Below are 239,844 nucleotides of genomic sequence, written 5' to 3' on the forward strand. Positions count from 1 at the left end.
GCATATACAAGGGTCTTGCTTCCTTATCCACTCAGTCACCCTATGTCTCTTGACTGGAGCATTTAATCCATTTACATTTAAAGTGATTATTGATAGGTACATAGTTATTGCCATTTTTAAATTTGTAGTAAATTGTTTTCATCTTTCTTCTATTTACAGAAGTCCTTTTAGTATATCTTGCAATGCTGGCTTGGTTGTAATAAATTCTTTCAGTTTGTTCTTTTCTGGGAAGCTCTTTATCTCTCCATCAACTTTAAATGATCGCCTTGCTGGATAAAGCAATCTAGCTTGTAGGCCTTTGTGTTCCATCACTTTGAGTATCTCCTGCCACTCCCTCCTGGCCTTCAATGTTTCTGTAGAAAAGTCATTTGATAGCCTTATGGGAGTTCCCTTGTATGTAACCTTCTGCCTTTCTCTTGCTGCTTTTAACATTCTCTCTTTGTCTTTAAGCTTTGCCATTTTAACTATAATGTGTCTTGGTGTGGGCCTGTTTGGGTTTATCCTGGTTGGAACTCTCTGCACTTCCTGGGCTTGTATGTTGGTTTCCTTCATCAGGTTAGGGAAGTTTCCGGACACTATTACCTCAAATATGTTCCCAATCCCTTGCTTCCTCTCTTCGCCTTCTGCTATTCCTATGATGCACATGTTGTTGCGTTTGATGTTATCCCAGAGGTCTCTTAACCCATCTTCATTGTTTTTTATTCTTTTTACTTTCTGTTATTCAGTTTGAGTGATCTCTGCTAACTTGTCTTCTAAGTCGCTGATTCGATCCTCTGCTTCATCTAACCTGCTGGTCATTCCTTCAAGTGAGTTCTTAATTTCGGTAATTGTGTTCTTTAGTTCTAGCTGGTTGCTCGTTAAGATTTTTACATCCTTTTTTAGTTCTAACTGGTTGTTCTTTATGATGTCTATATCCTTCTTTATGTCTTCTCTAAGCTCCTTAAACATTCTTATCACCAGTGTTCTGAACTCCGTCTCTGACATGTTGGTTACCTCTGCTTCATTTGGTTCTAGTTGTGGAGGTTTCTTGTGTTCTTTTACTTGGGACATGTTTCTTTGTCTCCCCATTCTGACTCTCTGTGTTTGCTTTGATGTAGTAGGAAGACCCCCTAGAGCTCTTAGTTCTTGCTGGGTTATCTTATGTAGTATGTGTCCTTTATATTTGACTTGGACTACTTCGTTCTTCTCCTCTGCATGTGCTCCACAGGTGGCTCGTGTGTTTAGTATATTGTCCTGTTCAAGAAGAACTTTAATTGCTTTATGCTTGTGAGTAGGTGGGTTTAACTCCTAGGCCGTCTAGTTGTGAAACTTGGCTCTGCCCACCGCAGGGTGTTCTGCTGGGTGAGGGTTGGCCCCTTAAATGAGGTTTGGCCTCTATGGGCTCTTGTGCCTTCAGAGAATTCCCTCTGGGTGTGTGACTTGTAGGTCAAACCTGGTAGTACTCTTGTTTGGTCCAGAGTTGGCTTCTGGATATGTTGAATCTTGTGCCTCTTAAGCTGGGCCCTGTTAGGGCAGTTTCAGCGCAAATCAAGTTACCAAGTACAACAACAACAACAACAACAACAAAGAAAACAAATCAAGTACATTTACATGTAAAATACAACCGACAATCCCCACTCAACATAGGCAAAGATATGAAAGAAAGAAAGAGAGAACAAAGCAAATCACAACAAGCAGAAATAAATAAATAAACAAATACAACACCAAGCAAAGCAAAACAGAAAGCAGCACCAGTCTTGGCTTCAGCCCACCAAGTAATCTCCAGGTTGTCCTCCGCTATGCCAAAGAGTTCCCTGCCTATTGCGCAGGCAGCGCTGGTCACCTGGTGCCCAGAGTGAATTTGGGAGTGTAGATTTTAATGCGAGGGGCTGAGGGGTCTGGATGACAGTTTTCAGAGAGACCGTGCAGTTTCTGTCCTTTCCTGCACAAATGCACGCTGAGAGTAGCTCCACCAGCCCTGTGCCCAGTACTCCTGAGTCTTAGGGCCCTCCTTCCGTGGGTGTGTGGGAGGGGGCGGGCGGGAGATCTCTAAGCTGCTGAAAGCCGGGAGCTGCGTCTGCCGCTTACTGATGAACTCAGGAAGTGCTTCCACAGTTGCCCTTGCTCCGTCCTAGGCCAGCCAGAAAGGTCTTCTCCCTCCCAGGCCAGCCACGTCAAACTCCTTCTGCAGGCCAGAAAAGGTGGTGGCTGGGGGTGTGAGAGTCTCCTCTTTCCTCGTCCAGCGAATATCCCCTCCTCCCAGCCTCTTCCAAAGGTCAGAGCTGGCTGCTAATCTTCCTAGCGCCTGAGCACAGACGCCCCTCTGTAATCTGACACTACTCCTCAGTTCAGGGAACAGTTTAAGTCTCTGGAAGAGTATGGAGGGAGGATTCGAAAAGTAGGGTGAGGGGCCCAGGTGTGGCGTCTGAGTTCTTTGTCTGCCCTAGGGCCCACGAGCTGCCCGCCCCAGAGGGAGCTATCAGCTGTCGGATGCAGGGAAAGAGCCCACCTCCTGGACCCTGCGCTCTCTGCTGCATCCTGGGCTCCCGTGGGACTCTAGAGCCCCGGGTGCTGCCTGACGCTGCTGCTGTGGGCACGCTGCAGGGCCGCAGCTCTATTGTGGGGGGTGGGAGAGCGTGGCGCATTTCCTCTTGCCCTCCTCGCTTCTACCCCGCTCGCCCAACTAGCGCACCCTAAAGCAAACTTCCACAAGTCTCTGCTCCGTCCTGGGAGCCACGTAGCGCAGCGCTTGCTGTCTGGACTGGGCTCCGCCGTGGAGGGGGGGTGCGTTTCTACTTCGTTCCCCTCTCTCCTCCCCCGCTTGCCCAACTAGTGCACCCCAAAGCAAACCTTCCACGAGTCTGCGCTCAGTCCTGGGCGCCGCGCGGCGGTCGCCGTCTGGCCTCGGCTCCACCGTGGTGGGGGAAGCGCGCTTCCACTTCTCTGTCCTGCCTCCTCCACTGCTCGCAATCAGCGCGCACCTTCAGGTAATTCCTCCACTAGTCTCCCCGCTGATCTGCGTGATGAGCAAAGGACTCCTCAGTGTTCTATATGTCCCGATTGCCAGAAAATCTTGGAGAGGATTCAAAAAGACCGCCCCGCTGCCGCCATTCAACTTTACTGTATTTGTTGATTGTTTCTAATAGCTTTTTGGTGGAGTCTTTAGGGTTTTGTATTTATAGCATCATGTCAAATGTAGGGTGACAATTTAACTTCTTCATAACCAATTTGAATGCCTTTTATTTCTTTCTCTTGCCTGATTGCTCTGGCAAGGACTTCCAACACTATGTTGAAAAGCAGAGGTGATAGGGGACAGCCCTGTTGTGTTCCTGAACGTAGAGCAAAGGGTTTCAGTTTTTCACCATTAATTATGATAGTAGCTGAGGTTTTGTCATATATGGCCTTTATTATGTTAAGGTATTTTCCTTCTATACCTATTTTATTAAGTGTTTTAATCGTAAATGGATGTTGTATGTCGTCAAATGCTTTTTCTGCGTCACTTGATATAATCATATGATTTTTGTCCTTTATTTTGTTTATGTGATGTATCACATTGATGGATTTGCGAATGTTGAACCATCCTTGTGCCCTGGGGATGAACCCCACTTGGTCGTGATGAATAATCTTTTTAATGCATTGTTGTATTCGATTTGCTAGAATTTTGTTTAGGATTTTTGCATCAGTATTCATCAGAGATATTGGTCTGTATTTTTCCTTTTTTGTGTTGTCCTTGCCAGATTTTGGGATCAGGGTAACGTTGGCCTCATAAAATGAGTTAGGGAGTATGGTCTCTTCAACTTTTTGGAAGAGTTTGAGCAGGATTGGTATTAGATCCTCTTTGAAGGTTTGGTAGAATTCATTAGTGAAGCCATCTGGTCCCGGAATTTTGCTTTCAGGAAGGTTTTAGATGACTGATTCAATTTTGTTACTGGTGATTGGTCTGTTTAGAGATTCCTGTTCTTCATGTTTCAACCTTGGAAGGCTACATGTTTCTAAGAACTTGTCCATTCCTTCTAGGTTATTGAATTAGGTGGCATATAGTCCTTCATAGTATTCTTGCATGATCCTTTGTATTTCTGTGGCGTCCATGAAAACTTCACCCTTTTCATTTCTGATTTTGTTAATTAGTGTCTTCTCTCTTTTTATCTTAGTGAGTCTAGCCAAGGGTTTGGCGATTTTGTTAATCTTTTCAAAGAACCAGGTCTTTGTCACATTAATTTTTTCTATTGTCTTTTTGTTCTCTATTTTATTTAGTTCTGCTCTGATTTTTGTTATTTCCTTCTTCTACTGATCTTGGGTTTCATTTGTTCTTCTTTTTCTAGTTTTTAAGGTGTAACATGAGGTAATTTTGTGATTTTTTTTGTTTCTTGAGATAGGCCTGTAATGATATAAATTTCCCTCTTAAAACTACTTTTGCTGAGTCCCAAAAATTTTGGCAGGGTGTATTTTCATTGTCATTTGTTTCTATGTATCTTTTGATCTCTCCTCTAATTTCTTTTTAACCTGGTTTTTCCTTAAAAGTATGTTGTTTAATCTCCATGTATTTGTGTTTTCTCCTGCTTTCTTTTTGCAGTTGATATCCAATTTCAAAGCCTTGTGATCAGAGAACATGCTTGGTATGATTTCAATCTTCTTAAATTTGCTGAGGCTGATTTCATGTCCCAATATATGGTCTATCCTTGAGAATGTTCCATGTACACTAGAGAATGTTCATGTACACTTCCATGTACTAAAAAAAGTGTAGTCTGATGTTTTAGGATGAAGTACTCTATATATGTCAATTATGTCCATTTCATCTAATGTGTCATTTAGGGCTGCTATTTCATTATTTATTTTCTGTTTGGATGATCTATCCATAGCTGTCAATGTTGTATTTAAGTCCCCTAGTATAATTGTGTTTTGGTCAATTTTTCCCTTTAGTTCTGTTAGTAGTTGCTCGGTATGTTTCGGTGCTCCCTGATTGGGGGCATATATATTGATGACTGTTATGTCTTCTTGTTGTATAGTCCCCATTACCATTATGAAATGTCCATCTTTGTGTCTTGTTACATTTTTCACCCTGAAGTCTCTTTCACCTGATATCAGTATGGCTACACCTGATTTTCTCTGGGTACCATTTGTTTGGAGTGTCAATTTCCACCCTTTCACTTTGAGTCTATGCTTGTCCATGTAGCTGAGATGTGTCTCTTGGAGACAGTATATGGTTGGGTTTAGTTTTTTTTTATCTAATTGCTACTCTGTGTCTTTTTATTGGTGAGTTCCGTCCATTTACATTTAGGGTGATTATTGATACGTGAGGATTTTTTTTTTCATCTTAACTATTTATGTATTTATTTATTTATTTTTAATTTTTTAAAAAATTTATTAGTTTCAGGTGTACAAGACAAGGTAATACTTAGACGTTCATCATTTATATCCCTCACACTGTGAACCCCCCTCCCCCCATCCACTATACCTCCGACCTCACACTGAGCCATCACATGATACGTGAGGATTTGCTATCATTCTATCTTTAGTTTTCTGGTAAGACTGTGTCTCCATTGTTTCTTTGCCTTTTTGTTGTTGTCTATTATTTCTGTGTGGTGGTATACTATGATGTTTCCCTCTGTTTCTTCTTTTATTACAGTACATATTTCAGTTCTGGATTTTTTTTGAGTGGTTACCCTTAAGTTTATGTAAAAGAAAGTTTGATATTTAGAGTATTCCATTTTCTTCAGCACGCTACTTTCTCCATCTCCATATTCCGGTTCAGGCCTTTACTCTCCCCCTTTTAATGTTTTAGTTGCCACAAATTGTCCCTGTTGATGGTGGTCGAATAGCCTCCTTTAGTATTTCTTGTAATGCAGGTCGTGTGTTAGAAAATTCCCTCAGCTTCTGTATGTCTGGAAAGGTCTTTATTCCTCCTTCATATCTAAAGGATATCTTTGCTTGATATATTATTCTTGGTTCATAATTTCTCTCTTTCAATAGTTTGAATATTTGGTTCCACTCCCTCCTACCTTGCAGAGTTTCTGCTGAAAAATCTGATGATAATTTAATGGGCTTTCCTTTGTAGGTCACCATCTTGTTTTCCCTGGCTGCCTTGAGGATTCTTTGTTTATCATCGATTTTAGACAGTTTCAATGCTATGTGCCTTGGAGAAGGCCTGTTGGAATTGAGGTAATTAGGTGTTCTATTTGCTTCTTGGATTCGAGGATCCAGTTCTGTCCAAAAGTTTGGGAAGTTCTCATCGACAATTTGTTTGAGTATATTCTCTGTCCCCTTCTCTATTTCTTCTCCTTCTGGTATGCCCATTATTCTTATGTTGCTCTTTCTGATGGAGTCAGAAAGTTCTTGTAGAGTTCTTTCATTTCTTTTAAGTTTCAAGTCTCTTTCTTCTTCCATCTGTGTAATTTCCAGGTTTGTATCTTCGATGTCACTGATTCTTTCCCCCATCTGGTTAACTCTACTACCTAAGCTGGTTATTTCATTCTTAATTTCTTCTATTGAATTCTTAATCTCCAGAAATTCCATTTGGTTCCTTTTTAAAATTTCAATCTGTTTCATAAAATGCTTATGTTGCTCTTTGATTGCGTTTCTGATTTCATTAAATTGCCTTTCAGTGTTTTCTTGCATCTCGTTGAGTGTTTTCAGAACTGCAATCTTGAATTCTCTGTCATTTAAGACACATATTTCCATATCTTTAAGTTCCTTTTCTGGAGACTTTTCACTTTCTTTCTGAGCTGTTTTGTTGCGTTGGTTATTCATGGCAATTATTGATTTATTATTTCTCTTCCTAGACATCTACAGGAGTAGCTTCTGCAACAGGTTGATAGTCTTTCTTTAGTTTTCCAGTACGTGTTGGTACAATGTTTTATTTTCTCTAAGACTGCAGCCTTTTTTTCTCTCTCACCTGGTAGTGCTATGTTTTCTCTGCACTATTCCAGCTTCTCACACAATGGGGGGATTCCCTGGGAGACAGGTCCTCTGTTAACAGTTCACCTGGGTCATAGGTCGCCACGTCCCTGTGGGGATGCGGAGAGCTTTTGAAGTTCCAAAGCTCTTCCCGCACCAGATTCAGAGCCCATGATTTTCAACAGTTCTGTTTACTCCTGCAGGGATTTGCCCAGATAGGTGGGTTCAGGGGTGGGGTGAGTTGTGAGAGGTGGCCCAGAGCAATGGCGGTGACCACCACCACATCCGGTCCTGTTTCTATATCTCCTTCCCTTTTGCCAGAACTAGTTGGGTTGAGAATCTGTGTCTGAGGTGCACAGTTCTCAGAACTACATATATTCTGTTCTTTTGATCTGACACTGCTACTGTTCCTCTTCTAGCACCAGGCAGGTGGGGCTGGGGGGGAGCTCTGGGAGGGTACCTAGGGGGCGGCTAGTCTCAGTGCATAAGGTTTCTGTTCTCTGGTCAACAGTGAGGGCTTAAACCACCGTTTTCTGCCTTCTTCCCTCAGTCTTTTCTCCGAGGTCTCTGCCTTGAGTGTTGGGTTCAGCCGTGTTCTATGCTGCCCCCTCAGACCTGTGGGCCATAAGCAGAGCCCTAGCCATCTGAGTTCTTCCCTCTCCCACAGCTGCGGTAGTTCCGGGAGCAGCGAGCTCGGAGCACTGAGCTAGGTCTGCGTCCGGCGCCCGCGCAGCTCCGTCTCCACACTTCTCCCTTCCCTCCTTCCCCACTCGCGCGATTCTTTCACCTTTAGGTAAATTCAGTAGTAGAGCTCTTCGTCTTGCCTGTCTGCTGTGCAGGGAGTCCTTTGTGGAGTTATTGTTGTTTGATTAGTATTAAATTCCAGGGGATATTTACAGAGGCTCATCTCACTGCCATTTTGATGACATCTCAACAAATCGAAAAATATCTTTTTAAAGAATAATTTTTAAAAAGTTTTCAGACATGCAAGCACTTACAACTTTTAGTACACATAAGCTTGAGAAAGAATTATGAAAAGATACGTTCTAGCAGAATGCAAAGTAGATACAGAAGAAGAAAAAGAATACAAGAAGCTATGATGAAAAGAAAACTAATAATGTTAATTAGAAATAAGTGCAGATGATACTTAATATATAATAACAACCTGGAAAAGAATACTAGCTTATAATTTCATGGGAAATGATGGAAGTGGCATAGATACAAGAATGTCCTGTTGATAATTTTGTTTTCTTTGGGAAGAAAATAGAAGCAGAGATTAATAGGTATCAATAGAAAAAAGTTTAGCATTATATTTAAAATTTAAGAATTACACCATGAGATTAAAATTTAAGAGCTACACTATTGTTTTGTGGCTTAAAATATTCATCAGAGAGTAACATAAAGAGAGTAAGCTTAATATAACAAAAGGCAAGGAAAAAGAAATGTAAAAGCAACAAAATAGCATGGAAATTGAAAGCACAAACTGATCAGGCAGGAATCATACCAAGCCCATCCTCAGTCACAATACATGTGCCCCGTGTACAGAGTCCCCTTAAAACAATAAACATCTCAGATTGGGCAAAGTGAACAAGATTCCGTGATATTCTATTGGCATGAGATACATGTAAAAGAAAATAGCATGTGCACACTTGACAAAATTCAACACCCTTTCATGATAAATTCACCCAGAAAACTAGGAATGGAAGGAAACTACTTCAATATAATAAAGGTCATATGTGAAAAACACACAGTTAACATCATACTCAATGGTGAAAGATGGAAAAGTTTTCCTGTAGGATCAGGAACAAGGCACGGATATTCACTCTTACCACTTCTATTTAACATAGTACCAGAAGTTCTAGCCAGAGCAATTAGTCTGAAAAAGATATAACAGGCATACAAATTGGAAAGTAAAAAGTAAAATTACCTCCATTCACAGACCTTATACAGAACACCAGAAGGAAGGCACACAAAAAAATTGTTAGAGTAAATAAATGATTCAGCAAAGATATAGGATATTATATCAGTACACAAAAATCAGTTGTATTTTTATACACTTGCAATGAAAATTCAAGAGAAAGGTTTTAAATTCCATTTATAATAGCTTAAAAAAATACCAGGGAATAAATTTGACCAAGGTAGTAAAAGACCTGTACTCAGAAAATTATAAGACATTGAAGAGAGAAATTAAAGAAGTTACAAATAAATGGAAGCGTATACCATGGTCATGGATAGGAAGAATTAATGTAGTTATAATGTCCATACTACCCAAAGCAATATATAGATTCAGTGCAATCCCTATCAAACTACCAATGGCATTTTTCACAGAACTGGAACAAATAACCCTAAAATTTATATGGAACCATAAAAATCCTGAATAGCCACAGAAATGCTGAGAAATAAAAACAAAGTTGGAAGTATCACGCTACCTTATATCAAATTAGACTACAAGGCTATAGTAATCAAAACAGCATTGTATTGACATAAAAACAGACATACAGATCCATGGAACAGAATAAAGAGCCCGGAAATAAATCCATGCCTTTATGGTCATTTAACCTATGACAAAAGCTGCAAGAATTTACATTGGGGTCAAGACAGTCTATTTCATAAATAGTGCCAGAGAAAGTGAACAGATACATGCAAAAAAGAAAATGAAACTGGCCCTCCTTCTTATGCCATATACAAGAATAAACTCATCAAAATGGCGGCTTGAGGTGAGCCTCTGTAAAGCTCTCCTAGAATTTACACATAATCGGACAATAACTCCACAAAGAACTCCCTGCACAGCAGATAGGCAAGACGAAGAGGTCCACTGCTGAATTCACCTCCAAGAGGAATTACCTGAAGGTGCGCGCTGATTGCGAGCAGGGGAGGAGGCAGGATAGCAAAGTGGAAGCGCGCTCCCCGCCCCCCCTGCAAGGCGGAGCTCAGGCCAGACGGCGACCGCTGTGCGGCAACCAGGACGTAGCGCAGACTCGTGGAAAGTTTGCTTTGGGGTGCGCTAGTTGGGCAAGCGGGGGAGGAGAGAGAGGTGCAAAGTGGAAACGCGCCCCCCCTACACGGCGGAGCCCAGGCCAGACAGCGACCGCTGCGCGACTCCCAGGACAGAGCGGAGACTCGTGGAAGGTTTGCTTTGGGGTGCGCTAGTTGGGCGAGCGGGGGAGAAGCGAGGAGGGCAAGAGGAAATGCGCCACGCTCTCCCCACCCCCCACAATAGAGCTGCGGCCCTGCAGTGTACCCACAGCAGCAGCGGCAGGCAGCACCCGGGGCTCTAGAGTCCCACGGGAGCCCAGGGTGCAGCACAGCGCGCAGGCTCCAAGAGGTGGGCTCTTTCCCTGCATCCCACAGCTGATCGCTCCCTCTGGGGCGGGCAGCTCGTGGGCCCTAGGGCAGACAAAGAACTCAGACGCCACACCTGGGCCCCTCACCCCACTTTTCGAATCCTCACCCCGCCCTTCCAGAGACTTAAACTGACCCTTGAAGTGAGGAGTAGTTTCAGATTACAGAGGGCCGTCTGTGCTCAGGCGCTGGGAAGATTAGCAGCCAGCTCTGACCTTTGGAAGAGGCTGGGAGGAGGGGATTTTCACTGGACGAGGAGAGAGGAGACTCCCATATCCCCAGCCACCACCTTTTCGGGCCTGTGGGAGGAGTGTGATGTGGCTAGCCTGGGAGAGAGAAGACCCCTCCATCCCCAGCCCCCACAATTTCTGGCTGGCCTGGGGCGGAGCAAGGGCAACCGCAGGAGCACTTCCTGAGTTCATCAGTAAGCGGCAGACGCAGCTCCCGGCTTTCAGCAGCTTAGAGATCTCCCGCCCGCCCCCTCCCACACACCCACGGAAGGAGGGCCCTAAGACTCAGGAGTACTGGGCACAGGGCTGGTGGAGCTACTCTCAGCGTGCATTTGTGCAGGAAAGGACAGAAACTGCACGGTCTCTCTGAAAACTGTCATCCAGACCCCTCAGCCCCTCGCATTAAAATCTACACTCCCAAATTCACTCTGGGCACCAGGTGACCAGCGCTGCCTGCGCAATAGGCAGGGAACTCTTTGGCATAGCGGAGGACAACCTGGAGATTACTTGGTGGGCTGAAGCCAAGACTGGTGCTGCTTTCTGTTTGCTTTGCTTGGTGTTGTATTTGTTTATTTATTTATTTCTGCTTGTTGTGATTTGCTTTGTTCTCTCTTTCTTTCTTTCATATCTTTGCCTATGTTGAGTGGGGATTGTCGGTTGTATTTCACATGTAAATGTACTTGATTTGTTTTCTTTGTTGTTGTTGTTGTTGTTGTACTTGGTAACTTGACACACCAATTCATGGAGGCTGAATAACATGTTACTAAATAATGAATGGGTCAAGCAGCAGATCAAAGAAGAAATCAAAAGATATCTCAAGATAAATGAGAATGAGAACACGACGACCCAAAATCTATGGGATGCTGCGAAAGCAGTCCTAAGAGGGAAATTCACAGCACTGCAGGCCTACCTAAAGAAACAAGAAACATCACTAATCGACAGCTTATCTTCACACTTAAGGGATCTGGAAAAAGAATAGCAAAATAAACCCAAAGGGAGCACAAGGAAGGAGATAATAAGGATCAGAGCAGAAATAAATGAAATAGAAACCAGAAAAACAATACAAAAGATCAATGAATCCAAGAGTTGGTTCTTAGAGAAGATAAACAAAATTGACAAACCTTTAGCCAGACTCATTAAAAAAAGGAGAGAGAGGACCCAAATTAATAAAATCAGAAATGAAAGAGGAGAAGTGACAACAGACACCACAGAAATACAAAAAATTTTAAGAAATTACTATGAGCAACTATATGCCAACAAATTTGACAACCTTGAAGAAATGGACAATTTTCTAGAGGCGCACAACCTTCCAAGGCTAACTCAAGAAGAAACAGAAAGCCTGAACAGTCTGATTACCACCAGGGAAATTGAATCAGTAATCAATAATCTCCCAACAAACAAAAGCCCTGGACCAGATGGCTTTACAGGTGAATTTTTCAAAACGTTCAAAAAAGAATTATCACCTATTCTCCTCAAGCTCTTCCAAAAAATCCAGAAGGAAGGAAGACTCCCAAACACTTTTTACGAAGCCACTATCACCCTGATCCCAAAAGCAGACAAAGACACCACAAAAAACGAAAACTACAGGCCGATATCTCTAATGAACATAGATGCAAAAATTCTCAACAAATTATTAGCGAACAGAATTCAGCAATACATTAAAAAGATCATACACCATGATCAAGTGGGATTCATCCCTGGTATGCAGGGGTGGTTCAACATCCGCAAATCAATTAATGTGATACACCACATTAACAAAATGAAAAATAAAAATCACATGATCATATCAATAGATGCAGAAAAAGCATTTGATAAAATACAGCAACCTTTTATGATAAAAACCCTTAAGAAAGTGGGAATAGAGGGATCATATCTTAAGATAATAAAGGCCATATATGACAAACCCACAGTTAACATCATACTCAATGGGGAAAAGCTAAAACCATTCCCCCTAAGATCAGGAACAAGACAAGGTTGCCCACTTTCTCCACTTCTATTCAACATAGTGCTGGAAGTTCTAGCCACAGCAATCAGACAAGAGAAAGAAATAAAAGGCATCCAAATTGGTAAGGAGGAAGTAAAATTATCATTATATGCAGATGATATGATACTATATATAGAGAACCCTAAAGACTCCACCAAGAAACTATTAGAACTGATAGATGAATTTAGTAAAGTAGCAGGATATAAAAGTAATATTCGGAAATCAGTTACATTTGTATATACCAATGATAAAATATCAGAAGGAGAAATTAAAAAAAACCATTCCATTTACAATTGCTCCAAAGACTATAAAATATCTGGGAATAAATCTAACCAAAGATGTAAAAGATCTGTACTCAGAAAATTATACGACACTGAAGAAAGAAATGAAAGAAGACATAAATAGATGGAAACACATTCCATGTTCATGGATAGGAAGAATTAATATAGTTAAAATGTCGGGGATCAAAAAAAAATGGCGGCGTGAGGTGAGCCTCTGTAACGCTCCCCTGGAATTTACAACGAATCGGACAACAATAACTCCACAAAGGACTCCTTGCACAGCAGACAGGCAAGACGAAGAGGCCGACTACTGAATTCACCTCCAGGTGGGTGAATCGCGCGAGCGGGGGAGGAGGGAGAGGAGAAGTGCGGAGACGGAGCCGCGCGGGCGCAGGACACAGACCTAGCTCAGTGCTCGGAGCCCGCTGCGCCCGGATCTTCCGCACCTGCGGGAGAGGGAAGGACTCGGACTGCTAAGGCTCCGCTTACGGCCCACAGGGCTGAGGGGGCAGCATACAAAACCGCTGAACCCAACGCTCGCTCCCGGCAGACCTCGGAGCAAAGACTGAGGGAAGAGGGCTGAAATCGGTGGTTTAAGCCCTCACTGCCGAGCGGAGAACGGAAGCCTTAGGCACGGAGACTAGCCGCCCCCTCCCTCCCCTCCCAGAGCTCGGCCCGCCCCCACCTGCCCGGTGCTAGAAGCGATAAACTAGCAGTGTCGGATCAAAGGACAGAATATTTGCTGCTCTGAGAACTGTGGACCGCAGACACAGATTCGCAGCTCAACTAGTTCCGGCAAAGGGGAGGGAGCTGTGGAAGCAGGACTGGCTGTGGTGGTGGTCGCCGCCATTGCTCTGGGCCACCTCTCACAACTCACCCCGCCCCTGGCCCCACCTATCTGGGCAGATCCCTGCAGGAGTAAACAGAACTGCTGAAACAAACGGGCTCTGAATCTGGTGCAGAAAGAGCTTTGGAACTCCAAAAGCTCTTCGCATACCTATCAACCTGTTGCAGAAGACACTCCTGTAGATGTCTAGGAAGAGAAATAGTAAATCAGTGATTGCCATGAATAACCAAGGCAACAAGATAGCTCAGAAAGAAAGTGAAAAGTCTCCAGAAAAGGAACTTAGAGATATGGACCTTTGTGATTTAAATGACAGAGAATTCAAGATCGCAATTCTGAAAAAACTGAACGAGATGCAAGAAAACACAGAAAGACAGTTTAATGAACTCAGAAACACAATCAAAGAACACCATGAGCATTTTACAAAAGAGATTGAAATCTTGAAAAAGAACCAAATAGAATTTCTGGAGATTAAGAACTCAATAGAAGAAATTAACAATAAAATATCCAGCTTAGGTAGTAGAGTTGACCAGATGGAGGAAAGAATCAGTGACATCGAAGATAGGAACCTGGAATTTACACAGAGGGAAGAAGAAAGAGACTTGAGACTTAAAAGAAATGAAAGAACTCTACAAGAACTTTCTGACTCCATCAGAAAGAGCAATATAAGAATAATGGGCATACCAGAAGGAGAAGAAAGAGGGAAGGGAACAGAGAATATATTCAAACAAATCGTCGATGAGAACTTCCCAAACTTGTGGACAGAACTGGATCCTCGAATCCAAGAAGCAAATAGAACACCTAATTACCTCAATCCCAACAGGCCTTCACCAAGGCACATTGTATTGAAGCTGTCTAAAATCAATGACAAAGAAAGAATCCTCAAGGCAGCCAGGGAAAAGAAGACGGTAACTTACAAAGGAAAGCCCATTAGATTATCATCAGATTTTTCAGCAGAAACTCTACAAGCTAGGAGGGAATGGAACCAAATATTCAAACTATTGAAAGAGAGAATTCATGAGCCAAGAATAATATATCCAGCAAAGATCTCCTTTAGATATGAAGGAGGAATAAAGACCTTTCCAGACATCCAGAAGCTGAAGAAATTTTCTAATACACGACCTGTACTACAAGAAATACTAAAGGAGGCTATTAGACCACCATCAACAGGGACAACTTGTGGCAACCGAAACATAAAAAGGGGGAGCGTAAAGGCCTGAACTGGAATATGGGAATAGAGAAAGTAAGCGTACTGAAGAAACTGGAATACTCTAAATATCAAACTTTCTTTTACATAAACTCAAGGGTAACCACTCAAAAAACATCCAAATCTGAAATATATACTGTAATAAAAGAAGAAACAGAGGGAAACATCATAGAATACTACTACCACACAGAAATAACAGACAACAACAAAAAGGCAAAGAAACAATGGAGACACAGCCTTACCAGAAAACTAAAGACAGAATGACAGGAAATCCTCACATATCAATAATCACCCTGAATGTAAATGGACTGAACTCACCAATAAAGAGACACAGAGTAGCAGATTGGATCAAAAAACTAAACCCAACCATATGCTGCCTACAAGAGACACATCTCAGCTACAAGGACAAGCATAGACTCAAAGTGAAAGGGTGGAAATTGACACTCCAAGCAAATGGTACCCAGAAAAAATCAGGTGTAGCCATAATGATTTCCGATGAAACAGACTTCAGGGTGAAAAAGATAACAAGAGATAAAGATGGACATTTCATAATGGTAAAGGGGACTATACAACAAGAAGACATAACAGTCATCAATATTTATGCCCCCAATCAGGGAGCACCGAAATATACCAAGCAACTACTAACAGAACTAAAGGGAGAAATTGACCAAAACACAATTATACTAGGGGACTTAAATACATCATTGACAGCTATGGATAGATCATCCAAACAGAAGATAAATAACGAAATCGCAGCCCTAAATGACACATTAGATGAATTGGACATAATTGACATATATAGAGCACTTCATCCTAAAACATCAGACTATACATTCTTTTCTAGTGTACATGGAACATTCTCAAGGTTTGACCATATATTGGGACACAAAATCAGCCTCAGTAAATTTAAGAAGATTGAAATCATACCAAGCATATTCTCTGATCACAAAGCTTTGAAATTGGATATCAACTGCAAAAAGAAAGCAGGAAAAAACACAAATACATGGAGATTAAACAACATACTTTTAAAGAATGACTGGGTCAAAGAAGAAATTAGAGGAGAGCTCAAAAGATACATAGAAACAAATGACAATGAAAATACATCCTACCAAAATTTTTGGGATGCCGCGAAAGCAGTTTTAAGAGGGAAATTTATATCATTACAGGCCTATCTCAAGAAACAAGAAAAATCCCAAATAAATAATCTCATGTTACACCTTAAAAAACTAGAAAAAGAAGAACAAGCGAAACCCAAGGTCAGCAGAAGAAAGGAAATAACAAAAATCAGAGCAGAACTAAATGAAATAGAGAACAAAAAGACAATAGAAAAAATTAATGTGACAAAAAGCTGGTTCTTTGAAAAGATTAACAAAATCGACAAACCCTTGGCTAGACTCACTAAGATAAAAAGAGAGAAGACACTAATTAACAAAATCAGAAATGAAAAAGGGGAAGTTATCACGGACACCACAGAAATACAAAGGATTATCCAAGAATACTATGAAGGACTATATGCCACCAAATTTAATAACTTAGAAGAAATGGACAAGTTCTTAGAAACATATAGCCTTCCAAGGCTGAATCATGAAGAACTGGAAAATCTTAACAGGCCGATCACCAGTAAGGAAATTGAATCAGTCATCAAAAACCTTCCTAAAATCAAAAGTCCTGGACCAGATGGCTTCACCAGTGAATTCTACCAAACCTTCAAAGAGGATCTAATACCAATCCTGCTCAAACTCTTCCAAAAAATTGAAGAAGAGTCAGTACTCCCTAACTCATTTTATGAGGCCAACATTACCCTGATACCAAAACCTGGTAAGGACAACACAAAAAAAGAAAACTACAGACCTATATCTCTGATGAATACAGATGCTAAAATCCTAAACAAAATTCTAGCAAATCGAATACAACAATGCATTAAAAAGATTATTCATCACGACCAAGTGGGGTTCATCCCCGAGGCACAAGGATGGTTCAACATTCGCAAATCCATCAATGTGATACACCACATAAACAAAATAAAGGACAAAAATCATATGATTCTATCAATTGATGCAGAAAAAGCATTTGATAAGATACAACATCCATTTATGATTAAAACACTTACTAAAATTGGTATAGAAGGAAAATACCTCAACATAATAAAGGCCATATACGACAAGCCCTCAGCTAACCTCATAATTAATGGTGAAAAGCTGAAGCCCTTTGCTCTACGTTCAGGAACACGACAAAGGTTGTCCCCTATCACCTCTGCTTTTTAACATAGTGTTGGAAGTCCTCGCCAGAGCTATCAGGCAAGAGAAAGAAATAAAAGGCATCCAAATTGGGAATGAAGAAGTTAAATTGTCACTCTTTGCAGATGACATGATGCTATATATAGAAAACGCTAAAGACTCCACCAAAAAGCTATTAGAAACAATCAATGAATATAGTAAAGTTGCTGGCTACAAAATCAACGTACAAAAGTCCATTGCTTTCCTATATACCAACAATGAAATCTCAGAAAAAGAGATAGAAAAAACAATTCCTTTTGCAATTGCAGCAAAAAGAATAAAATACCTAGGAATAAACTTAACCAAGGATGTGAAGGATTTATATGCTGAAAACTATAAGACATTTTTGAAAGAAATTGAAGAAGACACAAAGAAATGGAAAGACATTCCGTGCTCATGGATTGGAAGAATCAACATAGTTAAAATGGCCATATTACCCAAAGCCATATACAGATTTAATGCAATCCCCATTAAAATCCCAACCGCATTTTTTAAAGAAATAGAACAAAAAAATCATCAGATTTGTTTGGAACCACAAAAGACCCCGAATAGCCAAAGCAATATTTAAAAAAAAAGAACAATACTGGAGGTATCACACTCCCTGATTTTTCCTTGTACTACAGGGCTACAATAATCAAAACAGCTTGGTATTGGCGGAAAAACAGACACATAGACCAATGGAATAGAATTGAGAACCCAGAAATAAAACCACATAAATATGGACAGATAATTTTTGACAAAGAAGCTAAAAACATACAATGGAGGAAAGACAGCCTCTTCAATAAATGGTGCTGGCAGAATTGGATAGCTACGTGCAAAAGAATGAAACTGGACTGCTATCTGTCACCATGTACCAAAATTAATTCAAAATGGATCAAAGACTTAAGCATAAGACCTGACACAATAAACTGCATTGAAGAAAACATAGGTACTAAACTTATGGACCTTGGGTTCAAAGAGCATTTTATGAATTTGACTCCAAAGGCAATGGAAGTAAAAACTAAAATAAACAAATGGGATTATATGAAACTGAAAAGCTTCTGCACAGCAAAAGAAACTATTGACAAAATAATGAGACAACCAACTGAATGGGAGAAGATTTTCGCAAACAGTTCCTCCGATAAGGGGCTAATATCCAAAATATACAAGGAACTCATGAAACTCAACAACAAAAAAACAAACAACCCAATTGAAAAATGGACAGAGGACCTGAAGAGACATTTCTCCAAAGAGGATATACAAATGGCAAATAGACATATGAAAAAATGCTCAACATCGCTAATCATCAGAGAAATGCAAATGAAAACCACAATGAGATATCACCTCACCCCAGTCAGAATGGCTTTCATCAACAAGACAAATAGTAACAAGTGTTGGAGAGGCTGTGGAGAAAAAGGAACTCTCATACACTGTTGGTGGGAATGCAGACTGGTGCAGCCACTATGGAAGGCAGTGTGGAGGTTCCTCAAGAAATTACGAATAGAATTACCATATGACCCAGCAATCGCTCTCCTGGGTATCTACCCCAAAAATATAAAAGCATTTCTCTATAGAGACACGTGTACGCCAATGTTCATTGCAGCTTTGTTTACGGTGGCCAAGACATGGAAACAACCAAAATGTCCTTCGATAGATGAATGGATAAAGAAGTTGTGGTACATATACACAATGGAATACTATTCGGCGTTAAGGAAAGATGATATAGGAACATTTGTGAGAACATGGATGGATCTCGAGAGAATAATGCTAAGTGAAACAAGTCAGACAGAAAAAGCAGAGAACCCTATGATTTCACTGATATGTGGTATATAAACCAAAAAGAACAAGACAAACAAATGAGAAACAAAAACTCATAGACACAGACAATAATTTAGTGGTTACCAGAGGGTAAGGGGGTGGGGGGTGGGTGATGAGGGTAAAGGGGATCAAATATATGGTGATGGAAGGAGAACTGACTCTGGGTGGTAAACACACAATGGGATTTATAGACGATGTAATACAGAATTGTACACCTGAAATCTATGTAAATTTACTAACAATTGTCACCCCAATAAAATTAATTAAAAAAAAAATGTCCATACTGCCTAAGGCAATATACATATTCAACGCAATTCCTATCAAACTACCAACGACGTTTTTCACAGAAATAGAACATATAATCCTAAAATTTATATGGGACCATAAAAGACCCCGGATAGCCTCAGCAATCTTGAGAAATAAGAACAAAGTGGGAGGTATAACGATACCTGATTTCAAACTATACTACAAGGCTACAGTAATCAAAACAGCATGGTACTGGCATAAAAATAGACACATAGATCAATGGAACAGAATAGAGAGTCCAGAAGTAAATCCATGCCTATATGCCCATGTAATCTACGACAATGGAAGCAAGAATGTACTATGGAGTAAAGACAGTCTGTTCAATAAGTGCTGTTGGGAAACCTGGACAGACACATGCAAGAAAATGAAGCTGGACCACCTCCTTACACCATATACAAAAATAAATTCAAAATGGCTTAAAGACTTAAATGTAAGATCTGAAACCATAAAATATCTAGAAGAAAATATAGGAAGAAATTTCATGGACATTACCCGGAGTAAGATTTTCAGTGATATATCCCCTCGTGCGAGGGAAGTAAGAGAAAAAATAAACATGTGGGATTACATCAAACTAAAAAGTTTTTTCACAGCAAAGGAAACCATCAATAAAGCAAAAAAGGGATCCTACTGAATGGGAAAAGATATTTGCCAATGATATATCTGATAAGGGATTAATATCACAAATCTATAAAAAACTTACTCAACTCAACTCCAAAGAAACAAACAACCCAATTGAAAAATGGGCAGAGGCCTTGAGGAGACATTTTTCTAAAAAGGACGTACAGAAGGCAAGAAGACATATGAAGAAATGCTCAACCTCACTAACCATCAGAGAAATGCAAATAAAAACCACAATGAGATACCACCTTACTCCAGTGAAAATGGCTATCATCAATAAATCAACAAACAACAAATGGTGGCGCGGATGTGGAGAAAAGGGAACACTAGTGCACTGTTGGTGGGACTGCAGATTAGTGCAGCCACTATGGAAAACAGTATGGAGGTATCTCAGGAATCTGAAAATGGAACTACCCTATGATCCAGTAATTCCACTCTTAGGCATCTACCCGGAGAAATCCAAAACTCCAATTCAAAAATCAGTATGCACTCCTATGTTTATTGCAGCACTTTACACAATAGCCAAGATATGGAAACAACCGAAATGCCCATCGGTAGATGACTGGATTAAGAAGCAGTGGTACATTTATACAATGGAGTATTACGCAGCCATAAAGAAGAAAGAAATCTTATCATTTGCAACAACATGGATGGATCTAGAGAACATTATGTTAAGTGAAATAAGTCAGAAAGAGAAAGACAAGTACCATATGATCTCACTTATATGCGGAATCTAAAGAAAAGAATATGTGAATGAACTAATCAGAAACAGTTTTGGGGACACAAAGAAAAATCCGAGAGTTGTTAGATGAGCGGGGGGTGGGGGGGTGGGGATAAGGAGAAAGGTAACCACAAGATGGCCTCAGGGTTTTTTGAAAATTAATTTGGGGAAGGTATTCAATAATGTTGTAAAGATTTTGATGGGTATGCGATGGACATGCGTCCTATTTGGGAGACCACCTCAGAGATACTGTGGATGTCTGATCATGGCATTGTACACCAGAAGCTAAACATTAATGAATGCCAACTATGATTTTATATATATAATGTGAAGGCTCGGTGTGAGGTTGGAGGGATAGTGGATGGGGGGAGGGGGGTTCACAGTGTGAGGGATATAAATGATGAACGTCTATGTATTACCTTGTCTTGTACACCTGAAACTAATAAATTTAAAAAGATACACTAAAGTTGCCGGCTACAAAACAACGTACAAAGGTCCATTGCATTCCTATATACTAACAATGAAATCTCAGAAAAAGAAATACATAGAGCAATTCCTTTTGCAATTGCAGCAAAAAGAATAAAATACCTAGGAATAAACTTAACCAAGGATGTGAAAGACCTATATGCTGAAAACTATAAGACATTTTTAAAAGAAATTGAAGAAGACACAAAGAAATGAAAAGACATTCCGTGTTCATGGATTGGAAGAATCAACATAGTTAAAATGGCCAGATTGCCCAAAGCAATACACAGATTTAATGCAATCCCCATCAAAATCCCAATGGCATTTTTTAAAGAAATAGAATAAAAAATCATCAGATTTGTTTGGAACCACAAGAGACCCCAAATAGCCAAAGCATTTTTTAAGAAAAAGGAACAATACTGGAAGTATCACACTCCCTTACTTTATTTTGTACTATAGGGCTACAATAATCAAAACAGCATGGTATTGGCGGAGAAACAGACACATAGGCCATTGGAATAGAACTGAGAACCCAGAAATAAAACCACATAAATGTGGACAAATAATTTTTGACAAAGAAGCTAAAAACATACAATGGAGGAAAGACACCCTCTTCAATAAATGGTGCTGGGAGAACTGGATAGCCACGTGGAAAAGAATGAAACTGGACTGCTATCTGTCACCATGTACCAAAGTTAATTCAAAAAGGATCAAAGACTTAAGCAGAAGACCTGGCACAATAAACTGCATAGAAGAAAACATAGGTACTAAACTTATGGATCTTGGGTTCAAAGAGCATTTTATGAATTTGAGTCCAAAGGCAATGGAAGTAAAAGCTAAAATAAATAAATGGGACTATATGAAATTTAAACGCTTCTGCACAGCAAAAGAAACCATCGACAAAGTAAAGAGGCAACCAAGTGAATGGGAGAAGATTTTTGCAAACAGTGCCTCCGATAAGGGGCTAATATCCAAAATATACAAGGAACTCATGAAGCTCAGCAACAAAAAAAAAAACAGCCCAATTGAAAATTGGGCAGAGGACCTGAAGAGACATTTCTCCAAAGAGTACGTACAAATGGCAAATAGACATATGAAAAAATGTTCAACATCACTAATCATCAGAGAAATGCAAATAAAAACCACAAGGAGATACCACCTCACCCCAGTTAGAATGGCTATCATCAACAAGACAAATAGTAACAAGTGTTGGAGAGTTCCAACGTAGTTGTATTTTATCATTTACATTTCATCAGAAAGTATGAGCATTCCAGTTCCCCACATACTACCAGTTGGGATGGTCTGTCTTTTTTATTATAGACATCCTGGTTGTTGAAAAATGATATCTTGAGTTTTTAATTTGCATGCCCCTAAATGGCCAATGATATTGAACATCTTTCATTTGTTTATTAGCCATTCCTATATATTCTTTGGTGAAGTATCTCTTCAAATCTTTTGCTCATTCTAAAATTAGGTGGTTTGGGTTTATTATTTACTGAGTTGTAAAAGATGTTTATACATTCTGGTTACAAGTCTTTTATCAGATATATGATTTACAAATATTTTCTTCCACTCTGTGGCTTTTCTTTTAATTTTCTTAATCATGTCTATTGAAGTACGAAAGTTTTAAATTTTGATAAAGTTTAACTTATATATTTTATCTTTGGCTGCTTGTGCTTTATGTCTCATATCTAAGAAACATTGTTTAATCCAAAGTCATAATCATTTACACCCGTTTTCTTTAAGACGTGCATAGCTTTAGTTCTTGCAACTAAGTTTTAGATTTATTTTTAGTTAACTTTTATATATGGTGTAAGGTAGGAGTACAACTCAATTATCTTGCATTATAATATTCAGTTGTCCCAGCACCATTTGTTGAAGACTATTCTTTCCATCATTGATTTATTTTAGCAACCTTTCCAAATTCAATTGCTAATAAATATGAGAATTTATTTTTGGACTTTCAATTCTATTCCATTGATTTCTATATCTATCCTTGTACTAGTACCAGACAGTCTTAAAAATTTTTTTTTCAATTACAATTGACATACAATATTATGTTAGTTTCAGGTGTACAACATAGCAACTAGACATTTATCTAACTTATGAAGTGAATACCCAGATAAATCTAGTACTCATCTAACACCATACATAATTATTACAATATTATTGACTATATCCCTTATGATATACTTTATAACCCCATGAGTATTTTGTAACTACCAATTTGTACTTCTTAATCCCTTCCCCTTTTAGGGGCAACCTTCTATTGCCCCTCCCATCTGGCAACCATCAAAACATTCTTTGTATCTCTAAGTTTGTCTCTGTTTCCTTTGTTCATTTATTTTGTTCTTTGGATTTCATATAAAAATGAAATCATGGCTTTGTCCTTCTCTGTCTGACTTACTTCACTGAGGACAACACCCTCTAGACCCATCCATGTTGTTGCAGATGGAAAGATTTCATTTTGTTATGGCTGAGTAATATTCCATTGCATATAGTATGTACTTTCTCTTCTTTATCTATTCATCCATTAATGGACACCCAGATTGCCTCTATATCTTGGCTATTGTAAATAATCATGCAATGAAGATGGGTGTCTATATCTCTTTGAAGTAGTGTTTTGGGTTTCTTCAGATAAATATCCACAAGTGGGATCACTGGTTCCGTCTTTGTTTTTATTTTAAAACCTTTATTTTCAAGTCTATTTTGTCTGGTACAAGTATTGCTACCCCAGCTTTCTTTGTTTGTATGTTTGTTTCCGTTTTCATGAAATATTTTTTTCCATTTCTTTACTTTCAGTCTGTGTGTGTCTTTCAATCTGAAGTAAGTCTCTTATAGGCAGCCTATATAAGGGTCTTATTTTCTTATCCATTCAGCCCTCTTATCTTTTGACTGGAGCATGTAATCTATTTACAATCAAAGTAATTATTGGTATATATGTAGTTATTGCCATTTTATTATTCATACTTTTGATCTTTTTTTCTTCTTACAGAAGTCTATTGAACATTCCTTGTAATACTGGTTTGGTGGTGATGAACTCCTTCAGCTTTTTCTTGTCTGGGAAGCTCTTTATCTTGTCCCCCAACAAGTGATAGTTTTGTTGGGTAGACTAATCTTATTTGTAGGTCCTTGCTTATCATCACTTTAAATATTTTGTTCTAATTCATTCTGGCCTACAAAGTTTCTGTTGAGAAATCAGCTGACAACCTGATGAGATATCTCTTGTAGTTAACTGCTTGCCCTCAGGCCTCCTAGGAGGGGCCCAACTGCAGGCCAAGTTTAGCCATCATCTGTGCCTTGCCCAGGACCACCTAGCATGAGCCACAAAGTGATCCACAGATGTCTTCCATCCACACTGGACTTGGAGGTCCCTTGGAGAGGTTAAGCTGCAAACTGAAGCTGGCTGTTGCTAGTGCTGTGCTTGGGGCTGCTTAGCAAGGAATATTGAGGTACACTGAGGCTGATCCTGATCCTGCTTGTTTGGCATTTGTGAACCTTTGAGAGATTTTAGGAAAGTCTGCAGCATAAGCCAAGACAGGCAGTTTGTATGGAAACACACTGGACGCAGCTTGGGTGAGCCCATAAGTTGGGTGGGGCATGGTCTCAGGGAATCACCAGGGCAGGAGGAATGGTATTAGCTAGATTGATGAAGACTCAGATATGGTGACTACCTGTGTCTGCACACGGGGAGAGGGGAGGGCTTAACAAACAAACAATGGTTTCTATCAACACTTCTGTCTGGTAGAAAAATGCCCCTTCAAATCTCTCCTTGAAGCCTGACAATTCAGTTCCTCCCCATATGTCCCTGGCACCTTTTGATTTGCTGCCCCAGTTCTGGAGCTCAGAGAGAGTGGGTCTGACAGCAAGTATGTCCGTGTGCAGGTCCTTTAAGAGGAACACCTGGAACTCCAGCCATCCTTGTCTCACTCAGGCACAATCTCCTCTGGTTTTTACAGCCAGAAGTTGTGGGAACCTCTCTTTTGGCACTGGAACCGTGGTTTGGGGCTCCTGGTGTAGGGCTGGTATCACTCACTCTTAAGGGGAAACCTCTACAGCCAAAATATCCCTCCTTATTTTTAACTGCCACATGTGGGTATGAGGACCATCCTGTTCTGTGTCTCTACCCCTCTTACCAATCTCAATGTGGCTTCTTCCATATATCTTTAGTTATAGGACTTCTGTTCAGCTAGACTTCAGGTGATTCTCAATGACGGTTGTTCTGTAGTTTATTTGTAATTTTGATGTGGTGGTGAGAGGATGCAAGGAGAATATTTTCCTACTCCACCATCTTGACTGGAAATCAATATAGGGTATAACTTTAACAAGTAACTTTAGTCCAGAACCACATTGCTCTCTCTAGGTTGTTTTCTTGAAAACAATTCCTACTGTGAGAACAGTGGGCAGAATGTACATTCCAGGAATGGAGGAGTGGGTGAGGAGCCTCTGATTGTCCAGATCCAGCTTGTGGGTTAACCAGTGATCATGTCCTCTCAATGATTTCAACACTTCATACCTCATGACTGTCCCCCTCTCCTGCAAAGTGCTCTGAAAAGTCAGTCAGGGGTTTCACTGGAATGCATTGGGCTTGTTTGGTGGTTCTCTGGTTGTACTGAGGCTCAGCTGTTCTTCCAACTTTCTAATTTGAGCATGCAGCCTCTAGTTGGGCATCCACGGGAGCTGTTCTGCCCACATAGAGGCCAGCCCACTGCTGTGGCTTCTTTGCTGTAGCTTTGTAGTAAGATTTGAAATCAGGAAGTATGAGTCTTCCAACTTTGGTTTTTGTTTTTCAAGATTGTTTTAGCTATTCTGGCTTCCTTGAATTTTCATATTAATTTTAGAATCAACTTGTTAATTTCTTCAAAGAATTCATCTGGGATTTTGATAAAGATTACTGTAAATCTGTAGATCAATTTGGGGTGTATTGCCATCTTAACAATATTGTCTTCCAAGCATGAACACAGGATGTCTTTCCATTTATTTAAGTTTTCTTTAATTTCTTCTATGTTTTTTTTTAATTTTCAGTGTACAAGTCTTGTAATTCTTTTGTTAACTTTATTCATAAATATTTTATTATTTTTGATGTTATTACAAATGGATTTTCTTTTGGGTTGAATTTTATCCCACCAAAATCCATATGTTAAAGCCAGAATGTGGCCTTATTTACAGAGGTAATGAAATTAAAATGAGAATACTAGAGTGGGCCCTAATTCAATGACTGGTGTCCTTATAAGAAGGGGAAATTTGGATGCAGGTATGCACACAGTGAGAATGCCATGTGAGGACTGACTTATGCTGCCACAAGCCAAGGAACTACCTTGGCTAAGAGAGAGGCCTGGAACAGATCCTGTCCTCCCAGCTCTCAGAAGAAATAAAGCCCGACAACACCTTTATTTTGAACTTCTAGCCTCCAAAACTGTGAGACAATACATTTCCGTTTAAGCCACTCATGTTTTTATAGCACTTCTAGCAAACTATAATAATACAGAATTGTTTTCTTATTTTTATTTTCAGATTGTTCATTACTAGTGTAATAGAAACACAAATGATTTTTGTATATTGATCTTTTACCCTGCAACCTTGATAAACTTGTTTGTTAGCTCTCATGGTTGTGTGTGTGTGTGTGCATGTATGTGTATTTGTGTATTCTTTAGGATTTCTACACAGCTCATGTAATCTGCAGGGAGAGATAGTTTACGTCTATCTTTCTGGATTCCTTCAAAGTTGTAATTAAACATTTTTTCTGGCTTCCTATTCACTCACATCTCTGTGGATATTAATTATACTTATTCTAAAGTCTTACCTGTTTGCTCAGTCAATTCTAAGTACTAAATTGTTGGATTCCATTGGATGTGTTGGCTTCCCCTTCTGTGGTGGTTGTGAAATTACAGGGACACATGACTGTGTGCTCATTCTTGCCTTTGCTATTTTCTGTTTACCCACGTATGAATGTTCTAGTCCTTCCTGCAACCCCTGCCGAAGGAACAGGAGAGCAGGGGAAAGCCTCATGGTAAGTTGTGAGCCCCAGTGGTAAAGGTTTCTGGAGTGGAGCTTCTTGGCCTCCTGGAAGTTATCCGAGGCTGTCTGGCCTCTGATGCCCAAGTGCCCACACCTACTGCCCTTGTCCTGGAGCAAGTGAAGGAGGAGGAGGGAGGACGAACCCCCACTTACGGCCTCCAGAGTCCCAAACTCTCACCACTCAGTAACCCAGTTCCCCTCTGCTCTTGTGTCTCCTTCCTCTCAGAGCCTCCAACACAACCCACTTTCCACAATAGTCTTCTGATACGGTTTTCTAAAAAAGAATGTTTTGTTATTCCATGAATTTATGGCCACAAGCGACTGGAAAACTGACCTCATTGGTTTCACCTTCTTAATATATAAAATGGAACATATATTATTCCTTTCTCAAAAGGTCAACATGGGAATAAACACAGGACACATTTTGGACAGCACTTGTGCATTGAGTTGAGTTCAGATGTCCAAGGCTGTCTGCATGACCTCACTGCAAGCAAGTAGAAAGTGTCTGCACCATCCTGGTCTGTCTGTGGCTCAGACCCTGACCAGTGGGTGGCTAGAGTCTATGGGAATTCATGGGAGCAGAAAAGGCCAAGTACATTTCCACCCTGGCTCCAATCCCTTGAGACTTCTGGGGATTCCTACAAGCTTTGTTGCCTTTTTGGCAGTGCCCACATGATGGGTACACAAGCCGGTGGTGGTGGCCACGTGATTGGTGCTTGAGCTCAGCTCAAGGGTGTGTGTCTGAGTATTCTCTGCTCACACACATACTCCCTCCACCTGGCTCACATTTGTGCAACTACACAAGCATGCACACGTACCACACATGACCAAGCATGTATCCACATACTGTTTTATTCCTCAGCTTTGTTCTTTCTTTCCCCATACTTATCTGTTTCTTCTTTATCTTTTCCTGTCTTTGTCCCACTCTTTCTCAAGAAATCTCTTCTTTCATAGTCTGTCTCCCTCTGTGTGCTCTCAGCCTCAGTTTTGGTTCTCTGTCATTTTATTAGCCATGAGCAGTGCTATAGGCAGAGCAGGAGAGGTCGAGTCAAGGCTAGTCACTCCAGCACACTAGCGCCATGCATGGGCTCAGCCCCAAGCATGGGAGGTAAGGCTGATGCTGCCCCACTGTCCCTGACTGAGGAGGGCTGATCATGGTGAGGGGTACACAGTGTTGTGACAATCATGACCAGAGACCCACTGCAGTGGCTCACAGAGTACAGACTCTGCTGCCCTGGGACAGGCCCAGGGCACCTCCCCAGAACGTGTACTCCCCATGCCTCATCCCTGGGTCAGGTGTTCATGGCCCACCCTTGCCAGGGGCAGCTGTATTTCCAGTCTTGGGGTCACCAGAGGAAGCACACCTAGCCCAATCTAGAGAATGGTTGAGGTCTGGCTATGAACATCTCAAGCCCAGGTAAGAGGCCTCATGATGAATGGGGATAAGCCTGTGGCTGAGTGTTCTGGACTCTGCCCAATCCCTGCCACTGGCTTGTAGCAAGTCTCCCAACAGCTCGGGGCTCAGTCTCCTACTCTGTGAAATTACTGCCTATTTTCCTTGTGGGATGTCAATGATATGGGACCTGAGTGGCCATCTTGCCCAGATAAATGAACATGAGTCCTTTCCTGCATTTCTCATTTCTGCGCCTGTTTTCTCAATTAATTAATTAATTCACTTACTCATTCACTCAGTGAGGATGTGCTGAGGCTATGCCAATGTGCGTTGGGGGTGCAGCAGCACGAGCCACCCTGGGAAAACCCTCATTTCCTCTTTCACACACCCCTCCCCCCTTCTCTAGGATCCTTGAGCTCATGGGTCCTCCCAACGCAGACCTGCTTGTCTGTTTCCTTGAAGCTGACATTTTAAAGCAGATAAATCAGAAGGATGGAGAAAACTATCTAATCAGTTATGATCTCTTTAGATTAAAAACAAATGTTAAAAGCAGCACCCATGTAGGAACTTTTAATCTACATTAGAGCTTTATATCCAGATGAGAAAGGAGTCATTTAATCTGTGAGGAGAGGCAGAGGTTGGATTTCAGCAAACATATTCACTTCCAGGAAGACAAGAGTGCTCAACTTTCTTTCTCCCTCAGTTAGAGGGAATACAGCTCCCACTGTGTGTGGCTCTCCTCTTTCTAGTGGAGAATGGAGACGGAAAGGGAATGTAGGAAGGGAGTACCAGTGTCCTGACTGGTGCCAGGTCAGGTGCCCGGGAGATGAGGGAAGCAGGTAGAGTCACCCAAGGGGCTCCATGGCCTTCCTCTGCAAGGATCAACCCTGCCTTGTCCTAGGGAGGCCCAATGCACCATGTGGGAGACAGGACACTGACTACACTTCCTGAGAAATGCTGTTGGCCCCCAGCCTTTTATCACTTTCAAATGAATGTTTCTGTTTTTCAAAACTCACTCTTTGAGGGGTGTGTGTGTGTGTTATCAACTTCTGTTGGTCACTGCCACGTGCCGGGCACGTTCCTGGTATCCTTCATGCATTACCTCTTACTTTATCTGAAAAGGAAACCTCAGTTCACTCCTCTTCACTGATGTGGAAATAGCTGCTTGCAGAGTACAAGGGACTTGTCAGTAAATGGCAGAGCTGGAACAGGAGTCAGCTACTACCACCTCCAAGCCCTCTGGGACCACAGCCCTCTCCGCTATGAGACCTCTCATGTGGGTCTCACTAGTGTCCTCCCTCACCTTTCAGTCTGGGACACCAGCCTGTCCCTCCAAACTCACACTCCGTGGGTTCTAAGCAGTGCCCTTACTGAGAGGCATCTTTGGCTTTTACAGAGGAGAATCACGTGGCAAGAGAGGCCTCCATACTGACCTGCAGTGGCATAGGAGTGAAGGAAAAGTAAGTGACCAGAGAATGGCCACTGGGAAGTTCCCACCCTCCACCCCCAGGAGAGCAGATCCCCCATGATGCCACTGTGCAGGGGCTGCTCAACCTTCACAGCCCCCGGCTGGGGACCTGCTGATGGAGACTCCATGTTCAGAAGGAACAGGCTCAATTCACAGGTCCCCACCATGCATCTGGAAAGGAAGCCATGTTTATTGATCATGTACTGTGGCTGGACATCTTTTATTGGAGTTCCTCCCTGGGCAGTGCTGTGAGAAACACATGATTGTCATGCCCTCACTGAACAAGTAATGGAGGCTTGAAGGTTAATATTGTGTAATTATTTACACAGTGCATTAACTGTGGCCTTCCTGTTGGACTCTTGGCTTCGGGAGAAGAGATCTTATAAGCTCCACACTGAACAAGGCCCCAAATCTACACGACTCCTGACTGCCCAGAGCAGGGAGGCCATGGGGCTTGGCTGTGGTGTATCCTTTACCCCAAAATCATTGTGTGTGTGTTATCAACTTCTGTTGGTCACTGCCACGTGCCGGGCACGTTCCTGGTATCCTTCATGCATTACCTCTTACTTTATCCGAAAAGGAAGCCTCAGTTCACTCCTCTTCACTGATGTGGAAATAGCTGCTTGCAGAGTACAAGGGACTTGTCAGTAAATGGCAGAGTCCAAAGTCATTGCCCCAGGAATCCTCTGCCCTCAGAGCCAGAAAAGGGACACTGGTGAGAGGCAGATCTGGGTTAGTCCTTGCTCCATCACTCACTGGCTGTGACTTTCCTGTCTGCAAAATGGGAGCAGCAGCTGTACCTACCCCATAGGGTTGCTGTAATGACCAGTAGAAAGGACATAGGTAAGAGATTAGTGTATGTGGGATATAGAAAGTGGTCAGTAGCCCCTTTGAGCAAGGAAGGAACAGTGTTGCCCTACTCAGTGATGCTGGGAACAGAGTTTCTATTCAAGTGGAGCTCTTTCCCAACTGAGAGTCATGTTGGAGCCTGTGGCAGGAGCATGGGTAGCCTCATCCCAGTGGGACCTTCTTCCTCTTGTAGCAGCTTTTACTGCTCTCAGGATTTCTCCATATAAAGTGGGACCCATAAAGGCACTTTCTTTCCCATATCAAGGATGCTTGAAAAGCAAAGCATTCTAGCGTCAGCAGTTTGAGCACTGTAATTAGAGAGCGAAATCATGTTCTGGCTAGAAGGCAGAGCCATGAGGCCAGTCTGTGTTGGTCAGGCACTACTTGCCATTTGGGGGAACACGTCGCATGTTTCTCTCCGGGGAGGTCATCCAGCGTCCAGTCCTCTCCTGGCATCCATTCGCACCGAATGTTTGGCTTCCCAGCCACTAAGTGACGTGGTGACTCATGCTTTAGAAAGTGCAGCTAGATAATTCTGGTTGTGGTGACAAGAGGGGGTGTCAGCCGTCTGTGGCACTTGCAGGACACCTGGGCACACTCCTCTCAGCCTGACTCTTCCAGGCGTCGGTAAGGAGGCCCTTCTATCCCTATAACCCAACAACCAGGATTTTATTAAACCCTGTTCTGGGTGCTATCCTTGGTGCTGACCAGCATTGCACCTCCTTGTGGCTGACTGCCAAGGACCCCTAAGGCAGAAAATGGGCTTCTCAATCGTGTGAAGCTGGATTTGGCTGCAGAGTTGCAAAGTCTTCCTGGTACCTGAAGCCACTTGGCTGTCCTCAGTCTCAGAAGCATATGCTGAGGCCCTGCTTGGCCTCAGGAGCCGCACAGCACATGCAGCCGGCTGCTTGTAAGGCAGTGGCCAGCAGGCCGTGGTAGCTGCAGCAGAAGCAACTGCAGTGGAGGCACTCCCCCATCAGAGGCAGAAGCTCTCCAGGCCAGAGGGACATCAGTTTTGTCCATCGCCCTAAATAAGTGTTTCTTTAATGTTCTACTCTTTCTCTTTCTATGCAGTTTAAAACAAAACAAAACAAAACAAAAAAAAACACATAAAATAAATCCTCATTCTTCTGTGAAATGAGAGAAATTAGATCTCTTTTAAAAAAGATTTTTATTAAAAATATAGCTAACATGCAACATTATATCAGTTTCAGAGGTACACCACAGTTATTCAACATTTATATACCTAAAGAAGCGATCACCATGATAAGTCCAGCAACCATGTGACACTGTACCATGCTATCACAATATTATGGACTGTATTCCCTATGCTGTATATTACATCCCCATGATTTATTTGTTTTATACCTGGAAACTTGGACCTCTTATTCCCCTTCACCTTTCTCCCCCAGTTTTAAATTTTTCAATTATAGTTAACATTCAATATTATTTTATATTAATTTCAGGTGTACAGAATAGTGATTATGCATTTGTATAATTTAAAAAGTGCTCTCCCTGACTACTTTAGTAGCCACCTGGCAATATACATAGTTATTACCATATTATTGACTATATTTCCAATGCTTTACTTTACATGCCCATGACTATATAATAATACCAATTTGTACTTCTTAATCCCTTCACCTTTTTCACTCTATCCCCAAACACCCCTCCCATCTATCACCTGAATAAATCTAGTATCCATCTGACACCATACGTAGTTATTACAGTATTATTGACTATATTCCTTATGCTATGCCCTACATACCCATGACTACTTTATAACAACCAATTTGTACTTCTTAATCCCTTTTCCTTTTTCACCCACCCCCTTGAACCCCTCTGCCATCTGGCAGCCATCAAAATGTTCTCTGTATCTATGAGTTTGTTTCTGTTTTATTTGTTTGTTTATTTTGTTCTTTAGAGTCCACATATGAACGAAATCACATTGCATCTGTCTTTCTCTGTCTGACACTCCACTAAGCACAATTCCCTCCAGGTCCATCCATGCCATGGCAGATGGCAAGAACCTATTCCATTTCCTGGCCAAGCAATATTGTGTATATGTACTACCTCCTCTTTATCCATTCTTCCATCGACAGACACCCACGCTGCCTCCACATCTTGGCCATCGCAAACAATGCTGCAATGAACATATGGATTCAAGTGCCCCCTCGAAGTGGCATTTCTGGGTTTCTTCAGATAATTACCCTGATGTGGAATTACTGGTCCTTGTTTGTGTCTTGTTATAGCTTTTATTTTAAAGTCTATTTTGTCTATAAGTATTGCTTCTCAGCTTTTTTTCCCCCATTTCTATTTTCATGAAATAATTTTTTTTATCCCTTTACTTTCAGTCTGTGTGTCTCTTTCAATCTGAAGTGAGTGTCTTGTAGGCAAAGTATTTAAGGGTTTTGTTTTCTTATCCATTCAGCCATCCTATGTTTTTGATTGGACCATTTAATGCATTTACATTGAAAGCATTTTTTGATAGGTATGTAGTTATTGTCATTGTATTATATAATGTATATACATATATAATATATATGTAATTATATATATGTTATGCATTCATCTTAAAGAAGTCCCTCTAACACTTCTTGTGATACTGGCTTGGTGGTGATGAACTCCTTTAGCTTTTCCTTATCTGGGGAGCTCTTCACCTGTCCTTCACTTTAAATGATAGCCTTGCTGGGTAGAGTAACCTTAGTTGTAGACCCTCGCTTTTTATCACTTTGAATATTTCCTGCCTCTCCCTCCTGGCCTGCAAAGTTCCTGTTGAGAAATCAGCTGACAATCTTATGGGAGCTTCTTGTAAGCTGCTAGTTGCCTTTCTCTTGCTGCTTTTAGGATTCTCTCTTTGTCTTTAACATCTGCCATTTTAATTACAATGTGTCTTGGTGTGGGCCTGTTTGGGTTCATCATGTTTGGGACTCTGTGCTTCCTGGGCTTGTATGTCCATTTTCTTCATCAGGTTAGGGAAGTTTTCAGTCATTATTTCTTCAAATTAGTTCTCAGTCACTTGCTTTCTCCCTTCTCTCCTTCTGTTACCCCTATCATGCTAATGTTGTTATGACTGATGTTTTTCCAGAGGTTTCTAAAACTGTACTCATTTTTTAAAATTCTGTTTTTCCTTTTGCTGTTCTGATTGGGTGTTTTCCTCTCCCTTGTGTTCCAAATCACTAATTCGATCCTCTGCTTCATCTAGTCTGCTGGTGATTCCTTCTAGTGCATCCCTCATTTCAGTTATTGTATTCTTTACTTCTGACTTCTTCTTTTTTTACGATCTATGTCTTTTTTTAATGCTGGCTATCTCTTTATTGAAGTTGTTACTAAATTCCTTGAACATCCTCATAACCAGTGTTTTGAACTCTGTCTCTGGTAGGTTGCTTGCCTTCATTTGGTTTAGTTCTATTTCTGGAGATTTCTCCTGGTCTTTCATTGAGGATGTATTTCTTTGTTTCCTCATTTTGACTGCCTGTCTGTATTTGTTTCTATGTATTAGTTAAATCTGCTATGTTTCCCAGTCTTGCCTGGTGGCCTTATGTAGTTGGTGCCCTGAGGGGCCCTGTGGCAGTCTCCCTGGTCACCTGTGCTGGGTGCTCCAGGAGTGCCCCTTGTGTGGGTTGTGTGTGTTCTCCTGTTATAGCTGAGCCTTGATTGCTATTGGTATGTCAGTGGGTGGGACTGACCCTCAGGCTAGCTGGCTGTGGGGTTTGGCCATGTCCACAATTTATGGGCTGCTGTGTGGGTAGCTTATGACTCAGAACGTGATTCACCCCAGCAGGCTCTCGTACCTGTTGAGACCACCCTTTCTGTGTGCCACTTTTGAAGCTAATTGGGTGGTGCTCTGCTATAGTCTGAAGCCAACCTCTAAGTACATTGGTTCTGGGGCCTCTTGGGAGAGGTTCTGATGCAGACCCAGGTCAGTCACTGCCTGTGACTGGCCAAGGACTACCTGGTAGGAGATACAAAGCAATCCACAGTTGGTCGCTGCCTGTGTTCCAGCTGCAGGCATGTGGGAGAGGCTATGCTGTAAACCGAGGATGACTGCCACCAATACTAGGTCTGGGATAGCTCTGCAAAAAGCCAGGACACATTGAGGCCTGCTGCCAGTTGCCAGCTCTATTAAGCTCTATTAAGGTTCAGCTGCTGATAAAGCTGCTGATAAAGCTGCTGATAAAGCCTTATGTGGTATGGAGTTGGGTGTGGTGGGGTCTCAGTGAGTCACTGGAGCAAACAGAGCTCACCAGACCAATTCAGATTCAGATTTGGCCTGTGGGGTGGGCTCAACACAGAAAAGATGGCGCCCACCTGCTACCTGCATGAAAGGAAGATTTCAAACAGGGAAAATGGTGACTATTTTCCAGCTCTTGCCCCAAAGGCACACACCTCAGTCTGTCCCTCGTATGTCTCCAGCGCCCTCCGAGTCACTGTCCCTCCTCTGGATCCCAGAGTGAGTGCCTGTGGGAGAGTTTGTGCAGGTCCTTTAAGAAGATGTGTGCGTGTCCTGCAACCTTCTATCCCACATAGTCGATCATAATTCCCACTGTTTTTCACAGCTACATGTTGTAGGGGGCCCTTCCTCCCAGCATCAGTTCACTGGTGTGGGGATGGGGTCCCTTGCTCCTCCGTGGGGAACCTCTGTGGCAGAAATATCTCTCCCGATTTTCAACGTGGGTGTGGGAGCAAACCCATTTCATGTCTCCACCCCTTCTACCAGTCTTGACATGGCTTCTTCTTTACATCCTTAGTATAAAACTTCTGTGCAGCCAGACCTCAGATGGTTCTGCAGGTTGGTTGTTCTGTAATTTAGTTGTAATTTTGATGTGTTCACAAGGTGAGGCAAGCACAGTATTTATCTACTCCACTGTCTTGTATCTTTCCGCCAGAAAGTGGATATCTGTAAGGCAACAAATTGAATAGTAAATTTGAGTAAAGACGGACTGGACTCCCCATCACCTTCTTGGGCAAGGTCCTTCTGGCTCTGTCATAAGACTTCCTGGCTCAGGACAAGGACCAAACCTCAGAAGTTCAATCTCATGCCCCTCCAATGAGAATACCTCTGGCTCAATCATACTTATTCCATCTGTAAATGTCTGACCAGGACTCAGGCCATATTTCTATCATAGACACAGCTGCTTGGATGAAGTAGGAATGGGGGGGTCTCTGGGATCTCACATTCAGTCTCCTTCCCACACTTCAGGGACCCACAGAGTTCACACTGAAAGCCATGATCCTAGAAAGGGCCTTGTAAACAGTGGCCCAGGTGGAGTGAACAGAAAAGTGCAGCATGGGGTCATTTTGAAAAACCCACCCCTCCTCTACCTTCCAGTTTCCCTTGGCCCTACTGATTTGTTAAACGTACATACTGTGGAATAGCTTAAAGTATGAGCTGTTAGAAAGAGAAAGAACGTCTCAATTCAGACAACTTGCCATTATCATGTTCTAGAAGCGAGAAACATATTTAACTTTTGTACACAATGCATCAGATTTCCAGATAAAATGACTACATTTGTATGAAACTCTAACTTCTATCAATTTTCCATTGAAATGACTAACAACAGAATATAGAAATAGGAAAAACATGCATCAATGATAGGATTTGGAGAGGGTAGCATTGTCAAATAAGAAATTGATATATTCAAGATATTATTCCAGAAAAGGCTGGGATGAGATCAAATAGAAAGAAGGACTGACCCAAGACCTGGCAAAGTCCCATGACCATCCCTTTCAGAGATGCAGAAACTGGCAAGGGCAGCTGGGACACATCTTGATTTCACCCTCCCTATAAGAAGGGACAAAAGCCTTGGGTCATGGCAAAGGTGGAGCATAAGGTTGCACTTGATTTGTGTCAAAAAAGAAAGGTTACTGCTCTATGCAAAGAAAGGGAATACTGCCCCAATTATGGTTTTCATAACAAATATGGTTAAAACTAGTGGCTCTGGTCAAAGTCAGAAATGTCTCGATTTTCTTCTAACCCTCAATAGGGTTAGACCTCGGGAAAGTCACTTGGTTACCTCTGAATCTCAATTTGATCCATCAAGGAGGATTATTTTAGAAATCACTTCATGGAGCTGTGAAAATTAAATACAATAATCCACGTTATGACCTCAGCACAGGGCTACTAGCTAGTAGGTAATATTACTCCCCAAATATAGCAGTGGTTTTCAGTGTTAGGTCAGCAAGATGATCTATTTATGTTTTTTTATTTAAAATAGAGAAAGCCAGCTTTACTAATGGCTAATATTCAGACTGATCCTGGCATCTGCATTGACCAAATGTTAGGTGGATTTGGTTGTATCTGGCAAAGGCCTTGTGCTGAGGGCAGAGCAGGAGTTCCCTGCAGAAGGGGGACAGTGGTCCCCCCGCCCCACATTTCCCATCTTCCGAAATTTGAACCTATTACAGTTTCCATGGACCCAGCTAAGGATACATATAGATCATATTTTCTTAAATAGTTGAATCTCTGCTTGTATTGTCTTTTTCTGATTTTGGTCTTAGGGTAATGCTGGCCTCACAAAATGAGTTAGAAAGTATTCTTTCTGCTTCTATCTTTCAGATGACATTGTAGAGAATTGGTATAATTTCTTTCCTAAATGGTTGGTAGAATCCATCAGTGAACTCATCTGTGCTTGGGGCTTTCCATTTTGTAATTTTATAAATTACTATTATTATTATTATTTTCCCCCTTTCTTCTGCCTCCCCCCCTCCAGTTCAAGCCGTTGCTCCCTGGCCCATGCTGGTATTATGAGCCTTGCGCTCCCCTGAGGCAGTCGGTCGCCAGTCGGCTGCTCACAGCAGCTCACGGCAGCTCTCGCTGGCTGCCGGCATCTCACGATGGCCGCTGGCCACTCACAAAGGCTGCCAGTCACTCATGCTAGTCGCTGGCCACCAGCCACTCATGGCGGCACATGGTAGCCTACCGCGGCACACAGAAGCCCGCAGCAGCACAGGGCAGCTCACGCCAACCCCCAGCTGCTCAGGGCAGCCCAGCTCTAGGGAGAGCTGTTGTTCACAATCCTAGCTGTAGAGGGCGCAGCTCACTGGCCCATGTGGGAATCGATCCGGCTGCCTTCGGCATTAGGAGCATGGCGCTCCAACCGCCTGAGTCATCCGGCTGGCCCAATTTTATAAATTATTGATTCAATTTCTTTAATAGGTATGGAACTATTCAGATTATTTCTTCTTGTGTGAGTTTTGACAGTATACGTCTTTCAAGGAATTGGTCTGGTTCATCTAGGTTATTATATTTGTGGACATAGAACTGTTCATAATATTTCCCTATTATTCTTTTAATGTCCATAGGATCTGTAGTGATGTCCCTCTTTCATTTCTGATATTCATAATTTGTGTCCTCTCTTTTTTTTTCTTACCCTAGGTAGAGGCTTATTATTTTATTGATATTTTCAAAGAACTAGATTTTGGTTTTATTGATTTTCTCTATTGACTTCCTGTTTTCAGTTTTATTAATTGCTGCTTGAATTTTTATTATTTCCCTTTTTCTGATTATTTTGTATTTAATTTGCTTTTATTTTTCTAAGTCCCAAGGCGATGTTTAGATGATTGATTTTAGGTTTTTTTTCTAACATATGTATTCAATTTTATAAATTCCCATTTTATTTCCCTAGGAGTTTGGAGGGTAGGTCTGGAAGTTCCAGACTTCTAATCAACTTTTGGTCATTCTGGCAACAAGCCCCCATCCTGAAGCCATCTAGGGGCCTGACAAGACTCATTAGAACAAAAGATGCTCCTATCACTCAGGAAATTTCAAGGCATTTAGGAACTCTAGGTCAGGAACTGGGGACGAAAAGCAAATATATATATTTCTTATTATGCTAAAGAGTTTCAGACAGCTTGCAGGGAGGTAATTTGGCTAAGAAACCTGGCTCTGAATGGAAGAGAAGTCAGGATAACATTGAGGAGGCATTGGGGGGGGGGTCCCAGATATTTTTTTTGAAAATGAGAAAGTTTAAATGGAGTACATTAAAGAGAGAAATGAATGAAGGTATATTTGAATGCACAGTATTAAAAGGAGGTGGGGGGGGAGGGCAGAGAGCTGTGAGAAAAAAGGGTTGTGTCCTCTTTTATGACAGGAGGGAAGGAAAGAGGATGCAGGCAAATGTATAAATCGGGGGTTGGGGGTGATAAGAGTTGAGACAGTTCCTGATGATGGTTTCAAATTTCCCTATGAGGTATAAGAGGGAGCGTCATCATCTGGCGGGAAGGGATATAGAGAGAAGGCTAGGGTTTGAGAAAGTCCTGGAAAATTTGAAATTGCTGGGAATGTTTGGAGAATTTAGATAGTAGATCAAAAAACTCAAACCAATCGAAAGAGAGCCATAAATAGGACGCTGTTATACAAATGAAGACATTTTCTCCACCAAAAGACAACACAAGGGAATAACAATATAAGCCACAAATACGGAAACTGTCCAAACAACTGAACATTTCCCAATTTGTAACACATTTAACGCTCATTGTACTAGCAGCTATAATAGAATATGTAGAGAGCTTGTAAATCTCTAAGAAAAAGAATAATGAATAGAAAACTGAACAAAAACCTTGAGTGGGCATTTTACTAAAGAGTAAACCCAAATGACTAATGAACATCTGAAAAAATATTTGATACCATTCATCAGAAAAATAAAAGTAAATCCACAATGAGTCAACACTATACAACCAACATATTGGCAAAAATTGAGGTCAACACTTAATGAAGTATTGGCAAGGATTATGTGTTAGTTTTGTATTGCTGCTGTAACAAATTCCCACACAGTGTAGTTTAAAACAACACAAATTTACTATCTGACAGTTCTGGAGGTCAGAAGTCCAAGTTCATTCTCAATGGGATAAATTCAAGGTGTCAGCCATGCTCCTTTTGGAGGCTGTAGGAGACAATCTGTTTCCTTGAATTTTGCAGCTTCAACTGGCTACCTACATTCCTTGACTTGTAGTCCTTTTCTCTATCTTCAACTCTCTCTCATTCTTTCTGAGCTCTGTTTCTGTTATCACATCTCCTTCTAAGACACTGACTCTACTGTCTCCCTCTATAAGGGTCCTTGTGATTACATTTGCCACCCCAACCCCCAACCAAACTCCCCAGGTCAAGATCCCTAACTAATAACATCTGCAAAATCCCTTTTATGATGTAAGGGAATATATTCACAGATTTCAGAGATTATGGACTTTTTGGGGGGCCATTATTCTACCTACAACAAATTGGAACAATGGGAACTCCATATACTAGTGGTAGGAGTATATATTGGTATAACCACTTTATAAAACAATTGGATATTTCCCAATACAGTTGAACATGTGTATTTCCTATGACCCAGCATTTGCACTTCCAGCCTAGACCTGAGAGAACTCTTTCACGTAGGCACCAGGACACAGGTACTAAAATAATCAAAGGGATCTAGTCCTATTATCTCTCTGATTGCATCTCCTTTTTATTCTTGGTCATGCTTACTCTTCTCCAGACACATATGATGTTGTATAATAAAGAATTTGGCTGGCCTTTGTGCTCTGGTTCCTGGGAAGGAACCTATAAATCATTGGAATTTCCCAAGTGATAGGAGTGTCTTTGTTATTCATGGTGGGCCTTCAGACCACATCTGAGTTTAAGCTAACAAGGTGACTCAGATGGGGGCTAGTTATGCCAGAAAAACCAACCATGTGATTAGAAGGTCGGGGCTGTGAGTCACCTGACATCAGTCCAACTTTGGGGGTGGGGAAAAGAGCTGGAGATTGAACCACATGGACATAGATGATTGAATCATACCTGCATAATAAAACTATGGACACAGCTCAGATGAACTTCCCTGGTTAATAATACACTGTGCTGGGTAGGTGATGCATTCTGACTCCCTGGGGAGAAGACATGGAAGCTTTTCGTTTTGGGCCCTCCCAGATCTTGCCCTATGAGACCTTTTGGCTGGTCCTGATTTGAATCCTTTTTGTTATGGTAAGAGTATAATCATGAGTATAGTGCTCTCCTGAGTTTTGTGAATTCTTCTAGTGAATTATCAAACTTGAGAGGGGTAATGGGAACCTCCAAATTTGTAGCCAGTTGGTCAGAAGCTTGGGAGGCTTGGTGACCCCTGAGCTTGTGGCTGCTGTCTGAAGTAAAGGCAGTCTTGTGGGGACTGTGTCCTTAGCCAGTGAAATTTGGCCTCTCTAGGTATTTAGTGTCAGAACTGCTCACACAGACCCTTCTGTACTAGTCCTGCCTCGAGACCGCTGCACAGACTCCTTCCTCTGCTGGAACACCTCATTCCCAGTGGTGCATGGCACCATCTTCACCCCCTTCAAGTCTAGGCTTAGATGTCAACTTAATGGGAAATACCACGGAAGTGCAACTTTCCACCCTGGTACTTTTCATCTCTTTCCCTGCCTTTTCTCCTAATCAGCACTTCTCATCTTATAACATACGACATAATTTATTTATTTATTTTTCTGTTTATTGTTGTTATCCACTTCTAGAATATCCATGTGGGAAGGAAATTTTACCTGTTTTGATCACTGTTCTATCCCAATGCCTAAAGCAGTGCCTGGTAAGTAGTATGTGTTCAAGAAATATTTGTTCAGTGAATAAATAATAACAGCAAAAGTATGTCAGCTCCTCAAATGTCTACTAATAGTAGACCAAATAAACATATTGTAACAATACCAAACAGCAGTCAACATGAATAAACTACACTCATCCACATGGGTGAATCTCACAAACATAATATTGATGATACAAGCAAGTGACAGTAGGAAATATAAAATATGATTCTGTGGGGGCTACAATAATACTTTTCCTCCCACCTCCTACATTCTTCTAGCTGGGCTAATAATTCAAAGGACATACAGCAGATTAACAGGAGAAAATAAAATTTTAATACATGTGCATGGGGAATTCACAAAACCATAAAAATTCCAGAGACAATGAGGAAAAATTGAACATGTATGTCATTTCGAACTAAGTAGAAAAGGGGAGAATGGAGTCTTAGATTTTAAAAGTGAAAATGGGTATTTTACAGGTTCTTACTAGGCAACTCAGAAACAATGGGACATAGGGGGTGATCTAGTTAACAGGCCCCCCGCTTAGATCCTTCCTGTCTAATTCTAAGGTGATTATGCTAAGTTTCTCTTCCTGAAGCAGATTTTTCCATTTAAATCTCTTAGGCAGGAAAGGGAGAGGGTCAAAAGATCTGAGTCTTTTGTTTCTTAATAACCAGCTTAAAATCATTATCCCAAAAGGCAGTTTTAGAGTGGCAAAACTTGTGTTCCCTTTAATTCCACTCAGAAAAGTTCTAGAATAGGCATACATATTTAGAGGTAAAAGTTTAAACAGAGGCAGGGGAATAAATATCAAGATAATGGTTACCGCTGCAAGGGAGGTGGTAAGGGAGAGTGCAAGGGGCCAGCCACTGGGGAAGGACACGGGGCTTCTCAGGTGCGGGCAGTGCCCTATTTCTTACCCTAACTCTTGGTGTTGCTGGGAAATGGGTTCCTGGTATCATCACAGGAAAGAATTCAAGGACGCACCAAATAAGCCAAGCAAGCAGTAGACTCATTAAAAGAAAAGAAGATAATATACTCCCAAAATAGTGGGAGCAGGCCAGCCAGGAATAGAGCAACTGCCCCAAAGAACAAAGAAGCCCAGGAATTTATTATTTTCAAAATGAGACTGTGAAATATTAAAGTTTAGGGGTGGTGTTATAGCTGTTCCTAGATGGGCCTTCACTGACCTCTCCTCCCATCAGGAAGTGGATTCAGTTGTCCTTATTTGGCTCTTGTTGGAACTGTCATGGTGGCACAGGTGGGGTGTATGCCTGTGGAGATTTTCCCTAACCGCAATGCTAATGATATTAGAATCCATTATAATTAGCTAATGTTCACCTTGAGGGACAGGATGGCATCCTGGATCTGTTCTCAGCCACCAAAATCTAGTTCTGGCTGGTCTGGTAGCTGCACTTTTTCTTAAGGACGATCTCATCTCCCTTTTTTGTCTTTCCTTACTTCCTCCTTCCCTTCTGCCCCTCTCTTTCCCTGAGGCCCTATTCTTTCTGCCTAAGGTAACACTGATTCCATTCTCATTGTGATTATTCTTGAAACCATACACATACATTTCATACACTCTTCTGTATGTGTGACATATTTCATAGTTCAAGAAAAGGAGCAAGAGAACCATTAGGATGACTGATAGTGTTGAGTTCTCAGTCCCACTAATGAGTTAATTGTGAATTGAGAGTGATCAGGGCTGTATGATTGCCTCTTGCAGCACTTAGACACCTGAGGGGACATCTGGAGAAGGCAGAGCTGGAGTTTCACCAGGTGGGGACATGAAGGTAAGAGGAGCAAGGAAATCTAGGGTTTGTCAAGGGAACAACTGAAAACCTGTTCAATGGAAACATGGCTAAAAGGAGAGGCCAGTGAAAACAGGAGGGAGAAAGCTGAAATCCGGGAAGACCTGGTTTTGGCAGGAATCAGATCCAAGGGCCTACTGTATTTCCCTTAAAGTAAGACCGGGTCTTATATTAATTTTTGCTCCAAAAAATGCATTAGGGCTTATTTTCAGGGGATGTCTTATTTTTTTCATGTACAATAATCTACATTTATGTACAACAATCTACATTATTCATCTATTTATGTACAAAAATCTACATTTATTCAAATACAGTCACGTCATCTTCTTCTGGAACATTGTCATAACTCTCCAAACCCCGAATTCAGGCTTGAATTTCTTGCGACCCCATTTCCTATAGAACCACTGGCCCCAATCTCTCATGTCCAGCAATAGAGCTCTCCTTAAATGAGCACTTCTTGTCCATGCAGCCTGCTCACAGTGCATTGGCAACACAGCTGTCAGTGATTTTATCCCATGAATTCTTCACCCAAGTCATGACTTTTTGCAGGCCAGGCTTCACAAAGTTTCCACGCTGATTTCTCTCCATTCTACTTTCAATGTAGTCATTGATTTCCATGTGCAAATGGTCCTTGAATAGTTTGTTTATTGCCATATCAAGAGTCTGGAGATAGGCAATCATTCCTGCAGGAATCATCTCTCTGCAAGGGACTTCTTCATGTCTTTAGCACGGTGAGTGCTGTTGGTATCCCAGACCAGCAGACCTCTTTGGCCACCTCGCAAAACTAGTGGCAGCATTAAATCGACCCACTTCCTTATAACTGCTTGTGTGCACCAGGATTTTTTGGTTTTAAGAACATAAATGCCTAAAACACATTCAACCTTATCTTTCTTGCCATTAGTGATGATTAGAGGTGGGGCTGTCTTTCCTTCCAGACGAATTGCCAAAATATAGGTAACACGTGCACTTTCGTAACCAGCGGAGGGAATGTGGATCGACGAGGCACCCCTCTGATCAACTGTCATTTGAGATCGTTGGCCCATAAACACTGCAGTTTCATCCATAGCAATCGTGTTGGAGAGTTGGTATTTAGCAAAGTCAAAGCCATCAACAAAGGACTTGAATGCAAGTGCATGTTTAATAACTTCAGTATCTTCCAGCCTGAACAGAGTTATCTATCTTAGAGACAGGTCATATCGCTGAAGAAAGCCATCCAGCCAGTGTTGTGATGTGCTGAATTCTTCTGGGGATATTTCTAACTGTGGTGCCATTCCAAGGAAAAATGCTTGAATATCAGTCCTGCGCACAACCAAAGCCTTTGCTCTCCTGTCAGCAATCCATTCACAGATGATGTCTTCCAGCTCAGGAAATAATTGTTGCCGACCTGATCCACACTTGCTCCTCTTAGCATTTCCCTTGTCTACCTGTTGACTGAAGTTATTATAATCTGCTCGCCATTTTTGGACCATTCGGAGATCCAACTTTTTCTCTTTGCAGAAAGCCATAAGATTCTTGCCCTGGGAGTTCTACACGATTCCTTGTTTGTACTCGACGAAATAGCTCTTTCTTTTTGCACTCATCTTATCTGGGGGTCAAAATATTATTCCCTTTAAATCTACCATTAAATCAAGTGTTAATTGAAGACTTATGAGACAGGAGTGGCAACAAAAATGATGACAGTTAAGAATGATGGTCCACACAAAAGCGACGAAAAATTGCAGGCACCAAAATTCAGAAAACGTTTCTTTATTTTACATGAGTGCATTAAGTATGTCCATTACAACACACGACGTATTGAATTATTAAGATTCATATTAGACACAACCACATTTGTTTGTTATCAAGTGCGCACGCTATTCGTGCATTGTGTCTGTACTCCAATTGGTCATTTGGCAATAAGTCTCAAGTTCATCTGTTTACATAGGCATTTAACTCTCATCCAAAGGCGCCCGCTTGGTATTTACAAATACTTAATTATAATTTGTATTATCATTTATTTTAAGCATTATTGTCGAATAATATTATTTATTTATATTTAATTATATATTAATATTATTTTATAATTCAATACATCTGTCGTGTGTTACAACGAACGTACTAAATGCATCCGTCTGGCTGACGATCTTAACTGGAGCTTGTTTTTGGGGTTGGGCTTATATTATGAGCATCCTGAAAAATCATGCTAGGGCTTATTTTCTGGTGAGGTCTTATTTTCAGGGAAATACGGTAGTGCAGTCTATGATCTGGGCTCCAAGGGAGGAAAATGCTGTAAGCCAGTTATTTTATTGTTACATATTTGAAATACAACTTTATTCTGATTCTAAATGAAAAGGAATGAGGACCACAGTAACACAAGATTTCACCATTGAACATTGTGATATGACTGTAACAGTCTTATATTTGAGACTCAAGGAAACAGAGGTCTTGACAGGGGACACATTTGAGGCAAAACAATGTCTGGGTATGACAGGAACAGTGGGTGGCTGAATTGTCATGGTCATATGTATTTTAGTCCCACAACCTGCAGAACTTGCTCTACCCCAAAGCAAACCCAAATAAAGCAACACAAAAAGTGCCACCAGTGTCCCGCTATGCAGGTGAATCTCAGACCACACTCCCCAGCGTGGGAAAGATGGACAGCAGGAGTCCTTGGGGCAAAAGGACTGTGGACTCCTCCCTTTTCTCTGATCCGAGCACTTTTGGCTCTATCTGCAGTACGTGTCCCGTTATAAACACTTCTCATGACCATGAACAAGCCACCACTATGTCCTCTGACAATTGCAATGGCCCGTTAACTGCTCTCTCCACTTCTCCTGTGTACCCTAGAGGCTTCATCTTCTTGGCAACAATGGCAATGCTATATTCATTGGCAGTAATGAATCATCCTGATTCCCCCCTCCCCATAATAGATACAGCAAAAAGGAGGGGAAAAGAGAAACCTGTGGACAACATCTGAACAGAAGGAGAGGACAAGATAGTCACAGAGATTAAAAATTATTTGTAAATTTACATACAATAAAATTCATGCTTTTTAGGGTACAGCTATTTTAAGTTCTGATAAATACATAGGGTTATGTGACCACCACCACAAATCATGATACAGATATACTTTCACAGCACCTAAAAATACCCCCATGCAAGAGTTAATGGCCCGAGCCCACCCCACCAACCCCTGGAGACCACTGTTCTCCATCTCTACAGTTTTGCCTTTTCTAGACATTCATATGAATGTTATATAAATGGAATCATAAAATTTGGATCCTTTTTCCCCCCTTTCTTCTACCCCCCCCACTCTGTTTCAAGCCATTATTTCTCAGTCTAGTTGTATAGGACACAAGGACACAGCCCCCTGGCCCATGCTGGTATTATGGACCTTGCGCTGCCCCCTGCTGAGGCGGTCCGTCATCAGTTGTATGTCAGCTGCTCACAGCAGCTCATGGCAGCTCTTGCTGTCTGCCGGCCAGTGGCTGCTGGCCACTCACGCTGGCCACCAGCTGTTGATGGCAGCACGCAGCAGCCCAAGCAGCATCCCACGGCTGCTCACAGAAACCTAGTCACTGCAGCCCAGTCCAGCTCCAGGGAGAGCTGTTGTTCACAATCTTAGCTATAGTGGGCACAGCTCACTGGCCCATGTGGGAATCGAACCGGCGACCTCGGGCTTAGGAACACGGTGCTCCAACCACTTGAGCCACCCAAACACCTGAGTCACTGGTCTGGCCCAGTTTGGATCCTTTTGAGCCTGGCTTCTTACATAACATTTTTGAGAATCATTCATGTTGTTGCTGAGTGGTATTCAACTGTCTGGATGTACCACAGTTTGTTGATCCGTTCACTCACTGAAGGACTTTTGGATTATTTCTAGTTCGTCTCAGGGACTGACAGAATATGAGATACAATTCAGTAGCAATGTAGATTTGGATTTGATTAAACAATATGGCCTAACTGATATATATAGAATATTCATTCTTTTCAAAAACATATGGGACATTTACCAAAATAGAACATATTCTGGGCTATAAAGAATGTATGAGCAGATTTCAGAGAATTGAAATCATTCGAGGTATATCCCCTGCCTGTTGTATAATTAAATTGGAATTCAATAACAGGACAATAGCTAGAAAAGTCCCTAATATCTGGAAACTAAGCAACACCCTTCTATATAATTCATGGGCCAAATAGAAGTCAAAATGGAAATTTAAGAAAATATCTGGAGCTAAATGAGAAAAATGCACTTAAAATTTGTGAGAGACAGTACAATAGTGCCTAAAAGGAAACTTATAGCTTTAAATGCATATGGAAAAGATGCTTAAAAACAAATGAGAACCATATGATTTCACTGATATGTGGTATATAAACCCAAAACAACAAAAGAACAAGACAAACAAATGAGAAACAAAAACTCATAGACACAGACAATAGTTTAGTGGTTACCAGAAGATGGGGGGTGCGGTGGGGGGAGGGAGATGAGGGTAAGGGGGATCAAATATATGGTGACGGAAGGAGAACTGATTCTGGCTGGTGAACACACAATGGGATTTATAGATGATGTAATACAGAATTGTACACCTGAAATCTGTGTAATTTTACTAACAAATGTCACCCCAATAAATTAAAAAAACAACAACAAATGAGTGTAGCTTCCAACTTAAGAAACTGAGGGGAAAAAAGGATAATGAATATTCTCCAAAAGTAGAAATACAGATATAATAAAACAAAGGGCAGAGATCAATGAAATAGAGAAAACTCATTGAAGTTGAAAGTTGTTTCTTTGAAAAAAATTATAAAACTGACAGAACCCTAGCAAGACTGATGAAGAAAGGAACAAGAAAACACAAAGATCCTCAATATCAGAATGAAAAGTGGGACATCACTACAGATTTTACAGACATCTGAGAGATAATAAAAGTATGTCATGAACAACTTGTCAGTAAATTGGAAAATTTAGACAAAATGGAAAATATTGCAAAATGCAATTTACCAAAAGTGACATAGGAAGAAGTGAATAATCTGTGTGGTCTTATGTGTGTTAAAGAATATGAATCTGTACTCTAAAGCCTTCCCACAGTGGAAATCAAGGTGCAGATGGTTACCAATATTTTCATTGAAAAAAAAATCAATCAAGCACAAAGTTATGTTTTGTGTACTATCATCTATGTGTATTATAATTACAAAAAGTTATAAATCTTCAGTTAAACAAATAATATAGGGAGTTGTGGGTGGGGTATAGATGAAAAAAATTGGCCATGTATTGATAATTGTTGAAGTGGGGTCATTGGATTTATTACATCTTCTTAGCTCCCACTTTTGTAAATGTTTGAAATTATCCATAATAAAGTGTTTTTGTAAAAAAAAGTCAGACCATAGCATTACTCTGCAAAACCCCCCACCAACTTTGCAACTCCCTTTGAGTCAAAGCCACATTTGGGCCAATGACCAACCAGGCTCTTCCTGTTCTGGTCACCCTGCACCTCCTGGAATCTCGCTCTCTGCCACACTCTCATTTCCACAGCACTCTGGCCTCCGCATTATTGTTTGCACATGCCAAGGCATACTCCCACCTCAGGACCTTTGCACTTACTGTTCCCTTTGCCTCAAATGTTTATTCTTCAGATTCAGCATGGCTTGCTTCAGTCAGATTTTTGTGCAAATGTCACGCTTTCAGTAGACTTCTCTGACCACTCAAAATAAAATAACTACCTCCACAAATTGCACTTCCTGTCCCCTCTCCCTGCCATGCTTTTCTCCAGAGCATCTGTATCATTTGATATATGAAATATTTTCTTGTGCTTTTATCCCTCCTTCCTACAAGAATGCAAACTTCAACCAGACAGGGAACTTCACACCAGTATCCCAGCACCCAGAATGGCCTTCAGTGAACCTGTGCTGAATGAATAAGAAAGGTCCTCAGTCTCTCCAAGAGGTGCTATGGGGCACCTCCTCATTCTTCCACCCAGACCTCTCCACCCTGTGGACTTGCAGACCTGTTCCACATTCACCTGAATTCTGATTGCCTCCAAGGGTCACTCCCAATCTCCAAAGTTGTCACCAGAGAACAGGGACTCCCTTCAGAGAGACAGGAGGCTCCACTGGGAGCCAGAACACCTGGATCCTCCTCCTAGTGGTTTTGGAAAAATGGGGACTATGGAATCTCTCACGGTGATTTTGGACCCTAGCTCTGACACCAGCTCTGAGATCCTGCAGGGTCACTTCACTTCCCTGAACGGCTGTTGTGTCGTTTGTCGAGTGGGGACAAAACCAACACCAAACTTACAGGGTGGTTGTGATGATTAAAGGGAATAACCGCAGGGACCAGGATTTGCCCATGGAAGCGCTTGCTGTCAGGTGCCTCTGATAAAAATTCTGGCAGCTCGTGCGAGTCCCCAAAGGGTCTTTTACACGAGGTGGCCCGAACACCTCTTCAGTTGTCTGTTGCCTTGTCCTTTCTGAATAGAAGCTTCGCCGGCTCGCCCCCAGCGCCCTCTCTTCGCGGCCCACGCCGACCCCGCCCCACGTCCTGGCCACGCGCTCCACCTCCCCCGCACGGCGGTCCCACGCTTCCCTCTCCTGGCGCCCGCCCCGCCCCCTCGCCCCGCACCCGCCGGCTCCCCAGGCTCGCCCTGGCCCGCTCGGTGCCCCCCCCGCGCCCGCTGCGGTGAGAGCGGCTCTGCCCGCGGCTGGCGACGCGCGGGGGCGGCCGCGGGTGGGCGGGTGCCTCTGGCCCGGGAGCCGAGCATGAGCCGCCGCGGGCCGCGCGCTGCTCGGGGCCGGACTGCGGCGCGAGGGCTGCGCGGGAGCTGCGCTGGCCCGGACCCAGGTAGGCAGCGGCCGCCCGTCCTTGGTCCCTCGGTCCCTCCGTCCCTGCGGCTGGCCGTCCCCTCCGGGCGCCCGCGCGGGCAGGCGGGGCGTGCGCGGGCCCGGGGTCCCGCTTGGCGCGGCCGTCGTGGGGCCAGGGCGTGGGGTCCCGGCGCGGGTCCGGGCACGCGCGTGGAGGAGGGCGGGCTGGAGCCCCGCGCCGAGTTGCGGAGAACTCCGCCCGGCTTGGACAGCACCGGGACCCCGAGTCCGGCGCCCCTGCGGGGCACCCGGCAGTCTCGGCCCGGGCGTGGCGGGAGCGCACGCGGCAGGCGGGCGTGGGCACTGGCTGGCGGGTCCGCGGCCCAGACCCGGCGTGGGGGAGGGGGCTGGGGAGTACGAGGAAATCGGGGCTGCGCAGTTGGAAGTTTCCATTCGCTTGTCTGCGTGCGTGCTGGGCCCCGCGATGGCATTTCACGCCCTTGCTGTTTGGCGAGTAACTGGGGGTCAGCTCAGCATTTGAGGGGAGATGGCTTGGCCGAGGGGAGATGGCCTTCTCTGCACCATGGGCAGGGGTCATTTGAAGGACCGTGCTCTCTTTGCCCCAGGCCTTGCAGGGAGCAGGATCTGGGGCAGGTGCAGCTCGTTCTGTTAGCTGTGTGTGATGGGGGAGGGGGCTCCTGCTGTCTAGGGAGGGACACTCAGCAGGAACTTGTCCCCTGCTTCTGAGAGCTACAGCTGGTGGATATTTACTTGGAGGCCAACTGCCTCCTGGGAGCCCCTTGGGAGCTGAGATGTGGTAGTGGTTGAGGCTCCCACCTTCCCTGCTTAAAGCTGGGGGTCCCATTTGGTTCACCCTCCTCACTGCTGTCATTCTTCTCCCACTCTCTGGAGCAAGGAAAGGGCCCAGATGGCCACCTGCCCTAGGAGCTCAGGACATACAGTCAGGTTAGCCTGCAGGGAAATCTCACAGAGGCCCCTCACAGAGCAGGGGCCTGCTCTGCCCCTCAAGGGTCTCCCATCTCCCTCTGGACAGGCTTGACCAGCCCAGCCTCGCCTGAGTTCAGGCTCTTCCCTGCCCAGATAGGAGGCCTAGAGAGCAAGCCGCAGCTCCCATCTCCAGCAGAGAACTAGGGAGTTGAGAGGCCACAGGTTTTTGACATCTGCAGGCCCCTCCAAGACTGTTTCCCCATCTGTAGGATGACACCATGGTTTCATTGACTTATTAGGACATTTCCCCCCTGACATCCAGGGACACTTTGCAGTGGAACCTCAGGACCCCAGCCCAGAATAGGAGGAGGGGTCTCTAATGGGAGGGAGTGGAGGACCTTGGCGCCGGGGGAGGGGGTGTGGGGGTGTTCTCTGCCCCTCCAGCTTTTCTTTGTTCTTAGGGACATGGGTCATAGTGACCCAGCAGCCGGGGCAGGAGTGGCAGCGGAATCTGCAGACCCTGCCCGAGAAGGGAGTGAGCAGTGCGGACTCGCGTGCTGACACCCTTCCAGGGCAGCTGTGTACTGTTACACATGGCTGCTGGGTTTGAGAGCACAGCAGGTGTCCCCAGGTATGCCTACAGGACCTGACAGCCAGCCAGCAAGTTTGTTTTTCTCCAACTGCCAGCCTGATGGCTCCCTTCCACCTTGTAAATTGTGGAAATGGAACAGTTCACACAGAGCAGAGAGCTTTTTGGCGTAACTTAGCAACCGAAGGCAGAGGTGGAGGAGGGAGAAATGCCAGCACCACCAGCATTTGTGCGGGACAGGCCTGGGCAAGACCAGGTGCTGGTGGGCCCAGGCTGAGCGGGTCGGGTCCCTAGCACAAGTGGCCCACCACTCTGTCCCCTGGCCCTCCGGAGGAGAGCACGCTGGATGCTCTGGTGTGGCCTGAGCCCAGAGCTTACCTGCCTTCCCTGTAGAATAATGAGCCAAATGAGCAGGATTGGAATAGCTTTGGTTGACTGTTGGGTTTTAGCCACAGAACCCTATTCTCAAGACATACATGTCACAGAAGCCAAATTTTTCAAATAGGTCAAGTGAAGGTGCAGGGCTAGTAGTGGGACCTTTGAGATCCAACTGCCCTGGGGGTGGGGGGTGCGGCTGGTGTTGGGTGTTCACTCTGCATGACCCTCTGCCAGAAGAGGGCCCCCTGGCCTCCCCACAAGGCCTGCTAGGGGTGGGCCAGGGCCATGGTGGAAGGACAGAGATGCAGATCAGGGCCTGTCCAGGTGGTTGTGACTCAATGTGGCTTCCAGTCGTGGCCCACCCCTCCTCTGCCCCTGCTGGGACTCCTCCTCCCTTCCTCTTCCCTCCCCAGGCCATCTGCTGCAGCCCTGGGTTCTTGGGCTGGTTTTCTCTCAGAGCTGACATCTGTCTCCAACCCTCCCACCCACTCCAGGCTGTCACTCAGGTTCCTTTGCCTTCCAGTGCCCACCACCATCCCATGAATGTTTTCTTAGCAACATTTTGTCCAAGCAGAGTCTGAGGAAGCAGGGGTGGGGAGGGAGGTGAAATGCAGGGACTCTGGTCCCGCTCCCCCACCAGAACGCAGGATATGGCTAAGCCAAAAAGGAACAGCGATGGAGCCGTAGATAGGGGAGTCATACTACTATAGTCTCGCTGGCAGCTGGGTTGGAGACACAGGAAGCAGGAGCCACACGATCTGCAATCCGCCGTCGGCTTTTCTGCCAACCAACCCACCAACCCCTTGCTAACTGCAATCCACGCTTGCTCGCTCAGCCACGGCAGTTATATGAGTGGCCAATGGCTCACTGGTTATAGCTGACGGCCAACTAGCCACAGCTGATGGCCATCCAATCCCAGTTGGTGGCCATTTACTACCTGAGCCAGCACCTTTCCACGTGAGGCCGAGAGCCTGAAAACTGCTCTGTGGGACTCTGTCCCCACAGAAGCCATCATTATCGGTGCTCAGGTGGCATGGCAGGGCAGCTGCCATGGGGGAGGGTCTCTGACACCCACTGGTCACATGTCGGGAGCTGAGGAGGACACTGCCCTCTTTGCAGAATTCATGCCTTTCTCACCTCTTCCTGGACACAGAGGGCTGTGGGTAGGTATGTATGTGTCAGAGAGTGAATGCAAAGGGTGCCCTGGCCTAGCCTCTTTGGATCCATTCAGAATGTCTGCACTGGGGACACCAGGAAGTGCTGGCTGTATTGGGAAGGTCAGCAGAGGTCAGCCTGGCAGTGGCGCGGCAGGAACAGTGGAAGGGAAAGCCCCACCACGTCCTGGCCCACTCAGAATGCAGGAAGGATGGGGCCAGGGTGGAGGAGGCTCCCTGGGGTAGGGAGGGCTTTGGGACCCTGCTTGGGGGATGGTCCTAGTCCCTGAGAAGAGAGCTCGGAGAGGTGCCCGCACAGACCCTACCAGGGCCAAGGTACGTAGAGGTGAGAGTGCTTCCTGCTGCTGTCCCAGCCTGCAGATGGACAGTGTGGTGGTGTCAGGGCTCAGGATGCTCTTGTCTGCAAAGCATTTCCTGAGGACCACATGGGTGCCTTTTAGAATGATTTGGGGCAGCGCCAGCGGTGCTGCCCAGGAAGCTTCTCTGCACCTCACCTGCGTAACAGGGAAGCTCGTCAGAGTCAGTGCGCTGGGGCCGGGATGTGGACACAGCACAGGAGAAAAGACACTCTTGTCCTCCTCCCCACTGTAAGCCTCACAGCGGGCCGGGGACAGGCTGGGCCTGTGCTACCCAGGGAGGTGGCAGGAGCCGTGTCCCTTCTGGCTGAGAGGTGATTTCAGGGAGCAGTGGGTGGGCGCAAGCTCAAGGAGGGGCCCTAGGATGGGCCTCAGTGGGTCTCCCTCACTCTTCAGAGGAGAACTCCCCATTTCTCCTGTGAGACACACATGGTGAGCCCCTGAGGCAGGGAGCCAACCCTGGGGCTCAGCATTGGGCACGCAGGGCGCGTTGTTCCATTTGTCCAGCTCCTGCATCACCTCCTCTCAGGCGGTGTTGCTGCCCTAGTTGACAGGTGATGGACTCAGAGGTGAAGTTACTGCATACAGCTTCTCCCAGCTTTAACACAACAACAAACTTTTCCAGCTGTCTCCCTTTCCACTATTTCCTGCCCTTCTCTCTTCCCCTGCACAAGTGGACTCTGAAGCATGTTCTCGGCTTGCTCACTCCATATCCTCACCTCCCACTCCCTCCCTCCCACTCCAATCTGCTGCACCTCACCCCTTTCACTCCCGGGAAATGGTCTTCAGAGGCCTGTGGGTGTTTTTGGCCCCACAGGCGTTCACTGGCCCTGCTCCCAGGCATTTGTGGCCTGGGCTCCAGAGGCCCACTGGAGGCCCATCTCCTCTGGCCTCCTGCAGACCCTCCTGCAGGCTCGCCCTCCTCTCTTGGGGCCCTTAGTGTCGCCATTTCTCAGGACCTGTACGTACACCCTTTCCCCCCCAGCCACAGCTTCTGTGCCCTCCTTGGTGCAGATCCCATCCCACTCATATCAGCCCAGCCTGTCTTCTGGGCTCTGTTAGCATTTGAGCCAGCACCTGCTGGACACCTCCCAGGTGACCACATACAGCCTGTCCACTGTTATCGCTCCCAGAACTGCTTCTGCCTTCGGCTCCCCATCTGAGCAGGTGGACAGATGGGGTCTCCCTTGTGCCTCTGCCAGGACTAAGTTGTTAGCCCGTCTGGCCCACCACCCCAGCCCTCTCTTCTACCCCCTCCACCTGACCCTCCTCTGGCCTGCAATCCCTTCCCCTGCAATCCCTTCCCGCACCTTTTTAACCTTCTCTTTGTGAAGATGCTCCCCTTTCCCCACCTAGTCAGCTCCCAGCCTTCCTGGGGTGCCTTCCTGCATGGCACGTTGTACTGGGCGCCCTGGGCCCCTGCTGTGCATGCCCCTGTGTAACTCAGGCCCCTTGGAGTCTCGTGTACACCTGGCCCGTGGGCACCAGTTGGATCCTCAGCTCAGAGATGGTGGCTACACTGGTTGACTCAGCAAACATTCATGAGATGTGTGTGAAAGTCTGTGAGCAACTGTGTGTGGTGGGGCAGAGAGGTACAAATTTGTGTGTGGGAACGAATGCGGCCGCGGGGCGGGGGGGGGGGGGGGACAGGAGGTGGAGGCCAGGGGAGGGTATGGGGGCGGGTGTGTCTCGCCTGGGCCGCATTGCTGTCCCCCTTCAGGGAGAGGTGAGGGGAGTGGACCCACAAGCTCTGCGACAGGCAGTGGGGGTCTCTGGGGTAGACCTGTTCCGGAAAGGGTAGTGGGGGTGGGGCTGGGAGGCCAGGCTCCTGCCTGTTGTCACCACCACTTCAGTCTATCCAAGTGTCACCCTCAGACTCTACCTTGAAAAGAGTTCTCCCTGGATCTGGTTGCCATGGCAACACTGTTAACAAAGAGTAGCATCTGTGGAGGAGGCTGGCTCACCCAGAAGCCGAGGGGGCTGGGAGAGGGTGTTCTTTCTGACAGGTTTATTAGCAGAGCCTGTTTCCTCTCCCCCGCCAAAGCGGCTCATCGCATGGGCCCCTCTCCCAACCCTGTTTGCCGGTGAGGCTCTCTGGAACTCTGGTTCCCAGACCTTCCTGATGTGAATGTCAGAAAGCCTCAATTCTGTCTGGGTGTGGCCTGCATCCCAGCCCCAGCCAGGTTACCGGGGCAGGCTCAGGGAGGCCTCCAACTTGGGGTGTGCGTGCATGTGACCAGCCCTGGCACCCGGCACTTCCCAGGGTGAGGAGCCCCATTTTGTCACTGTAGAAACCCAGCTGAGAGGCCCAGACTTCTCCTGCCTAAACTTCCCTGAAGACTGGTTCTGTGCCTAAGCCCCTCCGCTGTGAACTCTGAACAAGCCCTCTCTGGGTTCTGTGCACCCTCTGAGCCTGTGGTCTTGATTAAATGAGCTGATGACATGCAGCCCTGGGTGAAAGCCTGAAGCTCAGCAGCTCTGGCCATGCTGACTATGTAGGGTTGGCCCTGGTTGCTGGGACCCAGGTTTCTACCCTCAGAGATGAGGGACAGAAGGAAGGTAGGAGACTGGGCTTGTGGACAGGTGAGATTAGGGGGTTAAAGTTTGATGGATTCAGATTGGATGGGGTTGGAAGCTCACATAGGAGCTTGTGGGGGGTTCCTAGGGGAGCCTCAGTGGCTTTCGTGAGTTAATCACTCAGAGCAGGCAGGCAACTGAGTCAGTCATTCATTCTATCATTGTTGTTAGTAGTGAGTGGCCCCTGCTGGGCTGATGAGCCAGATGCAGAACAGCATCTCCTAAAGGCCACCCTCAGGAGAGCCCATGTCCTGTCCACACTGCCCGTGGCGAGCCAGAGCCCGTCCTGCTCCTTCCCACCACATGCCCCGTGCCCCTCCCTTCTCTGGCCTGGGAGCCCAGCTCACCCCCAGCAGGGCGAGTGTGTCTGATGGCCTCTGTGTGAGAGCTCGCTGCTGTGGGTGACCTTTGGGCACTGGGGCCCTGGGTTGCTCACTGCTGGGTCAGTAAAGTGAGGGTTTTCAAGGACTTAGTGGGGAGGGTTGACAATGAGCAGGGTTGTCAAGGGTTTGAGCTATTCCTCTGTGAAAGGCCAGAGCAGCTAGAATCACTTCCACAAGTGGGCATCCTGCATAGGGCAGGGCCTGGAGGGGAGCCACCCACAACACGTGGGCACCACTGGGACCACGCCCCCAGCAGCTACTGAGCTGGAGCTCTGCTGGCAAGCCGGAGACTGCAGTCAGGAGGGCGGCTTTCATGAAAATTGCCTGTAGACAAGTTGTAGAAACACCTGAGGGTGTATCAAAGAAACACTGATTCAGACCATGTTTTCTGTCCACAGTGCAGTTATGATAGAAATTAATAGCAAAACAGTTCTAAGAAGTCTGATATTTGGAAAAGTTGAAACACATATATATTCACTGGATCAAAGAAGAAATCATAATGGATATAAGATGAGAATGGAATTAAAGGATAAAAATATAATGAGGGATACTTGTAGGACACAGCTGTAGTGGCACTGCAAATGTGCCACCGGCTGGTCCTGTCTGGAGAACCCAGTTCCTTGAGAAGGCCATGTCCAGGTGTGTCCTCCTTGACCCTACGATGGGAAAACAGGCATCTTGGAAAGGGGTGAGAGGCAGCGGCTAGACTTCAGAGGACTGCAGGGGTTCCTGAGGGAGGGGTGGAATTCCCTGTCTTCCCCTGGCAGGCAGGCCAGGTCAGGTCTGGGGGAGACTGGAGGAGTTAAAGCATGCTCTCTGGCCCAGGTGGCCACTGGGTGCAGCCCCAGGGTACAGCTATTCCCAGTCCTGAGGGAAGGAAGCCAGGATGTTGGGAGGTTGGGCTGTCTATGTGAGGAGACTGGGGGCACTGTTAGAGGGAGAAAAGGGGAGAGATTTCCATCAAAGGATTAATGCCAGGAAAGGCTCAAGGTGGCAGTGGGGAGAGAAAGGAAAGGCAGGCAGTGTGGTGGTGGCCAGAGCCCTGGGACAAGGTTGCCCATGCTGGGGATATTGGTATGCTGGGCGTGTGCACGTGTATGCACATGTGTGTGTGTGCGTATGTGTGTGCATGTACTTTCACCTGCAAGCACTGGGGAGGGATACCTGAGCAGCCCTCTGTCCCAAAGGCTCTGCTGTGTGTTTCACTAAGACCTGACTTAGTGCTCCAAACTTTTTTGTTAATGCTGGTCTCCTTATACCAATTTTGCTGACGAGCTTTCTGGGTTTAGAGGGAAAGGCAGGGGTAGAATTTGAACCCGGGTCTTTCCTTTCTGCCAAGGAGCACTTTGGAGAGTGAGTCCTGTGCTTCTTCGGTGCCTCCCTTGATCTTCCTGTGTCCTTCCTATTGCCCCTTTGCCATGTCTAGGCCCTGAGCTGGCTCTTTTCTTGGCCTTTCCTGCCTTTGGCCGTGACCCTCCCCTGTCCCCTGGGCTTCACTGTACTCACATTTGCACCTCAGGCCTCAACTTGGACAAGGCTTCCAGCAGGAAGCTTCTCCTCTGCAAGCACCAGGGACTTATAATGGCAGCGCTGGCGAGGCGGCTGTGTTACGTGCTCCTCTAAGTGCTATACCTGCGTCTACTCATGTCATCCACATCTTTGAAAGACTTGGCTTAGGCCACAGAGCCTGAGACGAGGATTGTGATGCGAGAGGTGTGGAGGGTGCTCTCGATACACCCGGCACGGGGGTGAGCAAGCAGGCAGGAAAGGGGAGGAGGCCGGACAAAAGTGCAGTTTTAGGCACTCTCCGCTCAGTCTAAGCCCAGGGGGACGCCAGGGTGTAGGCCACGGCACAAGCTTGTGCCACTGTGAGGCAGGGAGTGCGCTCTGGTCAGCTGTTGGTCAGCCATCCCTCCAGTCGTCCGGAGAAGGTTGCAAGTGTCAGTGGTGCATTGCAGCCTGCTGGCAGCCCTGGGGGACAGGTGCCCCAGGCAGGTTGGAGGGCCTAGGAGTCTGGGGAGCCCCAGCAGCACTGTTACCACCCTTAGGCAAGGGGCTGTCTGCTTCTCCCATGGTCCCCTGGCGAGCCTGCTTCTGGGCACCGCATCTGTGGCAAGGTGCTGATAGCACTGGCTGCCTGTTGTGGTCCCCTCCCGGGCCATGTCTGTGCGCGTCTACACCTTCTGCTCAGTGCTGCTCACTGCTGGGCCCACGACTGGGTGCTGGGCTGGCACACGGAGGTGCTCATGGTTGTCAGCCTTGGGCTCAGTGGCAGGAGGCTGGGCAGACCAGGGACAGGAGAACCCTAGACTGAGGGCTGTCTAGAGCCCACTGGACTTGTGCAGGCCTGTGAGGACAGTGTGGGGTGAGGAGCCTCACTTGGGGCCCGCCCGCCAGCCCCAGCTGCTGTGTCCTCCCCACTCCCGGCTGTCCTGCCCAGTGCTGGTTGACTCCCTGGGACCCCCTTTTGGGCATGGCCTACAGTGTGCAGCCCATGAGTTCTTCCTGGCTTCTTGCAGCCCAGCTCAGGGGTGGTGGCACATGAATTGATCTGAAGAGAGGCGTGGAGAGGCTGAGCCAAGTGGACCCACAGGGAGGGTCGCTGTGCTTGTGTTTGGCACATAGGGACTAGGGGCCTGGCCCGTGAGAGTGGCAGGTCCAGAAACCCTGCAGGCTTGGCAGCCCACCCCACACCTGCTGGGCCCCTCCGTGGCTCACTATCGTCTGCACCACTGGCCTGCCCTAAGCAAGCTGCTCTCCTCCTCAGCCCCACACCCTCTCCTGTCCTGCTCTCCTTGCCTTCCCTCCACACACTTTGGACTGCTCTTCCTTATGCCCCCTGGAGGAAGCTCCCTGCTTTAGGGGGTAGGGCAGAAGCCAGGAGCTACTGGTGTCCTGGAGTCCCTGAGGTACAGGGGCTCCCCTGGGGCTGGACGTCACTGAGCTCTGGCATGAAGAGTTTATATAAACTTCAGTGGGGACCAGTTCTGTTCTCTAACTGGATTTATTTCTTTAGATATGAAATTAAAAACCCTCCCATCTGTGCAGTCCTGACTGGGCACATAAAAGTTTGCAGGGCTGTGGTGAAACATGTATCTAACAGTCCTCGGCCACCAGGCCCCTGAACAGCCTTGGGCCCTCTGGGAGGCACCGGGCCACCTGGCCTGAGAGGGCAAGGCGCCTGTCCCTTTGGCCCAAGGGGCCCACATGAGCGCAGCCTGATGGTGAGTGGACATCAGTGGGCTGGCCAAGCGCCAGAGCACTTTCCTGTGATGCTGGGAAAGGTCACCCCAGTTTGCACAGATCAGCAGCCTCAGCAGTGTTTTCCATGGGGGTCCTGAGGCCTGTGACGCCACCCTGGACTCGGGGACCTGGGGCCCTCTCCTGAAGGCAGGAGTGAGGGTGGGAGGACAGACTCTGACCACTGGAGATGACAGAAAGAGTTACTTCCTTTTCACTCCAGGTCACAAGGCCAAGAGGTTGCAGAGTAAGGTTTGGAGCCCAGCTGCAGCCCTCTGCCTCCCCAACACAGCACATAATGAGATCAAGACTGGGGTCTGAGCCCCTCCTGCTGAAGCACCTGTGGTCCCATTAGGTAGAGGGAGGTGGTGACTTGTTTGCCTAAACCCACCTGTGCTCATTTCTTCTGGCCATCTTCCCTAGCCTGGGCTCAGTCCAGGCCTCTCTGTGTGACCTGTCCTGCACCTAGTGTGGCCACAGCCTCGCCCCCAGGAAACACTGTGCGCTATGGCCTCAGACACTGTGTACAATCATCTCTGTGACTGTCCCCCTGAGGGCTTATCCCTGTGGAACTGAGGACGCTGAGCGCAGGGTTGGCCATGAGGTGAAGCGGGCAGGGCAGGGGTGGAGAGAGCCCTGACCTCACCCCTCCTGCTGCCCCTTCAGCAAAGCTCCTGGTGGGGGCCTCCTTCGCCTTGGGCCTCCTGACAGGGCAGGCTGATTTGGCAGGGTCAGCAGTGGCGCCCCAACCCGTGAATCCTCCGAGTGAAACAGCCTCGACCTACCTATTCACATGGTGCTGACTTTAATTAAACTGAACCATGCCTCCGTTCCCGCTCTTTCAAGGACAGGTTGACTAGAGCAGGGTTTCCAGAGCCGCAGGTCCCTGTGTGGCTGAGGCAGGCAGACCTCTATGAGAGTGTTCCCATACGTGTGCGTGTCCATCCCCTGCACAGTCCAGCACCTCTGAATTTGCCGGTGGTAGGAACGCCTTTCGCACAGAGGACCACTGGAAAGCTCTGCACCTCCAGGTCTGATGTCAGAGGCCCGTAAGTCCCAGTTGCAGCCGACCACCTGCACCAGAGTGCTGACTGCTGGCCTGCCAGGCCCTGGGCAGTGGGAGGAGGGCGGGCTGGGCCCCCTGAGTGTGTCAGTCCTGAGGAGGGCACACCGTTCCCCAGGCCAACAGGACGTCAAGTGTGAAGTCCACACTTCCCCCGAGGAAGCCAGTGAAGAGGAACCCAGGTTGCAAACAGACACTTTAGTGCAGAATTAACAATGACAAACACAGCCATAGGGCTGGGTTGGAGAACGATCATGTGGATGCCCCTGGCCTGCTTCTGAATGGGTAGCTATCATTGCCGGTGCTCTGTCACTCACTGCTGGCTGAGGGAGGTGGGGGAGCTCTGGGCAGAAGAATGTTGATTCATAGGACACTGCTGCTGGAGGGGCCTCCAGACCAAATAGAACAGAAGGGGGTGACCCATATGCCCACGACAGATATGGAGGGACAGTTAGACACAAGTGGGCCCAAGGTGGGTGTGGAATTGTCCTCCGTGTAGTGACAAGGCTCCTAGGGCCCTGCCTGCCTAGGTCAGATAGTCAAAGCCTGCCTCTCCTCTCTACATCGTTGGGACCTCTGAAGCCCTGTGAGACCTAAGCTGAGGTTCCGCTCACCCCTCACCTGAGATGGACTCAGGCAAAGCCACTGAAGAACCAAAAGAACCTGGGAGATGTCCTGTCATCATCCCATCCTCTGAGGAACAGTAGAGGTGGAGAACCTGTGTGCCAGGCCCGGGCCAGGCTCTGGGACCCCAGGCAAAACCCGAAAATAAGATAGAGAATGAACATAACAAACATGACAGGTAATTAGAGAGTGACTGGAGGCAGGAGGAAGTGCGGGAAGTGCGGTCCATTTAGAATAGAGTGAATTTAGTACATCTGTAATTTTGATAGATTTTGCCAAACAGCCCTCCACAGCCATTAATTTGTACTCCTCTGGGCAACGTTCTTGAGCACCTGGTCTCCACCCGTTGTCTGTGCCCATTTGATAGGTGAGAAATGGTATCTTGTTGCAATTTATTAGCATTTCTCTTACTATGAATGAGATGGAGCATATTTTCATATGTGTAAGATCAACCTGTATTTTCTGTGAACTGCTGTTTGTATTAACACTACTTCTGTTGGGTTGAGGGTATTTTTCTTTATTATTATTTTTTATTGTTAGTTCAGGTGTACAAAACAACATAATGATTAGACTTTTACACCCCTCACAAAGTGATACCCTCCCTCAAGTGTACTACTCCTCTGACAGGTATATAGCTGTTACAATACCATTGACTGTATTCCCTATCCTGCAGTTTACATCTGTTACCACATATATGAAAATTAAGTTCATGAACTTACTGCAACGATGGTGCTAACCTTTTTTGATATCAGAGGGATTACTCATTATGAATGTGTACCAATCAGACAAACAGTTAACCATGTTTACTATTTGGAAGTGCTGAAAAGGCTGCATGAAAAAGGTAGACGACCTGAACTTTTCATCAACAATTCATGGCTCTTGCATCACGACAATGCACCAGTTCACACGGCACTGTCTGCGAGGGAGTTTTTAGCCAGTAAACAAATAACTGTATTGGAACACCCTCCCTACTCACCTGATCTGGCCCCCAATGACTTCTTTCTTTATCCGAAGATAAAGGAAATATTGAAAGGAAGACATTTTGATGATGTTCAAGACATCAAGGGTATTATGATGACAGCTCTGATGGCCATTCTAGAAAAAGAGTTCCAAACGTGCTTTGAAGGGTAGACTAGGCACTGGCGTCAGTGCATAGCTTCCCAAGAGGAGTACTTCGAAGGTGATTGTAGTGATATTCAGCAAAGAGGTATGGAGCACTTTTTCTAGGATGAGTTCGAGAACTTCATTGTCTGACTCAGATATATATCTATAGATATATATATATATATATATATATATATATATACATACATGTATATATAAATAATTATAGTTGACATTTGATACTATTTTTTATTACATTTTTACATGTATTGGAGCGACATTGGTTAGTAAAATCATATAGGTTTCAAGTGTGCAATTCTTTAATACATCTATATATCACATTGTGTGCTCACCACTGAGTCGGTTCTCCTTCCATCACCATATATTTGACCCCGTTTAACCCTCTTCTACCACCCTCCTCCCCCCTAACTCTCTCTAAATTGTTGTCTGTGTCTATGAATTTTTGTTTCTTTGTCTTGTTCCTTTGTTTTCAGTTTTACATCCCACATATGAGTGAAGTCATATGTTTTCTTGACTTTTTTCATCGACTTATTTCTTTTTTTTTTTTTTTTTTTTTAATTAATTTTATTGGGGTGAAAATTGTTAGTAAATTTACATAGATTTCAGGTGTACAATTCTGTATTACATCGTCTATAAATCCCATTGTGTGTTCACCACCCAGAGTCAGTTCTCCTTCCACCACCATATATTTGATCCCCTTTACCCTCATCACCCACCCCCCACCCCCTTACCCTCTGGTAACCACTAAATTATTGTCTGTGTCTATGAGTTTTTGTTTCTCATTTGTTTGTCTTGTTCTTTTTGGTCTATATACCACATATCAGTGAAATCATAGGGTTCTCTGCTTTTTCTGTCTGACTTATTTCACTTAGCATTATTCTCTCGAGATCCATCCATGTTGTCACAAATGTTCCTATATCATCATTCCTTAACGCCGAATAGTATTCCATTGTGTATATGTACCACAACTTCTTTATCCATTCATCTATCGAAGGACATTTTGGTTGTTTCCATGTCTTGGCCACCGTAAACAAAGCTGCAATGAACATTGGAGTACACGTGTCTCTATAGAGAAATGCTTTTATATTTTTGGGGTAGATACCCAGGAGAGCGATTGCTGGGTCCTATGGTAATTCTATTCGTAATTTCTTGAGGAACCTCCACACTGCCTTCCATAGCGGCTGCACCAGTCTGCATTCCCACCAACAGTGTATGAGAGTTCCTTTTTCTCCACAGCCTCTCCAACACTTGTTACTATTTGTTTTGTTGATGAAAGCCATTCTGACTGGGGTGAGGTGATATCTCATTGTGGTTTTCATTTGCATTTCTCTGATGATTAGCGATGTTGAGCATTTTTTCATATGTCTATTTGCCATTTGTATATCCTCTTTGGAGAAATGTCTCTTCAGGTCCTCTGTCCATTTTTCAATTGGGTTGTTTGTTTTTTTGTTGTTGAGTTTCATGAGTTCCTTGTATATTTTGGATATTAGCCCCTTATCAGAGGAACTGTTTGCGAAAATCTTCTCCCATTCAGTTGGTTGCCTCATTATTTTGTCAATAGTTTCTTTTGCTGTGCAGAAGCTTTTCAGTTTCATATAATCCCATTTGTTTATTTTAGTTTTTACTTCCATTGCCTTTGGAGTCAAATTCATAAAATGCTCTTTGAACCCAAGGTCCATAAGTTTAGTACCTATGTTTTCTTCAATGCAGTTTATTGTGTCAGGTCTTATGCTTAAGTCTTTGATCCATTTTGAATTAATTTTGGTACATGGTGACAGGTAGCAGTCCAGTTTCATTCTTTTGCACGTAGCTATCCAATTCTGCCAGCACCATTTATTGAAGAGGCTGTCTTTCGTCCATTGTATGTTTTTAGCTTCTTTGTCAAAAATTATCTGTCCATATTTATGTGGTTTTATTTCTGGGTTCTCAATTCTATTCCATTGGTCTATGTGTCTGTTTTTCCGCCAATACCAAGCTGTTTTGATTATTGTAGCCCTGTAGTACAAGGAAAAATCAGGGAGTGTGATACCTCCAGTATTGTTCTTTTTTTTTAATATTGCTTTGGCTATTCGGGGTCTTTTGTGGTTCCAAACAAATCTGATGATTTTTTGTTCTATTTCTTTAAAAAATGCCATTGGGATTTTAATGGGGATTGCATTAAATCTGTATATGGCTTTGGGTAATATGGCCATTTTAACTATGTTGATTCTTCCAATCCATGAGCACGGAATGTCTTTCCATTTCTTTGTGTCTTCTTCAATTTCTTTCAAAAATGTCTTATAGTTTTCAGCATATAAATCCTTCACATCCTTGGTTAAGTTTATTCCTAGGTATTTTATTCTTTTTGCTGCAATTGCAAAAGGAATTGTTTTTTCTATCTCTTTTTCTGAGATTTCATTGTTGGTATATAGGAAAGCAATGGACTTTTGTACGTTGATTTTGTAGCCAGCAACTTTACTATATTCATTGATTGTTTCTAATAGCTTTTTGGTGGAGTCTTTAGGGTTTTCTATGTATAGCATCATGTCATCTGCAAAGAGTGACAATTTAACTTCTTCATTCCCAATTTGGATGCCTTTTATTTCTTTCTCTTGCCTGATAGCTTTGGCGAGGACTTCCAACACTATGTTGAAAAGCAGAGGTGATAGGGGACAACCTTGTCGTGTTCCTGAACGTAGAGCAAAGGGCTTCAGCTTTTCACCATTAATTATGAGGTTAGCTGAGGGCTTGTCGTATATGGCCTTTATTATGTTGAGGTATTTTCCTTCTATACCAATTTTAGTAAGTGTTTTAATCATAAATGGATGTTGTATCTTATCAAATGCTTTTTCTGCATCAATTGATAGAATCATATGATTTTTGTCCTTTATTTTGTTTATGTGATGTATCACATTGATGGATTTGCGAATGTTGAACCATCCTTGTGCCCCGGGGATGAACCCCACTTGGTCGTGATGAATAATCTTTTTAATGCATTGTTGTATTCGATTTGCTAGAATTTTGTTTAGGATTTTAGCATCTGTATTCATCAGAGATATAGGTCTGTAGTTTTCTTTTTTTGTGTTGTCCTTACCAGGTTTTGGTATCAGGGTAATGTTGGCCTCATAAAATGAGTTAGGGAGTACTGACTCTTCTTCAATTTTTTGGAAGAGTTTGAGCAGGATTGGTATTAGATCCTCTTTGAAGGTTTGGTAGAATTCACTGGTGAAGCCATCTGGTCCAGGACTTTTGATTTTGGGAAGGTTTTTGATGACTGATTCAATTTCCTTACTGGTGATCGGCCTGTTAAGATTTTCCAGTTCTTCCTGATTCAGCCTTGGAAGGCTATATGTTTCTAAGAACTTGTCCATTTCTTCTAAGTTATTAAATTTGGTGGCATATAGTCCTTCATAGTATTCTTGGATAATCCTTTGTATTTCTGTGGTGTCCGTGATAACTTCCCCTTTTTCATTTCTGATTTTGTTAATTAGTGTCTTCTCTCTTTTTATCTTAGTGAGTCTAGCCAAGGGTTTGTCGATTTTGTTAATCTTTTCAAAGAACCAGCTTTTTGTCACATTAATTTTTTCTATTGTCTTTTTGTTCTCTATTTCATTTAGTTCTGCTCTGATTTTTGTTATTTCCTTTCTTCTGCTGACCTTGGGTTTCGCTTGTTCTTCTTTTTCTAGTTTTTTAAGGTGTAACATGAGGTTATTTATTTGGGATTTTTCTTGTTTCTTGAGATAGGCCTGTAATGATATAAATTTCCCTCTTAAAACTGCTTTCGCGGCATCCCAAAAATTTTGGTAAGATGTATTTTCATTGTCATTTGTTTCTATGTATCTTTTGAGCTCTCCTCTAATTTCTTCTTTGACCCAGTCGTTCTTTAAAAGTATGTTGTTTAATCTCCATGTATTTGTGTTTTTTCCTGCTTTCTTTTTGCAGTTGATATCCAATTTCAAAGCTTTGTGATCAGAGAATATGCTTGGTATGATTTCAATCTTCTTAAATTTGCTGAGGCTGATTTTGTGTCCCAATATATGGTCTATCCTTGAGAATGTTCCATGTACACTAGAAAAGAATGTATAGTCTGATGTTTTAGGATGAAGTGCTCTATATATGTCAATTATGTCCAATTCATCTAATGTGTCATTTAGGGCTGCGATTTCGTTATTTATCTTCTGTTTGGATGATCTATCCATAGCTGTCAATGATGTATTTAAGTCCCCTAGTATAATTGTGTTTTGGTCAATTTCTCCCTTTAGTTCTGTTAGTAGTTGCTTGGTATATTTCGGTGCTCCCTGATTGGGGGCATAAATATTGATGACTGTTATGTCTTCTTGTTGTATAGTCCCTTTTACCATTATGAAATGTCCATCTTTGTCTCTTGTTATCTTTTTCACCCTGAAGTCTGTTTCATCGGAAATCATTATGGCTACACCCGATTTTTTCTGGGTACCATTTGCTTGAAGTGTCAATTTCCACCCTTTCACTTTGAGTCTATGCTTGTCCTTGTAGCTGAGATGTGTCTCTTGTAGGCAGCATATGGTTGGGTTTAGTTTTTTGATCCAATCTGCTACTCTGTGTCTCTTTATTGGTGAGTTCAGTCCATTTACATTTAAGGTGATTATTGATATGTGAGGATTTCCTGTCATTCTGTCTTTAGTTTTCTGGTAAGGCTGTGTCTCCATTGTTTCTTTGCCTTTTTGTTGTTGTCTGTTATTTCTGTGTGGTAGTATTCTATGATGTTTCCCTCTGTTTCTTCTTTTATTACAGTATATATTTCAGATTTGGATGTTTTTTGAGTGGTTACCCTTGAGTTTATGTAAAAGAAAGTTTGATATTTAGAGTATTCCAGTTTCTTCAGTACGCTTACTTTCTCTATTCCCATATTCCAGTTCAGGCCTTTACGCTCCCCCTTTTTATGTTTCAGTTGCCACAAGTTGTCCCTGTTGATGGTGGTCTAATAGCCTCCTTTAGTATTTCTTGTAGTGCAGGTCGTGTATTCGAAAATTCCCTCAGCTTCTGGATGTCTGGAAAGGTCTTTATTCCTCCTTCATATCTAAAGGAGATCTTTGCTGGATATATTATTCTTGGCTCATGATTTCTCTCTTTCAATAGTTTGAATATTTGGTTCCATTCCCTCCTAGCTTGTAGAGTTTCTGCTGAAAAATCTGATGATAATCTAATGGGCTTTCCTTTGTAAGTTACCGTCTTCTTTTCCCTGGCTGCCTTGAGGATTCTTTCTTTATCATTGATTTTAGACAGCTTCAATACAATGTGCCTTGGTGAAGGCCTGTTGGGATTGAGGTAATTAGGTGTTCTATTTGCTTCTTGGATTCGAGGATCCAGTTCTGTCCACAAGTTTGGGAAGTTCTCATCGACGATTTGTTTGAATATATTCTCTGTTCCCTTCCCTCTTTCTTCTCCTTCTGGTATACCCATTATTCTTATATTGCTCTTTCTGATGGAGTCAGAAAGTTCTTGTAGAGTTCTTTCATTTCTTTTAAGTCTCAAGTCTCTTTCTTCTTCCCTCTGTGTAAATTCCAGGTTCCTATCTTCGATGTCACTGATTCTTTCCTCCATCTGGTCAACTCTACTACCTAAGCTGGATATTTTATTGTATATTTCTTCTATTGAGTTCTTAATCTCCAGAAATTCTATTTGGTTCTTTTTCAAGATTTCAATCTCTTTTGTAAAATGCTCATGGTGTTCTTTGATTGTGTTTCTGAGTTCATTAAACTGTCTTTCTGTGTTTTCTTGCATCTCGTTCAGTTTTTTCAGAATTGCGATCTTGAATTCTCTGTCATTTAAATCACAAAGGTCCATATCTCTAAGTTCCTTTTCTGGAGACTTTTCACTTTCTTTCTGAGCTATCTTGTTGCCTTGGTTATTCATGGCAATCACTGATTTACTATTTCTCTTCCTAGACATCTACAGGAGTGGCTTCTGCAACAGGTTGATAGGTATGCGAAGAACTTTTGGAGTTCCAAAGCTCTTTCTGCACCAGATTCAGAGCCCGTTTGTTTCAGCAGTTCTGTTTACTCCTGCAGGGATCCGCCCAGATAGGTGGGGCCAGGGGCGGGGTGAGTTGTGAGAGGTGGCCCAGAGCAATGGCGGCGACCACCACCACAGCCAGTCCTGCTTCCACAGCTCCCTCCCCTTTGCCGGAACTAGTTGAGCTGCGAATCTGTGTCTGCGGTCCACAGTTCTCAGAGCAGCAAATATTCTGTCCTTTGATCCGACACTGCTACTTTATTGCTTCTAGCACCGGGCAGGTGGGGGCGGGGCGAGCTCTGGGAGGGTAGGGAGGGGGTGGCTAGTTTCCGTGCCTAAGGCTTCCGTTCTCCGCTTGGCAGTGAGGGCTTAAACCACCGATTTCAGCCCTCTTCCCTCAGTCTTTGCTCCGAGGTCAGCCGTGAGCGAGCGTTGGGTTCAGCGGTTTTGTATGCTGCCCCCTCAGCCCTGTGGGCCGTAAGCGGAGCCCTAGCAGTCCGAGTCCTTCCCTCTCCCGCAACGGCGGTAGTTCCGGGAGCAGCGGGCTCCGAGCACTGAGCCAGGTCTGTGTCCTGCGCCCGCGTGGCTCCGTCTCCGCACTTCTCCTCTCCCTCCTCCCCCGCTCGCGCGATTCACCCACCTGGAGGTGAATTCAGTAGTCGGCCTCTTCGTCTTGCCTGTCTGCTGTGCAAGGAGTCCTTTTGGAGTTATTGTTGTCCGATTCGTTGTAAATTCCAGGGGAGCTTTACAGAGGCTCACCTCACGCCGCCATTTTTTTTAGGAATCTCGACTTATTTCGCTTAGCATGATAATCTCAGGATCCATCCATGTTGTCACAAATGGCAGTATTTCATATTTTCTTATGGCCGAGTAGTATTCCAGTGTGTATATATTACCGCATCTTTATCCAATAATTTATCAAAGGACACTGGTTGTTTCCATGTCTTGGCCACCATAAATAAAGCTGCAATGAACATTGGAACACATGTCCTTATGGATAAATGTTTTCAGATTTTTTGGGTAGCTACCCAGAAGAGAGATTCCTGGGTCATATGGTAATTCTATTCTGAATTTTTTTTTAAAGATTTTATTGGGGAAGGGGAACAGGAGTTTATTGTGGAACAGTGTGTACTTCCAGGACTTTATATCCAAGTCGTTGTCCTTTCAGTCTTAGTTGTGGAGGGCGCAGCTCAGCTTCAGGTCCAGTGGTTGTTCCTAGTTGCAGGGGGCACAGCCCACCATCCCTTGCGGGAGTCAAACTGGCAACCTTGTGGTTGAGAGGATGCACTCCAACCAACTGAGCCATCCGGGAGCTCAGCAGCAGCTCAGCTCAAGGTGCCCTGTTCAATCTTAGTTGCAGGGGGAGGAGCCCACCATTCCTTGCGGGACTTGAGGAGTTGAACCAGCAACCTTTTGGTTGAGAGCCCACTGGCCCATGTGGGAATCGAACCGGCAGCCTTCGGAGTTAGGAGCATGGAGCTCCAACCTCCTGAGCCACTGGGCCGGCCCTATTCTAAATTTTTTGAGGAACTACTATGAAACCACTATGTTTTTCATAGTGGCTGTACCAATTTACATTCCAACCAGCAGTGTATGAGGGTTCCGTTTTCTCTGTAGCGTCTATTTTATATTAGTTTCAGGAGCACAGCACAGTGGCTAGGCATCCAAACAACTTAGGAAGTGATCCCCCCCATCAAGTTCAACACCCATCTGACCCCATACACAGTTTCACAACATTATTCACTGTATTCCCTATACTGTATTTCACATCCCTGTGACTATTTTGTAAATACCAATTTGTGCTTCCCAATCCCTGCACCTTTTTTTACCCATCCTCCAACACCCCTCCCATCTAGTAATCATCTGTTTTTTACTCTGTGTCTATGAGTCTATGGTTTGTTTGATCGTTTATTTTGTTCTTTAGATTCCACATATAAGTGACATCATATGGTATTTGTCTTTCTCAGTCTGACTTATTGCACTTAGCATAGTGTTCTCTTGGTCCATCCATGTTGTCGCAAATGGTAAGATTTCATTCTTTTTTATGACAGAGTAATACTCCATTACGTAAATGTACCACACTTTATCCAATCATCTATTGAAGGGTATTTCAGTTGTTTCTGTATCTTGGCTATTGTGAATAACATTGCAGTAAACACAGGAGTGCATATATTTTTTCAAATTAGTGTTTGGATTTCTTTGGATAAATACCCAGGAGTGGAATTGCTGAGTCATAAGGTAGTTCTAGTTTTAATTTTTTAGGAACCACGATACTGTTTTCTATAGAGGCTGCACCAGTCTGCAATCCCACCAACAGTGCACGAGGGTTGCCTTTTTTCCACATCCTCACCAACACTTCTTTTTTATTGATTTATTGATGATGGCCATTCCGACAAGAGTGAGCTGATATCTCATTGTGGTTTTTATTTGCATTTATCTGATCATTAGTGATGCTGAGCATGTTTTCATATGTCTATTGGCCATTTGTATGTCCTCTTTGGAGAAATGTCTATTCAGCGTTTCTGCCCATTTTTTAATTGGATTTTTTTTTTTGGTGTTGAGTTGTATGAGTTGGTGTTTTTTTTAAAGTAAATTTTGAATATTAATCCTTTACCAGATGTATCATTGGCAAATACCTTCACCCATTCAGTAGGGTGTCTTTTCATTCTGTTGATGAAGTGTTTGCTATGCAAACACTTTTTAGTTTGATGTAGTCCCATTTGTTTATTTATTCTTTTGTTTCCCTGGACCAATGAGATAGATCAGTAAAAATATTACTGAGGATAATGTCTGAGTTTACTTCCTATATTCTAGGAGTCTTATGGTTTTGGGTCATACATTTAAGTCTTTAATTCATTTTGAGTTTATTTTGAGTTTATTCTGGTATATGGAGTAAGAAAGTGGTCCAGTTTCATTTAAAAAAATTTTTTTGCACGTATCTATCCAGTTTTCCCAGCACCTTTTATTGAATAGACTGTCTTTAGCCCTTTGTATATCTTGCTTCCTTTGTCATAGATTAAATGGTCATATAGACATGGATTTATTTCTGGGCTCTCTATTCTGTTCCATTGATCTGTGTATCTGTTTTTATGCCAATACCATGATGTTCTGATTACTATGGCCTTGTAGTATAATTTGATATCAGGTAGCCTGATACTTCTAGCTTTGTTTTTCTTTCTCAACATTTCTGTGGCTATTTGGAGTCTTTGATGGTTCCACATAAACTTAAAGATTATTTGTTATACTTCTGTGAAAAATGCCATTGGTATTTGATAGGGATTCCACTGAATTTATACATTGCTTTGGGTAGTATGGACATTTTAACTATATTAATTCTTCCTATCCACAAGCATGATATATGCTTCCATTTATTTGTATCTTCTTCAATTTGTATCTTCAATGTCTTATAATTTTCTGAGTACAGGTCTTTTACTTCTTTGGTTAAATTTATTCCTAAATATTTTTTCTGATGCAATTGTAAATGGGATTGTTTTTTTAATTTTTCTTTCTGATAGTTTGTTAATGGTGTATAAAAATGCAACCAATTTCTAAATATTAATTTTTGTATAATTTTTAATATTTAATTGTATTTTAAATATAAATTAATCCTGTTTTTTAAATTTATTTATCCATTCTAATAGTTTTTTGTTGGAATCTCTGGGGTTCTCTCTCTGTATAGTGCCATGTCACCTGCAAATAATGACAATTTTACTATTTTTCTCCCCATTTGGATGCCTTTCATTTCTTTTTCTTGTCTGATTGCTGTGGCTAGAACTTCCAGCACTATGTTGAATAGAAGTGGAGAAAGTGTGCAACCTTACCCTGTTCCTGATCTTAAGGGGAATGGTTTTATTTTTTAATTAATTTTATTGGGGTGACAATTGTTAGTAAATTTACATAGATTTCAGGTGTACAATTCTGTATTACATCGTCTATAAATCCCATTGTGTGTTCACCACCCAGAGTCAGTTCTCCTTCCACCACCATATATTTGATCCCCTTTACCCTCATCACCCACCCCCCACCCCCTTACCCTCTGGTAACCACTAAATTATTGTCTGTGTCTATGAGTTTTTGTTTCTCATTTGTTTGTCTTGTTCTTTTTGGTTTATATACCACATATCAGTGAAATCATAGGGTTCTCTGTTTTTCTGTCTGACTTGTTTCACTTAGCATTATTCTCTCGAGATCCATCCATGTTCTCACAAATGTTCCTATATCATCTTTCCTTAACGCCGAATAGTATTCCATTGTGTATATGTACCACAACTTCTTTATCCATTCATCTATCGAAGGACATTTTGGTTGTTTCCATGTCTTGGCCACCGTAAACAAAGCTGAAATGAACATTGGCGTACACGTGTCTCTATAGAGAAATGCTTTTATATTTTTGGGGTAGATACCCAGGAGAGCGATTGCTGGGTCCTATGGTAATTCTATTCGTAATTTCTTGAGGAACCTCCACACTGCCTTCCATAGCGGCTGCACCAGTCTGCATTCCCACCAACAGTGTATGAGAGTTCCTTTTTCTCCACAGCCTCTCCAACACTTGTTACTATTTGTTTTGTTGATGAAAGCCATTCTGACTGGGGTGAGGTGATATCTCATTGTGGTTTTCATTTGCATTTCTCTGATGATTAGCGATGTTGAGCATTTTTTCATATGTCTATTTGCCATTTGTATATCCTCTTTGGAGAAATGTCTCTTCAGGTCCTCTGCCCATTTTTCAATTGGGTTGTTTGTTTTTTTGTTGTTGAGTTTCATGAGTTCCTTGTATATTTTGGATATTAGCCCCTTATCAGAGGAACTGTTTGCGAAAATCTTCTCCCATTCAGTTGGTTGCCTCATTATTTTGTCAATAGTTTCTTTTGCTGTGCAGAAGCTTTTCAGTTTCATATAATCCCATTCGTTTATTTTAGTTTTTACTTCCATTGCCTTTGGAGCCAAATTCATAAAATGCTCTTTGAACCCAAGGTCCATAAGTTTAGTACCTATGTTTTCTTCAATGCAGTTTATTGTGTCAGGTCTTATGCTTAAGTCTTTGATCCATTTTGAATTAATTTTGGTACATGGTGACAGATAGCAGTCCAGTTTCATTCTTTTGCACGTAGCTATCCAATTCTGCCAGCACCATTTATTGAAGAGGCTGTCTTTCGTCCATTGTATGTTTTTAGCTTCTTTGTCAAAAATTATCTGTCCATATTTATGTGGTTTTATTTCTGGGTTCTCAATTCTATTCCATTGGTCTATGTGTCTGTTTTTCCGCCAATACCAAGCTGTTTTGATTATTGTAGCCCTGTAGTACAAGGAAAAATCAGGGAGTGTGATACCTCCAGTATTGTTCTTTTTTTTTAATATTGCTTTGGCTATTCGGGGTCTTTTGTGGTTCCAAACAAATCTGATGATTTTGTGTTCTATTTCTTTAAAAAATGCCATTGGGATTTTGATGGGGATTGCATTAAATCTGTATATGGCTTTGGGTAATATGGCCATTTTAACTATGTTGATTCTTCCAATCCATGAGCACGGAATGTCTTTCCATTTCTTTGTGTCTTCTTCAATTTCTTTCAAAAATGTCTTAATTGTTTTCAGCATATAAATCCTTCACATCCTTGGTTAAGTTTATTCCTAGGTATTTTATTCTTTTTGCTGCAATTGCAAAAGGAATTGTTTTTTCTATCTCTTTTTCTGAGATTTCATTGTTGGTATATAGGAAAGCAATGGACTTTTGTACGTTGATTTTGTAACCAGCAACTTTACTGTATTCATTGATTGTTTCTAACAGCTTTTTGGTGGATTCTTTAGGGTTTTCTATATATAGCATCATTTCATCTGCAAAGAGTGATATTTTACTTCATCATTCCCAATTTGGATGCCTTTTATTTCTTTCTCTTGCCTGATTGCTCTGGCAAGGACTTCCAACACTATGTTGAAAAGCAGAGGTGATAGGGGACAACCTTGTCGTGTTCCTGAACGTAGAGCAAAGGGCTTCAGCTTTTCACCATTAATTATGAGGTTAGCTGAGGGCTTGTCGTATATGGTCTTTATTATGTTGAGGTATTTTCCTTCTATACCAATTTTAGTAAGTGTTTTAATCATAAATGGATGTTTTATCTTATCAAATGCTTTTTCTGCATCAATTGATAGAATCATATGATTTTTGTCCTTTATTTTGTTTATGTGATGTATCACATTGATGGATTTGCGAATGTTGAACCATCCTTGTGCCCCGGGGATGAACCCCACTTGGTCGTGATGAATAATCTTTTTAATGCATTGTTGTATTCGATTTGCTAGAATTTTGTTTAGGATTTTAGCATCTGTATTCATCAGAGATATAGGTCTGTAGTTTTCTTTTTTTGTGTTGTCCTTACCAGGTTTTGGTATCAGGGTAATGTTGGCCTCATAAAATGAGTTAGGGAGTACTGACTCTTCTTCAATTTTTTGGAAGAGTTTGAGCAGGATTGGTATTAGATCCTCTTTGAAGGTTTGGTAGAATTCACTGGTGAAGCCATCTGGTCCAGGACTTTTGATTTTGGGAAGGTTTTTGATGACTGATTCAATTTCCTTACTGGTGATCGGCCTGTTAAGATTTTCCAGTTCTTCCTGATTCAGCCTTGGAAGGCTATATGTTTCTAAGAACTTGTCCATTTCTTCTAAGTTATTAAATTTGGTGGCATATAGTCCTTCATAGTATTCTTGGATAATCCTTTGTATTTCTGTGGTGTCCGTGATAACTTCCCTTAAAGGGAATGGTTTTAGCTTTTTCTTACTGACTATGATGTTAGCTGTGGGTTTGTCATATGTGGCCTTTATTATGTTGAGATATGTTCCCTTTAGTCTCCGTTTGCTGAGTTTTTACCATAAATGGATTTTTGTCATATGTTTTTCCTGTATCTATTGATATGACCGAATGCTTTTTATTTTGTTTATGTGGTGTATCACATGAATTGATTTGAGGATACTGAACCAAACTTGCATACCAGGAATGAATCCCACTTGATCATGGTGTATGATCTTTTTAATGTATTGCCAAATTCATTTGCTAATATTGTTTTGAGGATTTTTGCATCTATGTTCATTAGGGATATTGGCATGTAGTTTTCTTTTTTTGTAATATTTTTATCTGGCTGTGGAATCAGTGTAATGGTGGCCTCATAAAATGAACTTGGGATTTTTTGGAATAGTTTGAGGAGAAACGGTGTTAATTCTGTTTTGAATGTTTGGTAAAATTTACCTATAAAGTCATCTGGACCAGGACTTTTGTTTGTTGGGAATGTGTTGATTACTGATTCAATTTCGTTAGTAGAAATTGGTCTGTTCAGATGTTCTGTTTCTTCTTGATTCAGCTGGAAGATTGGATGCTTCTAGTAATTTATCCATCTATTCCAGATTGTCCAATTTGTTGGCATATAGTTGCTCGTAATACTTAATTTTTTTATTTTTATTTTTTTTGTGTTTCTGTGTCTGTTGTCATTACTCCTCTTTCATTCCTGATTTTATTTATTTGGGTCCTCTCTCTCTTTTTCTTGACGAGTCTAGTCAAAGGTTTGTCAATTTTGTTTATCTTTTTTAAAAAACCCTGTCTTGGTTTCGTTGATCTTTTGTATTGTTTTTTTTAGCCTCTATTTTGTTTATTTCCACTCTGATCTTTATTATTTCCTTTCCTATATTAATTTTGGGCTTTGTTTGCCCAAATGTGTATAGTTAGTTTATTTGAGGTTTTTCATATTTCTTTAGGTAGGCTTGCACTACTATGAATTTCCCTCTTAGGACTGCTTTTGTTATATCCCATAGATTTTGGGTCATTGTGTTTTCATTTTTGTTTGTCTCAAGGTATCTTTTTATGTCTTTCTTGATCTTATTGTGGACCCATTCATTATTTAGTAGCATGTTATTTAGCTTCCATATGTTTGTGTGTCTTTCCATTATTTTTCTTGTAATTGATTTCTAGTTTCATAGCATTGTGGTCAGAGAAGACACTTGATATAATTTCAGTCTTCTTAAATTTATTGAGACTTGTTTTGTGGCCTAACACGTGATCTGTCTTTGAAAATGTTCCATGTGCACTTGAGAAGAATGTATATTCTGATGCTTTGGGGTGAAATGTTCTAAAAATATCAATTGAATCCATCTGGTCTAGTGTATCATTTAAGGCTGTGGTTTCCATGCTGATATTCTGTCTGGAAGATCTGTCCATTGTTGTTACTGGGGTGTTAAAATCCCCTACTATGATTGTGTTACTGTTGATTTCTGCCTTTATGTCAGTCAATATTTGCTTTATATTTTAGATGCTCCTATGTTGGGTGCACAAATGTTTACTAGGATGATTTCCTCTTATTGGATTGATGCCTTTATTATTATGTAATGTCCTTCTTTGGCTTTTATTATACTCTTCGTTTTAAGGTCTATTTTGTCTGATATAAGTATTGCTACCATTGATTTTTTTTCTCATTTCCATTTGCATGTAATATCTTTTCCATGCCTTTGCTTTCAGTCTGTGTGTTTTTCGATCTGAGGTGGGTTGCTTGTAGACATCATATGCATGGGTCTTGTTTTCTTTGCATTCAGCTACCCTATGTCTTTTGATTGGAGCATTTAATCCATTTACATTTAAAGTGATTATTGATAGGTATATAGTTATTGTCATTTTATTATTCATATTTTTTATCTTGTTTCTTTGTTTTCTCCTTTCTTCTGCTTAAAGAAGCCCCTTTAACATTTCCTGTAATAGTGGGTTGGTGGTGATGAACTCCTTTAGCTTTTTCTTGTCTGGGAAGCTTTTTATCTCCTTCAGTTTTAAGTGATAGCTTTGCTGGGTTGAGTAGTCTTGGTTGTAGGCCCTTGTTTTTCATTACTTTGAATATTTTCTGCCACTCCCTTCTGGCCTGCAAAGTTTCTGTTGAGAAATCAGCTGATAGTCTTATGCGAACTCCCTTGTAAGTAAGTAGTTGTCTTTCTCTTGCTGCTTTTAGGATTGTCTCTTTGTCTTTAACCTTTGGCATTTTAATTATGATGTGTCTTGGTGTGGGCCTTTCTGGGTTCATCTTGTTTGGGACTCTCTGTGCTTTCTGGGCTTGTTTGTGTATTTCCTTCACCATCTTAGGGAAGTTTTCAATCATTGTTTCTTCAGATAGGGTCTTGATCCCTTGCTCCATCTCTTCTTCTTGTGGTACTACTATGTTGAGAATGTTGTTAGGCTTGATGTTGTCCCAAAAGTCCAAAAAAGACTTCTTTTAAACAATTATTTTTTAAAATTATTTTTTCTTTTTGTTATTCCAATTGTATGTTTTATGTTATCTTGTCTTCTAATTCACAATTCAATCCTCTGCTTAATTTGGTCTGCTATTGATTTTTTCTAGTGTATTCTTCATTTCAGTTATTGTATTCTTTATTTCTGACTGTTTCTTTTTTATAGTTTCTATGTCCTTCTTTATGCTTGCTGTTTCTTTGTTGAAGTTCTCACTAAGTTCCTTGAGCATTCTTATAACCAGTTTTTTAAACTGTCTCTTGTTGGTTGATTGCCCCCATTTCATTCAGTTCTATTTCTGGAAGTTTCTCCTTTTTTTTATTCGGGACATGTTTCTTTGTTTCCTCATTCTGGCTGCCTCTTTGTGTTCTCTTCTATGTTTTAAAAGAGATGTCCTATGTCTCTCAGACTTTGCTGAGTGGACTTATGGAGTATGTCTCTTGTGTAGTTCAATTGCACAGTCTCCCTGATCTCCCGTGTGTGTGTGTTCCAGGAGTGTGCCTTGTGTGTTGTGTGTGTTCTCCTGTTGTAGTTGAGCCATGATTACTTTTGGCACATCACTGGATTGGATTGTCTCTGAGGCTGACTGACTGTGAGGATTGGCTATGCCCACAGTGTATGAGCGTCTGTGTGTGGGCTGACTCCTCAGAGGAGGCTTTCTTCCCTTGGGCTTTGTGCCTGTTGAGACCACCCTTTGAGTGTGCTACTTGTGGTGTGCTGCAGGTAGTGCTCTGGTGTGGTCTGAAGCTGGCCTCTGGGTATGTTTTTTCTGATGTCTCTTAGGAGGGTCTCCTGTGTAGGACAGTTTCAGCCTTGCCTATTACTGGCCCTCTACTACCTGGTAGTAGCCACAAAGCTATATGTGGTTGGTGCTCCTTGTGCTGGACCTGGAGGTGTGTGGGTCTGGCCTCGCTGTGAACCAAGGCTGTCTGCCACCAGTATTGGGCCTGAGGCAGCTTAGTAAAAGGCCTGGGCCACCTCGGCCTATTGCCATCTGCCGGCTGCCCATAAGGCTCAGTTGAAAGAGCTTAGGTGTGCGGGCCAGTCTGGTTGACTCAGAGTTGAGAGTGCCTTGGCAATGCAGCCCTAGCTGGGTGGGGCAGGGACCCAGGGAGTCACGAGATGTGGCTGGTGGTTTTTACAAAGTTAATGCAGATTTAGGTCTTGTGCCAGTGCCCAGCCTGTGACCATTTTGCAAAGTGCCCTGAAAATACCACAGCCAGCCACCACTCACCTCATGGCAGTGCCCAGCTTTTGACCACTCTGTGAATCTTCCTGAGGACTCCGCAGCCAGCTACTACTCACCTCAGGCTCGCAAATCCCTGAGAGCTACCCATGAGAGGCTGTGGCAGGTTTTGGGTCACTGCCCACCACCAAATCCTCCTGGGCAGCCTCAGGCTGAGTGCTGCTGTAAAAGGCCCATGAGTACTCTGGCAAGATAGCTCTAGGTGTACAGGGCAGGGTTCCAGGAAGCTATTGGGTGTGAGTGATGTTTTTAACAAAGTTAATGCAGTTTTGGGTTTTACACTGGTGCTGGGCCTGTGACCACTTGGCAAAAACAACCTGAGAGCATCGTGGCAAACCATTGCTCACCTCAGACCCATAGGTTTCCGAGAGCAGCCCACCACCAACAGTTCCTGGGCCACTATGGGTTGTCTCTTGCTGTAAGAGGCATCCACAGTTTGTGGGGGCAGGGCCGGCCATTCAGCAGCCAGGAGTGCCCCATGCAGGGCAGGGACCCGAGCAACACTAAGATGGTGTGCATGGATAGATTTCACCAGACCAATGCAGACTCAGATTTGGCCCTTTGGAGGAGTGTTCAACATAGAAAAGATGGTGCCATCCTGTAGGCTACACGTGAGGCAGGCTCCACACGAGGATAATGGCTTCTTCTATCCCTCTAACCCTCACTTGGAAGCCACACAACTCAGTCTTTCCCCGTAGGCCTCTGCTGCCCCTTGAGCTGCCGCCTCTCCACCAGAGACTAGGTGAGTGTTTCCAAGTAAGTAAGTCTGTGTGTGGGTTTTTTAAGAGGGCACGTAGGTTTCTAGCCACCTTCCATCTCACTGGTATGGACAGACAGAGACCTCGGTGATTTTCACACGGTGAGATGTTGTAGGAACTCTTCTTCCCAGCACAGGATCCCTGGGCTCTGGAGCCTGGTGTGGGGCTAGAACCCCTCCCTCTTCTGGAGGGACCTGCACCACTGAGGAGTCTCTCCTGTGTTCAACCACTATCTGTGGGTTTGAGGTCAGCCTGTTTCACATCTCTGCCCCTCCTACCAGTCTCCATGTGGCCTCTTCTTTATATCCTTAGTTATAGGAGTTTTGTTCAGCTAGTGTTCAGATGATTCTTGGGGTGGATTGTTCTATAATTTATTTGTAATTTTGGTTTGATCCTGGGGGGAAGCAGGCATAATGTTTAATCTGCCATCTTGGACCTATTTGGTATTTTTCTTATTGATTCATAGATGCTCTCTACATATTAAGGAAACTGACACTTTGTAGTATGAGTTGCAAATCTTCTTTTCTAATTTATTGTATGTTCATTTTGTTACGATTTTTGCCATGGAAAATTTTAAACATTTATGTAGCTAGAACCATCACTTTTTTGGGGGGGTTTTGTAACATATGTATTAGGTTTGAACACTGTGAAATTACTGTTTCTATAGTTCAAAAATGATTGCCTGTCAGTAATTTCATGGGGTTCAAACTAACAGAAAGGCTTTTCTACTCTGAAACTATAAAGAAATTTTCTTGTTTTTCTCATGGGCTTATGATTTCATTTTTCAAATACAAATATTTGATCCATCTGGTAGGACTCCAACGTAAGTGTTTTCCTGATGGCCGCCCATTTGTCCGAGACCACGTGCTAAATAATCACCTTTTCCTCACTGATTTGAAATGTCACCTTGATCATGTGTTTGAAGGTATTTCTAGACTTTCCTGTTTGCTTCAGTGCTCTGACTATATTCAGGTGTTAATACTATGTTTTAAATTTAATTATGGAAAATTTCAAACACACTGAAATGTAAAGAGAATAGAATAATGAACCCCCATATTCTCATTATACAAATTTAGCAGTTAAGGTTTTGCCAGCTTGTTTCACTTACTCATTTTTCTCCTTCCTTCCCTCCCTTCCACTTTCTTTTCTTTTACTTTGTTCTTATTTTCCCTTTTGGCTAAAGTATTTAAACCAAACCCATGACCACAGTAACTTGCCCCAGTATCTTCCAGTGTGGATGACTAAAACAAACAAGGCCATTTTCAAACAAAACCATGCTATCATTATCACATTTCACAAAATTAACAGCATTTTCCTGCTATCATCTAACACCTTGATTGTCTTGGAAAATGGCTTTTTACAGCTAGTTTGTAAAACAGGTAAGCAAATTGAGTCCACGGGTGGCACCTGGCATTTATTTTCCTTCAGTTTCTTTAAGCCGTTAGCGTCTTGTAGAACTGGGTTAGTTGTCTGTAGAGTGTCCTATTTTCGAGACTTGTCTGTTTGCTTCCTTATGATGTAATTTAACTAGTTTCTCCAGTTTCAGTATTTCCTCTAAACTGAAATTTAACTCAAACAACTTTATTTTCTGGGATTCATGTTGTTTTGGCAAGTTGATATTGGCAACTTCATAGTGCTGCCCTGTTCCCGGCGTTTCATTGGAGCAGGAGTCTACCATGTGAGGTCTGGTTATAGTGCGTGTGAATGTGGGGGGACAGACCCTTGTTCCCTGGCACCTATTCATCCATCCTTCTGACGGTTTCAACTATTGATGACCGCTGTCTGAGTCAAGTATGGCATCAAGAGTTTTCTAATTTTGTGATTTCTTTTCAATGTATCTGTAGAATTCTTCTGTAAACAATGTTCCCTCATCAACCAGTGCTGTTTGGTTTCCCTGAAATCATGTCATGAAACAAAGCAGGATAAATGCTTAATTCTTTCCTTTGCTAACACATGGCTCCCTCTGAGCTTTGCAGTTTGCTCGTGTCTCCATAAGTCAGCAACCTCCCCCAAGCACATCTTTTCATCAAGTTGCCTGTACCATCTTTTCCAGGCACAACCCTGTATTTACTGTGGTATTCCTGTATCGGCTAGGACTTGGCAGGCCTTGTTAACTGTGCTGGTATTTGCTGTCATTGTTACTACCGCTGACTAGTTCCTGGTTATGATATCACCCCCGTGGGGGTGGCGGCCCAAACTAGTTTTCCCATCAGTCCTGATATGTTGAGGGGTGGCCTTACAGCAGTTGAGGCTTTTTCCCCAGAATGTCTGACCTTGTTGTAGCAGAAATGCCTGCACATTTGGGAGGCTGGTGAAGAGTGTGCATGGGAAGTGGAGAGAAGTGCACCCCTATCTTGTCCTCTTTCCGTCCATGGATGTGAGACATCTGTGCATTAGGAAAGAGGGGGGGAGAGGAAGCTGAAGTCTCGAGAGGTGCCTAGGTGGTTGAGAACATTCGGGAGCATCAGACAAGTGGCAACACCATGAGATGGCAGAGTTCACAGCTGGAAGAGACACTGGACCCAGAGCACTGGGGAGGCAGGGCACACATGGGGTACAGACAGGAGCTGGGTATTCACAGTTGGGGGTCTGATGCAGCCCCTCCAGGCACAGGCCTGCGGGGATAGAGCAAGGAAGGAAGGTGAGTTGGGTCGGTCCCTGGGCTCTGGCTCCCAGCTCAGCACCCCGCCCCGTCCGTGCTGACCTTTGGGGATCTGAGTTTTGCCCCTGTGCTGCTTTGCCTCCTTTAGGGTCTGGTGAAGTCCCCTGTGGGTAGGTTGATGCCGGGGTGGGTCATGACAGTAAGCAGGGGTGTCTGACTTCGTTGGCCAGAAGAACCCACTAGAGGCAGAATGCACACCCAGCAGCTTTCCTGTGCCTCTCTTGAGGGGAGGCCCTTTGTAGCCCAGCCTTCACCTGCACACTCTGCTCCAGCACAGTGCCTGGCTCACGGGAGGGTGCAGGGGACACCAACAGCAGGGTTTAGTGGTGTGTGAAAGAAGGGTTCCATGTGTTGAGGCCGCCTCCTCTCTCCTCCCCTCCCCACAGGCGGTGCTTCTGGGTGGTGCCCACTCCCCACAGCCATGCCTGTCAAATGAGTGAACTGCACATATTGCCTCCCCCACTACATGTGCTGAGGCCACAAGTGTCCAAACCAGCAGCCGCCTGGCATGTGGCACATTCAGTTCTGCACTGTGGCTAGGAGCCTGAGGTGTGGGACCAGTAACTGGGACCTGCTTCGTTGGCGGCCCAGGAATGGCCCCTTCGGTGAAGTGCTGAGGAGACCAGCAGCGCAATAGACAAGGGCCCAGGGGCAGGAGGAAGTGGGTTTCTTGAAGCTTCTAGGACCTGCTGTTCTGGTGTGTGCAGCAGTGCTGCACAAGGGCACAGTTAGCCAAGGCTTCCTTCCTGGCAGGATGGGGTGTTCCTCCCTGCAGGATGGCCTTTGCCTGGAACCCTGCACAGAGCAGCCTGGGCTCCAGCTGACCCCGGTGCTGCCTTGGGCCAGGATGGGTGGGGCGATGGTCCCTGCGCTTAGTGCCTCCTTTCTCCTGTTCCCCAGGCCCTCAGTACTATGATTTTAGATCAGTGGTTCTCCAAGTGGGATCCCAGGGATCAGCGCCCCTGGGACTGATAGAAGCGCTGATTCTCAGGTCCTGCTCCAGACCTCTTGCGTGCGGGATGGGGCCCTAGTGTGTTTTCGTAAGCCCTCCAGGGGATTCTAATGCCTGCTGATGGTCTGGGAAGTTCCTCTTGCTTCTGGAACCTTCCCAGACTACAGCCTGCATTTCTGAGCCCATTGGGACCTACTGAGTGCCAAGCCTGCCCCCAGATGTCCATCCACCAGGGTCAGCCTAGAACGTTGAGTGGAATTGGCACCTGGACAGTCACCACACTGGGGCCAGGGTATGTATCTGACCATCAACAGCGCTGCAGTGCAGTGGCCTTTGAGTTCAACATGCAACGGGAGCTTTTCTTTCTGTTGCATTTACTTTAATCACCAGAAAGCTGACAAGTGGCATTCAGCGACTTTATGAGAGTCACAGAATTATGGGGCAGAAATCTTTCCCAGACTGGGTGGGTGACTGCACCCTTGGGATGGCCCTCAGGGGCTGTGGTCCTCGCCTTTACCTAAAACCCTCTATGGGAGATTGGTGGCTGGCCCAGGGCCTGGATGTGGGGGTGCTCACTTCCTGGACCACACCTACCTGTCACCCCCACCCACTCTCTCAGTCACTCAAGTGTCATGTAACCCAGTTACTCGCAGCACAGATGATTCAGACTTCCCATAATTGGCATTCAGGAACTCAGGAGCTCAGGAGGGTTTCCAGGACACTGGCGGGCTGACGTCTCTTGCTGGCCTCTCTCCCTGCCTGGGGCCAAACAACATCCAGTTCAGGAACTGCTGCATTAGAGGGAGACTGTATCTGGGGAGACCTTCTTTGAATGGATCATTTGACAAAGGATTCCTGACTTCGGCTGGGATGATAGGGGAGGGCATCATACTTCGGGGGTGCTTTCATGAGATCTTTTCATTCTCACAGAGCCCCTAAGCCAGGGCTTTTCTCCAGTTCTACAGAAGCACCAAATAGGCTCAGAGAGGCTGGGAAACCTGACACAAACCATGCAGCAGTGAGGGTCAGAAGCAGGGTTTGGGCCCTGTGTCCCCAGAGCCCTGGCCTTCTCACCAGGCTGGACATAGGCTGTGGTGCAGGACCAAGTATATGACCTGGGATTCCCGCCCCTCGCACCTCCCATGAAATACAGGGAGAAATGTTATAATTAAACAACAAGTTAAACTGATGTCTTAACCATGGGATTTGCTGGACGTAGTGTGTGCGGTTTTTGAGGCTTTGGGAGGGGAATAGAGTGAACAGAATCTCCACAGCCTCCTGGGGAGGAGGGGCTGGGGCCCCCGAAGCCCTACTGAGGGGGGACCTGGGTGGGGCAGCGGTGGCCTGGACTCTGGGCGCGTGTTGGAGAGGCTGAGACCCCACCCCGGGCTTGGTCCCTCCGGTCAGGCAGCCTGGGCAGGCGTGCCGGAGAAGCCTCAGCAGCAAAGGCAGGCTCCACGGCGTGGACATGGAGACATAGCCCTGTCTGCCCACTTCCACCTGACTGAGGGAAAAGGCTGCATCAGACTTGGCAGGTGGGGGGTCTTTGTGAGGAGTAGGCAGCCCCCCATGAGGCCCGGAAGGTCACTGGGGACACTGAGTCGAAGGCTCTGTGCACACACAGCCCAGGCTGCTCCTGCCCTTCCTCACCCGGCCCAGGGCACAGCAGGGGTCCTTCATGAAGTTCAAGGCGCAAGTGGGTGAGTCCACCCTAGGTAGATGTGGGCTGAGACGTAGCCCAGGGCAGGGTGGGGGCGGGCGCAGCAGCCCCTGACCCTTCATAGCCCAGGGAAGTCTCAGGTTGGGGAGGGTACATCTGATGCTGCGAAACCACACTTCATTCGTTCCCCCTTGGCGCCGCACTCACTGTCCAGGGCTTCCCCAGCCTGCTGCCCTTTGAACCCCTCTTGTCATTTAGAACGCCCCCTCCAGTGGCTCCTATTCTACCACAGATGCCCTCCCCCTCCCTGCCCCTGCCCACCCTCAGCCCACCCCTCTGGGCCTTTGCTTACCCTCCCTGCTCCCAGCTTGCTGTGTGCCTGGACCCCAAGCCTCGCCCTCAGGTCCTGATCCTTGGGAGCCTGTGCCCTGGAGCTGAAGCCCTGGTGAGGCTCTGTGTCTCTGGGCGGAGGCCTGCCTGGTCCTGAATGACCCCTGTCTGTGACTGGGCCTTCCTGACCTGGGCTAGCACAGCCTCTGTCTCTGCTCTGCCTGCCCCACACCCAGCGGCTGCCCCACCGACCCCTACTTCCCACCAGTCACCACACCCTGGCCTGCTCCTCCTGACCTCTACCTTTCTCCCTTGCAGCTGAGCCACTGACCACCACCCCACCCTAACTGTGGGGGAACAGAATGACACAGTCTAATGGAGGAAGCTCACGCCCAGACCTGCGGTGACCTTTCGGGCTTTTTCTGTGAGCCAGAGGAAGGACAGGAAGCGTCCTCAGGGCCCCTGCAGCCCCTCCCCATCCCTCAGCCCTGCCATGGCCAGGGGACCCCAGAGCCAAGCAGGCTTACCCTCCTGCTCCAGAGATGCTGACCTAGGCTGTGGGCACAGGGGCTCAGTGAGGGCAGCCCAGCTAAGCTCCATAGGGTCAGGTGGCTGGGGGTATGGGCTCGGCAGCCAGCTTCCCTGTGGATCCCGTTTGTGTGAGGCAGGGTGGTGTCCAGCACACCTTTTGAGACCTGAGTCCCTTGGCCTGCTTGGCTCTGTTTCCTCTTGCTGACAAGGCCCTGAGGGCCCCTGATGGTTTGTTGGGGCCTCCTCAGGGCAGGGCTGGTGGGAGGTGCCAGGGATGCCGGTGCAGGTCTTGGTCAGCAATGCCCCCATTTCCACCTGGAGGCTGCCAGGCTGTGGCTCTGGCCCCTGCCACCTGTCTTCCTGGCTCCCTGCCCTTTGAGACCCTGACACCCTAGCACTGAGCGCCTGTGCAGGCCTGGGCCACTTTCCCACACGATCTGCTCCAGTGGAGGGCTTAGGAAGCATAAGGGCGGTGAGGATGCAGCTTTGTGACCTCCCGCCTTGGCCCCTCTGGGTCTCAGGCACCTTCTCTGTAAAAGGAGGGGACCTGTAAACTGTGTTTCAGGTGTCAGGTACAATTTTAAAAAATGGTCATGTGGATGTAGGGGACAACAGGGAATATGGTCAATAGCACTGGAATAACGATGTATGGTGTCAGATGGGTACTAGGCTTCTTCGGATGGTCATGCTGTGAGGGACACAAACATCTAATCACTATATTGTTTTCTACACACGAAACTAATAAAACAAAAACTTGTCCCAGGGCAAGGTGGGGACTGGGACACTCAGCCCTGCCTCCTCCCTGGCACCCCCTCTCCCCGCATGGGCTCCAGGGCTCCTAGCCCAGGCCCACATGGGCTCATCCAGTTGGGTCTGTCAGGGTCCAGGTCCAGGAATGGTGGAGCCCCAGCGCACCTGGCCAAGTGTGGGGAGCGCTGCACCTGGCCAGGACAGTTAGCAGCTGTGGGCTCTTTGTTGTCAGGTCCATCCTGTGTCACCTCAGGGGAAGGCTCCTGCACAGTTCTGCCCTAGCTAGGGCATTCAGTGTAGAGTCTCTAAGGTAAACAATACTGACAGAGGAGGCAGGGGCTGGGGAAGGGGGAGAAGGAGGGAAGGCCAGAAGGGCCTCCCTAATTCACATGCATGAGACAGCTTTAGTGTTGCTTGGCAACCAGAGGAGGAAGGAGGGTATCAGAGAGGAGCCCAAACAGCTTGAGGCCCCTGACCCACCCTGAGCCACCCTTCCTGAGAGGAGGGAAAGGCCAGCAGGCAGACAGGGCTGAGCACCTGCCCAGGTGGCCACAGGCTTTCCTTCCAGCGCTGTCTTCCCAGAGGAGCCAAGGGTGACAGGACTCCTAGGAATACATACCTACCACCTGGTGGTTCCAGCCCCACCCAGCCTGGGGTGGGGGTCTGGGCTTTGCTTTCGACTTTGACCCTGACCAGTGTCCTGAGTCCTTGGTCAGATTTCTTCACATCTCGGACCTCAGCTTGTACTCCTGTGAAATGGGCCAGTAGCACTCCTCACAGGAGTTACTTTGCGAGTAAATGACAACATTGTGATATTTCATCCCCAAGGCATTCAGTCCCCAAGGGCACACTGAGCACCCACGAGTGGTGCTGCAGCACTCAGGAGGGTCCATGAGCAGACCCTGCCCCAAGAAGCTTACAGCCTAAGAGAAGATGAGGGCGACAGGACCCCCCAGACTCTCCGAGCTTTTGGACAAACTGGGCAAAGGTGCAGCTCGGGACTGCATTAGCACTGGAGTCAGTTGTCCCCCCCTTAGCCTGCGCGACTGTTCCAGACACCCCTGGAAGGCTCTAGGCCCAGGGTGATGTGTGAGGCAAGGATGGTGGCAGTGGGCCAGCGCAGGAAGGAGTGAAACTGAGCAGGTGGCCAGCCAGAAGTGAGTGGGGGTGGTGCAGGCCGGTGTGGGCTCCTGGGAGGGGCCTGTGGCAGGACAGCGATATGGGGAGGGTTTTCCTGCATCTCCATGCACTTCGTCTGTGGCATTTCCACTTCAGCCAAGCCAGAGGGCCTGGCCTGGGCTGGGCTCTCCTGCTGGGCAGTGACTGGTAGCTGAGGGGACTTCCCAGGAGGGTGCTGGAAACCCCAGTGCCTCTTGGTTTCCTCTCCAAATGCCTGGGAATGTGGTGGCCTGTGCCCAGGAGGAGAGTCCCCAACTTTCCCTGCTGCGCTCTGTGGCCAAAGCTGCTGGGACTTAGAAGCCTCTCCGCAGGCACTGTGGGTGGCTGTGGGGCTCAGAGCTCGGTTTCTCATCTGTACAGGGCAGTGCTACCAGCTACACCAGAGGGCCTCATGTGGTCAGACCCCAAAGGGAACATGACAAGTGTCACTCATGTCATTGCATGTGTGGCATGGAGAGGCTGCCTCCTTTGGCCCCTCCCTTTACCCGTGATTTCACGATCTCTAGGGAGAACCTCTGCTTGCAGCTCACCCCACAGTGACCTTGAACTACAGCAATGGTTCCGGACTTGCTTTAGCAAAAAGCACTCTGCTCTGTCCACACAGCCTTGTGGAGGGCCACCAGTGGGTCACAGTGAGTGCCTGCTGGGTGGCGCCACCTGCCGGACCGCCCAGCCCTGCCACCTGCCACCTGCTCCTGCCTCTCGGGCTCCCGAGACCTGGCATCGCAGTGGTGTGACCTGGACTTGAAGGTGTCGGTTCCAGGCCCCCTGAGAAGCAGATGCCCGTGGGACTGGACTAGATGTACAGAGAGGAGGGTAGCGGGAGGGGGCCAGTGATGCTGCTGGGAGCCGTGTGATGGAGAGCACGGCGTAGGAAGGAGCAGGCAGGAAAAGTGCAGCTCAAACACCACAGCCCAGGGAGCGCGTAGGACAGGTCCCTGTCAGGGAGGTCTGCCCTGGGCAGGAGGGGTATGGGGTGGCGATGGCCTACGCGCTGCTCTGCAGTGGGTGCAGCCCAGGGAAGTGTGGCTTCAGCGGGCACCACAGCACACCCACAGAGGGTGCAGCTGAGGGCCATCAGCATGCAGCCTATCGTGGCCCCTCACAGCTGTCGGGTGCTGTCACAGTGGGTACTGGAAAAGCCCTGAGGGCAACCTCCCTCTATCCCCTGCCCTCTCTGCATCCCCTCCCACTCCTGGGCTGCCTAGTTGGGTATTTCTATCCCATTCTATTCTTACTTGGACAACTGGGATCATGTGGGGGCATTTCTGGAGGGAGCACATTTGCTGGGCACCAATGCTGCTGCCACATGCCAGGCCCTCGCTGCATGTCTCCTCTGTCCTCACAGCAGCCTTGCAGGGTGGGAGGAGGGTGCCATACCCAACCCAGATCCTGGGCATGGCAGGGACAGACAGGTGGAGCCGTCGGCGGTGTGCGTGTGGCCGAAGGGTGACTGCTGGGCGTGGGCAGCTCCAGAGCCACATCTAGATGGGCAGGCGTTGTGCAAGACCGCTTTCGAGGTGCCACTGTGACCCCCCCCCCCCGCCGGGGCTCTGCAGCAGAGGGGGTTGCCATGGCCCTAGGGACCTGCTGCGCAGGCCACTGCCCTAACAAATTGTCACAAGTGTAGTGGCTTCAGTAACACACACTTACCACCATACAGTTCTGTGGATCACAGGCCAGTGTGGGCCTGGTGGCCAGAGTCATGGTGCTGGTTGGCCTTCCTCCGGAGGCTCCAGGGGAGGGACGTTTCCTGCTCCTCTACGAGCTGTGGGACTGAGGCTCTGTTCCCTGCTTGCTGTTGACCGGGGGCCCTCAGCTCCCAGATGGGCTCCCCATGTCAGCAGCAGGGTCTCTGATCCATCTCTCTGCCCTGCCCTGTAGGCATATCTTTCTCTGACAACAGCCTGGAAGATTCCTGATTTTATGAACACCTGTGATTATAGGCGGAGCTGGGTGAGAGCAGAGCTGTCCGGCAGCACCCTGCCCACCCTTACAGTCCAGTCCTGGAGGAGCAGGTGTCCTGCGGGCGGAGTGAGGTAGCTGAGGTGGAGTGCTGAGTCAGCAGGCCAGATTTCTGACAATCCTGATGGGACAGGCTCTGCAGCCACCACACCCGGCACAGTTCACAGTCCACTCTGGGTTTGCATGTGCGGTTTGGAGGTAGGATGGCCTGGCTGTGTTGACATCTCAATTTTCCCAGCTGCCTGGGTCCATCACACACCCCCGTGCCTCCTGCTCTGTTGCACATGAGGGACAGTAGATCAAGCTGTGTGGCTTTTCTTTTCAGTGCATGTGTGGGTGTGTTCCTGCTCCAGCGTTTGTGCCTCCTGGGGAACTCCTGGTAAAGCCCCAAATCACAGAATGGTAAGGGGGCGGCCTGGTAGGTGCAGGTGGGCAGCATGGGCTGCACCCCACCTCAGGGAAAGGAGGGCCTGGGGGTGGGTTTCTTGGGGTGCTCCAGGTGGCTGCTGGCTGATCCTCACTGCAGCCTTGGCCAAAGGTGGGGAGGGAAAGCAAGTCTTAGAACTGTGGTCACAGAGGTGTGAAGCCAGTCCTCAACCCCAGTTCAGCCTCTACTCACAGCCCTTCTTTTTGGGTTCCCGGTGCCTCCTCTCCAGTCTTTCCATCATGGCCACGCATCCATTAGAGGGGTGACCATTGCCTTCCATGCCCCACCACCGTGGAGGTGTGTCATTCAGGGTGTGTCGTGCGGGGTGTCCAGCGGGGCGGCCTGCGGGGTCTCTGCTCCCGCTCCCCACATAAGAACGCAGGACATGGTGAGGCCAAAAAGGAACACCCACGGAGCCATAGGTAGGGAAGTCATACCACTATGGTCTCATTGGAGGCTGGGTTTACACAACGTGCGACCTGCTGTCCGCTTTGCTGCCAACCGACCAACTGTCCTCGACTCTCCTTACTCTCCTTCAGTCTCCTCCTTTACTCTCCTCGGCTCCCCTCCGTAGCCATGGCAGTTATATCAGTGACCAATGGCTTACGGGCTACAGCTGATGGCCAACCAGCCACAGCTGACGGCCATCCACTATCTGAGCCAGCACCTCTCCACATGAGGCCGAGAGCCTGGAAACTGCTTTCTGGGGCTCTGTCCCCACAGGGTAGCATGCGGGGTCTCAGCTCCCGCTCCCCACATAAGAATGCAGGACATGGTGAGGCCAAAAAGGAACACCCACGGAGCCATACATAGGGGAGTCATACCACTATATTCTCACTGGCGGCTGGGTTGGAGACACAGGAAGCAGGAGCCACACGATCTGCAACCTGCCGTCTACTTCTCTCTGCCAACCAACCTCACTTGCTAGCTGCAATCTGCTCTTGCTAGCGCAGCCACCATCTTCTTGCTAGCCCCCATTTTCTGCTAGCTTAGCCACGGCAGTTATATTAGTGGCCAATGGCTCACTGGTTACAGCTGACGGCCAACTAGCCACAGCTGATGGCCATCCAATCACAGTTGATGGCCATTTACTACCTGAGCCAGCACCTTTCCATGTGAGGGCGAGAGTCTGGAAACTGCCCTCCTGGCTCTGTCCTCACATGGTGCCCCCAGAATTCTGGGCTTGCAATCCAGTTTGCACTGCTCTGTGTGATGCCCAGGCACTGCTGATTCACTCTGCTCCTTGCGCAGGGAACCCCCCCACACATACCACCTCACCAATGCGCTGCTTGCCTAGGCACCCCCTACCCTTTGCGCTGGGTGGAGCCTTGTCCCTGGAGGACAACCCGCCCCAGCCGCTGGTCCTCTCTTGCCCCTGCCTTAAGGGGACTGTCCTGGCCTGATGGCAGGTGGGCAAACAGCTGAGCCATATGGGCCCCCGGGTGCCTTTTGGGCTGACTACAGCTGGCTGGGTGAGGAGCAGATGTGAATAAGGAGCTGACAGTGAGGGGCCCTGGGGCCTGCTTCCCAAGCACATGACACCTCACAGGGTTTCTCCACCCTGGCTGCACAGTGGTGTAAATTCCTGGGCCACAGCCCCAGGGACTCTGGTTTAGTTAATCTGAGGGTGGAGCCTAGGAATCTATTTTTAGCAGTCTTATTGGGTGGGGATGGGGGCACTTTGGAGGAGTGAATTATACCAGACAACAGGTGGACACTGACTGGGCTGTTCTTGGTCTGCTGGGACGATGGCCTCCCTGTGGTTGGTGACAGATGCTCGCTGAACTGGGAGTCGTCTCTGCATCACCCTGGGCAGACTGTCACAGCTGCTCTGAGTGTCCTGTGGTGGGGCCCGCCCTCTGTCCCTGGCAGTTGTCCCAGTAGGCCTGAGACCTCTACCTCTTCTGTGTGTGCGCAGTACCAGGAAGAGGTGCTGGGTTAGGGGCTGCACCCACACTCCTGAGTGTACACTACAGACTGCATTTCTAGCAGAGGAAACTGAGGTTCAGAGAGGGGAAAGGCTTATGCCAGTAGGGGACGCAGAGCTGGGGACCTCGCCAGGCCTGCCAGGCCCTGCTGCATGCTCTGTGCTGCCGCCTCAGGGGGCTTTACCTGAAGGAGGCACTGAATAATCCTGCTTTAAAAGTAACATTTAAAAACATCAATTGAAACATCTGCAGTATCATGTTCGATGATTAAACCACTGTGTTTCCCTGAAAATAAGACCGGGTCTTATATTGTTTTGCTCCAAAAGACACATTAGGGCTTATGTTCAGGGGATGTCCTGAAAAATCATGCTAGGGCTTATTTTCTGGTTAGGTCTTATTTTCGGGGAAACACAGTATCAGATCCTGGAGCCAAATGCCTCAGTTAGTACCAGCTGACCATCTGACCTCATCTCCCTAATGGCTCAGGACCTGCTCTCCTGCCCAGTCCCACCCTCCCTGGAGGAACTCTGGCCCAAATCCTTTGGCCTCATTACTTGGGGACAGTGATACCCACTGAGCCCAGATCCCTGGGGATTGAGAGTAAAGTGTTAATGTGCCTGTGTCATTCTAAAATCTGTGACATTCTGGGGTGGGCCCCGTGGCTCAGGCAGTTGGAGCTCCATGCTCCTAACTCCGAAGGCTGCTGGTTCGATTCCCACATGGGCCAGTGGGCTGTCAACCACAGGTTGCTGGTTCAACTCCTCAAGTCCCGCAAGGGATGGAGGGCTGCGCCCCCTGCAACAAAGATTGAACACGGTAGCTTGAGCTGAGCTCCCAGATGGCTCAGTTGGTTGGAGTGCGTCCTCTCAACCACAAGTTGCCCGTTTGACTCCTGCAAGGGGTGGTGGGCTGTGCCCCCTGCAACTAACAATGGCAACTGGACCTGGAGCTGAGCTGCGCCCTCCACAACTAAGACTGAAAGGACAACAACTTGACTTGGAAAAAAGTCCTGGAAGTACACACTGTCCCCCAATAAAGTCCTGTTCCCCTTCCCCAGTAAAATCTTAAAAAATAAAACCTTTGAAAAAATAAATAAAATCTGAGGGAAGGCTGAATCCATGCAGGGAGCCTGATAGCAGAGGAGGCAGTACTCCATCAGTGCTGGGTCCTTCCCCCCCCATTTGAAGAGGTGCCTATAGCCCCCTTCCCTACACAGCAGCCTCCCCTGCTCAGTAGCACACAGACCAGACTGCGAGGAGCACAGCACACAGCTGCCGGGGGCACCCTGTGGGCTCAGCCCTTGCTCTGAGTGTCTCCACTAAATTGGAGGCAAAGTGATGTGTGGTAGGTATTTTCAAACTTTCTTTAGCAGTGAAGTCCTCCAAGTAACAGCAACACAAGATAATGCAAAATTGATCAAAGGGAGCAGCTTTCTTTGAAAGGAGGTGGGGAAGGTGACTGAGAGTCTGACAGGGAGACACAGTCATCAGATGGCCCCAGGAATAGCATAGCTGCAACTTGGGAAGTGCCGTGGAGAGAAGGCTCCAGATGTCTGTGCCCTGGCAGGAAGTGAGGCTGGCAGGGACAGCATTCTGAGCCGAGGGAACAGCCTGTGTGGGCCTCTGGGGGAGGGAGCAGGACCATCTGACCAGTGGGGATCACATCAAGGTTAGTCTGGGCCTTGCTAGCCAAGTCACTGGTTTTCTCTTCTTTGAAGCAGTGGGAAGCCACTGAAGTGTTTTAAGCAGTGGGGGCACACACATGACCCCATTTATAGAGTGGTTAACAGAAGGGAGGAGCTGGGGGACCCACTGGGCTGTCAGTGCTGTTCCCAGGGGGAGGGGATGGCCACTTGGACAAATGAGTTCCAGTGCAGTTGGACAGACAGACATGGCCACACATGGGAAACCCAGAGCAGGACACGCTGCGGTGGGCTGTGAGGACTGGATCTGAGGGAGGCCCTGCAGCACCTCCAGCCCCTGAGCTGGGGCGTCCTGCTCATCATGGACCAGCTTCTCCAGTCTCTCTCTCTCTCTCTCTCTCTCTCTCTCTCTCTCTCTCTCTCTCTCTCTCTCTCTCTCTCTCTCTCTCTCTCTCTCTCTCTCAGAATTGCTGCTTCTTTTAAGATTTCTTTTGTTGCTTCAAGTATGTTTCCTCTGGGGTGGATTCTTCCCTTGGCCATTTGGCCTTTCTCTTTCCTACTGTCCATTCTTCTCTCGTGACTGTTTATGTCTCTTGAACTTGAGGCTCTACGCACATTTTAAGGAGGGTGTCTGGGGGCCCAGTGAGCAGTCCCTCTGTACCCTACAGACTGCACCCCACAGTGTCTCCCCAGGCAGACGCGTTCCCAGGAAGGGTGTGCCTGCACTCTGCTGTAAGGCACCTTTAGGTGGAGGGGCTGGCCGTCAGCCACACCACCCTCTCTGCAGTTCCAGGACTCGCATCTGGCTCCTGCTTCCAGGACAACTCCCCACGGGGTGTCTGCCCCTGGCTCCTGCCCGTCCTCTCCCCCCAGCCCAGTAAGGACCTTTGTCCTATGGTGGGAGGGCAGGTGAACCCTCCACTTGGTCTTGTCTGTACACCCACTTCTTCCCTGAAAGGTGGGGTTTCCTGCACGGGCTCCCTGGTGGCTTCGTCCAGCCACCCACCACCATCTGCCTTCCGTTTTCCAGCAGTGTGAGTCACTTTGTCCACTGGTGACCCAGCCTCTTGCACAGCTTTTCTTCTGTGTTCTTTGATTTCCAGGAGGTTGGAAAGCAAGTGCATTTGCCATCCTCAACTAGAAGTCATGGTTTCGTCCTGTGTACAGGGAGGGCCCTTTCAGCTCCACCGGTTCCGCTTGCTTTTGCAGGACTGAAGCTGCACCAGCCCCCTTGACTTCTGTCTCTCAAACTCACATCTGCTCAGGGAGCAAATCCTGTGTCTCTGCTTGAGTCAAGTCTAGCTTCTGCCATGCCTCGCCCCTGCACCGCTGCCTCCGAGGCCCAACCCACCGTCCTGGGTATGTGGGTTTTTGCAGGAGTTTCTAACTGGTCTCCTGCTTTGACCTTGCCCCCTGTCTTGTCTCCGTAAGTCAGCCAGTATGGTTTAAGTTAGATTGTGTAATTCTCTACCCATACCCTCTGGTGGGAAGTAGAGTGTGTGGGTTGATGAAACACTGCAGACACACAGACTTTAGGGCCTGAAGAGGAGCCTGTAGTGGGATGAATAGTGTCCCCCAAATTCATGTCCACCTGGAACCCATGAGATGACTTTATTTGGAAATAGGGTCTTTGCAGAAATAATCAAGTTAAAACAAGGCCATACTGGATTAGGATGGGCCTCAAAGCCAGTGACTGGTGTCCTTACAAGGAGAGGGAGATGGAGAGACATGGCAGGAAGGAGACCATGTCACCTGAGGACAGAGACTGACGCTGCATCTACAAGCCAAGGAAAGCTGAGCACTGCTGGCGACCACCAGACTCTAGGAAGAGGCAAGGAAGGATTCATCCCGAGGACGTCTGAGGGAACACGGACCTGCTGACACCTTGATTTCAGATTTCTAGCTTCCCAAACTGTGAGAGAGTACATTTCCATTGTTTTAATCCACCAGCTTGTGGTAAATTGTATGACAACCAAGGAAATAAACGCAAGCCCTATTCCACCTACGAGGCCCAGCAGGGTCTGCTCTCGCTGCACTACCTTCACTGCACCCCAGCAGCCCTGGCCTGGAGCAGGCTGCATATGCTCCTGCCCCAGGGCCTTTGCTCTTGACCTTCCCTGGGATCTACGGGGATTACTTCCTTCAGGTTTTAGCTCAGAAGTCACCTTACAGAGGGGCCTTCCCTGGCTGCTTGATTTACCCAGAAAGCCCTGCCTCCCCCATCCACTCTTGGGCCTCACTGCCCGCCCTCGTTCTCCCCATGGCTGTCACTGCCAGCTGGTATATATATAGTCACTTGCTTGGTGTTTGTGTCTTTCCTCTGCCATGGAAGCCTCACAAGGGCCGGGACGCTATTGATTGTATTTATGACTGTGTCTCCAGTGCCTAGAATGGTGCGAGGCACTTGCCCAGTATGTAATCAGTGAATAAGAAAAACAAATCCACAAGCCAGTTGAATAAAGGGGCAGACTCCAAACAGACAATTCAAGGAAGAAAATGTTATGGTTTTTTTTTAACCTCAATCTGGCTCATAATTAAAGAAATGCAAAGTAAGTCTACAATGAGATCATTCTCACCTGTTAGACTGTAGTGAATGTGAGGGGAATTGGGTGCTGTCCTGGGAATGTAACTTGGACCATATCTTTATTCTTTTTAAAAATTTGAAATATGTAATTCATATAACATAAAATTCACCCTTTTATAGTGAGTAATTCAGTGTTTTTTCATATCCACAAAGTTGTAGAACCATCACCACTAATCCCAGTACATTTTAGTCACCCCTCAAAGAAACCCCCATACCCATTAGCACCTCTTCTCCTTCCTGCTTGCCCTTGGCGACCACTATCTATTCTATGACTGTGAATTTGCTTATTCTGTATATTATAGTATGTGGCCTTTTGTGTCTGGTATCTTTCTCTTAGTACGATGTTCTCAAGGTTCATCCATGCTGTAGCATGAACTTCATTCCTTTTCATTGGCGTGTAATATTCCATTGTATGTGTGTACCACATTTTGTTTATCCATTTATCAGATAATGGACATTGGATTGTTTCCACTTTGTGGCTAATACGAATAATACTGCCATGAACATTTGTATACAAGTTTTGATGTGGGTGTAAGCTTTCAAATATCTTGGTTATGTACCTAGGACTGTTATTGCTGGTAACTCTTTGGTAACTCTGTGTTTCAAATCGTAAGGAACTGCCAGGCTGTTTTCCAAAGCAACTGCACAACTTCACATTGTCACCAGGATTGTACTGGAGTTCCAGCTCCTCAGCAGCTTCATTAACACTTGTTATCACCCACTGTTTTTACCATAGCCATCTCATTGTTGTGGAGTGGCATCTCATGTGGGCTTGGTTTGCATTTCCATCATGACTCATGATGCTGAGCAAGTTTTTATCTGCTTGTTTTCATTTGTATATTTCTTTAGAGAAATGTCTATTCAGATTCTTTGCCCATTTTTAATCAGGTTACTTTTCTTTTATTGAATTATAAGAGTTCTTTATGTATTCTGGATACTAGGCCCTTATCATATACATGGTATGCACAACTTTTCTCCCATTTTAATATCTTTATAGTGTCCTTTGAAGCACTAAAGTTTTTAATTGTGATGAGGTCAAATTCATCTTTTGTATTTGGTTGTTTGTGGTTTTGGTGTCATATCTAAGAAACCATTACCTAATCCAAGGTCACAAAGATATACACCTATGTGTTCTTTTAAGAGTTTTATGGTTGTAATTCTTATATTTAGGTCTTGGATCATTTGGAGTTTACTTTTGTTCATGGTGTGGGGTAGGGGTCCAACTTCATTATTTTGCATATGGCTGTTCACCGGGAACGTTTGTTGAAAAGATTGTTCTTTCCTCCCAGTGAATTCCTTGCTACCTTTGTTGAAAACGAGATGATCACAGATATCTGGGTTTATTTCTGGACTCTCAGTCCTATTCCCTTGGTCTATATGTCCATTCTTGTGCCGGTATCATACAGACTTGATTACTGTAGCTTTGTAGTAAGGTTTGAAATGGAGAAAGTGTGAGTCTTCCAACTTTGTTCTTTCTAAAGATTGCTTTAGCTGTTCTAAGCCCCTTATATTTCCATGTGAATTTTAGGAACAACTTGTCAATTTCTGTCCAAAAAAAGCACCTAGAATTTTGATAGGTATCACATTGAATCTGAAGATCAGTTTGGGGGTTATTGCCATTTTAACGATATTGTTTGCCAATTCGCTAATGTGGGGTGTCCCTCCTATTCATTTAAGACTAAATTGATTTCTTCCAACTATGTTTTGCAGTTTTTCAGTGTATAAGTCTTGCACTTCTTGTGTTAAATTTATCCCTAGAGTTTTATTTTTTGATGCGATTGTGAATGGAATTGTTTTATTAATTTTATTTTGAGACTGTTCATTATCAGTTTAATGATTTACAACTGATTTTTGTATGTTGACCTTGCCGAGCTTATTTACTGGCTCTATTAGCTGGTGTGTGTGTGTGTGTGTGTGTGTGTGTGTGTGTGTGTGTGTTCATTAGGGTCTTCTATATACAAGATCATGTCATCTGCAAATAGGGATTGTTTTACTTCTTCCTTACAATACGGATGTCTTTTATATCTTATATGTTATATTGCCTAATTGCCGTGGTCAGTACAATAGTGAATAGAAATTGAGATCTTTCTTCTTTTTAAACACAGATGTTTACACCTATAAATTTCCATCTAAGCACTATTTTAGCTGCATTCTGTAAGTTTTGGTATGTTGTATCTTCATTTTCATTTATATCAAAACATTTAAAAAATTTCCTTGTGATTTTCTTCTTTTCCCTGTGGTTATTTAGGAGTGTGTTGTGTAATTTCTACATAGTTGTGAATTTCCCAGATTTCTTTGTTATTGACTTCTGCTCTTTCATAGTGGCCACAGAACATATTTTGAATGATTTCAGTTCTTTTAAATTTATTAAGACTTGTTTTATGACTTAACATATGGCCTATCTCGGAGAATGTTTCACGTGCATTTGAGGAGAAAATGTATTCTGCTCTTGTTAAGTGTTCCATACGTGTCTATTATGTCTAGTTGGTTCATAGTATTGTTCAAATATCCTATATCCTTACCGACCTACTGTCTAGTTGTTCTATCCATTATTTAAATTGGGGTATTATAGTCTCCAATTATTTTTGTTGAATCATCTGTTATCTCCCCCTCAACTCTATCAGATTTTGCTTCTTAAATTTTTGGGTTCTGCTGTTAGGTGCATACTTTTATAATTGTTATAAGCTCTTGATAGACTGACCTTTTATCATTAAAAAACGTCCTTTGTCTCTAGTAATAATTTTTTTCTTAAAGTCTATTTTGTCTGATAAGGTCTATGTTGTCTGATATTAAAGTTTATTTTGTTTATAGCAATTCCAGCTCTATTTTGGTTAGTGTTTACATGGAATATCTTTTCCCGTTTTTTACTTTTCAACCTATTTGACTTTAAATCTAATGTCTCTTATAGAAAGCATATAGTTAGATCATGTTTTTAAATCCATTTGCCAATCTCTGACTTTTAATTGTAGTGTTTAATCCATCTACATTTAATGCAATTACTGATAAGATAGAGTTTGCTATTTGTTTTTCATATATTATGTCATTTTTGTTCTATTCATTATTGCCTTCTTTTGTGTTGTAATTTTGTAGTAAGATTTTAATTCCCTTGCGATTTCTTTTACTATGTATTTTGAGTTATTTTCTTAGTTGTTGTTTGGCAGATTACCATTAACATATTAATTTATAACAGTATAGTTCAGATTAATAGCGACTTAATTTCAGTAGCATACGGAAACTTTGCTCCTCTGTAGCTCTGTTACCTCCTCTCCTTTGTGCTCTCATTGTCATAAAATTTACATCTTTATACATTGTGTACTCATCAGCACATATTTATAATTATTGCTTTCTGCAGGTGTCTTTTAATTTAGATAGGAGTAAAACGAGTTACAAACACAAAATCATTTATATTGTCTTTTATATTTATATTTTATATTTATATATATCACATTACTACATTTTCTCTATGCATTCATCCATTGATGGACATTTAAATTATCTCCATGTCTTGGCTATTGTAAATAATGCTGTCATGAACATGGGGGTGCAGATATCTCTTTGGGGTATTGATTTCATTTCCTTTGGATGTACACCTAGTAGTGGGATTGTGGGGTCATAAGGTAGTTCTAGTTTTAATTTCTTGAACCTCCATACTGTTTCCCATAGTATCTGCACCGATTCACAGTCCCACCAACAGTGCACAAGGTTCCCTTTTCTCCACATCATTAGTCCTCAACAACATTTGTTATCTCTTGTCTTTCTTAGGATAGCCGTTTTAACAAGTGTGAGGTAATATCTCGTTGTGGTTTGATTTGCATTTTCCTAATGATTAGAGATGTTTAGTACCTTTTCATATATCTGTTAGCCATTTGAATTCTTTGGAAAAAAATGTCTGTTCAGCTCCTTTGCCCATTTTTTAAATTGGATTATTTGGTTTTTTGCTGTTGAGTTGTATGAATTCCTTATATAGTTTGGATATTTACCCCTTATCAGATCTGTGCTTTGCAAATATTTTCACTCATTCCATAAGTTGCCCTACTTAATTTCTTTGAATATATTTAAAATAGATGATTTAAATTTGTTGTTTAACGAATCAAGTGTCTGTACTTTCTCAGAGGCAGTTAGTGATTGCTTCTATGCTTGTGGGCCATATTTTCTTGTTGTTCTTTATGTCTTTTAATTTTTTCGTTGAAAACTGTTTCATTGTTGTTTGTATGTTTAGTGATTTTTCTGAATTCATTTTGTGAAGTCTATATTCTTTTGTAGCCACAGTAGTTTCCACTTCCTTATCTTTAATGATTGGGCAGAGGTTTCCTTAAATGCCTGAATCCAGTAAGTCTCCAGTCTCTGCCCAGAGGCTCTATGTGCATAGTGGGGCACACTGTCAATTCTCAGTCCGGCAGGTGAGAATTCTGCCTTAGCCTTTTCCCCAGTTGGCACAGAGCCTCACAGTGAGCCCAAGTGAGGGCTGAGGTTCTTCTCAGGGCTTACCTAAGCATGTGCACTGCCTGAGCAGTTAGTGCATGTGGCCTTCTGGATTTCAAGGAATAAATACACTGCAATGTTTTAAAGCCCCTATGGACATCTCATTACCGAGCTTTGTCTTTGAAGCTTTTCGTCTATTCTTTGCTCCAATTGTTATCTATTGCCACAGGCAGCTGTGAAGTTAAATGTCTGCGATTGTTTCTGACAGCCAATCCTGGGGAAGAGGCTTTTTGTATTGGGAGCTGTGAGTCAGGTCAAATATAGACATTCTTGCAAATGGGATCTTCCAGGGAACTAGTGACAGGTCAACTGACAGTTTTCTGGGAGTGAGGGCTTGGAGGCTTTTAAGTCTGGTTCTGCTCCCTCCACTGGCTCCGGGCTTTTTGGGACAAGGGTGGGCTTTTGTTTTTCAAGGCACTGGGAGCTAATGAGCGGAGCTGGGACTAGAGGAAGTTAAAACTCCACAAAGCTTATGGTTTTTACTGAGACTCAGCTGTTTTTGTGAGTAAATACTCCCTTATTTGCTCCAAGTCCCTGATTAATTTCCGAAGTTCTAAAAAAAAGTTGATTCTGATCAATTTTGCTAGTTTTCTTGTTGCTTTTATGGGAAACGGTTTTGGAGGTGCTTACTCTACCATTTTGCTGACATCTGGCCATTTCATTTCATTGGGGTGACATTGGTTAGTAAAATCACATGGGTTTCAGGTGTACAATTCTGTAATACATCATCTATATCTCACATTGTGTGCTCAGCACCCAGTCAGTTCTCCTTCCATCACCGTATAACCCCCTTTAACCCTCTTCTACCAGCCCCTCCCTTTTTACCGTCTGGTAACCACTAAACTATCTTTGAGTTTTTGTTTTATTGTTTGTCTTGTTCCTTTGTTGCTTTCAGTTTTATGTCCCACATATGAGTGAAGTCATATGGTTCTTGCCTTTTTCTGTCTGACTTACTTCACTTAGCATGATAATCTCAAGATCCACCCATGTGGCAAATGGCAGTATTTCATCTTTTCTTATGGCCGAGTAATACTCCATTGTGTGTGTATTATCACATCTTCTGTATCCAATCATCCATCAAAGGACACTGTGGTTGTTTCTGCTGTGTCACTGAAATTAACCCCTGGTCGTTTGCAAAAGGTGAAAAGAATTCACAGACAGCCTGAAATGAGGAGAACAAGGAAGTAAGTTTATTCAAGAAGAAAGAAGCCGACCTCTGCCAGGGCAGAGAACTGTACCCAACTTTAGGTTAGCTTTTTCTTATATAGGAAAGTGTAGGTAAATTTCCTTATGGCAGGAGATGTGACATATAGACTGATGTCATTTGATTGACATATGTTGGTTATATAACCAGTTTCTTTCTTACCCAGAATGCATACAGAAAAATCCATGGGAGGGGGGGAACAAGCCTTAATGTTCATTCCATTCTAATTGCATTATAATTAGGCTAGAGTTCAACTAACAGGAAGGTTTTGGTAGTTTGCGCATGTGTGAAGAACCAGTTAAAACCAGTTGAGTCTTATCTCCTCTTTATGAGGGTTTAGACATACAGGAAAAGAAGCAATAGTCTTTCTTCTGGGGGAGTCCTGTGGAGACTTAAATAAAACATGTTTGATTCAAGGAAAGGGTATCTAGCTGTTGACTTTTTGCAGCCTGATAGTAGTTGAGGTGATTGGGAGAACTATAAAGGGTCCCTTCTGTTTAGGAGTTAACTGGGCTGTTAGAAACCTTTCCCCCTCTAGGCTTTCAACAGTACTTAGTCCGACTTTACAACTTTAGACTTTAAGGGACTGTAATGTGTAGAGGAGCCAGCCTGGGGGAAGTGCCAGTCCTTGTATTTTGAGTGCCTGCTGGACTTTTTCCTAAGTTGATGATACAGGAAATAATAGAATTGAGGTCAGACTCCAAAGCAATGGGCAGCAATTAGAGCTGGGGCATAGAGGTCTCCTGACAAAACTTTTCAGAGTCCTTTTTAAGTCTGATTTGTCTGCTTTACATTTCCTCTAAGGTATAGACCAATGGTAAGGAACAGACTGTGTAAAATGAGCCTAAATCTAGGGGCTTTTTATCTTTACAGTCAAGTAGGTATTAGAAGAAATAAATAGGTCCAGAGTGAGTGGTCAAGAAAGAATAAATGGCTTCTATGTTAATCAGGAAATTAACAGGCTTACCTGCCACGTCAGGGTCACCCACAGTTCCACCCTTGTGATGAGAAGAGCTTGGGAACCTCTGGGAACTTCAGGTCCATTAGTCAATTACAGCCATTTGTGAGAGAGAGTTGGTCCCTGCTCCCTTCGGAACAGGCGTAATCCCTCCTCCAGTGCCCTTTTAGTTTGCACAGGGGGCACGGCTGCTTTGGAGCGGTAGGACACTCCTTACTCCAGTGGTCTGGGCCTCCATAGCCAAAGCAGGCTCCTTTTATCTGTCGTTTCCTCTTCTGGGCTGTATGGGGGGCCTTGAGATGGCCTCAGCCCTGGGTTGTCTATAACTACAGTCAGAAGTCTGGCCTGTCTCTGGCCTCGTCTCTAGTCTCACTGTTCCTTTATTGCTCGTGGTCCCCTGCCTCTGTTGTTAAAAATATTTAAACAAATTTTCTGGCCTTCGCTAGGTTCTGTGTCTTTTCATTAAGATTCAACAATGAGTCAGAATTCCTTGGCAGGTTAGAAAAAAACTTAGGCTAAGCTTCTTTATATTGGTTTATTTATACTGTGACACTGAGGAAGGCACATGAACCCCAGTAGTCCTAAAATACAGAAGTTTACATAACTATTAGCAAAGCTTAGTGTTTAGATTTAGTTTTTTTGGAGTAACCAGGTCCTGACTGAGATAATATAAAACATAGAAAATTATTTTGCACAGTGTGAGGGATATAAATGATGAACTTCTAAGTATTACCTTGTCTTGTACACCTGAAACTAATAAAAAATTTAAAAAATAAATAAATAAAATAAAGTCAAACCTCAAAAAAAAAAAAGAAAATTATTTTGATGACACATATAATCTTTGTTCTTCAGGTAGAAAACTTTTTCATAATATTACTAGTAGACCAATAGTCTACTACTAGACCAACTTTGTCTTGCTTAACAGAGAGAGAAAACTCAACTCGAATTTTATACTTGCTTATCTTTGATATTTAAAATTACTTAGTTAATCATATGTAACTTAACCATATTTAAAATTCTCTCAAGATTTTTCTTTACAAGCCTTCTACAGCTTTCCCTGTCCATCTTAATTTGTCTCTTTTCACTCACTCAGAAATAACTGTATTTAAGACAAACTACTTTCTTTTAGTTCCCTTTAAGGGAACTAATGTATTTTCATACCTTGTATCTTCTTTGAAACCACACATCATTATTTCCTTTTATATATTAATTAGAATCCATAACCTTCACAACCTTAATTTTTACTCATGACCAAAAGCAAGTAATTAGCACTTCTACCGGTAAATTGAGGAATATATTTTGTACCTTTCAAAAGCATAGGCTTTTGTAGTACAATACAAGATATATTTATTAACAGATCTTAAGTTATCTTTTAATGTTCCTGTGGCAAGAAGATAAACTCTGACCAATCCAATAATTGACATTTCAGTATTTCATTATTTTGAAACACATAGATAGTTAATAACTTTTACTATTCCACACAACTTAGCAAAACCAACATCTTAAGTTACCAGTAGATGCTGAGAAATCACATCCAAACATCCCTATGTACAATTATTACTGAAAATTTGTGTCTAAACCTTATTTCAGTTATTTCTTATTAGTTCTTAACTCTGAGGTTTCAAAGTTAATTATTACCCAAGCTATTTTCTTGACAAATTCTGTAATAGAGATAACATGAATTTATTTTTGTAAACTCAGGTAAAACAAAAGATATCATATTTAATGTGAATAACCTTAAAAGACACGACTATTTAACTAAAAGTTAAACCAGCCTTTGTATCAAATATTTCTTAGATCACGTGACCCTGAGAAGTACTTGAGTTAGTTTTTATTATCTTAATATAAGTTCTTAATCTCTTATTTTTAAGCGAATCAAACATTACAAATTGGTAATACCATCTAGAGGCAACAACTTTGTAATATATAAAACACAGTCAAGTACAAATATTAGAGACCATATATATAAACAGAACTACCAACAATTACAGAGAGAACCTAAGTCTTATAGTTGCCCTTACAATTTCAAAGAGGCTATAAGAGGGAGGGCTTGCCACCTGTGTTTAAAAGTGTCTTTTTTCCTCTTCAGTTACCTCAGCCTCAAGCAGCTGCTGCAGCAACCCTTTGTTTACATTTGAGGTTATCTGCAAGATGCCGAAAGTTACAGAGAGTTAGAAAAACCTTTTAAGACTTATTTTGCCAAGTTTCTGAATATAGAGTTGGTGTACAAAACAATTTTAACTTCAAAAATAGAACAATAATTTAAAGACCCATTAAAAGGCAACTTTTTCTTGGAGTTTAGAATGTATATGGGCCAAGCAGTGTTACAATAAAATATCACTGGCTTCTAATTACAAGTTAACCAGTTTGCTAATACACAACCTAGAGGGCTCTGAGAAGGTATAGATACAGAGCTCCCCATCAGCTTGGTGTCTAAGACACAAATAGAAAAGGAAAAGGAAAAGAGAAAAGACAGACCAGGGGCAAATAAAACAAGTAAGTCACATAAACCAGCTGTACTTACAGAACCAAATCCTCCTGAGATGAGGAGCTGGGGTTCAAAACCCGGTCTCTGACCAGCCTGGCACTGCAGATTGGCCTCAGACAAGAGGCCCAGATTGGCACGAAACCCAGGTGGCATACAAGCCCAGACAGAACAGGTGCCGAAGAGAGGCTCTGACGGCAGAGATGAGGGAGTACAAATTCCCAGCTTGCAGAATAGAGGGGCCATCTCCTGTGGCTGTGGGGGTAGTGGTTTGTGATAGCTGGGCCAGAAAATCGAGGGACATCCCCCTGATTTTCCGCCAGTTTCTGAGTGGTCTCTATCTCGAGACTTATGGAATTAGTGCACGTTACCACGTACCTCAGAAAGAGAGAGAATATGAGACTGACCAGTAGCTTTGAGATCGTCCTCCCAGCTGCTAAGGCCAGGAGTCGTGGAGCCAGTCATGGGCAGGGTCCGTGGCCTTCCCGGCGCCCCATAGACGTCCCCAGACATAGTCACACACAGACTGATGCCCCAGCTAGACCATTGGCCGTGCCTTGGGGAGGATCAGATTTAAAGCAAGAGTAAAGGACACAAGGAGCAAGAGGAGTGGGAGGGTTTAACACCCTCTGTGAGAGACTGCTGAGGGAGAGAGAAGGCAGAGTTGAACTCTTAGAGATGAGGAGGCAGAGTCGAATTCCCGGGTTTCAGCACCAAATGTTGAGTCTGAATTCTTTTCTCTTTGCTAACGACCAGGGATTAATTTCAATGACACAACTGTTTCTGTGTCTTGGCCACTGTAAATAAAGCTGCAATGAATATAGGGGTACATATATCTTTACAGATATATGTACAGATAAATGTTTTCAGATTATTTTTGGGTAGATACCCAGGAGAGGGATTGCTGGGTCATATGGTAATTCTATTCTTAATTTTTGAGAAATTGCCTTCCATAGCGGCTGCACCAGTCTGCATTCCCACCAACAGTGTATGAAAGTTCCTTTTTCTCCACAGTCTCTCCAACACTTGTGACTATTTGTCTTGTTGATGATAGCCATTCTAACTGGGATGAGGTGATATCTCATTGTGGTTTGGATTTGCATTTCCCTAATAGTGAAGTTGAACATTTTTCTTATATATCTGCTGGCCATTTGTATGTCTTCTTGGGAGAAGTATCTGTTCAGGTCCTCTGCCCATTTTTTAATTGGATTGTTTTTTGTTGTTGTTGAGTTGTATGAGTTCTTTATCTATTTTGGATACTAGTGCCATATGGGAAACATTGTCTGCAAATATCTTCTCCCACTCGGTTGGTTGCCTCTTTGTTTTGTTGATGGTTCCTTTTGCTGTGCAGAAGCTTTTCAGTTTGATACAGTGTCCTGCAGGAGACCCTGCTCACTGCGCCATTTGTCCTGCAGGGCGGCCTGCGGGGTGTCAGCTCCCGCTCTCCATATAAGAAAGCAGGATATGGCTAGGCCAAAAAGGAACACCCACGGAGCCATAGGTAGGGGAGTCATACCACTATAGTCTCACTGGAGGCTGGATCCACACGACCTACAACATGCTGTCCGCTTCTCTGCCTGCCAACCAACCAATTCACCAACCAGTGCAGCCGCGGCAGTTATATCAGTGGCTAAATGGCTAACCAGCCACAGCTGATGGCCAACCAGCCACAGCTGACGGCCATCTACTACCTGAGTCAGCACCTTTCCACGTGAGGCCAAGAGCCTGGAAAACTGCTCTCCTGGTTCTGTCCCCACACTCAACCCCTCACAATCTCGCCTCACAATCTACGTGACAAGCGTCTTCTGCGAGGGTCCCTGTGCCATATTAGCTTACTGGCACCTACGGACGAAAAGAAACAGTAGTCTTAGGAACCAACAATGGCAAATCCCTTCCATCTGGGAGGATACATGCTAGCTTTTTGTCCTGGGAAAGGAGGGTCGCTGCCACTGGCACCTTTCCCGGTTTGTGGTACCAGACCTTTGTGGCAGTGCTTGTGGTCCTTTGCATAGTTGCAACATGTAACAGAACAGGGGACCCCATGATAGGCCATAGTGAGAGCACATAGTTTTCCCACAAAATCATCCCGGTATCGGGACCTCCATATACTACAGTCACTTATAGTGGCCACTCAGCCACCACCCCTGGCGTCACTTGCAAGTCATGAGTCAACCGGCCCCCCATGGGTCTATCAGGCCCAACCATAGACAGTGGGGGCTTTTGACCTGCCAGGGCCAAGTTCATTGCTGCTGTTCCCCTGCTGTCAAGCATGTGGGTGCTGGCAGCAAAATGTTTCCATTTCTGCCATAGCCTGGCTTTAACAGAGTCTCACTGGTGGTGACTTGTAATTGAATGGCAGCGGCTGTTCGATGTAGCAGAGCTTCTACTGGTGCGGGCCCTCCCTTTAGTGGTCTCTCATTCAGGACTCTCAGGACATCCCATAGACGTGAGGCCCAGTCACACATCGTGGGAGGGTGTTTTGACACCCGGAGACCTTGCTTCAAAAGGCCATTGTAGTGTTCAATCATGCCAGTGCTTGTGGGTTGTACGGAGCATGAAACAACCATTGCACGTCCATCCTGGCAGCCCAGCGCTGCACCTCTTGCCCCGTAAAATGAGTACCCCTGTTCACTTTCAATAACTTGGGGGCATCCATAGAGGGCGCACAGCCGTGTAAGAGCAACCACTGTATGCCGCTGATCCGCAGCCGGACACGGCCAAGCAAACATCAACCCCGTACCAGTGTCCACTGCTGTAAACGCGTATATCGCATTGCGGGCCTTAGGCAGGGGTCCAATGTAATCCACTTGCCAGCGAGTGAGGGGCACCCTCCCTCACGTTATCTGCTGTGTCTCCCAGGGGAGCCTGCGCCTTTGGGGGCTGTCCTGGGCACAGACGGCACAGTCATAGCAGGCATCTGCTATCTCCTGCCATTTCAAAGGCAGACCCCAGCGTCTGCTCACCTGCCACATGGTTCGGCTTTTAGCGTGCTGCAATTTCCTGTGCAGCCAATGGGCCACATCAGTGGCAGGAGCCCGTTCTAACCATCAGACCCGTGCTAGGGCATCTGCTTCATCATTACCTGGGGACACTAAAGAGTGACCTGTGACATGTATTAGGGTCACCTCCTTTCTCTGCCCTAGGTCCCAGAGGTCCTGCCACATGCTTGACCCCACAGTGGATGGTGTCCTACCAACCAGTTTTGGTGTTTCCACGTAGGGAGCCACACCGTTAGGCCCTGGAACACTGCCCAGCTGTCAGTACAAATAACTAGGGGCCCAGGTTCCTGGCTGATTACCATTCACACAGCCCGTAATTCAGCCCATTGGCTACTCTGGCCCATCCCAGTATCAAACCAAATGGTGTCTGTTTGGGGCTGCACACAAATAGCCGTCTAAACAGCTGCAGCCCCTCGGCTAGAACCATCGGTAAACCAGGCATCCTCAGGTACTGGGGACTGTCCTTCTCTGTAGGGCGAGGGCTCCAAGTCCTCCCCCCTAGGCAGAGCGCTTGGCTCAGCCTGGGCTACAAGCTCTACAGGCCCCAGGACCTGTTGTAGCTCTGTGCTCAAAGGGCTTCAACTAAGGGTGCTACGTTGCTTCAAGTAAGCACTCCACTTGGTGAGGGTGGTGGTCTGTGTCACCCCCATTTTGGGTCCCTGGGTCCATGTGTGGACCCACCCCTGGACGGGATAGGTTGTTCGAACCAACACCCATGCCGTTCCTGTGATGGCTTCTGTGGCCACTAGGGCTGTGTACACAGTGGCCAGCTGTTTCTCTATTAGAGAGTAGCCGACCTCCGCTCCTTTCCATAATTGGGACCAAAATCCCACTGGCAACCGGAGACGCTCCTGCCATTGCCAGAAGCCCCTACCATACCCCTCTTGGGTTACGTGAACATCAAGTTCAAATGGGCGGCCGGGGTCCACTACTTGCAGAGCCTGTGCCTACTGCACTGCCCATTTTGTGGCAACAAAGCCTTGCTCTGTAGCCTCTGTCCAATCCCATGAGGCCCCCTTTTTTATCATGTTGTACAAGGGCCTTGTCATTTGTGCCAACTGGGGTACAAACGCTCGCCAATATCCTAGCAGACCCAAATACGTCTGCAGTTGGGAGACCTTGGTCGGCCGGGGAAAGGCTTGTATCTTATCAATAATCGCCTCAGGTATAACGTTTGTCTTACCTGACCGCACAACACCCAAAAACTTGATGGATAAGCCAGGGCCTTGGACCTTTTTCCTCATTCACCGCCCAGCCGCGTGACTTCAGGTGGCGGAGAAGAGAGGGAGCTGCTTTCCCTAAATCAGGAAGAGAATCTGATGTTAATAGAATATCATCGACATAATGAAACAAGGCCACAGAGGACGGGTGATCCCACTGTGCCACATCCTGGGCCATGAGCCCGTGGCAGATAGTGGGGCTGTGCAAGTATCCTTGCAGAAGGACTTGGAAAGTCCACTGCCGCCCGTCCCAAGTAAAAGCAAACTGCTCTTGACACTCGGGTGCAATGCCAATGGAGAAAAAAGCATTGGCCAAGTCCACTACATAGTGATATGTCCCCAGGCTGACAGTCAGACGATCCATTAAATCAGGTACTGAAGGCACTGCAGCATGCAAAGGTGGTGTCACCTTATTTAACTCCCTATAGTCCACAGTCATTCGCCAGGTCCCATCTGGCTTCTTGACAGGCCATACTGGGGAGTTAAAGGGACTGTGCATTGGCCTCAAGTATGTGCCTTCTCCAATTCCAATATTGTACGACCAATCTCCTCCTGCCCTCCTGGCAGCCGGTACTGTCGCACTGTAACCACACGCCAAGGCTGTGGCAACACTTGAGGAGGGTGGTGAGCATGCCCGTGTGTCACTGCTTTCATCACTCGAATCCGGAGACGGAACTCTCCTACTGACGTCTATAAGCTGAGGCCATGTAGCACGTCCACCCCTAGAATATACTCCGGAACGGGGGATACATAAACCTTGTAGGTACGAGGGGGAAGCCTTCCTGTACCCAGTGGTAAGGAAATGGCTTGCACAGTCACAGTCTTTCCCCTGTAGCCTGCAATGCAGATTGCTGGTCCAGGGAACAGTTCTGGGTTCCCATAAACGAGACTGCAGTCTGCGCCAGTGTCAACGAGGGCCAAACCCTCTGCACATTAGAATGGGACCAATGTATGGACAGTTCCACATGGGGCCTCCAGTCCCTGCTCCTCCCCTCTGACCGGGTACCTTGGCCCCGCCCCTAATCAAGCTGAAAGGAGTCGGCCTCAAGCGGCCACATGAAGTCCCGGAGGGACATGGGACGTGCTTTCCCAGACTTCTCCTTTAGGCTTCTCCGGAATTGCTGTGCTTCGGGTTGTCAGTCTATTTTTTCCCGATTGACCCCTGCTGCCACGAGATCACGCCACATCTGTGCACGTGTTACTCTCTGAGGCCCGCGACCTCGCCCCTTTACTTTTGATTTGGGCTTCCAGGTCTCAACTGCGCGGACCTCCTGTCTTAACTTCTTTTGCCTCTGGCTTTCAACATCCCCTTGGGTGGCCATGGCAGTTGTAACTTCATGGATCTGTCCCCCCACATAGGGCGTGAGAATGGCAACTAAGGATCCAAAAGCACTCGCAGGTGCAATATCCAAAACCAGATCTCTCATGCTGGCTGTAAAAAGCTCGTCATCTGGCCCCTGCATGTTAAGGTTAAAAATAGCATTTCTCATACCCATTTCATGGATAATTTGCATGAGTATATGCAAGTCATTGTATATGACTTGTATATGAGTATATGGCAGTCATATTGGCAGTCATTGTATATGACTGCCATTGACTCACAGTGTCTGGCAGTTCGCCAGCCTGTCCCCATACTGTGCGTACCGCAGCAGTGAGCCACTCCATTAGAGTGTGGTTGCCCTGGTTTTGGGCCAACCTATGGCAGTTCTGTAACCTTTGTCGCAGGGATGGATGCACTGTCACGAAGGCTAGCTTTTCCATCTCGCCTGGGGAGCAGAGAATGTTGTCTGCTCCCTCATCCCATAAACATAGTAGCCAAGCCGAGACTGGCTCTCCAGGGCGCTGTAGGGACCGCCTCCCCAGCTCCTGCAACTCAGTGGGAGTGTAAGGGGTGTAGGTCATGAACTCAGTCACAGCTGGGTTGCCGGCAGCAGCGCCCCTGGGGCCCAAAGGTTGCTCATGTTTTACCCTTTGCTTCAAGATTGGCCGGGCTTGGGGGTTGGGAGCTACATTGTCTCCACTCGCTTCCTCTGCCTCTGCCTCAGAGTCTCTACTGTGGGGCCCCTGTTCTAACAGGAGGACCAGAGCTTCCAGCGCTTCCAACCAGGACACCTGGTCCGGCACCTGGGCTGTTTCATGAAGTGCATTTTCCGTGTTGAGACTCAAGGCCCTGAGGAACATCCAGTCCACACCGCCGGCTGTAGCCTTCTCCTCCTCCGGCAACCGGTCAGCCAGAGCCTGCAGGGCCCTCTCCATGCTGGCCGGAGAGCCATCCATGTCCTGCCACCCCTCTTTGGGGGTCCAACTCCTGAGAACAGTGGCCACCGAGAACCACACACTGTGTGGGGGCCACACATCCTCCTGCCCAGAGTCAGACGCCATTCCTACCTGGCCGGAATCTTGCTCGCCGCGCCAGGCGTCTGAGTGGGTGGAGGCCTCCATGTAAGATGTCCGCAACCCTCGGAGCCTACAGCAGCAGCGTACCAAAAAGCCAGTGAAACAGGTTTGTTAGATGGGCGGGGGGGGTGGGGATAAGGGGGAAGGTGAAGGGATTAGAAAACAGTCGGTAACCACAAGATGGCCACGGGGTTTCAACTATAATTTTATATATATATATATATATATATATATATATATATATATATATATATATATATATATATGTAGTTGTGGGGATGTTGGGTATAGCATAAAGAATATAATCAATAATATTGTAATAAATATGTATGGTGTCAGAGGGATACTAGATTTGTTGGGGTAAAAGATGGGAGAGGGGCTAAGGGCAGGGTGAAAAAGGTGAAGGGATTAAGAAGTGCAAATTGGTAGTTACAAAATAGTCATGGGGATGAAGGGTATAGCATAAGGAATACAGTCAGTAATATTGTAATAACTATGGTATCAGATGGGTACTACATTTATTGGGGTGATGACTTCGTAAGTTATACAAATGTCTAATCACTGTTATACACCTGAAACTAATATACTATTGTATATCAACTGTAATTAAAAAATAAAACAATTATTATTTTTTTTTAAAAAGCAGCTGGTTATGGTTGCTATGGCCAACAGGGTGGCATGCCATCCAGAGGCTCGAGAGGACCACCAATTCAAAGAGGGGTCACACCTCTCCCAGGCAGACTGCTCTCCCCATCTCTGGCGCTGCTCCTCATGGGATTCCCGAGACTGAGTTTTCACACACACAAACTGTTCTTCCATCCCTCAGAGAGCTTTGGCTGGCGCCATACTCTGTTCGCTGAGCCATTTGTCGTGTGAGGAGGCCTGCGGGGTCTCTGCTCCCGCTCCCCACATAAGAACGGAGGACATGGTGAGGTCAAAAAGGAACACCCACGGAGCCATAGATAGGGGAGTCATACCACTATAATCTCACTGGATCCACACGACCTACAACATGCTGTCCGCTTCTCTGCCTGCCAACCAACCAACTCACCAACCAGTGCAGCCACGGCAGTTATATCAGTGGCTAATTGGCTAACTGGTTACAGCTGATGGCCAACTAGCCACAGCTGATGGCCTTCTACTACCCGAGCCAGCACCTTTCCACGTGAGGCCGAGAGCCTGGAAACTGCTCTCTGGGACTCTGTCCCCACATACAGTCCCATTCATTTATTTTTGCTTTCACTACCCTTGCCGTTGAGGTAAAATTCATGAAATCATTTCGGAACCCACGGTCCATAAGTTTTGTACCTATGCTTTATTCTATGCAGTTTATTGTTTCAGATCTTATGTTTAGGTCTTTGATCCATTTTGAGTTAATTTTGGTATACGAGTGGTGACAGCAATCTAGTTTCATTCTTTTGCACGTGGCTTTCCAATTCTCCCCATCACGATTAATTGAAGAGGCTTTCTTTTCTCCATTGTATGTTTTTGGCTCCTTTGTTGAAAGTTATCTGCCCATAAATATATGTGCGTTTATTTCTGTGTTTTCAATTCTATTCCATTGGACTGTGTGTCTGTTTTTCTGCCAAAACCATGCTATTTTGATTATTGTTGCTTAGTAGTACCAGCTGAAGTCAGGGAGTGTGATACCTCTAACATTGTTCTTTTTTCTTAGGATTGCTTTGGCTATTTGGCGTCTTTTGTGGTTCCATACAAATCTGATGATTTTTTTGTTTTGTTTTAGTTCTTGAAAACATACCATTGGGATTTTGATGGGGATTGCATTAAATCTGTATATTGCTTTGGGTAATATGGCCATGCTCTTTTTGAGAGCACTTCTGTTATCTCTTTAAACTTAGAAGGCACATAATTTTTGACTCAATACATTTAATTTTTGGAGTCTATCTTTCAAATATGGTCACATGTTTGGGTAAAGACCCTTGGTCAAGAATGCCCACTGAGGAGTGTTTGTGGTCACCATACTATACCTGAGGACCTTTTGCTATGGGCCTTACCATGCATGTGACAATCCAGACACCTGCAGCTATTATAGACATGAGAAGTTGCCCAGAGTAAAGAACAAGTTGAAAACAGTGTGTGAAGTGTAAGTCCTTTAGTTCAGGAAAAGAATCCTGTATGTACATGTAAATAATTTCATGAACACAGAGAAACTTTGAAAGGTTGCACGGAAGAAACTGTCAATAGTGATGTCTCTGGAGCCTGGGGTGGGAGGGGACCTACATTTTCTTGTATAATCTTTTGTACTGTTGGTGCCATGCTAAGGTCTAGCTGCCTGCCACTTGAAAAAGCTAGAAATCGAGAGAAAAGGTTGGTGGAAAGAAAAGCAGGGTTATTCAGAATGCCGGCATTCTGAGAGGATGGCAGACTCCTGTCCAAAGGCCATCTCCTCGTTCCTAGACTGGGCAGACAACTTTATACCATGTTTCCCCGAAAATCAGACCTAGCCGGACCGTATTAATTTTTGCTCCAAAAGACACATTAGAGCTGATGGTCCAGCTAGGTCTTGTTTTCGGGGAAACACAGTAGGTACACAAGAAGAAACACAAAGAAAAGGGGGAGTCGGTCAGGCAGGTCTGAGGACTGATATCCTTTCTGGGGTCTGGTCTGTCTTAAGATAATGTTATCTCCAGACTCGCTACCGTGGCCTGGGACTTTATGCGCCATGAGTAAAAACTGCACTTCAGGGATGGTGTAGATGCTTGATCACTGCGCTGTACAACTGAAGCTGAATAATAATGAATGTCAAATATAATTATATATATATATATACACACACACACACACACACACACACACACAAGAAAAGGAGTACAGCATAAGGAATAGAGGCAGTGGAAATGTAACGGCTGTTTGTGAGGTCAGAGGGATAGTGGATGGGGGGAGTGGGGTTATCATTTTGTGAGGGGTGTAAATGATAAATGTCTCAGTATTACATTGTTTTGTACACCTGAAACTAATAAAAAAAAACAAAAACAAAAAAACTGCAAGGGAGTTGCAAATTGGACTCTGGTGTCCAGGTGCCTGAGGATTAAGAAATTGCCCTTTCCAGGTTAGGATTCTGCTGATTAAGTAGATTAACGAGGTATGTGTAGATTTAAGAAAGGGAACAGAGTTTTTAAGTCAATCAATGAGGGGAGAAACAAAGAGAAAACAGCTGAATATTAGGGTAGCTCTAACTGCAAATGAGCTAAGTGTAAATACAAGTAGCCAGATAGTCAGCTATACAGTGAGTCAAACTGCAAACGAGTTAAGTCTAATTGCTTTATTGATTCCCGAATTTCTCCCTTACATTGTTGAGTATTTTCTCATGATCATATATTGTGTTTTCAATTCTAAAATGGGTAAAATAAGCAAGCAAACTAGGCAAATAAATGTGTGAATGCATGGACAGACCCTGAACAGGTAGGTCTGGTGTCTTCCCCTTCCTGGGGGCCCTGGTTCTGGTTAGGAGAATGAAGAATCCTTCTCTACAGGCCATGCCCAACACTCTCCCCTATACAGGGCTCCCCAGGAGAGAAGTGAGACCAGAGGGGAACGGGCATACTGTCTGGTCTCAGCTCTGTGACTGTACTTGGTATTCTCAGGATAGGCCTGTCTAGCCTGGGCCCTGGGTTGCCACTTGCATAGTGATGGCCAGGAATTGGAGGCGCTTGTCAGGGGGCCATAGCTGTCTGGGTGAGAGGAAAGGGTATGGCAGAATCATTCAGAGCCTGTGATTCTGGGAACGACTGTGAAAGAACCCCCCTGGGAACATTTGTGTCTGCTCTAGGAACAGGCGTGTGCACAGAAGCACACGTGGGCTCGTGCACACACAGGTCACCTCAGGGCCAGGTAGCATCGAGTCTCTGTACACCAGCCTGTAGCGTCGTTCTCTCTCTCTCTGGCTCCAGACAGGCTCTGGCTTTGCATAGATGCTCAGGGGCAGGCAACCTCAGCCCTCCCTAGGAAGGAGGGCACAACTCCCAAAGGCCCATGGCCTGTTCACACGTCTGTCAGCTGACCGGCCTACTCTCTGACACTCTCTCCCCTTTGGGGACAGAGCCAGGAGTGCAGTTTCCAGGCTCTCGGCCTCATGTGGAAAGGTGCTCACTTGGGTAGTAAATGGCCATTAAATATGATTGGATGGCCATTAACTGTAACCAATGAGCCATTGGTTACTAATATAACTGCCGTGGCTATGCTAGCAACAAATGGGGGCTAGCAAGAAGATGGGGCTGAGCTAGCAAGAGCAGATTGCAGCTAGCAAGTGAGGTTGGTTGCCAGAGAGAAGTGGACGGCAGGTTGTGGATAATGTGGCTCCTGCTTCCTGTGTCTCCAACCCAGCCGCCAGCGAGAATACAGTGGTATGACTCCCTATCTATGGCTCCGTTGGTGTTCCTTTTTGGCTTCACCATGTCCTGTGTTCTTATGTAAGGAGCGGAACCAGAGACACTGCATAAGTCTGTGCATGACATTCCCTGTGGGGACAGAGCCAGGAGAGCAGTTTCTAGGTTCTCGACCTCACGTGGAAAGGTGATGGCTAGGTTATTAGATGGCCATGAGCTGTAATCAGATGGCCATCCGCTGTGGCTGGGTAGCCATTAGCTGTTACCAGTTAGCCATTAGCCACTAATATAACTGCCATGGTTATCCTGGGGGTTGGTTGGTTGGTTGGCAGAGAAGTGGATGGCAGGTTGCGGCTAGCAAGTGCGGTTAGCAAGCAGATTACATTGTGGATCGTGTTGATCCTACTTCCTGTGTCTCGCCTGGCCACCAGCGAGATGGGGGTGTAGGAAGACCCTTTGTTGGGGTACTGGTGGATGTTAGCTTTTGTGTCTCAACCAGCCACCAGCAGGAATATAGTGGTATGAACCCCCTATCCCTGGCTCTATTGTTATTCCTTTTGGCCTCACCATATCCTGCGTTCTTGTGTGGGGTGTGGGAGCTGAGACCCTGCATGACAGTCTCCTATGCCCCTCCCCTGCGCAGATGCTCAGCTGGCTGTCAGGGTGTCCCTGTCTGTCACAGATAGCCTCCCCCTTCCGAGACAGAGGGCTAGAGGAGCATCCGTGGGACCCTCACAGTTGCCCTGGAGCCTTTTCAGGGCTGCAGGACTGTGTGTAGGTAGGTATGGGAATGGAACAGTGAACAAGGAGGTCAGGGGAGACACCCAGATTCTCTCTCCAAACCTGGAACAAAATATAACTGAACTGTCTAAAAGCGTAATGTAACTCTCCAAAATAGCTGAAGTCAGTAAAGTAAGCAGAGAAGCTCCAGCTTAGGAGACCATGTGTCCTTTCTTGATGAAAACCTTTTCCTGAAGGTGGAACTCATACTCACCTGTGTCAGGCCCTGGCATACCTCTGCCTCTCAGCCCCTGCTTCCTGTCGGGCCAGGGGCTGAGGTGGGCTTAGGTCACTCCCAAGGTGTACAAGGGGTGGGTCTCTGTGAGCTTTCTCCTGAGCAACTGAGGACATGCCTCCGTTTTCCCTTGCAAAGAGGGAGGCTATGGCGGTCCTGGGACATGTGTGCATAGAGAAATGTCTTGGTGGCTGGGGCTTGTGTGTGTGTGTGTGTGTGTTTGTGTATGTGTGTGTCCCTGGGGAGGAGCAGCCCAGGAGGAGGAGAAGAGTCCCGGCCAAGCTAGCCCTGACCACTTCTTCCCAATGCAGGCTGGTCTTGACCACCCTCCACCTGCCCCCCAACCTCACCCAGGCCAGCTAGTCCTGAGCAATCAATCTCTCTCTCTCTCTCTCTCTCTCTCTCTCTCTCTCTCTCTCTCTCTCTCTTTCTCTCTTTCTCTCTCTCTCTTTCTCTCTGTGTCACACTCTCTCTGTCACACACACACACACACACACACACACACACAGGGGATCTCAAATGTGCGTTCTCTGGCAGACTCTCCTCTGAGAACTGTGGGCAGCAGCCAGGTGATCTTCTGCAGAGGAGAGGAGAGGGCAGTCACTGACCTGGCCCCACCACACCTTCTCTAGGCATCCCTAGGTGGTGTTAGGTCCCCCAGGGTCTTCCCTGTTCCCGGAACAACCAAATGAGAAGCCTGACCTAGATGTCTTTGTGATGGAGCACTTTACAGTTGTCCAGCTGTTTCCAGGCTTCCTGGGCCCTCCCTCCCCACAGAGCAGAAAGCACAAGGGACCCAGGGTCTCACAGTGACTCTGGCCTCTCCAGGACTGATACGCAGGACGGCCCCTGCCCTCCTCCTGGCTGATCTGCAGGTGCCCAGAGAGCAGGTGACCTCAGCCTCCACCTGGCCCAGCCCCCGCCTAGGTAGAGAAACTGAGGCCAGAGAGGACACAGGGTGGAGGCAGCACCATCTCCTCCCTTTGCAGGGGCCAGGCCAAACGTCCTAACAGTGGGGGCAGCAGTGGACACTAGGACAGGGCACTGTGCACGCCCAGCAGGCAGGACAGAAGATCTTCATGGGACCCTGTGGAACCAGAGGCAGGGGCTGCAGAGACACACGAGGCCAGACGCTGCCACCCACATGGGCCCTGGGGACCATCTGCCTGCACTGGGGTCACATGGCCCTAATGACCAAGGTGCTGGAGGTGGATGGCTCAGCAGCAACAGCACAGCACAGCCTTTCCTACATGGAGACCACAAGAACTTGAGGGGCATGCTGTTCTTGGGGACACCCAACTCGGGAGCGGTGGCAGGGGCTGGCCCCGAGCCTCAGCCACCCCTGCCAGGCTCCTGGACCTGCCCACTCTGCCGGCTCCATCTGTGGGCCCCGCAGTCTCAGGAGCTCACTCTGCAGAATCAGAGGTGGCTGGCTAACGGCTCTTATCGATTACCAGTCCAGATGAGGAGACTGAGGCACACAGAGGGGCAGCTGCAGGGCTCTACCACAAGCCTGTGTCCGCAGCCCACCAGGGGCCAGTCCACCACCTGTACACACATCCCAATGCCATGCAGTGGCCTGTTCCGTGGTCACTGGGCTGGCCGCACCCTTCATCCTGTGCGAGGAGGAACTAGTTGTGCATTCTGGCACCTGTTTACTCTTCATGCAAAGGCATTTTTGGTGTCTGGAGGGTGCTGCTCCTGTGCAGCCGCGCTTCCTGATGCAAACTTTCCCGACATCCACCCAGAAGGGCCCCCAGGCTTCTCTGACCCTCACTCCCCACACCCCACCTGCCCTGGGACCCTCGCTCCCTTGGTCACAACCTGACTGGCCAGAGCAAATCCCCTTTCTCCAGGAGCCTGTGGAGGACTTTGGAAGGCTACTCCCGATGCAACCCTGCCTCCCACCCGGTGTCCTCAGGAGAAGCACCGGAGCCTCAAGTCCCAGTTTTAGGACAAGAAAATGCAGTGTGTTATGCCGATGACAGAACCATTCACGCTCATTGGAGAAAATCTGGGGAACACTTAAGGATAAATGAAGAGGAGTAAAAGAGGGTCTGAGGAGAAGGGGCCAGTGGGGGACAGACACCCCGATTAACCCTGCAGTGTGTGTGTGCTTGTCTGTTTTATAGGCATGAACACAACGTGTACATGGAGGCACTTGCATGTGCATACACACATGCACGTGTACACAGGACATGCACATGTGCACAAAGCACAGGTGCAAATGCATGCACATGGAGACGTGTACACAGGTCACACGTGCGTGCATGTGCACACGATGTGTTGTGCTGTAACCCATGCCTACTGCCAAGGAGTGGTGGTTCTGTGAGGTGCTTTGTGGAAACCAGTCTCTGGCATCCGTGTGTCTCCTTTTCCTCCCAGCAATCCTGCCTTCCCCCAACATTCACACTAGCACTCTGTATTACCTGTAACATAATTTTTACAGATTTTGTAGATGAAAATCAATGATTCGGGGCTTTCATTGCCATGAAGCAATTTACTAGTTGTTGTTGGGCCTTTCCCGCTTCTGTTAGTGAACTCAAGGACTCTGTCACTTGGGGTGTTCTATTCAAGACCAAGACATAGTTCTGCCCGGCCACTGTCGATAGACAGTTCTGTTTACTTGCAGCGGGGTCCCCCCTCCTGAGGATCTCTGTGTCCTCCCAGCCCTGCCCCCTCAGGCCCTTCCCCCGGCCCTAGAACACAGACCCGGGACAGCTGTAGAGTGGACAGAGAGGGTGAGTGGGGGCCTGCCTGAGTGGAGGGAGGGTGTACTGGGACATCTCATCCATTGGGGCTTTTCGGTTTCCAAGGGCTTTCCAGGCTCTTCCAGTAAACATCCTGTTTTCCCAAGGTGGATGTTGAGGCAGAGGGGAGGTGGCCCCTGGCACCCCGTCATCATGCCCATCTGTGAGTAGGGAATCCAGGTTTCGTCTGTATTCAAAGGGAGGGCTTTCACACACATGCTATTGCAGGAGGGCTGAATTCCCAGTGGAGCTCACCGCGACGTGGGGCTGTACCCGGGCTCCTGCAAGCTGGTGGGGGCAGCTGTACCTCTCTCCCATTAGGCTTGTCGCCTGCCCCTGGCTTCAGGTTTCCTTCCAGCTCATCTTGCCCCTCAGTACTCCTGCCACCCTGTGCGTGGCCCCTGTGCACAGAGTGGCCGGGCAGGCACGAGGAGGGATTGGCTAAGCGAGGGGGGGCCGGGGCAGGTACATGACAGCCCTGTGCTTGGCTGAGGTCCAGTCTTCACCAGGTGGGCTCCCAACCTGTTGATGGGAGAGTGATAATGGCCTGCGTGCAGTGAGCAGCTGCTGTCCCAAGCAGTCTGTGCAGTTAGCTACGGTTAATTACATGCCTGGGACACACATGCAGTTACTTATATGGCTGGGGTGGGCGGGCAGCTTGTCCCCTAATCTGTTATCGCATGAGAACACAGGGGAGGCCACAACCAAAGGGCAAGTGAAGCTGTGAGGAGAGGCCCGTGAAGTTCCTCCCCTGTTGGGGTCATTTATTTGGGCAGAACAGTGACCAGTGTGATATGAGGGGGCGTCAGTGGGGTCAGCTGTCCCCCCGCAACTCTGCTCCTAACACATACTTTTGCTGTGGTGCTACTAAAACCATTGGTGATTTCTTTGTTTAGAATATTATTCTCTAAAAGGGACTATTGATGGAATAGTGTTAGGGAAATGTGGAGGCCTGTATGGGTTCCCCAGTAGACATCAAATCGTGCCCAGCTGGTCCAGGTCCCTTGGGGCACTCCCCACCCTTCCCCCTCGTGGTGGACATGCCTGCCATGGAACTCACAGGTGAGCTGGGGTGTGAAGGCCACAGCCTGACCCGTGACCACTCCAAGAGTGCTGTAGGCCCCTGGGCTACACCATATCCCAGAGGGTTCCTGCTCTTAGCAGGTTCTCTCAGTAGACCATCCCTGAGGACAGGCAGCCTCTGGACAGTTGTGGCAGCCCTGGGAACTAGAAACTGAGAACTTGCCAGAGGTCACCAAATGTTTGGTTCATTTTGATTTGTGTTTGCCAGCCACCCTGTGAGTTGGGTGTCCTGAACCCTGCATGATACCGAGGAATCAATAACTCAGAGGCATGGCCCATCATACTCAAGGGTGGAGCCCAAACTCTGCCTGCACTGTTACCCTGGGGGATGAAGTGATTGGTGAAGTGGGCATGGCCCCAGTCAGGCAATAGGGTGGGGGTAGGGGCGCAGGGCGGGGGCGGGGAGAGCCAGTACAGGAGGCAGAGCCCCACTGCCCTGTCCTCTCGCCCTCAATACTCGCTCCTGCGTGGTTCCATGGGTGCCATATAGACTCTCACCCCTGCTACCTGCTGGCAGCCCTGCCCCCCGGCCTCGCTACCCTGGAACCCAAGACTCAGAGGCCTTGGTCTGCACGGTCTTTGTCTGATCCTTATCAACACCACTGTGGGGCCCTGGGGTCCCCAATTCCTGTTCTGCAAGATCAGGCCCCTTGTCTCAGGCCAACTTCCATCTTCCAAAACCCAAATCTTGCAGGCTGTGCCTTTGTAAAGGAGGGAGTAGGCGCTTTGGTCTGGGGGCAGAGGAGAGAGAGGCCAAGGCTCGTGTCCTCAAAATGCTCCTTCCCGGACTCCGGATCAAAATGGCGGCGTGAGGTGAGCCTCTGTAACGCTCTCCTGGAATTTACAACTAATCGGACAACAATAACTCCACAAAGGACTCCCTGTAGAGCACACAGGCAAGACGAAGAGGTCCACTACTGAATTCACCGCCAGGTGGGCGAATCACGCAAGCTGGGGAGGAGGGAGGGGAGAAGTGTGGGGACGGAGCTGTGCCGGCGCAGGACGCAGACCGAGCTCAGTGCTCGGAGCCCGCTGCTCCCGGAACTACCGCCGTTGCGGGAGAGGGAAGGACTCGGACTGCTAGGGCTCCGCTTACAGCCCACAGGGCTGAGGGGGAAGCATATAACACGGCTGAACCCAATGCTCACGGCAGACACCTCGGAGCTAAGACTGAGGGAAGAGGGCTGAAAACTGAGTTTAAGCCCTCACTGCCGAGCAGAGAACGGAAGCCTTAGGCACTGAGACTAGCCGCCCCCTCCCTACCCTCCCAGAGCTCGCCCCGCCACCACCTGCCTGGTGCTAGAAGCGATGAAGTAGCAGTGTCAGATCAAAAGGACAGGATTTTTGCTGTTCTGAGAATGGTGGACCGCAGAAACAGATTAGCAGCCCAACTAGTTCCGGCAAAGGGGAGGGAGCTGTGGAAGCAGGACTGACTGTGGTGGTGGTCACCATTGCTCTGGGCAACCTCTCACAACTCACCCCGCCCCTGGCCCCACCTATCTGGGCGGATCCCTGCAGGAGTAAAGAGAACGGCTGAAACATACAGGTGCAGAAAGAGCTTTGGAACTTCAAAAGCTCTCCGCACCCCCACAGGGACGTGGTGCCCTATGACCCAGGTGTACTGTTAACAGAGGAGAGATCCGTCTCCCAGGAAATCCCCCCATTGTGTGAGAAGCTGGAAAAGTGCAGAGAAAATATAGCACTACTGTGTCAGAAAAAAAAAGCTGCAGTCAGAGAGAAAATAAAACATTCTTCCAACAAGTATTGGAAAACAAAAGAAAGACCTCTTCCTATCAACCTGTTGCAGAAGCCACTCCTGTAGATGTCTAGGAAGAGAATAAATCAGTAATTGCCATGAATAACCAAGGCAACAAGACAGCTCAGAAAGAAAGTGAAAAGTCTCCAGAAAAGGAACTTAAAGATATGGAAATATGTGACTTAAATGATAGAGAATTCAAGATTGCAGTTCTGAAAAACCTCAAAGAGATGCAAAAAAACATAGAAAGGCAATTTAAAGAACTCAGAAACACAATCAAAGAACAACATGAGCATTTTACGAAAGAGATTGAAATTTTAAAAAAGAAGCAAATGGAATTTCTGTAGATTAAGAACTCAATAGAAGAAATTAAGAATGAAATAACCAGCTTAGGTAGTAGAGTTGACCAGATGGAGGAAAGAATCAGTGACATTGAAGATAGAAACCTGGAAATTACACAGATGGAAGAAGAAAGAGACTTGAGACTTAAAAGAAATGAAAGAACTCTACAAGAACTTTCTCACTCCATCAGAAAGAGCAATATAAGAATAATGGGCATACCAGAAGGAGAAGAAAGAGAGAAGGGAACAGAATATACTCAAAGAAATTGTTAATGAGAACTTCCCAAATTTGTGGACAGAACTGGATCCTCGAATTCAAGAAGCAAATAGAACACCTAATTACCTCAGTCCCAACAGGCCTTCTCCAAGGCACATTGTATTGAAGCTGTCTAAAATTAACACCAAAGAAAGAATCCTCAAGGCAGCCAGGGAAAAGAAGACAGTAACCTACAAAGTGAAGCCCATTAGATTATCTTCAAATTTTTCAGCAGAAACTCTACATGCCAGGAGGGAGTGGAACCAAATATTCAAACTATTGAAAGAGAGAAATCATGAGCCAAGAATAATATATCCAGCAAAGATATCATTTAGATATCAAGGAGGAATAAAGACCTTTCCAGACATCCAGAAGCTGAGGGAATTTTCTAATACACGACCTGCAATACAAGAAATACTAAAGGAGGCTATTCGACCACCATCAACAGGGACAACTTGTGGCAACCAAAACATAAAAAGGGGGAGCGTAAAGGCCTGAACCGGAATATGGTAATGGAGAAAGTAAGCGTGCTGAATACTCTAAATATCAAACTTTCTTTTACATAATCGTAAGGGGAACCACTCAAAAAAATCAAAAACTGATATATACTGTAATAAAAGAAGAAACAGAGGGAAACATCATAGAATACCACCACACAGAAATAATAGACAACAACAAAAAAGCAAACCAACAATGGAGTCACAGCCTTACCAGGAAACTAAAGATAGAATGACAGGAAATCCTTACGTATCAATAATCACCCTAAATGTAAATGGACTGAACTCACCAATAAAAAGTCACAGAGAAGCAGAACTAAATGAAATAGAGAACAAAAAGACTATAGAAAAAATTAATGTGACAAAGAGCGGGTTCTTTGAAAAGATTAACAAAATTGACAAACCCTTGGCTAGACTCACTAAGATAAAAAGTGAGAAGACACTAATTAACAAAATCAGAAATGACAAAGGGGATGTTATCACGGACACCCCAGAAATACAAAGGATCATCCAAGAATACAATGAAGGACTATATGCCACCAAATTCAATAACCTAGAAGAAATGGACAAGTTCTTAGAAATATACAGCCTTCCAAGCCTGAGCCATGAAGAACTGGAAATCTAAACAGACCAGTCACCAGTAATGAATTTGAATCAGTGATCCAAAACCTTCCCAAAAGTAAAAGTCCGGGACCAGATGGCTTCACTAGTGAATTCTACCAAACCTTCAAACAGGATCTAATACCAATCCTGCTCAAACTCTTCCAAAAAATTGAAGAAGAGTCAGTACTCCCTAACTCATTTCATGAGGCCAACATTACCCTGATACCAAAACCTGGTAAGGACAACACAAAAAAAGAAAACTACAGACCAATATCTCTGATGAATACAGATGCTAAAATCCTAAACAAAATTGTAGCAAATCGAATACAACAATGCATTAAAAAGATTATTCATCATGACCAAATGGGGTTCCTCCCTGGGGCACAAGGATGGTTCAACATCTGCAAATCCATCAATGTGATACATCACATAAAGAAAATAAAGGACAAAAATTATATGATTCTATCAATTGATGCAGAAAAGGCATTTGACAAGATACAACATCCATTTATGATTAAAACACTCAATAAAATAGGTATAGAATGAAAATACCTTAACATAATAAAGGCCATCTATGACAAGCCCTCAGCTAATCTCATAATTAATGGTGAAAAACTGAAGCGCTTTGCTCTACGTTCAGGAACACAACAGGGCTGTCCCCTATCACCTCTGCTTTTCAACATAGTGTTGGAAGTCCTTGCCAGAGCCATCAGGCAAGAGAAAGAAATAAAAGGCATCCAAATTGGGAATGATGAAGTAAAATATCACTCTTTGCAGATGACATGATGCTATATATAGAAAACCCTAAAGAATCCACCAAAAAGCTGTTAGAAACAATCAATGAATACAGTAAAGTTGCTGGTTACAAAATCAACGTACAAAAGTCCATTGCATTCCTATATACTAACAATGAAATCTCAGAAAAAGAAATATAAAAAACAATTCCCTTTGCAATTGCAGCAAAAAGAATAAAATACCTAGGAATAAACTTAACCAAGGATGTGGAGGACCTATATGCTGAAAACTATAAGACATTTTTGAAAGAAATTGAAGAAGACACAAAGAAATGGAAAGACATTCCGTGCTCATGGATTGGAAGAATCAACATAGTTAAAATGGCCATATTACCCAAATCAATATAAAGATTTAATGCAATCCCCATCAAAATCCCAATGGCATTTTTTAAAGAAATAGAACAAAAAATCATCAGATTTGTTTGGAACCACAAAAGACCCCGAATAGCCAAAGCAATCTTACGAAAAAAGAACAATACTGGAGGTATCACACTGCCTGACTTTAGCTTGTAGTACAGGGCTACAATAATCAAAACTGCTTGGTATTGGCGGAAAAACAGACACATAGACCAATGGAATAGAATTGAGAACCCAGAAATAAAACCACATAAATATGGACAGATAATTTTTGACAAAGAAGCTAAAAACATACAATGGAGGAAACACAGCCTCTTCAATAAATGGTGCTGGCAGAATTGGATAGCCACGTAAAAAGAATGAAACTGGACTGCTATCTGTCACCATGTACCAAAATTAATTCAAAATGGATCAAAGACTTAAGCATAAGACCTGACACAATAAACTGCATAGAAGAAAACATAGGTACTAAACTTATGGACCTTGGGTTCAAAGAGCATTTTATGAATTTGACTCCAAAGGCAATGGACGTAAAAGCTAAAATAAACAAATGGGACTATATGAAACTTAAAAGTTTCTGCACAGCAAAAGAAACCATCAACAAAATAAAGAGGCAACCGACTGAATGGGAGAAGATTTTTGCAAACCGTTCCTTTGATAAGGGTCTAATATCCAAATATACAAGCAACACATGAAACTCAACAACCAAAAAAACAAACAACCCAATTGAAAAATGGGCAGAGGACCTGAAGAGACATTTCTCCAAAGACGACATACAAATGGCAAATAGACATATGAAAAAATGGTCAACATCACTAATCATCAGAGAAATGCAAATAAAAACCACAATGAGATATCACCTCACCCCAGTCAGAATGGCTATCATCAACAAGACAAATAGCAACAAGTGTTCGAGAGGCTGTGAGAAAAAGGAACCCTCATACACTGTTGGTGGGAATGCAGACTGGTGCAGCCGCTATGGAAGGCAGTGTGGAGGTTCCTCAAAAAATTACAAATAGAATTACCATATGACCCAGCAATCCCTCTCCTGGGTATCTACCCAAAGAATTTGAAATCATTTATACATAAAGACATGTGTGCTCCAATGTTCATTGCAGCTTTGTTTATGGTGGCCAAGACATGGAAACAACCAAAATGTCCTTCAATAGATGAATGGATAAAGAAGTTGTGGTATATATACACAATGGAATAGTATTCAACGTTAAGGAAAGATGATATAGGAACATTTGTGACAACATGGATGGATCTTGAGAGTATAATGCTAAGTGAAATAAGTCAGACAGAAAAAGCAGAGAACCCTATGATTTCACTGATATGTGGTATATAAACCAAAAACAAGACAAACAAATGAGAGACAAAAACTCATAGACACAGACAATGGTTTAGTGGTGATCAGAGGGTAAGGGGGGTGGGGGGAGGGATATGAGTGTAAGGGGGATCAAATATATGGTGATGGAAGGAGAACTGACTCTGGGTGGTGAACACACAATGGGATTTATAGATGATGTAATACAGAATTGTACACCTGAAATTATGTAATTTCATTAACAATTGTTACCCCAATAAAAAAAAATGCTCCTTTCCCTAAGTCAGCTTCTCTGTGGTGTAGCCCACAGCAGACCTGGAGAGGCCTTTATTTATCAACTTTTGTTTTTAAACAAATTGTTTTGAAGCATAGTGTATATATAGAAAAATGCGTGAGTCGTAAGTTTGCAGCTTAGTGATTTTTCACGTGGTGAGTAGTAGGTAGCTGGCTCCGAGTCCTGCACCTTCTCCCCCACCCCAGCTGGACTTGTTTGGGATCCTGATGGGAGGTTCTTTAGTGCCTGTTTCCTGTGCCCCACGTGATGGGAGTGGGATGGTCCTTTCGGTGGTTGTCTCCATCTGTTGTCATTGCTGTGGGTGCTCCACTGAGCAAATACACTGCAGCTCTCTGTTGAGAGCAGCCGGATGGTTCCCAGATTTTAGCCATCACGAACAGTGCTGCTCTGGACGCTCCAGGATGTGTCTTGTGCTGTGAGTGCGTAAGCATTTCTGGCTGGTCTACAACCTAGGAGTTCAGGGCAGACCATCTGCTGGACCACCTCCCACGTGGCTTTACCAGTTCATGTTCCCACCAGTGGTTGGGGGTTTCCATAGGGTCACATTTTCGTCAGCACCTGGCGTTTTCTGCCTTTTCATTTTAGCCACTCTAGTGGGTGTATGGCAGTGTCACACCGTGGTTTTAATTTCCCGTCCCCTGATGACTAGTGAAGTTGAATTTATTTTCTTATGTTTATCACCCTTTTGGATATCCTTTTTTTGTTACCTACCTCTTTAAGTCTTTTGCCCATTTAAAATAAATTGGATCTTCTGACTTTTGGTTTATCTGAATTCTTTTTTTTTAATTAAAATTTATTGGGGTGACAATTGTTAGTAAAATTACGTAGATTTCAGGTGTACAATTCTGTATTACATCATCTATAAATCCCATTGTGTGTTCACCACCCAGAGTCAGTTCTCCTTCCATCACCATATATTTGATCCCCCTTACCCTCATCACCCACTCCCCACCCCCTTACCCTCTGGTAACCACTAAATTATTGTCTGTGTCTATGAGTTTTTGTTTCTCATTTGTTTGTCTTCTTCTTTTGTTGTTTTTGGTTTATATACCACATATCAGTGAAATCATAGGGTTCTCTTCTTTTTCTGTGTGACTTATTTCACTTAGCATTATACTCTCAAGATCCACCCATGTTGTCACAAATGTTCCTATATCATCTTTCCTTAACGCCGAATAGTATTCCATCGTGTATATATACCACAACTTCTTTATCCATTCATCTATTGAAGGACATTTTGGTTGTTTTTATGTCTTGGCCACCATAAACAAAGCTGCAATGAACATTGGAGTACACGTGTCTCTATAGAGAAATGCTTTCAGATTTTTTGGGTAGATACCCAGGAGAGCGATTGCTGGGTCATATGGTAATTCTATTCATAATTTCTTGAGGAACCTCCACACTGCCTTCCATAGCGGCTACACCAGTCTGCATTCCCACCAACAGTGCATAAGGGTTCCTTTTTCTCCACAGCCTCTCCAACACTTGTTGCTATTTGTCTTGTTGATGATAGCCATTCTGACTGGGGTGAGGTGATATCTCATTGTGGTTTTCATTTGCATTTCTCTGATGATTAGTGATGTTGACCATTTTTTCATATGTCTATTTGCCATTTGTACGTCCTCTTTGGAGAAATGTCTCTTCAGGTCCTCTGTCCATTTTTCAATTGGGTTGTTTGTTTTTTTGTTGTTGAGTTTCATGAGTTCCTTGTATATTTGGATATTAGACCCTTATCAGAGGAACGGTTTGCAAAAATCTTCTCCCATTCAGTTGGTTGTCTCATTATTTTGTCAATAGTTTCTTTTGCTGTGCAGAAGCTTTTCAGTTTCATATAATCCCATTTGTTTATTTTAGTTTTTACTTCCATTGCCTTTGGAGTCAAATTCATAAAATGCTCTTTGAACCCAAGGTCCATAAGTTTAATACCTATGTTTTCTTCTATGCAGTTTATTGTGTCAGGTCTTATGCTTAAGTCTTTGATCCATTTTGAATTAATTTTGGTACATGGAGACAGATAGCAGTCCAGTTTCACTCTTTTGCACGTATCTATCCAATTCTGCCAGCACCATTTATTGAAGAGGCTGTGTTTCCTCCATTGTATGTTTTTAGCTTCTTTGTCAAAAATTATCTGTCCATATTTATGTGGTTTTATTTCTGGGTTCTCAATTCTATTCCATTGGTCTATGTGTCTGTTTTTCCGCCAATACCAAGCGGTTTTGATTATTGTAGCCCTGTAGTACAAGCAAAAATCAGGGAGTGTGATACCTCCAGTATTGTTCTTTTTTTTTAATATTGCTTTGGCTATTCGGGGTCTTTTGTGGTTCCAAACAAATCTGATTATTTTTTGTTGTATTTCTTTAAAAAATGCCATTGGGATTTTGATGGTGATTGCATTAAATCTGTATATGGCTTTGGGTAATATGGCCATTTTAACTATGTTGATTCTTCCAATCCATGAGCACGGAATGTCTTTCCATTTCTTTGTGTCTTCTTCAATTTCTTTCAAAAATGTCTTATAGTTTTCAGCATATAAATCCTTCACATCCTTGGTTAAGTTTATTCGTAGGTATTTCATTCTTTTTGCTGCAATTGCAAAGGAATTTTTTTGTGTGTTTCTTTTTCTGAGATTTCATTGTTGGTATATAGGAAAGCAATGGACTTTTGTACGTTGATTTTGTAACCAGCAACTTTACTGTATTCATTGATTGTTTCTAACAGCTTTTTGGTGGATTCTTTAGGGTTTTCTATATATAGCATCATTTCATCTGCAAAGAGTGATATTTTACTTCATCATTCCCAATTTGGATGCCTTTTATTTCTTTCTCTTGCCTGATTGCTCTGGCAAGGACTTCCAACACTATGTTGAAAAGCAGAGGTGATAGGGGACAACCTTGTCGAGTTTCTGAACGTAGAGCAAAGGGCTTCAGCTTTTCACCATTAATTATGAGATTAACTGAGGCTTTGTTGTATATGCCCTTTATTATGTTGAGGTATTTTCCTTCTATACCAATTTTATAAAGTGTTTTAATCATAAACGGATGTTGTATCTTATCAAATGCTGTTTCTGCATCAATTGATAGAATCATATGATTTTTGTCCTTTATTTTCTTTATGTGATGTATCACACTGATGGATTTGCGAATGTTGAACCATCCTTGTGCCCCGGGGATGAACCCCACTTGGTTATGATGAATAATCTTTTTAACGCATTGTTGTATTCGATTTGCTACAATTTTGTTTAGGATTTTAGCATCTGTATTCATCAGAGATATTGGTCTGTAGTATTCTTTTTTTGTGTTGTCCTTACTAGGTTTTGGTATCAAGGTAATGTTGGCCTCATAAAATGAGTTAGGGAGTACTGACTCTTCTTCAATTTTTTGGAAGAGTTTGAGCAGGATTGGTATTAGATCCTGTTTGAAGGTTTGGTAGATTTCACTATTGAAGCCATCTGGTCTAGGACTTTTGATTTTGGGAACGTTTTTGATGACTGATTCAGTTTCATTAATGGTGATCGGCCTGTTTAGATTTTCCAGTTCTTCATGATTCAGCCTTGGAAGGCTATATGTTTCTAAGAACTTGTCCATTTCTTCTAAGTTATTGAATTTGGTGGCATATAGTCCTTCATAGTAACCTTGGATAATCCTTTGTATTTCTGTGGTGTCCGTGATAACTTCCCCTTGTTCATTTCTGATTTTGTTAATTAGTGTCTTCTCACTTTTTATCTTAGTGAGTCTAGCCAAGGGTTTGTCAATTTTGTTAATCTTTTCAAAGAACCAGCTCTTTGTCACATTAACTTTTTCTATTGTCTTTTTGTTCTCTATTTCATTTAGTTCTGCTCTGATTTTTGTTATTTCCTTTCTTCTGCTGACCTTGGGTTTCACTTGTTCTTCTTTTTCTAGTTCTTGAAGGTGTAACATGAGGTTATTTATTTGGGATTTTTCTTGTTTCTTGAGATAGGCCTGTAATGATATAAATTTCCCTCTTAAAACTGGTTTTGCGGCATCCCAAAAATTTTGTTAGGATGTATTTTCATTGTCATTTGTTTCTATGTATCTTTTGATGTCTCCTCTAATTTCTTCTTTGACCCAGTCGTTCTTTAAAACTATGTTGTTTAATCTCCATGCATTTGTGTTTTTTCCTGCTTTCTTTTTGCAGTTGATATTTAATTTCAAAGCCTTGTGATCAGAGAATATGCTTGGTATGATTTCAATCTTCTTAAATTTGCTGAGACTGATTTTATTCCCCAATATATGGTCTATCCTTGAGAATATTCCAGGTACACTCGAAAAGAATGTATAGTCTGATGTTTTAGGATGAAGTGCTCTATATATATCAATGATGTCCATTTCATCTAATGTGTAATTAAGGGCTGGTATTTCGTTATTTATCTTCTGTGTGGATGATCTATCCATAGCTGTCAATGATGTATTTAAGTCCCCTAGTATAATTGCATTTTGGTCAATTTCTCCCTTTAGTTCTGTTAGTAGTTGCTTGGTATATTTTGGTGCTCCCTGATTGGGGGCATAAATATTGATGACTGTTATGTCTTCTTGTTGTATAGTCCCCTTTACCATTATGAAATGTCCATCTTTGTCTCTTGTTATCTTTTTCACCCTGAAGTCTGTTTCATCGGAAATCATTATGGCTACACCTGATTTCTCTGGGTACCATTTGCTTGGAGTGTCAATTTCCACCCTTTTACTTTGAGTCTATGCTTGTCCTTGTAGTTGAGATGTATCTCTGTAGACAGCATATGGTTGGGTTTAGTTTTTTCATCCAATCTGCTACTCTGTCTCTTTATTGGTGAGTTCAGTCCATTTACATTTAGGGTGATTATTGATATGTGAGGATTTCCTGTCATTCTATCTTTAGTTTTCTGGTAAGACTATGACTCCATTGTTTCTTTGCCTTTTTATTGTTGTCTATTATTTCTGTGTGGTGGTATTCTATGATGTTTCCCTCTGTTTCTTCTTTTATTAGAGTATATATTTCACTTCCGGATGATTTTTGAGTGGTTACCCTTAAGTTTATATAAAAGAAAGTTTGATATTAGAGTATTCCAGTTTCATTAGCCCTCTTACTTTCTCTATTCCCGTATTCCAATTCAGGCCTTTACTCTCCCCCTTTTTATGTTTTGGTTGCCACAAGTTGTCCCTGTTGATGGTGGTCGAATAGCCTCCTTTAGTATTTCTTGTAGTGCAGGTCGTGTATTAGAAAATTCCCTCAGCTTCTGGATGTCTGGAAAGGTCTTTATTCCTCCTTCAGATTTAAAGGAGTTCTTTGCTGGATATATTATACTTGGCTCATAATTTCTCTCTTTCAATAGTTTGAATATTTGGTTCCATTCACTCCTAGCTTGTAGAGTTTCTGCTGAAAAATCTGACGATAATCTAATGGGCTTTGCTTTGTAAGTTACCGTCTTCTTTTCCCTGGCTGCCTTGAGCATTCTTTCTTTGTCATTGATTTTAGACAGCTTCAAGACAATGTGCCTTGGTGAAGGCCTGTTGGGATTGAGGTAATTAGGTGTTCTATTTGCTTCTTGGATTCGAGGATCCAGTTCTTTCCACAAGTTTGGGAAGTTCTCATCGACGATTTGTTTGAATATATTCCTTGTTCCCTTCTCTCTCTTCTCCTTCTGGTATGCCCATTATTCTTATATTGCTCTTTCTGATGGAGTGAAAAGTTCTTGTAGAGTTCTTTCATTCCTTTTAAGTCTCAAGTCTCTTTCTTCTTCCATCTGTGTAAATTCCAGGTTCCTATCTTCGATGTCACTGATTCTTTCCTCCATCTGGTCAACTCTACTACCTAAGCTGGATATTTTATTGTTAATTTCTTCTATTGAGTTCTTAATCTCCAGAAATTCTATTTGGTTCTTTTTCAAGATTTCAATCTCTTTTGTAAAATGCTCATGGTGTTCTTTGATTGTGTTTCTGAGTTCATTAAACTGCCTTTCTGTGTTTTCTTGCATCTCGTTCAGTTTTTTCATTATTGCAATCTTGAATTTCTGTCATTCAAATCACATTTTTCCATATCTCTAAGTTCCTTTTCTGGAGACTTTTCACTTTCTTTCTGTGCTATCTTGTTGCCTTGGTTATTCATGGCAATCACTGATTTACTATTTCTCTTCCTAGACATCTACAGGAGTGGCTTCTGCAACAGGGTGATAGGTTTGCGAAGAGCTTTTGAAGTTTCAAAGCTCTTTCTGCACCAGATTCAGAGCCAGTTTGTTTCAGCAGTTCTGTTTACTCCTGCAGGGATCCGCCTAGATAGGTGGGGCCAGGGGCGGTGTGAGTTGTGAGAGGTGGCCCAGAGCAATGGCGGCGACTACCACCACAGCTCCCTCCCCTTTGCCGGAACTAGTTGAGCTGCAAATCTGTGTCTGAGGTCCACAGTTTCAGAGGAGCAAATATTCTATCCATTGATCTGACATTGCTACTTTATTGCTTCTAGCACCGGGCAGGTGGGGGCGGGGCGAGCTCTGGGAGGGTAAGGAGGGGGCGGCTAGTCTCTGTGCCTAAGGCTTCTGTTCTCAGCTCGGCAGTGAGGGCTTAAACCACCGATTTCAGCCGTCTTCCCTCAGTCTTTTCTCCGTGAGGTCTCTGCCATGAGCGTTAGGTTTAGCCGTGTTATATGCTGCCCCCTCAGCCCTGTGGGCCGTAAGCGGAGCCCTAGCAGTCCGAGTCCTTCCCTCTCCCGCAGCTGCGGAAGATCCGGGAGCAGCGGGCTCCGAGCACTGAGCTAGGTCTGTGTCCTGCGCCCGCGCGGCTCCGTCTCAGCACTTCTCCTCTCCCTCCTCCCCCGCTCGTGCGATTCACCCACCTGGAGGTGAATTCAGTAGTCGGCCTCTTCGTCTTGCCTGTCTGCTGTGCAGGAAGTCCTTTGTGGAGTTATTGTTTTCCTATTCGTTGTACATTGCAGGGGAGCGCTACAGAGGCTCACCTCACGCCGCCATTGTTTTTCCCCCTGTACCCGGTTTATCTGAATTCTTTATACATTCTGAATATGAGGCCTGTGCCAGATGTAACAACCTTACGTCTATCGGCACATACGAGGTCAGACATTAGGTTCCCGAACTCATCCTAGAACAAGTGCTACATCTCTCACTGCAGAATATCACTACAGTCACCTTTGAAGTACTCCCCTTGGGAAACCATGCACCACACCAGCGCCTCGTTCACACTTCAAAGCAAGTTCGGAACTTTTTTTCTGGAATAGCCATCAGAGCTATCGTCGTATTACCCTTGATGTCCTGAATGTCATCAGAATGTCTTCCTTTCAATATTTCCTTTATCTTTGGGTAAAGAAAGAAGTCATTGGGGGCCAGATCAGGTGAGTAAGGAGGGTGTTCCAATACAGTTATTTGTTTGCATATTAAAATCTCCCTCACAGACAGTGCTGTGTTAGCTGGTGCCTTGTCGTGATGCAAGAGCCATGAATTGTTGGCAAAAAGTTCAGGTCATTTTGGTCTAACTTTTTCACGCAGCCTTTTCAGCACTTCCAAATAGTAAATTTGGTTTACTGTTTGTCCAGTTGGTACAAATTCATGGATAATCCTCTGACATCAAAAAAGGTTAGCAACATGGTTGCAACAAGTTCGTGAACTTAATTGTCAGACCTTGTATATACACAGTGTGCAAACATGTCACAGTTGCTAGGGTATAGCAGTGAACGAAACAAAGACCCCGCCGTCATGGAGCTTGGATTCTCCTTAGAGGAGAGTAGTAAACAAGGAAACAGAAGGTATATGTCAGAATTCAGTATCCATTAGGAGAAATGTTCAGTGGGAGAGGAAGTGCAGGAGTGGAGGTAACGTTGTAAACATGTCAGAAGGAGCTAAGGAGCAGAGTCCACATACATCTGGAAAGACCACTGCATGCAGAGTGAGGATGGGCAGGCCTGGGGGCTAGCACAGAGAGAGTGGGTTGGAGGAATGGATGGGTGGTCTTATATGGGTCAGGTCAGTAGGGCCTGGGTGGCCATTAGGACTCTGGTTGTTCTTCCATTGGGGGTTCTGGGCAGATGAAGGACAGGACCTGACTTGGGTTTTAAGAGTGCCCCTCTGGCTGCCATGTTGAGGCAGCAAGGGTGGAAATAGGGACACTAATTAGGAGCCTGGTGGCATAGGTCCAGCCTCCTATCCCAGTTTCCATCTGTCGCAGGTGTTTGCACTTGTGAGGATGTCAGGGTCACGGACATCCTGGAATGAGGCTTTCCTGGTCTTTGCTCTGCCATCCTGAGTGTCCTCTCATGGTCACAAGATTGATACACTGTTCCTGGCCTCATATTCAGCCCCCATCATCTGGAATGTCTCTCCTTATGTGCCTCCTCTTTCCAGAAGCTCCCAAAAGGTGTTCATGGGACACACCACACTTGGCTCTTTCTCTACTTTCTAAAGCCGACTCTGGCAAGGTGCTGGGTTCTTGTGTGGGTTGCCACAGCACTCCCTGCAGGACCTTGCTGCCTGTGCCCAGCCCCACCCATATCTTCATGCAGGGGAACATCCCAGCAGGGGTCAGTCCTGGCACACTTGTCTCCCTACTTCCTTGGGTACCAGGAAAGAGGTAGATGTAGACCAGGTTACACACATGAATGCCGAGCTCACACCTGTGAGCAGAGAGCGCCATCCGTGTCTGCAAGGACGCTCCTGTGGCAGAGACAACAGGCAGGTGGCCTCTCCATCCTGCTGGGAAGCCCTTGGGGATGCTGGTGAATTCTGTGGGTATGCACACATAGGAAATGGCTCTGTGACCATAGGGGATGGTACCCTGGGGGTGCATGTCAATTCAGCCACCTCCTCTGGCTGTGACATCTAGAGAAGCAGAAGGGAAGGCCTCCTCTGGGTGCCGGCAGCAGCAGGGGTGTTAGCTGCCCACATGGACTCCCGAGACAATACTGTCGCCACCTTAGGGTCCAGATGTACTGCAGGGCTGCAGGACAGGGCTGAGGACAGCAAGGGTAGGTGCCTGGCAGGCTTCTCCAGGGCAAGACCCTAGGGCTCACCCTTCTTGGTGCTCTGGAGCTGTCTGAAGGGGTGGGATGGCCATGCAGGCCCAGCAACCAAGTGCCCAGACTGGCTCTGGTGGCACAAGTCACCTGCAGAGGCCACTGAGTTTTGCATCCTCCAGCATGCCTGAAATGAGGTGCAGAAGCCGCAGGGGAGAAGGGCAGTGTGAAAGCTTAAGGGGCCACTGGGCTGTTTCTGTCTGGTGCCCCTCCCTGCCCCCATGGCCCACCCACAGGAGCTGTACAAGGCTATGGTTAATAGTGCAGGTGCTGGAGCAGTGAGGGCTGAGTTCCAGTCCTAGTAGAGAGAGTGGGGGTGGGGACAGAGCTGTCTCTGAGCTCATGAATCTTCCTGGGGCAGGCTAGTGAATGGATACAGCATAGCCCCTAATTCCTCAAGAAAGAAATAACTATCAAGACTCAGCCTGCTGGTAAGTCTTGCTGCTGGTAAGACAGCAGGCAAATGGGAGGAGAGATGCGTGTCTCAGAAAGCTGCTGGACAAAGGGCGGTCATCCCAGGACCTAGCTGGACACTGAAAGGGTCTTCTGTGCCCCTGGCCCCTAGGGCTTGCTCATGGGTTCATCAGCTTCTCTCTGGGCGTCCCATGCTCCTGTGTGTTAGAAGGAAGCAAGAATGTCCCTGCTCCTCTCTAGTGGTGGCACCCCCAGAATCTCACCACAGCTCCCTCTGGCAGTTTGGCCTCTGGGCTCTCCAGTTCCAGGTCTCCCAGAGAGGGCGCTCTTCGGTCAGTCAATTTTTTCCATGCAAATTGTTAGAGCTGGGTTGGGGGCCCCCCCGCAGGAACATGGTGGAGGGGGAGACCTGTCATCTGACAGGATGCCTGTGGATTGCTGGGGCTCCTGGGGTGGGGGTGGGGAATGAGGCCTCACTGCGTCAGGTGCCAGGCCCGCCCCATGTCGTGTCTCAGATTAGTCCTCCCACAAAAACAGCTGCTGCTGTCTCCGAGTTCAGTCAAGGAAATGGAAGGACAGAGTTCCACGTGACGCTCGAGCCAGAGCTGTGTGGAGTGAGAGCCCCTTCAGGGGAAGCATTCAAGTCAAAGCAACTGCCGTAGCTCTGTAGTGGACATCTAAGATGAAGCGCTGTTGAGGTGAAGTCCGGGAGGAGGAAGTGAGGCTCGAAGGAGAAGGTGGGGTCTTAGGGGCTCTCTGAGAGCGCGATCTCCCCCACACGACCTTTCCCGTCCGGCGCTGAGCTCCGCCCACAGCGCCCCTTCGTCCGGTGGCACAGCCGGACTGGCGCACCCAGCACCGACTCCCCGCCACGGCCCGCGCGGGGGCCATTCCTCGTCCTGCGCCCCGGTTGTGCAGGTCGTCGCCCGCAACTCTTGCGCCTTCCCTGCGGTCTTCCTGCCCCGCCCCGTCCCAACCCCCGGACTCCGCCCCGACCCAGGCTCCGCCCCTTTCCGGGCCGGGCCTCACCTGCCCCCCCCCCCGCCCAGCGTTTCCCCGGCCCCCGGCCCCGCCCCCGGCCCCCGCAGTAACCCCCCCCCGGCCCCGCCCCTCGGGAGGCGCGAATGGGGAAGTCCGCGGGCGGCGTGGGGGGTGGGGGGCGGGAGCTTCTGCGCGCGAGGAGAAGAGCTGCTGCACGCGGGACGCCTGCTGCGCCGGGGACAGCGAGGGGAACAGGCGGCCAGGATGTTTCTGGAGCCTCAGGTAGGGCTGCAGTGAGTGACACGCAGCGGGTCCGGGAGGCGGCGACGTAGGCGAGCTCCAGGGCAACCCCTGGATCGCCGCGGAAGCGCAGTGTGTGGGGCGGGGGAACGGAGGGGTTGTTCTGCGCTGCCCCGCTGGAGGAGTGCGACCATCCCGAAAATCTCTGGTCTGTCCTGGAGAGAGCCTGTGCTTGAAAACCGCTTCCTCTGCTTTCTCCACGGGGGCACCTGCTGCCAGGTGGGCGGCGCCCAGGGCTCAGAACGAGTGGGATGGCCGAGGCTGTCACTGCCCTTCCTGACAGGTCCTGCTGACGCCAGTGATCAGCTGTGGCTGAGGGCATCAGCAAACCTGGTGGGAACCCCGTGGGATGAACAGGGCCAGGGGAGGCAGGAGGCAGTAGTCCCCACAGCAGGGCCCTCAAGAGGGTGGCTGCCCTGGAAATGACACAGTAAGGCTTGTAAGAGACAAGATGACCGTGGGTCCTTCCCCAGAACCACCTGTTTGCCCTGGAGGAGGTGCAGGGAGATGGGGAGGTCTGTCATGAAAAGGGCACGTGAGTGGTGTTTGGGTGATGTGTGGGTGAGAGTGAGAGTATGTGAAAATGGGGGCATGTATATATATGGGGTGCATGTGAAAGAGAGAGGAGGAGGCGTTTGTGGGGGCAGGATCGGGCCTATGTGGGCCCACAAATGTCTGTGTCTTTCAGGAGGGTGGAATCCAGGGTGGGGCTCAAGGTGAGTGGGCTCCAGGGTGAGGGGCAACTTTCTCCACTGGAAGCGAGGCGGACAACCTGTGCTAGGATGAGTCCTGAGCATGAGGCAGTGTTGCATCTTCATGGCTGTGTATTGAAACCCTCCTTTTGAGATTTGCTCAGCAGTGTGATCCAGACATCGTGCCCTCCTGCTGGTCCAAGCCCCCTGGGCATGGAATTGACAGCCCAGTGCAGATGGGGGCACCAGAGGAGGGTGTCACTGGGACCAGTAATGACAGTCCTGCTCAGCCTGGCACGCAGGGGTCTGACATTTTGCTGCCCAGAGTACTGACTACCAGTGTGGGGGTGCTGTTTGTACCTTGGGTGGGGCCGTCCAGGGAGGCCTCAGCATGTGTGACCTGTGCACGAGGACCTGATGGAGGGGAGGGAGGGAGATGTGTAGCAGTGGGAGTAGAGGGGCACCCCGGGAAAAGTCAGGCAGGACTTTGAAGGGGAAACCTCCTGCATGTCCAGGGACCAGTGTGAGAGGACTCTCAGTGGTGAGAGGACATTGGAGCCAGCATGTGGCCCGGGACTCAGACCAGGGGGTAGCAATGGAGGAGGAGAGAAGGGCCCACTCGGATACGCTCTGAAGGTGAAGCATGAGGCCTTGCTCATGGCACAGGTGTGGAGCAGCAGATGGAGAGGAGGCAGGCCACTCTGGGAAGGAGAGCGTTCCCCTGAGCAGAGGGGGGAAAGGATGCAGGTGGAGCTGGTGGGGGTGGGTGGGAGGCAGAGACAGTTTGACAGCCCTGGAGAGATGTCACCTGGCAGTGGGGTGGGCAGTCTGAAGTTTGGGGGTAAGTCTGGCCTGGAGCTCTCATTTGGAGCCTCACTTTGCTCCCTTGTGGACCCCTTGTGGCTTCCTGACCACATGGCCTACACCTGTACCTGCTGTCTCAGGACAGCCTGGCCCTGGGCCCAGTCTGCCCAAGCACTACGCCTCTGCCTTGCTGGGCCTCCTGCAGGGGATGGGGGTGGGGTGGGAAGGAGAGCCTTCGTGTGAGCTCCACCAGGAGACAGATGTGAGTTGAGGGAGCACCTCCATCTGGTGTCCACATGGCTGCTTTGTGCCTTGGGGGCTGGTTGAGGTGCAGGAGTGCTGGGGACAGCATCACCTGCAGGCTGCATGCCCACCAAGCATAGGGACCACAGGTGTGCAGTCTTCCAGGGCTGAGCAGTCTGTGAGGCCGCGTTGGGGAGAGAGTCACACATTGGCTTTGGGGTGGGTAGGGTTTGCCTTGGGCCCAACACAGAGCTGGGGTAACTGTGGAAGCTGCCTGCACCCTCCATACCTCTGATCTTCTTGGACCTCATTCTCCAGGGGAGCTGCTGTTGAGTGGTCAGAGGAGGGCTGGGTCTGTCGGGATTGAGGTGTCAGCCAGGAGACTTGTTATATTGCCCTGTTCTTCCTTCTCCTAAGCCACTGGAAAAAAACTTGATCATCTTTGGAAGCCCATCTCAAAAATCACCTCTTCTAGGAAGCCCTCCCTGATTTCTCCATTTGGAGTTAGTTACTCTACCCTTGTGCCTCCTTGGCACCCAGGAAAGAGCCCTAATTCCAAGTTGCTCACACTGTGCTAGCAGACACTGAAGTCCATGGGTTCTTCCATTTCCAAGCATGAGGCACAGGTCAGCAGGGCCTCATGGATGTTCGTTGACTGAATAAATGAGGGAGGGAGGGAGGGAGGAAGGAAGGAAGGAAGGAAGGAAGGAAGGAAGGAAGGAAGGAAGGCAGGCAGGCAGGAAGGAAGGAAAGAAGGAAGGAAGGAAGGAAGATGTGGGCTGGAAACAGCCTGTGGAGATTGCCTAGTTCTGCCTCCTTGTTTCACACATGGGGAAACTGAGGCCCACAAGGGTCACAGCTTGCCTCAGTTCACCCAGAGGTCAGGGATCAGAGCTGGCTTCCAAACTAGGACGCCTCCACTGTGCCAGGTTCTGCTGGCTGGGTCCCTGTGGGTTCCAGGACAAGGGGGAGCCCAGAGGCAGGCAGAATGAGGGACTATGGGGTGAGTGGTAAGGTGGGAGCTTATGGATGACAGCTAGGGGCCTCCACTGTGGTCCTTTGCTTCTCTGCCCTTGCAGCCCTACAGCTGCCAAGGGCTCTGGCCTCACAGTCACCAGCAAGTTTACTCTGGACGACCCACTGCCCTGCGTCTCAATTTCCAGCGGAATCACTCCACCTTTGATGACCCGCTCACACCCACCTGCTAGGGCCAAGCCCATGGTATTTTCCAAATGTTAGTGTGGCTGCTCTAGCCACTTGCCTCCTGCTGGTCCGGGGGCCTTCCAATGTGAGTCAGAGGATCTGAGAAATAGCTTGCAGGTCTCCTTTAACCCTCACGAGGTCGCTGCTCCAGTGACACAAGTGGAAGCTGAGTGTCCCAGACCGAAACCTGCAGCAGCTCTAGGAGCAGGAGGAGCCCACGTTCATTCTGGGACAGCAAGTTCCTAGAGGAGGTTGGAAATCGGCAATGCCCAGCCCAGAGGGTGTAATGGTGCAGTGTCATGAGCCAGGAAAGGGGGCGTAGGGCCCATGGCTCACATGGGTGTCAGAACAGACCCACTGGGGAGAACATGTCCGTGGCCAGTGGCTGGGAGACCTGCAGAGCCAGGAGGCCCCAGGGCCAGCACCCAATGCGGGCTGCTCTCACACACACCCTTCCACCATGGCGACGGAGCATTATAGCACTTGCTCCCCATGGATTAAGTGGGGATGTCTTTGGGTTGGGGACACCTGTACCCAGGGGAGGTAGATAGGTAAGCTATTGATGTTTCAAAAATGTATTTTAGGTAATTGATAATTGGATTTTCTTGTTAGAACAGATTTTCAGTTTGGCTTCCTGGAAAACCCAAGAAATTAATCATGGGACTGCACATAAGTACTACAATCTCCCTCTTCACTTCGAATGTGTCTTTTACTTATTTTCTTTTCTTATTGTGCTTTCTAAAAGGTGCAGAGCGGCGTAAAGTAACTGCAGTGATCTTGGCTTGCTTTTCGTTTTAATGAGAAGGCCTCTAATGTTTTACTGTTGAGTCTAAATTTGGCCTTAAATTTCAAATAGATATTCTTATCCAGGAACAGTGCACTCCATTCCTACATTAACTGCCAAGAGTATACACCAAGAATGGATATTCAGTTTCATCGAAGACTTTCCTGTATTCAGCAAAACCATCAAATTCCTTTCCTCCTTGGACCTGTTAATATGTCGACTTACTAGCTTTTCTGAAAAACTAGTAAGTTCCTGGACTAAGTCCCACAGGGTCAGTCTCGATTGTGCTTTGAAATGCTGCCGGGTTCATTGTACTAATAGGTATTTTTCATCTATATTCATAGGTAAAAATTTATACATACTTTTCTATTAGGGGATATTTGTCACATTTATAAATCATGGTTATGTTAACTTCATAAAATGAATAGGAAAGATTTTCAATATGAATTGTGCAGTTGAACTAGTTTAAATATATAAAATTGTCGTATTCTCCAAGGCTTGAAATAATTCATTTTAGAAACTGTCTCAGCCAAGGCTTGCTTTTAATTTTTCCCTGATGTTTAATTGGCTGTCAACGTACTTTTTACTATCGGTATTCGTCTTTTTGGGTTCTAAACATTTTTAGTCTATTTTGGTTATTTATATTTTCTAGATAATATCCCAGTTCAAAATGCTTTCAGATCTTTTAGCGCAGACCTACATACTGTGTTTCCCCGAAAATAAAACCTAGCCAGGCAATCAGCTCTAATGTGTTTTTTGGAGCAAAAATTAATATAAGACCAGATCTTATTTTACTGTAAGACTGGGTCTATAATATAATATAATATAATATAATATAATATAATATAATATAATATAATATATATAATAAATATAATAAATGTATAATATAATATATTATTATATAATATATAATATATATAATATAATATAACATAATATAATATAAAATACCAGGTCTTGTATGATATAATGTAAGACCAGGTCTTATATTAATTTTTGCTCCAAACGACACATTAGAACTAATTGTCCGGCTAGGTCTTATTTTCGAAGAAACACAGTAGTCTGTCCTTTTAAGTTTCTTCTCCATATCTGTGGTACATTCTCTTTTCATTCCTAATAGCTGTATTTTTGCATTTCTTGTCTCCCTCCCAGCCTGCTCCCTCCCTCCTTCCTTCTCTCTCCCTGCTAGCCTCCTTGCTTTCTTCCATCCTTTTGTTGATTAGAATTGCCAGAGGTTTATCTTTTTAATTTGTACTTTCAAAAAAAACAACAATCAGCTCTTGAATTTAATCGGCAAGTTCTAGTCTCTTTCATTAAATCCACTAATTTATCTTTTAGTAATTCTTTCCTCCTGTTTGCTGTATGTTTGTTTTGTTTAGAAGCTCTTTTTAGCTTTTGAATCAAGAGCTTAGTTCATTTGTTTTGTTGTCTATTTAAAATATATTGAATTCTATGAATTTTTCTCTGAGAACAGCTTTGGCCATATCAAATTTCAGAAAGTGTCTTCTTATAAGGGTTAATTTTCTGATGTGTCTGTAATTGGAGCTTTGATTGCTTTTAACACAGACACGATTTAGGGAGGTTTTTAGCACATGAGTGAATTGCTTTGGTTCACCATTTGTTTACTGGTGTTCAGCTGTGTAGCCACGTTGTTCTGTCACCTGTACGTTTCTGTCTGGGGACTCTGTCAGGGTTTCACTGGCACTGTGATGTATGAACAATGTGGTTGAGTCCTCTGATAGAAGATCATGACATGCTGTGTTTAGAGTGTGGTGTTTCATGCATTTGTCTCTGTGTTTCGCGGTATTCCCATTCCTTCCCACCACTCGTCTCCTTGGGTATCCACCACTTGTCAGTAGTTATCCTTCTGCCTGTCTCTCTGGCCCATGCAGAGGAGCTCTCTGCATTGTGCTAGGGCACTGCAGCCAGGAGACCTGGGCTGCTTCCCTTCCTCTGCTGTGCCTGACCAACCGTGTGGCCTCAGGCTGTCTTTAGCCTCCTTCTCTGGAAAATGCACAAGAGTGCTTTGGAGGTCGCTGTGGGGTTGTGTAGGATGGCCAGTAGGTGGGAAATCCTCTGTGAATGCCAGTCATTGGCAGTGAGGCTGCTGGGCTGATTCAGGGAGGTCCAAATCTGGCTGCCCTCAGGGGCACATGCATGGCTGGCCCCTGACCCTGGCCTGACCACCAGCAGTGCTGAAACCACTGGCCCACTCTGCACACTCCAAGAACGTGGCTCCTTCTCTGCCAGGCCTGTCCATCTCGCAGGGGCCCTGGCCAGCTCCCATGGGCTTTATCCCTTCCCTGCCCACCCCCCACACTCTTGAGCCTGTACACATGGTCCTGGGTTCATGTCAGATCATGGTGGTCACACTGACCAGGGTTCAGACCCAGCTTCCCCGCTTTGGAGCTGTAAGACGAAGGCTGATGACTTAAGCCCTTTGGGCCTTTGTTCTTTCATCTGGAAAATGGGACTGTGGCTGCTGTGGCAGCCACGTGTGCTGTGATGTGTGGGGAAGTACAGTGCCCTGGGAGGGACAGGGGCTGTGCAACTGGTACTCCTGGGAGGTAGCAGAACCTGACCCCCAGGGACAGGGTCGCAGGGCATGTGGCAGGACAGCTGCTTGTGTACAGGGAGAGGCACAGGGTGAGAGATGTTATTGTTGGATGTTAAGACGTGTCCTGGTCCTGTTTGTAAGAGGCTGTGGCCTCTGGACAAGACCATGGCCCTCTGGGCCCAGTAGGCAGCTGGGTGCTTCATCTCTTTACCCCTTGGTTAGCACAGTGGGGTCCCAGGCGCACCTCTCTGGGTGTCTGCCAGGAGGATAACAACTCAAGCAAAGGAAATGGATTTTTATTTGTTTTTAAACACAAAGGAAAATCATTGCTTAGCCTAATTAGATGCCATTTAAAAATAAAAGAACTGCATGTTCTTTTTTTCCATACTCCAGCACCCCCCAGGCAGCCTAGGCAGGGTGGAGGCTGCCACACACTCCTGGAAAGACCTGAGCCGTGGCCTGTCCGCCACCCCACCTGTCCACCTGTAGGGGCCCAGCCTCCCGGCCTGTCAAGGACCCTCAGCCTGACGGTCCCCCCATTGTCCCAGTCGCTCACAGCCATGCCCTGCCACTCGTCACCACTCTGCTGGAACCTGGGGTCCTCCTCCCTTACAGGCTGGCGAACATGCCAGACTCTGCTTAGCTGTAGTCTTAGGTAGATGCCCCATACACAAGGGGATCCCAAAAGCATGATTTCACTTGAGATGGGCATCTGCACCCAGCCTGCCACCCCCGCCTCCTAGGCACCTGGAGGGGACTCGTAGAAGTGACAGGACTGGCTTCCAGGTTTATCTCTGAGCACAGTCTCTTGTCCGAGCTTGCACCCAGCTCAGCCTCCAGGAAGGAGTCCAAGTGGCTGCCATGTGTGGCAACTCATGGATTTGGCCCAAAAGAGAGGTATGGGAGAGGGAAGCCATCCTGCCCTGTGAAAAGGGCAGCGATCCTCTGAAATCCGACCTGCTCGTCTTTGGGCCTCTCTGCTCTCAGTAAGGGGATGGTTATTGGTGGACAATTACATTTTGTCCCATGAGTAGCCACAGAAGAAGCTGACTGGACAGAAAGGGAGAAAAGAAGGAGGAAAAAGAAGAGGAGAAACCCTGGACTGGGCAGAATCTGTATTTAGGAGTATGAAGAGGAGGTGGCAAAATTCCTTCAGTCAATGCAAGTAGTATTTGGAAATAGGAAGGAATTCAGAAGGAAAACGTGAATTACGCATCTGTAACAAAGCTGTAATTATGAGATCGCTCCCTGGGCTGGCCCTTAGTCGGGAGGTGCCCTAACTGCGTAGATCTGTTTCCATGGCAGCGGCCTCTGGCTGGAGTCCAGCCTGCAGCCCAGAGGGCGCACAGCGGTCTTCCCTCATGGCGTCTGTGAATGCGATTTCTTGAACCTGGTTTACGTGGTAACGTCACCCCTTGCTCTCTGGCCCCTCGCGCCCACTGGGCTGGGAGGATTCAGAGAGGGACCTGCAGGGATGGGGCCAGCCTTGTTCTCCCAAGGACTTTACTGCTGGAAAGTCCACAGGGGTACAGAGGGAGGAGGGTGAGGGCTAAAGAGGCCTAGCCACTTTAGGGGCTGGCTACACAGAGGTGTATCACCCCTGCCACTCTGCACCCTGGGTAGGGGCCAAGGCAGCTCTGGGCCCCATATGCCAGGAGTGGCGGTGCAGCCTGGAAGCAGGAGGCAGCTTGTCTCCTTTTCTCCCTGTCTGTGGAGGGGCACATTGGACATGCTGGGTGTGGGGAGGTGAGAGGGGCCCCAGAGGTGGGATCAGGGAGAGAGGCAGCAGCAGCCCCCATAATGTGTCTAGGAAGGCAGAGGGTGACCTTGAGGACAGGGCCCACAAGTGCCCTGTGGTTCTGTGCTACCCGAACCAGCAGATCCTGAGCATGGTGGTCTCCGTCATGCCTTGCTCACTGCCACTTGTGACCTGCCCAGCTTATGATGTGGCCAGGCCTTCACCCAGCCCATGCTTGCAGCCAGACCCCGAGGATCTGTGGCGTGTGGCCCCAGCAGGTAGGACCAGGGCTCTCTGGAGCTTTAGAAAGACACATTTCAGCTCAGAATTAGGAAGATCTGAGAGCTGGGGTTTGGGGAGGGGAAGGACAGCCCCCAACAGGGAGCTTCCTGCTTATTCCCTTCCTTTGTTGGGGTGTTGGGGTGTTGGTGTTGGGCCCTTCCCTCCCTGTGGTAGAAGAGCTGGGCATGTATGGGCAGCAGAGCTGGGGGAAGTGGGTCCCCAGCCACCTGACCAGAGAGCAGGCAGTCCTGGGGCCACCTGGGGCAGATACAAGGTCTGGTTGGCAGGGTCCTGTTTTCTGGAGCTTCTTGTACTCACTGGAATCTCTGGAAATGACAGTGAGCTGAGTTTGAAGACACAAGCAGGTGTTGCTCATCTGCCCCTTCTGCAGATGATGCCCAGAAGGCCCGACCACTGACAGGTCACTGGATGAACAACAGCTGCCCCAGGTGGGGATTGGAGGGCCATGTATAGGGCCGGGGACCACAGTCCTAGTGGCAAAAATCTGCAGGTCCTGGAGTGGGAAGGGGAGGGGTGTGGAGTGAGCAAGGGAGGGACACTGAGCTGTGACAACAGGGACATTAGCGAAGTGGGGAGAGGAAGGGGGACTCCAAACTGGAAGTGGGCATCCCTGTGCCCCTCCAGCCAGAGGGTCTGGCGTCTTTGGCCTTTAGTGACCCTGGGCTGTCGTGCAGGTGGGGGTGCACCCCTGCCTCTCTTCCTCTCCCGGCACCCTGCAGTGCAGGTGGGACCCCAGAGGCCGTGGGTAAGTGATCTGTCCACTGCAGGCTCGCGGGTATTCACCGCATTTCTGGTCTGAACCCAGTTGGGGAACAGCAGGATCGGAGGAGGGAAGATTAAGTGGGGTGATGGGAGAATTAAGGAGATACTGCTGCCTCTGCTACCTGCCCTGCCCTGTAGGGGTGAGACCTGATTTTTGCCACATGCAGCAGGAAGGAGGAGGCTGGTGCCTCATGGCACAGAAATACAGGCACAATGCACTGCCATCTGTCCCCCATGGGTCCCTGAGCCTCTATCCAAACCAGCAGGCTTCCGGAACCCTCACTATTCCCACCGGCGATGGGTGGCAGAGCCAGTAGGTGAGGTGGCTCACCTGCTGAACACTCCGCTATCTATTCCTCCCCTCCCCCAGAGGGCAGATTCTTAATTATAATCTAGAGTCACGGGTTCTAGAGAGTGGAGGACACCTTCAGCATTCTGATGGCCTTCTCCTGGCAGGGGTAGCCCCCATGTCCAGGTGGTGTCCCTAAGACAGCCCACAGGCTAGGCCGAAATCCTCACTGATGCAGCAGGTCCCCTAAAGTTGACCAAAAGGCTTTGCACTTGTTCAAGGACTCATGAAGATGTGGTGGGGGAGGGGCCATGCATTAAACAAGCATTCATTTACACATGGATTTGACTTGCAGCTTCCTGCTTAGAGTTTCCTACTACATAAAATGAGGCCCCTTGCACTAATTCCTCTCCCTAGGTTGCCCTCCAAGGGGGTCACCTGTCAACTCCTGAGAACCTCCTGTGAGGGGTGCTTCATCCCACAAGCACTGGCCAAGGAGCCCACCTGGAGACTCCTGCAGGCCTGGGCTGGGCTAGGCCAGGAAAGGTGCCTGCTGGAGCCATGGGTGTGTAGGGGAGGGTCTCCATGCAACCTGACTCCAGGGGCTAGGGTAGCTTAGAGGCAGCCTGGCACCGGTCCTTGTTTAGCAGATAATTAGGAACTTCTTGCTTTGGAGTGAGTGCACAAGTAGGAAGTGCCCAAGGGAGGCTGTTTCTAGAGAGCAGATGGGAGGGAAGGCCTCAGGTCTTGGGGCCTGAGGGCCTTGGCACCAGCCTTCCCGCTGCTCACAGGGCCCTTCCTCTTGCAGAAGTCTCCTTCAAGCTCAGATCTCAGCTCCTGAGCGTCCAATCTTCCCAGTCCTCTTCTTCCCCTTCCAGAGCATTGATGCCCTTCTAACCCATAATATTAGGGCCTTATCTTTGTGGTCATCATGCATGCCAGCCACAGCCTGCTTGTATAGGGGCTCAGCAGGACAGAGCCCCTCATTGTTGGATCTCCAGTGTCTAGGCGGTTTCTTGTTAATGCTGGTGAATGAATGAATGAATGAATGAATGAATGAATGAATGAATGAGCAAGGCATGGGGCTCTGTGGAGCATCCCACGTCCGGCCCTCCCCAGTGCCCCCAACTTAAGAGAACCAGACAGTCAGCCTTTAGATGGCTGATGAGGTCCATTTTGCAGATGGGCATGTAGCCCGGCCTCGGCTGCCCCAGGGCCCCTGGATTGCTGGTTCACATGTCACTGGCCTCGTCTAACTGGCCAGCATGGTTCTCTCCCCAGTTGTAGCCTGAGTTATGATGGGGCTCCTGCCCTGCTCCCCATTAAGGCTGGATTTTTCTGGAACTGGGATGAAACCTGCACCCATTCTGAAATCTCTGCCAAAGACAGCCCTCTTGGTTAAGTGGCCCACCAGGGTGGGGGCACAGGATTGGCACCCCGCTCCCTCCAGGAACACTCTCTCTCTCCCAGCCAACAGAAGGGAGACGGGCAAGATGTGGAATTTCAGTTTCTAATTGTGATGCCCTGCAGCTTGCTGAGCTAAAAATAGTCTCCGTTTTTGTTGAGTAGGTTGGAAAATAGAAGCCTGCTTGTGTGCTGTCTCAGAAAGAAGCACCTTGTGCAAAGCCTGGCAGGGGCAGGTGCCCCTCAGGGCAGATTCCTGGGGACTCAGTCAGGATAGGTCTTGAGGGCCAGTTTGGTCCCAGTTTTCCAGGAAGCTGGGATTCTTAACTTCCTGTCCATGGATGAGCTCTGGGAGTCCCTCCATCCCTGGAATCATGCGGATGCCCGGGAACATGGGTTTTTCCATGTGTGCAGGGCGACGGCCTCTGACTTCATTTGATGTGGATCATGGCTGGCCAGGGACAATTACAAAAAGAAATGACAGTCCTGAGAAGGCACAGGGCTGTCTGTGCAGCAGGCAGGCCTGGGCAGACCTGTCACCACTGCTGCCTGAGCAACCTATGCCAGTCCTCACCTGAGAAATGGGCATCTCTGTGCTGCCCCTTGGGTTGGGGATTGCATCAAGTGAGATGAGATGTGTAATGCCCAGGACATACTGAGCTCCAACTCCTGATGATAAACATTTAACATATAACAAGGTTAGTCAAAAGAAAGCTTGTCCCTGCTTTCACGGTTCTCAGAAATTTTCAGACTCCAGGATCTGGAAGCAGCCCTAAAATTTTACTGTGCTGTGGGAACCTGCCCCCAACATCTCCCCCTCACAGTTAAATGGAGGCCTGACATTGTTCCTGTTCAGCTGAGCAGGAGACTGTCTCCTTCCGGGGCTGGCTGGTGTCCGCACTGTCAGCTGGGGAAGAGTTGGCTGTATCTGAGGATGGCCAGTTAGCACTGGTGTCACCTTCCAGGTCTCCTCCTTTAGTCCCTCTGTGCTGAGAAATGTGCAGATACCCCGAAGAGCTGATCACTGAGCCCTGCCTCCACTCCCTCAGAATTGCCCTGGAGGGCAGAGCTGGTGTTGGGAGCAGGTAGCTGGGCATCAGAGACCTCAGAGAGCCCACAAGTGGGGCAGGCAGTGGCCCCTCCCACGTGGCTTCTGAAGGATGAGGCCCTGGTCCTACGTGCACTGAATCCCTTCCTGCCCCACCCCCTCTCCTGCCCATGGGATGAGGCAGCAAGCTGGATGCCCACAGATCCTGCTCCCAGGCGGGGACCCTCGCCCTTAAGCACTGGCAGGCAGGAGATGAGAGCTGTGAGAGCAGAGCCTAGGCCTGGGGACCCCCAGGGAGGGTACCAGGCTGCCCTGACAGCTGTGAACATGCCGACTCTGCACACTGATTCTGCAGTATTTGGGTGTTTCCTAGAGCTGTCATCATTTGTATTTCTTACCCAAGTACTGTCTGTGACAACTTCAGTCTTTTATGAGACCACGGGGCAGTGTCAGGCCTCCCCCAGGTCTTGTGGGGCCCCTCGGTGAAGGATGTAGGAGAAGCACTCAGGAAAGGATGTAACCCTTACTCAGGCTGGTCAAGTGCAGGTGTGCGTGCAGCGACTTGAGGATATAGTGATGGGTCCTTCGGGTGCTCGCAGCGGCCTTTAACTGTTGTAGTCAGGCTGATGGCCCGGGACCAGAGGGATCTGGGGCTCTGTCACAGCTGCAGCTCCCTGGGACCAGGGGCCTCCTGGGATGATGCAGTGGGGTGCAGGGTCTCTGAAGGCCCTCTCAGGTACAACCTGAGTTTGTGAGTGGAAGGAGGATGGTGCCCCAGGTCACAAAAGGTGTCCATCTGAGTGTGTGCAGGGCTGCCCTCCCAGGGAATGTGTCCGGCTTTGATTCTCTCCTCTCTGTTTTGCTGCCTAGTGGAGGGTCATGGGCCCCTCACAGCCCTGGTTTGCAGAGGCTACATTCGAAAGCACTAGCAGGGAGTGGCCCTCAAATCACTAGCTGAAGTCTCTTGAAGAGCCTGTAAAAGGGAATTGCGTTCATAATCTGCAAAAAGTTCCTGAAACACTTTTCCCGTCTCTCCCAGGATCTCTCATGGCCCTGGGGCTGCCTAAGATCTCTCCCCTACTCTCCGGAAAGGTCTAGAAGTCTCTCAGACCCTGGCTGCCCCCACTGTGCTTCCCTCTTCTCTGGGGCCCTCAGTCCAGTCCGCTTCCATGCTCTCAATGCTTTGGTGCAGTGTGTTCCTTAAAAGGTGTGTTGTGTGCACTGCACACATGCTGCAGGTGTGTGCACATGCTGTGTGCATGCTGTGTGTGCTGTGTACGCTCTGTGTGTGCACGGGCTGTGTGTGCATGCTGTGTGTATATGCTGTGTGTGCACACCATGTATGTGTATATAGTGTGCACACTATGTATGTGTATATGCTGTGCATGTGTGTACACTCTGTGTGTGTGCTGTGGGTGGCCCCTGTGGGCTCTGCCCATCCCCACGGGGGTCCGGCGTTGGCCTGGAAGTCCACCCTTACAGGGGTCCTGTTGGATGGTGGCCATTCTGCCCGCAGGCCCAGCCCTGGGGCTCTAACCTCTTTAACATGCCTTTATAAAAGTGCTGATTTCAGGGCTGCAGGTTAGCTTCAGTTGGTTGTTGTTACTAACAACAAGGTTGCCACTTTAATTCCCACCTGGGCCACTTTGAACTGTGCCCTCAAAAAAAAAAAAAAAAAAAAAGATGGAAAAGTGCTGATTTCAAAACTCAGTCTCTTTATACTAAAAAACAAGTTATTTAAAAAGTGACAAAACAGATGTGCTGGTTAGAAAAGTTACCAAATAGTTTATAAATGTTTAGTTCTGAAAGTGAACGTCGCTTCCCACCTCCCTCCCTTGCAGTAAACTCTGTAGTTAGTGTAGCCATGGGTGGCCAGATGTTTTCTGTGCATTATGTACACGTCATGTACACTTATATGGATAGCATTTACAAATGACAAATATGGAATTTTGTGCAGTTGGAGAGTCTGATTGTGGGGTCCTCGGCCCAGCTGCTGCGGGAGGGTTGCTGCCTCACGCTGAAGGGATGGGCCTCCGGCTGTTCTGGGCAGGGCGTGTATACAGCTGTGGGCCGCTGCCTGGCTTGGAACTCAGCACCTTGGCCTCCGCGTAGTCTCGACCATCCCTCGGGGCCAGCAGACAGAGGGGCTGAGTCCCCAGGCTGGCTCCCCACTGGCTCCTGGCCTCCCTAGGACTGGGACAGGTCTCCCTGAAGACTGGATCCAGGGTGGCCTTGCCCTGTGGGAGATCTGGCAGGGGCATGTGAGTGAGTGGGGTGTTAAACTGCCCCTGCCCAGCACTTGCTGATGAGAGCTGCCTCCGCAGTGGGAGAGGCATATGGCTGAGAAAAATGCCATTCTGATGAAGGAACTTGGGGTCAAGAGGTCCGCTGAGTAAGGATACCACCCAGGGTCACCTTTTGAACACAGAACTATGTGATCTTGAGGAAGATCTGCCCACGGGCCTCAGGTGACGCACTGGAGCTCAGGTCCCCTCGGGAGCCAGTGGTGGCACAGCATAGCAGCTGTGGGTGCCGAGGTGCCTGGGGAGTCCACCTTCCTTATTTTATCCCACAAATGGTTACTGCACCATGGACGAGGCTCTGGTTGGTCAGGAGGCTTGAAGCTGAATGATCAGCCTTTTCTGGCCTCATGGGTCAGCAACCTAGGGATTAACCCAGGGAGGCTTCCTGGAGGTGGTGACACCTGGGTTAGACTTGGAAACCCTAGGATTTTCTTAGTTGAGTTCCTTTCCACTGAGCTTCTGTTTCATCTGAAAAATGCAAGGTTTGCTCAAGTCAGTGGTTCTCTGCCTAAGTGGAGGCTTGTTAGAGCTCTGACCGAGGGCTAACTGAGTTCCTGACATGGCGGGGCCCGAGAATGTGCATTGTAACATGTTCTGAGGGGTGTGTTCTGTGAGTTGGGGCCCCCATGCTGAGGGAGGCAGCACTGAGCATGGACCATGGACATTCCAGTCCTGCCTTGTCTTGGGGACTCACCTTGAGCTCTTGCCCTCCTTGCAAAGGATTTCCAGAGGATTCTAAGGCGGCCTGTAGGTGTTTGGCCAGGAGACTCAGTTGATGTGCTGTGGGTGGGAGTTGGCTTTGCTCGTCTCCCATTAGAAGACCCCTTGGAGGTCGCAGCCCAGGGTCTTTTAATGGCAGTAAAATAATCATGCTACAGTTTGCTCTGCACACTGGGGAAACTGAGGCTAGAATGGCTCAGAGGCTTACACTGGGTGGGTCAGAGAGCAGGCTGCATCTGGGGGCAGCGGCATCAATGGCAAGGCCACCGGCTTGAGGAGGGTTTGTGTGGTTTCCATACCCCTAGGCCTGAAGAGGTAGCCCTGCCCTGTGAGGGAGGTCATGTCGCTACCTGGGGAGGCTGGTAGTGGGCAGTGGCACAGGCTTGCCAGTGACCAGAGAGGGCACAGCCTGGCCACAGCCCCGCCATGATAGGGAGGCCCAGCTCTTCCACTCCAACCTTAGCCACCTGCCCTCCATGGGCGGGACTAGCTAAGCAGTGGGGGCAGCCAAGCCCAGCCAGCAGGAGGGAGCACTAGCCTCCAAGGCCTCAGGCTGGCAAATCCCTGCACAGCCCCTCCCAGGTATACCTGGTAGCCTCAGGCAATGAGGAAACTGAGGCCCAGAGGGCTGCCGACTCTTCCAAGCTGCATGAGCATTTCCAGCAGGTTCTGCTGCAGCGGAGGTGGGGATTCTTTGCTCCCATTACACCGGCCAGCCCATGGTAGGCAGCCCAGCGTGGGAACATCGAGCCCCCAGACTGCTGCCAACATTCATGACTAACAAGCATCTCAAACTCAGCATGTCTCAAAGCAAGTTCCACATCTTTCCTCAGACTCCATCTCATGCTTTCCCCATGCCAGCCAGTCACTCAGGCCAGAGACCATTTTTCACAGAGTCCACAGTCGACCTTCCCCCCTCTTCTGCTCCCACCTGACACCAGCAATCTGTCCCTGGGTTATGGCAAAGCCACTGACCCACCAGCAGGGATTTCAGATCCCTCCCTTGTTGGATCTCCACCCAGCAGCCAAAGTGCGCCTTTGCCCCGAATCAGGTTACTCCTGTGCTGCTCGGAGCCCCCACACCTGTTGTCTCACTCAGAGGCACAGCACGCTGCACCCGGCCCCTGCGGTGTGCTCAGTCCGGCCTGTTACTCCTCATTCCAGTCAGCCTGCTCATCCCCTCCACATGCACTGGCCTCAGGACCTTGGCACCTGCTATTCCATATGCCCAGAACATTCCCTTCTGAGCTCAGGGAGCTGCACAGTTGATGCCATCAGTTTGTCCCAATGTCACCTACCCAAGGCTGCTTTGACACTGCTGCCCTGCCCCGTATATGCTCAATTTCTCCTTCCAGTGTTGTTTTTCTCCATACTTTCTTTTCTCCTAGTGGGATATAACCCCAGGAAGCAGGGCTCCGTGTGTGCTGGCACCTGTGATGAAGCATGGTACACACAGAGCAGGTGCTGAGGAAACATTGGTCAGACACCGGTGGCTGCAGGCCCTCCCAGGAGCTTGCTCACTCACCTGAGCTGATGTCCGGTGACACAGCACCTGGCCCTGCGCGGGACTCGCCTGAGGGCCTGGCGCCTCTGGCGTCTCCGAAGCCTCACAGCCTCATTCTTCTCTCACAGGAAACTATGCCCCAGACGTCTGTCGTCTTCTCGAGCATACTCAGGCCCGGCTGTAGTGCAGAGGTGCAGCCCGGCATGGGGGAACGAGGAGGCGGGGCCGACGGCTCTGGGGACCTCATCTTCCAAGACGGACGCCTCATCTCTGGGTCCCTGGAGGCCTTGATGGAGCACCTGGTCCCCACAGTGGACTATTACCCTGATGTGAGTTCCTGGGCCTGGACAATGGTGTGACTGGAGGGGGTGGCCTGGGCTTCAAGGTGGCTGCTGCTGGGACGGGGAGGGAGGCCCAGACAGAGCCGGCGGGGCAGCCGGGGGAGGGGCGGGGGCAGCAGGAGAAGTGGCTCCCCAGCGAGCTCCAGGCAGGTGAAAGATGCTCTGAGAGCACAAGAAGGCGACACATGAGGGGCTGGAGCAGGGGCCTGAGTTCTGGGCGGGGCCCTGGGGAAGAAAGACGAGTCTGGAGAGTCCAGATGCGGGACCACCCTGCACATGTCCTGTCCCTGAGCGGGGGCATTGGCTCTGTCATGAACCACCATAGTCCAGGATAAGGAGGGACCCTGCCCACGGGCGCATGGATCCTGGGCACATGCCCGCATGGGCAGGGCCAGCGTGACCTATAATCCACATCCTCCCTCTTCACCTTAAGATGAGGTGGGTACACTCTTGGAACAAACAATGCTCCCTTGTCGTGTGTGGCTCTCCTTCTGCCTCAACAGTAGCAGTGGCTCTGGGCCTGCCTGCTCCCTTCTGAGAGCCAAGCTGTACTGGCCCTCCCAGTGCCCCCTCACTCCCAGCGCAGAGCCCGGCTCCCTGGCACCGAGTCACACACGGCCAGGGACAGTGGAGGAGGAATTGCTCCCCTCTACCCTGCAGCTTTTATCTGATGATGCTGGAGTCAACTCAGCTTCTGGGGGTGCCTGGCCCCCCACTAGTCACGATCCTCCCTCCCTCCTGGGGCTCTGGCGGCTCTTCCTCTGTGCTTCCTTCATCCCATAAATCCTCTCAGGACCTGGCTGGGGCTGCTCCCTGCCACCTCTCAGCCCAGATCATGAGGAGCCCTCTGAGCCTGCACTGCACGGTCAGTGATGAGGGCACATGGATGGGGGGATAGGCGCAATGTGTGGCAGATGGGGACGGAGCTGGATAGTGACTGCACAGGGGCAGGCAACAGTCCCTGATGTTGGTGGTGGGGCCAAGGAGGCTCGGCCTTGCGCTCTGGACCAGGCCCTGCCCTGTGGACCAGGCCCTGCCCTGTGGACCATGCCCTGCCCTCTGGACCAGGCCCTGCCCTGTGGACCAGGCCCTGCCCTGTGGACCATGCCCTGCCCTCTGGACCAGGGCCAGCCCTCTGGACCAGGCCCTGCCCTGTGGACCAGGCCCTGCCCTGTGGGCCAGGCCCTGCCCTGTGGGCCAGGCCCTGCCCTCTGGACCAGGCCCTGCGCTCTGGAGGAGGCCCTGCCCTGTGGACCAGGCCCTGCCCTGTGGACCAGGCCCTGCGCTCTGGACCAGGCCCTGCCCTCTGGACCAGGCCCTGCCCTCTGGACCAGGCCCTGTCTCCCTGTTCAGTGTCCTCGGTCCAGGCCAGTGAGGCTCTGGAGAAGAAGCAGGCTTGGAGCCTGGCCCAGAGGGCCTCATGGGCTGGGCACCAGGCTCACACACAGGCCCGGTGAATCCTGCCAACATCCAAGGCTTGCGTAGTGCCCATCACAGGGGAGGGTAGGAGTGGGGAGAACCCCTCAGAGCAAGACTGCTGGGAGCTGAGATCATTGGCGAGGCCTCTGCAAGCCACTGTGAAATGGAGTTGATCTGTGTCTTACAAGGTGGGCAGGATCCAGGTGGCTGTGAGAGAGAGAGGGAGGGCATTCAAGGTGATGTGAACCACCCGGAAAGCATGGCCGATGCTCGGTGAAGCTGGGTTTGGGAGGCGGCCCGGCCAAATGTAGCAGCAGGCCATGGGCACACCTGGGGGTACACCAGGCCTGACCCACTCTTCACCTTCTCTCCCTTTTCTTTCCCCTTCTTGTCTTCAGAGGACATACATCTTTACATTTCTGTTGAGCTCCCGGGTCTTCATGCCCCCACATGACCTGCTGGCCCGTGTGGGGCATATCTGCTTGGAGCAGAGGCAGCAGCTGGAGGCCGGGTCCGAGAAGGTAAAAGCAAGCTGACAACTTGGCACCTGTCTCCATGCCCCTGACCATCCCTCCCATTCTTGCTCAGAGAGAAGCATGCTCAGAGTAAGCTGGCAGCACAGGGTCTGGCTGAGCCCGGCCTGGGCCCTTCCTGATGGAAGCAGGTCAACTCGTCTCTGCTCTCGTGGCACACCTGGGGGCTGGCTCCCCTCCCGGATGCCAGAAGTAACTGCTGTTAGTGGGCACTTGCACCCCCTCCTAAGGAAGGGCCCTAGTGGACAGCTGTGCCAGCCTTCCTGGTCAGTGCCAGGACCCCTGAAATGGAGGCCTGGTGGCAGCTGGTAAAAAAGAAACGAGTGGGACCTGAGTCACTGCCTACTCTAAGGGGTCAGATGGCAGCCCCTCAGGCTGGCGCTTGCTCAGTTTTCACTGATCAAATAGGGCTGTTTGCACTGCTCTCTTTTGGTTGTGTCAGGTTTTGGACAGTCAGGATGGTCAAGAAACCATAGCTCGACTCTGAGGCCCTGAGGCACGGTCTTGGGGGTGAGCTTGTAGAAGCCTGGGGTTTGGGACAGAAGGGGTTGTGGGCATGCTGTCAGAGAGTTTACGGCCTAGCACGGCCTGTAGCATGGACAGTTTCTGATGACTGTCCTCCCCTGAGGCCATGCTCTGAAGTTTGCAGCATCGGCCTGTGAATGTCCACGCCTCCTCAGGGTCTTCTCTCCAGAGGGGCCATCTTGGGGTGCCACGGGGCAAGGACAGGGATAGGCAATGACCACAGCCGGGAGGTCAGGAAAAACTCTGAGGGATAGGTGGAAAGAAGCATGAGTGGGATGAGTGGGGAGGCTGAGGGTCAGCATAGGAACAGTAGTGGCCTGAGAGGAGCCTGGGGTGAGCCTGCCAGCCTGTGTCCATTGTTACGTGCACAGCAGGGCCTCTGAGGAGGGGACACAGAGCTCTGGCTCTTGCTGACTGTGGGTGCAGTGGGCATCTGAGGGCACTGTCACTAGACCCTCCTGGGATGCCAGGAGCAGGGCTGCGTGAGGCAAGGCCAGTTGGGAGAGATTCTGCCAGGCACAGGAGACCATCACTAAGGAACTGACTGGGGCGTGGGCAGCCAGTCAGGTGGGTTGGAGGCAGGGGAGGGGGTGCAGGAAGATGCAGGGCTGGGAGTGAGGTCCTCCGGCAGCCTGGCAGTCATGGCCACCCAGTGGGCTGATGGTCCAGGTTGTGCAGACATGGGCAGGTGAGCAGGCAGGGTGAAGAGGGGTGGGAGGAGGGTGAGGGAGGGGCTTGGGTCCGGGTGGGCATTTGGGGGGGCTTTGGCTGGGCTTCCAGCACTCCATCCTCTCACTCCTGGGCCCGCAGCCACAGCAGGGGACGCAGGCCCAGCTTTAATGAAACAAAGTGGGGAGGAGGCCACCGGCTCCAGGGTTGACGGCCCTCCCCAGCACTTGCTAGCCTGCTTTAACAGAGAGGGGGCTGGCAAGAGCCTCTCATTTCTCATTAAGGAGTTTGCTTGGTTTTCACTGTGTTCTTTTTTATGGGTAACTTCTAACTATAGAAAATGAAACCAATTTTCTGTGCCATCATAATCGTGGGGCAAGTTTTTTGAAAATGAATTTGCTTAAGTGAAAAAGAGAGCTGACTTAAGGGTGTCAACCGATAGTTGTTGGCACCTAATTCAATACCAACAGGAATCCCCAATTTGGGGTGTGGTGAAGAAGGAGACTTTACTGAGTGCCAACAGCTCAGTTGTGATAGAGCTTGGCTGTGAGAACAGCTCAATAGTGTTACAGCTCAATTATGAAACAGCAGGCTGTGAGGCAGACCTGGGGCCAGGCCCCTGTCCTGCTAGACAGCTCTGCTGCGCTCCACCTTCTCTGCCTGCTCCTGAGAGACATCTTAGGTGTTTCAACTCTAGTGGGGGAAACCCACTCTCTAGTCTTCAGTGAAAAGGGACAGTGTGCTCCTTGCAAGCAAGAGCACTTATATAGGGAGAGGTCCTGCCCCTGGTCCCTGACTGGTCTGTCCTCTTGAAAATGAGGACTCCAAAATCTCAAAGTTTGATTGGTCCAAAAAGCACTGTCCTGATTGGTCAGGATGGAGCTGCTCTGGTTGGTGAAGATGTTAATGGAGGTCAGGGAGGGGGAAAAAATATATATATAGCTGCACAGCTCTGATTGGAGGAGCAACATGTCAGTCCTATTGGTTGAAATACTATTCCAGAAGCTCCTTTATAAGGGCTGGCTCCGCCGGCAGGAACACAGTGCAGGCAGGCGATTCAGTATGGGCTTCTCCCTGAAGCGTGACTTTCATGAGAGGTCCCTATTTAGAAAACTCTGCTAGACTTTTTTTTTTTTTTTAAATATGAGCCCAATTAGTCACCAGAGTCCTTCTTGCTAGGTACCTTCTTTCTCAGGGCTACATGGGAACATGAAACAAAGCAGGTATGACAGAAACGAAGTGGACCGCCTGGGGGTTGCTCTGCCCCGCAGCCCTGCTCTAGCACAGGGGCAGGGCGTAGGAGCTGGTGTGTCTGGTGGGTCAGGACTCACTCTGTGCCCCGCTGCCCCAGGCCAAGCTGAAGTCCTTCTCAGCTAAGATTGTGCAGCTGCTGAAGGAGTGGACAGAGGCCTTCCCCTACGACTTCCAGGACGAGAAGGCCATGGCTGAACTCAAGGTCATCACCCACCGGGTCACACAGTGTGACGAGGTGAGGTCCTCCCTCAACTCTTGTGGAGCTCCTTGGGACAGCTCTGTATGTGGTCCCTTTCCCTGTCACTCCCCCATGGACACTGCTGGGTGGCTCCATTTGGCTCTGTCCCCTGCCTTGGCCAGCAAAAGGCCAGACACACCCTTGGCAGCCTCTGCATGTGGGTGACCTTGAGCAGTGGGCCAGACCTTACCCTGAGAGTGGAATGAGCCAGGCTCCACCCTCTCCTGGGCGTTGAGTGGGTGGAGTGGGGCCTACTGAGAGAGGTCAGAGCCCGTTTGCCTTTCCTGGCTCCCAGCCTGCTCTTGGCCTTCAGTTGCTGGGAGCCTGGCTGTGCCTTGGTGGTGGAAGTGCGCCATGTGCTCAGCAGCTCCTGTCTGCCCAGAGGGCTCAGAAAGCCAGGGAGAACTATGGGAGGGGCCAGTGCTGCCCACAGCAGGGAATGAAGGAAGCCCTGGATGGCTACTCCCTGTTATGAGCCCCTCTTGCTGTGGGACGGCCCTGAGAAGCAGCTCAGCTGTCCGCCTCTGCCTGCAATCAAGTTGCACTTTTCGGAGCCCACACATATCCCACTCTACCAGGCCCAAGTACTTACAGCTGGTTTGGGTAGGATGTGTGGCCTCAAAACCACACATGTCCCTGGAGACGAGAGGTGGTGGTCTTGCGGCCAGCCTGTGCCGGTACTTTCATCACTCCCTGACCCCCACAGGAGAGTGGCACAGTGAAGAAGGCCATCGGCCAAATGATGCAGGGCCTGCTGCTATCCCTGGCTGCCCGGGGCCAGCTTCAGGAACTTCGGGAGAAGTTCCGCACACCAGCTGTGGACAAAGGGCCCATCCTTAAGGCCAAGCCGCCAGCCACTCAGAAGGATATCCTGGGCATGTGCTGTGACCCCCTGGTGCTGGCCCAGCAGCTGACTCACATCGAATTGGTCAGTGCTGCAGGGAACCTGCCCAGGGTAGGGCTGGGGTTCACTCGTGTTGGACCCCTGACATCTCTCTAAACATAGCACTGTGGGGCCTCCCTCTCTGGTACACTGGTGTGTCAGGTAAAGCCTGCCAGCCGACCACGGCCTCCAGCGGGCGTGTGTCCACCTGAGCAGCAGGTTTCTCTGCGCGGTGCCTGGGTCTCCAGGATCACAGCAGTCCTGTGTTAATGGGAGGGGCTGGGGCGGGGAGGATTGAGGTGGCCCAGGATGGGACACCAGCCTGAGAGGAGGTGAAGGCCTTCAGTGGTGACAGCCAGTTCCCCTACCATGTCGCCTCACCCTGCCTGGGCCTGGGCTGGAAGTTCCCCTGCACATGGCAGCCACTATCCTGAGGCTTTCACCTCACTCCCTTGTAGCCCTGTCCTCTCGCCTCCAGGGGAGGGCCTTCCAGACCGTTTGGGTACTTTTGGGGGGCCCTGGGCAGGGCCTGCCCCCTGGCTGGGTGCGCGGGTCAAGTAGGCCGTGGCAGACAGGTCCTGACCGCTGCTCTGAACACGCCCTATACCCGGGTGGCGCCTGCCCGAGGACTGCAGGCTTACCACCCCTCACCGCTGCTGTGCTGTGTCCCCACCCGGCCCAGGAGAGGCTCAGCGGCATTCACCCCGAGGACCTGATGCAGATTGTCAGTCACACAGACTCTCGAGACAAGCACAGGGTGAGGGGCTGCGGCCGGGGACGGGCGTGGCACTCACACCCGGGCAGGCTGGATGGGCCACCCAGCATCCCTGAGCTCGTCCGCTGTGTCTGACCTCATGACCCCGCGGAGCACCTGCTGCAGGTGCTCAGCTGCTGGCCCCATAGGGGGACACATGCTGGGAGGAGTGAGCCCAGCATTCCCAGGGGCCCGGGCAGCCAACCTGGCTCCAGGCCTAGCCCTGGGCCTTCTGGAGACCCAGGCTAGCAAAGGGGACCTGTCCAGCTGCCCCTACCCCAACATTGCTTCCAGATTCCTCTGGCCAAGGCTCCTGCTCCTCTGTCCTGGGGGCAGGGCTGGGTAGCACCCACTGGCAGTGTCCTTGGGCGTCCTGTGACCTGCTGTGCACCCCCCGCCCCCACCCGCAGTGCCGAGGGGATCTGACCAAGACCTACAGCCTGCAGGCCTACGACGATTGGTTCAACTGCCTCAGCATGCTGGTGGCCACTGAGGTGTGCCGGGTAAGCACTGCGTGATGGACGCGCGGGGAGACCGTCTGCTCCCCGTCCCACAGAGCCGCCTGAGGCACCTTAGGTGCTTCGCCGCCTCAGATGCTGAAACTTTGAACGTGGAGGTAGGAAGCCTCCCTTGCTGGCACCTTGGAGGTGCACCACCCCCTCCACGTCCAACAGTGATGCCTTAAATTACAAGACCTATCTGCGGTGTGCACCCTCTGCCCAGCACAGTCCGTGAGCTCCTTTGGGTTCCCTCAGTCCTTTCTGCCTGCTCCTTGCTTTCTGCCCAGAATCAGAGAGGCCACAGTTGCGTTTCCTGCCTCTGCAGCCCACCAGTGCCCCCCACCCTGGGTCTGACAGCTCTGTGGGCCCTGGGGCAACCCCGAGCAGGTGCCCTTCAAGGATTGGTGGTGGAAGGGATGCCGCCCTGGTGGTGCTCACGCTGGGGCCGCTGGGCCTCCAGGTGGCGAAGAAGAAGCAGCGGACCCGGACGCTGGAGTTCTTCATCGACGTGGCCCGCGAGTGCTTCAACATCGGGAACTTCAACTCCATGATGGCCATCATCTGTGAGTGGCCGGGCTGGGGCCTCCTGCCCAGCCTCTGCCTGACCCGCGTCCCCCACCCTGACCCCACCTGCCATCCCTTGCAGCTGGCATGAACCTCAGTCCTGTGGCACGGCTGAAGAAAACATGGTCCAAAGTCAAGACAGCTAAGTTTGATGTCTTGGAGGTAGGCACCCAGCCTTGTCTCGTGTTGGCCCGAGGAGGGTGGGCCTCCCACCGTGCTCTGCCCCCGGCCCACACCTGCTTCCCACAGTGCCAGCTCATGCTGGCACGTGGAGCCGTGGGACCTGGCTGCCCTGGGTAGGCGGTGCCTGAGCTCTCCTGGGCCCAACTTCACTCAGAGCTGGCATCACCTAAAGCTCTGGGGAGCAGTTAGTGAAGAGTTAGACAAAAGCACTGTGTAATGCTAAGCAGACAGTTCTCTTCCTAGCCCAACTTTCCGCAGTCCTGGCTCATCTGAGTGGCTCAGGCTGACGGGTGAGTCACTGGCAGTCTTGCCCAGATGGATTTGATCACAGAATCCATTTTTTTTGTAAACCTGTGTCTTGTGGGAGCTGGACAGGTTGGGGAGGTGAAGGTCTATGCAGAGGGGCAAAGGAAGGTTTTGAGGAGAGGAGACCTAGCCTCGGCAGGGCAGGGAAGAGGTGTGTGTGGGCTGCAGGGCTTCTCTGCAGTTTTCCCAATGACATTCGGGCCCAAACTCTTAAAACCTTGCTCTGTGCTGAGCTTCCCTGCTCACTTCCAGGAAGGAGGCCTCTTCTGGAGACAGTCCAAGGCACTGAGAGGGGAAGTGCCTTCCCATCAGCTTTTTCCCAGCTTCTCTCTGCAGAGGGGCACAGGGGCCGTGTAGCCCATGGGCCTCGTCCTCACTTCCGTCTGCCCACAGCACCACATGGACCCATCCAGCAACTTCTTCAACTACCGCACCGCCCTGCAGGGGGCCACACAGAGGTCCCAGATGGCCAACAGCAGCCGGGAGAAGATTGTCATTCCCGTTTTCAACCTTTTCATTAAGGACATCTACTTTCTGCACAAAATCCACACCAACCACCTGCCCAATGGGCACGTCAACTTCAAGGTGAGCTCAGCCCCACTGTGGTCCGAGGGGCGGGGCCAGCTGTCCCCGCACAGGGCAGACTCCCAGCCTTGTTCCAGGGCGGGCAGAACCCATCCGCTGTGGTACTGTGGCAGAAGGGCCTCTAGGACTGAGAGCTCCAAGGTGGGTCACACTTGATCTCCAGTGTGACTTTGCCCTGCCCTTCTGGTGGATGGCTGGTCCACTTATAGGGCTTGGAGCCACAGGGAAGCTGCGTTTACCTAGGACCCTGGTCCCACGCTGACCCTACCAGGGGACAGAGAAGGGGCCACCCTGGGGCCTTTGGAGTTGGGAAGGCTTCAGGCAAGAAGGACTCAGACTCAGGAGGTGGAGGCAACCAAATTCCAGAGGGAAGTGAAGGCCTGTCTGGCCAAGGGAAGGAGGGCAGGACAAAGGTGACTGGGGACGTGTAGCAGGGCTAGGCTGTCCGTGTTCACCTCACACAGGTAAGGGATGGGAAGAAGTTATGGATTCCCACATAAGCCCCAAAGAGTGAGATCGTGACTTGTTCTGGTTGGTGGTGCGTGCTGGTTGAGGCGGGGATGGCTGCCTCAGCCCAGGGTCACAGGTGGGGCCCTGCTGGGGTCCCTGTGCAGGAGAGGCACAGAACCTGCTTTCAGCCTGATGGCTCAGGCAGAGGGCAGGACAGGGTGTCCTCTGGGACACCTGCTGGCTCTGACGCTGCACAGAACACTTCCATGGCCACAAAGCCAGCCATGCAGGGCCACTGTCCCATCTTGCTGGGAGCAGGGAAGGGAGCAGCAGACTGAGACCAGAACCCATATACCCTGCTCCTGAGCAAAGATGTCCAGCTTAAGATGACAATTGAACATCCAGTTTGTATTTTGCCCCTTCAGAAATTTTGGGAGATCTCCCGACAGATCCATGAATTCATGACATGGACACAGGTTGAGTGTCCCTTTGAAAAGGACAAGAAGATTCAGAGTTACCTGCTCACCGCGCCCATCTATAGTGAGGAAGGTGAGGCTGCCTCTGCAGAGCCCTCCCCCTGGCCCAGGTCGCCCTGGGGCCGGCCTCATCCTCATCCCCAGGCTACACAAGGAGCTCAACCCACAGGGCTGAGTGCATGACGGTGGGTCATGGGCAGGTGACAGACGAAGGGGAAGGGCAAGTGGAGACCAGCCTCCAGAGGCCACTTGAGAGTCAGAATGGGAGCGGGCCAGTGCTGCAGAACTAGGCAACTTCTCAGAGTCCCCGAGCAGGTAGCTGGGAGCTCTAGGCCTATGTGGCCTGGAACCTTACACAGCATAGACCTGTGGACGAGCCCAGGCCAGAGGCCACTGTCCCCTTGGTCTGGGAGTTCCTTCTCAGCCTACCTACACCCCTACAGTGGAGACTTAGAGAAGGGCTAAGTGGTATGGCAGGCAGGCTGACTACATGTGCATGTGGGTTCTGAGGGGTTTCCCTGTCTCTCAGCACTCTTCATCGCCTCCTTTGAAAGTGAAGGTCCTGAGAACCACATGGAAAAGGACAGCTGGAAGAACCTCAGGTAGGAGAACTACAGGGACAGTGCTGGGCGCCTCCAAGACCAGACCCTAGGGCTGGGGGGAGGGGGGCAGAGAGGCACCTCCACAGCCTGGGGCAGGAGGGTGACCCTGCTGCAGCTGCCAGGCAGAAGGAGGCCGAGGACTCAGGGCTTGAATGTGCCCGGCTCCTCCCCTGGAGGGCTGGTTGCTGGCAGCCAGGCCTCCCCATAGCCCAGGTCTGCCCTGTGCTGCCCGCACCTGACCATGTCCTGGGCCTGTCCATCTGTAGGACCACTGTCCTTAACAGAGCCTGAAGGTGTGGATACAGCCTGCAGACCCCCGAGGAAGCACACATGTGACCTGAACTTGAATCTCGTTGTGGCTGAGATGCGGTGGCCTCACTGGTTGGGGTCTGTTTGTATATAACTTTTATCGAAAAAAAAGTGGTAGTTATTTCATGCATCAACCTTTGGAACAAAATGGTTTTGTTTATTTTAAATACCAGGGCAGGGCCCTGGTTCGGGGAGGGGTGGGGAGAGTATCATGGGAGATGGCATCCATGATAACATCTTGGTCTAATGAAATGTAGATTTTTATTTTCTACTTTTGATTATATCCACATCTTATGAAAAAATATTTTAAAAAACCCAACCAAAACCAACATGAGCCCTGCCTGCTTGGATGCCCTTCCTGTTAGTGTCTCTGATGTGGGGCTCGTGCCTTAGAGGGTCCTGGGGGGCTGTCTCCTGCTCTGCTCTACCCTGCAGCTGGCAGCAAGTGCCGGTGGAAGTGCTGTGAAAGCTGGGCCCTGGGCTGCAGGCGCCTGTCCTGGAAACTTGGGCTAGGAGGTCCCAGTCTCCCAAGCCTCAGGGGGCCAGGAGGTCTCATTTGCATACTTTTGGAGGCAAACCTTTGAGTATGGGCTTTCCAAAGTTTACATTTTCCTTTTCCTTTATCAGGGATTTATGGGGTCGGGAGGGGCAGGGGACACCTAACAGCATATTTTCTGTGGGAATGTATCTGGTGAATCTTTCTTCAACTACATTTTAGGAAAAAGAGAAAATCTAAAATAATGTAAGGTGGGGGGCAGTCATGGAATTGTCAGTTTTCCAGGCTGTCCCTGGAAGATACCCTTAGCTGTAATGAAGAACGTATAAAGCAGACGTGAGGATGAGGACTGCAGAGCTGTTGTTGAAACCCAGCTACAAAGTGAAAAGCAGCAGCTCCTGCTCCCCTCTGGGTGGGGCTCCCCTAACAGCATCTGAAGCACAGAAATGGCGCCAGGCCCCTATGCTGGAGCCCACTCACTAGCAACTGCCCCACAGTGGAGGTGTTTTCCACTCCCAACTCAAGAAGCACACTCCATTTCCTGACTTCCTGGCTGGGGACAGTGACTGCCCCGCTCCGCCAAGAGAGGGAGGTGGGCCCTCCATGCTGACTTCAGCTCCCTGGCATCGGGCTTGCCTTGTACAAGCAGGTTTGGAACTACTCACCCATGTCTGTGTCCGCTCCCTGGTTCCGGCAGGAGCCTCCAGTCGAGGCCTGATTAGGACGGGTAAGTCAGTCGCTAATTCGCACAGCTCCCGGGAGAGGGTGGAGATGTGAAGGCGAGGCCTCGGGAAGAGGTCTGTGATCTGCCTCTGAGGTCACTTTCAGCCCTGGAGGAGCAAGAATATTTACACTGTATTGTCACAGTGTGTTTGCACTTTTCAGATGTCCTAGATAGTACGTATTGTATACTGATAGCACATATTACTTTGTTTATGTATTTGAGATAAAGGCTTAAAACATAAGAGTATATATTTGGAATACGATACTAGAACGTTTTCTGTACTTGCATTAAGGAGCTTTCCCATTGTGCACACTTCACTGGGTCCTTACTTCTAATACCTACCTGACAATGTCTGCGTTTGCCACTTTGTTTTCCTGAGGACACTCCTAACTGTGATGTTTTGGTATTTGACATGAACTGTGAATATAAAGCTGTACTGTAAGCAGGGTGTCCGTTGTTGGTGTGACTGCACATATTCGCATCAATAAAAGAACATGTCGCTCCTGAGTATCTGCTCTCTGTGCCGCTATGGGCTCGCCACCTTCCAGAGAAGCAGCAGCTGTCACCACACAGCATCCAGACACAGGGCCTTTCAAATCAGTGGTGTAGGCTGTGTGTCCCAGCCCTGCCCTGCTCATAGGAAGAGCCACAGGGACTACAGTTGCTTACATAGTCATGTAAGTTTGGGCAACCTAACTTAAACAGGATTGTAAAGGCACCTTGACTGCAGGACTAATCAGAACCTTTGGGGCCCATGGGCACTGGGGTCTCTCCCAGAGTGGGGAGTTAGACAGCATCTGCCGGCATCACTCTGCAGGGTAGCTGGTGGAATGCGGTGCTCAGTGGGGCACTTTCCAGTATAATGAACTCCATTCAAGGCATTAGAGAAAAGGGGTCTGTTGAGGGTCACACGAGAGCTTGTGGAACTGAAGGAAAAGAATGAGACTAGAACGGAAAAAACCAGACTCCCGCCTGTTTCTCTCTGGCCTGTCCACTACCCTGTTAACAATGCCTGGCTCCATGAGGTTCCCTGGTCACAGCTCACCAACCCTTGCCTGCTCCTTCAGAGCTAACACAGCCCGTTTTGAGTGGGTTCAGTATCTGTCATGCCCACTAGACCAGCACTGCCCAATGGAACGCTTTCCGGGTGATAGAACGTGCTGTAGCTGCACTGTGCAGTATAATAGCTGCTAGTTACAGGTAGGTACTGAGCACTGAACACTGAGTAGTGAGCCAGTCCAACTGAGGGTGTACATTTAAATAGCTAGTGGTCACTACTGGATAAAAGGCTGCCCTCTCCCCAGTGCCTTGTGGAGTGGACAGCACACAGTAGGTGCTCAGGTGTTTGTGGACCAAATGAGGATACCTGAGGATGTGAGTTTGGGGTAACTGACACCACTTTTTAGGTCTTTACATTCAATGGCATTCTTAATTTCCTGATAAAGTTAATTTTGGAAGTTTGTGTCACCTGCGAAGGAACAGTTCACTTTTGGCTTGTCTCCAACCTTGAGTTTGAGCTGGGAGTGGACAGTGTGCTCCCTGGCTAGCTGGCACTGTTCCCCTGCCCCACAGGGTAGTCCCTCCAGGGCAGCGGTGCTCAAGGGGCAGGACCCAGGCCAGCAGCAGTGGCCCTGGGGGCTTGTTTGGAATTTATGCTCAGGGCCCCACTGCTCTCCTGCTGAGTGAGGGATGGGGAGTCCAGGTAAGCCTGAGCTCTCCCGGCAGCTGAGGTTCTGTAGGACATGGCTCCCGCTTACTCTTAGAGCCCATCTCTCCCAGGTACCCTGTACCTGTCAGGCATAGTACACTCAACACACCACACTGGGCCCCTCCTCTAATATACATGCCATCCCACTGTCACACACATTCTTGGGGACCTCTTCACGTCTTCCTTTGAGGGTACTCTGCTCTCCCCGGCCCCACCCCTCCCACATCACACTGCTGGCCTCTGTCTCGTGCAGTAGAGTCTCGGCTGTGTAGGAGCCACTTGCACGGATGTGTGGCCAGCACGGTGTGCAACTCCTAACAACACGGCATGGTGACGGAAGGTTATCGTTCATATCACACGCATGTTTCAGGAGCAAATCTGTTACAGATCAGATGTGACAGAAAGATAAACTAAGGATCTCTACTAAGGCTGGACAGATTTCTGGGATTAAAACTAAGATTACCAGTGAAAATATACACCTACTACACCTAGATGTCAAATGTACATCATGTTCCTCAGGGAGGCAAGGCAGGAGAACCTAAGATTTGAGTTCTAGTTTCCAGGTCCAAGCTTGCTGCCCTGGGACAAGCTCTTTACATTTGTAAGCTTCCATCTTTTCACGATTAAAATGGAATTACGATACCCTGCTTCATGGCGTCGTCGTAATGTGATGGGGCTCCTCAGAAGCAGACAGTGTCTGCTGGGTCCTCACTGGGGCACCTCTGAATGCCAGCCCTCCCGCAGAGAGCAAGGTCTTCTGGGAAAAGTGAAACAGGGTTATAAGTGTCCTTCTCAAAAGAACAATTGAAGTCCTCATCAATACAAATATATTCCAACATTACCAAAGAGCCACTGAAGTGATTAATCAGTATATAACCTTTCCCACAAATTTGGGATTCAGACTTACTTTCTAAATAAAAAAGCTACAGGTTGGTAACCTTAGATCATGCCAACACAATTTCTATCTTTATCCCCAAAAAGAAGTCATGATGCTGCAGGGAAGGTGAGCGGTTGCCCCGAGCCCCGCAGTTATCTATCCCAGTGTACCAGGACTCAGGGATGGATCTGCAGGAACGATGCAGAGAAAATGGCGTTATCAATCACACAAGAAAGTGAGTTGTGCTGCTGTCCATTTCTGGAAGTGCTGGCCTGCTGAAGTCAACTGATAAAGTTATGCAAATTTAAAAATCCAAGTGAAGGCAGGAACCCAGAGGGGCCAGGGAAGCTCTGAAGTCAGCTTTGACCCTGAGGCCAGGGACCCTGAGCTCCCATTTTCAAGTCCACAAGGGGTATAGAAGGTCCAGGGCCTGCTCAAGAAGAGGGGTCAAATAGGGAACCCCAGCCCATAAAGCTGGCATCCCAAAGAACCACCCCTCTGCATAACAGTGAATTTGAAATCAAATGCTCCACCTCCAACCCCACCAAGGGGGTTAAGAAAAAACTGCCTGTTTTGAACCTCAGCATGAATAGGGGTGGGGAAATTTTTACCCCTGATTACAACAAGTCAGTGAATTTCATTATGTTTTGCAGCACAAATAACACTGGTCAAAAAACTTAACCTGAGACTTAATCATGGCCCTGAAATGGTACAGCCCCTGATTTACTTAGTAGAAACAAACATTCTGATATATTTTCTTGTTTAAAAAGTCTTTCCTTAGCTGTGTCTAATCTTCTGTGAAACCCACCTGTTGGAATTTAAAAATTTATTTTCATTTCTAGAAGAACCAAATATAGGTTCTTTCCCAAGTCGTTTTGGTCATAATTCTGAACAAATTACCAGACTGTATGTAACACAGAGACAAAGATTGGGAAATATGAAACAGGTTAAGACACCTGGAGGATACAATAGATTTAACATGTTATCAGGGTTCTAAGAGAGAGAGAATGAGGCAGAGATAATGAAAATGTAAATTTTGAGAATTATTATTTATAAAAGACAACGATCTAAGGAGCCCAATCAGGATCAGAAAAAATAAATCTGCACACAGATATCACAGTGACACAGAACAGAGACAAAGAGGGACAAGAAAGCTGATTACCTTCAGAGAAGTATCAGCTATTAAGCTGCAGTTGCTGCTATGTTTTAAGTGGCCACAGAATTTGGGTGTTGAATACGCATTCACCATGCACACTGAGACGGAGTTGAGGTAGCAAAACACTATTTATTAAGTGAGGCAATAAGTAAGATAGACAGAATAAAGCAAAGTAAGATAAAGAGCAACAGTGAGTTCTCACCACCGAACAGTGTTTCCAAGCTGCTGGGGAAGCGAGACAGCGTCTTGGCTTCAGGTGTGTCTGGCCAGCGTCCCTGTCAGAGTTCCGACTAGGGTTCCCCCAGGACACTAATTATATAGGGTTTTCCCCAATAGATTACCAGTTGAGAAAGAATGCTAGGCCCTAGTGATTACACTCAGCAAGCTTGAGGACAATGAATCACAAGTTTCAGGGTAATTATCTAGGGTAGAAGGCAGGAAACATGATTCTGGCAGTTTCACAATGTAGGGGAGGTTACTATGGCCACAGGGCAACCTACGTGATCCTATTCATGCGTTCCACTGGCGGGTCAGCTATTGTTCAACCAGGGGGCTGGCGAGGCCTTCCAGAGTTTACTCCTGCTGACTGGGACGTCAGTGTCCGGGTGCCACGCAGACAGAGCATTCCCCTGACAGAAAACACAAAGGGGCACCTTACTCACATTGTATTTATTTTACATAAGCTGAGACCTCACTTCACAACAGAAACAGTTGAAGCCAGAAGACAGTGGGATAACAATATCAATGTGCTAAGAGAAAATTCCCCAATCTAGAATTCTATATCTTTCAAGAAATATTTTTACATGCAATAAAGATATGAGGTCTGACAATGAAGTTCGCAAACTTGTTGCAACAATGTTGCTAATTTTTTTGATATCAGAAGGATGATTCATTATGAGTTTGTACCAACTGGACAGTTAACCAAGTTTACTCTTTGGAAGTGCTGAAAAGGCTGCATGAAAAAGTTAGACGACCTGAACTTGTCACCAACAATTCATGGCTCTTGCATCACGACAATGCACCAGGTCACACAGCACTGTCTGTGAGGGAGTTTTTAGCCAGTAAACAAATCACTGTATTGGAACACCCTCCCTACTCACCTGATCTGGCCCCCAATGACTTCTTTCTTTACCTGAAGATAAAGGACATATTGAAAAGAAGCCACTTTGATGACATTCAGGACATCAAGGGTAATACGACGACAGCTCTGATGGCCATTTCAGAAAACTAGTTCCAAAGTTGCTTTGAAGGATGGACTAGGCACTGGCCACAGTGCATAGCTTCCCAAGGGGAGGACTTTGAAGGTGACCGTAGTGATATTCAGCAATGAGGGATGTAGCACTTTTTCTAGGATGAGTTCGGGAACTTAACTGTGAGACCTCCTACAGTCACAGGCCACTTAATGGGATACCTTCTGAGAAATGGGTTAGGTGATTTCATTGTTGTGCAACCATCAGCGTGCACTTGCACATACCTAGATGGTACAGCCCAGTGCATACCTGGGCTGTGTGGAATAACCTGGGCTACAAGCCCGTATAGCATGTTACTGTACTGAATGCAGTAGGGCACTGTAACAGTGATGCTTTTTTAAGTTTTTTTTTATCGGGGAAGGGGAACTGTATATTTCCAGGACTTTATTGGGGGACAGTGTGTTTTTCCCAGGGTCCATCAACCAAGTCGTTGTCCTTCAATCTAGTTGTGGAGGGCGCAGCTCAGGTCCAAGTCCATTCACCGTTTTCAATCTTAGTTGCAGGGAAGCGCAGCCCACCATACTGTGTTGGGAGTTGAACCGGCAACCTTGTTCAGAGCACGCTCAGCTAACCAACTGAGCCATCTGGCTGCCCCTCGGCATCTTGTGGCAGCGCAGCTCAAGTTGTTGTCTTCAGTCTAGTTGTGGAGGGCACAGCTCACTGGCCCATGTAGGAATCGAACCAGCAACCCTGTTGCTGCGCTCTAACCAACTGAGCCATCTGGCCGCCCCACAGTGGTGTTTTTGTGTAAACATATCTAAACAGAAAAAGTACACTAAAAATATGTATAGAAGATGAAAAATGGCACACCTGTACAGGGCCCTCACATGAATGGAGCCTGCAGGACTGGCAGTTGCTCTGGATGTGAGTGAGGGTGAGTGAATGTGGGGGCGCAGGACATGACTGTACCCGACTCTGAACTTCATAAACCCTGTATACACAGGCTACACTACATTTATAAAGCAACACAAGATTAAATCAAGCACAGGAGAAAAAGATGCGATCAAGAGAAGCAGCGAACTGCAGTTGCATGAGGCCCCTGCCAGCAGAATACCACATACTGTTTCACAGCAAACTTTTTTTCCTAAGTAGGAGTACACTTTAAAGTAACAGTATGTCATATATAAACACATAAGCCAGTAACAAGTCGTTTGTGGTCATTATCACGTATGACGTACATGTGCTGTGCTTTTGCATGTGGGGCAGTGCTGGCCTGTTCACAGCAGCACCACACATGGGTAATGCCCCGTGCATGAGTCTATCCCCCAGACTACAGGACAACTCCACTCTTCTTGTTCACTCGTGCACTCCCAGTATCTAGGACAGCATGAGGCATTACAGTAAGCTTTCAGGAAACATTCTGGTTCAGCAGGCAGTGCTGTGCTCCCTGGTACCCACGCAGTGGTTCTGGCCTCCGCATCACTGGTGACGGGAATGTCTCAGCTCCATGATGATCCTACGAGGCCACAGTGGTGTGTGTGGTCTGTCAGTGACGTAATGACGTAGTGCAGCACATGACCATATTCACATAGTAGAATACTAGTCAGTAATAAAAATGAGTTTTGAGATTAACATGGGTGAACTTCAAAAATACTGAAAGTTAAAAATATATAATGAAATAATATGTATATAAATTCAAAAACAGGCAAAACTGAACAGTCCATTGGGTAGAGATCCATACACAATTGGGAAAACTAAGAAAAACAAATAAAAAGTTACCACAGAATCAGGACAGTGATTATTCTTGAGAGAGTGAGGGTATGATTGAGAAGGGGCACACAGAGGCCTTTCACTAGTAACCGTCTGTATCTTAACTGGGTATCTGATGTCCTTTCATATTCTTTAAAGTACACAATTACATGTTATACACGTGCTGTACACAGGATACTTTACAATAGAAAAGAAATTAATTTACCACATTTTCATTTAACTTTTGGTAATAAAATACTTTATTGGTACTGTTTAATGTCAAATACATAGTAATGTTTCCATTGCTTAGCTTCCATCTTTAAACTAAAAGCTAGTTTATATTAAAAAAAAAAAACAGGAGAAAAGGTACAATCATTTAATTCTGTCAAAAAATAAGTTGCATCTTTCCTTTAAAAATAATTAGGTTCCCTCATTTTAAATACTGTAATTCACTGGTCTTCTTAATAAATACTTGTATATAAAAGGAGACAATGATCTGAATAATTTTGCAGAGAACATTTTACACATCTTAAAAAAAAAGCCTAAGTGCTACCCCAACTTAAAAAATCTTGAAAGAATAATTAGTAAGTTATTGTAAAATTGAATTCATGTAGCACCGAGAAATTTGGCATTTATATTTCAGACCGTATGATTTACTGAGCCAAAAAGAGTAATGCTTTTTCTTTTGTGAATTTTCAGGGGTTTATATACAAATAGAAAGAATATGACAGAGTTCCCTTTCAAAATCCAAGGGTTCAAAAATCTATGTATGCCTTTTACCATATCACCAATTTCTGGATCCAGCAATTGACCCTATGGTAAAAGATCTATGATAAATAACATAGTATAGTCCTATCTGAATATAACTTCTTATTCATATTATCTCATTAATATAATTTATACCTCAATTAAAACCATTCTATCTGCAACTAATATATATCTCTAAAACATTCTGTAATTCAGATTTCCATTCATACTACCTTCCCTACTCCCCTTTTCTTAAATCAGTGTGATTTTACGGTATACCTCATTAAATTTTGTTTTTCCCTTCCTTCAGTGAAACTCTCAAAGTATTATAACAACACAAATACAGATGTGGCATATATTAACATACTAAGAGAAAAGGTAATAAATACATATGGATGCATGCTAAGTGAGACATACAAAGCAAAAGCACACAGCCCCATGCTATGCTCTCTGTTCGGAAGCACCCCCCACAGGAGGCCCTGCCAGAGCCTAGGCTCACGGAGACACCACCAGTGTCCTGCGCGCCAACACACTTCAATGTTCTGCTAAAGACATTTCCATGTTATGTTCGGTTTGTCCAAAGCAGTCTACAGCAACTTTGACTTCTAATCCTGACCATGCTGCAAGGTAGTAATACTTTATATTTTTAATCAAGACATAGATTCTAACCTAAGTATTTCCTACTATTACCCATTTGTTTAAAACATTCAGGGGGCTAAGCAACATTACGTTAAGGGTCCTTTGTTTCTGTTTTCTCTTGGTTGGTTGGGGATTCCAGAGTTGTCATTTAATTATCCTCTGCTTCAGTGAAAAAAGGATTCTTCAAGCAACTGACCAGAGATGTCCACTTAGAAACCAAACAGGCTGACTCAGTGCCCGGCAGATGGGGAAGCTGGGCCACACACTGCAGCATGACACCGGACACTCTGCAGGGTGGGCGCGCCTGACCCGCCAGCAGCAGGACACGCCTCTTGGCCCAGATGCCAGCAGGACACAGCAGAACACAGGCACAGGGTAGGAACGAACTCAACACTACCTGTGGGACAAACCCCAGGTTTCCATTTGTCAGTGATTCCATAGTGCAGTATTCTTACAAAACACAGGCTCTGCATTGAAACACTTGGTGTTTCTTCTCTCATGTAGTTAAACTGCTGAAATAAAGTAATGTCAGAAAGAACACAAAAGGTCAGCGTGACTTCTCTGAAGGAGGTGGGCGCTGAGTCTGGAACTGGGATTAAGGCTAAATATGTAGGGCTGGTTGTGTCAGGCCAGGTGTCACGGCGACGTCAGCCCCCCGCCTCGCCGTCTGTCCTGTACGCCTGCTTGCGGAGATGGGCCTCTATCTCCTCCCGGAAGACCAGCATCCCCAGGTGTGAGTGAGAGGCCTCGCTCATGGCCTTGGACTGTATGCACATGCGGTACTGCTCCGGCGTCAGCTCGTCGGCACAGCGCTTCTCGTGCCAGAGGTGGAAAAGGCCAGGCACCGGGCTCCGGATCACAATCAGGTCGCCGTGCAGGTATTTTCGATAAAGGTGGACGTCTTCTCCACCCCAGCCTTTCACTTCCATGTCAAATCCACCTGCAGGATCAAAACTGATACTGTAAGTAAGTGCCTGGCAGCCAGAGCATGGCCAAACCCAGTAAGATTTAAACATGCTGCTTGCGGTGGGAGGCATGGAGTACGGCCCCGATACCTCAGGCTGCGGACGGGTGTCCTGCTTTGGGCATCCAGTTAGCAGGTCGAGGTCTATCACTGAGAGGGCTGCTTTGACATTAATATTTGTGACTGCTTTGTAACCTTCAAAAGTTCCATAGAAAATCTACAGTCAGAAGAGAAGGAAATCTAAATCATCCACAATCTCACCACCCTTGATGTTTTATAATGTTTCCTTTCTATTCTTTGAGACTCAAATTCTTCTAGGTCACTTTCCAGAGGGGAAAACAGAAGAAGCTGGAGACATAAATTTGAGAATGGCCACACAATGATTTAAAGCCACAGGAATGAATGAAATTTCTAGAGTTCAGGAGGAAAACAGAACCTAGGTTTAAATGCTAAGAAACGCCAATATCTAGAGGTTAAATAAGAAGAGAAAGTTAAGCTGGCAGAGGAGACTGAGAGACGGCCCAAGGGAGCGAGAGAACCCTAGAGAACGTGTGGTCACAGGAGTCGAGTGAGTGAAGAGAGTGTCTTCAGGAAGAAATGGTCAAGTGTGCACTGCTCACTTAAGAACGTAACAAGAAGCAAGTGGGCCTGGTAGCACAGGAGTCCTTACGACCTGACTAGAACGACTGGTGGAGCAGAGGGCTAGCTAGAGCACGCACATGAAATGGAAGGTGAAGCTGACACTAGTTCAAGCTGATAAACATGGAGAAGCATGGAGAACATAAACCACTTGGAGTTTCTGCAGAGCTACGAAAGATTCTTAAAAGCTGAGAAAAGTTAATTCTTTGATAAAGAGCTAGGTTTCCAAATTATGTCTTCTGTCAAATAATTCTATGCCACTTAATTTCACACTCACAAGATAACAGTAATGCTAAGATCTCTAAAAAGTATTACTTTAAATAGTCACAGCTATACTAAATGCTGTGTCTGATACAACTCGCCTTTTCTTCCTTGTAGATACGAAAATGCTCTTCAAATGCGAGGGATGGAAGAGATACTTAAAATAAATGGGGCACTTCCAGTTTCTGATTTAGCATGTACAGAGCTCAGAAGTCAACACTCTATCCTAACAATGAATTTAAAAAGCTGAACAAATGAAAAAGTCAACAACTCTTCTTAGACCCTTTAGAGAAATAAGGTCACAGGGCAAATTGCTGCCCCCCAAATTGAAGAGATGTGATAGGTGGGTAGGACAGAAGTACAACTATTAGGGCAGAAACTCACTAGAGCTCTCCAGGGGAACTAGTGCTGGGTAGGAAAATCTCAACGGTAACTGAGGAATTGCTAGAGGCTCAGGGGACAAATCCGAGGGAACCAGTCATAGAAGAAATGATTTTACCAGAGTCTAACCTGCCCGGGGAAAGGGATACACCCAACACCACCCCACTTTAGCAATGCTGTCCCACCCAAGGTGAGGGCAGTGTATGGAAAACACATGTGAAGGTCATGGCCCAGACACACAGGCTCCCTGAAGGATTGAGGGCTAATCATAGGACCAGAGAATACATCCTGTTCTCCCACATTACTAAAGACCTATTCACTGTGCTTCCCTTAACCTAGTACATCATGTTTGGCTATGAAGAAAAACTAGGCATATTGAAAGGCAAAAAACAGTTTGAAGAGACAGAGCAAGCATCAGAACCAGCTCACATATGGCAGGGATATTGGGATTATCAGGCTTGGAATTTAAAACTATTTTTACTGTGCTAAGGGCTCTAATGGGGAAGCAGACAACATGCAAGAACAGATGAGTAGTGTAAGGGGAGAGAATGAGAGAGAGGGAGAAAGATTCTAAGAAAGAATCAGAAAGAAATGCTAAAGATAAGGAACAACGTAACAGAAATGAAGAACGCCTCTGAGGGGCTCATTAGGGTACTAGACTGGAACTAGCCCAGGAAAGAATCTCTGAGGACATGTGAACAGAAACTTCTAAAACTGAAAATCAAAGACAAAGAATACTGACAAAATAAACCAACAAAAATAGAACAGAATATATCCAAGGATTCCAAAAATATATCCAAAAACATCCAAGAATTATGGGGCAACTACAAAAGGTGTAACATATGTGTAATGGGACAACCAGAAGGAAAGAGAAAGGAACAGAAGCTCCCAGATGGAACGCTAAGGTCCAAACCAGTGTAGCTGAGAGGGCAGGGGCTGCCTTTCTTACCCAGCACAGTCCTAGGGTAGAGGCTCCACTCCAGGGGGGAGTGGGGACCTTCTGCCCCCCCACCCCCCCAGTGTGCTGCTCCTAAGGCAGGGGTGTCACTCTGAGAGATGTGCCACCCTAGCTCTCAGCAGAGGCTGAGAGATTTTTCCCAGGGGCAGAGGCAGTCCGTAAGAAAAACCTGTTCCAAAGCTCTTCACAAAGGAACTGACTTTATTTGAAACAGAGTGTGCAGAAGTTCAAGCCTAAGGGGGCTCTTAGGAGTAATGGCTACTTTGGTGGTAACAATGAAGAGAAGGCTGGTGGCTCCATCAGAGCAATAAGCTAAAATGTAGGCCAGCTAGTTTATCGGAGAGAAACAGGGAAAGAGACAGGTACCGTCCTGGGGTCTGAACAAATCTCGAAGACTTGCCTCAAAAACTAACCTGCAAAAGGGCTCAATTTAGTTGGCTCAGACTGTGGACCAATTTATACTCCAGAGCACCGTCAACAACAAGAGAGCAAGCAAAAAGTGGAGCCTCACAGGTGGGTGTGACACCAACACAGGCCTGGAGAGATGGAGCCCTGCTCAGTCCAGTCTCCTGGACGACAGTACATGCCCTGAGGAGTGACACTGGCGGCTTCCTATTGCTGAGGGGTGGAGGGGGAGGAGACAGCATGCACTAAAACAGTAAAACCAAGTCAATAAATAAATATACAAGCAGAAACAAAACAAAAAACAAGCCCTGGAGGCAGGCGGGAATCAATATCCAGAACCAACACAATATATTTCCTAAAATGTCCAGTTTTTGAAAAAGAAATTATGAGGCATGTAATGAAACAGAAAAGTGTGTCCCATATACCAGAAAAAAAAGCAGGCAACAGAAACTGCCTGTAGATTGTCGGTTTTAACAAAGATTGCAAAACAACCATTATAATATGTTCAAAGAAACAATGTTTACAGGAGTAACAGAAGGTAAGATGACAGTATCTCATCAGATATTAATAAAGAGATAGACATTTTATATAAAAAAGGACCAAATGGAAATTCTAGAGGTAAAAAATATTAATTCAAATGAAAAAATTCATTAGAGCAGCTAGACAGCAGATCTGAACTAACAAAAGAATCAGTAAACTGTAGATAAATCAATTCAAACTATGCAATCCAAAGAACAGAGAGAAAAGAGTGAAGAAAAATGAACCGTCTCAGAAAAATGTGAGACATCCTTAACTGCACCCACATACGTCTAACAGGAGTTTGAGGAGAAGACAATGAGACAGGAGCAGTGAGAAAGAGATCAGAAAGCAGTGATGGATCCTTACTGTTTCATTAATAAGCAAGAAACCAGTGCAAAGGGCATTAGTTTCATTTAATAGTCTTTATCGCTATTTGCTGATTTTCCATTATTCAAGTGTTGTAATGATAAAAAGACAAGTGGAGGAATTTCCAAAACAAATGGCTGATTATAAAAATTAATGTAATATGGATCAAAAACACATAAAATATATTCTATTATAAAATATTAAGAAATATGTATGTATACATACGTATTACAAAATATATTACATATATTCTTAATGCTCTGGAAAGGCAGACACTGAATGATGAGGTTTCAGCCTGCTTTCCTTTGGTGGGGGGTGGGGTGGCTGTTATTTAAAAAGCATTGTTTTTGAAAGTTTTCAATTACAATTGACAATATTATATTAGTCTCAGGTATAGTGGTTAGACATTTATATAACTTATACAGTGATTCCCCCCAATAAGTCTAGTACCCACCTGACACCAAACAGTTTTACTACAATATTATTGACTATATTTCCTATACTATACTTTACATTCCTGTGACTCTTTGTAACTGCAAATTTGTACTTCTTAATCCCTTTACTCTTACCCAGCCTCCCAATCCCCCTCCCATCTGGTAACTGTCAGTTTGTTCTCTGTATCTGCGAGTTTATTTGTTTTGTTTGTTCATTTATTTTCTTTTCTAGATTCCCCATATAACCATTCATATGGTTGTCTTTCTCTGACTTATTTCACTTAACATAATACCCTCTAAGTCTATATATGTTGTTACAAATGGTAAGATTTCATTCTTTTTATGGCTGAGTAATATTCCATTCTATGTATCTACCACATCTTTTTTATCTAATTGTCTATCAATGGACACTTAGGTGGCTTCCATATCTTGGCTACTGTATATCAAATGTCCTTTGTCTCTTGTTATATAGCCTTTGTTTTAAGGTCTGTTTTGTCTGATATTGAGTACTGCTATACCAGCTTTCTTTGTTTTCATTTGTACGAAATATCTTTTTCAGTCCCCTTACTTTAGTCTCTGGGTTACTTTAGATCGGAAGTGAGTCTTTTGTAGGCAGCATATGTAAGAATCTTATTTTCTTATCCATTCAGCCCTCCTATGTCTTTTGAGTGGAGCATTTAATCCATTTACATTTAAAGTAATTACTGCTAAGTATGTAGTTACTGCAATTTTATTATTCATATTTTTGATTTTCTTTTCCTCCTCCTTCAACAAGTCCCTCTAACATTCCCTGTAATACTGGTTTGGTGGTGATGAACTCCTTTAGCTCTTTCTTGTCTGGGAAGTTCTTTATCTGTCCTTCAATTTTAAATGATAGCCTTGCTGGGTGAACTACTCTTGGTTGTAGGTCCTTGCTTTTCATCATCTTTGAATATTTCATGCCAATCCCTCTGGCCTGCAAAGTTTCTGTTGAGAAACCAGCTGATAGTCTTAGGTGATCTCACACTTGCAGGTAACTGCTTTTCTCTGGCTGCTTTTAACATCCTTTTCTTTAATTTTTGGCATTTTAATTGTGATGTGTCTTGCTGTGGGACTTTTTGGGTTCATCTTGTTTGGGACTGTCTGCGCTTCCTGGACTTGTGTATCTATTTCCTTCAGCAGGTTAGGAAAATTTTCATTCATTATTTCTTCAAATAGGTTTTCAATCTCTAGTTCTCTCTCTTCTCCTGACACCTCTATGATGCTGTTATGTGTGGTGATGTCCAAGAGTCCCCTTGTCACACACCACATCCCTCATTTTAAAAAACTATTTTTCTTTTTTGTTGTTCTAATTGGGTGTTTTCTGCTACCCTGTCTTCCAAACTGCTGATTTAATCTTCTGCTTCATGTTGATTCCATCTAATGTATTCCTCATTCCAGTTAATGTATTCTTCATGTCTGACTGGTGTTTTTTTATGGTTCCTCTCTAAGTTCTCACTGAATTCGTCTATTCTTCTTTCCCTAAAGTCACTGAGCATCCTTATAACTAGTGTTTTGAACTCTGCACCTGGTATGTTGCTTGCTTCCATTTCGTTTAGTTATTTTTCTGGACTTTTGTCCTGTTCTTTCATTTGAGACCTGTTTCTTTGTCTCCTAACTTTGGCTGCCTTCCTATGTTTATTTCTACATATTAGGTAGATCTGCTATGTCTCCAGTCATGGCAGGGTGGCCTTATGTGGTAAGTGTCTTGTGGGGCCCAATGATGCAGTCTCTCTGATCACATGAGCTGCATGCTCCAGGTGTGTCCCTTTTGTGGGGTATGTGTGTACTCCTGTTGTAGTTGAGCCTTGATTGCTGTTGGCAGCAATCAGTGGGTGGGATTGACCCTCAGGCTAACTGGCTGTGAGGACTGGCCATAACCATAGTGGATAAGCTGTTGTGTGGAGGATGACCCCATGAAGTGGGATTCGCTGTTGCTGGGCTCTAATGCCTGCTGAGTCTATCCTTTGGGTATGTATGTTATTTATGGAGCTAAATGGGTGGTGCTCTGGTTGGTCTGAAGCTGGCCACCAGGTGTGTTGGTTCTGGGGCCTCTTGCCTGGGGCTCTAGTGAGGCCCAGGTCAGTTGCTGCCTGTTTCTGGCCTGGGGCCACCAGGTAGGAATTACAAAGTGATCTGTGGTTGGCAGTTGCCTGTGCTTGGTTTGTAGGCCCCTGGGAGAGGCTATGCTGTGAACTGAGGCTGGCTGCCACTAGTGCTGGGCCGGAGGCAGCTTAGCAAAAGGTACAGGGCACACTGAGGCCAGGAGCTGCTTGTCAGGGGTTTGTGGACTTCCCAAAGATTTTAGGGTATCTGCAGTGCGGGCTCAGGTCAGCAGCTTGTGAGGAACAGGCGCTGAAAGTAGTTCAGGCTTGTGTACAAGTTGGATGGGGCAGAGTCGCAGGGAATCACCAGGGTGAGGTGAGTAGTATTAGCCAGGTTAATGGAGACTCAGATTTGGAGCCTGCCTTCACCTGGGTAGGGGAGGGCTCAAGAAAGGAACAATGGTGCCTGCCAGCACTTCTGTCAAGGACAGAGCTGCCCCTCCAGTCCTCACCCTGCGGCCAAACAAATCAGTTCCTCCCCGTATGTCCCTGGTGTTGTTTAAGCTGCTGTCTTAACACTGGAGCTAAGCACAAGTGAGTCCGTCAGTGAGCAAGTCTGTGCGTTGGCCCTTTAAAAAAAACTCTTGGGACTCCAGCAGCCCTCCATCTCATCTGGACAGAATCCCCAGATTTTCACAGCCAAATGTTGTCAGGACTCCTCTTCCCAGAACTGGTGCTCTAGGCTGGGGAGCCTGGTGTGGGGCCGGGACCCCTCGCTCCTCAGAGGGGTCCTCTGCAGCCAAGATATCCCTCCTGATTCTTAACCACCACACATGGGGGTGGGAACAGTCCACTTCTTATCTCTGCCCCCTCCCACCAGTCTCCATGTTCCTTCTTCTTTATATTCTTACTTACAAGACTTCTGTTCAGCTTGTCTTCAGGTGTTTTTCAAAGATGGTTGTTCTATAATTTAGTTGCGATTCTGGGGTGGTTACAGGAGGAGGCAATTATAGCATTTACCTATTCCGCCATCTTGACCAGAAGTCTCAGGCTGCTTTCTGAAACTATGCTCTGATCTTTATTTTCTGCTGAGTAAAACTGGATCTGGGTTGGACAGGAAGCTTAGATCACAGTCTTCTCTGGTTTAGGGGAGTGGATGACTAAGCCAGTGCCCCCCAAGTACCCCACTTCAACTTCAACCAGAACTAGAGAGCAGCTGTTTTTTTTCATTTGTTTTAAATCCTGGGATTTTGTATACAAGTTCAATAGACAACTAAAGGGGCTTTCATCTCTAAATAAAAAATATGAAGGTCCTTGGACTAGATAAGCCAACATTACTCCTGCTGTAACAGTCCATGAGTACACCACCAAATTTATCTTTTGTAAGAAAAATCAACTGAAAATATGAGTAACAAGTCCCACGGATGTTTGTAAAAACTAGTGTTTTGATTTTAAAGAAACAAAATGACACTACACTTTCATTTTGTCTTTATGGCTTCATTTCTGCTAATCAAAGACAATACGGAAAAATTCACTTTGCCTTTCATATCTCCAGATTCCTCTTTTCAGCTAATCTCAGGCATTCATAATTTAATAAGAAAATACTCAAATCTGAGACCTTTTAGAAAAATGCCAAAAAGTAATACAGTAAATTGATAAAATTCTATCTTTAAATGTAAGGTATACTTACCAATGGTCAGAAAATCTGATCGATACTGACAAGTCATTCCAAAGCCAAAATCTCGCCAAAAGCCAGAGTCCTTTTTGTGAACCTTAAGTTAGGGGGTAAAAAAAGATCAATTTAATGCCTCCAGAACTACAAAAAGTTTTAATTAACAATGAGAAATGTTAAATACTTCCCAAATAATTTTTCTTGTCACTAACGTGACTGATAATAACATGCATTTATATTATTAAATCCTTATAAAACCAAAAAAATATATAGTAATTCCCATAAGAAAGGATTCTGGCCATTTTTAATTTAACTGAATTCAAACCATGTACACGGTGCAAGACGAGGTTACCAATAATCAGTGTGGTGCCTGACCTCAAGGGGCTTACGTTCTATTCTAGGAGGACAACAGCTGCACACACCGTTCTGAACAGTGTGCCTTACTGGGTGCCCACCCAGCTCCCACTCCCCTGCCCCCTTTCTGACTGTGGAAAGTTCTGGCCCCACACAGTCCCTGAGCTTCACGGAGGTCCCTTCCACCTGGAGCTTCAGACTGGGTCATAAGGACTCTGTATACCAGTGTGACAGTCTCACCCCACTAACTGTAGGAATTGGTTCATTAATAGGCATTAGACAAAATTCAGGTCAGCATGCTACAAGGGGAGGATTGTAGGAAATTTTGGAAAACAAAGCTCTGTTGTTTTTCTGAGAGAGCTACTAGAAAAGACATTTGTTCTTTCTGGATGGTGTAGGGCAGGAGTCTGCAACCTACAGCCTCCGGACTAAACATGACGTGCTGCTGGGTTTTGTAACTGATTTTATTGGAATACAGCACACTCATTTGTTTACTAATGGTCTCTGGCTGCTTTCGTGATACAATGGCAGAACTGAATAATTGCCAAGGGACTGTATGGCCCGCAAAGCCCAAAATATCTTCTATGCGGCTCTTTACAGAATAAGTTTGCCATCCTCCCGTATAGGGTGTAGATGTGATGTTTGGAACAGTTACAGTCCTTTTCCACTACGAGGGAAACCAGCTTTAAAATGAAGCTGTCACCATTGAAGTCTAAGCAGAGAAAGAAAATTGGAACTGATGGTACTGAGTCCTCAGAATCAAGTAAAAGTTGAAGCCTGATAAGCCTCCTTTACGTTACTCACACATTCAACAAGTGTTTCAACTGTGGACATGGTTCTAGGAGCTGAGACACAGCAATGAACAGAGGTGACAAAGTCTCCACCACCACAGAGACTTCATTTTGATGGGAAAATAGCAAACAAACACACAAACAAACATCTCAGGTGGGCATACACGCTGGAAAGAAAAACAGTGGGACAACGGGGGAGCATGATACAAAGCAAGCCTATTTTGGATAGAATGGCTACAAAAGGCCTCTGAGGAGGTGATGTGTGAGCAGGGACCCTGGTGACATAAGGGGGTGGGCTATGCAAGTACCTGGCCGTCACTCAAGGAGAGGGAGCAGCAGGTGCCACATTCTGAGGCAGGAGCCTGCCTGGAGTGTCTGACAAACAGCAAAGAATGAGACCCTGAGGCTGAGAAGGACTACTGATGTTTTTAAGAGGTTAGTGGTAGTTTAGTATTTTTGTATGCTTATGGTAATGCTCTAGAAGGGACAAAATGTCAGGATAGGAGTGAAGAATGGCTAGGGGGAGTCCTGTTTAGGTGATGAGCTCTAGTTGAACGGAGAAGGTAAGGCTGGCCTTATAAAGGGACATGGGTGGCACCTTCACTGGGAATGGAGAGAGGCTGAGGATGTGACAGGCAGTTAGGCAGCTGGGTCTCGTTAAGGAAGTGAACATCCATTGCTTCTGTTTTCTAAGTGAAATATGATGCAAGCTATGTGGGGAGTGAAGAGGTGAGGGGTACTGGGAGGCGCAAGGGGGAGGGGTGGCTGGCTTGGAGGACGGACATCGGGCTAGGATGAGACGCAGGCTGTGGGGCGGCCTGGGAGCCTTGAGGCCTGTGCTATGTACAGCAAGGCCGTGCAGTGGGCTGTTTCTTACCCTGCACATCCCACTGCTCCGGGCCTGGCTGACAGTTGCCCTTCACCAGGCTGGGGTTCTCAGAGAGAACCCTGTCGGAGTGAGGGGTAGGGAGGTGATTATAGCCCAGAAGCGGTGGTAAGGACTCACCACGGAGTCTGAGTGGGCTGCAGAGGGAAGTGAGGACGTGGACATTAGGAGGACGACGGAAGGAGACAGAGGCACGCCGTCCCAATTGCAGCATTCTGAGAGCTTCTTCAAAGAAACGAAACTGCAACTGGGATCTGAGAAAGAATAGGAGTTAGCCAAGTGTGAGATGTGTGGAGGGAAAGATCCAGGAAAGAGAACAGTTTGTGCAAAGGCCTGGAGATGGCAGAGAGCACTGTGGGTAAGGATGGAGGATGAGACACTAGAGTCAGGAGGAGAGGTGCCCACAGTGTAGACCAGCAAACACTTCCTGTAAAGACTTGGTAGGAATATTTTAGACTCTGCAGAACAGTCTGCTGCGACCACTCAAGCCTGCCTCCTTAGTGTGAAAGCAGTCCCCGACAGAAAGTAATCAAATGAGCATGTGTGTTCCCATTAACTTCACTTATCAGCACTGACTTCTGTGTTTCATGCAATTTTCACATGCCATGAAATATCATTTTAAACAATACTTTTTCAGCCATTCATAACTTATGGGTCATACAGACATAGGCAGCAGGACAAATGTAGGCCACACACTGCTGACCCCTGGCCTCAAGGGTCCCTAGGGCCACATCCCAGAGAACTGTGTGTGCCTGGTCACATGGTTTGGGCTTCATCCTAAGGGGAATTCTCTGAAGAGTCATGACAGAAGTAATAATGTGATCAGAGGATGTTTTCGGAAGATCACTCTGGCTGGAGTATAGAGAAGAGTTGGCAAGAACGGAGGCAGGGAGGCTGGTTAAGAGGGAACAGTTATAATGTGGGAATGGGAAGCTGGTGGTGTACAACATAGTGGTATGCAGAGAAAGAAAAATCTGGGTGGATGTAATCAGGATTTAGGACACAGAATTGACAGAAGTCAGCAAGTAACTGAACAGGCAGGAGAGGGGGGCGAGAGGGAAGGATCAACCGAGGATGAGGGCAGGCTGCCGTCCTAAGCAGTGGGCATGTGACAGTGCCACCCCCAAGGGTAGGGGCACAGGAACAGGGCCGGCCCAGACGGAACGATGTGGAGCAGGGTTCTGGACATAATGAATCTGCGTGATCTGCGGAGCAGCCACATGGCAACTCCTGCATACAGCAGGGATACAAGGAATATGGAGGTCTGTAGAGGACACAGTTTTGAGAAGAGTGGGGACAGTCTGAAAAGCTGCAGTGAGGAATGGGAGACCCGAATGGAAAACAGAATGCACCAGGCAGCATGGAGGATTTGGCTCAAGCTGGAGCTAACACATGAGGTACACATTTTATTTTTCTATTTGTTTTTCCAAGAAGGGCTACTTCCCCTTCTAGAATGTAAAGCTCCTAGAAGGCAGGACTTTTTGTTATTTCGATCACTGCTATATCCGCAGCACCTAGAACAATGCCAGGCACATGGGAGATTGTCAACAAATATTTGTTCAATGAATAAATAAATGTATAGAGGCATAATTTTTATGGCAAAACAAAGACTAAACTCTAATATTCTTGTCTCCTTAGTCAAAATATAACCCTGGTGCAAAGTATTAAAACAAAACACCGACTTTGACATTTCTACCCCATGTCAATTCTGATCTCACAAATAATATGACTGTTTATAATTCAGTTTCTCTAAAAACTCTTCAAGCATTATCAGACTTGGGGAAAGGAGTCCTTGGTTTTGTTTGACTTTTACAGCAATACATTTCCACTGAAGAAAGTAGACAGAAACTCAAATCATGCACAATCCCTAACTGCTAATATTTTACTGCCTTTTTGCATGCCTTTCTCCCAAGTACGTGGGGTGCAGCGATCGCCAACACTGGCCCTCATGCACTGCTAGGATCCTACTGGCACCCTGGCATCTTCCCTTGACATTTGATAAACAACACCCATACCTACTCATGTTCAACCCCTCACCTCTCCTCCTGCCACTCCTGTCTTTCCCTCAGTCCCCACATCTCTGTCAACTCCATCTTCAGATCATACCCAAACCTTCCTCCACAACTGCCACCCTCACTTGAGCCAGTAACCTCTTCTGGTCTGCAAAAGCCTGAATAGCTACTTGCAGTTGGAGCCACACAAATCTGTTTCCCCACAGAACCAAAACCCTCTCAAGGCTGTCTGTCACTCTTAGCTCAAAATTCAAAACTCCTTGTCTGGGAGTAACATGCTTTCCAGGACCTGGCCCAGCTCTGTGCCCCTCGCCCACTGGGCTCCAGCCCCCTTAGGAAACCCTGCTCCTACTGCCCGGAACCACCTTCCCTTGATCACTACGTAGCAATTTCCTTCCTGTTGTCCGGATGGTCCCTCCAACAGCCACACCTCAGAAAGGCCTTTCTGACCAAACTCACCACGGAAACCACCTAATCACTCTCCACCACTCGGCCTGACTGAATGATCTGCGTGGCGTTTGTTAATTAGTTTTATTTTCTGTCTCTTCCTACCAGAATAAAGATTCTTGTGCACAATTACCATGCCTACATGGTTCTAGGTCTTGGAGCTCCAGGGGAACAGTGGCTGGCATAGAAGGGACCCTCACTATTTGGAGAATTACTGTTGTCAGTATCATGTGTATTGCTATTCTCCTGCTCTGATGATCTCCTCAGGAGAGAGCTGGACCTGTTTGATCACTCCTGACACAGGACCTGTCTGCACCCCAACCACTGGCAGGGATGGATGAGCCCTCAGCCTGCCAGCCTCATGTGCATGTCTGTTTTTAAATACAGCAATTTCACAGCAAGAAAAGAAAACACATTGCACTGCTCTTTTATCCTTAATAAGGTTGTCTATTTAAATTTTTATTGTGAATTATTACCAACTAGGCTTTACCTATTTGTTTCTATTGGTATATTTCCTATTTACTTTCAATGTATCTTTAAATATTACACAAGGAGACTGAAGCTTAGAAAAGTTAAGTAACTTGCAAAGGTTACAAAGTGTTGAGACTAGAACTTGAAGTGGAAGCACTTATTTTTTTATACAACATATAGGATGAATCCACATTTAAATCGTCCTTACCCCATATCCCCTCAAACCAAACAATATTAGCATGCTTTTATATTCCTTTTCACCTTTGTATCTTGACAATTTTTTATCAAATAATTTTCTTCTAAATAACTTTTATATTTTAGAATAATTTTAAATTTACAGAAAAGTTGAAAAATAGTGAAGAGAGTTCCCATGTAATTCTCACTTAGTTTTAACTTCCCCTAAATGTTATGATCTTACCTTGCTGAGGTACATTTGTCAAAACGAAAAAACGAACACTGACTGGCACGTAACTATGAACTAAAGGCCAGGCTTGATTTGATCCCACCAGCTTGTCCTTTCCTGTCCTCCTCTGTCCCAGGTTCCAGTACAAGGCACCTGGCTGCATTTAGCCAGGACATCTCCTCAGCCTCCTGAAAGATCGGCAGTTCCTCAATCTTCTTTGGTTTTGAGCTCTAGAAAGCTTTGAGGAGTACTGGTCAGGTGTTTTATAGAATGCCCCTCATTTTAGGTTTGTCTGAAGTTTTTTTCTTGATTAGGTTGGAGTTATAGGTTTCCAGAAGGAAGACCGCAGAGTTTAAGTGCCCCTACCACATCGTATCGGGGTGCACGACAACCCTGGTGACCGTCACTGACAACCCTCACTCACTTGGCCAAGGGGGTATCTGCCAGTTTTATCCGCTGAAAAGTTCGTTTTTCTCTTTCCATACTCAATTCTTTGGAAGTTAGTCATCTAGCTCCACCTTCTGGAAAAGGGAGCATCTATTAAGTTATTTGGAATTCTGTAAGGAAGATTTGTCTCTTCTTCCCTATCTAATCTCTTCTCAATCTATCTATCCACTCACTATTTATTATTATTTATCCACTCATTCCTTTGTATCACTATGGACCCATGCGTATTTATTTTATGCTCGGGGTTATGATCCAGTGAAGTTAATTATTTTGTTGCTCAAATTGTTCCAGCTTTACCACTGGGAGTCCTTTCAGGCTCCTGTGTTTCTCTGACATACGCCCATCCTTTTGTCACTTGAGTGCTTCTTTACTTTCTTGGAGCTACAGGACGCTCCAGGCTCTTCCACTTCCAGCCCCAACACTAAGATCTGGCAGCTGGGTGTGCTTGTTTCTCTTGTGGTGCCGGCTTCTAGGCCCTCTGGGGGGACAGAGTGAGGTAATACAGGTATGCATGTACCCTTTGACTTTTTAAATTCCCAATTCCTATTTCTATTTTATTACATTTCATCAAGAATTATTTAAACAGAAGTTTTACAGCGTTGATTGTTGTTGACCAGTGTTTTATAGTCTCAGGCTTTCCTCTTTCAATATGTTCATTTCTCATTCTGCTGAACCAGAAAAGTGCTGTGAAAAGTAAACTTTGAGTCCTTCAATGTTTAAAAATGTCTATTTTGCCCTCAAAGAATAGGTCAAATATGTATTCTGGAATCAAAGTTATTTTTCTTTAGAATGTTCAAGGTATTGCTCTATTGTTTTCTACCACCAATTTTACCAAAAAGAAGGCGAGTGGCAATCTGACTCCTACTCCTTTATAGACAACCTAGGTTTTGTTATTTTTGATAGCTCTGGAAGCCATCAGGACTGTCCCTCAAATGCCAGAACACCTGTCTTGTCAAATGCCAGAACACCTAAGCTCTTTGGAATTTTCTTCCATTTCCTCCTTTCTGTGTTTTCTCCCTTCTGGAACTCCTATTAAACAATTTGGGAACTTCTAGATTATTTCCCCATGTCTCAATTTTTCTGTCATGTCATCTCTTGGTCTTTATGTGCCCAAGTGCCTGTCTTCTAGTTTACAAATTTGTTTCACCAGTGACCATTCTGATACTCAGCCCATTTACTGAATTTTGTATTTTCATAATTTTTAAGTTCTGATCCTTTCTGAGCAATAAGTCTGGTATTCTCTAACGTCCCTAAAGATATATTTAAAGTTGTTTTCTATCTGTATTCATAATCTCATGTGTTAACTTTTTTATTAAAATTTGGTGCCTTTCTTTCAGCATTGGTTTTCCCCAAGTGTTTGGTTAATCTTCATTAACTGCTACTCACTTTTAGTTCAGAAATCATGGTTCAAAAGCCCATGGCGTTAACTATGACTGCAGGGGCCTATCTCCAATAACAGTGGACGAGGGGCTGAACCTGGTCTCCGCAGAATGTGCCTGGCAGCTATCTCGTAGTCTGGGGCTCCCTCTGCACCTTACAGCTCATTATTCCCGGACCCAGCCCTGCCCTTCTGGTTCCAGGGCTACACATGCTGCCTCAGCATGCAGGCCAATCTCTGCAATGCCTGCTGTTCAGCACACACTCCCAGAGAAGCACACACACTCCACTGCTCTGTCTTCTGTGAGCTCGGAGGATGCACACAGCCCAACTGTCAGTATCCCCTGAACATGTTCCAGGTGGTTCTCTCCTCCATCAATCCCATACCAACTACTGCCATTTTACAGAAATTTCTCAAAATTTTGATCTATTAATGGCACCTCTCATTTTCTAATATTATATATGCCTTTCACTTCTCTCACTTTCCACTACTAATATGCCTTTTTCGTCATAATTCATTTTTACAAAGGATTTAGGGTGTCTGATAAGGCAGATATGGGTGCTTTGCCATGTGACCCCATTTGTATCTATATTCCTAAATAATACTAGCCTACAGATAAGGCAGAGGTGTGATGTATGTGTGCGCGTGTGCATGTATGTGTATGTGCCTATGTGTGTGTGCATGTGTTCATGTGTGTGCACGTGTTTGTGCATGTGCGTGTGTATGCTTTACCAGGGGTTGGTATGAAGATAATACTGGCCTCATAAAATGTATTAGGTAGATCATATGTTACTAATATTACCTGTTCTTAGAAAATTTGGAAAAACTCACCAGTAACACATTAGATCTATGTACTTGCAGGGTAATTTTTTGATAACTGTTCCAACTTTTTAAGCAGAAATTAGTCTCTTCAGAGCTTCCATCTCTTTTATTTATAAATACTAAGATGAGCTTTTATAAAATACTAACATGAACTTAGCTCGTGTTAATGGTTTATAAATCCTCAAATCTTTTATTTAGAACTTTTAAAACTTACCATATAAAACTGATTTCTCTTAGTGTTTTCTTATTTTAATTTCTAATGTTTTCCTTTTTACCCCAAATCTACCTACTTTGTGATTAAAAAATTTTTTTTCCACAAAAGAATAACCTCCTATATTTGTCAAACTATTACTTTTGGTTCATTGATTTCTGTCTTTATCTTTATTTTTTTCCCCTCTGAGTCATTTTTTAAAAAATATCTTACATTGACTTCTTAGTTCATTTGTTTCCACTTTTCTCTTATGTTAACAATAAAAAATTAGGCTAAATGCAATACAGTATCCTGTACTGGATCCTGGAATAGAAAAGGGACATTAGTAGAAAAACTGGTGAAATCCTAAAACATTCCATAGTGTAGTTAGCAGTAACTTACCAATATTAATTTCTGAATTTTGACAAATGTACCATGGTTACATAAGATACTAACATTAGGGGACACTGTTAACATTAGGGGAAAGTCTAAGAACACTCTATACTCTCTAACTTTTCTGTAAATCTAAATGATTCTAACAAAGTAAATTATTTAAAATTTCTGACATGTGACATTCCCGTGCCATGACTTTCTAAGTAACTTTCTATAGTATGTTACTCCTTCTTATTGAGTAGTTTTAATTTCTAGTTAATAAGGATTTTAAAATTAAATTTATTTTTAGTATTACTATAAATACGTTGGCAGAAAAAACTGTACAATTTTCACATTCTGGAACATGAAGTTTTTCTCTGTGGCCTAAACTTGTCTTTTTCCCTCCACAATGACACTTAATTCTAAAACAATAAATGTGAAAGCATTTTACAGGGGTTAGAGACTATGAAAATGTGTTTGTAATAAATACAGTTTTTAATCTAAATGTTGTTTTCTACTTGTGAAATGAGCATAATGGAAACTGCAGGGATCCTTGTGGCCTTTCCCCAACACGGTGCGTCTTACCAGCTGCTGCTCCACAGGAGGGGGCACATCCTGACTGGCATAAACAATGGCAGGGTTGTAAAGACTGAACACCACAGGGTAAAACACCTTTTTACCTATAAATAAAAATATGCATTTAGATCACACAAAGAAGTCATAAAATGATGGACTGATTTGTATTACAATATCCATTAATATTTTGTTAAAGTCTTCCTTTGATCCCGTATGATTTTACTTTATCATTATTGTTTTATCAATATTCAGGCTACTAAACACCCTACTGATTTGATGAACATGATTTTATAATGTATCAGTAGGTGAGGCTAAAAAACTACAACCTTGCAAAAGAAGAGAAAAAAAAGACTAAGGAGTGCTCCACACGTTTATTCTCTACACTTTGGGAAGATGCACAAAGGTATTTTCTCAGCTATTTATTAGGTGAGCCATTTATTTACTCAATATTTCATCTAATTACAGTAGTAGATATAGGTTAACCTCTGGTAATCACCAAGAAACTTAGAAACTTATGCTAAATCCACCCTTCAAAATGAACCAAAGAAATACTAAATCCAAATACTGTACAATGAATAGATACATAGAAAATAATGAAGTATAGAACTGCAGATAGATTTGAACAAGATAGACTTGAACAAGATTTGGACAAGTTGGAATTAAAAATACCTGATGCAGAGCCCTTGCCGAAGGCCTTGTCATTATCATTCAAACTGATAGCTCTGGAGGGACCTTAGAGGCTGGCTAACCACCCATCTCCCTTCAACAGGGAGCCCTTGCTAGGACTGGCCTCTATCACACGTGATAATATGAAGTGCTCAGTGACAGCCAAGGACCCTGTGAATCAGCTGGTGGCCTGTTTATTACAAGACTCCTAGCACATGCTCTGCTCAACTTCCTCAAAACCCACTCAGGGGTGGGGAGCTCTGTTCCCAAGAGACAAATCTATTTCTGGATATAAAAATATTTCTTTTGACATTGAGCAAATACGTCTCCTCCAACTTTCACATTTTGAACTTCATGCTGTTTGACGTAACAAAGGTAAACCTAACCATTATTTACTCACTAGGCTCTCAGAGAGTTCCTGACAATTATCACACCAAAGAGATTAATAAGAAGGTAATATCCGTATGATATAAATAGTTCTATATAAAAAACACTACCAGATTCTTTAATACAGAAAACTTTTTCACATTTAAAGATTTGATTTATAAAAATATCATTTGCTCATACATTTTCAAAAAATATCTATAACATAAAGCAAAATACAGTAAATCATTCCAAAATGCACAATACGGAAACAGGCACTGTGGTTACCTACCCTGTTTCCCCGAAAATAAGACCTAGCTGGACAATCATCTCTAATGTATATTTTGGAGCAAAAATTAATATAAGACCCAGTCTTACATTATATTACATTATATAAGACAGGGTCTTATATTTTAGTAAAACCAGACTGGGTCTTATATTAATTTTTGCTCCAAAAGACGCATTAGAGTTGATTGTCCAGCTAGGTCTTGTTTTCGGGGAAACACGGTAGACCTCTGCACTCATGGGCTTGCACTGGCGCCAATTGCCTGGGGCAGAGTGCTCCTGACCCACACATCTCCACATATCGGCTTAGACTTTTTCTGAAAAGTGCTGCTTCCTCCTTGTTAATTTCAAGACTTTTTTTATTTCTCTGCATTTGTTTATTTGGATTCAAATGTCGACATTGGAATTTGGCCATAAGAGAACAAGGGTTATGAACTTCAGAGCGACAAAGTTTCATTTTTCTATTTAACATTCCAGTTAATTATGCCACAAATATAACTTTATTTTATTTTTTTATTAAAAAACTTTTTATTAGTTTCAGGTGTACAAAACAATGTAATAGTTAGACATTCATCATTTATATCCCTCACACAGTGATAAACCCTCTCCCCCATCTACTACCCCACCAAATGTAACTTTAAAAAAACACAGTTAACTAGATTCAAAATATAGGATGTGCTGACATTATTCTAAATTCTACACTCAGCTCACCTAACATTTTACACACCTGGCTCAGCATTTAACCGGCAGCTGTTAAGGAAGTCGGCTGAGAAATATATATCAACATCACAGAAAAACATCAAGACCTCTCCGCTGTCCCAAGCTCGTGCACCCACATTTAGTCCTCGTCCACGATTAAATTCTTCATTCAGTGAGATTAAGGTATAATTGTGAAAATTAGATGCACTATGAGAAAAACACATACAACAAATTTTAAGTCCCACTTAAAATCTAACAACTCCCTCCCTTCCACACAACTTACAAATACACTTTACACTTCTGATACTTTATTATGTTGCCTCTACATTCATACAGGGGAAGGAACTCATCGCTTCATGTACATGATTGTCATCAAAGGCAGAGAGTCACTACATGTCCACAGCTGCGGCAACATGGTGGCGGTGAGAGGGTTAGTAAGTGTTAAGGAGGGGCCACTGCGCCTAAGGGCCTACTGTGGAAGGAAGAAATCCACACATGGAAAATCATGTGTGTCTGTAATATCCGGTAAGAGTTAATGAATTCCACATGAACATTACATACTCAATGTTCTCCTATTGAGCTGTTCAGCTTTTTGCTCAAATGTCCTCTTATCAGAGGGATCCCCTCATACCACAACCCCTCTCTCTTTAATCTCCATCTGCTTTCCTCACCAGACATGTTTGAGTGTCTCCCCGCACTGGAATGTAAGTACCACGAGAGCAGGGATTCTGTTTTGTGCGTTACTACGGACACAGTACCACTCATAGAACAGAAGTTCAATAAATATTTGCTGAATGAATGAATAAACAGCAGTTCTGGGGAAAAAGATGGCTTTTGTTTGGAGTAGTTAGAGAAGATGTTAGAATTGGAATTGAAATTTTGCCTTGGTTAAAATCCTGAATTCAGTGGTGACTGTAAAGGCCATGACAATTAATTATTCTCAAAAGCCAAGAGGTGAGAAACCACAAAGCATTTCAGAGATCAAGCACCACACAAATCAGCTTGGCACAGAAGGATCCCAGAAGACCAAAAGAGGGTCAGATGAGGAGGACCCTCCCTGAGGAGTTAGAGAACTTTGTCAGTGTCCTAAAGACAAGGAGTCGGGTTTCCTGCCAGGAGCCAGGGCAGTGGTTCTCACAGTGAAGTCGCCCCATCCAGAGCATCAGCTTCCCTGGAATGTGTGAGACATGCAAATTCTCAGGCCCTACCCCAGACTCCTATCAGATGCTGGGGAGAGCTGAGCATGTGTGTCTGAAGAAGCCCCTAGGTGACCCTGATATTAAAGGTGGAGAACTCCTATACAAGGGTATAGCTGGGTCAAAAGGGAACATTCTAGAAAGATTACTTTTACAGTGATACAGGACGGGAAATGGAGACATGGAAGCAAAGGCTCAAATAGTGGATAAACTGCACTCCAAGTTCCGAATGCCCCTGCGCCCCTTCCTGTGGGATACAAAGCTCTTCCTTCTTTGGGAGAAACTGCTAATCTCTACCTCATGCTCCAGCACAAAATGGAGGAACTAATCATCGAATACGCTAACCACAGTAATTTCCTAGGGGTGGGGACCACTCAAGGTGGGCCAATCACAATACCCCCACCTGGACACTGACTGGCTCAAGAGGGGGCAAAAGTTGTTCCTTGGGGTTTTCTCAGCTGGATCTGGGAGAGAGCTCTTTCCTCTCTGATGTCAAGGCTGAGAAGATGTGAGCCCAGAGCTGCCAATGGCCATATACCTCACATATGGAAGAAGCCTATCTGCGACAGGAGAATGAAGTCCAGATGCAGAGAAAAAACGGACAAGAAGGCAAAAAGAGAATTTTGATGCTACTCTGGTCTTTGCTTCCAGTCCCTAAGAGATCAAAGCTGTTTTGGTTTTCTTCCCCAGATTTGACTGTAATAATACCTTTAGTTTTGCGAGTTATTCAAGATTCTTCAATAATGCTCTCATTTTCCTTGAGCAAGCTCAAGAGGTTCCCACCATTTGCTACAGAGGAGTCCTGATTAATGCAGGGATGAGTTCAGGAATAACAATATAAGCTTGGCACTTAGCAGGTGACCTGCAAATGGTAAGGAGGGAAGAAAAGAAGGCAAGTAAAGGAGGGAGGGGGAAGTGGGGTGGTGGCAGCAGCGAGCAAAGGACAGAGTGGAGGTCCTGTGCAGTAAGCAGGAACTGACTACTCAGAGGTGGAGAATGAGTGAAAGGTACTGGCTGTCAGCCTGGATCATGAGGATGGTCCTTCTGAATTGGGAGAGGACCATCAGGAGGAGCAGCCAGCGTAGGGGATAAGGCGACGTTTGTGTTTACACATCAGTGCTGGGAGAGAGCCCCCTTGGGGTGGGGACTACAAGTCCTCCTGTGCCCCATTCTGTCCAACCACCCAGTCAGAACCCCTCCCCCCGCCCAAGCAGTACACTGGGAACATGGCTGGTGGGACTCGATGAATGTTAGTTGAATGACTCAAGAAGAATGGAGAATCCAGCCAAATCTGGACTCCCGGGGAACGGCCACAACTGTCAGACAGGCAAACCAGCAAGTAAAAGATATAGAACTGGTGTGGTCAGAAAAGACAATCTACCTAATGCACATACTTACATTTATAAATACTTACATTTTACAAACATCAGAGGGACGTGTCACAAAGGAAGCACTTGTCAGGTGCCCAATGTAAAAAGGCAATAAAAAAGGATGCAGAGAAAAGGCTGAATTTGGTATTTAGGTCATAACTTAGTGATGAAATTGCTGAGAAGCTGTAGAATTAATGACGGAGTATTAAGGAATTACTAATTCACTCATTCAAACCTCTGAGCACCTACTATGTGCCAAGTACTACATGAGTTGCATGGTCAGAGAACTACTGTCCTGTTAGGTTTAGCTGTGAAAGGACAGAAACCTAATAGCAGCTACGCAGTTCTATGGAGTCAGGCGGGTGTTTCTTAAGGATAAGGGAAGACCTAAGTATTATTTACAGGGTGAGAAGATGGAACCTGGAGAAATGGAAGGAAAGAATGATGACAAGTAAGAAAAAAGCGCAGGAGATGATATCAAAATGAAGGGATTAGATTTATAAAAAGGGGGGAATGAAGAAGTAATAAATAGAGGCAAATACACAGAGGGGAGTGGACTGCGCACTGCCAGCACCCTGATCATGGCAGTCGTCCACTAGAAGGCTGAGGGAAGGTGGTCATTTAGTTGGCTGTACGAGTGAACCTCGGGGGAAATGGGCAACTTCTTGCCACCACTCACATGCTTAGCCAACTTCAGCGGCTATTTCAAATTAACTCATGAACTCCAAATATCTGACATTCTCACTCTGCTAATGTTATATACTATATACCAAGGAGTTCAAGGTGGACAAAGCTCACCAACCTTGTGACAGATTCTAGGATGGACTTGACTTTAGACAGTCCTTCTTGACCAAAATACACCACTGTGAGATGAATCCTCTTGTCCTGATGAATACATACATCCCTAAGAGAATGGAAAAATCAAGTTCATTCAAGAAAATATGAGGCTCTCCTCATTCAGAAAGCAATCACATGAAGCTTTAACAAGAGAATGAATGAGGCACTAATTTTAAAAAAAATCATGTGAAGTTTTAAGAAAATATTAAAGTGGCAATGTTGCTGAATTCTTAAAGGCATCACCGAAAATAAATAACAACATACATGTCTAAATGAGTGCAATCCTTAAAGGGACAGTGGAAGAGTTCAACAATGTTGCCAAATTTCAAAACTTTTTGGGAACTTTTTCTCTGGTAGGTATTACCTTCAGAAGCAAATTACAAACTACTCAGGGAAATTAGCCCATCATTTCAGAACTAAACAAATAAATATTCATGTTTTGATTCAAGAGTTATTTTGTTTTCAGACTGGCTAGTACCAGAAACTACACCTATCATCAAAGAATAAATATTTGCCACCAATGAGATTACTTACTGAAGGAAATTCCATGCACTAAAAATACGCTTTAGGAAATCAAACCTGAAGTAAGCTATTTTAAACAGGCAGAAGTCATTTGGAAGTATGATTTCTAGATATTCTGCTACAGAAAATTTAATTAAGTTCTAAATCCAACAATTTCAGTATGAGAATAAAAGACTGGGATTACAAACATTACAACTACCACATTAAAGTATTTAAAACATGGCAATTGTTATAACAAAACAGCACAACTTTCCTCAAATATTTATTCTAATATGTAATTGTTAATTCTTTAACACTTCAGCATTTTAAAATACCCAAATTTAATGGGAGAAAAAGAAATCTTTTACAAATTGTTAGTCTCTGCTTCCCAAGATGGAATAACTTTGTATTAGTTGAATGTTTGTATTTCTAAAATTTATTTCAATTTTAAAGCTCAAATTGTTCTCAAGGGCATTTTTTGGGTAGAGAGCAATGTCTGCTATCTTGATTAGGGAAGTGGCTACATGAGGGTACACACTGGTCCAAAGTCATTAAGTCTGTATCCCTACAATACGTGGATTTTATTGTATGTAAATTATGCCTCAATAACATTATTTTGAAAGAGTCACCTTGTCCTAACATGAATTTGCATGTAATTATAAAGGTCATCAAATTCAATTTCTTATAGTTGTCATCCTCAATTTACATCACAGTTCGAACTGTCAATAACACAATATACTACACATACTTTAAGAAAAAAAAGAATGTCAAATGTAAAGTTCCCCAAAGCCTATAAAATTATCCTGTAATTGTACGCAATCATACTCAGTGAAGCCAAATTAAGTAGATGTGCTTGAAGTGTGATGTTTTCAAGTGCACTGAGCCAAATCGTTAACCCCGAGTTACCTGAAGTTCTGCATAAACTGCACAAATGCTTCAGTTCTTTCAGCAAGCGGCACAATGATGTCAATAACAGATCTACTAATGTCAGTCACGTCGCTCTTCACTTTCATGAGAGGTCCAAAAGGGCGGAAAAGGGTCACATGTCTGTATTCCATAAGGTCAGATTTCTTAAAGAAGAGTTCATACTGTGTGCCCTTATCTCTCTCGGTGCGGTAATAACCTAGAAAGAGTCAGGGACAAAGATGTTTCTATATCAAAATCCACAAATTCAGTGTGAACACTGATTTTACTCAAAGATCAAAAGTATGAAACAAGATTTGTAGCGTTTTCATCTGTTTGTGAAAATATTTATCCCCACTGTACAGTCAGTAACAACTATTTCTATAAAAGGAAAAGAGATTTAAAAAACTTCACTGCTCGATCCATAACATATGTTCCAAATGACAATTATTCCTTTTTACATATGATTTTTTAAATAGTAGAGCCTATTAACACAGTAACCATATGATGAAAATAAAGAACTTACTTCTAGCAGCATTAAATTCCAGACCTGAGAGTCAAAACTTCTATTGCTGGGTTCAGCTCAACAAAAATGAATTGAATGCCTTTGTGTCAGCCACTGGTGGCATAAAGAGGGCTACATGTCCCAGTTTTGAGGAATGGTCAGTTTAGTGAGAGTGACAAAACAATAAAGAGGAACAACACAGTGATCCACACACGTGCGCACACACTTATACAAACGTACACTGAATACAAGGAAGTCAGACAAAGAAAAATTAGTATAGATTTAAACATGGTGATCTGAGATGCCTTTGGAAGAAAAGCATGGACATCTACTGGGCAATCTGAGTTTTACGTGTGACACTCAGGAGAAAGGTTACACTACAGATGTATGAGTCACCATCAATATGTGGGAATAAAACGGAGAAGATGATAGACCTGTTCCCACTCCTCCTGAGGCTTACAGCTGAGCAGGAACTCCCAATCAGGGAACGGGCAATGCCATACAACAAGCTCTATGGGAGGGGACACAGGGCAGAGGCTGCAAGAGCACACAGGAAGCATTGCTGTCTTAGACTTGCAGGTTGGAGATGACTTTCTGGAAGAAGTGTCATCTAAGCTGAAGTCTGGAAAGAGAAATAGGAGTTGCTCAGTTGTCAGTAATTACTGTTTTGATGAGGAGAGTGGCACAGTGAAGGAAAAGTGAGGGACAGAGAAAAATCCTGTAAGTGACAGAATCCAAGGAGAGTTATAAGCAGAAGCTGTAGAATATAATAAAACTGGCATTGGTTCCTTTCCTTTCAGGCAAATGTGAAGACTTTTTACACGTTACTCAGTTATCTCACTTCTACAGCTTTCAATTCTGCCATAAGCTACAAACATATAGAGTGAAAAGACAAAAAGCTGAGCTTGTAGAAAAATTAGAAAAGCTTTGAGAGAAACAACCCATTAAAAATGGCAGGAAGTGACAGCAGAAAAAGGAGGTGGCTACAGAGAGAAGAGAGTTGAAATGCCCAGAAAAGTGCAATGCTCTCCCTGACAGCCTCCCAAAGCCTCGAGATATTCTATTACAACACAGCCAATGACACCCAGGATGAGTCAGGGTCAGCAAAACTCCACAGGGTTTATAGAATCAAGCAAGGAGAACTTTAAAGAAAGATTTATATCTAAAATGATTTTAAGTCTGCAATTAAATATCTAGCAGAGAATATTAAGATAAAGATGGGTAGGGATCTATAATTATTCCTGTTTATATCAATCAACAAATATCTCAATTTATAGCACTGTGCGTCAACCTTTGAGTCACATCCCATATTGATATACAAAAGTCCCATGCCCTTTCTGAAGTCTGTATTAGGAAGAGGTTATTTCTTCACTTTTCCAAATGCTGTGTTTCCCCAAAAATAAGATCTAGTCGGACAATCAGCTCTAATGCATTTTTTGGAGCAAAAATTAATATAAGACCCGGGCTTATTTTACTATAAGATCGGGTCTTACATAATATAATATAGTATAATATAACACTGGGTCTTACATTAATTTTGCTCCAAAAGACGCATTAGAGCTGATTGTCCGGTTAGGTCTTATTTTCGGGGAAACAGGGTGTCAGATGTGCTTTGTAAAACTATGTATTCCTCTTTGATGTTCTGACACATGCTTCTCTCCTCTCTCCAAAATGCAGAATAACCACTAATACACTAAATCTGGGTTTTTTTCCCCCTTTATCAAATGTCTTTCAAATCTTCACACATTTTAAAAAGTATAAAAAAGGAACATGAAGACCAGGTAACAGAGGAATGTGAATATACTTGTATACACATGTAAATACACAAACAGCTCTAAAAACCCTTCAATTTGGGTGGTATTCTTCTGTATAAGCTTAGACTTATTCTATTTCCCTGGTTTTTGTTCTCTACTTCATGATCACATTGTAACTTTTTTCAAAAGGCCACTTCAAATTCTTGGTGGAATGAAGTAGATAAAAACTTAAATGTTTTAATATTGTGGAAAATGACTGACTTATATTACTAGCATACAATAGCATTTGTTATACTAACATATCTGTGGAACAACACATTGTTCTCATTACCTTCTATGAAGTCATTTTCATTAAATATCAGCTTCTCTCCAAGGGGACCATCCTCATCTTCCTGCTCATCATCTTCCTCAGGATTATTAATGACCTCCAAGCCAGCTTCAATAACTTCTACCAATTCATCTCGCTTGTCCTTTCTAACTGGCTTTTCCTCAGGATGGCGAGTGAGACCCATTTCCAACTGGAATACTTTCATTAAAGTAAAACTTTCAAAAGGAATGACCCCATACTCACTAGGTAGTTTGGCTCCTGTGCTAACTTCAGCTTTGTCAATTTGGGAATGAAGAAACTCTAACAGATCACTAGGTGCTTGTTCCTTGTTGCCTCGATAGCCTACGCCATTAGCCCCTACATTCTTTCTCTCTTGCAATGATCGCATCTTCTCACTCATTTCTTGTAATTCTTGTTTTAGTTGGGCAATTTGGCGTTTCAGACTGGTTGCCCTGGTTTGATAATGTTCTTCTTGCTCCTGCAGTAGTGCTTGATAATACTCTTTACCATAAGCTTCCCCAATAACCCCAGGAAGAGATGCATTTCCATCGGTCTGGGGGGCACATTCCAGAAGGTAGAAAAATAATACCAAACTGCAGAATAAAGCAAGACCCAACAGCAGCCAGTGGGTCCGGGTTTGAAGGATCAGTCCTCTTCTAGGCATTCTTATTACTGTGGACTTGCCTAATGAGATAAGTTCTTTGCTTGTTCATACCTTTAGCAAAAGGTTATCAAAAAATTAAAAACAAAATCAGGATTTCCATAAAAGGTACCAAAATGAATTCTGCTGTAGCTTAAAAAATTTCTTCCTTCAGCAGTCAAGACTACTTGTAGAAATGAGAAATTATGCATACTTCCTGTATTGTCACCATGATATCCAGAATAAAGGAATCTGATCTACAGAATCAGATAAAATTCCATTACATGGGTGGTGACCTTTCTGAAAGAAACAGATCAGAATCAATCAGAATTTTGTTTCCTTAAGTACATCAAATGGTTGGCAGCTTCAGTGAACGTAGCTATGTGACCACCACACGCAGAGCACCATGAGAGGTGCTAATACAATTTAGAATATTCAGTAAATTCTGGGAGAGCTATTAAGAAAAACATCTTACAAAGCACTACAATATCACTCATAATACCTTTAACCAGAATGTCTACACATCCATAATCTCCTGAATGAATCAAAGAAACATGTTTATGTTTAGCATATTTTATGTTAAATAGATTCTGTTCTCTTATTCGAAAATTACATTGCTTATAGCTCTTCAGTAACACAATAAATATTTCGATTAACACATCATTTCCCACTTACTGTGTATCACCATTTAGGAACTGAATTTCTATAAATTGTTCATGTTATATTAATAATGGCTTACTAGAGAGAGGTATGTTCTTCCAGTTTATTTAGTTCAAGCATTCTACTTCATTAATTTCGATGGCTCAAGTTAGTCATTCTAAGAGCCTTAAAATTAAGTGGAGGGAAAAACAATTTCAAAAGGTCACAGACATCTGGAAAACACATTAAAAAACATTTTTACATCCAAAATCCTCCAGCAGATTATTTGAGTATTGGAACACATAATTTTTTCCACTGTATTACACAGCAACAGATTTCCTCCAAGTCTGGAGAGGTTTAGAATCTATATAAAGGAAAAAACATGAACAACTTAATGTTCATTTACAGGGATAAATTAAAAACCCTATGTAAATTTACAAAATTACATGGTATCATTCATAACACAACCAGTTGTGTGAGCTCTTCTGTGTTTCTTTCTAAACTAAGGGTTCTGAACTATAGAATAGAAATGGTTAAGAACTTAGCAGACAGGAGGCAGGGAAGGCCTCTGCCGCAGAGAACTTCCATTCTAACCAAGTGTTTGTCTAGAAGGATTTGATAGTACAATAGGCTTTTACCAGATGGTTTCTACCAGAGTAGCAGAACCTATGGAAGAAAATCACCAAGGAGCATCAGTCCTTGTCATTTTCTTACTGATTAGGGAAGCCTAAAACTAAAAATGTGGAGACATAATCTTGTACAATTAATAAATTACACGTATTTAACTATACTATACTCAAATGTCTTGAAGTGAAACTTGATAATAGAACTAACATATGTAATCTAAGTATACCTCTACCTTTTATTAATGTGGTACCTCATATTTTTCTAGACAATGTATTTTAAACTGTGAGATATGACCCATTAATGGGTCACTACCAAAGGTTTATTTTTCAATGAAATAGAACAGGAAATAACAGTGTATTTCACATGTAGTAGTAAGTTTTATGTCACAATTTTATATATATGTATATTTATTTATTTATTTATTAGTGGGTTGTGGTCCTAAAATCCTGAAAAACATTGGTTTAATTTTTATATGTTTTTCTGCTGTTATACCTTGATTGTAATTGCTCTGTGTAATGTGTCTGCATCATAAAGAAGGTTTATGCGTAGCACAGATTTAATCCCAAGTAACCTCTAAGCATAAACAGCAGGCAGTTAAGTGTTCTGAGGAGAGAATGGAATATACTGTGGAGATGGAAAAAATGAGCTGTTAAAGATATGAAATACAAAAATCAAAGATCTCAGAGTTAAAATCAAACAAATAGCCTTAGAAACCATCAATTCTTACTCTCAAAAACATACTAAAGAGACTTCCTCTTACAGCCAAGATGGAGTAACAGGAATCAGATTTACTCTCACACTTGAAACAAACAAAATCCAATATATATGAAACAATTTTTGAGATACTGAACATTATTAGTTAATAAAGGACAATGACCCTGGAGAAACAAGAAACAAACAATTGCCCAGCTGACTGGCTTAGTTTCCAGGCCACAGCACAGGGAGCGAAACCCAACAGAGCCCAGCAGACTTTTAAGTTGATGGGATGGAACTGGAGCTGACAGTCTGAAGAGACCAAATGAAGAATACAATAACTAAAATGAGGACTACATTAGAAGGAATTGCCAGCAGATTAGATGAAGCAGATAATTGAATCGGCGATTTGGAAGACAAAGTAGCACAAAACACCCAATCAGAACAGCAAAAAGGAAAAAGAATCCAAAATAATGAGTATAGTTTTTAAGAGACCTCTGGGACAACATCCAGTGTTATAATATTTGCAGCATAGGGGTACCAGAATGAGAAGAGAGGTTGACCCGTTGGCTCAGTGGTTAAGAGCACAGTGCTCCTAACACCAAGGTTGCCGGTAAGATTCCCACATGGGCCAGTGAGCTGCGCCCTCCAGAACTAGATTGAAGACAACGACTTGACTTGGAACCAAGCTGGGCACCCCACAACTAGATTGAAAATGATTTGACATGAAGCTGATAGGTCCTGAGGGAACACAGTGTTCCCCCATATTCACCAATAAGAATTGAAAAAAAAAAAGATATAACATAAGGGGAGAAGAGAAATGCAAGGCATTCAAAACTTATTTGAGGAAATAATGACAGAAAAATTTCCTAATCTGGTGAAGGAAACAGATATACAAGCCCAGGAAGCACAGAAAGTCCCAAACAAGATGAACCCAAACAGACCCACACCAAGACACATTATAATTAAAATGGCAAAGGTTAAATACAAAGAGAGAATGCCAGAAACAGCAAGAAAAAGGCAACTAGTACCATATTTCCCCAAAAATAAGACCTAGCCGGACCATCAGCTCTAATGCATCTTTTGGAGCAAAAATTAAATTAAGACCTGGTCTTACATAAGACAAGATATTATATTTAAGATATTATATTATATAAGACTGGGTCTTATGTTATATTATGTAAGACCCGGTATTATATTACACCCAGTCTTATATTATATTAAAATAAGACCAGGTCTTGTATTAATTTTTGCTCCAAAAGATGCATTAGAGCTGATGTTCTGGCTAGGTCTTATTTTTGGGGAAACACGGTAACTTATAAGGGAGCGCCCATAAAACTATCAGCTGATTTATCAACAGAAACTTTGCAGTCAAGAAGGGATTAGCATGTAATATTCAAAGTGATGAAAAGCAAGGACCTACAACCAAGATTACCCTACCCAGCGAGGTTATCATTTAAAATTGAAGGACATTTTCCAGATAAGAAAAAAGCTAAAGGAGTTCATCACCACCAAACCAGCATTACAAGGAATATTAGAGGGACTTCTTTAAGACAGGGAAAAAAAAATCAAAATAGTAATAAAATGGCAATAGCTACATATTTATCAACAATTACTTTAGAGGATAAAGGGGGTCAAATATATGGTGACGGAAGGAAAACTGACTTTGGATGGTGAGCACATAATGTGATATATATATATATATATATATATATGGTGTATTGTAGAATTGTACACTTGAAACCTACGTAATTTTACTAACCACTGTCACCCAAATAAATTTAATTTTTTAAAAACCATTACTTTAAATGTAAATGGATTAAATGTGCCAATCAAAAGACATAGGAAGGGGGCCGGCCCAGTGGCTCAGGTGGTTGGAGCTCCGTGCTCCTAACGCCAAAGGCTGCCGATTCAATTCCCACATGGGCCAGTGGGCTCTCAACCACAAGGTTGCTGGTTCGATTCCTGGACTCCCGCAAGGGATTGGTGGGCTGCGCCCCCTACAACTAACAACGGCAACTGGACCTGAAGCTGAATTGCACCCTCCACAACAACGATTAAAAGCACAACAACTTGACTTGGAAAAAATCCTGGAAGTACACTGTTCCCCTTCCCCCAAAAAACACACACACAAAAACCCAAAAATAAAATAAAAGACATAGGAGGGCTGAATGGATAGGAAAACAAAACCCTTACATATGCTGCCTGCAAGAGACTCACTTCAGATCTGTAGTCACACAGCAACCTAGCAGTCTGTCCCCTCCAATCTTTCCTTAGGGAAAGGTGACCCTGCGGGATTGTCCCTCATTGGGGTTGAGTTTATGCTACTCTAAGTCTCCATGTTTGGTCCTTGTAAGCAGGGTCTGCAGTCAAAGACGGGTACGATTTCTCACGGGAGAAACAACCTAAGCCAGACGGGACCCCCCTAGGACCCCCATGAGCTAACGTAAAGTTAGGAGGAAGCTGTGCCCTTCCTCTTCTGAGAAGCTGCTGACGCATGCCTCAACTACTGTCCTTTACCCTCAGGTGTAATGGACCCATTAGAACAATAGCATCTCGCCCCTCCTGTTTGGCTCATGGGATAATCTTATCTTGTGAGACTTGTTCCCTCAGGGATTGTATGCACCGCACCTTGGTCATTTGGGGGATGGTGTGCATCGGTTGCTTTGGGACGATTATGGGATTTGGAATGAAGGATTATTGTGTGGTGTAAGAGTATTGCAGACCCTGCCCCTAATCATGTGATCTCTATTGTGAAAAATCAATAAATACCCATGGTGACCCGATTCGGGGCTCCCGTCCCTTGAGGCTGTGAGTCCCTTGGTCCTCTGTGATTTAACTATATTTGAGTGTCTCTTTATGAGAGTTTAACCCTCGCTGCCTCCCTCGCCTTCCCATGGCTTGTGTTGTGCAGGACGCAACAAGATCGAAAGACACACACAGACTGAAAGGGATGGAAAAAGTTATGTCGTCAAAATGGAAACAATAACAAAAACCTGGAGAGCAATACTAATATCAGACAAAATAGATTTTAAAACAAAGGCTATAACAAGAGAGAAAAAAGGACCCAGTAATCCCACATCAGGGTATTTATCTGAAGAAACGCAAATGCTACTTCAAAGGAACATGTGCATCCGAATGTTCACTGCAGCCTTGTGTACAAGGGCCACGATGTGGAGGCAGCTGGGTGGCCATAAATGGAAGAACGGATACAGAGGAGTGTACATATACACAATGGAATACTGGTTGGCGAGGGAAGGGAATGGCTTCTTGCCATCTGTGGCGGCCTGGGTAGACCTGGAGGGTATTATGCTGAGTGGAGTATGTCAGTGAAAGACAGATGCAATGTGATTTTACTTATAAGTGGAAAAGAAACAACAAAACAAACGAACAAACAAAACAGACACAAACTCACAGATACAGAGAATATTTTGATGGTTGCCAGATGGGAGAGGTGTTAAAAAAGAGGGGAAGTGATTACGAAGTACAAATTGGTTGTTACCCAGTAGTCATGGGGATTTAGGATACAGCATAAGGAATATGGTCAATGATACTGCAAGAACTATGCATGCATAGTGTTGGGTACTGGATTTGCTGGGGTGATAGATGGGAGGGGAGTTGGGAGACAGGGTGAAAGAGGTGAAGGGATTAAGAAGTACAAATTGGTAGTTACAAAATAGTCATGGCGATGTAAAGCAAAGCATAGGGAATATAATCAATGATATGGTAATAACGATATACGGTGCTAGGTGGGTACTAGCCTAGTCAGGGGATCATGTCTTAAATTACACAAATGTCTAACCACTATGCTAGACACCTGAAATATAAAATGATACTGAATGTCAACTGTAATTGAAAAATTAAAAAAGGGGGGGAAAGGTGAAGGACAGTAACTGGTCCAAATTTCCAGGTATAAAACAAATAAGTCACAGGATGTAATATACAGCATAAGGAATATAATCAATAATATTCTGATAGCATGATTAGGTGTCAGATGATTGATGGACTTATGGTGATCACTTCTTTAAGATGCAAATGTACAACTGAAACTGAAATAATGTTGTATGTTAGCTATATATTTTAATAAAAATCTTAAAAGAATTCTTACCACTCAATATTAAAAAGAAAAGTAACCCGATAAGGATCAAAATGTTGGCGTGACGTGAGTCTCTGTAAAGCTCCCCTGGAATTTACAACTAATCGAACAACTGTAACTCCACAAAGGACTCCCAAAACAGCATACAGGCAAGACGAAGAGGCCCACTACTGAATTCACCTAAAGGTGGGAGAATTGCGCGAGTGGGGGAGAAGGGAAGGGAGAAGTGCGGAGACGGAGCCCTGTGGGCACAGGACGCAAACCTAGCTCAGTGCTCCAAGCTCGCTGCACCCCAGAACTACCCCAGCTGCGGGAGAGGGAAGAACTCGGGCTGATAGGGCTCCGCTTACGGCCCACAGGGCTGAGGGGGCAGCATATAACATGGCTGAATCCAACGTTCACGGCAGAGACCTCAGAGAAAAGACTGAGGGAAGAAGGCTGAAAACGGTGGTTTAAGCCCTCACTGCCGAGCAGAGAATGGAAGCCTTAGGCACTGAGACTAGCAGCCCCCTCCCAACCCTCCCAGAGCTCGTCCCACCCCCACCTGCCCAGTGCTAGAAATGGAATAGGGGATGCAAAGATCTGACACAGTAGCAGTGTCAGATCAAAGAATAGAATATTTGCTGTTCTGAGAACTGTGGACCGCAGACACAGATTCACAGCCCAACTAGTTTCAGCAAAGCGGTGGGAGCTGTGGAGGCAAGACTGTCTGTGGTGGTGGTCGCCGCCATTGCTCTGGGCCACCTCTCACAACTTACCCCGCCCCTGCCCCCACCTATCTGGGCGGATCCCTACAAGAGTAAACAGAACTGCTGAAACAAAGGGGCTCTGAATCTGGTGCAGAAAGAGCTTTGGAACTTCAAAAGCTCTCTGCATCCCCGCAGGAACGTGGCGCCCTGTGACCCAGGCGAACTGTTAACAGAGGAGAAGCCTGTCTCCCAGGGAATCCCCCCATTGTGTGAGAAGCTGGAATAGTGCAGAGAAAACATAGCACTACTGTGTGAGAGGGGGAAAAAAAAAGCTTCACTCGAAGAGAAAAATAAAACATTCCACCAACAGTATTGTATTGGATACAGATAGTATTGGAAAACAATACTATCAACGTGCTGCAGAAGCTACTCCTGTAGATGTCTAGGAAGAGAAATAATAAATCAGTAATTGCCATGAATAACCAAGGCAACAAGACAGCTCAGAAAGAAAGTGAAATGTCTCTTTTCCTCCAGAAAAGGAACTTAAAGATATGGAAATATGTGACTTAAATGACAGAGAAGTCAAGATTGCAGTTCTGAAAAAACTCAACAAGATGCAAAAAAACACAGAAAGGCAATTTAATGAACTCAGAAACGCAATCAAAGAACAACATGAGCATTTTACAAAAGAGATTGAAATTTTTAAAAAGAACCAAATGGAATTTCTGGAGATTAAGAATTCAATAGAAGATTTTAAGAATGAAATAACCATCTTAGGTAGTAGAGTTGACAAGATGGAGGAAAGAATCAGTGACATCGAAGATACAAACCTGGAAATTACACAGATGGAAGAAGAAAGAGACTTGAGACTTAAAAGAAATGAAAGAACTCTACAAGAACTTTCTGACTCTATCAGAAAGAGCAATATAAGAATAATGGGCAAACCGGAAGGAGAAGAAAGAGACAAAGGAACAGAGAATATATTCAACAAATTGTTGATGAGAACTTCCCAAACTTGTGGAAAGAACTCGATCCTCGAATCCAAGAAGCAAATAGAACACCTAATTACCTCAGTCCCAACAGGCCTTCTCCAAGGCACATTGTATTGAAGCTGTCTAAAATCAACCACAAAGAAAGTATCCTCAAGGAAGCCAAGGAAGAGAAGACGGTAACCTACAAAGGAAAGCCCATTAGATTATCATCAGATTTTTCAGCAGAAACTCTAAAAGCCAGGTGGAGTGGAACCAAATATTCAAACTATTGAAAGAGAGAAATCATGAGCCAAGAATAATATATCCAGCAAAGATACCCTTTAGATATGAAGGAGGAATAAAGATCTTTGGAGACAGACAGAAGCTGAGGGAATTTTCTAATACACGACCTGCACTACAAGAAATACTAAAAGAGACTATTTGACCACCATCAACAGGGACAATCTGTGGCAACATAAAAAGGGGGAGAGTAAAGGCATGAACCAGAGAATGGGAATGGAGAAAGTAAGTGTGCTGAAGAAAATGGAATACTCTAAATATCAAACTTTTTCTTACATGAACTTACGGGTAACCCCCAAAAAAACACCAGAACTGAAATACATACTGTAATAAGAAACAGAGGGAAACATCATAGAATCCCAGCACACAGAAATAACTGACAACAACAAAAAGGCAAAGAAATTATGGAGACACAAACTTACCAGAAAACTAAAGACAGAATGACAGGAAATTCTCACGTATCAATAATCACCCTAAATGTAAATGGACTGAACTCACTAATCAAAAGGCAAAGAGAAGCAGAGTGAATCAGAAAACTAAACCCAACCATATGCTGTCTCCAAGAGACACATCTCAGCTACAAGGACAAGCATAGACTCCAAGTGAAAGGGCGGAAATTGACACTCCAAGCAAATGGTACCCAGAGAAAATCAGGTGTAGCCATAATGATATCAGATGAAACAGACTTCAGGGTGAAAAAGGTAGTAAGAGACAAAGATGGACATTTCATCATGGTAAAGAGGACCATACAACAAGAAGACATAACAGTCATCAATATTTATGCCCCCAATCAGGGAGCACCAAAATATACTAAGCAACTACTAATAGAACTAAAGGGAGAAATTGACCAAAACACAATTATACTACAGGACTTAAATACATCATTGATAGCTATGGATAGATCACCCAAACAGAAAATAAACAACGAAATAGAACCCTAAATGACACATTAGATGAAAAGGACATAACTGACATATATAGAGCACTACATCCTATAACATCAGACTATAAATTCTTTTCGAGTGTACATGGATCATTCTCAAGAATAGACCATATATATTGGAAAATAAAATCAGCCTCAGCAAATTTAAGAAGATTGAAATCATACCACGCATATTCTCTGATCACAAGGCTTTGAAATTGGATATCAACTGCGAAAAAAAAGCAGGAAAAAACACAAATACATGGAAATTAAACAATATACTTTTAAAGAACGACTGGGTCAAAGAAGAAATTAGAGGAGAGACCAAAACATACATAGAAACAAAAGACAATGAAAATATATCCTACCAAAATTTTTGGGAGGCAGCAAAAGCAGTTTTAAGAGGGAAATTTATATCATTACAGGCCTCTCTCAAGAAACAAGAAAAATCCCAAATAAATAACCTCATGTTACACCTTCAAGAACTAGAAAAAGAAGAAAAAGTAACACCCAAGGTCAGCAGAAGAAAAGAAATAACAAAAACCAGAGCAGAACTAAATGAAATAGAGAACAAAAAGACAATAGAAAAAAATTAATGTGACGCAGAGCTGGTTTTTTGAAAAGATTAACAAAATCGACAAACCCTTTGCTAGACTCACTAAGATAAGAAGAGAAAAGACACTAGTTAACAAAATCAGAAATGAAAAAGGGGAAGTTATCACGGACACCACAGAAATACAAAGGATCATGCAAGAATACTATGAAGGACTATATGCCACCAAATTCAATAACCTAGAAGAAATGGACAAGTTCTTAGAAACATATAGCCTTCCAAGGCTGAACCATGAAGAACTGGAAAATCTAAACAGACCAGTCACCAGTAACAAAATTCAATCAGTCATCCAAAACCTTCCCAAAAGCAAAAGTCCGGGACCAGATGGCTTCACTAGTGAATTCTACCAAACCTTCAAACAGGATCTAATACCAATCCTGCTCAAAGTCTTCCAAAATATTGAAGAAGAGACAGTACTCCCTAACTCATTTTATGAGGCAAACATTACCCTGATACCAAAACCTGGTAAGGACAACACAAAAAAGAAAACTACAGACCAGTATCTCTGATGAATACAGATGCTAAAATCCTAAACAAAATTCTAGCAAATCGTATACAACACTGCATTAAAAAGATTATTCATCACGACCAAGTGGGGTTCATCTGCGGGGCACAAAGATGGTTCAACATCCGCAAATCCATCAATGTGAGATATCACATAAACAAAATAAAGGACAAAAATCATATGATTATATCAACTGATGCAGAAAAATCATCTGACAAGATACAACATCCATTTATGATTAAAACACTTAATAAAATAGGTATAGAAGGAAGATACCTTAACATAATAAAGGCCATATATGACAAGCCCTCAGCTAATCTACGTTCAGGAACACGATAGGGCTGTCCCCTATCACTTCTGCTTTTCAACATAGTGTTGGAAGTCCTTGCCAGAGCAATCAGGCAAGAGAAAGAAATAAAAGGCATGTATTTGGGAATGAAGAAATTAAATTATCACTCTTTGCAGATGACATGATGCTATATACAGAAAACCCTAAAGACTCCACCAAAAAGCTGTTAGAAACAATCAACAAATACAGTAAAGTTGCTGGCTACAAAATCATCGTACAGAATTCCATTGCATTCCTATATACTGACAATGAAATCTCAGAAAAAGAAATACAAAAAACAACTCCCTTTGCAATTGCAGAAAAAAGAATAAAATACCTAGGAATAAACTTAACCAAGGATGTGAAGGATTTATATGCTAAAAACTATAAGACATTTTTGAAAGAAATTGAAGAAGACACAAAGAAATGGAAAGACATTCCGTGCTCATGGAATGGAAGAATCAACACAGTTAAAATGGCCATATTACCCAAAGCCATATACAGATTTAATGCAATCCCCATCAAAATCCCAATGGCATTTTTTAAAGAAATAGAACAAAAAATCATCAGATTTGTTTGGAACCACAAAAGACCCTGAAAGCCAAAGCAATCTTAAGAAAAAAGAACAATACTGGAGGTATTGCACTCCCTGACTTTAGCTTGTACTACAAGGCTAATCAAAACAGCATGATATTGGCAGAAAAACAGACACATAGACCAGTGGAATAGAATTGAGAACCCAGAAATAAAACCACGTAAATATGGACAGATAATTTTTGACAAAGAAGCTAAAAACATACAATGGAGGAAAGATATCCTCTTCAATAAATGGTGCTGGGAGAATTGGATAGCCACGTGCAAAAGAATGAAACTGGACTGCTATCTGTCATCATGTACCAAAATTAATTCAAAATGGATCAAAGACTTAAGCATAAGACCTGACACAATAAACTGCATTGAAGAAACATAGGTACTAAACTTATGGACCTTAGGTTTAAAGAGCATTTTATGAATTTGACTCCAAAGGCAATGGAAGTAAAAGCTAAAATAAACGAATGGGACTATATGAAACTTAAAAGCTTCTGCACAGCAAAAGAAACCATCGACAAAATAAAGAGGCAACCGAATAAATGGGAGAAGATTTTTGCAAACAGTGCCTCTGATAAGGGACTAATATCCAAAATATACAAAGAACTCATGAAGCTCAACAACAAAAAAACAAACAACCCAATTGAAAAATGGGCAGAGGACCTGAAGAGACATTTCTCCAAAGAGGACATACAAATGGCAAATAGACATAGGAAACAATGCTCAACATCACTAATCATCAGAGAAATGCAAATAAAAATCACAATGAGGTATCACCTCACCCCAGTCAGAATGGCTATCATCAACAAGACAAATAGGAACAAGTGTTGGAGAGGCTGTGGAGAAAAAGGAACCCTCATACACTGTTGGTGGGAGTGCAGACTGGTGCAGCCGTTATGGAAGGCAGTGTGGAGGTTCCTGAAAAAATTACGAATAGAATTATCATATGACCTAGCAATCCCTCTTCTGGGCATCTACCCCCAAAATTTGAAAACATTTATACATAAAGACACGTGCACTCCAATGTTCATTGCAGCTTTATTTACGGTGGCCAAGTATTGGAAACAACCAAAATGTCCTTCGATAGATGAATGGATAAAGAAGTTGTGGTATATATACACAATGGAATACTATGCGGCGGTAAGATGATATAGGAACATTTGTGACAACATGGATGGATCTTGAGAGTATAATGCTAAGTGAAATAAGTCAGACAGAAAAAGCAGAAAACCATATCATTTCACTGATATGTGGTATATAAACCAAAAACAACAGAAGAACAAGACAAACAAATGAGAAACAAAAAGTCATAGACACAGACAATAGTTTAGTGGTTACCAGAGGGTAAGTGGGTGGGGGGAGGGAGATGAAGGTAAGGGGGATCAAATATATGGTGATGAAAGGTGAACTGACTCTTGGTGGTGAACACACAATGGGATTTATAGATTATGTAATACAGAATTGTATACCTGAAATCTATGTAAATTCACTAACAATTTTCACCCCAATAAAAAAAAAAAAAAAAGATAAGTAACTCACTGGGCAAAAGATCCGAATAGATATTTCTCTAAGAAAATATAAGAATGGCTTATAAGCACATGAAAAGTTGTTCAATATCACCAGCCAACAGGGAAATGCAAATCAAAACCCAATGAAATACCATTCCAAATCCACTAGGATGTAATTCAAAAGGAATCACAGATCAAAATGTAAAACCTAATACCATAAAACTAGAAGAAAGCAGAGAAGAAAATCTCTGTGACCTTGAGTTAGGCAAAAATTTCTTTGATAGAACACTAACAGTATAGCTGATAAACTGGACTTCATCCGAATTAGTAAGCTGAGCTCTTTGAAAGACACTGTTAAGAGTAGGGAAAAAAAAGTCACCTACCTGCAGAAAATACATACAAAGCATATATCTGATAAATGACTTGTATTCAGAATGTTTTTAAAAACTATCAAAATACAATAAAACAAACCCAACTTAATTAAAAACTGGCAAAAGATTTAAACAAACACTTCAAATAAGGACATGAAAAAATGCTCAATATTGTTAGTCAATTAGGGAAATGCAAACTCAAACCACAGCTATAAATGAGATACCACTATACAGAATGGCTAATTTTAGAATGGCTAAAATTAAACACTGATGTGTTGCTGACAATGCCAAGGAACTAGCACTTTCATAAATTGCTGGTAGGAATGTAAAATATTTTCGCAGTTTCTTAACAAGTTAAACAGAAACTTAGCACATGATCAAGCCCTTCCATTCCCAGATAATTATCCAAGAGAAACAAAAGCATATGTCCATACAAGAACTTGTACACAAATGTTCAGAGCAGCTTTATATGTAAAACCCAAAACTAGAAACAACTCAAATATCCCTCAATAGATGAATGGATCAACAAACCACACAATGGAATACTGCTCAGCAATAAAAAGGAATAAACTACTACTACATGGGTGAATCTCAATAATTACTCTGAGTGACAGAAGCTCAGAGAAATACTTAATGATTCCAATTTTATAAAATTCTAGAAAATGTAAGGTAGCAACAGAAAGCAGATTGAGTCAGTGGTTACCTGGAGTGGGGAGTGTGGGGAGGTGGGAGGGCGTAAGAGGTGGTATCAAGAAAGAATTATAAAAGGGCACAAAGAAACTTTTGGGAGTGATGGATATGTCCATCATTTTTTATTGTGGTGGTGATTTCACAGATGTATACATATGTGCAAATAATCAAATGGTATGCTTTAAATAAATACGTAGTTTATTGCATGACAATTACACCTCAATGAAACTGTTTTTTAAAAAAATCAGATCTAGTTCTAGTAGTAGTGCTAAAGAGGCATTTATAAGAAAATTCCAGTTTGTTCATTAAGAAAACAAGTGTAAAGATTTGTTGACTACAAGTTTGGATTTAAAAACAAAACTAAACCTCGCCCTCCCTCCCCCTCAAAAGTAGAATCATATTATTCTGAAAGTCTTCTTACATCTTTTCTATTTGCCTTGTGATTTTGAGACAACATAAGACTGTTAAACATAGTTCATTCTACAGCACTGATCCCCACATCATGTGACCTTCAGGCACTTTCGACCCTATCTTTTGATTCTATAATCTATGGTCATATAAATAATTCATACGTCATTTGCAGGATACTTACACTGCAGTGTACCAAACAAACTTATGCAATGAGTAACCTACTGCTTTGTACAAAATGCAAACAATCCATTTGAATCTACGTATTTTTAAAGTTCTATTCTGCATAATCTTCCTAAATTTTCTGTATGGAATAACTATTAAAGTTTTCAAAAATTAAATTTACAGTTTTGAGTTCACTTTTTACACAACAAAATTAGTCACAATTATTTGGAAAACATGATCGCTGTCAGAAAACTAAAACTAAAACATTGTGAAGTATAAATATTTGTGAGCGAGGAAATTAGGACTTTTTACTTCTTGAACAATTGGTAAGTATTAAAAATGATACAAGGATTCTTCAACATGTCATTGAATCAATGGTTTGCAAGTATTTAGAAATAAAAGTACTGATCACCAGAAGACAGTACCTCATATTGTGTCAGGCAGTAATTTGAAATGCCTGATATATCATAAGCTAAATTCCTGTATATACAGAGGTCTGTTGTTTTTTAACCAGGGATTAGCAAACTTTTAGGTTAACAGTCAGACAGTAAATATCACAAGGTAGGCCTTGTAACACAATAGCAGCCACAGACTATGTGTAAATAAATGAGCATAGCTATGTTCCAACAGGCAGTGAAATTTGGACTTCATATAATTTTCATGTCACAAAGTATTCTTTTTTTTCCAAGCACTTAAAAATGTAAAAACTACTCTTAGGTCACAGGTCATACTAATACAGGGGGCCAGCCAAATTTGGCAATGTGCTCTAAATCCTTACATTTTTTTACACTTCCCCAATTTTTTATATTTCTAAAATTCCACAAAATAAATATGTATGATTGAAAGGTTAAACATGACCTGAGGACATACAGTGAAACCTCTCCCTTCTATCCCAGAGGCCCATTTCCCCTCTCTAGTTTTTGTGTATCCTTCCAAATCTATTGCCACTATAAAATATTTCAGCATAAATAGCCTTATATATACATGACTTTACACATGTTATTTCATCTGTAGGATAAATCCTTGGAAATGGAACTGCTGGGTTATATTTCCTTAAAGAATTTATTCCAACATGTAATTGGTCGGTATCTATAGCTTCTCCCTTTCTCAGAATAAACCTTCCAACATGCCTTTATCCATTTCCCATCTTCCCAAACTACTTTAAAATCATGTTAAGTATTTGTTACAAATTTTAGACTTTAAAACTATACCTACTCTGTTTTATGAGTCCTTCCTTAGCACTACATTAAATTTCTCAGCTAGTTATCAATACTTTGGAGTTGAAGGTTTACTGTTTTCTTTGATACTCCACATCTATTTTTCTTGGATTAATTTTTCATTTGATACAGTACATCTGGGGGTATTCCTAGTGGGCGTGGATGAAAATGACTTTCTTTTGCTTCCACTTTGAATGACAGCTTGGTTAGGGATAAGATTCTGAGTTCAAAATATGTTCCATGAATACTTTTTAGTTAATTGACTGCTCCACTGTCATCTAACATTCTATGTCCAGGTTAGAAGTCTAATTGCAAGTATGATTTTTCACCCCTTTATAGGTAACCGAATGCTCCTCTTCAGAAGCTTATGAGATTTTATATTTATATATGAAGTTCACAAATTTCATCAGAAAGTATCCAGGTTTGTCTACCAGTATTGTTTTAATACTCTCAGGATGTCTTTTCTATTCATCAACTCAAATACCTTTATGAACAAATACAAATTGGTAGTTACAAAACAGTCACGGGGATGTAAAGTATAGGGAATATAATCAATCAGGGAAAACTTATGTATACTGCCAGGTGGTACTAATTAGGAGGATCACTTCCTAAATTATACAAATATTTAACTACTATGCTATACACCTGAAACTAATATAAAATAATATTGCATGTCAACTCTAATTGAAAATTTTAAAAAGGGGGGAAGATCAATAATATTGTGACAGCGTGGTACAATGTCAGATGGTTGCTGGACTTACCATGGTGATCACTTCTTTAGCATAACGGAATATAATCAATAATGTGATAATAACACTGTATAGAGCTAGGTGGGTACTGTTGAATAACTATGATGTACACCTGAAGCTAACATAATATTATATGATAGCTGTACTTTAACAAAAAATCTTTTTAAAAAAAACCCTCGAATACCTCTACTCAGAGAAATTTCCTGTTTTCTTCCTTTGTTCCTTTTACAGAGTATTTTGTTTCCACTGTGCTGTAAGGTAGGAATGGGAAATCTGGCAGCTACTGTGACTTGCAAGGGGAGGAGAAGGGGGAAACAGAACTGTTATCACAGCCAGAACCCCTCAACTGTGCCACATCTTTCCACAAGCTCTCTGAAGAGGTATACTTCGGATCATCCTTACTACACAGATGAAGAAACAGACACCAGGGGCAGAAGGGTAAATTTATATTTGCCAATACTTGTGTCCTAACTGACACATCTTTGTGTTTGGCTGGCTGCCCAAGACTCTGCCTGGACACTCCTACCCTCATGCTCTCTATTGTCTCTGTGGTTATTTCTCCTCTTCCAATTTCTACTCCCTCCCAGAACTCCTATTAGTTGTAAATAGCTCTTCAGGGTCTATTTTCCACGTGATGGATATTTTTTTCTTATTTTCTGTGTTTTAATATTCAAGAACTGACTGCTTATTTTCAGGGTAGCTCATATATGTTCAAAAGGCATTATACCTTCCTAAATCTGTTTTCTTTTGTTTCTTACATTAACTCCATTGTGTCAGGTCTATTTCTTGTATTTGATCAGTCTGGGCAATCAGTTACAGGTTACCTATTTCCCACAAATGCTTAGTGATTTTTGTTGTCCCCATTACAAATGTATCAATATCTCAGTACACACGGAAATCACCCTACTCCTGTAGTAAAGGCACATTTGTAACTAACCCTACCTATAATTGAATTTTACATTTAAACCCAGTACTTGTGTAGTATGACAATAACAATGTAAGTTTTTTGATTTGCAATCCCATGATTCTTCAATCCATTTTTAGTCATGTCCTTTTGGTGTTTCATTTCCCCTAACAACCACTAACTTGAGTAACACAGTTCTTACCTAAGTGTTATACAACAAGCTTCGGGAACAGATCAGCAGCAGCTCTAACAGACTTGTCTAACAGACAGTTAAAGAAGTAATAAAGTCTGTCAGAAGATTATCACAGATGTGCAATCCAAGGAGTAAATAATAATATGGTAATAAGTCACTTAAGTCTTGAAATCATAATAGTTATGCCTTTTACCAATCTATAATGTTATAGTTAAAATAACAAATTCTGTTTCTTTAAAAAGGTTATTTTGGTTAAAATGTAATTTTCACCCTATCTTATGATTCAGCCATTCCACGACTGACAGAAATGCATACAGATGTTCACCCAGACATCTACAAGAATGTTCATAGTATTCTTCAAAATAATAATATACAAAAGTTTGCCAGTACTTTGGAAACACAGAAATCTGTCAACAGAAGAATAGTCATATAATTGTACCAAGGAATGTTGCCCATCAATATAAAAGAATGAACATCACGGTTGAACCTCACAAGCTCTGTGCTGAGCATACTGCCCAATTCCATTAATGTAAAGCGCAAAATAGACAAAACTAATAGATGAGGTCGGAAATCTGAATACTGACTAGGGAGCAGTGGTATAACAGACTTGGAAGAAGCGCAAGGAAAGTCCTGGGATAATAGAGATGTTCCATAGGTACAACTTCACCTAGATGGTGGTTACACAAGATAACACATACATACAAACTCATTGAGCTGTACAATTAAGAGTTATGCACTTGGCCACTTCATGTGTTTTTAACCTAATATCCAAACTGGTTGGAACTAAAACTGTGATTATTTATATCATTATTATCTGGAAATCCAACATCCCTTTTTACATTCTTTTAGTCGCATGACAATTTTAAACAAACGGGACGAGAACAATGAACAAAATGAGTGTTAACATTCTCAGTCCCAAAATACTGGGTTTCCACTTCCGAGTTCAAAGGCTGCCTTGTAATACACGTAACAAGACGGCATCTCTCCACCAGCAATGACAGCCCAGCCCCTGAGCACCTCCCGCGACCGTTACCTGCCCGCGCGGAGGCCCGCAGTCCGCTCTCACCCCGCCGGCGACGCCGCCGCACGGAAGCGTCCCGCCGCGCGGACGAGGCACTCCTCCTCAGCGAGGTGCGCGGAGCACCCCCGTCTCCCGGGGCCGTCTGCAGGGGCGACAGGCCGCCGCCGCCGGTGCCTCCGCGGCCCGCGAACGCCGCAGACGCGCGTGTCCCCGGCGCCTGCCGCCGGCAGAGAAGACGACCCGAACGCGACAAAAAGGGCCAGCTGACCACCGAGTCTGTGCACCGACAGGAGGGGGCAGAGACGGTGCTGACTAGTTACAGAGAAGTGATAAAAATAAAACACCAGCAAACTAACGGTCTCTGGCAGCACCGCTCTCAAAACCCCCTGAAACCACTGTGAAAAACCACGGCTTTTCCTGACACCGGCGACTTCGGCGGGCTCGTCCGTGAGGCGCCCTCACAGGGACAGGCTCCCCGCGGGCTCGTCGGTGCAGCGACCCGACCCAGACAGGGATTCCCAGCCCCGGGCCGCGCGCGGCCCCAGCCGTCGGCACCGCAGGCGGGCGAGGCCGGGGGGACCGGTACTCACCGCGCTCCCCAGTCCGCGCACGGCGGCCGCCGCCGCCGCCGCCTCCGCCCAAGCCCGCGCACAGCCGGGCGGCGCCCTGCCCGGGAGGGCCGCGCCGCCTCAGCGCCCGCACGGCCCGCGCCCCACCGCGCACACACCCGCCATTTCCGGCGTACGCGAGGAAATGAGGCCGGCGGCCCCTGCGCGCGCGCCCACGGCCCCGCCCACGGCCCCGCCCACGGCCCCGCCCACAGGCCCGCCCACGGCCCCGCCCACAGGCCCGCCCACAGGCCCGCCCCCGCCAGCCAGTGCTGCCCCTGCTCTGCGTGCTGCCCGCCCGCGCCAGTGCCTGGCGTAGAAAGTTCAATAACTGGCATACAGTATCGATTAATCCATTATCTGTTAAAAAGTGTGTGTGTGTGTGTGTGTGTGTGTGTGTGTGTCTCTCTCTCTCCCTCTCTCTCCAAAAACGGTTTGTGTGGGTCAAGAGAGTGCCGTTGGCGGGAAACCGCTCCCGCCCAAACAAGTGTCTGCAGGGATAGGAGCATCAGTTCAGGCCGGACTACTGGCTTTGCAGGAGGGAAGAAGGATTCACCAAGGATGTGAGCGCTGTCCTACCCCGCAGCCCTGGGAGCTCCAAGGGGCGATGAGGGCCTGCAGGGCACCGAGTAAGGACTGACAAGTCTCCAGAAGTGTTGGAGCATCCTAGGGAGCTGGGCTGCTCCGGAGAGGCCCAGCAAGGGAGCCCTGGGCTGCCAGTGACATTTTGGCCAGTCACTCCACTTCTTTGGACCCGAGTTTCCTTATACGGGAGATGAAGGATTTGAGGTAGACATTCTGGGAAATGGCTTCTTGACCTCACACTGTATTTAGTGAGGGGGAAAAAGAAAGACCCTTGTCATCCCTTTCATTCAACTGCTTATTGCAGGGCCATGACACTTTGTCCTGCCCTGAGCAGGTGAGAGGATGCTGGACAGCACCACCCTGCCTGTGTCTGGGTGGACATGGCTGTGCTACAAGTGGCTTTGGGTCTGCCGGCCACTGCTTTGCTTTCCTTACCGAGTTACCTTGGCAGGCTATCTGGGCTCAGCCTCTCAAGCCTCAGTTTCCTCAGCTATGTTGTGGGGACAATAACAATGGCCTGTGATTCCTACGATTGCTGTGAGGATTAAACACAATTTTGTATTTGAAGTGTTTGGCACTGTGCCTAGCAGGCACTGGCAAGCGATGGGAGCTCACTGCCATCCTTTGGTGCCTTAGAGCAGAAGGCTGAGGTGACTGTGGGGTGCTTCCCGTAGAAGTGGCATTCCAGGAGGGAGGATATGTTCCTTATCACAGCTGTCTTCATTGGATGATGCTTGTTGGGATATCTTTAACCCAAATGGTCTCCTTGGATATGTCCAGTGGGAAATCCCATGGGTGAGAAGATCTAGACAGTCTGCCTCTTAGCCAGGCTTGATGAATGTCCAGTCTTTTCCCAACTTCAAGGTTTCATGTCATTTCTGAGCAACTGTAAACATTTACAGTTTTAACGCCCCTTCCCCGCAACCTAGCCCAAGAGTAAAGAATTCAGCTAGTCATAGGTTTCATGGCTCTGTGACCTCCTAAAGATAAGGACTATCTTAATCTTTTTCTATCTCCCAGTCCTTTGCACATAGTGAGTGTTCAATATACATGAATTGAGTTGATTAAAATAAGAACATGCAAGGATCCCTCCTTTGTCTAGAAACTCTGCCACTTGACCAGCTCCTCAAGCAGACAGCATACCCAATTAAATTTACTGCCTGTCATAATTAAGTTTTCTGTCTGGTTGCTGGTTCTGCTCTAGTACAGATCAGCCTTGTATGTCCCTTGCCATCCCTATGGAGTAGGTTATGATCCTCAGTTTACAGCAGAGAAAACGGAAACTCGGGGAATTGCAGAGGCTCTTCCTGGCATGCAATTGAAGTAGCAGGCTTTGGGTTAGTTGCCATTTCTTTTAAATGTTCTTAGAATTGTTTTCAAAATAATTGAGGTTCTATCACCAATGGATTTAAATTATTGGTTTATTATTTTTAATTGCCAAGTCAAATACTATTAGGTTGGTACAAAAGTAATTGCGGTTTAAAAGGTTAAAAATAATTGCAAAAACCGTAATTACTTTTGCACCAACCTATAAATCTATGTAATTTGAATTTGGAGAGAAGATAATACATAATTCAAATTCTATGGCAGATAATGGAAGATATACTGGAACTTATAAAACAAGTAGTTCCCTTGGGGAAAACACTAAAGTAAACTTATGGTATGATTGCTAGGTATCTGAAGAATGTAGTTTTTAAAAAAAGGGGAGGGACCAGCCCATTGGCTCAGGCGGTTGGAGCTCCGTGCTCCTAATGCCCAAGGCTGCTGGTTCAATTCCCACATGGGCCAGTGGGTTCTCAACCAAAAGGTTGCCGGTTCAACTCCTCGTCTGCTGCCCCCTACAACTAAGATGGAACACAGCATCTTGAGTTGTGGCACCTTGAGCTGCAGCACCTTGAGCTGAGCTGCCGCTGAGCTCCCAGATGGCTCAGTTGATTGGAGCGTGGGCTCTCAACCACAAGGTTGCCAGTTCAACTCCCACAAGGGATGTTGGGCTGTGCCCTCTGCAACTAACAACAGCAACTGGACCTAGAGCTGAACTGCACCCTCCACAACTACCATTGAAAGGACAATTTGACTTGGAAAAAATCCTGGAAGTACACACTGTTCCCCAATAAAGTCCTGTTCCCCTTCCCCAATAAAATCTTTAAAAACAAACAAACAAAAAATAACTAATAGTTTTCCCCCAAATCTCCAATCTGAAGCTTTTTGTTGTTGTTGTTGTTGTTTTTGACTATAAAGCTTTCCCACTCCCCTAGGCTGCCTTTGTGTCTCTGCCAAAAGCAAGTGAAGGGAGCTGACTCCCTTGCTATAGCAAACCTGTTTTCATTTGGATGATCTTCTTTTCTTTCCATGGTTTTCCTGGTGGTCCCACAAAGACACAGTATGTACAACTCGTTGCCTCAAACTGTAGCCTTTGATCATTGAGGTATCTAGAGGCCTCCTTGTGCCTTGCTGTTCTTGGCTTATCAAGTCTGCAAGGACATGTAAGTTAGCATTGAGTCTGACCTCCATTCTCTTTGTGTTGAGTTCCTTGGCTATTTATTCTTAGTTTGGTACTCAGGTTTTGTTACTGATTCCCATCTGTTTGGCATCTTCGATAGAACCAGGACATTCCTTTCATCCCTTTTTGTTACTGTTTTGTGTGCTGTCTAAAAGTGTTGTTAGTAATAAGAAGGAGAATCATAAGGTAGAACGCAGGCATAGGCCCCAGAACCTTGTTGCTTGAGCTGGGCTCAGTGAATTTGGGATTCTCATCAGACCGGCATCCACTAGGACAAACTTTGCTGTGGAGTTACCAGTAAAACTGGATGATGTTCTTCCATCTGGATTTTGTGTCGTGAGAGGTGTATGATAATTACATTCCTATCCACTGTTGCCAGCTCTCATGGTGTTGTCTAAGTCTAAAGCCTCTCCTCTTCCAGGAAAAATGCCTGCCTCTTATATGCACTCCCCTTACAATCCCAGTTCTTGTCCCTGTTTCTCTAAATGGCATACTTCACCAGGAATGATAGGGCCTTCAGCAGCCACTCTGGGGAACATTCAACTTGAATGTTCCTCAATTTGAATGTTGAGGTTATTCAGTAGAAAAGAAAGGGAATAAGATTTCTAAGGCCCAATGACATTTTTTTGATTGGTGTTTGGAGGACTCCAAACAAAATTATTATTCAAAAATTGTTTACTAAAAGATTCTTTGGCCAAAGCTAACAAGTAATTTGACAAACTTAAACAACAACACTCATGTTCTTAGGAAAACCTCCCTCTGCTTGTTCTCCAGTTGTCTTCCTATAATCCAGTTCTCCCTTTCCCCCCTCATTCTTCTGATCTCTCTTCTACTACACGTGTATCTACTCCTCCTTCCTCTTTTCCTTGCCTAGACCCCTTACCTTTCCCCATCAACTCTACTAAGACCCCCAAATTTCATTTGCCTCTGAAGTTCCATTCTTCTCATAAATCAGGTATGTAGGCAACTATAGAACTTAAACCTTGGAGCCAAGCTGAATTAAGAGCTACAATTAAGGATTTTCTCAAACCCAGACAAGACCAGCAACTATTCATACAATTATTGAGACTATAGTAGCATGTACGTGACCCAGGGTTACCGGACATACGTTAACTTGTACGTATATTGATCAGAACCACAGGTGCTAAAAATACTAAATGAAAAAGTTGACTGGACGCACCTGGAGAGGGACCTATAGAATCATTCTTTCCACAACAAAGTGGAGAGTCCACAAAAAGGTTCAAAATGTAGAGTGAAGTCTCCTAAAAGTCAAACCTAAAACATTTCCAATAAAAACAGATGAACCATAATTCAATCATGCAAAAGGTGAATCTATGTGAAACTTTTAGGATGGGCTAGAAAATATATTGCATGACATTTTGGAGTTTAAAAAGTTGCCCTCTTACCTCATTTTGTTAATGGAGTTAAATATGAAATTGGAGACAATATTAAAAAACAGAAATTCGAATTGGAAATAGTCCCCAAACTGAACAACACCTGGCAGACATTTAAAAAGGGCTTTGAATGAAAAACAATACAGGACACAAAATAAACTCGTGGCACCTTCTAGGACTTCCCATCTAGGTAAATGCTTCTGTGCTCACCTCCTCCCATGACCAAATCAGAATTACAACTAAATGATAGAACAATCACCCTGGAGAACCACCTCAAGACTAGATGAACAGAACTCCTATAACTAAAGATATAAAGAAGAAGCCACATGGAGATGGGTAGGAGGGACAGAGACATGTAACAGGGTCATTTCACACCTACATGTGGTGGTTGAGAATTGAGAGGGATATCTTGGCTGTGGAGGTCTCCTCCAAAAAGTGAGGGGTCCCAGCTCCACACGGGGCTCCCCAGCCTAGAGTACCAGTGCTGGGAACGGGAGTCCCCACAATACCTGGCTGTGAAAATCATCCAGGTGAGACAGAGGGTTGCTGGAAAACCAGGCATCTTCTTAGAGGCCCTGCATACAGACACACTCACTCACACGCACCCTAAGTTTCATTGAAAGTACAGGAGCTTGAAAGGTGCCAGGGACATGTGAGAAGGAACTGAATTGTAGGGCTTCAAGGCGAGGGTTGGAGGGGAATAAAATGCTGGCAGCCACCATTGTTCCTGTGTTGAGTCCTCCCTCCATACAACGTGGGGACACAAGCAGGCACCAAATCTGATTGTGCATTAACCTGGAAAACACCACTTGCCTCACCCTGGAGACTTGTGAAATCCCACCCCACTAATTCCAGCACTGCCTGAACCTCTTTCAGCAGCTGTTCCTCAAATGAAGCCAGCCTTGGCCTGTGCTTCAGACTTTCCTAAAACCTCTCAAAGGTCTGCAAACACCAGGGAGGTGGCAGCAGCCTTCAACGTGCCCCATACCTCTTGCTGAGTGGCCCCAGGTTTGGCACTGGTAGCACCTGACCCTGGTTCACAGTGTGGCCTTTCTGAGGCACTTCTGGGCTCAGCACAGGAGCTACAAAATGCAGATCTCTTTGTAGCTTCTACCAGGTGTCCCTGGCCAAGCACAAGCAAGGGCTGACCTTATTTTGCACTGGAGAGCCTCCCAAGAGTCCCCAGAATAAACACACCTGGTGCTCAGTTTCAGATCACACCAGAACAACCCCAATTAGTTCCACAAGTGGCACACCAAAAGGGTGGTTTTGCCAGGCAACAGAGCCCAGCTCAGGTGAATCATGCTCCATGGGGTCAGCCCCCACAAAGTAGATTGTCCACTATGGTTGTGGCCAGTCCTCACACCTAGTTAGCCTGAAGGTCAACCTCATTCAATGACATGCCAACAGTAGTCAAGGCTCAACTACAATAGGAGGGCACACACAATCCAAACAAGGAGACCAGGGAGACTGTGCAACTGGGCCCCATAGGATACCTATTACATAAGGCCATCCTGCCAACACTGTAAGATCTATGTAATAAGTAGAACCACACACAGAGAGGCAGCCAAAATGAGGAGACAAGGAAACATATCCCAAATGAAAGAACAGCAGAAAACTCCAGAAATATAACTAACAAATGTAGGCAAGCAATCTACTAGATGCAGAGTTCAAAACACTAGTTATAAGGATGCCCAAAGAACTTAGGGGAAGAATAGATGAACTCAACGAGGACTTTAACAAAGATAGCAAACATAAAAAAGGACATAGAAACCATAAAAAAGAACCAGTCAGAAATAAAGAACACAATAACCGAAATGAAGAATACGAGCTGTGATCAAACAATACAGTGAATGTTTAAATAAAAAATATTTTATATTAAAAGTCACATTAATTCCCCTCAAAATACTCCCTCTAGCTTCAAACACACGTACCCCATCATTCTTGCCACTTTCCGAAGCAGTTCTGGAAGTCCTCTTTCATGAGTGTCTTTAGTTTCGTGATCATGGCTGCCTTGATGTCCTGAATCATTTTGACTTTGGGGAAGAGCCAGAAGTTGCACAGTGCCAGATCCAGTGAATAAGGTGGATGAGGACACACCGTAATGTTTTTATTTGACAGAAATTGTCATGTACCAGAAGCCATGTGTGACACAGAGCATTGTCATGATGGAGGATGATTTATGGCACACTTTAAAACACACCTCTTAACTGTAGCTCACACCCAACTGATGGCACCAAACAAGTTGAAACTTGTCACACACAATTACTAAGGTTCGATGCACCACTTCCCATATTGAAGATCCCTGCCTTTCCATTGGATGACAGCAGCAGCATTCACCATATCTTTTAATCACAATGGGAAAGGCTCCATGTCACACATCGCTTCTGACATGGCAATTTCTGTCAAATAAAAACATTACGTGTCCTTACCCACTTTATTCACTGGGTCTGGCACTGTGCAACTTCTGGCTCTTCCCCAAAGTCAAAATGACCATGAAAGGGAAACATTTTGAATCGATTCAGGATGTCAAGGCAGCCACGACAGCACAACTAAAGACACTCATGAAAGAGGACTTCCAGAACTGCTTGAGAAAGTGGCAAGAACAATGGGATAAGTGTGTTTGAAGCAAGGGAGAGTATTTTGAGGGTGACTAATGGCAATGCATCTTTTACTACAATAATTTTTTTTATTTAAACATTCACCATATTTCTTGATCATACCATGTACATTAGAAGGAATCGACAGCAGATTAGATGAAGCAGAGGATCGAATCAGTGATTTGGACAACAAGGTAATGGAAAACACATGACTGGAACAGCAAAAAGAAAAAAGAATTTTAAAAACTGAGGATTGTTTAAGGCACCTCTGAGGCAAAATCAAGCATAACAACACTTGCATCATATGGGTATCAGAAAGAGAAGAGAGAGAGCAAGGGATTTAAAACCTATTTGAAGAAATAATGACTGAAAACTGCCCTAACCTGGCAAAGGAAACAGACACACAAGTCCAGGGAGTGTAGAGGGTCCCAAACAAGATGAACCCAAAGAGACCCACAATAAGACACACCCTAATTAAAGGGTAAACACAAAGAGAGAATTTTAAAAGTAGCAAGAGCAAAGCAGTTAGTTATTTACAAGGGAGGTCCCTTAAGACTGTCAGCGAACTTCTCAACAGAAATTTTTTAGGCCAGAAGGGATTGGCACAAAATATTCAAAGTGATTAAAATCAAGGACCTACAACCAATACTACACATCAAGGCTATCATTTAGAATTGAAGGAGAGATAAAGAGTGTTTCAGACAAGAAAAACCTAAAGGATTTCATCACCACCAAAGCAGTATTAAAAGAAATGTTAAAGGACTTCTTTTTCATATCACAACATGATATATAAATGATGTATTACAGAATTGTACATTTGTAACCTATGTAACTTTACTAACAATTGTCACCCCAATAAACTTTAATAAAAAATTGTCACCCCAATAAACTTTTAGAAGCAAAAAAACCATAAATATGAATAATAAAATGGCAATAACTACATAACTATCATACTCAATTTAAAAGTAAATGGATTAGGGGCAGACGGGTGGCTCAGTTGGTTAGAGCGCGAGCTCTGGGCAACGGGGCTGCTGGTTCGATTCCCAGATGGGTTAGCGAGCTGCGCCCTCCACAACTAGAATGAAGTCAATGAGCTGCCATTCAGCTCCCAGGTGGCCAAATGGCTCAGTTGGTTGGAGCACAGGCTCTCAACCACAAGGTTGCTGGTTCAATTTCTTGACTCCCACCATGGATGATGGGCTGCACCCTCTGCAACTAACAATGGCAACTGGACCTGGAGCTGAGCTGCGCCCTTCACAACTAAGATTGAAAGGACAACAACTTAACTTGGAAAAGTCCTGGACATACACACTGTTCCCCAATAAAGTCCTGTTCCTCTTCCCCAATAAAAAAAATCTTAAAATAAATAAATAAATAAATAAAAGTAAATGGATTAAATACTCCAATCAAAAGACATAGGGTGGCTGAATGGATAAGAAAACAAGACTTATGCATATGACGTCTGACAACAAAGTTCGTGAACTCATCCTAGAAAAAGCGCTACATACCTTATTGCTGAATGTCACTATGGTCACCTTTGAAGTACTCCAGTACTCCCATTGGGAAGCTATGCACCGATGCCAGTTCCTAGTTCACCCTTCAAAGCAATTTTGGAACTCATTTTCTGGAATGGCCATAAGAGCTGTCGTCGTATTACCCTTGATGTCCTGAATGTCATCAAAACGTCTTCCTTTCAATATGTCCTTTATCTTTGGGTAAAGAAAGAAGTCACTGGGGGTCAGATCAGGTGAGTAGGGAGGGTGTCCCAATACAGTTATTTGTTTACTGGCTAAAAATTCCCTCACAGACAGTGATGTGTGAGCTGGTGCATTGTCGTGATGCAAGAGCCATGAATTGTTGGCGAAAAGTTCAGGTCATCTACCTTTTTCATGCAGCCTTTTCAGCACTTCCAAATAGTAAATTTGGTTAACTGTTTGTCCAGTTGGTACAAATGCATAATGAATAATCCCTCTGATATCAAAAAAGGTTAGCAACATTGTTCATGAACTTAATTGTCAGACCTCATATAGTCTACAAGAGACCCACTTAACATTGAAAGACACACACAGACTGAAAGTAAAGGGATAGAAAAAGATATTTCATGCAAATGGAAGTGAAAAAAAAAGGTTTGGGGTAGCAGTAGTTATATAACACAAAATAGACTTTAAAACAAGAGACAAAGAATGACATTTCATAATGATAAAAGGACCAATCCAACAAGAGGATATAACCTTTGTAAACATTTATGTACCTAACAGAAGCATCTAAACATATAAAGCAAATATTGATGCAAATAAAGGGAAAGATTGACAGTAATACAGGCATAGTAGATTCAACACCCCATTGACATCAATGGATAAATCATCCAGACAGAAAATCAACAAGAAAACATTGGCCTTAACTATTATTTTATGAACCAGCAATTCCACTTCTCGGTTATTTATCTGAAGAAATCCAAAACATTAATTTGAAAAGATAGACACCCCTATGTTCATTGCAGTGTTATTCACAATAGCCAAGATGTGGAAGCAAACTAAGAGCCCATCAATAAACGATTGGATAAAGAAGATGTGGTACCTACATCCAATGGAATATTACCCAGCCATAAAAAAGAATGAAATCTTACCATTTGTGACAACATGGATGAACCTACAGGGTATTGTGGTAAGTGAAATAAGTCATACAGAAAGACACATGCCATATGATTTCACTTATATGTGGAACCTATAAAGCAAAATAAGAAAACAAAACAGAAACAGACTTGTAGATACAGGGAACAAACTGATGATTGCTTTATGGTAGTGGGATTGGGAGGTGAGTGACAAAGGGGAAGGGATTAGAAGTACAAGTTGGCAGTTACCAAACAGTCATGGGGATGTAAAGTACAGCACAGGGAATCTAGTCAATAATAGTCATAACTATGTAGACTAATTGGGGGACCACTTTATAAGTTATATAAATGTCTAACAAGTATGCTGTACACCTGAAACTAATGTAATATTGAATGTTGTGGGGACAAAGCCCCAAAAAGCAGTTTCCAGGCTCTTGGCCTCACATAGAAAGGTGCTGGCTCGGGTAGTAAATGGCCATCAACTGTGATCAGATGGCCATCAGCTGTGGCTAGTTGGCTGTCAGCTGTAACCCGTAAGCCATTGGCCACTAATATAACTGCTGTGGGTACGCGAGCAGAAAGAATGGGGGCTAGCAAGAAGATGGTGGCTGGCAAGCGTGGACTGCTGTTAGGCAGATTATGTAGATCCTGCTTCCTGTGTCTCCAGCCCAGCCGCCAGCGAGAATATATTGGTTTGATTCCCCTATCTATGGCTCTGTGGGTGTTCCTGTTTGGCCTCACCGTGTCCTGCGTTCTTACGTGGGGAGCAGGAGCTGAGACCCTGCCTGCCACCCTGCACGACAAATGTGAACTGTAATTTGATAAAAAGCCCAGGAAAAAAACCACAAACAAATTTGTGGCTCTGCAGATTAAGTTAGGTGGTTTATTCCCCAACCACCCATCTACTGAGGACTGTCCGGCGGGGCGGCCTGGGGGGTCTCTGCCCCAACTCCCCACATAAGAAAGAAGGACATGGTGAGGCCAAACAGGAACACCCACGGAGCCATAGGTAGGGGAGTCATGCCACTATATTCTCCCTGGCGGCTGGGCTGAAGACACAGGAAGCAGGAGCCACACTGTTCGCAACCCGCTGTCCTAACTGCAATCCGCGCTTGCCAGTCACCATCTTCTTACTAGCCCCCGTTTTCTGCTAGCCTAGCCACAGCAGTTATATTAGTGGCCAATGGCTCACTGGTTACAGCTGATGGTCAACCAGCCACAGCTGATGGGCATCCAATCACAGCTGATGGCCATTTACTACCTGAGCCAGCACCTTTCCATGTGAGGCCGAGAGCCTGGAAACTGCACTGGCTCTTTCCCCACAAGGACCCTTGTAGGTAAACAGACAAGACACTGGAAAAAGATGGTCTTATTTTATGAAACAAAGAAAAATCCCTTAATTCAGATTAATGAGGGTGCTCCGAGGAAGAAAAAGCACCCAACAGCCTGCCATACTCTTAAATACTCAAGGTTGATTATCTATAAATACAGATGGTGTGGTAGTTTCCTAGGGCTGCTGTAACAAATTACCACAAACTGGGTGGCATAAAAATACAGAAGTTTATTCTCTCACAGTTCTTCAGGCTAGAAATCTAACATCAAGGAGGCAGCAGAGCCTCACTCCCTCCCAAGGCTCTATGGCCCTGACCCGCCTCTTCCTGCTCTGCTGTCGCCAGCACGCCTTGGCGTCAGACGCATCACTCCAGTCTCTGCCTCCATTTTCACCCTCTGTTCTCCCCTGCGTCTCCCTTGTGTCCAAACGTCCTTCTGCTATGGACGTTAATTCAATCTTTGGATTAAGGCTCACCCTTGTCGTGTATGACCTCATCTTATCTTGATTGCATCTAGAAAGATCTTATTTTCAAGTGAGGTCAAATTCATAGGTTCTTGAATATATCTTCAGGGGACGCAGTTCTACCCACTATATATGGCAATCGCATGAATTTCTGGGGGATGCAGGCACTACTCTTTCTGCATTAAACTCTGTCTCCTATGCTCAACCTCTTCCTTGGAGTAAAATAAAGACACAGGTGATAAGCATTTCAACTAACCCACAGATTTTTTCTACTTCCCAGCTCTTAACTGCAAGCCTGCAGCCCTTAATTGCAAAACATTCCTTCCTGCTCTGTCACACCCTCCAGCAAATTTAATAGCGAGAGACTTACTTTGAAATTTTAAATGTACAGTAGAGTATTTGGGACTTTTTAAAAAGACTCCAGAGGACTCCTCTATAAGCAATTGATTCTGCTCTGAATATACCTTTGCTTTCTCCATTATATTTGACACTATTCTGGGTATTTGACACAGTGCCTGACACTAATATGGGAAAAATAATTGGAGCAGAACCTGTTAAAATTCAGACAGAGACTGCGAACCATTACCCAAATTTCCCCAACATCCCTTGAAGTCAGAAGTGAAGGAAGGGATCACACCCACAGCTGAAGCCTCAGATCCAAAGGTCTTCTCATGCCCCGCACTAGCCCTTGTAATAAGCCCATCCTGGCAGTAAAAACAAGTAGATAGGGACATCCATTTAAGACTACAGGGCCACCAATAAAACTGTCATTCCTCATTTCCTAACTCAGATACCGTCCTGCAGGCCACCTGCTGAAGCCATTTGCTGGAGTAAATCTGCGCTCAACTTTTTTCAGTGTGCTTATAGAACAGGACAGTCAATAACTTTTCTGTGTGTGTGTGGTAAAACACACATAACCTAAAATTTATCATTTTAACCATTTTAAGTGTACAGTTCAGTGACATTAAGTACTTTCACATTGTCGTGCAACCATCTCCACCATCTGTCTTCAGAACTTTTTCATCACCCCAAACTGAAACTCTGTCCCCATTAAACACATAAAACATCCCATTTTCCCCTCTTCCAGCCCCGGGCACCACCATTTGACTTTTGTCTCTATGAATTCACCATTCTATGTACTTAATGTAAGTGAAATCATATAGTATTTGTTTCTGTGTCTGGCTTCTTTTATTTAGCATGTTTTCAAGGTTCATCTATGTTGTAGCATGTGTTAGAATTTCATTCCTTTTTAAGGCTTAATAATAACAGTCACTAGCTTTTTGCCTTCATGTGGGGAGGACAACAGTCCTGGACAGTCAGGACTCAGGGGTCCATCGGAGCTCCCTGCTATGTTTTCCAGGCATTTAATTAAGACTTAAATGATCTAAATTTTTTAGTTCTGACACAATATGTAGATGATCTCCTACTGTGCTGATAGAAAAAAGATTCCATTTATTCTCAGCCTTAGCAGAAAAGGGACATAAAGTTTCAAAAGATAAATTATGTTTTTGCCAGAATGCAGTCCATTATTTAATTTAGGGCATGCATGGTTCATTTAAAGGGGAAAAAAATACCCTCTTCTGATAGACTAAAAAATTACCAAAGTCTATTGTAGACCTTTCACAAAATCATTTTTTTTCTTTTTTTTAAAGTTTTCAAAATTAGTTTCAGGTGTACAAAACAATGTAATAGTTAAACATTTCTACCCCTCACAAAGTGATAACTCCCTCCCCCAATCTACTACCCCTGACATCATATATAACTGTTACAATTCCATTGATTATATTCCCTATGCTGTACTCCACATCCTGTGACCATATATATAAATTATAGTTGACATTCATTGTTATTCAGCTTCAGCCTCAGGTGTACAGCGCAGTGGTCAGGCATCTATACTGTCCCTGAAGTGGTCTCTCTAATAAGACAAGTGCCCATCTGACACCCTACCAAATCTTTACAACATTATTGATTATATTCCCCAAACAGTCTTTCATATCCCTGTGGTCACAAAATCATAGTATGAGGAGTTCAAGGTTTTACTAGATATTGCAGACAATAGGTGCCAAATTTTTCTGTGATTGTGACACCTCTTCATGCATTGACTAAGTTCTCAGTAAGAGGTTCTCTCTTCGGAGAGCCCAAACATGAACAGGCCTGGAACTGAAAGGCAGCTCCTCAACAACCTCCTTTCCTAGACATCCATAACAACATAAAGCCCTTTCATCTATTTGTGTGTGAGCGATCCGGACCAGCCTTTGGCATTTCATGGAAATGATCCAAAATCCATTGCTTCCTATAGTCCTGACAAAGATGAAGTAGGACTTCAAGGAAATCGATCAGGCCGGTAGGTCTATGGGAGGAGCTGGCTCATGCAAGTTCATGAGAACACTTAGTCGAACTCTATGGTCCTCACTTCCCTTTCACAAAACTCCAGGGTTCCTGTCTCCCTGATATACCTACCTATATAGATATGTAGACATATAGACATACATAGACGTGTAGAGATGTATCTCCACCATCTGGCTCCACAAGCCGGAATGTGCGGGTCTCTTGCTGGATCTGCACATGCTGCTGCTGAGTTGACACCATTTTACCTTTTCCCAAATAAGTCCTTTTGGTGACGGAATACCTAGTTGATATTATTGTTCAGTTGACAGCCTTCCCTTGGCCTGGCACAAAGGCTTATCCCCCTTGTCTTATGGCAAGTGATGCTTCTGCTGAGCTGGTTCTCAGTCCCCCACTGGGCCACATGGTTCTTCCTACAGGACAGACATCACTGCTGACCAAGAACACAATGCTTTTCAGCCAGCTGCTTAACCTCCTATGAAACTGTCTTACTCTCTCCCTCTTACGTTACTATTCATTGCTGTGACACCCCTGAATCCTGACACTTTTCTTTCCCTATCAGAAGAAAGAGAGCCTTGTGATTATTTTACCTCAGATAATTAGGGAACTCGGTATCTCACTCAGATTTATTAGTCTCCTATTGAGAACCCTGATCTAATACTGTTTGTGGGTAGATCATACCTCAAAACTAAAGCTAGAAGTTAACAAATAGCATATACTATCACTAATTTAAGGTCTCTTTTAGAATATAGTCCTCTACCTGAGGTACAATCAGCCCAGATGTCAGAGCCTATTGCATACACTAGGGCTTGCCAACCAGCCAAAGACTAGACAGTAAACCTATACAGATAGCAAGTATGCTTTTGGTGTAGCACATACCTTTGGAATGGCAGAACCTCCACCAAAATGCACAGCAAGTTAAGCAACTTTTAGATGCACTCTACTTCCTAAACAGGTGGTTAGTATAATGGCTGGAAGCCATGCAAAAAGAGATAATGTTGAGCTAAAGGAAATCTCCTAGCAGATTATCCTGCCAAACAAGCAACCTTAACCAAGGTATGATCCTATCTAAATCGTCAAAGGATAAATCTCCGTAGGGGCTGAAAGAGGTCATTATAAAATATCAGTGTTTAGCTCCTGATTCTGAAAAGAGTGGAAAGAATCTGATTGTGCTCTTCATTTGGGTAATCTCTGGTGCCCTCAAGATAGCTGCTGGGTAGCACCAGATGAGGTCAAGTGGGTATTAGCTAAATTTCTCCCTGAAACCACTCATAGGGTACAAGTTAATCACTAGCTAAAATCAACACTGGCAGAGAAGTGTTAAAGATTCTAGAGGTTATTTTTTGAGTCATGTGTCACCAGTCAACAACATAATCCTAGAAAAACTTTAAAGGTGGGATATGGCCAGGAACCAAAGTTTCAAGGGCCTTTTGAACACCATGGGATTCGAATATGTCATAGAAATGAAACTGTAGGGCATCAATCCTTGGGATTCACATTTCACAACTAAGGAAGAAATCTGGAATTCCAAACAACTGGAGTGCTACTCCAAAAGACGACCCCAAACTGAGGAATCTCAGAGAGCCTCTAAAAAACCGCTGATCTTCAGAAACAGGCAGGTGATTCAAGATCTGTAGGATGAAAGCATGACCTAGGATAGTGGACAAATTCTGCCCAAGATATCGGACCAAGACCCCTGTCTGATCCTTATTTTGTTTTTAATCTGCTTGCATTGTAACCATTCTTATTTTTTATAAGCCCCTGGTTGTCACCCGCCAGTAATGGCCCTTTTCTTTTCTTGTCGCACCTCTTTATATAATTGTTAGGTCAGAACATATGAATTCTAATGTGATTGTTAGATTATCCCAAACAGTAGGCACTGCCCTAGGTCTTACCAACTGCTGAATCTGCCATCCATCACTAACCACCCACAATGAAAACCTCTGGGAAATTCCAGTCTCGTCAAAGGAAACAATAAGGAATTATATTCCTAGCTGATGGTAGATCCATTTGCAGCAACATGGAGAAATGACTTTAAACAAGTTAACCTGTGACTTTGCAAGTATCCTGCTCTTCCCAAAAAAGAACCAGTTATTGTAATCTATTGATCACAATCTAAGCCATTCTAAATTTGAATTCAACAACTGTCATAGTGTGATGAGCCAAATACTTGCAGCCTGTAAGAGACCAATAGACGTGCAAATATGTAACCAGCTAATGTAAGGCCTGTTTCTGGCCTGCTGTCATGAACAGATTCTTTTTCCTACATCTCCATGTGTCCCTGCCAGATATTACATCTTTTGTAGCCAGGAGCCTGGTCCTATTTACTTCAGACTAACATCTCATGCACAAAGGAAAAGTATTCTAAGACTCGTCTGTACACAGAGACCCTAATTATGTAAATCAAGGCTGAACATTCTGGTTCAGACATGAACTTCAAAAGGAAGCCACCTTTGATTATTCACCACTCTTCCTGGAGGAATGAGATTGTTTAGCAAATTCCCACTGGCAGGTATTATATGTATAGGATTGTAATGAACTTACCACTAACTCTGGCAGAAGTCATTAGTGGTACACCCTCTTCCCTAGATGGAACACAGATCAATCTCAACTCTTTGGCACGAGCAGTGATGGACTTTGCTCTGGATTTCTTGTTGGTTTGTCATGGTCTGTGCCATTCCTAACACTGTACTTGGATCAGTGAAACTAGGAGGGTGGGACAGGTGATATGATGCCTTAAAGCAAAAGTTACGTGCCTCTCCAAAGTGAATCCTCATGGCCTGCATACGACTGGTTCTGGCTGAGGTGGGAGTTCTTGGTTGAAAACACCTTACAGGGATTAATCGTTCTTATCTGTCATTGTGGTCATGATGCTGGTCCACTGCATTCTATCCAGAGTCTGAAATGCTTCTGCATAGCCACTTTCTCATCAGATCACCACGATGACACAACAGCAAGGTCAAGAAGACCTCACAATACAGTTGCCCATGAAGATGACTAACAACCAATCTCTAAGTGGTGAAGATCTGGAGTTTTTTACTTCTCTGAATTTATCAACCTCCAAGCAAGAAAATGGCCAAAAGTGGGGACTGGGAGAAAATATGCAGAGACAATGGCTAGATCACATATAACTAAAGAGCTCCGACTCCCAATCTCTGTAGTCATCACGAATGGCCAAGACACGGTCAGTGACTGCCAGCTTCCCTATGTTTTTGCTCCATTTCCAATTCAGAACCAGCCTGAAAGCGAAATGGTCCCCAAGAGAACACATCAGATGCCGTTTCCAGCTTCCCCATGCCACCATCTCTGATCACATCACTCCTGAAACCTCCCCATGTCCTTTCCCCCATCATCAAACTTTCCCTCCTCTGCCTACCTTTGAGTCAGCCAAAAACAATGACAGTGGTGCGTCCCTTGCTAAAGCAAGTTCAGAATAATTATCACTTCTGCTTGTTCTCACTTGGGTGGTCTTTATTTCTACAAAGCTAGAGAGTTATAGGTAATTGGATCTCTGTTAAAAAATACAATTTTCTACCACAAAACTTGTTTTACTTCTTTCAACGACTGTCTTGAGTGACAGCAGAATTCCTCCCTCCTCTGTATCATTCCTATTCTTAAAAATAATTTCCTATAATCTTCCTTTTTGTTTCCCAAATGCTCATGAAGTATCCCAAAACCTTGGGGTGCTCTTGGACTCTCAGGCTGTTGCCATAGAGCCTCCAGGAGTTTTCAAGTTCTTTAAAAACTCTCAGAAGAAATGCACAAAGTATGGAACAAGTCACATGACTTTCGTGAGAAGAGCCTCGCAGCACAGGGGTTGTGACACCGGCACCACGTGGGCTCCCTGCAGTTCTCTGGACAAAGCCCCTTGCCTCAGGTAGCAAGAGACAGCATTAGTTCTTCTTTCCCTTGGGCTATACCCTTCCCAACCCATGGGAATGACAAATGCAGAACAGGAGGAGTGTCGGTGAGAAACGGCAGCAGCCAAAAAAGGATATGGTTTACTTTGGTACTGTTTCCAAAATTGACAAAGATAAATAAAAACATGTGCACTTAAAATGGACTTTGCACTTTTATTCAAGAACTTGACAGTTTGCATGGTAAATAGTCTATATGAAATCCAAACTGACTTCTTTTTCAAAAATAAAATAATGATTTTTTTTTTTTAGGTTTAGAATGCACTTTCCTTACCTTGCTTGCCCACATTAATTTTGAACTTGAATTGCTCAGTGTCATCTGAAAGAATGTAAGATTATGGTTTTTCCTGGTGTGGGACGGAACTTCTGAGATCATAGTGGTTGGGGTGGTCTCAGGTCATGGCTCCCTCCACATGCCTGGCCCAGTTTCCTGTGAATATGTCCCTGCAGCCTGCAGCCACCACAGTCAGATGGCCTCCCTTTCACAGCTCCCCTGACTGGGATCCTGCTGAGATCTCAGTTGGCCAGGTTCTATGATTTAGCACATCCCAGAAATATCTGCAAAAATATCTCATCACTTGACACAGCAATCAAAACCTTGCAAGGACTAAGTGCGATTTCTTTTGGGTGAACCCAAAACCTTCTTTAACTGGACAGGGGAAGCTTATCCTCCCAGCTGTCAGGCAGCCACCCATCCAGCCTTGTCTGCACATGGCAATGTGCCTCAAATTTAAAACTTCTCTACCTACATGTTCTGGTTTCTTATCATCTCAGCTAAGATAATCCTTCCTGCGAGTCCTAGCTTCCTAAAGAGGTGGGAGGTTCTACAAAGTTCTATCTAACAAGGCATCAAGGCTGCTACACGAATTGGTCCCCTAGTAGAGAAGGAATGGGGCCAGAGCAGGCAGCCTCCGTGGAAAGGGTGTTTTCTGGATGTATGGAGCATGAGTAGAGGATAACTCCACACGTATCTTCATGCTGAGACATGAGGGCACGGATTTCCAGTGCCTGTGGTCCAGATTAAAAGAGGAAGCTGAGAGCAGAGGGCCAGCACTTCAGGCCTGGGCAGCCCCTGGGTGAGGCACACATGTGCCTACGTGTGTACGTGTGCACCCAGAAAGTGACATGGGCCCTTGGCATCTTACACACAGAGCAACCACGAATCAGGCTCCTGTTGGTACCAACTCGTGTTTGCTGACTGGCCCACTGGCCTTGCCGGACACCTGAGGAGGAGCTCAT

The 239,844-nt window shown here is 45.3% G+C and overlaps 2 protein-coding genes across 9 annotated transcripts; one reads left to right on the forward strand and one right to left on the reverse strand.

Moving 5' to 3' along the window:
• Positions 1-49,701: 49,701 nt before the first annotated feature.
• Positions 49,702-166,632, forward strand: RASGEF1A (RasGEF domain family member 1A). Of its 5 annotated transcripts, none has more exons than XM_081074460.1 (13): positions 49,702-49,839; positions 154,443-154,643; positions 156,473-156,595; positions 159,153-159,290; positions 160,000-160,221; positions 160,859-160,933; positions 161,341-161,433; positions 161,891-161,993; positions 162,077-162,156; positions 162,877-163,068; positions 163,944-164,067; positions 164,524-164,596; positions 164,863-166,632. In XM_081074460.1, the coding sequence occupies exons 2-13, from the start codon at positions 154,449-154,451 to the stop codon at positions 164,885-164,887; spliced, it is 1,443 nt and encodes a 480-aa protein (XP_080930586.1). In that variant the 5' UTR covers positions 49,702-49,839; positions 154,443-154,448; the 3' UTR covers positions 164,888-166,632. The 5 variants fall into 5 exon arrangements, with proteins under 5 accessions (XP_080930586.1, XP_080930587.1, XP_080930584.1 ...); XM_081074461.1 differs by lacking the exon at positions 49,702-49,839 and adding an exon at positions 111,806-111,945; XM_081074458.1 differs by lacking the exon at positions 49,702-49,839 and adding an exon at positions 137,839-137,939.
• Positions 166,633-173,039: 6,407 nt separating this feature from the next.
• Positions 173,040-221,041, reverse strand: CSGALNACT2 (chondroitin sulfate N-acetylgalactosaminyltransferase 2; the record flags this gene model as incomplete). Of its 4 annotated transcripts, none has more annotated exons than XM_081074463.1 (8): positions 220,837-221,041; positions 201,413-202,349; positions 198,826-199,042; positions 197,384-197,485; positions 194,044-194,222; positions 192,012-192,106; positions 182,872-182,953; positions 173,040-175,131 (listed from the first exon to the last, which is right to left on the reverse strand). In XM_081074463.1, the coding sequence occupies exons 2-8, from the start codon at positions 202,071-202,073 to the stop codon at positions 174,839-174,841; spliced, it is 1,629 nt and encodes a 542-aa protein (XP_080930589.1). In that variant the 5' UTR covers positions 202,074-202,349; positions 220,837-221,041. The 4 variants fall into 4 exon arrangements, 3 of the variants coding, with proteins under 3 accessions (XP_080930589.1, XP_080930590.1, XP_080930591.1); XM_081074464.1 differs by having other exon boundaries at positions 201,653-202,349; positions 220,837-220,977; XR_013994991.1 differs by lacking the exon at positions 220,837-221,041 and adding an exon at positions 175,247-175,372 and having other exon boundaries at positions 173,045-175,131; positions 201,413-202,107.
• Positions 221,042-239,844: the final 18,803 nt, after the last annotated feature.

Source organism: Rhinolophus hipposideros (assembly GCF_964194185.1).
Source record: "Rhinolophus hipposideros genome assembly, chromosome: 15".
Classification (NCBI taxonomy): Eukaryota; Metazoa; Chordata; class Mammalia; order Chiroptera; family Rhinolophidae; genus Rhinolophus; species Rhinolophus hipposideros.

What these genes read in the sequence shown, in the direction of transcription:
- RASGEF1A (XM_081074458.1), top strand. An exon ending in TGGAGGCCGGGTCCGAGAAG is followed by an intron (nt 156,596 to 159,152) that starts GTAAAAGCAAGC and finishes CCGCTGCCCCAG; the next exon opens with GCCAAGCTGAAGTCCTTCTC. An exon ending in GGGTCACACAGTGTGACGAG is followed by an intron (nt 159,291 to 159,999) that starts GTGAGGTCCTCC and finishes TGACCCCCACAG; the next exon opens with GAGAGTGGCACAGTGAAGAA.